Genomic DNA, 288,358 nt, shown 5'->3' with positions numbered 1-288,358 from the left:
GATGCTTACGATGGCGATAATGATCCCGACGTGTTGCCTTCTCCATCTGCTCGTCTACCTGCAGCCCAACCAGGTGACGATGGACGAGAACATCCTCGTGTCGCGATACCTGGGGAACCCTCTGCTCATTGACGGTCAGTTCCGGGCAAGGGAGGAGACCCGTTGTGCACTTGGGCTTCCCGTTTAAGCACGGCAGATGTGGGAGTAACGCCACTGTCGTTCGTACATTTCAGAGCTTTGGCCGTATAACAGAGGAGTCTCGGGTGGGGGAGGGGGGAGGGCAAGGCCCATTTACCGTTAGGCATAATATTGGCACCAAGCTAATGACCAAGCAGAAGATCTAAAGCCAGATGGCGATGGCGGTGATGAGATCTCAGAGCAGAGCTTTTGAGGTCAAAATCCGGCAGAAGGAAGGAAGCAGTGGTGAGTTGTGGTGGCATCAGTGGCATTGGCCACGATGACCTCGTGATCCCTCGCCAGCCAGTCAGCCAGCCCCTGAAATGATCGGAATTTATGCTTTCCGAGTGGTTTCACGTGAAGGGTGCTTTGTGGTCTGTGTTCGGAAGGGCAGTTTCTCTCACCAGGGAGCAGTCGTGCTCTGCAAACACACCCCTGCCTCCCTCCCTTCACACCAGATGCCTCGCGGCCATGGCTTCTGTGTTTCATTGCAGACATGTCACAGTGGCCACCGCCAGACACGGTGGTTTGGAAGCGTCCGTGTTTGTCAGCGACGTAGTCTAGCGGAAGTTTTTTTCAACTATTGAAAGTACCAACATTGAGGAGGGCAGCCGTAGACACGGTGTCTGGTGTTTAGAAGGGTTCTTTATTCCCAGCAAGTGCCCCTTGTACTGAATACATTGATTCCATTCCAAGATGAAAGTTACTGCGATTGAACAAAAAAACCCTTTGGCTCTCTTAGACAGAATACGAGTTTCCTAGGCTCGTGAAGTGACCTTTAGGTTGAATGGGGAATCTAGAAATGGGGGCGTTGACATGGGTAAGGGGTGAAGGGTTCGCCGCTTGTGCCAGAAGTTCACGGTTCAATCCAGTGGTTTGACCCGCCCTGGTTATTACTGTGGCTCCTCTTGAAAAAGAGTCACGAGAGTCGTTGAGGCTTTCCTGGGTAAACAAGCGTAGTAATAATAATTTGATACCTTTATCATCATCATCATCATCCAGGCGGCGGACATAGCCGGGCAGTGGTGGCTATGCTGCACTGGAGGTGAGTGTCTGTGGATCGCACACATTTTGTGAAGCTCCCTTCTCGTAGGCGTCGAGGAAGTGCCATGCGCTGGCTCCCCAGAAGGCAGTACAGCAAGTCAACTAATCTCCATCTGTTTCCATCTGTATGGGGATAGTGTTGCCCCCTCGCGCACGTGGGTTTGCTCCAGGTGCTCATTATTAATCGGTGGGAAACATGTTAAACTTATAACCCAATGCAGAACCATTCTAAAAGAGAGTACTCTGACTCATTAGCCATGATCAATCAACAAATCCAATGGAAGAAATGGCAGACCCTTGGTTCTTAAAATGGGTCATGTGGAACGTCCTGCCCTTTTGTCTGAGACACTAATTCCTGGAATATATAATTGGTTTGGCTATAGAATCCATTCTCTATTATTCGACAATTGTACTGTTATTGGCTGTTGCCACGGTATAATGGGTTAGTGCACTTTACTTGCGATCCAGAGGTCGATGGTTCGATTCAATCTCCCGCCGTGGCAATTAAAACATCAGGACAAGTTTCTTAATTCTTCAGCCTCTGACTATCCAGCACTATGCATGGGATTACCGCAGTTGGTCAGTCGGCATTACGTGTGTGGTGGGGTAAAGTGTGGGTACTGCCACCTCTTCCAAGGCATCTGGCTAACGCGGAAGAGTAGACCAAACACCCTCTAGAGGGGCTCTCTAGAGATTATTCTGGCGAAGGTCCTTCCTCCATCAGTGACGTGAGCCAGCAGTTACAGGGCTGCACCTCTTATGCGTTTCATACTAATACAATCTCTTCTCCTATAACGTGGTAGTTGCATTTCTGAAAAACACCATGTTATGTAAAATTGCGTTATAATAAATAATATATACTATAGGGTGAAGCACAGTCCGCGATAACAGTTAAGATGCGTATGTAGGTCGAACAAAGACTGAGGCACGTGGGTAGCATGGAAGAAGCATCCAGCAGCATCCCAATACCTTGTGTGGTGATGCTACGCTGAGGCGGCCATACAACCGCTTATGTTTACTCGCGCGACGTAGTTTTGTTCGCTCAATCACGTTATGTCAAATTCACATCCGCGTTATGAAAAAATGCGTTCCCTAATACCCTCATCGCGTTATATCCAATGTGCGTTGTGAAAACACGCGTTACAGGAGAACAGACTGCATATGCGAATGAGGGATTGATATCTGGCTGCCGAGATGGAGCTTGCAGGGGAGGCTGAGCCGAGGCCTCGTAGCTGTAAATCTCTTCCGAGAAATGCGGCGTTGACAGAGCGGGTTGTTTACATGGCTGGATGCGTGTGGACTGGGAACCCGTAGAGTTTCTAAATTGGGACGGTCTGCTGGTGGAACATCAACATTTTCAAACCGGATGTAAACAAGCAAAATAAGGAGTGCAAGACTTTCTTTATTAATGTTATCTACAAAATTACAGGATTATAACTTTTTTTCAAATTCGATGGCTATCTAAGCTGCGCAAAGCCGGAATTCCTCATGAAATAATGAAGACAGGGCAATAATCTCAATTTACCCTCCTTACTTATGTCACCTGGAATTGACATCAAAACTGGCAGACCCATCTCAACTTCTCCAATGTGCATACGGGAGGGTTAGACAAAATTGCCGAGACGAGGCGAGATAAAGAGAAAGAAATACAACTGAGATGCGAAACGTGTATACGGTGACAGCCCTTTGTCAAATTCTGATTTAAAGCTTTCGTGACTGCAGGGATTCATATTCTTGGTTCTTTCGGTAAAGTCACGTAGAAGGGAAATAATAAAATAATAAAAATGAAACAATACAATTCTCACGACGTTTCGATTGCAACACACCTGATGATGATTGATTGTGTTGCAATCGAAACGTCGTGAGAATTAATTTTTATTTTTTTATTTTATTATTTCCCTTCTACGTTACTTTACCGAAAGAACCAAGAATATGAAGCCCTTTGTCAGTCTACTACTGGAAGAGGGGCTCCCCAGGATGTGTGGGTCGTGGCGACTCTGTGGCCACGCTTCACTACGCCGGTCAGTGCAGGTTGGGGAACGCGGGGAGCGTAGACGATCAGTAAGACAGTGGACTCTGCTGCAGCGCCCTCTGCTTCCCACAGCCGTAGCTCCGATGGTAAATACGAGACGAGGTCGTGGAATCAATCGCAGCCCCGAATTGTGTGACAGCTCATCAAATCGCTGGGGGGGGATAGATTGTTACAAGCCTACTGAATAGAAGACCGGTGCGGTGTCACTGGTAGTGAGTAAGGATGTATCTGGCTTGGATGAGCCTGCGCACGTGTGTGTGTGTGATTGATTAATAAAGCCAGTAACTGAGCACAGCATGGAGTGAGACAAACTGGGTCACGTGCAAGTGTGCTTTATTGCTGTCGGCACTTGGCAAGCGTTTTCACAAGCTCCAGTTGACCACTTCAGTGAGCGCTGCTCTCTAAAGTAAGTCTTTTGTCTCCCTTGATGTGGGGAATCCCGGCGTTTGCGGCAAGGGCTCTGTCACTCGGGGCTGGGATGGCGCGTCGATGCTTCTGTAAATAGCGATTCTTGATCCAAACCATACAGGCATCGAACCACCTGCCCAAGAGCCGATGGGCAAATAGAGAACAACTTTCAACTTAATAGTGTAGTTTTTGTATAAGATAGACCCTTAAAGGATATCAGCTAAAAGCTTATAATATTTCTTGAAGTGTTCATGCTTATTGTTTAGGTCTTTCCGTAAACTCACATAGAAAAAAAAAGTGGTCTTATCTCTCTCTGTGTCTCTATTTCACGTGGATATGAATTGAGTGGCAACTTTAACGTGGATGTCTTGAGTTGTGAATCCAGCTGCTGGCTTCGGAGGATAAGGAGTACATCCCACCGGTGCCCTTGGGAGAGAGCGCTCACAGTGGACGCGAGCTCACGATACGATTGCGCCGTTCTTTGCCGTGCACCGCAGTTGCACTTTTGCCGTATATTTTATTTCCCATTGGTGGGGAATGGTGATTGCGCCTGCCCCTGGTCATTTCACATACAATTGATATTGTTCGTCAAGGTCAATAGGTCGTCGCGGCCATTGCCATGGATGTCACCACACCTACTGCATCCCTCAACTGTTACATAGTCGACATTTGACCTTCAAGGTCCACTTATAGTATTCCCACCATGCAGCCTTTAGATCTTACCCCAGCAAACCACGAAAGTGGACAGGGTGGCACATGCAAAGAGAGAAACAGATGGGGAGAACGTCTTGGAAGTAAATACGCTCGACAGGTAGACTGCAACGCGGAGAGGTGAACAAATATAACAGACAGACAGATAGACCAACACACTGTAAAAGAGACGGACAGAAGCAAATGGACATGAAAGAACACAGATGGATGTATGGGAAAAGAGACTGATGGACAGCTCTTTTTGGTTCTTTCGGTAAAGTCACGTGGAAGGGAAATAATAAAATAATAAAAATAAAACATAATAAAATAAAATTCTCACGACGTTTCGGCCACAACGCAAGCAGCCGTCCTCAGGTGAAGAACAGGGCTGTCGGAAAGACAGCGTCCGATTGACGCGGTCCGAATGACGCTGTCTTTCCGACAGCCCTGTTCTTCACCTGAGGACGGCTGCTTGCGTTGTGGCCGAAACGTCGTGAGAATTATTTTATTATGTTTTATTTTTATTATTTTATTATTTCCCTTCTACGTGACTTTACCGAAAGAACCAAGAAGATTAATCCCTGGAGTCACGAAAGCTTTAAATTTATGGACAGCTGTTCAGAGAGACAGATAATGAAACAGACACACAGTAAATAATACAAGACACACATGCGGCACACAGATATAAATACTGGCAAACAGACAAACTTAATAATAGACGGGCAGAGAGATGGACACAAGAAAAGCAAACGGAAATGGCAGCGACACACAGATATGCTGACAGGCAAAGATACACACAGAGACACACAGACAGGCAGACCCAGACAGAGACGCACACAGATCGAGACGCACAGAGAGACAGAAGAGAGACGCCCAGACAGGGAGATGATCGGTTTCACACAGCGAGACATCAAGCCGCGTGGCTTCGCACCCCTGTAGGGCAAACGCCCCCGCCCACCCCAACGCGTACAAATCACCGCGCAGGTGGCGACCGGAACATTGAAAACAACTGAGAGCACGAGGCTTTGGGGAGAGAGGAATTCCCTGCGCCCGTGCGGGCGTGAAGCCACATGAGAGAAGGGGCGTGGGAGTCGCGGTGGAACCCATTCAGACCGGGCTCGGCTTCAAAGGCGTCCACTTAAGCCGTAATAACATTTTTTGAATGTTTGGAGTAATTGTGGAAAAAAACAGCCAGCGCCTGTGTTCTACATGGTTACGGCTTCCAAGGTGTGTCGGAGCCGGCGCAGCAGATTTATTGAGCCAGGCACGTCTGTGAGTGGGGGTTGGATCCCTGTTTCAGGTTTTTTTTTTTTAAGTAAAAAATAATAGAGTGTAACCAGTCTTTCAAGGTCTCCCATCATGCCTCTGCACCCTTCTCCACATATCACAGCAAACTGCGATGTTTCTCCGAAGCGCGTCTCATAACGTGCTCATTGTACCCAAAACCATGACTGGACTGGCTGGACAACACTAGGTGTCTGGAACTCTCTCTTACTACAAATTTTCATCATCCAAGCACCATTCATCTTCTGTCCATGCTCTCACCCCTCCACGCTCTCACACAAACCAGTCTCTCTCACCCCTTCAGGGTCTCACGTGTTTAGTTTCTCACCGTTCAGTCTCTCACCTGTTCAGTCTCTCACCTGTTCAGGCTCTCACCTGTCCAGGCTCTCACCTGTTCAGGCTCTCATCCGCTCTCACCTCTTTGTTCTGCCCTCGTCATGTCAGTCACAGGTTTTTTTTCTTCTAATGTTACTTCACCATGGTGGCCAGTGCAGGGTTGGCGAAGCGGTGAGGGATCCACGACCCGTTCTTGGCCAAATTACAGGAATAAAACTTGGGTCACAGGGTTCGTAGCACGGTGTGCTGAACCACTGCACCACCGCTCCACCCCAGGTGTTTTTCATTGTGATATAATTAAACATTGCCACGGGTTGCTGGATACCGCACTACGCTATGATTGCAGTGACCCGAGCTTTATTCCTGGCCATTGTGCGCAAAACAGCAGAGTCCATTTGGCTTGAGCATCTCTGTGTTTTGCTTAGCTTAAAATGAGTACCAGCTGTGTTGGTATTGTCACGCACCGGAGAGATTAATGTTGCTGGACATGCTTGGCGCTGGCCACACCACCTCCGAGCAGCAATGTGCTTCCATAAAGAGGTGCTCGCCGAAAGCATCCGCCCCAACAGTCCCTTGACTAAGGGACCGTTTGTTTCCTGTCTGAGTAATTATATATGTATGGTACATGCAATTTTTCTTGCAATAAGTAAGGAGACTTGGAACATTTCTGTAACCTATGTCAGGGCGATTTCTGTGAACGTTTCCATAGAGAATGGAGCATGACCCTGGTTACCATCATCATCATCGATGGTCAATCCACTGTTGAATCGAGGTCTCTGCTAGCGTCTCTCACGGTCCTGCAATGTAATCCATTGAGCACCTGCACACGGCATGATTTCATCGCTCCATCTCTACTTGTGTGGACATGCCCTCAGGTATATTCCAATCTTCGGGTGCCACTCCCATCATTATTCTTGACCATCAGCCATCATCTCGCGACGTGTCTTGCCCAAGAACACGAACCTTTCTTCACAGAATGAATTCCTGTCTGTAACCTGCAAGTGCTCTCTAACCCATGTTCTCCTCTTGGTCATTCCAAGCATGCATCTCCCCATGATTCTTTGTGCACTTTGCAATTCAATTTTTTTTAGTGACCACATTACTGAACCAGCAGACCCTGGTACTCATGTGGAATATTTTTTTGACCGTTGATCAATCCGTTTTGATTACGTTCAGGGTTGTCACTTTGAACATAATGAACATAGCCCCAAAGGCCCAAAACTTAAAGCTGCCAACAACAAACAGCACTATCAAAGATGTAACGGATAAGATTCGGAACTTTTCTCGAATTGAGGAAGGTTATCCGCTTTGGGAAAAGTGACGATGGGCGGGAATTCCACTGTTGAGCAGCGCGAGGGAAGAAGCAGAAAGAGAATCGTCGTGATCTGTGGTGTGGTGGGTGGAACGCAGAACGGTGGGGTAAGAAACAGTCTGGAAGAGACCGAGTTCTCGGCATTGGGTGGAGGAGTCGGTGAGTGAAGTTCACGGAAACAGTAACCATGGCAGTAGTGTAATAGCGGTAGAGATTCAAGAGTGAAAATGTAGAAGACTAAATTATGTAACCCATTCAGTCAGTCACGCACATGTGCACTTTCTCTGTGGGTGTAAAATGCCCTTTCACCCGTGAGGCGGCAGTGATAATGATGAGAGCAGGCACACAGGTGCACGCGCAGCGCCCAGGGACATCGAGCCCGTGCCCATATTGCGGGCAGGGCATCGGTGAAAATGGCCGTGTTGCTAGCTGGCTTTGATGAGTTCGTCAGAAAAAATTGAAACCCTACACTTTGAGAATAATAGCAAAGGGAAGAATCTGAAAGGATCGGCAGCGGTGGTAATGAAGACGTGAAGCCACATGAAAGGTGAGCGGTGGGGGAGGAGGCATGAGTGACCTAGTGGGGAGCTGCGTTACGAACCCGGCTACCTGGGTTCGATTCCCGCTCACGGCCAACACCAGTGACGACTATTTAAACAGGTCATGGACCTCCCCTAGGTCGACTCGGTGTCTAATGAGTACCTGGTGTGGTGTGTAAACATCGCCACGAGGGAGACAAAGTCGGCCGGGTGTGGTGCTGGTCACCCACCCCCTCGTGTACATGTGCCAGCCTTCATAGGTGCTCGCTAACAGCACTTCTACAGTCTGTTAAGGCTATACGGGGGGGGGGGCCTTTGTACTGGTTAGTGCATTGCCCTGTGAACCCGGCTCACGGCCAACATCGGTGACGAATATCTGAACTGGTATGGGGTCTTTCGATTTAAAGCTTTCGTGACTGCAGGGATTCATCTTCTTGGTTCTTTCGGTAAAGTCGCGTAGAATGGAAATAATAAAAGAATAAAAATAATGTTTTATTTTATTATTTTATTATTTCCATTCTACGTGACTTTACTGAAAGAACCAAGAGTAAAAATAATATGTTTTATTTTTATTATTTTATTATTTCCATTCTACGTGACTTTACCGAAAGAACCAAGAAGATGGTATGGGGTCTCTTCTAGGTCGACTCAGCCTTAAATGAGTACCTCGTACAGTGTTGTAGACATCAGCACTGGGGAGAGCAAGGCGGCCAGGCGTGATGCAGGTCACCCGCTACATCGTGTGCCGTGCCAGCCTTGAGCGGTGCTGCTCGCTCCCTGAATGTTCCCCCAACAGTCTATTAAAGGCGACATGGGGAATCCTTGTCTGTGACAGTCAAAACAATTGATACAAGCCCTACTTCAAAGCCTGGCACGCAGTGAGATGCAGTAAACACACGCACGCACACGCACGCATGGAAACTAAAATGCCCCGAAGTGATAGCTGTGTCCTAAGTCTGGTGAGATTTGAACTAAGTACTGAGAGATTGAAATGATGTTCAGAAAATTACTTCCATTTAAAGACTGACAAGAAACCACTTGGTGAAATGTGTTTGTTATGATTTTAAATGTCGTACCTCGTAGCTTATGTGTATTTGGTTTAATAACTGCTTGTCACTAAGATATTAAGTGCATCTCTGTATAAGCCGATGAATTCATTGATGAGTGTGTGTATCCAGCTTTGTACATGTGTGTGTCTCCTTCTGAAAGAGTGGTGCATCTGTGTATGTCTCTGTATTAGCCTGTCTTTAATGCCTGTGTATTTGTCTGGATGCGTGTCTGTCTATGTGTCTGTCTGTTTTCCTGTCTGCATCATTGTCTTATCCAAATGCATGCGTGTGTGTGTGTGTGCGTCTGGCAGTCTATGTGTCATTCCCTGCCTTTGCTTGTCTGCCTGCCTGCCTGCCGGTCTGGCTGGCAAGTCGTGTGTTTGGCATCGTGACGAGTCTCTCTTTCCAATATGTGTCAGCCTGACACAAGCCAGAACGTCCGACAGTTTCCCCCTCTGTCTGCCCGCTTGCCTGCCCACTTCTGCGTCTTGTCTGCCCGCGTGTCCGTGAGCCTGCCGTTGGGGCACTCGGGACGTGGGACTGTGCGTGTGTATGGAGCAGATGCTTTCACCCGTTACAATTAAATCTCTTAAAGTGCTCTCAGTGATACATTGTCGAGTGACAAATGATTGCGTTGGGAATGGTGCGCAAGTACAAATAACAAAAACTCAACAAGTGTGGCAATAACACTGTGGCCTTAAAAGGAAAAATGATATGTGAAATAGATGACGTTTTAGGCATTAGCCCTTCTTCATAGCACATAGGAAGGAAGAAGGGTCGTTGTCCAAAACGCTGTCTGTTATATTCAGAGTCATTCATTTTAAGACGGTGTTATTGACGAGTTTTAATTGTTTTGTTTAGTTCATTTCTATGAAGCAGAAATGCTGTGGCTCTGCCTTTTATATTCCAGCTCATCAGAAACTTGGGGAAATGTCAAACAATAGCCAAGCCATTAATACAGTTGCTTTGTTCAGGTTAATCGGGAAGCTGTTGACTAAGACTTCTCTCGTTCAGAAAATTGCTTGCAGAGGAAGTGTTGCTGCAATTGCCATCCACACTGCGCGTGGTTGTTGTTACCAACTGATACAGAACCCTTGTGTCATCCTATATAGAATCTTTATCTCATCTGATACTGAACCCCTGTTGCACCACATATAGAACCCTTGATCATTCCACATTTTACCTGATTTTATCTTTCGATTTAAAGCTTTCGTGACTGCAGGGATTCATCTTCTTGGTTCCTTCGGTAAAGTCACGTAGAAGGGAAGTAATAAAATAATAAAATAAACAGTGATAAAATAATTCTCACGACGTTTCAGCCACAACGCAAGCAGCCGTCCTCAGGTGAAGACCAGGTCTGTCATTTTGTTTGCACGATGTTTTAATGCCCCCTTTGACTGGGAGTGATATTTACATTTCAAATGAACCTTTAAACCCACTGTTATCCTAATACAGAACTATTGTCACATCCAACACAGAACCCTTGTCACATCCGCTAAGAAACCCTCTTGTGATCCGATGCAGAAGCCTTGACAAATTTAATATGCAGCCTCTGACTTACAAGTGCAGTACCACATTTAATGCGATGTGCTAGTATCGGTGACTGGGCTGAGACTACCATCTCACGACACTTTGAAGTCCTGGATTAATCACAGGCACTTGCCTGGATTCATACCCAGGATGTCAGCAGTGCAAGGCTCTGCCCTCTGACATCTGAGCCGCCGTGCCTCCTCCTGCCGACTAATGTTAGCCGTGCGAGCCGTGCAGGCCGTGTGAGCCATGCTGCGAGCCATGTTCTGAGCCATGTTGCGAGCCGTGTGAGCTGTGGTGTGGAGAATTGGGTGACAGCGGTGGCGGGCGGCACGTGTCTCCTGGCAGACTTCAAGTTCGACGTGAGGCTCTATGTTCTCGTCACGTCCTACGAGCCGCTCGTGATCTACCTGTACGAGGAGGGGCTCACCAGGTGAGTTGCAACAGAATGGGGAGGCTCGCCAGGTGAGAGCTGGAGATGTAGGCTCTGGCCTAGGTGAGCTGTGGGATGGTGACATTTTGTTTTGGTGTTTGTACAGCACTTTGTCAGTCTGCTGCTGGATGATGGCCGTGTTGGCAGTGGGGGGGGGGGGGGGTTGTTTGATCCTACTTCACCACGTTGATCAGTGCGAGTTGATGAAGCTTAACGTACGGGAGGACTTCCAGATAAATCTCACCGCTGATGTTAGCCGTGGCCGGGATTCGAACTCGGGTCGCCAGGTTTATGGCGGAGCATAAACACCACTTGGGCCGCTACCCCCGATTTGTACAATTAGTGTGAAAGTCTACGGTGCCCAAGGAATGTGGGATTTCCCGCCCACGGGTGCAGGACAGCCAACAGAGATGAGTATAAGAACACTATCTTTGCGTTCTTGACTTCTATCACGCAATTTGACATTTCAAACGTACGATGGTTGCACCTGTCGAACTGGCTGGGTGACGCTGTGATAAGAGTACCCGGCTGACAATCATCAGCTGCAAGTTCAAATCTTGGTTGATGGTTGACCCGGTTCATCCTCCTAGGGTTGATGAGATGACCACCACTTATTTCAAATTCAGCAGTGGTCCTGCCACCGATAGACTGGATTCCGTCACGGTAATGTGTAGTTTCCACTACTGACATGAGCCTCGTCACATACTCGTGTAAGTAGGTAGACAGATTTGAATCAGGAGACTCGAATTTGAACCTTGCTGCTACAAGCACTAATGGTCAGACTGAAAGCAAACCAACACGCTCGCGTAATGGGGCTGTCGTCATTACTATTGTTACCCTTTCGTGAACGCAGGTTCGCCACGGTAAAGTATGACCGCAACTCCAAGTTCATCAAGAACCAGTTCATGCACCTGACGAACTACAGCGTCAACAAGAAAAGCCGCGACTATGTCAGGTGCGTCCGAAAGTTGGGGTGGGGTCGGGGCACCCATGCACGTGTGCGCATCTTCACAATAAAACAAGCACGCCACAGTGGTACAAATCACCACCCTCCTCCTGGTGACCCTCTCGTTCGGGCCTTGGCACAGAAGCCGAGGCCCAGACGAGTTGCGTGGTGCGACTCAAACCCGTGGCGTTCTGTGCGGTTCTGCTGCGTGGTCGGTGCGCAGCTGCGATGACCCCGAGGTGGAAGACTTCGGCAACAAGTGGAGCATGAGCGCGATGCTGCGCTGCCTCAAGCAGGACGGACACGACACCACGGGTCGGTTGACGCCCCTGTCCCCATTGGGTGGCCGGTGGCCTCCACGCGGAAAACCTCCAGTTTTGGATGCTTATTCTGAGGCACGGCTCGCAGTCAAAGTATCTCTCCGTGCTCAGGGCTTCATTTCTCACGGAATATTTCACGGGTCGCCAGTAGGCTGGCGTAGCCACGCGACTAGTAGCCACAGCCATAAAGAGAGGTATCCTGGATGTGGTGTGCAGGTGCGGATATATTTGCCAGGTCACTGACCTGAACAGGCGTGGCTGAAATCAAGCCCTGAGCATGAAGACACGTTCATTTGGCCTTTACGAGCATTGCATTAAGATGTCTAATTAATGGTGACGTATGCTCTAAATAACCCCCACAATTTACACGGCTTGAGAAGCTCCTCATCAAGCGGTGGATTAACAAAGGACTCTGCAAGTACGGCAGCCCATTGAAACCAACATTCTCAAGTTCTATGATGCTCCATTGGAACCTCATTTGCCAGTAAAAATATGATAATTGTTTTTTTACCCTTCTATCTGGCAACAAAACTGACACCTTTTACAAGGAGTCATGTTTGCATAGACCACAATACCTGCAGTCATAATGCAAACAAAAAACATAACTCTGATAATGTATGCACTGTCCTTGAAGTTGATTGGTCCACACCCGAGACAGCTTTCCTCTCGGGTGTGGACCAATCAACTTCAAGGACAGTGCACATTATCAGAGTTATGTTTTTTGTTTGCATTATGACTGCAGGTATTGTGGTCTATGCAAACATGACTCCTTGTAAAAGGTGTCAGTTTTGCTGCCAGCTAAAAGGGTAAAAAAACAATTATCTACGATGCTGATAAGCCTCGGTTATTTTGTTCTTGCTCACTTGGCTGTCTGGCTCGCCCGTTTCGTCGTAGCTGTTGCTGTTGTTTTCGAACAGCCCTGATGGCGAGGATTGAAGACCTGATTGTGAAGACGATCCTGTCGGTGGAGCAGACCATCGCCTCGTCTGTGCGCATGTTTGTGCCGCACAGAGGCAATTGCTTCGGTATGAATCTTCTGCTCTTCCACCGTCGCACACTGCTCCTTGAGTGCCCCACGTCTCCCAGGCGCTTTCCCTGACCGTGGCCAATCGGCACGTCACGATTTGTCTCTTACCTTCGCCCCAATCGCGATTTGACGAATTACTATGACTCGGATGCACGCATTGATGCAAGAGTCACAGTTCTAGTAATTTTATTAATCCTCAAGGAATGGTGGGCTGGGTGTATTATTATTATTATATAAAACTAAAACATGAGATCAAACAAAACATCACTTTTTTACCCAGGAGAGCCTCTCCGTGTCTGGAGACTTTTCAGAAGGGTCCTGCCAGGTTTTCACAGTAGGGAACAGTGTTGTGGCTGTGTGTGATCCCATTGGTGTAATTTGCAGGTATTTTTTCAGCATTTGGGATTTTGATCAATACCAGTTACGCTGTGTGAGTTTTCAGCTATGGGATGAAACCAGAGAACCCGGGGGAAAACCACGCAGAACAGGGGGAGAGCATACAAGCTCCACACAGAAAGGCGCCCGATATGGGAATCGAACGCAGGCCCCTTCTCGCTGCGAGGCACAGTGTTGCCACTTTGCCACGGTGCCGTCCTGCCAGACAACCCTAACGGCAGGGATGCGACGACTCGCTCCTTCTGCGTTCGGATAAATGTCAGGATTCAGGGTGATGATTTAGGGTTACAATTGGGTTCGTGATTTTTTTTTTGTTGGTGCGTTATATGTGTGATCGCCATCCCTGCGGTGTTTCTGTGATCCAATCACGCACGACGTATCATGAAATGGAAAGAATGTATATCTCCACGATTCGATGTATGTGTCATGAGGATAGTAATACATTTTCATTGTTTAATCAATACATCTCTACCTAACGGTAATCCCTAATCCTTTTTGGATTTTGAGGTGGGGGTCTATTTTTTTTTAAATACAAGCAGAGGGTGATTGTTCAGTTAAAAGTATAGTGTTATTATTTTTAATGATTACCAAATTACACAGCCATAGATTGTACAGGTTATTTAATCGTCTTAGTAATAACAATGATAATACATTTATATGCATTAAGACTTCCAGGGGAATTCTGAAAATCCCAACCCGAATTCTGACCCAAGTATCTGTCCGCATGTGCATTGGGGAGCGGTAATGCCGTGGTTAGCACACTGCCCTACGAACCTGGAAACCCAATTAAATTCCCGCTCACGGCCAACGCCAGTGAAGAATATCTGAACCAGTCCTGGGCCTCCCCTAGGTTGACTCGGCCTCAAATGAGTATCTGGTACAGTACGTAAACATTTCCACTCAGGAAAAAAGTCGTCCAGGCCTAGTGCTGTCCACACACCCATTTTGTCTGCTGTGCCAGCCTTCATAGGTGCTCGCTAACAGAGACTTGCCATAAAAGTCTGTTAAAGCTATAGGGGGGATTTTTGTCTTTTTTTGTGCAGAGCTGTATGGGTTTGATGTCCTCATCGATGCCAACCTCAAGCCGTGGCTCTTGGAAGTCAACCTGTCTCCTTCCCTGGCGTGGTACGATATCCGCATGCCACAGTAACACAGCATAGCGCAGCTGCTTCTCTCATGATGGGTGGTGATTTTGTGTGCGCGCCTGGCATGCAGCCGTTGCAGCAGGGGTTGTATCGAGGAGCCAGATTGACTCTGACAGTAAATCGTGTCTCGTTTCCAAAACGAGCATGCATTTCCACGTCGGCGCCTCTCACCAAATCAGCCGGAGCACGACTCGATCTCGTCAGATCGCAGACGCTAAGCGGGTTTGAGCCTGGTTACTGCTCCGATGGGTGTTCACAGTGCATGACAGGTGGTATAGGTTGCATCCGCGACAGTGGTAGGCAGCAGACGGCAATGCAGCAAAATCCACTATTGCAGTGTACTTCTATGATCCCACGTCTACACTCCCTGTCTTCACCAACCCAAACTGACCAGCATGGTGAAGTATTTATCAGGAATTTTCACGATCCACATGGTGTGGAGAGGCCCTCATCCAGCAGTGGATTGACAGCGGGCTGTTCATGTATAACGTGTTGTGTTGGTCAGTGCTCTGACACATTAAGGCATCTGGCCACATCATGATTGTAATATTTTTGTTTTATTATTGTTGATTGCGCCTTTTAGTCGTGACCAGTGTGTGGGTTGTACTTTCAGTGCGAATTGCTCACCTCATTAGTGAACTTAAAAAATGTCCCTTTGCCAATATTTTCCTCATTGTGCTTTCATTGAATTTGTAATGGGATGGAAAAGTCCATTCGGATCTCAAGCAGAGCATTGCAGCCTTTCATGTTAGAGAATGGCTCTACCTCTGCTATCACTTCAAGTGAACTTTAATCTACATAGCAGGAGGCAGAACTTTCCTCCTATATTTGGCACGTGACGGTCAACCCAACATTTTTCAATTCTCCGAGCTGCAATTTGGCCAAATTAAGTGCGGAACCCAACGTAACTTGATGGGGGTTTATTTTTGTAACGTAACTTCATGGGGGTTTTGCTGTGCGCGAGATGCCCACTTTAACCACAGGCGGGCTGCATGGATTCAAACTCAGGATCTCAGTGGTGCTGGCTCAGGGTGCTGTAACCTCCATACCTGGGCAGTGTCGTGGTGACGTCACCACCACTTAGTGGCGAATGGCGGTTGTTGTTGTTGTTGTTGTAACCTCCAAGCGTTGCATGCCCCCCACCCCCTGCTCTTTGTGCATTCTTGACATGACCTCTCGCTCACCTTGTGCAGTGATGCTCCCTTGGATCTGAAGGTCAAGGCCAGTATGGTGTCCGACATGTTCAGTCTGGTCGGTAAGTGACGGTCCTCAACGCGCATTTTTTTGACGGTGCAAATCCTGTCAAAGTCATGTAAATGGTTCGCAAAACTCGACTTACAATCCACAGGCCCACCGGTTCTATTTCTCAGCATGGCAGTTGAAACAATGGGGCAACATTTTTTAAATCCCCCTCCACCGCCTCTGTCCACCCAGCAGTGTGAATGGGCTCACCGGAGGTAGCCAATCGGCAGTTCGCGTGCGGTGGGGTAAAGTGTGGGTACTCACACCTCTTCCGAGATGTCTGGCTAGCGTTGAAGAGTCGAGCAAATATCCTCTAGAGGGGCTAGTGGAGGCCATTCCTCTATGTGTGGCGTTAACAAGAAATTGCGGCGCTACACCTTTGCCTTAAAAAAATGCATTTTATACTCGGCATGTAACAATTCATCGATGAAGTCTTTCTTGTTCTGTCTTGCACCGACTTACTCATCTGCACTGTCTCATTTTACTGTCTCTCTCGTCTGTACTGTGCCTCTCTCTGGTGGTTGTTACATCTACATGGCTTGTCCCGTTCCTTGCTGGAAGTCTCGTCTCATTTCTTGCCATCTCTTATTTACCGTCTCATTTCTGTTGTGGATTGTTTTTTTTCTGTCCCGGTTCATGCAAGCACCGGCCTAGAGACAGCACGGCACAACACGTGTGTGGATCAGAAGCAATTTAGATTGACTTGCACGGTTCAATGCAGTGACGTGTGGTGAGGTCAATGGCTGGGGAGGCACTGGCTCGTGTCAGAGTCAGATTCACATACTGAGGGGGGCGTGGCCTCACGGAGGGGGGCGTGTTAGACACGTCCACCTCAGTGAGGCAGATGTGATCGCTGCCTCCCCTGGTGCTTTTCCATTGCAGTTTCATGACGAGACCAGCGAGCATAAATATGTTTATACACCTCCAACCCAGCGTATATATAAGCTCCTAGCTTGGTAGTGTCTCATTCTTCACCTGAAGACGGCTGCTTGCATTGTAGCCGAAACGTCGTGAGAATTGTTTTATTATTTTTATTTTTATTATTTTATTACTTCCCTTCTACGTGACTTTACCGAAAGAACCAAGAAAATGTTTATACACATACGTGAAATAAGTTACCTGGAGTATGGAAGGCAAGGACATGAAATTAAGGGGTCTACAAACATTACATTGGTGACATATACTGAGACAGTAACAGGCACGCGCTTATTGCCCACGCTCCATCCAGTTACTGAGGGGTTGCGCAATCAGGGGAGGCTGAGCTCGTCGCTGCCTCACCTCTCGTCTCTCCCTGTATTTGCAGCGGAGCTCCGCAAATTTGGCAATTTCGACTATAAAAATTATTGGAATCGTACAGGGAATTACACTTGTAACATAGATCAGTGGAAAAATCGTAATATTTATTTGATTTGATTATTCTTTGTTTTTACTTTTCGTAACAGCTGTTTTCATTGGAGTATAACAGGTGAAGCTCTGCCTCCCCTGACCACATGTCCCTAGTTCAATGCATGTATCGCGGGTGGCGGAAGAATCTATTTTGACAGACGAATTGATGAATCGTTATATTCCTAGTGAAAAACTCAACGGCGCCTCTCTTACCCCAACCAACGACCCCTAACCTCTGCTGTGGCAGGGTTCGTGTGCCAGGATCCTTTGATTGCCCGAGTCAAGGGCAAACCACAGGGCACAGAGTTACCTGGCCGCCCAGCCCCCCACGCACAGGTACGAAAACAAACAGGCTGCCTTGGCTGTCTATTTCGATTGTTTTTTTTCCTCTGGCTTGTTTATCCCCAAGCTGCCTGATCCCACAACCAAGGCCTTCTGTTGAAGCCCCTAGTCAGCTTTCGCTCAGTGGGAATTCTCTCTTTCTTCTCTGCTGCCCGCGTGGTCTGGAGCACCCTGCCCCCAGACATCCATGCCGTTGAATCCCTGCCTGCCCCTGTTCACGTCCAAGCTTGACAGCATTCTTTGCTTTTCGTGTGATGCACGTGACTGTTTTGTACAGGATGTTGAGACGCGGTTGCATTGTTTTGCTCTATTAACTCACTCTCTCTATTGCATTGTATATTACAGAGGGTTTCCAGTGGCAGACCACAAACTGCAAATCAACACTTGGTAAGGATGGGAGAAATGTCTCGAGTTTAAATGAGTGCTACCCTGTTTTCGTAATTCTTCTCTGGTGCCACCCGCCTGGTATGCAGGAGGTCGTGGGTTTGCAGTGTCTCTCACCCCTTGGTTGTGCGGAATTTTTTCCGGGTCCTCCGGTTTTTCCCTCCACATTTAGAAACATGTGTTTAGAGTATTTGGCTCCTATACATTTCCACGTGATAAGCCACTTTGTTGAGCTTTCATTTGTGGCCAGGTCGCTTCTAAAAAGAGTTGTATAGCTCAGTGGACCTTACCTGGTAAAATTAAAATAGTTTAGTAAATGTAAAATATTCCCCCCATAATTATCCACTAGTTCTGGCCGGTATGTTTATCCCATAATTGTATCCTGTTGCCACCCTTTTAAAACATGTATTTTATCCCGATTATGCTCTCCATGTCAAGCCATGAGATTAAGTATCCATTCAGATCTCTCGCAGGTCAGTGCAACCCTCCTTGTTAGGATTGTGGCCATGGAAGCAGATATCACAGCTTCCTCAAATATCTCTGCAAGTGACCTCTGATCCACACAGTATAGGGGGTAGCACTTCCCCACCCGCCCTGCCACCGAGAGAAATATTCCCGTCGCATGACGGTCAAACTTTTTTATTTTTTATTTATTTCTCAGACCTGAAATATAGCCACGTGAAGCCTGGACCCCAAATTAAATGTGATGGTTATTTGTGCAGTCATTACTGACCATGCTGTAACCGGTCTGGTCGCTACACTTGAGAGGCCGGTTTAATCAAAGACAGCTGGCTGGATTCTAACCCAGGATTTCACCAGCGCCATCTCAGCGCTATAACCTCTTGAGTCGCCTGACAGCCTCGCCACCCAGTTTAATATTCCTAGAATTCCCAGCTAGTGCCACCATGTTTGGTCATGCCAGAATTATCCACTAGTGCTGCCAATTCTTCATCATTCTTTGACAGACACGCCAATGACGCTGCCCTTACCACAGTAACCTTTATTTTTTGCTGTTGTACTCATTCATATGAATAACTTGGCCTGCTGTTTTTATTGCTTAGGTTTTGAGGGCGACGTCAGCCAACGTTTCAGATGCCACGCGTTTATCTGCCAGTCACGTGAGCATGCTCGGCCTATCAGTAGAAGAGGTGAGTTGAAGGAAAACCTAAACATACATCACAGGCAAACAAACGTTAATTGATTAATAATCGATGTTTTGGTGAGATCACCGAATGATTTGGCTGTCGTAAGACTCCTCCACCAACCGACATAGCCAAGCACATTAATTTGTCACGTGTACAATCGTTTAACGTTCTGATTATTATTGTTTCCACTCACACCGGAAGGTTCAAGAACAATTCTCGCAACCAAATTTAGCAACAATTAGATACGCCGTGTTTCACTTGGAACTGCATCAAGCATCATCAGGAAAATCCCGGAACTCTGAATTAACCGTGTCACCTGACCCAGCTTCTTAAAAATGTGCCATAACCACATAGATCATTACACTTAGCCAGATCATTACGTGGCCTAATCAAAAATGTTGAATGAATCCTAATATGGGCTGCAAAAACCTCCGTGTTAAGTAAAATGTTCGGTGCGAGCACACACGTACTCACTCGGATGACGCTTAATCGTGAGTGCACTTGCCAGTGCTCCAATTTGCATGCAATTTGCATGAACTAGGACCCATATCTTGAACATCTGGCAGTTCACCAGAGAAGCCTAACCCTGCTGATGAGACACTGTATGTTGGTCAAGAATTTGCTTGCACTGAATCATTGGTGCTCCCAGAAGGCCGCGGCGCTGATGGGTTGTTTAAAGAATACATGGAGAAGCAGATGTTTCTGAACGCATTATCCGCTTATCCAAATTGCTTTCAATATTTGACGTAGGGTCGTTATTCAACCATCAGTTATTCAATCATCGCCTTCAGAATTTGAATAATTATCGATTCTGAATATCATGAAATCTATAATTAAATTTGATTAAGTTTCATTCACGATTTCACAGATTGGGACCCTCGGAATGCACCCAATATTATCAGTTCGCAGAACCCTAACCTTGACCCTGAACAGTGTTGAGCCTGGGTAGTTGCTTGCATTGGTGACCAACATGCACAACACGTTGGTATAGGCTTCAGGACAACGTGGTGTGCAGCAGAGAGCAGTGCATGTACACACTTAATGTGTTTTTGTGAATTGTGTGTATGTGCAGATGGCCCTGTGTGAGTGCGTATGGACGTGTGTATGTGAGTATTAGTGTGCACGTATATACTATGTGCGTGCCTGTGTATGTACGTGCCCCCTGGTATCAGTGTATTTGTACATAAAGCATGCGTGCCTGTGTATGCACATACCTCCGTCTGTCCCGTGTGTGCGCACATGTGTTTGTATGTAGTACTGGTGTACACAATATATTTGCATGATTGATGATTGTATGTGCATGCCTGTGTATGTACAGTGATGCTTATCTGAACCGGTTCTCAGCCTCCCTAATGTCGACTCGGCCTCAAACGAGTACCTGGTACGGTGTGGAGTAAACATCGCCACTGGGGAGACAAAGTCGGCAAGGCGTGGTGCCGGCCATCCACCCCTTTGTGTGCCGTGCTGGCCTTCGTGTGTGCTACTCGCTAACAACACTTGCCCCAACGGTCTGTTAAGGCTATACGGGGGATCTTTGTCTTGTGCATGTGCTATCAGTGTGTGTGTGTGTGTGCGTGCGCACGCGTGTTCTGTGTTGTGATCCACGGGCGAGTGATTCGGGATGAAGTGCGGTATGCGAGAAGGACGTGCCTTTCCCACCAACGCCTGGCAGCGGCGCATGCCCTGCGTGGTTCTGTCGCTCTCGTCTGTGTTTGAACAGCGACGAGCATTCCTGGCGTTCTGCATTTCACCTTATTTTTAAACACGAGAAATGCATCTCCCAGTTTTTATTTTCTCAGAGCTGAAAGTCTGTAGCGATATTACTTACGTGATGCCATTGTAAGTGTCTAAAGGGTATTATACCTTTTTGAGCGCAGCGTGTATTTACCATGGTTATATGCCGGACTTAATTTCTTTGTGGTTAACTGGGAGATTGCACGTGGCCAGAGTGAGGGGTATACTGGATGTGGTGTGCCGGGTGTGGGAATATTTTCCTGCTCACCAACCTGGACAGTTCTGACTGAAATAAGTCACAAAGTGAAGCAGTGGCTTAGTGGATAGCACGCTGCGCTATAGACCCGGTGACCTGAGTTCAATTCCCAGCCATGGTTAACCAGTGGCGAGTCCTATATGAACTGGTCCTGAGCAACCTGCTTGACCAACTCGCACACTGATCAGTGTGGCGAAGTATGGCTTAACCCCCATGACCGACATGGCATGAAGAAGCTTTCATCTAGTTGTGAATTGACAAAATGTCTGAAAAGTCTTTCAATTATGTTAGTCCAAAGGTTAGCATAGCTATGCTTAATGGAGCCTTAAGCAGTTCTTGATCGAGTGGTGTACATTCCCCATGCCTATGACAGGGACCACATTGCCTCTTGGGCAGCGACTCATAACTTCCCTCCACAGAGCGACGCGACCTCAATGGGCGATTTGCTCAGCATGCTCCGATCCTTTTTCGCCAGGAAATGGATAACATCGTAGTGGTGATATCTGAACCTTTTCTGGCCCTCTACTGGGGTCAACTCAACCTTAAATTAGTACCATGTGCAGAGTATCCCCGTTCAGCAACTGGGAAGACAAATGCGGTCAGTCGTGACTCTGGCTCGCGAACAGCGCATGCCATTTTGCTCTGCAACACTAAGCGGAGGATCTTTGTAAGTGTGCATCTGCGTATGTGTCCGGTTTAAGCCATTTCATCATCAGAATCTTTATTAAGCCAGAGGAATCCGGATAGCTACGAAGTTATTTTTTCACAGATGTTCAGTAGGCGCGGGTAAGCAAGTTACATTAACAATTAAATCTAATAAAGGCTACTCGAGTAAGATAGAGAAAAGTTCAACAAGTCGCTAAAATTTCGATTTAAAGCTTTCGTGACTGCAGGGATTCATCTTCTTGGTTCTTTCGAAAGAACCAAGAAGATGAAGTCGCTAAAATATATGTAAATAAAATGAAAGGATTGAAGTACAAATGGCACTATTACAGTACAAACATTCCCAATGCTAGATTGGGCGAGACAGTTAAACAACAAAGACCATACCAAGACAACAGTCCTTTGCACACATTGCACCTTAAAATGTAACTATCAATGCCACGAGTAAGGTTCATGGTTTCAAATCATGGCTGCAAAATGTGGCTGTATCTGGCACTAATCTTCTACTTGAGGATTTTTTTTTTGTTTAAAACCATCTATCACTCGGAAAAATGCCCTGAGTAAGTTATCCAAAAGTGCCTTCCAGGAAATGTTTCCCAGCGTAAATTTGAAAAGTAAACAAAACAATAAATTACAAACAAACTCAGCATGTGTACACCCACGCACTAACAACATTAACAACTTACACCACTAAGTGGTGGTGATATGATTGCCACTTGGGCTAGGGTGGTGCCAGGCTAGGTGCACTTTAAGGCACTTAGAACGGCGACGGCTCACCAGGAGGAGTTATGAGTTAACCAAAAATTCTAAGATTCCGTTTATCGTCTTTTATTATAGAACTCGTTCATGAAGCATGTCTTCGCCAGGTAAAAGTTTTCAATAAATATTATCATGAACCTGATATCATTTTTTACAGTCCTTATTTACGATCAGACACTAACAACTACAAACATTTTTATTTTTCCGCCAACAAAAACATTTGGACGACTTGATTCATCTTGTTATTTAAAGATGTACCCATTGGAAACAGCTCAATTAAAATATTCCGTTATTTTTTTATTATAAAGAACAAAAATGCATGGACTTAATACTATGAGGGAAACTATCTTTTACCCTTTTCAAATTCAGATTTGAACATTATAAAAGGAGTATTTTTTTCAGTTCAAACCCGCTTTAATCCGAAATATCTAAAAAAACAATAAGCGATAAAACAATGGTTCTCGCTTAAATAGTATTTGCTGTTTAATGCTCTATCAAACGAAAAAAAAACGCAATCTTATATTTTGAACGATTTCTGAACAACACGCACAAACATGTTTATGGGGCACTTAAAATCGAAAAGTTGGGGGTTGTTAAAATTAAAAATCTCGGATGTTTTGATTTTTTTTCCTGTTGTTTGTGTCCTAAAAGCTACATATGTGCCAAATTTCAGCTTTCTACCTTGTTGGGAAGTACCGTAGAGGTTTTTGAGACATACATACGGATTAAGGTCTTTATTTATAGTGATGTTGGGGAAACTGCTGCTAGAGAGCGCCTATTAAATCCGGCACAACGCCCGAGAGGGGATGGTGTGGCGAGCACCACACCCGGCCGCCATTGTCTCACCAGTGCCAATGTTTAATCAGGTCCTGGGACGGCCCAGGACCTATTTTGATGTCACTTTAAGATGTTTTTTTGTTCATGTTTTTGTTTTTAGTTTGTTGCGGTTGCACCCGATTCAAGAGCCGAATGGCTCACAGGGCTATACCTAGTACATGAACTTGAACTTGAACTCGCTCCTGATGTTAGCCATGGCCGCGAATCGGGCTCGGGTCGCCGGGTTGGTAGCACAGCGTGCTCTCCACTACGCCAGTGCTCCCCATACAGGTGGACACAACAGAGACAGAGATCCCCTTACAGCCCTACAGACTGTTGGGGCGATTATTGTTATTTAGAACCTATCAACACACACAAAGACAAACGTCCCTCATATAGCCTTTAACAGACTGTTGGAGCAAGTCCAGTTAGTAGCATCTATGAAGGACTTTAACAGACTGTTGGGGCAAGTGCAGTTAGTAGCACCTATCCATTCTGGCGAATTGCCCGATGATGCTGGATGAAATTACCAGCGAAACGTCGTACTCAAAAATTGTAAATGTTGTGGTTTCACGCTTCAACACACCGGTGTGGGGCTAAAGAAGTGAACTATTTGTCTTTTGTCAACGTGACACTTTTTTTGCTGATTGGCCGTGTCGGGTGGTGGAGGGTTACGACACATTTATAAATAACGCGATCTAACCCAAAAACTTGATTATGAGCACCTATGAAGGCCGCCACAACAGACTGTTGGGACAAGTGCAGTTATTAGCACCTATGAAGGCTGCCACAACAGACTAGGGCGTGGGTGACCAGCAACATGCCAACCGTCGTTGTCTCTCTAGTGACGACCTTTGCAAACCACACCAAGTACTCAGTTGAGGCTGAGTTGACCTAGGGGAGGCCCAGGACTGGTTCAGACAATGATTACTAGTATTGGCTGCGAGTGGAAATCAAACTCGGGGAGCCAGATTCATCGTGCAGTGCGCGAACCACTGCGACACCGCTCCGCACGATACATACGAACAGCAAAGACGTGTACGCACCCGTGCACCCTTGCACAGGAATTTAGGTTAAAGGTTAAACACCTTTGTCTTCAAGGAATTCAACACATTGCAAAAAGATTAGTGTATGCATGTAATCTCAATGTGACCGCTTTCCAAGATGCTGTCCAAAGTAGGGCTGCACATGCCCTTAAGCAAAAGGGGATATGATTGCAGGTTTGAGAGAGAGCGAGAGAGGGTGCATGGAAGTCGTGGGGACTCAAAGGCAGAGGAGGAGAGAAAGAAGGCTCTTTGCTTGGACTTGACCAGGGGGCAGAGGTCGCAAACGGGTTTTGATTCCTTACCCGGCCGCACCCGGCCACACCAGGGTCGCAAACGGGTACCCGTACCCGGCCGGGTACAGGTAGCCGGGTATCAGGTAGGGTACGGGTATCGGGTACCCGGTTGTGACCTCTGCCAGGGGGAGGAAGTTAGCTGTGCGGATGGCTGGGGGGGGGGAGCTCCAGATATCAGGAGCAGTCGAGGAGTAGGAGGAGCCACCACCCACTGAGCTGAGTTCGACTTGAGGTTTTGCATTGAAGCTTTGGTTGCTGGAGCGGAGGGGAACTTAAGAGATAAGAGAGAATGTGTGTAGAATTTCTACTACAGTGAAGGCAGTGTAGCAATTGATGCTAGATTGAATTTGTTCCCAACGGAGTGGTCTATGAACGTTGATCCTTCCCCCGACACGATGGTCCACGTCTGTGAATTGGTGGCTCACGTGGGACTGGGAAACTCCCAAACCAGCTGGGCAGGACAGCAAATGGGTTCAATGAAGTTGTATGTGCTGCCCTTTGAGTGTTATCCCCTCATCCAGCAGTCGATTTACAAACGGCTGTACATGTACACATGTAATAATAATGAACTGCGTATGTGGTTTTTCCTCTGACCTGTCATCTCTCTTCGCTTCTGTACGCTTCTCTCATTTCCCCTTGTCTGTCCTGCTTGGCCACCGCCACCACCACCACCACCGCCACCACCACCACCCTTCTCCACACATTCTCATCCAATAATTTTGTCTCCCTCTACCCCCCTCCTCAAAAAACAACCGAAACAACCCACACGCACCACCACCCTCCTGCTTTCTACCACCACCACCTTCCACTGCCCTCCACCACCTCACCACATCACCCTCCATCTCTCAACCACAAAACCTCTTCCTGCTGTGGACCCCCCCTGCCCCCCCCTGCCCCCCCCAGGTGAAGGTTCTGCGCCGTGTGCAGGAGGAGTACGAGCGCAGGGGTGGGTTTGTCCGGATCCTCCCCACTCCCCACTCCTGGGAGCTGTACAGGTTTGTGTGACCCCACTGGGAATTTGGTTCTCTAGCCGATGAATAGAATAAAATGACGGCGGGGAAAAAACGTTGACTTGTCAGTTGACCAGCGTTGGTTTAAGCCAGGGGTCGGCAACCTACGGCTCCGGAGCCGCATGCGGCTCTTTACGGGCTGCTTCTTGACGATATGTACGTGAGTACAGTATGTACTCAGATGCATTGCGGCTCTTGAAATACTGAATTTTGTACCGAATTGGAAAGAAATGGCTCTTCTTGTTATTTTGGTTGCCGACCCCTGGTTTAAGCAAAGCCTGTCGCCACTGGCGAGACACTGAATGTCGAAACCGGTCGAGAGGGCACTTGTTCGTAAAGACGAAATTATTTGTAAACTTTATTCTTGGTTCTTTCGCTAAAGTCACCTAGAAGAGAAATAATAAAATAATAAAAATAAAACAATAAAATTCTCACGATGTTTCGATTGCAGCACAAGCAATCGTCATCAGCTGTGAAAACCACTTTTTTCAAATGTTCTTGCTGTGGTTTTCGCACCTTATGATGATTGCTTGTGTTGCAATCGAAACGTCGTGAGAATTGTATTGTTTTATTTTTTATTATTCTATTATTTCCCTTCTACGTGACTTTACCGAAAGAACCAAGAATATGAATCCCTGCCGTCACGAGAGCTTTAAATCGATATTTGAAAACAATTAAAATTGACCAGGTAAGGTCCACTGAGCTGTACAACTCTTTATCAGAAGCAACCTGGCCACAAATTATACCTCAACGAAGTGGCTTATCATGTGGACATTCATAGTAGCCAAATTATCTACACGCAATGATTCAAAATGTGGAGGGAAAAACCAGAGGACCTGGATAAAAATCCACGTGACCACGGGGGGGAGCAACATGCAAACTCTAATTATACAGACGTCAGGGTCGGGATCGAACCCACGACCTTCTGCACACCAGGCAAGGTAGTTAACATCACGCCACGGTGGCGCCCGACACAACCAAATGCCTCAAGGCCTTATGGCCGATGGGTTGTATAAAAGAAACACAAGTGTCCATCCATGTAAAAAACATACATGGATGGACACTTGTAGGAAGGCAAATTTTCTGGGTATAGTCATTTATATTCTCCACAACTACGAAAATTATTCATTATTTTGTTAGTCACATGTTCAACTCTGCATTGTAATGTGTTGCACAAGCAGCTGTGTTTTAATGAGTTGCTTCAGGACCTTTACGATGATTAATTCCGCGTTTTGTTGCTGTTGGTGTATTTATATTACCCAGGTCTCTCTTTGAAAAGAGAAATCTGATCCAAACGGGCTCTTACCCTCGTCGTTTATATAGAGAATGAGTGAGTGAATGGCTGACATTAATTATGATTAATATGATTCAGTGCAACTGGTCAAGTGGGCCAGTTGTTAGAGTGCAGCCCTTCATCACTCCGGGCCGATCAACAAAGTACCACTTTGTTGGATGTCAACAGTGGTTGTCCTGCCCCGCCATAAGAATGTGGAATATCCACCACGAGCTCATGCCTGAAAACAAGAGATGAGCATAGCTATGTGCTCGTTTGATTGGGAAACCACTTCTATATACAGGAGGTCGAGGGTTTGATCTCGACTCTGACGTCTGTAAATTTGGAGTTTGCGTCTCTTTCCCCCTATGGTCGTGTGGATTTTTCTCCAGGTCCTCCGGTTTTTCCCTCCACATTTAGAAACATGCTTTTAAAGTATATGGCTGCTATAAATGTCCACATGATAAGCTACTTGAGCTATCATTTGCAACCAGATGGCTTCTCAAAAGGAGCTATATAGCTCAGCGGGCCTTTCCTGGTAAAATAAAAATGTAGTTAATAGTTTTTATAGTTTACATTAATTAACCAACTGGACTCGTGATAATGGTGTAATCAGTTGTGCCGCTAGCAGGTCACCTGTGAGTCCGGATTAGCGTTGGTGCTGACCGTGTCCTCGTGTGTTTTGTCATCTTACAGTAACTTCATGGAGAATAAGACGACACTCAACCACATGCTGGCCACACGTCTCTTTCACAGCCGGTGAGAAGAGTGATTAAGTCTGTGCTGGGGCATATGGGCAGAGAACAGCATTATTTAGAAGTTACCTTGATATCCTGAGATTATTTTCGAAGCAATAGACTGAGCCTTGCTTGAGATTCAACAGAAGTCGAGATGTTGTAGGTAATTTGAATTAACAAGTTCAATAGTTTTAAATTGTTAGACTGCTTAAATGAGTAGCGATACTCGATGTAATTCACTTGATGGTTAGGTTGGTCAAGTGAACGTTGAAAGTTGTGCGTGAACTAATAGGTCGATAAAATGAGCATTGAGATCCATTGTCGATTAGTTGATGTCGTGGGGCATTTGAATGTTCATTGAGATGTGACATCAATGAATTTGTGGATGTGCCATTTAAATGAGCACTGACGTGTAGTGTGAATGAATTGCTGAATCGCTTGAAGAGACTTTGCCATTCTTTGTATGGACCTACGTCGAATAAGCAATGAGTCCTTGTCAGTGGATTGGTAAACCACTCGAATAAGCATTGGGATAAATCAATGTGTGGCTCAATTTAAACGATCATTCAGATTCACTGTAAATCAATTGATGGGCCACTTGAATGAGAATTGAGAGTTTGCGTGAATGCATCCCTTAAATTAATTCACGGATGGGTGATTGGATTTAGAGTACAAATTCTGTTTTAACGAATTGATGGATATGTCAATCAAATCGATTTGTTATCAATTTAATTCTCATTATTTATGCACAGGGCGGGAAAACCGACTGCGACGACAAGCATTCCCTCTGTAACGGGAAAAGCCAAGTGAGTGTGCGAAGAGATCACCATCATCACCATCTTCCTCAACATTGCTATCATCTTCATTAACTTGGCTAAGCATGGCTGAAGGCTGGTTTCATTGGCACTTCTGGTATGAACAATCGGCCATGAGTATCAATGGTGATTCCACAAGGCCAGCCAGGCCTCATGGGCCCTCTCTCCTTGACTGAACGCCACACTGGGTGCCATGCAGTCCAGCCCCCGACAATTCCGCGATTCTGCCGAGCCTCCGATCCAGTTAGGAATCACATTTGATGCTAAGAATTTAATGGAGATTTCAGGCGAGGAATCATGAAAATTTCCTGGCTGAAATGTAACGTGTGTGTACGTGTGCTTTTGTGTGGGAGCGATAGTGTACGAACTCAGCTTCCCAAGTTCGATTCCCGCGCACGGCCAACACCAGCGACGATAATTAACCGAACCGGTCCTGGGCCTCCACTCGGTCGTCTCAGCCTCAAATGAGTACCTGGTGCGGTGTGTAGTAAACATCGCCACTGGGGAGACAAAGGCGGCTGGGCGTGGTGCTGGCCACCCACCCTCTCGTGCGCCTTGCCGGCCTTTATAGGTGCTCGCTAACAGCACTTGCCCCAACAGTCTGTTATTGGGTATACGGAGGATCTTTGTCTTTTGCGTGTGCGGGCAGTGGCGAAAGAGTGGCTAGCACGCTGCACTACGAACCCGGTGACCCAAGTTCGATTCCCACTCATTGCCAATACCAGTGACGAATATCTTCATCGGTCCTCGGCCTCCCCTAGGTCGACTCAGCCTTAAATGAGTACCTGGTGCGGTGTATAAACAGCAGCACTGTGGTCACAAAGGCGGCCGGGTGTGGTGCTGGCCACTCAACCCCTTGTATGCCGTTTCGGCCTTTATAGGCGCCTTCTAATAGCACTGTGTATGTCCACGTGTATAAGCACGTGTGTTTATGTTTATCTTTGTTGGCTTGCGAGGGTGGTTCAAGGTTAACCCACATTTTTTTGTTGGTTCTTGCAACAACTGGCGACACCTGTGCACAGTGACGTCATGGCTGCGCTTGAAGCAGCTGGTGAATGGCATTTCACGTGCTGTGGGATCGCACTGTTGATGAAGTTTCTGTTAAAGGAATTGTCAAACAGCTGTGAAATACAGGTTGGCTCTACGGTGTGGTGGGTGGTGCGTGTATCTCGCGGAAATTAAATCGAGTTGTGTAATAAAAGATTCTAAAATGGACACAGGTCAGTGAACTGTGACGAGGGAGTGAACGCTGATGTCCTGAAATGTCTGTGTACATCTCCCAAAGAACGCAACGGTTTTGGTGTTGACGTGTTACACCACCGGGTTCCTGCCTACGTGTAGGAGGAAATATCCTGAATAATAGAGAAGGCTTTAAACTTGAGAGAAGGCTTTATTCACCGTTCTTACAAGTTTTCTCGAACAAAAAGTACAGGTTAACCTTCTGGGTAAGGATTTGCATTTGTGTGGCGCTTCCATAAATGCCACAGCAATTCAAAGGAACTTACATCACATCCCACCTCAACCATATTAGTTCTCTGCTGCAGTCTAGCCAAGGTGGCCCTTGAGCGGCAGATGTCCCTGTGCAGCACAAAGGTGTAAGCACTACCGTGCTGACCAGTGTGGGTTGGTAAAGACGGGAAGCTTAGACGTGGGAGCATAGAGGTACGGTACAACATTGTATTTCGTTGCCCTGACCTAATGTAATTTTCACGGAACAAAGACGGCCAGGCGTAGTGCTGTCCACCCAACCCCCTCATGTGCCATGCCAGCCTTTATAGCTGCTACTCGCTGACAGCACTTGCCCCAAAACGTCTCTTAAAGCTACAAGGGGGGTCTTTGTCTTTGCGTGATGTGCGCGCGCGTCATGCAGGGCTGTGGAGCCGGCTCTGCTGGGCGAGGCCTACGCCAGGCTCCACCTCTACGAGCGCAGGCTCCTCTCACTGGAGGCGCGCAAGCGACGGCGCCGGCAGCAGCGGGAGCGCACGGCAGGCACGGCATGCACGCAACGGCCACGGCCGCTGACGGTCGCTCGCCACCGAGTGGCGGCCGTGGCGACGTCACGGCGCTAGGTGCACTGTGAGGCCGCCGTCACGTGGAGTGTGGAAGGCTCACTGATGGCAGGCGGTCACGGGACAGACCTAAGTGTTGTGGGTACTGACTGAGATGACTGATATAGCAAATACACAAAAACAAAGGTCCCCCGTATAGTCTTAACAGACTGTTGGGGCAAGTGCTGTTAGCGAGCACCTATGAAGGCCGGCACGGCACACTAAGGGGTAGATGGGCAGCACCATGCCCGGCTGCCTTTCTCTCCCTAGTCGTGATGTCTTTACACATCGCACCAGGTACTCAATTGAGGCTGAGTCGACCTCGGGGAGGCCCAGGTCCGATTCAGTTAATTGTCACTGGTGTTGGCCGGGAGCGGGAATCGAACTTGGGTCGCCGGGTTCGTAGTGCAGCGCGCTAACTGCGACACTACCGCTCCCCTACAGTAAATACACACACATACATGCACATGTGTATGCACACAAAGAGGAAGATCTCCCATATAGCCTACATCGACAGATGGGGCGAGTGCTGTTGGCGAGCACCTCTTATATTTGGAATGGTACTCACATCGAGCTGCCTCTGTCTCCTGTGTGCTGATGTTTACTCGCTGAGTGAACCAGCATTGATCCAAGCAAGCCTCATTCTGCTGGGGGACATTGTATTCTAGATTTTAAGCTTTCGTGACTGCAAGGATTCATACTCTTAGTTTTTTCGGTAAAGTCACGTAGATAAAAAATTAAATTAAAATTAATAAAAATAAAATAATAAAATTCACGACGTTTCGGAGGCAACACAAGTCTCCGTCATCAGGTGGGACCGTCACAGCCAGATTTGCTGCATCAAGTGAGGCAGGGATTGCAAGATGCAAGTTCTTAAATTCCCCTTGTATTTAAGAACTTGCATCTTGGAATCCCTGCCTCACTTGATGCAGCAAATCTGGCTGTGATGGTCCCACCTGATGACGGAGACTTGTGTTGCCTCCGAAACGTCGTGAATTTTATTATTTTATTTTTATTAATTTAAATTTCATTTTTTATCTACGTGACTTTACCGAAAAAACTAAGAGTATGGACATTGTATGTTGAAACCGATCCAGCGTTTGCTTGTACTGAATCAGTGCTGCTGAAGTTCTGCACTTCCATAAGTCTGTGTTGTCGAAAGGTGGTGTTAGAATTATTAAATTGAGAGATGGGTATATAAAGGAGATATATTGTCTGCTTAGTTATATATGGCCTCGGGGAACACTAGGGCAGGTTCAGATATCACCTGCCATGTATGTTATCGACAGCAGGGAATGTAACTCGGGATTCCGAGCAGCACTACCCCTGATGCATGTATACGCACACATCCAAATAAAGCCTTTCGCGAGTTGTTGGGGCAGGTGTTGTTAACGACCACCTCTGGAGGTCGGCACGGCCAGCACTGTTTGAACAGTGCACCAGGAACTAATTTATGGCTGAGTAAATCTAGGGTAGTGCCAGGATTGCTTCAACACGAATGAATAAGAGCCACTGATTGGTGATTGATTGGTGATTGATTGGGGACTGCGCCACTCGGCAGGTAAGCGGAGGGCGAGGAACAGGCGGCTTCCTGCTGAGAGAAAACCAACTTCCAGGAAGAGAACCTCAAGGGAATCCCCCCAAGAGGAGGCGGACGGAGAGGCGGAGGACCTTGATGCGGAAGACGAGGATGAAGAAAGCGGAGAAGATGACGAGGACGACGATGGTGACGACGACAGCGTGGGTGAGGAGCCGGTCGTGGAGAGGGTTGCCAAACAGAACGGATCGACAGCCAAGGTAGGCCTTGTGGTTGCGACTCCCCCGAGAGTTTCTCTGATGCGTCCTTGTTCTTGTGTTGTTCGGGTGCTTTAAACGATTAAACTATTTTTATTTTACAAGGTAAGGCCCACTGGACTAGATAGCTCGCTTTCAAAAGCAACCTGGCCACAAATCATAGCTCGACGAAGTGGCTTATCGTGTGTAAATTTATTCGAGCCACGTACTCAAACACATGTTTCTAAATGTGGAGGGAAAACCTTGTTCCTCTGCATACGCAGAGTAACAAGCCACTGGAATCATCTTGCCAAAGTCGGCCACCAGTGACCCCATTGATTACTCTATTTTCACGTTGTTACTGTTAAAATAGCTGCAAAGTAGTTTGATTACTTTTGATTATTACCTTTGAACATTTCCAAAGAGATTCCAGAAACCATTCCAAAGCAGAGATGGTTGTTGTTGGCGACTTTGATTAGTGTGAAGACTTAGTTATTTCTGATCTCTCGTGCATTTATCTAAGACATACTCACCAAGTCTCAAGACTTTTTCAGGAGGGCCCTGCCAAGTTTCCACAGGAAGGGGCTCTCTTGCTCTGTCTGATCCCAATCTAACAACTTGCAGGTATTTTCACAGCATTGTGATGTTTGGCCAGTGCCAATAACATTGTGTGGTCTTTTGGGACCTTAATAACCAACATATACAAATCACAATACAAACCATGAAGTCTTAGCACACTGTTAGTTTATTGCAAGGTTGAGTCACCCTCGTATTTTGGAAAGTAGAAGTTAGAATCGTGGTTGGGGCCCAACTCACCACTGGTTATATTCTCTTGGAACGTAGAAGATAGAATAGTGACGGCCGCAAGCCTGATGTTGCCCACAAAGGCTCTTGGAGTGATCCACTGAGAGATATGGCCGGATACAGATTAGCGAGGTGAAACGGCGAGCTAGAGACGAGACAGCTGTAGGCAAGAGATCGAAGTTAGTGAAAAGAAGTGAGATAATTCTAGGTTGAGATACCTGGACACAAGAGGTGCGGATTGGTGATGACATTACAAGACGTTATGATGCCACACACATTTGATGTCACGCGGCCAATTTTATTTTGTGAAGAGCTCTGTCCTGTTGATAGAAGGCACCCACTGTGGAAATGCAGCAACTGTGCAACACCGTTCGCGTTTTGTGCCAGCCTGAATGGGCTGTCGTGAACAGCACTTTCCCCAACGGTTTACGAGGCTCAATGGGAAATCTTTGTATTTGTGTGTTTGCACTTTTCTATGTATGTGTGTGTGCATTCGTGTGCGTGTTTATGTACGCATGTTATGTGCGTATAAATATATGAAACCGCAGTTTTTCTAACAAAAACAAGCCACCTCATTGAGGCTGACAGGTAGCTAAACAAGCGCACGGTAATGATTAAAGGACGTTTATTTACACAGCTCCTCGGAGAATTTCCCCCTGAAATGAATAAATAACTCTGCAAAAACAAACATCTCAAGTATTAATTTCCGTTACTAAAACGGGCGTCCATTTTTCAAAAGCGTGGCACATTTTTAAGCTAATTTTGGTAACAGCGGAGTTTTGAAAAGTCATCGTCATCAATTTATTATATGCCCTTTGCTTTGTTAATTTGGCTCAATTAACAGATCCAGACTGCGGTTGCCAAGGAGACCATTGTTGCCAGGGAGACGAGGGATGTCGCACAGAAGGCGCCGAGACGGGACGAGGCTCGGCCCAAGGACGCCGTCCTGCGAGCCCTGCTCTCTGGAGGGAACCTCAGGTAACGCTGATGTCACCATCGTTAATATCTCGCCACCATGGGGCGCCATCGTGGCCACATGTTAACTACCTCGCTTGGTATACAGGAGGTGTGGGTCCGATCCTGACCTGACGCCTGCTGCTGTGTATTTGGAGTTTGCATGTTCTCCCCGTGTCCGCGTGTATTTTTCTCCGATTCTTCCGGGTTTTCCCTCCACGTTTAGAAACACGCATTTCGAGTATTTGGCTGCTAGAAATTTTCACGTGATGATAAGTCACTTCGTTTGGCTGTCGTTTGTGACCAGGTCACTTCTGAATAAGAGCTATATAACTCAGTGGGCCTTACCTGTTAAAAATAAAATATAGTTTATCGTTTACTTTTAGTTTATCGCTTCATTCCTTCTGCCAGATCCTGCAATGGTTGCACAGGCGGTCCCTGACTTCCAATGTCTGCTGGAGCTTTCGGCCTTGTCTCGGTCCCACAGTTGACACGTTCTTCAAGGATGACTCTTACAGTCTCGTTTCCGCCACCACCACCACCACCACCACCTGGCTTGAGTTCTCCTTGGTCGCTGACCCCTAGGTGCCACTCCCAGTGCCTGTCTCGGTGACCTGCCCTCCACCCCCGCCCTAGACAAGTGTGTTCCACACTTTGACTTAACTTAACATCAAATGAGGGACATTGGCCTCTGTCAAAGGAATGTGGAATTTTTCCCCTCTGGTTCAGAACCACCCAACGGAGATGAGCACCGCTTAATTCTCATTTAATAATTGAGACACCTTGAACACCTTGAGTTGGTTTAGTTACCACCAACAATATTAAAACCATCATTGTGGTTCCAGTATCGCTCCAGCGCGCATGACCATATCGCACAGAATTCACCCAGTCTCATCAGATCTTCGAAGATAAGCAGGGTTAGACCTGGATCGCGCTTGGGGTGGGTGACCAAGAGGCACCAACAGATTTTCATTGGCTGCTGCTGTCAAGCTATGTGGTGGGAACCAGAAGGCAGTGCGGCAAAATCTGTCATTGTGCTGTACGTCCGGGGTCCCATGCTTATCATCCCGACCTTCACCAAACCGCACTGACCCAGCGTAGGTAAGTACGGTCAAATCACCCAATCCCACAACTCGCACGGGTGTGGGGAAGCCTTCATCCAGCATTGGATACATAGACAAAGATCCCCTGTATAGCCTGAACAGGCTATTGGGACAAGTGCTGTTCGCGAGCACCTATGAAGGCTGGCACGGCACACGAGGGGGTGGGTGGCCAACATCACGCCCAGCCGCCTTTGTCTCCCCAGTGGTGATGTTTACACACCACACTGGGTACTCATTTAAGGCTGAGTCGACCTCGGGGAGACCCATGATTGGTTCAGATAATCGTCACTGGTGTTGGCCATAAGCGGGAATCTAACTCAGGTCGCCGGGTTCGTAATGCAGCGCGCTAACCGCTACACTACCGCTCTCCACAGCATGTACATAGTTCCACTAAATCACATTGTAGTGTAATCCAAAATGAAATACCATGCCTCCCTACTCTTTTCATTTTTTCGCTTCTACCGGTTTCGTGGAATTGTACTCATTAAGCCCTGCAAGTTCCAACAAACCCATTAATCTCCGCACCTCCGCTACTGCCAATGACCACTCCCTTCCATGGGTGTTGCATAATAATAATAATAGGAGCAACAGTAATGGGGGTGCCGTTTCTTGGCTCAGGTTTTAATCGGAAAAATGTGAAGAGCTCTGTGGTTTTATCAGGATACTCGGTCTTTAGAGTTGCCAAGGCTGATAATTTAGCCGTCTTAGTATGCGCTGGAGCCAGTCATTCTTTGCGGCAGGAGAAATGTTTGTGTTAATTCATGTAAAGCACCTCCGCCCACCCAGTCTTAGACATTAGTAAACTTGGAAGTTTGCCCGTGTGCTGGCCTGGCCAATAACGCCTTAAAGTATTCCGTTTATCTCGATTCTTAGTCAAGAGGCTATGGCCAAATCGCCCGGAATGCGAACAAGCTCATCAGCCCTTGGTGCTATAAACCGGCACTAATTATTATTACCACGTTATTATTATTATATTGTTATCTCACAAGCTAAGTGGGGGTTGATCCCAGATAGTGCTTGGATTGTTGACCACCATACACAAACAGGTTGTCATGAGGATACACGGAGGACAGTACGGCAATAGCCATTGTATTCTACTTCTATGCTTCCACGTCTTCCTAAATCCAGCGCTGGCCAGCGTGGTGAAGTCGGGTCAAATAACCCTGACTACCCACAAAGGCATGGGGTGCCCATTGTCCAGCAGTGGATTGACAATAAGGGCTGTGCCTATTTCTGAAGGTCGATATGTCCTCCTCCTTCGAACGAGCATTCTTCATCTCCATTGGCAGCCTTCGGCCAGTTGTGGAACCTTCACATTTCTATTTGTGGGAACCATTTCATCGCAGGACATTCGTTGTTTTGCTTTCACACAGTGGAAGTAATCTTTCTTGTCGTGTCTTGGAGGGACTAGTGGCTGATTTGAGCTTCGACTGGGGTGAGAACTTGTGAATGGGAACATGAACTTAGCCTGCTGGCCTCCCCTAAGGTCGGCTTGGCCTAAAACGAGGACCTCGTGCGGTGCGTTAATATCAGCATTAGAGACACAAGGGTGTTCAAGAGTGGCGCTTCACACACAGCTCTCCCCATGTCCCATTAAGGCCTTAATGGGTGCTCGCTAACAGAGACATTTGTTTTTGTATGACACAGCAAGGTGCAGGCGCGACAGGCCTTTGCTGCATACTTGTCTCGAGTCCAGCAGCGACTTGTGCAGGAGAGCAGGGAGCCCGCTTCCTCTGAGCCTCCGCTGCCCACGGACACCGAACAAATGGTACGAGTGTGTGTGTGAGTCAAAGACAAAGATCCCCTGTACAGCCTTAACAGACTCTATGAAAGCAAGCACGGCACGCGAGGGGATGGGTAGCCAGCACCACACCTGACCGCCTTTGTCTCCGTAGTGGCAATGCTTTCACACTGCATCAAATATTAATTTGAGGCTGAGCTCACCTCAGGGAAGCCCAGGATAAGTTAAGATATTACTCGTGTTGGCCATGAGTTGGGTTCGTAGAGCAGCGGGATGACCGCTACACTACCGCTCCGTATTATGAGGGGCGGTGGTGCAGGGCTGGTTACCCACCCCCTCGTGTGCTGTGCCAGCCTTCATAGGTGCTTGCTAACAGCACTTGCTCCAACAGTCTGTTGAGGCTATATGGGGGATCTTTGTTTTTGTGCGCGAGTGAGCCATACCGCTGGCACTCTGCGCTACAAAATCCAAAGACCCGAGTTTGGTTCCCGCTCACGGCCAACACCAGTGACGATTATCTGAACCCGGTCGTGGGCCTCCCCTAGATCGACTCAGCCTTAAATGATTGCCTGATGTGGTGTGTAAAGATCTGCATTGGAGAGACAAAGACGGCCGAGTTTGGTGGCCTCCACATAACCCTCTTGTGGGCCGTACCAACACATGACGTTCCCCATGAGCAAAGAGCATCACGGAGGGCTTCCCTTGTAAACAAGGCAGAACGATGCCGCTACTGCTGTAGTAGTTATAATTGTGTTATCAGAGTGTGCTCTGTAATGGCTTGTGTATTTTCTCCACGTGCAAATATTTAATACATTTATGATGGTGATATCGTTTGAGTCGTCAAAGCCGGCCGAACGTGAGTACTCGGCACATGGAGGCCGATCGCAGTCCTGGTGAGTCGAGGGTGGTTGAGCGCACGCGGCTCCGACCACATTGCCCCCCTTGTCCTCCGTGCTGCGACGGCCCTTAAGAGGCACTCGCTAACCGCGCCATGCTTTGCCGGCCACAGGACCTGGTGGTGCGTTTCCTGCGCCGCGCGGCCGATAACCTCCAGGCTCCCGTGCGCGTCGCGCTGCCCGGGCGCCGGCTGCCCCCGGCCGACCGCAAGCGCGTCCTGTCGGGGCAGCTCGGGATCTTCCTGCTGCACTACAAACGGGTGGGCAGCGGCGCGACTGCCACTCCACCCAGTGACGGCGTCAGAACCGCCACCAACATCACTACCAATTCTACCACTACCACCGCTACTGCCAATAGCACCATCACCGCAACCACCACCATCATCACCACCACAAATAACACCACAGCTTTGACTGCCCACCCCTACCGCTGTCACCGCTGCCAATAATTATATCTTCGGCAGCAGCTCTACCACGACGACTGTGACCAACACAACTACCACCACCTCCGCCACCATCACTACCATCACCACCACCGCCACAACTACCACCACCACTTCTGTGGCTGCAGCACTCGCCCTGTGCTCTCTCGCCGCATGCGTAACCGGCAGGAGACAGAGCTGATGACCCAGCGCTCCACCAAGGATGGAAAACTCGGAGCAGACACGCTGCCTCCCGAGATGTTCCACCGCTTCATGGACAGTGCGAGGTAAGGAGACTCGGGATCATCATGAGGCCATTAGCCATTCTCCCCCCAGCAGTTATAATTGTCATCAATTAGCAGGTTTCATTTGCGATTTGATCTCATGGCATTATGACCGCAGCAACACCCAACCAGTTAAAATAATAATAATGATGATACTCACATTTTTCTTTCATACAACTCAGCTTATGTCATTGTGTATGTTCTGGTGTTACGGTACATATGGTGGCATTGTGATATGATGGTGTATGTTGTGTTTGGCGCGATGTTGTGTGTGCCATGTGGCTTAGTGAGGGGGAGCTGGAGGAAGTTCTCACTCAGTATACGCACAAGAACCGCTCTGCGAGTGTCTTCCTGGGCACACGGAATAGTGAGAGACTCGTTCACTCGCTAACGCACTCACCTGCCCACCGACCGATCCGCCCACACGCACTCGCGAACACACGCACTCGCCTATGCATTCACTCACTCTCCCACTCACTCACTATTTTGCATATTCACTTACAGTTTCATGAAAAAAATTATTCACTTCCTCATCAACCTACTTGCCTACCTACCCATTCAGTAAGACACTCCATCACTCACACGTCTGCTCATTTGCACACTTAAATGTACGCAAAGACTCTCACACTCAATTGCACACTGGAAAACTCACCGAATACCTTACGGACACACACACACGCTCATGCGCTCACACACTCCTGCAAACACAAAAGACGGCTCCCCCATATAGCCTTAACAGACTGTTGGGGCAAGTGCTGTTAGTGATCACCTATGAAGGCCGGCACCATAGACGCGGGGGTGGGTGGCCACACCATGCCCGACCGCCTTTGTCTCCCCAGCAGAGGTCACAACCGGGTACCCGATACCCGTACCCTACCCGATACCCGGCTATCCGTACCCAGCCGGGTACGGGTACGGGTACCCGTTTGCGACCCTGGTGCGACCGGGTACGGGTAAGGAATCAAAACCCGTTTGCAACCTCTGCTCCCCAGTGGCGATGTTTTTACACACCGCACCAGGTACTTATTTGGGGCTGAGTCGACCTAGAGGAGGCCCAGGAGCGGTTTAGATAATCTTCACTGGTGTTTACCGTGAGCGGGAATCGAACCCGAGTCGCCGGGTTCGTAGCGCAGCACACTAACCGCTACAATCCCGCTCCCTGTCACACACACACAAGCACTCATGCACACACGTGCTCACAGGTCGAGAATGCCTCTTGTTGGAGGAGTATTTCACATTTGCTGCCGTTTGGCACAGTTGTCCATGAGCCAAAACCACCGTTAATATTTTAGAGGCTTTAACTTAAATACCGCTAAGAATGTGTGGTGTGCAGACTAAACACTTTACAGATATACATGCTCTCGCACACGCAAGATACAAAGGACACCCTCTTAAGCCCTATGAAGTGTAGAGACGAGCCCTGTTCACGGGCACCCTTGTAAGGTCAGCAGAGTAAATGAGGCACAGTTTCCACCACACATACATCGATGACTTTGTCTCCCCATTGCTGCTATTTTCATAAATCACATCATCATCATCATCAGTCGCGATCAATCCATTGGTGGCTGAAGGCCTCCCTAAACCTGCACTTCCTTTTCGCGTGGTTGGCTACATGGTATGACGTTCAAGATACATACATACAAGCCGCAGCCAGCTCTCGTGGTTTTGTGATGTACAAATTAATTAACCCCCTGCTTGTGCTGGACATGGCAAGGAGGTTGAACACAGCTCGTTGGCATTGTAGCGCAGTGCGCTAACCACTGCACCACCGCTCACCGCCGCGCCACCTTACACAGACAGACACACGTTTTGTCAACACCAAAGGGAGGGCTCTCATCCAGCAGTGGCATGACAAAGAGGAGTCTACGTACGTGTACCTACCGCTAGTGTTAAACGCTAAATACAAACGCGGCGTTCTTACATAACAGAGGGTTTTCTTTGGTTAGATCGCGTAAATATAAATGTGTCGTTAAACCTGCCACCACCCGACACGGCCAATTAGTAAGGCGTTCTTACAGCTGACGCTTCGTGCCCCCATGCCAGGTAACGCAGAGGGAGATCCCAAAGGCCTCCCCGAGACCCCCTCAGACTTGGCCCCGGCTGGCAATGTGGAGAAGGCCAAGAGTGAGAGCAACGTCCTGGCTGGCTCCGGTGAGTCCACGCTGGCTGCCCGCGGGAGCCGTAGGACGGTCGCAGCGCCGGCCGCCCCTCTCGCTCCTCCACCTCGGCTCTTTAAGTCCGCTCTCAAAGCACGGGTCTCCCTTGCAATGCATTTTCAAAATGCGCGCGGCTTGTGAAAGCAATAGCGTTTGTGGTGAAAAGTTGCAACGCCGAATGATTAATACGCGAGTGTGGTGTGATGATTTATGGCACGGAGCAGGGGTGGGAAAGCTTTTCCTTGCTGAGGATCGAATGGGATTTTCAAATATCCTTGGCAGGCCACGTATTAACACACACAGCTTAGTCACTTTTCTCACTCTGAGAGAGAGGCCCTTGCAGTGAGACGGATGACTGGACTGAGCAGTCTAAAATTAGAGGCAGTGTTGCCAGGTGGAAAACATTCCCCCTCCCCGTACCTGCTTAATGCAGCTAAGATGCTTGCTGTGACGGATTAATATCGATGGGGTAGGCCTCGCGTGGCCCTGGGCCGCGTAAAATGAAGTCGGGGCGGGGTTGGGGGGGCGTGTGCGGCCCGCGCACCGCACGTTCCCCGCCCGTAATCTGTAGATTTATTACACGGTGCCTGGGAGCGGCTCTTTGATGAAATGGATAACATTAGCATGGGCGCTATTTACCATTTATTGCTTTTATTTTGCTGACCCCAGAGGATTGAAAGCCCGAGTCGGCCCCCTGACCGAAGATCCCTGTTTCGTAATTCTTCTCTGGTGCCACTCGGGCGCCACGGCGGCTATCAGATGTTAATTACCTCGCCTGGTATTCAGGAGGTCGTGGGTTCGATCCCGACCCTGATGTCTGTATATTTGGAGTTTGCATGTTCTCCCTGTGGTCGTGTGGATTTTTTTCTGGGTACTCTGAATTTTCCCTCCACATTTTAGAAACGTGTGTTTAGAGTATTTGGCTGCTATACATTTCCACATGATAAACCACATCGTCGTTAGAGCTATCATTTGTGATAGCCAGGTTGCTTCTGAAAAAGAGCTATAATAGCTCGGTGGGCTTCACCTAGTAAAATAAAAAATAGTTCATAGGCTCCAACCTCCCTGACACGCACATTCGGCATGTATGAACACGATGTGGGCACAGGAACGCACCATCGCGAAACAGGAGCGGCGGTGGTGGCATCAAAACCACCCCAGTACCCTCAGCCGGCGTGGCAGAGCCTCCCCACACAGGGCGCTCCGAGCGCCGGTGACCCAGGATCCTGGGAGAACCACGGCGCTCCTTCCGCCCCAGTTGTCGCCGCCACGCACGTGCCCGGCTCGGCAGGGGGCTCGAAGGACGGGTGCCGTAAAGGTACGGTGTGCGCAGGTGGCTCGGGGGAGAGGTTGAAGAAAGATGCGGCCCACAGACAGACGACCGCTGTTTTATAGCTGATGCACGCCCAGGATGCGTGGCAGGCACGGGATGTCTGAAGCTTCGTTATTGAGAAAAAAACTATTTAAAGTATTCGCCGTGTGATTTTCAGGGCCGCTGCCACAGCACCAGACTGCGTGGGCACCACGCTGCATTTCCTGTCTCTCTCGTGCCTCTTGCCCACAGACGGTGGCACAAATACTGACAGATTGACCCAGCATGCAGCAGTGCCAGCAAGTGCCTCTCCCTGCGCTTCCAACTCCTCCACTCGTGCCGCTTCAATGGAGCTCCAGCTCTTGCCAAACGGCGACAGTCGCCGTGGTAGCGGCAGCGGCATCGGCGTCTCCGGTTCGGGCCCGAGCTCGGGGTCATCCCCGGTCACCGGCTCTCGGTCGTCGCCTCCAAGCGTGCCGGAGACCTCGGCCGCTACCGCTCTGGGGCAGCCGCTGACGGTCGCGGCAGTAAAGGCGGCAGCGGCGGCGGCAGCAGCAGGTGGCGGCAGTGGCGTCCGATTCGGGGTGTGGGCGAACTCGCACACGGGGCAGCTGGCGTCGTCGGTTCGTTCTGCCGCGACCATTTACAGCCAGCGGCTGGGACGGCCGGCCTCCGCCAAAGTGGGTGAGCAATTCCTCGCTATGAATGCAACGATGTCGCGTATCCAAACATCCACTCGCTACCCCTCGTTGTCCGCATGGGCGACATCCTTCCCGGTTCAAGTTCAGGCTTCAGATGCTTTTAAGCAGCACAGCAAATGCGGCTATCCCCTACACCGATGGACCATTCTCCTTTCATATGGCTGATGTAGATGCAGAGCAACAACTCCAACTACACATTCAGGTGATCATGCCAGAAAAACCGCGTCAGCAGTGAGCGGAGTGCATCACCGTGATGTACGGTCTGTTCTGGATGACCACAGTCACATACTGAAGAGTTTTTAAGTTTCCATTTGTGTACTAGGGATCAACATCTGCCGTGGTTTGTGCAGTGGATGCGGTTTTGGAGATTATGAATGGCCCATAATGCGATTGCAGTCTCAAACCATGAAGCACAAAGGGTAATACCGCTGCCCATGTCAATCATTCGCCGCCAACATTTCAGATATTCCCCAGGTTAATCCTGAAGCCATCCACTGGCTCATTCGCTAAGAACATCAACGCTGCTGACCGACTCCCCGCCATGCAATAGAAGCAGGGGGGCGGAGGAGCCATTCGAAACATGAGGGTGATGAGCAGGTTTTGTGATTACACCAATCAGGTTTTGTGATTACACGATGAGTTCTGGCCGTTACTTGTTCAAATCCACGCACTCCTCTGTTGGGATCTGGATATTGCAGTTTTACATCCTGAAACTGTGTCTGTGTGTGACCAAATCACACAATTTTGTCAGATTCACAATCTAAGAATACTTAATGCCTACTAATGCTTGGGTGGCCGCAGGGCTATGATCTCGCGTGTTTGCGCGCGTGCATGCGTGTGCGTATTTCGGTATTAACACGTGTGCGTGTGTTTGTTTATGGGAAGCAGTGGTGCAGCGGTTAGTGCGCTGCACTACGAACCCAGTGACCCGAGTTCGGTTCGACGCTCACGGCCAACACCAGTGACGATTATCTGAACCAGTCCTGGGCATCCCCTAGGTTAACCCCGCCTCAAATGAGTAGCTGGTGAAGTGTGCAAACATTGCCACTGGGGAAACAAATGCGGTCAGGCGTGGTGCTGGAAACCCACTCCCTTCGTGTGCCGTGCCGGCCTTCATAGGTGTTCACGAACAGAACTTGCTCCTGTACGGGAGATTTGTCTTTGTTATATTTGGGTATACACACGCGTGTGTGTGTGTCGTGTGTTTATTTATGTTAAGGCCATACAGGAGATCTTTGTGTTTGTTTGCATTGTTGACAGCGCACAGCGGTACCGGCTCGTCGCCCGTTCGGCAGCGGCCGGGAACGGCCACGGCTCTGTCCCGTGAGCAAGCGTCGTGGGGCGGCGACGCCGTCGTGGTGGCGCTGAAGCGATTGGCCGAGAAGCAGGCGTCGCGGCAGTACACGGCGGCCGGGCTGCTCGGCCAGCACGTGCGTGAGCACCCACCGCAACCTCCGCATGCACGTGCATCGAGACAAAGATCCGCCGTGAAGCTTACGCAGGCCGTCGGGGGCAAGTGCTTTTAGCGAACACCTTTGAAGGGCGACTCGGCATGCGAGCGGGTGGTGTGGCCAGGACCGCATGTTTCGCACCACACAGTGTACTTATTTAAGGCGGAGTCGACGTAGGGGAGGCCTTGCACAGGTTTAAATATCACCGCTGACCTTAGCCATCGCCGGGAATCGCACCCAGCCTGCCAGATTTGTAGCGCAATGCGCTAGTACCTCGCCACCAATCCGCACGCATGCACGCATGCACAAAAAAAATATAAACATGCATGGACACACATAAACATCCAAATATGTACCTATAGAGATACCCATGAACGCACACATTCAACGCATATTGGACATATTGGACAGACAGGGCGTAACGTTAGTGTAAGACTAAAAGAACACCAGAGAAATATTAACCTATCACAAACACAACTGTCGGCAGTAGCAGAACATGCATGCCAACAGGGACACTCAATTGATTTTGACAACGTGGAAGTGTTGTGTAAAACTAGTTACTACTGGCAAAGACTAATTAGAGAATCGATTGAAATTGAGAGAAACAGAAATAACTTTAATCGCTCAGACAGCTACAGGCTTAGTGCGGCCTGGAAGCGTATTATTAAATAAGATACATTACAATTACTTATAAGGGAAACAACCACTAACTGATTACTAATGTAGCATAATCACAATAAAGCACATTCCAAATGATTACTAATCTAAAACTCGCATCGTAACAATAGCCTGATTACTAATCTAGTATATAATTACAATCACTCCCCCCCTTGAATCTTTGCACCTGATGAGTTAATGAGTTAATATGCCGTCACCCTGCTGCTGCTCTATATAAGAACGGGAGACACAGGAGAGCCTCACCATTCTGGCGAATTGCCCGATGATGCTGGTTGCAATTACCAGCGAAACGTCGTACTCAAATTGTAAATGTTGTTGCTTCAACACACCGGTGGGCTAAAGCAGTGAACTATTTGTCTTTGTCAACGTGACACATTTTTACTGATTGGCCGTGTCGGGTGGTGGAGGGTTACGACACATTTATAAATAAACGCGATCTAAACCCAAAAATCGTTGATTATGCATACCACACACATGCACAAAGGTCCCTCATGTAGCCTTACAGATTTACAGATGAAGTGGTGATTGCTATTCGCGAGCACCTGTCCATTCAGCACAACACAAGGCGAGGTAGCCACAGCAACATCGGCACACAGCCACACCGTGTGTTTTTTCTCCACAGCTCGCTAACTTGAACCCGGCGGGCCGCTCATTGGTACGGCCTGAGTCTGGGCCGGCTCCCGCCCTCCACTCTGGCGGCAACGCCGCCCCGAGTCATTCTGCAACCCAGCACCTGGCCGTTAAATCGGCACCGGACTTCGGAATCTCTCACCTGCCCAGCGGCGGTGGCGGCGGCGTGCGGCAGAGTTACATCAGGAGGACAGCAGAAGGGTCGGGTCGACCCCACACCGCCGCGCTGAGGTAGCGTGGGACGCTGATTCAACATTTCAACACACTGTACGAATTAGGGGGTTAGAGCATCCGGGACAACAACCGGGGGGGGTGAGGTAAACAAACGAGGACTGCTGGCAGAGGTTTTGGGGCAAGGCGAAGGTGAGGAGAGGCGGGAAAGAGACAGACGGACAAGGCAAATGCGGCGCACAGCTCAGGGACACCCCCAGAGGAGGTCACAGAAGCACCAGGGCCACCAGGGTCACCTATGTCTAGAACCAAGGAGAATCGGGGATCCAGGATCAGGGTCCACCACCAGTCCCAGTCCAGCACCATTGGGTTGCCCCTTGGAGCTACAGGGAAGTGCTCTTGCACAAACAAACGCTAGGGGAGCCGCAGGAACATCGGAGGACGCGCTTCGTGAGTGATTCCTTCAATCGAGTCCCAGGGTAAGCATAGTCTGCGATTAGATGATATTCGCCATGGACTCTGAGAAGCAGTCGCTACACAGAGTAGGGGAAGTGGGCCAGGAGATCGGGCAGGTAATGGATACAAATTTCGTGTGAAGTTTGACTCAGCCTTTCATTTTTTTTGGGTCTTTAAAAAGAGTACTGTACTTCTTTCTGGGAAATAAATAAAAATGTCTTTCTAAGAGACTAACCCCCCCCCCCCCCCCCACTTGTTCGGGCCACCGGTGGAGATGATCGCCATTCCATTGCATGGTGAAAGACGCTGATCTGGAAATTGTTGACACCATTCGTTAATGCGTGACCGGTGTCGGGTACTCGTGTAATGTAGTAGGTCGTTCGAAAGGCACGCGCAATTTCTAATAACGTCAGAGTAGGATGGCGGGGGAAGCGGGGAGGAAAAGCAATATTTCAAATATAGTAAAAATGCAACCACTTCAAATAACGTGAGGCACTCGTATGTGGGCAGTGAAGTCATGCCGAGCGTGGGAGGGAGTTGGGTTTTCAGCTGCGCAGAAACCCCAGAAATAGCGGGCAGCGTCCGGGCCTTTGGGCATCGCCCACGTCTGAGGGAGGGGTCGTCACCCGAGGTCCTGTTGGAACCGGCGCGGAGGGATGCGTCGCGTGCAGTTGAATAATGCGTGCACAGACGAGAGGGTCATTCAGTCTCTAGGAGAGGATTAGCAAACGAGAGAGAGAAGATTGGACACACGTTTTCATCTTGTTCTATATTCAGGAATCCTCGGATAAGCCCATGGTCAAATCAGCCAGAATGCACCTGGCCTTGTTGTATCTTAGAAGTTAAAGCAGGGCAGAGCCTGCACAGTGCTTGGGATGGGTGACCACTGCACTAGCGGGTGTGATAGGCTGCTGTTTGGCTACATTAAAGGCAATACAGATCCACTGTTGTACCGTACTATGCTCCAATGTCTATTCTGCCCGCCTTGACAAATCAGCACTGACCAACGTGGTGATGTATAGTTAAATAACCCCCACGAACCTGCTCGGAGTGGGGAAGGTCTCATCCAGTCGAGGATTGTTAAAAAGGGCAGTACATGTTCTCGGATAGACTGGTCCCTGCCATGGGAATGTTCAATTTCCACGATTGGCTTATGAATTTCAGTGGAGAGCGGGGTGACAATTTGACCGCTAATTTTTGTTATCCAGGAAATCCCCACTGAGTCCCAACACACTTGTTCAGGACATGTCTGCAGAGCATGTTTGGCCAGTTTTCTTATGGAATATATTTGAGCTTAGGTCGAAACGTGTGTGCTCATACCCATAACATAACACTTACGAATCCACGCAGGTGCATTAGCATCTTTCTTTCTGTACCGCCACCTATTGGCTTCCTCAGCCCATCCCTGGTCGCTAGGCATCCGGTACATGTCAGCATCTGCACGGTTCACCAACGCCACCTCCAAAGCACTGGATTACAGGAGTGCGTCACAGCCACTACGCCCGGCTTAGTGAGATCAAAAGAGGCGATGGGACAGGAGAAAGATGTGTGGGTAAGAACCGTGCTGCTAGAGGAGAGACGGAGTGGAAAAGAGACAGTGAATTGTAGGGATTTAATGGTTCAGTTAATCATGGTCCGTGGTCCTACTTTATTATTATTATTTTGCCCTTGGAAATTATAGTGGCTGCAAGGTTATTGGGAACCATTAAGCATTTTTTTTGTGCCAGAGTGCCACTTTCATGCAGAATCCTCCTGATAAGGCATGTTGAGAGTCGGTGAAACATTTCTGGATAAACAGCATTATTTTGTTCTAGATTTGAAGCATTATTTTGATTGTGTGTTGCTGCGTATGCGGTTTCACTTTGAACTTACCGTGTTTTTACAGCGGTTTTTACCATGGATGACTGTGGCTTAGATGCGTAGCGTTGCTGGAATTGTACCGTAGTTGCGGTTTGAACCATAAACCTGCAGCCTCAAATGCAACAGATTGGACTACTCCTGGCAGTGGTTTATTAGCACAGGCCGAACATTCCGTTGTCCTCGTAAACAATCACCGCCGCAACAACTAAACGCGTGAAGCGGTGCGGTAGCGCCTGCGATTGGAGTTTCTCAACTCCCAACCGGAATGTCAACTCCCTGCTCAGGGGTCAACTGGGTCCATCCTGCTTTGGGATGATAACAATGAGAACCACTTTGTTGAAACTCCACAGTCTTCTTTGTCGTGTCTCCCATCCCAACCAGTATGGGTCTTTCTAAGAGACGTTATATGTGTTATCCTCTAAGAAACTGAAATATCCTCTATGAAACTGAAATATGTTTCTGTAAAAAATAATAATTCTAGTGCAGCACGCATTTTATCTCTTGGCAGGCCCGAGTTACTGGTGAAAATTCCATATTCACATTTCAGAGATTATTTTTGCCAAATGATGCTAATTATAACAATGCCTGCATCGAGGGAAACCTGATTGAGTCTCGTAACTTTTCAAAAGGGTTCTACGTTGGGATATTTGGCCAATTGCATTCATGAGTCACATGTGAGAGGAAGTCAAAGAACTTGAAGACAATACACGCACACGAGGGTGAGATACTCAAATATCCACAGAGGTTGATTCAAGGACCCATTACTCTTCTGCCATCGCATAGCCAACTCACAACCAAAATCTAGAACATTTGTTTTCTCAATAAAGTCCACCAGGCTTGATTCTGCTTTCTTCCCAAGATCTGATGAGACCGGCCGCATTCTGAGTGATTTGGTGATAGGCAGTGAGATCTCGCCTAGCTTTAAACAAGGCACACGAACGAATGAATGAATGTACATCTGGCAGCGTTTGTTGTAGCACGGATCACGCTGCCTGTGTGTGCCCCATCTGTCAGCTCCTCGCCAGACCCGCTAGCCGCATGGGACCGCATGTACGGGCAGCTGACGGTCCTTGCCTCGCGTCATCCTGGCGGCCACCAGCCTTACAAGCCGGATCGGGGCAGCCCATGGCACCGCCCTGACGCCAGCGGGAGGCCAAGGCAGCTCCCAGCCAGCGTCCGCAGTGACGGGGATGCGGACTTGCGCGAGACGGTGCGGTGTGTGTGTGCGATGTATGTATCTATGTTGGACTTCTTTCGCACCGTACGTAGCCAACCGTGCTAATCGGAGGTGCAAATGCGCACGGGGCGCTGCGATGTGTGCGATGCGCTACAAACCAGGTGACCCCAGTGCGGTTTACGGCCAAGGCTAACATCGGTGGAGGATATTTAAACCGGTTCTTGAACGAGTACGCCTGGTGCGGTGTAAACATCACCACTGGGGAGACAACGGTGGCTCGGCATGGTGACGGCCACCCCGCCCCCTTCTGTGCTGTTCTGACCTTAATATGGGGATCTTTGCTGGGTGCATGGGATTCATCGAGAAGTTGTGCATTAACACCATTGGAACCTCATTTGCCAGTAAAAAATATGATAATTGGTATTTTACCATTCTATCTGGCAACAAAACTGACACCTTTTTTACAAGGAGTCATGTTTGCATAGACCACAATACCTGCAATCATAATGCAAACAAAAAAACATAAGGACAGTGGATACAGAGTTATGTTTTTTGTTTGCATTATGACTGCAGGTATTGTGGTCTATGCAAACATGACTCCTTGTAAAAAAGGTGTCAGTTTTGTTGCCAGATAGAAGGGTAAAAAACCAATTATCAAGTTGTGCATTAGTCAATTAGATTGTATTTTCAAATAATCACGATCCATGCATTGTTTCATACTTGTCAGAGTCAATTTGTTTTACGATTCAGATTATTTGCAAAGGATAGAGAAAATCTGGCATATATGATCGAGTGCTGCACGATGGCTATTTTAGTGCTGTACGATGGTGTATAATGTCTAGCGATATTGGATAGTCAATTTGTTTTCAATTTCCGGCAAGCTGTAAATGAAATTTGTTATTCAGTGTTCGTACTGGCAGCCAACTCGGCACACGCTCGCTCGCCGTGCCCTGTCGACCCGCCATGCATCTCCCTTCCCGTCCTCCGCTCCCTAGGAAGCCCAAGAAGCCGTCACGCGTGTTTTCGAGTGGAAGAGTGGGGCGGGCGGAGGGCAGTGGGGGCAACATGCGGAGGACAGCCTGGCGGGGGGTGGCACGGTGCACCGGCCGGACCCGGGCCGAGCAACGCTGCAGCTGCAGCAGCAGCAACAGCAGCAGCAGAAACAGCTGCAGCAGCAGCAACAGCAGCAGCAGCAACAGCTGCAGCAGCAGCAACAGCAGCAGTCGCGGGAGCTACTGGAGACGAGCCGGGCCCGACACCTGGTGAGTCCCTGAAATAAGGAACACGTGGGGGGCGGACGAGCTGCGAGATATGACCCAGCTATAATGTGTTCTTCGCTTGTATGCATGTTGAACTTCTTTCGCACCATACGTAGCTAACTGTGCTGATCGGAGGTGCTGGGCGGAAGGACAACAAACTAAACACAAAAAGCATCGCTCCAGTGGCTTCCTGATATTGGAAGGAAGAGCGTTCCAGATGGCCGCAGAAGCGCATCTGAAAGCGCGCGATGCGATGACCGTTTGTATTCGATGACCAGCCAAAGGCCGTTGCGAGGATGGCCATTTATTTAATTAATCCGGCGGCAGAGTCTCACCTCTGCCCCCACGTGTTCTATTGGACAGGAGTTGACAGGCGACAATTGTTGACTTGTAGGGGGTTTCCTGCTTTCGGGGGAGGCTGGATGTTGGGGCCAATATTCTTAAAGGGGCCCCAATAATCGAGCATAAAAAATTTGTTGTAAATGCCATTATTTTATCAAATAATCGATTTAACCGACTAATATTCGCAGCTCTGAAGGCCACTGAGTGCGATGTCGGGGCTAGTGATTGAGCGTGCGTGGCGATGTGAAAGTGGGCAGGGCTGACGGACAGAGAGGCTGCCAGCTTTTACCATGTGTCCCGGTTGAGCCTCACAGAACATTATTAACTTCAGCACGATGCGATATGAAACGTGCGAATACGTGAAGCTGGGGGCGCACATCTCTTCTTGTGCCTCACAGTGGGATGAAGGAACATCAATTGGCAATATTAACGCTTTGAAATCTCTTGCACAACATATGCCTGTGTATAGGGCACAGCTTTCCAGTATCATTTTCCACCCAAGAGGTTAAGGATCGGACACCCCATGCAGTGCCCCCACCTCCCCACGGCCCTGCTAATCATAGCCTGGAGTCAAGGGCACCACATGGAGAGGTGGGGGCAGCAGCAGCGGCGGTGGTGGGGAGTGATGCTGGCGTGCGGGCAGTAGTGATGGTGAGCGGACAATGTTGCTAGTTAGTGGGCATTAGTGGTGGCGAGCAGGCTAGGGTGGTGGTGAGTGGGCAGTGTGGCGGTTTCACCACGGAGCGAGAGTTTTATTCAAGGCAGGCAGCTGTGTGGGCATTCGGATGTTTCCACTGGCACTTGTGAAATCCTGCTGTGTGGGGCTGTGCATAGGCAGTGCCAAACGGGGTGGGGGGGGGGGAGGGCAAAATAAGTAATATTTTTAAAAAACTTTTTTACAAACACGCTTTAATCAAATGTACCGTACGAGTAATGGCAGCACTCCACGACTTCATGAAGTGGCCCCAAAGCTTGCCATAACGTAAGGGACCGTGATGATTTACAGCCAACGTCAGTTGAGCGTGGACAATTAGAACCAAGCCGAAACATAACATATAAAAAGATTGCTTAAAAAAATATTTTTGTAATGATAGAATATAGTATTGTCACCAGTATGACATGCGTATACCAAGTTTGCAGTCGATACGACATTGGGAAGTGGGTTAAAATTGAGTTACAAGATTTGAGGATACGACAACAGACAGAGTTGAGGATACGACAGACAGAGTGAGTTAAATAAAAGCGTGTAAAAAGGGAATCGATTCATGAATTGTGACGGACTCAGTCAAACCGCTGTGTTGAGGGTGGTGCCTCGTTATGGGCCAAGTGCTAACCACCATATTATATCTTCGCCCCCTCCGTCTACGCAAAGACAAAGATCCCCCGCATAGCCTTTAACAGACTGTTAGGGCAAGTGCTATTAGCGAGCACCTATGAATGCCGGCAACGGCACACGAGGGGGTGGGTGGCCAGCAATACGCCCGGCCACCTTTGTCTCCCTATTGTTGATGTTTACACATTGCACCAGGTACTCATTTGAGGCCGAGTCGACCTAAGAGAGGCCCTGGAACCGGTTCAGATAATCGTCACTGGTGTTGACCATGAGCGGGGAATTGAACTTGGGTCACTGGGTTCGTAGCGTGGGGTGCGAACCTCTCCACCACTGCCCGCTCCATCTACACACACGCACACACTTGTGAATACTTGTACACGTTAAGCACATAGCTCGTGGGTCGTTGTTTGCTTGCTGACCAAAGGAATGTCAGCAATGTCCTCAATCCCTCCCTCAAATATTCAGAGATCCCACGTTCTGGCCGGAGGGGTGTGTTCTGTGCGCCTGCCTTTGCTCAACCGCCGCACCCCCCCCCCCTCCCCGCGTTAGCGGCTGCATGTTGTCGATATAAAAATATATCTAATGCATCCGACCAGGTGGCGCTGTGGGCACAGCGCTCGGCTCACAATCGGGCTGTAGAGTTAAAACCCTAGCCGGGGTTCAGCTCGACCAGTCGTCCACGTCCCTACGGAATCAATAAACCGCCCTCTGCTCGGTCAACTATAGTCCACGTGTGGACGGACTCGCGCTCACCATAAGGAATGTGGAACTCTTGCTCCGAGCTCAGGAGCACCCCTAGATTATTTAGATAATTTTGCTCCTGTAAATTTCGACGTGATTAGCCACTTTGTTGAGCTATCATTTGGGGTCAGGTCTCTTCTGAAAAAGAAGCTAATTGCTCAGTTGGCTTTACCTGGTATTTTATTGTGATTTGTTTTCCTTTCCTATACTCTGTACTCCAATTGTGTTGTTTTTTACTATTTGTTGTTGTAACGTTCTGACCCCCACCCCTGACTGGATATCTGTGAAAAAACAACTTGAAAGCTCTTCGGATGCCTCCAGTATAAAGCAATATTCTGATTATGATTCTGGCATTGACTATGAAACGTACCTCTGTCCACCCAGCGGAGTCAATGGGCGCACCACCGTTCATGGATAGAGCCGGTCACGTGGTGGGGTAAAGTGTGGGCACTCCCGTCTCTCCCAAGGTGCTTGGCCAGCGTAGAGGCCCTTCTGCTGGCGGTGGCGGGAGCCAGCAGTTGAAGAGCTGCGCCTTTAACCACCTTGACCTGAGAGACGAACTCATGAGGGAAGGTCACAAATGCGGTGGCCTAACGTGCGCAACCTCTTCTTTTCTACAGTTCCCCGCTCACTCTTACCGCCGATCTCGTTTTCAATCGAGCACGTATTGAGCCCCAGTTGGAAACGGCGCAGCGCCTCGGTAGGACCACAGCCTCGCCGCAGTCATTTATTTTCTTAAATTTCACTTTCAGACGTTTTCGTTTCGACCTTTACGTACCTGCCTCATATCCCATGACAGTGTCTGCCCAGGCAGCCTGCCGCCACAGAAACGCAACGCTCCCTCCCTCTTGCATATTTGTGGTGAGCTAATTTATTATTTATTACATTATATCTGTTTAACACGTAGGCTTTCCCGACCAATATCATCCATAACCCAAAAATCTCTTATACATTATATCTGCATGTATAAACCATTTACCAACCCGCATATGTTGAACTGTATGTGTCGTTGTATGCCAGGCATTGGACTGTGTGAGGCCATAATAGTGAGAATAAATAAGCTGCAGCCCCTTGTCAATATACTTGTGGATGAAGGCCTCCTCGTGTTGTATCAGAAGCGGGGGGGTTATTTGACCATACTTCACCACATCGGTCCACGCAGGCTGGTGCAGGGCTTGCTGAGGACCAGTTCGGATATCACTCGCCACTGCTGTTGTTAGCCTTGGTCGGGAATCGAACTGGGATTGTTACGTTCGTAGCGCAGCGTGTAAACCGCTGCACCACCGCTATCCCGTGCATCGCAGACACAATTCGATTTATTTTTGTGATGTCAGCTGCTCAGATTTTCTCTCTCCACGTGCTTCTATTCTGTGCCTCTTCTCTCGTCACATCCACTGCCCTCGTATCTCATTCGACCGCATCCTCCCATCTCGTCCTCGGTCTCCGTCCTCTACTCCTCTGCACCAGTGGCATCTTCACAGACTTTCTCATTACATCTTCTTCACCCCCTTCTCAGACAAGCCCAGACCACCTAAGTCTCGCCTTCCCTGCCTTTTCACGAATATTAGTATCCCCTAGAGCTCTGTCTTCTTCGTTCTGCCTCATTTGCCGTATCAACATTTATTCCATCCGTCCTTTTATGCACTCTTTCATTAGCTTGCTGTTATTAATTATGAAATGTATTTTCCGTGCAAATTCTTATGAAATATTTCAGCCACAAGAATGTGGAATTTCCACCACCAGGGCTCAGGGCCACCAACAGAGACGAGCTCTGCCCCTGCATGCATTTGAGGCTCTGACTTTGACACGCTATTAAAGGCCGTGGCTCTCCCGCCGTTCCGCTCTTCTGTCGAGCCCGATGGCATCGCTGCTGCTGGAATGCTCGCCGCTAAATGCGAGGCTGTTGCCGGCCGCAAGTGACTAACGTGGGAGGAATGAACTCGGCCAGAATCCCTGTCGGCGCGGGGTTTCCCCCGGCCGCCACTTGCTCCTTGATATCACCGCAACCGCCCCCCCCCCGCCCCCCCCCCCCCCGCTCGTTTTGTCGTGCCGCTCATCCTGCCGCCGTCTAGCCGCGGAGAGAGAAGCGCCGACATGAAAGTTTTTCCACGTTCAAACAACCATTTGGACCGCAGCTCTTCTTTGTTGGTGGTCCCCAAACCGTTGGTGGAAATTCTACATTCCTGTGGCAGGTGCCACTCTCTCCTTTGGACAAACATTGCTGTTGACTTTCCCACAAAGTGGTTTCTTTTTTTAGCATTCCCGGAATTATGTTTTTTGTGAGCTCGATGGACCCTCGACGAGGGAGATTTTAAAAGAAGGCTGAATCGTCGTGACTTTGAGCGTTATGACCACAACGAGTTAACCAGTTGGATTTTTCGTCCGCAAAGTGTTCGTTACGCAACAGCGTCAACAGCGACAGCCCTGTGGTGCAATAGCTGTGACCAAATCGGCCCGGTTGGGATTGATTTCGTCAGATCTCAGAAGCTGAGCGTGGTTGAGTGTGATTGATATTCGCCTTGTAGAGGTGTTGTACGCTTGGGCTGCCACGTGGACAGAAGATGGCAGCACAGCAGTGGATTCTAAAATATATCTGTGCAGAATCATAATATTTATTTAGACCGGAGGAATCCGATGAGCTTTAAGAACGCTACTATAGCAAACAATGCAAAAACACGATAGGAGTGCAAAGTACAAGAAAGGTAAACTAATCACCAACAACACACAAATAAAACTAAACCATTCCCATCCTACCAGGCAAAGCCCGTTGAGGTATTAACTTATTTTTCAGAATCGACCTGGCCACAAATGATAGCTCAGCAAAGTGGCTTATCACGTCTGTGCAGAGCTTTGAGTGTTCATCTCTCGTATGTGTCTGTGGGGTTTCTCTGGTTTCCTCCCAAAAGCCAAAACAATCAATGAACAGAATTGGACAAACATCACAATGCAGGACCGTCTTGAGACTTGTCTTGGATGACTCGCGGTCTCATCATCGTTGTCGCTGCTTCTCACAACAAGCATGTGGAATCGCCGCTGCTGGCTTAGAACCGCCAACGGGGATGAGCCGCTGCTCGTTTTGAGTATTGGGAGACGTGCCGACTCTACCCATCAATAGAAGGAAAATAGCCACAATCCATGGTCTGTATAATTTAAGTATTGCATTTTATTTACATTACCTTTTTATTGTTTTTGTGATTCATGTTTCCATAATGGGTTTATAGTGTTTGTAGCAGCGTTAACATCTGCGTAAACACACCTGCACTGTGAAACACTGCTGTGGGTGTAGTGCGTGTGTGTGTTTGGGGAGCAGTGGTTTAGCGGTTCACACACTGATCTTAAATTCCGGCACTGTTACTGCTTGTGATGCATAACAGGAGTTGCAGTTGAAACGTGACGTGTGTGGAGCGGTAGCGTAGTGCTTGGCGCACGGTGCTACGAACCCAGTTCGATTCCTGCTCACGGACAACACCAGTGACGATTATTTAAACCGGTCCTGGGCGTCCCCTCGGTTGACTGGGCCTCACATGAGTATCTGGTGCGGTGTGTAAAATCATTGCCGCTGGGGAGACAAAGGCGCCACTGGGTGCTGGCCACCCACCCCCTCGTGTGCCGTGCCGGCCTTCATTGGTGCTTGCTAACAGCACTTGCCCCAACAGTCCTTTATGGCTATACGGGGAATCTTTGTCTTTGTCTGTGTTTGGGGAGCAATGGTTTAGCAGTTCGCCCACTGATCTTAAATTCCGGAACTGTTACTGCTCGTGATACATAACAGGAGTTGCAGTTGAAACATGACATTACCCTGTGCCTCCCTAGGTCAAAGCAGCCTTCATTATAATTCCCGTTGGAGGGATGTTGAGTTTGTTCAAGCAGGCGACACCCGATTATTGGGGTGATCATGATGATGGAGATGATTCGAGGAATAATAAAGGTGATGTCGTTGATGGTGATAAAGATGACAAAGTGTTGATGGTGCAAGTGCTGGTTAGAATGATGATGTCTTAAATACCTTGGTGGCAATGCTACCAGTAACAATGATTAATGATCAGCCTTCTTATTATGCTATTGCCAATGAATAATAGTGCTGATGATAATGGAAATGGTAATAATGTTGGGAGTACTGATGAAGGTGATGAAGATGGTGATAATCTGCGACTGAAACAGCAGCAGCAAATCATAATTACAATGCAAATACTGCCTGTGATAATCATAGTACGCTAATGGTTGTTGGGGACCAGAAGTGTAGTGGTGAGTGCACTGCACGACCTGGGTTCAATTCCCACTCATGGCTAACATCGGTCTTGGGCCTCACCTACATTGGCTCAACCTTAAATGTGTCCCTGGTGCAGGAGATCTTTGGTGTGCTAATCGATCATCTTCATCAAGGGATGCCCAGCTGTGTGGACTGTAATTATTTCATCTTAATTATAAGAGAGCAGTTACAGAGTGGACATTTTGAAAACCCGCTTGGAAATTTTTTGCCAAAATTCAATCCTGTATCGATGCCCATTACATAACGAGACCTCGAACACATGCGAGAAAGTTGTGCGAGAGGGTGGTTACGAACCTGATGGAGGGGCGCAAAACTCAGCCCGCTTAAAATGATTCTCGTGTATAAAACAACCTCCGGGATAAACAGGCAGGTGTCACGCAATGATCGTTTACACCCGCTCTCGAAGCTTGAAGCGCGAGTGGCGATGTAGCAAAGGAGCACGTGTTTCACCAATGCTCGTGAGTTTGAATCCCAGTCGGAGGTGTTGTCAGCCCATCCCAGCCGTAGCATTGTCACTCCCAAGTGCCAGTGCCGGTTCGTGTCAAGTCGACAACAGTTGTCCCACGGAGAGATTGAGGACATTGTGGCGATGTGGGATTTCTGCGACTTGCTACGTACTTGACTCGCGCGATAGGATTCCGTGTAGGGTGCTTAACATTCAGGGCGCTCTGTGAGCAGGGCTTCACTTCACATGGCTCTGCCCAGGTGTGCAACCCGGAAAATATTTCTGTGCCGGGCACACAAAGATGAGGTGTCTGCGACAAAAAATCTATATTTCAGGCTGCCCGACTGTGGGCTTTGTGGAAAACGTTGTCTTCGTCAGCAGCATTTATTGAACACAGACGCAGACGCGCAAACAAATAAACACACAGAAGCGGTGTTCTCACACCCAAGCGCTGACGCAGAGGTGAGGGATGGGGGAGTGTGAGAGTGTGAGTAAGCATGGCAGGCGACGTGACGAGAGGTAGCGCGCGGCGTGCTGCCCTCTCCCCACGGCATCCCGTGGCGTGACGCACACCCCCGGCTCCCGACTGCTCGCGCGCTCCCCACTCTCACTCTCCTCACTCTCACTCTTCCCAGACTCACCGCCCAAACTCACTCTCTCCAGACTCACCTCCAGGGAAATGCAACGTTGACTCAGCGCTCTGCCCCGCAACTCGAAAGCGCCCACTTCCTCTCTCATATGTCCTTTGTACATGAGCATGCACAGCCCTTTGCCAATTTACTGCTGGATTAGGGTCTCCCCTCTGATGGGGTCTCTAGACAATAGACTGACAAACCGGTCTCTGATGGGGTCTCTAGACAATAGACTGACAGACCGGTCTCTGATGGGGTCTCTAGACAATAGACTGACAAACCGGTCTCTGATGGGGTCTCTAGACAATAGACTGACAAACCGGTCTCTGATGGGGTCTCTAGACAATAGACTGACAAACCGGTCTCTGATGGGGTCTCTAGACAATAGACTGACAGACCGGTCTCTGATGGGGTCTCTAGACAATAGACTGACAAACCAGTCTCTGATGGGGTCTCTAGACAATAGACTGACAAACCGGTCTCTGATGGGGTCTCTAGACAATAGACTGACAAACCGGTCTCTGATGGGGTCTCTAGACAATAGACTGACAGACCGGTCTCTGATGGGGTCTCTAGACAATAGACTGACAAACCGGTCTCTGATGGGGTCTCTAGACAATAGACTGACAAACCGGTCTCTGATGGGGTCTCTAGACAATAGACTGACAAACCGGTCTCTGATGGGGTCTCTAGACAATAGACTGACAGACCGGTCTCTGATGGGGTCTCTAGACAATAGACTGACAAACCAGTCTCTGATGGGGTCTCTAGACAATAGACTGACAAACCAGTCTCTGATGGGGTCTCTAGACAATAGACTGACAGACCGGTCTCTGATGGGGTCTCTAGACAATAGACTGACAGACCGGTCTCTGATGGGGTCTCTAGACAATAGACTGACAAACCGGTCTCTGATGGGGTCTCTAGACAATAGACTGTCAGACCAGTCTCTGATGGGGTCTCTAGACAATAGACTGACAGACCGGTCTCTGATGGGGTCTCGAGACAATAGACTGACAAACCGGTCTCTGATGGGGTCTCTAGACAATAGACTGACAGACTGGTCTCTGATGGGGTCTCTAGACAATAGACTGACAGACCGGTCTCTAATGGGGTCTCTAGACAATAGACTGACAAACCGGTCTCTGATGGGGTCTCTAGACAATAGACTGACAAACCGGTCTCTGATGGGGTCTCTAGACAATAGACTGACAAACCGGTCTCTGATGGGGTCTTTAGACAATAGACTGACAGACCAGTCTCTGATGGGGTCTCGAGACAATAGACTGACAGACCGGTCTCTGATGGGGTCTCGAGACAATAGACTGACAGACCGGTCTCTGATGGGGTCTCTAGACAATAGACTGACAGACCAGTCTCTGATGGGGTCTCGAGACAATAGACTGACAGACCAGTCTCTGATGGGGTCTCTATACAATAGACTGACAGACCGGTCTCTGATGGGGTCTCTAGACAATAGACTGACAGACCTGTCTCTGATGGGGTCTCGAGACAATAGACTGACAGACCGGTCTCTGATGGGGTCTCTAGACAATAGACTGACAGACCGGTCTCTGATGGGGTCTCGAGACAATAGACTGACAGACTGGTCTCTGATGGGGTCTCTAGACAATAGACTGACAGACCAGTCTCTGATGGGGTCTCTAGACAATAGACTGACAGACCGGTCTCTGATGGGGTCTCTAGACAATAGACTGACAGACCAGTCTCTGATGGGGTCTCTAGACAATAGACTGACAGACCAGTCTCTGATGGGGTCTCTAGACAATAGACTGACAGACCTGTCTCTGATGGGGTCTCGAGACAATAGACTGTCAGACCAGTCTCTGATGGGGTCTCTAGACAATAGACTGACAGACTGGTCTCTGATGGGGTCTCTAGACAATAGACTGACAGACCGGTCTCTGATGGGGTCTCGAGACAATAGACTGTCAGACCGGTCTCTGATGGGGTCTCTAGACAATAGACTGACAGACTGGTCTCTGATGGGGTCTCTAGACAATAGACTGACAGACTGGTCTCTGATGGAGTCTTTAGACAATAGACTGACAGACCGGTCTCTGATGGGGTCTCTAGACAATAGACTGACAGACCGGTCTCTGGTGGGATCTCAAGACAATAGACTGACAGACCGGTCTCTGATGGAGTCTTTAGACAATAGACTGACAGACCGGTCTCTGGTGGGATCTCAAGACAATAGACTGTCAGACCGGTCTCTGATGGGGTCTCTAGACAATAGACTGACAGACCGGTCTCTGATGGGGTCTCTAGACAATAGACTGACAGACTGGTCTCTGATGGGGTCCAGACAATATTAGATTGATTAGGGGGTATCTGATGGGTCCACGTATTGTGTGAATATATATGCTTTGTGTGGCTTCATTGGAATTCACACAACTCACAAGGAAGCCTTGTTTAGCAATGTACATATATATCTTCAGCCAATGTGTTCATTGATGAATGTGGAACCCCACTGTGAGCAATTCCTCTGTGTCTGCAAGCCATGTGTTATTTATTAACCGTTGAATGTTTACATGTGCTGGCATGAATGCTTGGGAGATACCGTTACACACAGACATTTTGCGGTTATATATATGTGTGTTTCTTTCCACGTTCAGCAAGTTTCTTTCTATCGGCTGTCGAGAGAATCGGATACCGTGCGGCCAGATTCAAAAATACTCATGTGCTGGTTACATCGGTTACTTAAAAGCCAGGCGGAAACAATGATTGGATTATCTGAGCTATAACCACTACATGAATGTGTCAGTTTCTCATCATTAATAAACTCATTTGGTTCGTGTGTCTCTGGTCTTAATGAGATGAGGTGGTATATCAGCTGGTAATTCGAAATTTAAATGGTCTACTTTCGTATGGCATTTGAAAAGTAATTAACTCTACTGCCAACCATGACACTAATCCTACCGTTAACACAGTTCGAAACAGTATTAACGATAGGGTTAGTGTTAGAGTTAATATAAGGATTAGGTTCGTTTTTGCAGTCGAGTTCATGTTAACAGTAGCCTTCGTAGAAGACAGGAAAACAGACAGACACAGATAAACAGTCACGGAGACATATGGAGAGACTCGCGCAGACGGTAGAGACACAGATATGGACGCAGAGGGACACAGAGAAGCAGTGCCTCCCTCTGTTTCGCTGTACTTTATGTTGTCCGCTACAAGCCCGCGCGCGCGTAAGGCTGGACATTGGGTTTGATGAACTCCCCGATGTCAGAGGAAAGTAGGAAATGTGTGGTAGGGAAGGAACTCTTGAATAAGACATGCAGGAAAAATAGCTAGGAGGTTTCTTGTAGCGGGAAAATCGAATGACTTGTTATTGGAAATTTTCGGGAACTTATCAAATGCATTTAATGCAAGAAACGTGCAATGATTAACGAATCCTCATCGTGCTTAAGGCTACAGCCGATATTCGGCCAGACTATATGGCGGAGAAAACATTCTGTGGCGGTAATGCTTCCGTTGGTGTTCATTGATGATGTTAATTCCTTTTCAGTTCCTGCTGCCAGTGATGTTGATGTCAATGTCACGAAGCATCAGGATTTGCATTTATAAGAGCACTCGCTTGAATGCCTCCGCAACTCAAAGAGCCTTGTGACCACATCTCATCGCAACCCTCCCACATTGCACCGTTCCATTGTAAACAACGCTCCCACTAATGTTGCGCCCATAACGTGAGACAACAGATCTGAGAGTGCAGTTGTGAGCCTACGAGACTCCCCATAACGGCAGCTGGTCCCTAATGACGTTAGCAATTGTACTGCTTTTGCTGATGTACATATGTATGTTGAACTTCTTTCGTACCGTACGTAGCCAACCGTGCTAATTGGAGTTGCCCAGCAGTAGCGCATTCACCGCTTATTGTAGAGCTTCGCGGTTCACGTTGGCGAGTTGTTATCTCCCTCGCCTGCTATACAGGAGCCTGTGGGTTCGATCCTGACTCTGATGACTGTATATTTGGAGTTTGCGTGTCTCTCTCCCCGTAGTCACATGGATTTTTCTCCGGGTCCTTCGGCTTTTTCCTCCACATTTAGAATCAACGTCACGCGTTTAACGTATTTGTCTTGCTATAAATTTCCACCTAATAAGCCACATCCATTGAGCTATCATTTGTGATGGCCAGTTCACTTTTGAAAAAGAGCTACACCATTCAGTGGGCCTTACCTGGTAAAATGAACCTAGTTTTAATTTAGTGGGTGGTGGTGGTGGTGGTGATGATGATGATGGTGGTGGTGGTGGTGATGATGATGGTGGTGATGATGATGATGATGGTGGTGGAGATGATGATGATGATGTTGGTGATGATGATGACGGTGGTGGTGGTTGCACCGCTCACAGGCGATGCTGGCCGAGGGCCCTCCGTCCGTGCCGTGGACCCAGAGGGCGACTCCGCTCGTACCCAAGCCGCCGCCGTCTCCGCTGCCGATCCGGAAACAGCCGCCCTCAACGCTCCGCATCGCCAGGCAAGCGAGTGTCTCGTCGCGCCGCCGCATTTCTCTCACTCTCTCGCTCACGGAGTCATCGGGAAGCTCCTCGTGCAAGAAAAACAATCCCGTCTTCCGTGTGTTTAAACACTCGCCTTCGGCTTGTTTTATTTGACCAGGTAGGGCCCACTGAGCTGTTATATAGCTTTTTTTCAGAAGTGACCTGGCCACAATTGATTGCCCATTGAGAAGCGGCTTCTCATCATGCGTAAATTTACAGCAGCCAAATACTCTAAACGCATTTTGCTTCTAAATGTGGAGGGAAAAACTGGAGGACCCGGAGCAAAATCCACGCGACCACAGAGAGAGAGCCATGCAAACTCAAAATATAGAGGCATCAGGGTCGGGATCGAACCCACGGCCTCCTGTATATCAGGCGAGGTAGTTGAAACATTCGGTGGCTGTTTCTCAATCCCCTAACCCCTGCCTCTGTCCACCCAGCAGGGTAAACGTGTACACCACAGTTATTCGTTTGGCGGGTCGTGTGCGTGGTGGGGTAAAGTGTGAGTTACACCCGCCTCTTCCAAGATACCTGGGCATCGTGGAAGAGTAGGCCAAGAAATACCCTCGCTCGAGCTACCTTTAGTGGAGGCCCTTTCGCAAGCAGTGGCATGAGTGAGCAATTGCAGGGCTGCGCCTTTACCTTTGGCCTCATTACGTACAATCCTGAGCCCTATCTCAGCTGTTGCTGTGACGGAGGGGCAGGTGTGTACGTGGGATAAGTGATACATTCCACACGTGTTTGCCAAGAGAGCTGCTGATCTCTGCTTTGCACGATCCCTGGGCTAACGGCCCACTCGGAACACAAACAAAATCGCCCACGGGAAGGCTGATCTCTGCTTTGCACGATCCCGGGGCTAATGGCCGCGCAGAACACAAACAAAATCGCCCACGGGAAGACTCAACGCAACCGGTCGTGATGCCACAGGAATCCTGGTGGGGTTCTGCCGCCCTCCCTCCTCCAAAATGAACCATCGTGGCCTCCGTGCCTCTCGTTCACAGACAGCCCCTCGTGGTGGCTGTGTAGTTCCTGAAGTTCAAGGTCAATGCCATTACCGTCACCGCACTTCACCACTGCTTCCTTCCTTCTGCCATATTCCACAGAAGATGCATGGCCGACACCTGACCCTCTAGTATTTGCTGTCATCTTCTCATCCCATTGTGATTGTGGATCTGGGTGCTCCCCACCCCCACGACCATTTGCTGTGCTTCACAATCAACACCGTACGCATCTCCACACGACCCTAGTTGTAGAACATGTCCGTGTATGGACATTGTCTTTGTCAATTTCACTGCAGGATGAAGGCCTCTCCATGCCGTGCCTGGCACGAGTATTGTTTGACCATACTTCGCCACGATGGTCAGCGGTAGCTGGTGAAGGATAGGAGCCCAGATCAGGCTGCGGGGCTTACGTGGTGGGCATTGCAGTGAAACCCATTGTTGTACCGTACTCCAATGCCCCCACGACGTCTGTGCTCGTCATCTTCACCAAGGTGCACTGACCAGCGCGGTGAAGTTGGTCATTAAGCTTCCGTGAACCGGGGGGGGGGGGGGGGTTCCCCCCCCCAGGGTCCCCCCCCCCCATTCCCAGCAGTGTATTGACACGTGCACGTGTTAAGGGGTGGTGGGCGGCAATGGAGGAGGTGGTTGGTAGAGAGGGCTTGGATGGGTGCTCGGGGGGGTGGGGGGGTTGGGGGGGCACCTGTGGTGGGAGATGGCTATCACTGAGAGGAATGGAGCTGGCACGCCAAAGCCTGTGACACGCACGCACGCGCAGGTACACAAGCACTCGCGCATGCAAGCACACAAACACGCACGCACGCAAGCAAGCACAACGACACGCAGAGCCCAGCTTATCTTAATTAACTGTAGGGACAGGTAGTGTTAAGACTCCAGCTGCCTGTCTCCGCAGTGCTGATGATCACACACGCAGTTCCGGGTGCTCGTTTAACCTAGGGCAGTGGTTTCTAACATTTCCGGCCCCGCAACGCCACTGTCAACCCTCGGAACATTTGCGCGGACCGCTACGCACCAATGATTTTTTGGTTTTATGAAGAAATAAAATATGACTCTCCAGCGTAGTATCTGCAATGCTTCCGCAGACCACTTCCCGTGGCCTTGCCGTGGGACCGCAGGCTAGGAACCACTACCCTAGTGGATGCCCAGGATGGGTTCAGGTGCCGCGTGATGTTGTGCCCGGCATGGGGAATCGCAACACAGTGCGGCACGCTCTGCACCCCCACCCTCCGTATGCATACGTCTGCGCGTCTCGCTCGCACGTAGACAAACACCCCCCGTGTAGCCTTTAATATACTGTTGGACCAAGTGCTGTTAGCAAGCACCGGTGAAGGCGGACACGGCGAACGCGAGGGGGTGGGCGTGACCAGTGCCACGCGAGGCCACCTTTTTCTCCCCGGCGCTGATTTTGACACATGTTTAGGTCGTGAGTCAAGCGCTGTAACCGCAGAAGTACCTGGCCGCATCAGAGTGTGGTGTAGTGAAATACGCGGCTCGCACAGTTGACCCAGGACAACCGGGGGCAAGCAGGTGCACGTGTGCAACATGGGGTTGCACCGCCACCTAATTAAGGGGCTAAGTGGGTCCACACCGGGTCGACCGGTTGTGCAAGCTGACACCGGAGGTGTTGCCAGGGAGACGGGAGATGAGGGTTGATTAATGGGCTGACAGGCGCCAGCCTGGCTAGCCTTAAAGAGAGACACGAGAGCTCTCGGATGATTGGCCGTAAGATATAAGGAGGTGTGTGAACGGAGCAGAGTTAGCTGTTGCTGGGGACAAGAGTGAAGACATCTCATCAACGGACCTCAACCCTCACGAGTTATCTTAGGAGCAACACTTTATTTACACAACGGGACGTAACACAACACGATCTACACTCGGGTCTCGAATGCCCATCTAGCCACGCTACGGCAGAACTAGACACGGTTCGCTATCCCGGTCCGGACCACGAGCTGGGTCCTGGACCGCGTGGCTAGAGGCTTCTTCTCCCCGACGTGGATCTTCTTCACACGAGCGAAACACGAAGAACCCCGAGCTCCTCACGGGGCCCTCGTTAAAATGCCCCCGGGCTGGGGCTGGCTCCGCCCCTCGCCCCACCCACGTTCCAGGTCTCTCGAGCTCCTTCTCGAAGGTTCCCGAGAGCTCCTTTGGACCACGTGACCGCCCCACGGCCCCCGTCCACCGGTGGCCCCCCTCCAATATCATCCGGTCACGTGTCAGCAGGTCAACCAGCGCATCATGCCCCAACGTAACCCTGGCTGGCTGACGCTCCCTCTCGCTCCCTTACTGGGAGCCCGCACCGCACGCTGCTAGCGGTGCCTCCGCGCTAACCAGCGCTCACCCAAACCCCGCTAGGGCTGGTACTACATCCCGTAACCCAGGCTGCCCATAATGACAACACATTACCCGCCGTGGCTTCGCAAGCCCCGGCACCACACAGTGACAAGCACAGTCACTACACAAGAATAGGTAAATGAAGTGTAAGCAGGTGACTTGTTACAATGTGTCCGTCTGAGTGATTTTACAAGACACTGCAAGAGTCTTGCCAGAGATTACGTCAATGTTTGTGAAACGGGAGCCATTTACCCACGCTTATGACAGTCAACGGGCATTGAATCGTGTGCAAGTATCGCTTGTGTATAAGTGCATTAATAAAGAGAGTGCAAATGATAAGCTTGGCTAATTGGGAAAATAAAACCGTACAAAGGAGACAAAAAAACAACAACAACAACAACAATACAAACGAAACGGTGAAACGAGATGGATATAATACATCGTGGAATCGAATCGGAGTCCTGTTGCCACGACAATTAATCTGACCGCAGAGGAGGGTGACTCACGAACTGGCGGATCGTGAAACGTCGTCATCTTGAACCCTTGATTCATATCCAGCCGCCACTCCTCAGATTCCTGACTCACCTGACCGACAAGAAATCTGCGGAAGCTGAGCAGGTTTCTGTTTGGCACGAACATGCTTGCTGTTCATTCTGAGAGAATTTCGTTTCCACTCTGTTTTTCTATATATCCTGATGCCGGTACCCCTGGGTACAAAAATAATACAAAATGGCCGAGGCAATTAAATATTTTATTTCTGGAACAATCTTTTTTCCAGGGGTGAACTTAACTCCTCGACTGGGGTACCAACCAATCCAAAATCAGTGCTACTCCGCGATGTCGAAACACGGCGAGGACGATTGCGCTGAAACCCTGAACGCTCGTACGACAGAGGTCGCAATCGGGTACCCGATACCCGTACCCCACCCGGTACCCGGCTACCCGTACCCGGCCGGGTACAGGTACCCGTTTGCGACCCTGGTGCGGCCGGGTACGGGTAAGGAATCAAAATCCGTTTGTGACCTCTGTCACACGCACCGTAGTGGTGCCTCATGTCCAGCTCGTCGAGATGAGTCGATTGCCGCATCGCCGACCATCACCAGACTAAAAATTACTGCATCACGGACATAAGGTTCATATGTAGTGACTGACTTGGAGACGTAACGTCTTGAAGGCAATTATGTAATTAAACAGCGAGCACACTGTTACACACACTCTCTGCTGTTACACAACACTCTGTGTCTCGCTTAAACGCAACTCTACTCTGGTTGCTAGCCTGCAACGCAACGCTCGCCGTCTGACACTGACGGCGCTGGACTAAGACAGCCAACTACGTCTAGCAGCGTAATTATCAAGTGGATGACGACAGCGGCCAAGGCAACAGCGACGACAACGACGACGAGGGGATCCCACTCCAACGACGGCCCCGATCTCCCACCCGGGGTCACCTTTTATCCTGTTAGCGTGGCCTCACTCCGCCTCGGCCACGCCACGCTTCTGAAACCTACGAGCGGGGCTCTCGACGCGTCCCCTCCGTAACCTTTACCCTCGATCCCTCTCGGGTCTGTCACGTGGCCTGCTGTCAGTCAGGGCTGCTTCACTCTGCAGATCCCCTTCCCTGCCAGCAGCCAGCGCTATGCTGCTGAGAGACCAATTCTATGTCACTACATATATATAGATATCTATATATATTTATATATAAAAAGCAGGTTCTGATTGTGTGCATGGTATGTCCTTGACAGCTTTTCTGGGCGTGATGACAGACGCCCGTAATCCAGCTACGAGCAGCTGTTGTTGATGTATCGCACAAAGATGGAGCCGTTGTGTGTGTGTGTGTATGAGATGCCCACCCCGCAGAGTAAACAGGTGGCACTTGTCGGATGCAGTGAAGAAAGTAGGCCTTTGACAGCCTGTATGTATAAGACAGACTCAAGTTTCTTCACTGATAAAAGAGTTACTCGCTGTAGGTTGCCAAACCACGGCTCCCGGGCAGTTCAAGTGCCGCTCCTATGGAGACGCAGATCATTTTTACCTTTTCGCTACAACTTTACATGAATCGGGGAAAACAATCTGCAGAAGTATTCGTAGCCGGGCACGCTCGCCCCTCCCAGCGGAGCCAGACACGAGTACTCCCGGGGGGCGCTCACGCAGATTTCAAAATTCAAACCTCCACAACCGACCAAGTGCGAAGCTACCCGGCGGCACGACCACCATGTGTGTGTTGTCGCTAGCTTGGCCATGTGAAGGTTTGGGTGTGTGGCTTGTGGGCTCTGGAAGTTTGGCCACCGCTGTTATCGGTCATTCCCAGCAGGACTCTCCTGAAAAACGGTCTTGAGACTCGGTGAGTTTTTTCCTGCGTATATATAAAAAAAAAAGACTATTTGACCAAGTCAGGTCCACTAAGTGGTTTATCATGCGGAAATGTATAGGGGCTAAATACTCAATTATTATTAACGTGGAGGAAAAAGCCGAAGGACCCGGAGAAAAATCCACGCCACCACGGGGAGAGCATGCAAACTCCACCTATACAGGCATGAGGGTCAGGATCGAACCCACGACCACCTGTATACCAGGCGAGATAGTTAACATCTCGCCACAGTGGCGTATATAAACCAATTCATAAGCTACGGTGTCTCCGCGTGCAAATTAGCACGTGCTTATATCCGTTGGTAACCCTGAGCCAGTGGTTCAAATGTCACATGTCTGTGTCGCCTATTAAAGCCCAACACAATGTAAGGTGCTTTATATTTTTTAACAAATGCACCGCGTACATTTTTAAAATGCAGATGTACACGATTTCTTTCATTTTTAATGTTCTGTTATGTGATTATTTCCATAAGAATAACATGCACTGCTGTAGAGTTAAAAAAACGATACACGTGAGAATAGGTGTGAGGTTCGCCTATAAATATTACAATTCGATCCGGCCATGTGGAACTTCCCAGTGTTTCCGTTTGGCTCTCCCTTTCGTATCTGATGGGAGGAGGGCTGGCTGTGCAGGTGTGCGGGTGGGCGTGTGTGTGCGCACGGGAAGAAAGTTGTGTGTTGAACTCTTAAATGCCAAGCGGTTAGTAAGTGCTCGGAGACACGCACGGATATGTTCCTACTTCAGTATTTATTTTCACTTGCCTTTTTTTTTACATCGCTCAAATGTCAAAGTGTCTCTCAGCCTCAGGCGAGTGTGGGGTGGCCCCTGAGCTAATGGAGGAGGGAATTCCACACTCTCTTCTGTGGGAACCACCGCCTGCATAGAACAACCACCTCGATCCAGCTGGCCACAACTTGGTCCTCATTGTTTTCTCAACCCCAGAGAGATGATGAGTTGTGTCATCGGCCAATCGGGATTTGATTTAAAACACACGACCTTCTGAATGTTGAGTGGAGCATTATTTGACAGTCACCCGGCAAAGATGTTGTGTACATGCACAGCAGCTCCTAAATCCACTGCTGGGTGAAGGCCTTTACAAGTTCTGCGGGTCATGGGTATAATTTGACAGTACTTCACCATGCTGGTCACTGAGTTGGTGAAGACTGGGAACCAAGATGTTTGCTCACAGTCTATGACACCTGTTATGCATGATTGTCACCCATCCAAGCACTATACAGGCTCATGCCTGCTTACCTTGCAAGATATCCAGTGACCATTTGCATAAAATGCCTTAATTGAATATTTTGATTTAAAGCTTTCGTGACTGCATGGATTCATATTCTTGGTTCTTTCGGTAAAGTCACGTAGAAGGGAAATAATAAAATAATCAAAATATAAAACAATAAAAATTCTCACGACGTGGATTTCACACCTGATGATGATTGCTTGTGTTGCAGTTGAAACGTCGTGAGAATTTAAATTGATTTTTATTATTTTATTATTTCCCTTCTACGTGACTTTACCGAAAGTACCAAGAATATTGATTGAAAATCTCCATTGATTGACATCAATTTTTAAACTAATTAGGGAATTTTATACTTAAATGCTTCTATGCCACTGACCCCAGATTCAAACTTTTCTGTACAACCGAGCCAACCCAGATTAAATTCACAGCGATGCACCACCAAAACAAGAATTACTCTAGACTGAATCGGGAAGAGGCGGTTGTGACGGGCGGGACACGTGTGCAGGATGGAGGAGGGTAGATTCCCGAGTCGGACATTAGGAGTGGCACCCAGAGTTCACGACCAAGAGGACCACCTAAAGCCAGGTTGTGGTGGGTGATGGTGATGAAAATATGAGAGCGGTCCTGCACAGCCGTTGTGGGATCCATCAGAAAGAAGGCTCTTTGCTGTGGTGGCTTCAATACCACGGTGACGAGATGCTACCGATCTCAGAGAGTCGTGGGTTCGATCCCAACCCTGACGCCTGCATATTTGGAGTTTGCGTGTCTCTCTCCCCGTGGTCACGTGGATCTTTCTCCAGGTCCTCCAGGTATTCCCTCCACATTTAGAATCACCACGCGTTTAGAGCTTTCGGCTGCTAGAAATGTCCGCGTAATAAGCAACTTCATTGAGCTATCATATGTGATAGCCAGGTCGTTTCTGAAAAAGAGCTACATAGCCTTGCCTGGTAAAATAAAACTAGTTTAGTTTTGGTTGCCAAAATCAATTGGTCTTGAGCCAAGTCACCATATTCGCTGTCTCTAATCCCAATCAGGCTTTAAACTTTCTCCCATCTGACTTCTCTTGCCAAGGTTCCCCTGCTTCATGAGCAATGCCACGTGTGTCTGACCGTGACCTACACGCACGGCCACGCAGGTCTCAATTCGCCCAGTTACGGGAAGGAAGCCGGTCTTGTTGGAGGAAGCAAAGCATTCGCAGGCACCTGTTGCTGCCTGGTGTTTTTCATTTTCTTTATTGATGCCTGAGCAGCACAGAAGTGTGACCTGACACCGATCTGATCAGATCTCGGAAATCCTTGCGGGATTGAGCCCTGAACAGTGCTTGCATTGCCGACCACAATTCACAGTTGTTATAGGCTGCTGCTGCGGGGTCACGCAGAGGGCATCAGAGGGCAGTGCAGTGAACTCTTTTGCTACACTGCACTGTGGCTATGCTCCCTGCCTTCATAAACCCACACTAACCAGCATGGTCCACCACAGTCAAATGACCCCCACGACTCTCGCACAGCCTTCATGCAGCAGTGGATTGACAAACTGGCCGTACATTTGAACCTTATGGCGGGACCCCAGGGTCCCGAATAAACGGAAGTCAAAATCGTGATTAATTTATTTTTGGCGACTCCGTCCCACTGCGCACCTGGCGCGGATCATTGTGTTGTCATGTCGTCCAAGCACAGCGGCGAGGACGAATGCGCCGAAGAAACAAAACATTGACTTTGCAGGTGCCATGGGTGGACTGAGATGACCGGCAGATGCACCATCTGTGCCCCCTCGTGTGTCAACTTGCTTCGTTTTAATTTTGACTTAAAACTTTCGTGACTGCAGGAATTTATATTCTTTGGGTCTTTCGGTAAAGTCACGTAGATAGGTTCAAAGAAAATGTAAAAAAAATAACAACAAAAAACTACGACGTTTCGATCGCAACACAAGGGTTCGTCATCAGGAAGAGGGGGTTAGCTTCTAAAGGTAAACTGTTTATAAAGGTTTGAAATGAACCTATTTATGTGACTTTAACGAAAGACCCAAAGAATACGAAAACTAAACTTTGATTAGCGCATCGTGTAGAGCTCGTCGAGAGGAATAGATTGCCATATCGTTCGCCTTCAGACATAAAATGACGTCGCAACGCAGTTTATGCGAGAGCCGGGCCTTATGGGACCTGCCATAAGGTTCATATGTGTCTTGTGTACGTGGTGGTGACATGACCTTTATGTGTGTATGTTGAACTTATTTTGCACTGTACGTAGCCAACCGTGCTCATCGGAGGCCTAGCAATAGCGCGTTGGCCACTTGTTGCAGTGGTTTGAAACCAGTGGCTGCCCTGGTTAATACTGCGGGTGTACTAACCGTAATAATCCTACTGTGTGCCATCTGCTATGCAGTGGAAGTTAAAGATCCCGTTATGTCGTTCACAATTGGGATTATACACAAAGCAATAATCGCCCCCTACTGTTAGACTAATGCCCCAGGTGACTCTTGAAATTGAGACACATCCTGGTCTCATAGGGTTATAATCTATAGGGTTCTGGTCTCGGCAAGGAGCATAAATCATCATGCCAACTCCGATCATCCTCGCAGCGGCTTTTGGCAGCCATCCAACAAAGACGGTCACTGCATCGCGCGCTTTTAGATGCGATGCTACAGCCGTCTGGAACGCTCCTCCGTCCAATATTACGGAGGCCACTAGAGCTGTCCACTTTTAAATCCAGGTTGAAAACTAATTTCTCTAACTGCTTTTTTGTATTTTGTTTGTTGTTCTTCCCCCGCACCTCTGATTTGCACGGTTGGTTACGTACGGCGCGAAAGAAGTTCAACATACAATGAATCCACTTCAGGCACAAATCCTCGATTATTTTGCCTTCTCACTCTTGAGGGTGCCATCGTCCGTCACGTTTGCGTCAGTCGTACACGGCGGAGTACCCCCTGGAACCGTGCTTTGTGCCCGCTTTGTTTAAACGGGGCAATCAAAATATCGCGGCAGCGCCACTCCCACCCCATCACCCTCAGCTACCGCCACCACTACCAGCAGCAGCACCACCAGGCTCTCACCAAAGACAAAGAACCCCCGTATAGCCATAACAGACTGTTTGGGCAAGTGCTGTTAGCGAGCACCTATGAAGGCCGGAACGGCACACGAGGGGGTGGGTGGCCAGCACCACGCCTGGTCGCCTTTGTCTCCCTAGTGGCGATGTTTTTACACATGGCACTAGGTACTCAATTGAGGCTGAGTCGACCTAAGGGAGGAGGCTCAGGACCGGTTCAGATTAATCGTCACTGGTGTTTGCCATGAGCAGGAATTGACCTCGGGTCGCCGGGTTCGTAGCGTAGCGCACTAACCACTACACTACCGCCCTACCACCCCATCACCCTCAGCTCCCGCCACCACTACCAGCAGCAGCAGCACCAGGCTCTCGGCACACACACACACACGTGCGCACACGCACACACGCCCCGCACAATGCCACGGTTCACGTCCTTGCAGATTACTCTCTTTGTTGCCTCTATTTTTAATGTGCAACGATCTGTGGCTTCAACAATCACATGCATCAGGGGAATTGAATGGGAACCAGTGGCACGTTCTTTTATTGTTTAAAAGTCCTTTGTAGATTTTTTTTTCTTCCAACCTGCTCACGCATGTGTGTGTGTGATGTGGGCTTGAGGGCAGGTGGAGGTTGCGTGGTTGCCACGGTGGCGAGATGTTAACTGCCTCGCATGGTATACAGGAGGTTGTGGGTTCGATTCCGACCCTGATGCCTGTTTACTTGGAGTTTGCGTGTTCTCCCTGTGATTGCGTGGATTTTTCTCCGGGTTGAGAGTATTTGGCTGCTATCAATGTCCACGTGATAAGCCACTTCGTTGAGCTATCAATTGTGGCCAGGTCGCTTCTGAAAAAGAGCTATACAGTATACAGTAGCTCAGTGGGCCTTACCTGGTAGAATAAAAATTGTCAAAAAAATGTTGTGAGAGAGATGATAAGAGGGTAAAGAGAGGCAGAGTTGAGTGTAGAGAGGCATTGAGACAATATGAACAAAATAAATGTATGGGAATTGAAAGAGTTTGAGAATTGCACTGGATAGATAATGACTGCTGCCGATGGTGGTGGTGGTGATGACAATGAGATTTGAACGTGAGGAGAGGGTGGATGTTGATTGAGAGAAGAAGGAAGGATAAGATTTCACCGAGGTTGAAAACAAACACGAGATGTTTATGTTTAGAGAAAGTTGTGTCATTATCACGAGTCATCACCTCCAGTCATCACCTTGTCATCGTCTTCCAAACACTGGTCAGGGCGCTTGACTCAGTCGGAGGTCACGAGTTAAAAATCATAGTGAGAATTCGGCTCAGATCATCGGCATCATCATCTCTCGGGAACTGATGAAAATGAGTAGCTCTGTTTGCTAAACTAAATGTGATTGTGCGAGCTCCTTCCGTATGTAAAAAATTTAAATTAATACAAGTAAAATAAAATAAAAATCACGACGTTTACTTTAATTAATTTTTTACCTACGTGACTTTACCGAAAAAAACCCTAAGAATATGAATCCTTGCAGTCACGAAAGCTTGAAATCTCGAATATTTCCGTATGAGTGTGGAATTTTCACCATCATCTCTGCTGCAAATGTAGATCAGCGACGACACCGATCCTCTTTGGAATAGAGACTGAATTTGAGCCGTTTTTGTCCTGACAGTTTATGGGGGCACACATGTGATGTCTTAAAGTGTGTCGAATTGATCATTGGATAACCCACATGTGTTATAGTTTCATGCGGGTCCAGGCTTGAGAGATCGCTTTTAGTTTCAACCGATGTTTAATCTGGCTGAGCACTTCAGTGTGGGTGTGTGTTTCATTGGGACACGTTGAAGCTACAAGTCGCTTACCCCCGTCCTGCAATGCAGCTTGAAGCATCCTCCACATACAAATGGACAGGAGCTGCTTTGTCAGTTGCTCGTTCTACTAAATGGCAGGAGAGGGTAATAAGATACAGCAAGGAAGCGTTGTTGGTGTATTCATGAAGTACGAGATTGCGATGGATGGGGACACACGTGTGCAGGATGGATGTGGCCAGGTGTACATTACGAGGTCGCGTTTATTTGCACAAACAACCACAATCCCTCACTGAACTTGTTAAGGAGCATGGACCACCGCGCCAACTCTGGTCACCCTCGCATCGGCTTTGAGCCGACCACCCAACAACGACGGCCATGGCATCGCGTGCTTTTAGCTGCGCCTCTGCAACTGTCAGATGTTTTCTTGTTCATGTTTTTGTTTTTTGTTTGTTGCGGTTGCACCCGATTCAAGAGCCGAATGGCTCACAGGGTTCTACCTAATACATGAACTTGAACTTGACACTCTTCCTTCCTGACATTCAAAGTCCACTGGAACGTTCAAATCTAAATTCATTTGAAAGTGCAAACAGATCACTCTAACACGTACACAAGTAAAACAAAACCGTCTGCATCCTACCAGGCAAAGCCCACTGAAGTCTTAACTTATTTTTAGAAGTGACCTAATCATACTCTTTGGTTATTTCGGTAAAGTCACGTAGGTGAAAATTAAAAAAAAATTTAAAATGAAAATAAAAGATAAGAATAATAATAACGAATAAAAATAGAAATAACTAAATTAAATCACGACGTTTCGGACGCAACACAAGCGTCCGTCATCAGGTGGGGACAACATAGCGAAAACAGTTGCTGAAGTATGCTTCAAAGAGATGACTCTGACAAGGGATTATATAGCTGACTTTACCGAAAGAACCAAAGAGTATGGATCCTTGCAGTCACGAAAACTTCAAATCTAGAATTGGCCTAATCATGCTAACGATCCTGGCAGGTTGTGTGTATGTTGTTGGACTTCTGTCACACCGTACATAGGTGTGGGCAAAGAACAGCAAACTAAACACAAAACACAGTTTTAATTAAATGAGTATTATATTTAAAATTGCATCGCTCCCGTGGCTTCCTAATATCGGAAGGAAGAGCGTTCCAGACGGCCGCAGAAGCGCATCTGAAAGCGCCACGATGCGGTGACCGTCTTTGTTCGGTGGTTAGCCAAAAGCCGCTGCTGTGAGGTTGACCGGAGTTGTTTTGGAACAGAGTGTAACAGCGCGGTGGTGACCGACTTATATTTTTCGTGACCTTAAAGCGCTTCTGAAAATATGCACCGAGTTTTTATTTTCAGTACCATCTCAAAAAATAGAAAAATCTTTATCTTTGGCCAAAATTCAAAATACCAGCGTGCACGACAGAGCGATAGTTCTGCCTGTGTGCGTGCTTGTGTGTGCATGCTTGTGTGTGCGTGCTTATGTGTGCATGCGTGCGCGTGCGCGGAGAAGATCCAGGAACACCCAGTGTTGTTATGGTCACTACAAAGACAAATATCTCTCGTGTAGCCTTAACAGACTGTTGGGGCAACTGCTGTTAGCGAGCAGAACCTATGAATGCCGGCGATCTTTACCGTACCACGTACTCATTTCAGGCTGAGTCTACCTAGGGGGAGGCCCAGGACCGATCGGATGATCGTCACTGCTGTTGGCCGTGAGCCAGAGTCAAGCTTGAGTCGCCGGGTTCTTAGCGCAGCACGCTGACCGCTGCCCACACATCGTCACAGTCTAAGACAGGGTGGAGATCCTGCAGCCCACGGGTCCAATAAAGGCCTGTGACCTCGTTTAATATGGCCCACAGCTACACGAGGCCTACGACTTGGATACAGCCCACAAACGATATTTATCCATCTCCACAAGCATCTCAGCCGCACTAATCGGGTACTAGAGGATACAAAAAATTTCACCTGGCGATACTAACTGTTGATATGATGCTGAATGTCAAAATTGTCTATTAGAAGAACCATGCGGCTGATCATGTACGAACAATACTTTAATTTCTAATGTATCGTTCTCAGATATGTGAAGGAGGCATCTTGTCCGCTTCTTTATTTCACGGATAATTCTTAGCACGCTCGTTCACCTGCTGTCTCGCCTGGTATGCAGGAGGTCATGGGTTCGATCCCGACCCTGATGCCTGTATATTTATAGTTTGCATGTCTCTCTCCGCGTAGATTTTTCTCCGGATCCTCCGTTTTTTCCCTTCACATTTACAATCAACATCACGCATCTTGAGTATTTGGCTTCTATAAAATGTCGACGTGATAAGCCGCTTCGTTTATCTTTCATTTGTGGCCACGTCGCTTCTTAAAAAGAGCTATATAGCTCAGTGGGCCTTACCTGGTCAAATATAAAATACAGTAAAACCTGGGATTGCGAGCATAATTCGTTCCGGAAACGTGATTGTTATCCAAAGCACTCGTATATCAAAGCGAATTTCCCCATAAGAAATAATGGAAACTCGGATGATTCGTTCCACAACCCAAAAATATTAATATAAAGATGATTAATGCAAAGTACCTTTTTATATTTCTATTATTTAAATTTAATATAAAGTAATCAAATTAATTAAATTGTATCGTGGCTGGTGTGAGGGAGACGAGGGAGAGGAGGAGGAGGAGTGTTATTGTGTAGGACGACACTAACGGAACCACTGCTATCTGTTGGCTCACTGGAATCTTTTTGTGCGACTTTAACAAGGAATCTATCCAATGACACTTGCTTTTGCCTCCTTTTGAGGATTTCGCGGAAATGTGACATTGCATTGTCGTTAAACAGATTCATCGCTTGCACTGCTACAGCCTTATTCGGGCGGTGCTTTTCTACAAAATGTTGCACTGTTTCCCACATTTTACACATCTCCCTAATCTCATTTGAAGTGAGGGATTCCTCCGTCTTTTTCTCCTCCTCCTCAGACGAGATCTCCTCCATAACCTCTTGCTGTTGCTCGCGATGCAGATCCAGCAGCGAGAGAGAGAGAAGAACCATCGGCTCCGTTGTGATCACGTGACGCTCGGCAGACAAAGCGTATACGTACTACGCTCGTTTATCAAATTAATATTTATTAAAGAAATTTGCTCGTCTTGCAAAACACTCGCAGACCAAGTTACTCGCAATCCAAGGTTTTACTTTAGTTTAAATAGTTTTTAGATTAAAGTCTCCCAAGTGTGAGAACTGTTGGGCTTGCCCCACGATAGTCATTCTAAATTCCCGTCCCGCCCTCGGTGAGGACACGCTTGCCCATCGCTGTGCGAGACGCTGCGGTTGTCAAGCGGTCGACGTCGCGGCTTCCTCGCCACGGCGCCCCTACTGACTGTACACAACGTCTCCGTCGGCACAAGTCGACGGAGAGGGCCGGTGTGCTACGCTACACCAAAACGGCACTTGCCAGGACCATTTAACCCTAAAGCAACACAGATATTCACATGGGCTGCAGGACGAATACATTCCATAGCGGTAATTAGAATTTCCATTTGGACCACTGGTTAGCATACAAGCACTCGGTTTTCCCCTCTGCCTGCCCGCTCGCCTGCTCACTTGTGCGTCTTGTCTGCCGTGTGTCCGTGAGTCTGCCGTCGGGCTGAGGGGCACAATGGACGTTGGACTGTGCGTGTATTGACTAGATGCTTTCATCCGGAACAATTACATCTCTGAATGCACTCTCGGTTAGAAATTGCCCAAGGGCAAATTATTTGGTGATACTGCGTTGGCAGTGGTGCGCAAGCACAGAGAACAGCAACAACAATACAAACACAACACGATTGCCAATAACACTGTGGCCTTAAAAAGGCAGTGTTATTGGCGACGTTTGGGGCCCTGGCCCTTCCTCACGGCACAGAGAGGCCAGAGAGGTGGGTTAGCAAAGAGCTGTGAGCATCAGCCCAGCAGCCAGCCATGGCTGAATAGTGGATCTGGTGTTGCCAGATCTAGAGCAGAAAAAAAATGGTTGTCTCTGTAGAGAGGCTTGTCCTGGCCATAGGAACGTGGAATGTCCATATTCCGACGGTGGGATCCAGTATATCCATAGAACCACTGTTGGATAGAACAACAGTGGTTGGCACGATTAGCATGAATTCTAGATTTGAAGCTTTCGTGACTGCAATGATTCATATTCTTAGGTTTTTTCGGTAAAGTCAAACCTAAGAATACGATTAGCATGGTTGGCTACATACAGTTCAACTTACACACGTACATGTTGTCTTCCTGCTAAGTGGTAACCATTTTATCGACCCGGGAGGGTTGATAATGGATTGTCTTGATCCCTGTCCAGGATTTGGACTTGGAACGTACGTGTGTCTCTGAATGTCAAGCAGGACAAGGTGGTGACCACACACATTGCGGGGCGCGGGGGGGGGGGTAATAACGAATCTGCTTGTTCTTGTAAATGATTGAAGGGTGGCTATGAGCCTCGCTATTGAATTTGAAGTGGAATTCTCTGTTTTCTAGAGAGCCTTAATGTCCATTGTAAGAGGAAATTGCAGTGTCCTAATGATTAACCATGTTCTCACCAAGACATTCTCTCGTCCCTGTGCGTACCAACGTGTTTTATGCTGCGGTTACAAGAATAATTCTGCACTCATGATAATAAACAGCTGTAATATTCACTTATAATCCAGAAAATTGTAAGCTGGTCAAAGCGCCCAACGAACACCAGGCAGAAGTTTACTCGGCACATCATTGTTTTCGGGTCGATAAAATACGTACCACTTGGTGGGAAGTCAACGGGTCTACGTTGCCATAGAGAGATTGCCACCATCCTCCAAACCGTCGTAGGAATGTGGAATTTCCAGCACTTTTCTCATCCGCCAAAATCAAGACTGCACCACCACACAAGCTTGTGAAAACACATCGACAGTTGGACTGTTTATGAAACGAACAATGGGAGTACATTTCACGATGTTCGGGAAACGTGGGTCATATCAATGGCATGTTATCAACCGCATGGGTAAACAGCTATCGCTGCATTTTGATTCATTGCCTATTCCGGAAAGGCTCGCTGATACTTTTGTTATGGGGCTTTTCCATGAGAAATGGTGATCCTGTTCTTCCTGTGTGATTTAAAAAAAAATTTTAATTACATTTCGAAAAAAACTGCAGTGTCTTGAGAATGCACACGTACGAGAAGTTCACATTCCAGATCCACCACGCAAATCGCCATCACCGTTGGCCATTATTAATCCGCTGCTGGATGAAGGCCTCTCCAAGCTGCCGTTATCTCTGACAGTCCTCACCATCCTGCGATGTAGCAATTCATCTACCACCGGCACTGAGGGCGCCACGGTGGCAAGATGTTAACTACTTTGCCTGGTATACAGGAGGTCTTGGGTTCGATGCCAACCCATCGCCTGTATATTTGGAGTTTGCGTGTCTCTCTCCAGTGGTCGTGTGGCTTTTTCTCCGGGTCTTCCGGTTTTTCCCTCCACATTTATAAAACATGCATTTGGGGGATTTGGCTGCTCGAAATTGACACGTGATAAGCCACTTCGCGGAGCTATTATTTGCGGCCAAGTCGCTTCTGAAAAAGATATATAGGTCATTGGGCCTTACCTAGCAAAATAAATAAAAAATAGTTTAGTTTTATAAAGCTGATTTTGTCGTTCCATCTCCATGGTGAGCATCCTGAACGGATCATTCTCTTCTTTGGCTGCCACTCTGACACCAGTCTTGACCACCAGCCCAGCGACAAGTGTTGCCTAACCATTGCCCCTCTCCGTTTTAACCTGTGACCTTCCGGCTGACCGCAGGGCATCCTCGGCAGAGCGCCGGCGCGCAGTGACGGTGGTGACGGCGACATCGACGAGGGGCGGACGTGACGAGAGTACAGAGAGACGTCCAGCCACAGGTGAAGGAGCTGCTGCTGCTGCTCATGATGAGCGCTCACCTGGATACAGGGGGGGGGGGGAACAGAGGCAAAGATCCCCCAGAGAGCCTCCACAGGTCACTTGGGCAAGTGCTGTTAGCTGGCATCTATTGAAGGCCGCCATGGCACACGAGGGGGTGGGTGGGTGGCCAACACTACGCAGTCACTTTTGTCTCTCCAATAGTCATGTTTACAACCCATACCAGGTACTCGTTTAAGGCGGAGTTGACCTAGGGGAAGACCAACACCAGTGAATATATTCACCACTGTTATTAGTCACGAGTGGAATCGAGGTTCATCGTGCAGTGAGCTATCTACTACACTACCATACGGGTGGGTACAGGCACAAAGACAAAGATCCCCCCTATAGCCTTAACAGACTGTTGGGGCAAGTGCTGTTAGCGAGCACCTATGAAGACCGGCATGGCACACGAAGGGGTGGCCAACACCACGCCCGGCCGCCTTTGTCTCCCCAGTGACGATGTTTACACACCACACCAGTTACTCATTTGAGGCTGAGTCGACCTAAGGGAGGCCCAGGACCGGTTCAGATAATCGTCACCGGTGTTGGCCGTGAGCGGGAATCGAACTCGGGTCGCCAGTTTCGTAGCGCTGCGTGCCAACTGCTAAACTACCGCTCCCAGGTGAGTACAGACACACGTACACACACGTACGTACACACGTACACACACGTACACTGCCAAGCCTCTTCTGAGACGTCAGGCCAGAAGCGTGGGAGCGTAGGCCAACGTACTAACTAGATGAGTTCTCTGGAGCTCCCTCTGGTTCAGGCCTTTTTGGCAGCAGCGGCGTGAGGAAGTGGTTGCAGAGCCGCACTTTGAGCTAATATCTCGTGATCTTCCTACGCAACGACGTTCTTGTTGTTGATCTCCTACAATATCGATATTAGTCATCCGTAGCCACATCTGTACGGGTGCACCCTGGGCGTGGATTCTCACGAGAGTCATCGTTTTCCCATGAAGAGGGGAGATTTTTTTCCGAAAGCCTTTGGGGAGGCTGAGCTTGGTGCTGCTGCTGCTGCTGGTGGTGAGAGTGGTGATGATGAGGGTGCTTGTAGAGGTCAGAGTTCAGGGTTAATGTTTCTCCCGTATGGGGGCTTCCATTGTTTGGAAAGGAGCGCAGGGGAATTTGTACAAACGCTTTTCACAAATGCTGATAAGACATCCCCCAGGCAGAAGGTGCTGACACCACTTCACTGCTCAGCCCGTGCATGCGTGAGATGTGCGTGTGTGTGTGCTGGCCACCCACCCCCTCGTGTGCCGTGCCGGCCTTCATAGGTGCTCGCTAGCTAGCAGCGCTTGCCCCAACAGTCTGTTAAGGCTACACGGGGGATCTTTGTCATCTATGGTGGGGAGCGGTGGTGGAGCGGTTAGCGCGCTCCGCTACGCCACGACCCTGGCGACCGGAGTTCAATTCCCGCCCACGGTCAATAAGAGTGGCGAATATTTCAACTGATCCCGGGCCTCCACTTTTGTCAACTCAGCCACAAATGAGTGCCTGGTACAGTGTGTAACTATCAGTATTGGGGATACAAAGGTGGCCGGGCGTGGTGCTGGCCACCTTCCTCTTCGTGGTCCATGCCAACACACATAGGTGCTAGCTCACAGCACTTGCCCCAAGAGTCTGTTAGAACGTCTATTAGAACGGGGACCTTTGTCTCTGTGCTATACACACCGGTCCGGGGCCCTCCCTAGGTTGACTGGACCTTAAAGGAGTGCTTGGTGCAGTGTGCAATCATCAGCACTGGGGAGACAAAGGCAGCCGTCCACGGTTATGGAAAACATATCACGTGATTAAAGATGGCGGTACCCTTCACAACCGCACAGGAGAAGAGCAGTGGAGCCCTTGTGAATATTTTTTATTTTACCAAATTCAGTGCACAGCTTCTACAGGAACCGCACTGACATAAGACATACGCAATTACTTCATTGAAATTATTGAAACACCCTCGTAGAATGACAGCTAATTGAGGCAAGCCAAAGCCGTTCAGTTTATTGGTAGTCGGTGTTCTCCAATCCACCGCTCACGCTCGTCACTTTTGATAGCGGCTCCTCGCGGTTCCCAGATGATTCGTTGACGTTTTCCTTTGCGGGTGGCCGTGTTCGTGACTTGTTGTGTAGGGCGCCATGGTGGTGAGATGTTAACTACCTCGCCCGGTATGCAGGAGGTCGTCAGTTCGATCCCGGCCCCGACGCCTGCTGTATATTTGAAGTTCGCATGTCTCTCTCCTCATGGTCCTCCGGTTTTTCCCTCCACATTTAAAATCAATATGCGTTGAAGAGTATTTGGCTGATATCAATTTCCACGTGACAATAAGCCACGTTGTTGAGCGAGCCGTTGTGGCCAGATCGCTTCGAACAAAAAGAGCTGCATTGCTCACTGGGCCTGACCTGGTACAATTAAAAGAGTTTGTAGTTTCGTGTGTTGCAGTAGGGCACCGCTGAGATGTTTCTGCTCCCACACAGTGATTGTCTCCTCTCTGGCCAGCGTAGTTGTACGTATGTTGAACTTCTTTCGCACCATACGTAGCCTACCGTGATAATCGGAGGTGCAGGGGAAGGACAACAAACTAAACACAAAAAGCAGTTCTAAAGAAATGAGTTTTCAATCTAGATTCAAAAGTGCATAGCTGCAATGGCGTCCTAATATCGGAAGGAAGAGCGTTCCAGACGGCCGCAGAAGCGCATCTGAAAGCGTGCGGTGCCGTGACCGTCTTCGTTGTATGGCTAGCCAAAAGCCGCTGCTGCGAGGATGAGTTCGCGTGATGCTTTCTGCTGCTAGTTCACTTTCCCTGCCTGGTCATCCTGCCCAGTATAACACATGGCGTCACTGGGAGAGAGGGTGGGGGGGGTACACACTGCTCTCTCCAAGCACGATAACATGATAGCACGATAAGATAAACCGCTCTCGGAGGAGGGTGGCATGTGTGTCTAGAAATACCTCGGTATTTTGACTGCAGAATCCCCGCTCTGTGGTAAGTCAACAGTGGGGCCCGTCAGCGGAGATGTGCACCGCCATCGTTTGTGGGAAATTTTTGAGTCTTGATTGTTTGTGTTCATTATCTGCGCTAATTATCTTCGTACCAGCAGTAGCAGCCATTGAAGGATGCATCGATCGGATTTCGCATGTAAGAATCAAGTGTTTACAATTCATGTAAATGATATGCTGATGTTATATTTACCCATATTGGAGTGAACAAAACTGGAAATGAGACATTTTTTTATTTCAAAACAACGGTAAAGATGGGACGGAGAAATTATTATAACATTTATTCATAGCCTCGAATTGTAAAAGTTCATCCAATCACTGAACACATTCCTGCGGAGGGAGCTGTTAGGAACGTTGGGTTGCTCTGTCAATGGCCAGGGTCAACGGCGGCGTGGTGTATTCCGCAAATATGCCCGACTGTGAGGGCGGGCACAAGCCGGCGTGAGTAGGTTAAACGTTGAGTTTTATAAGGGCACCACGGGGTGACCAGCCCCTCCCCACCCAGCCCCACCCCTCCCACCCCCCACCCAGCCCCACCCTCCCCACCCAGCCCCTCCCCACCCAGCCCCTCCCCACCCTCCCCACCCAGCCCCTCCCTCCCCACCCAGCCCCTCCCTGTGGGCTGGTGTAACCAGGAGGTTCCTACCAGTATTATGTGGCGTGAATCTTTACACCTCGAAACACCGAGCAGCCCTCTTCTTGGTTCTTTCGGTAAAGTCACGTAGAAGGGAAATAATACAATAAAACATAATAAAATAATTCTCACGACGTTTCGGCCACAACGCAAGCAGCCGTCTCAGGTGAAGAACAGGTCTGTCGGAAAGACAGCTGAGGATGGCTGCTTGCATTGTGGCCGAAACGTCGTGAGAATTGTATTTTATTATGTTTTATTTGTATTATTTTATTATTTCCCTTCTACGTGACTTTACCGAAAGAACCAAGAAGATGAATCCCTGCAGTCACGAAAACTTTAAATCGAAATTTAACCGAGCAGCCCCTCGAATAGGTTTACCGTTGTTTGTTGTTCTCCCACGTGAGCCAGATTCCCACCTGGTGAGGCAATGAGAAACCATCGAGTGCGTTCATGACAGATCCTGTCGCACGACCGCCCCCCGTCCTTGAGTTAATTTTTGTTGTCAAACCGAGGCCAGCCTCGCGTGGAGAGTCCGGGTCCCCACCATAGGCATGTGGAATTTCAATTACCAGCTGAGAATTTTAAGTGGAAGGCAATAATTGCCAGCCAATTGCTCTCTGGAGCGAGCGGGGAAGATACGTTTACTCCGCCAATCGTGTTCGTACCCTCCCGTCACCTTTAAAGGAAATGTTTTGGCTGTCACGGTCGCTGAGCTCGAGGGTCTGACTCACTCATTAGACGGCGCCGCGCCCCTGACTCTGACTCTGTCTCCCTCCTCACACTCGCCCATTGTCACACGCCCACTGACCCCACAGTCTCACTCCTCCCTACTAACCCACTAACCAGCACACTCTCACTCCCACACCCACTAACCAGCACACTCTCACTCCCACACCCACTAACCCACTAACCAGCACACTCACACGCCCACTGACCCTACAGTCTCACTCCTCCCTACTAACTTACTAACCAGCACACTCACACGCCCACTAACCAGCACACTCACCCATACTCTCACTCCTACACTCTCACTCCCACACCCACAAACCCACTAACCAGCACACTCACACGCCCACTGACCCCACAGTCTCACTCCTCCCTACTAACTTACTAACCAGCGCACTCTCACTCGCACACCCACTAACCCACTAACCAGCACACTCACCCATACTCTCACTCACATGCCCACTTACCAGCACACTCGCCCATACTCACACGCCCACTAACCAGCACACTCACCCATACTCACACGCCCACTAACCAGCACACTCACCCATACTCACACGCCCACTTACCAGCACACTCACCCATACTCACACGCCCACTAACCAGCACACTCACCCATACTCACACGCCCACTAACCAGCACACTCACCCATACTCACACGCCCACTAACCAGCACACTCACCCATACTCACACGCCCACTAACCAGCACACTCACCCATACTCACACGCCCACTAACCAGCACACTCACCCATACTCACACGCCCACTTACCAGCACACTCACCCATACTCACACGCCCACTAACCAGCACACTCACCCATACTCACACGCCCACTAACCAGCACACTCACCCATACTCACACGCCCACTAACCAGCACACTCACCCATACTCACACGCCCACTAACCAGCACACTCACCCATACTCACACGCCCACTAACCAGCACACTCACCCATACTCACACGCCCACTAACCAGCACACTCACCCATACTCACACGCCCACTAACCAGCACACTCACCCATACTCACACGCCCACTAACCAGCACACTCACCCATACTCACACGCCCACTAACCAGCACACTCACCCATACTCACACGCCCACTAACCAGCACACTCACCCATACTCACACGCCCACTTACCAGCACACTCACCCATACTCACACGCCCACTAACCAGCACACTCACCCATACTCACACGCCCACTTACCAGCACACTCACCCATACTCACACGCCCACTAACCAGCACACTCACCCATACTCACACGCCCACTTACCAGTACACTCACCCATACTCACATGCCCACTAACCCATTTACCAGCACACTCACCCATGCTCACATGCCCACTAACCCAATTACCAGCACACTCACCCATGCTCACATGCCCACTAACCCATTTACCAGCACACTCACCCATGCTCACACGCCCACTAACCCATTTACCAGCACACTCACCCATACTCACATGCCCACTAACCCATTTACCAGCACACTCACCCATGCTCACACGCCCACTAACCAGCACATTCTCTCTCGCATGCCCACTAACCCACTTACCCACTTACCTACTTACCAACACACACAAAAGACAAAGATCCCCCATATAGCTTAACAGATTGTTGGGGCAAGTGCTGTTAGCGAGCACCTATGAAGGCCGGCACGGCACACCAGGGGGTAGCTGGCCATCATCACGCCCGGCCGCCTTTGTCTCCCTAGTGTTTGAAGTTTACACACCGCACCAGGTGCTGATTTGAAGCTGAGTCGACCTAGGGGACACACAGGACCGGATCAGATAATCGTCACTGGTGTTGGCCGTGAACAGGGATCGAACCCGGCTCGCTGGATTCATAGCGCAGCGCGCTAACCACTACACTACCGCTAACAACACACACACCAATACCCTCACTAACACACCCAATAACAAACACACTCACACATCCTCTCACTCACCCACCAGCCAACACACTCACCCATACTCACACACAAACGCAGTCATCAGCACACTCATCCATACCCTTGTATACACAAACAAAAAGACTAAAGGTCCCCCCGTATAGCCTTAATAGACTGTTGTGGCAAGTGCTGTTGGCCGAGCACACTCGTGTTCACACTCATGAACACATCCACTCGCCCGCATACTCATCATCCACACTGTCTCCCCCACAGGCTCTTAGCCGTGCCGACGGAGTGGACGGAGATGAGTCACGCTTCCGAGTGGACATCGCGCAGAGGGGCTGAGCAGTGAGGGGCGTGAGAAGCCTGGCAGAGCCATGGTGCAGGGGGGAGGGGGGTGGTGGCTCTGCGATCTGCAGATGGAATTGAGTGGGCTGGGTGGGAATGTCTGTGTGTGAAAGTGGAGCGCATGAGTGTGCTGAGCTAATTGATAACCTCAGTGATCGCGTGCGTGTGTGGGGTGTGTGGGTGGTGTGTTTGTGGTGTGGGTGGTGTGTTTGTGGTGTGGGTGGGGTGTGTGTGTTGGGTGTGGTGTGTCTGTGTGTGGGGGGGGGGGGGGTGTGTGATGTGTGGTGTGTGATGTGGGGCGTGTGTGGTGTGTGGGGTGTTTTGGGTGTGATATGTGTGTGTGGGTGTGTGTGTGGGGTGTGTGTGTGGGGTGTGTGTGTGTTGTGTGTGTGGGGTGTGTTGTGTGTGGGTGTGTGTGTGTGTGCTGTGTGTGTGTGTGGTGTGTGTGTGGTGGGCGTGTGTGTGGGGCGTGTGTGTGGGGTGTGTGTGTGGTGTGTGTGTGTGTGTGGTGTGGCATGGGTTGTGTGTGTGTGGCGTGTGTGTGTGTGTGGGTGGTGTGTGGGGTGTGTGGGGGGTGTGTGGCGTGTGTTTGTGGTGTGTGTGTGGCGTGTGTGTTGGGTGTAGTGTGTCTGTGTGTGATAGGTGTGTGGTGTGTGATGTGGGGCGTGTGTGGAGTGTGGTGTGTGGGGTGTTTTGGGTGTGGTGTGGCGTGTGTGATGTGTGTGTGTGGCTGTGTAGTGTGTGGTGTGTGTGTGTGGTGTGTGTGTGGTGTGTGTGTGGCTGTGTGTGTGTGGCGTGTGTGTGTGGCTGTGTGTGTCATCTAAGCACTCTCATGTCCTCTGCTCCAACGCAGCTGGGGAGCGGTGATACAGTGGTTCGTACACCCAATTTGCTGTACCCTTGTATCACTTACGATTTACATGGCAATGATTGCATTAAAACAATGTTCTTCCCCCTAAATTTCGACGACATTTTACGCGGCCAAATGTGTTCCTTCAATTGGCAGCCTACACCGCTTAAAGCAGTGGATCTTCTTAACCTGGGGTGCGAGACATGCCAGAAGGTAAATCATAGAAACACACTCTGAACACGGGCACGTAAGTACAACTACTTTGTTTAATCAAACCTTTATGTATTTATTAACATCTATTTTTTTTAACGATTGAGAACCAAAGGGGGGGGGGGGGTGCAAGGCCGAAGTAACAGTTAAGAACCCCTGTCTTAGAGCAATAAGTGTCTGCAAGTGTATGGTGGGCTCCAAATCGGGCGGCCGTGTGATGTCATCCATCCGGCGACGGGTGGCATCACAGACGCGTGTGTTGGGTTCTGGGCTTGGCTTGGGGCCTCTCTGTGTAGGTTGACTCGGCCGTGATTCAGCGTCTGTCGCAAGCGGTGGCATAAACACCACAGCCACCACCCTCCTCCCTCCCTCCGGTGTGTGTCAGTACCCTCCTCAATGGGTGATCGCGTCAGTCATTTCGGTTCTAAATTGTCGCACACCGTTATTTATTTGTGTTTGCGTGCGTGCGTGTGTGTACATATATCCTCGTGTTTACACCCCTTGATTTTCTGGCAATTAGATTGATTAAAAGCAGGTCGTGGTGCCCATTTCTACGACAGCAGTGCCGCCGCATTTTCTTGGTGCTGGTGCCTGAACCAAAGCTTTTCGCGTTAATTCTTGCGCAGTATGTTACGAATTACTCTCCGATACAAATCGATTTGTTTAAATTGCATTGATAACGTATGCACAAGTTTACGCTCTGGGACGCGTTCATCTGTATTAGATCTCGAGAACCCAGTAGTGGAAATTCCACATTACTATGGTGGGGACCAGTCTCCCCTTAATGTAATTCAATGAACGACTGTTTTGCTATTTTGAGAATCGGGGTCTTGTTCAAGAGCGTGTATTTTTTTATTGCCGGATCGTGTGCACACGAGTGACATTTGTAATCGTGTCCATCAGGCTGTGTCCATGGAGTCGCGAGCGGGCTGATGGGCAAAAATAAAGAAATAGCGGCCGGAATTCTACGAAGCGTCGTGTTTCTTAAAATGTTCTCATCGTCCGACGTGACACTGATTTAAAGCGTCGTGAAAGACAGCGACTGGAATTTTTAAAAAAGGTGGTAATTTTTCTATCTTCTGATGAGGCAAAATATCAAAGATGTTTTATATTGGCAGTCGTGTAACGTTTCACTCACCGGCGCAGCGGCGACAGTGACCCCCTCACAATCGTTTGAAAGTGAGCACGCCGATCCATGGACGGTTCACAATTTTGGCTTTATTTTTCGATTTAAAGCTTTCGTGACTGCAGGGATTCATCTTCTTGGTTCTTTCGGTAAAGTCACGTAGAATGGAAATAATAAAATAATAATAAAACATGATTCTGTCGTCTCGACAGACCTGTTCTTCACCTGAGGACGGCTGCTTGCGTTGTGGCCGAAACGTCGTGAGAATGATTTTATTATGTTTTATTATTTCCATTCTACGTGACTTTTACCGAAAGAACCAAGAAGATGAATTGTGGCTGTAGTTTGTACCAAGACTTATCATGAAGGTGGCGGAAACAACGATCGAACGATTGCAAATGAGACGGTCTCAAAAAATATATATGGAGACGTTTCTGATGTGTGGATGTGCGCATCGGCCTGTTGGTGTTTTGATGGGGGGGGGTTCCACCACCACCAGCACCACCAGTGTTGTCTTCGAGCAGCAGGAGTAAGAGGAGGAATGTGAAATATTCCTCCTGAGTAATCATTGGAAAGATGTGATTAACCATGCAAAGAAGATTTAACTACACTTATTTGACCAATCTTATTTATTATTTGACAGACAACTATTACAGGTGTACCATGTTTACCATGTTCACCATGTTTAGTTGTCACAAACCATAACAAAGGCTCACCCTCTTAAGCCTCACCTTACCATATGAATAAAAAGTGTGCTGCACTTGGCCCTTCCCCCCTCTCCAATCCATTATATATACGGAGTGGTAGCTCCTGCAATCTCTCATTTACTTGATACACCTGTCGTGGCTGTGACGGTTCCACCTGAAGACGGAAGCTTGTGTTGCCTCCGAAACGTCGTGATTTTTATTTTACTTTTATTAATTTTAATGTTTTTACCTACGTGACTTTACCGAAAAAACCTAAGAATATGAATCCTTGCAGTCACGAAAGCTTCAAATCTAGAAGGAAGGAATGTGAAAGCCAGGAGGCGTTGCGGTGTTTGGGTTTGAGCCACGTGCACTTGAGCCACAGGGGCACAAGTGCGAGCGTGCCGATGTGTTGGTGGTGTCCCTGTTCATGTGATGTCTGTTATTTTAATGTATTTGTTGTTGTGTGTGGCTTTGTGTTGGGTGGATATCACCACAATGTTCTCATCGTTATGTGTCTCGGGGTGTTTTATGTGTAGGTTTGTGTCTGCGTCTATGTGCTTTTGTGTGTATTTGTGGTGTGCGTTTATGTATATGTGTGCATTGTGTGTTTTTGTGAATGTTTATATACGTCTGCATTTGTGTGTCTTTGCGTTTTGTGCGTGTATGTGCCTTTATATGTGCATTTTTACGTGTGTCATTGTGTATGGATTTGTGTGTGTGTGTAAGCAGTAGTACAGCAGTTAACGGTCTACACTACGAACCCGGCGACCCGAGTTTGATTCCCACTCACGGCTAACACCACTGATAATTATCTGAACCGATCCTGGGCCTCCCCTATATCGATTCAGCCTCAAATAAGTATCTGGTGCGGTATCTCAACATCGCCACCGGGGAGACAAAGGCGGCCGGGCGTATTGCTGACCACCCACCCCCTCGTGTGCCGTGCCGGCCTTCATAGGAGCTCGCTAACGGCACTTGCCCCAAAAGTCTGTTGAGGCTACACGGGGGATCTTTGTCTTTGTGGTGCTCGGGTCCGCGTGCACGTTGCGTGCGTCAGCGCATTCGGGCCGCTCGACGGCCGCGCTCATTTTCGAATGAATGTCGAAATACCCAAATGTCGCAAAGGACCGTGGATAATTATGATAATTTCCACGGGCCGCAACACAATGCCGAGTCTGTTGAGCCGCACGCGCGCGTCCGCCCAATCTGCCACTCCCTCTATCCCGTTCCAAAGTTCACTTTCAGAAAATAAATTCCGTAATAGGAAGAGTTGCCCAACAGCTTCGCACGAGCCCATAATGAGAACGCTGGAACTTTGTGCCGTGGGAGATAGAGGTGGTGGTGGTGGTGGTGGTTGTGGGGAAGATATCTTTCTTTCTCTGGTCTCTACTGATTAAGGAAGGGAAAACCGCGTGTTTACCACTCGCGCTGAGCCCTGCTCGGGTCAAACTCGGGGGCATCTCTCCTGCTCGGGCACGTAGCGGAGCAGCGCTCGCCTGTCACGATCGATGGAGGATTCCACATTCCCATTGAGCACTGCGCTCACGACCGTGCCACTGCCTGCACCCATGTGTAATGGTACAGCTGTAATAAGAGGCCGTCCATAAATGACGTCACGCACCTAGGGGGGGTGGGGGGGGTCAGACATTTGTGACGATGTGTGACGAGGGGGGGGGGGGGTTGAGAAATGTGACGTAACATGAAAAGTCGCAACTTTAAATAAATATAGACAACACGTTCTACTTACTTATTTAGACTTTTTAATAAATGTTTTCTCCTACAACATCAGAGTGCAGCGCCACATTAAATACGCACTACACTGACAATAGTTTAAAGCGATTTGAAGCATGTTTTATTTTCTAATTGGAAATATGGTTTTGGGGGGGGGGGCAGAGCAGAGCTTTGTGACGTCATATTTGAGGGGGGGTCAGACTTTTCGTGACGCCGTGTGACGAGGGGGGGGGGGTCAAAATCGTCCAAAATCGCGTGACGTCATTTATGGACGGCCCCTAATGGTGATATCGGCAGAACTGCTGGGCTCACAATGATGGTATCAAGTGATACCTGCCGATATTGCCAGTCCAGGCATCGCTTGGTGTTGGTTACAATTGCCTGGGGCTGTCGCTCAATGCGAGTGGCAGCTTGGTTTAAATAACGGTTAGGATAAACATAAAGTCTAAATCTTACAATCGATAAAAGGAGATATGCATATGTTGTATGTATATTCTTAGGTTTTTTTCGGTAAAGTCACGTAGGTAAAAATTTTCAAATTAATAAAAGTAAAATAAAAAATAAAATAAAAATCACGACGTTTCGGAGGCAACAGGTGGAACCGTCGCAGCACGACTGCTGCATCAGCATGTGTGTATGTTGAACGACTTTCGCACCATTCGTAGCCAACCGTGCTAATTGGGGGTGCGAATGACGACCGGTGAACATTCTGAGTGATTCGGAGAGACCTGAATAGAAGCACGTGGAGGTGGAAACGTGTGGCTGCTGTGTATTTGGAGTTTCCGTGCCTCTCTCCCCGTGGTTTGTGGGGGTTTTTCCTCCGGGTCCTCCCGGTTTTCCCCTCCACATTTAGATCCATGCGTTTAGAGTATTTGAGCTGCTATACATTTGAACGTGATAAGCCACTTCGTTGAGCTATCATTGGGCTGGGTGGGGGGTGGGAGGGGTGGGGCTGGGTGGGGAGGGGCTGGGTGTGGAGAGGCTGGGTGGGGAGGGGCTGGTCACCCTGTGGTGCCCTTATAAAACTCAAAGTTTAACCTACTCACGCCGGCTTGTGCCCGCCCTCGCAGTCGGGCATATTTGCGGAATACACCACGCCGCCGTTGACCCTGGCCATTGACCGAGCAACCCAACGTTCCTACCAACTCCCTCCGCAGGAATGCGTTTTACAGTTTGGAGGAGGAATCCGATGAGATACGAAACTCACTTTCACAGATGTCCAGTCCGGGCGGGTCAGCGAGTTACAACTGCAAACAATGCAAGCGACACGATCGGAGAATACAAAAATATTTGTAAAAACTTTTTTTTAACACGCTTTTATGAAATGTACTCGTAATGGAAGAACTCCACGACTCCAGGAAGTGGCCCCGAAGCTTGCCATAACGTAAGGGATTGTGGCCAATTACAGCCAACGTTAGTTGACCGCTGACATTTATACCCAAGCCGAAACATAACATATAAAAAAGATTGTTTAAAAATATATATATTTTATGATCGAATATAGTATTGTCATCAGTATGACATATGCACACCAAGTTTTCAGTCGATACCACATTGGGAAGTGGTTTAAAATTGAGTTACAAGATTTGAGGATACAACAACGACAACAGACAGAGTGAGTTAAATGAAAGCGTGTCAATAAACAAAGGCCACGCATGGTGACTCGGTGAGACACGGACCGCCGTGGAGTTCTCGGTTCCCGGAGGAGCCGTCCCCTGTGGAGGACCTCGCCAGGGCTACACATCGAGCCCCTTCGTCGTCATCTCGAGTCGTGGTCTCTCCACTGCTGGCCACAACATCACCATGAGCCCGGATAGACACGTGGCTGTGGGGGCGCAGCACCAACGAGCCCAATGAAGACGCGTCACAATGCCGCTGTTGATGATGTCGCTCCATTGGAACCTCCTTTGCCAGTAGCAAAATATGATAATTGATGTCGCTCCGATTATTACGACTGCTGACCCAGGTGGCGATTTGGCTGTGACGTTGCCTTCCCTTAGCAGGGAATCGCTGGGTTCTATTCATCACCCTCGCCATGCATTAGTCACATCGCGCCTCGCGTGCAGTACAACTCTGGGGGTGGGGGGGGGATAGAAAAAAAGGCAGAATTGCCACCCCCCCCCCCCCCCCCCCACATTTACAATTCGAGTACGACGTTTCGCCAGTAATTACAACTAGCATCAATGCCGAATTGTAAATATTGTGGGTTTACTCTCCAACACGCCGGTGTGCTGTGCTCGTAACGAATTGACACGTTTTGTTTACGTGACGAACCTTAGTAATTGGTTGTGTTGGTTGATGGCGGGTTTAACGACGCATTTATATATTTACGCGATCTAACCCAAAGACCGCTTATGGATATTAGTCGCGAAAGCCTCCGTGTTAAATTGAGATTTGGTGTAAAAGGTTTTCCTGTCAGCTTTGAAACTGTCTCAATGGGAACATGCTCGTTCCTCGAGGATAGAGGGCCAACCAACCCCCGTGTCGTGGTCCTGTAACCTCCCACTGGCCATGAGACATGACGTTAGCCGATGTTCACTAATTTCTATGCGTCTACCCCTTTGTGCCTCATGGCTGACCCCCCCCCCCCCGCCTTAAAAAAAATAAACAATTTCCGAAAGAGGGCTGCCCCCGGAGTGAACCGCAATTTAAAGAATTTGTTCAGTGACTCACGGAGTCCCTTTTACACTGTGGGCCCTCATTGCTATGAATAGACGGGGTGAAAATAGCCCTTACAGTGCACACACACAAAGAGCATGTTCCTGCCATATAGCCTCGAACGGGCTGTTAGGGCAAGTGCCGTTAGCGAGCACCTACGAACCATTTCAGGAATCCAACTCGGGGCACCTGGTTTGTAGCAAAGTGCGCTAACCACTGCGCCACCGCTCCCCACCCACTAAGTGATGGTGACGTCACCATGGCGCCTGTGCCAGGCCAGGTACACTTTGTGGCCACGTGAATTTGTCGAAGGCTCGCTGACAGGAGGTCACGGGACAGACCCTGCAGGTGTCATGGGCGGACTGAGATGACCGGCAGATGCACCAGCTGTGCCCCCTCGTGTGTCAACTTGCTTCGTTTTAATTTTGACTTAAAACTTTCGTGGCTGCAGGAATTCATATTCTTGGTTCCTTCGGTAAAGTCACGTAGATAGAAAATAAAAATGTAATTAATAATAAATTAAAATAAAAAAACCCACGACGTTTCGATCGCAACACAAGCGGCCTTCATCTCCGCCTGATGAAGACTGCTTGTATTGCGATTGAAACGTCGTGGGTTTTTAGCTTTTATTTTTAATTTATTTTAAATTTTAATTAAATTTTTATTTTCTATCTCCGTGACTTTACCGAAAGAACCAAGAATATTTGCTTCATTTTAGCCGCCCGGCGCTCCGGTCGTTGCCACGAGCGTCGTTCCTCTGCCCTCCGTTGTTGTTGGAGGGTGACTGCCTCCATAAAACCAGTCACGTTCTTCACAAGCCTCCTCCACCACTCCCCACTACACACACCCACACATCGCTGACCATATGTGAAGTGTCAACAATTCAGAGACAGAGCTTATAGGAGGCACCTTCATTATTAACAACTTCCATGGTCTCGTCCACATGCTCTCCACAGTAGCCCAGCCTCGCCTCTACACAACGCCAGCCGTCTAACACTGACGGCGCTGACTGAGATAGCCAACTACTCTCCTTTGTAGCGCGTTATCTAGCGGAGACGTTAGAGACGACGGCGACGAGATGACGGCAACGACGACGAGACGAGACCAATCCCAGAACCTGCAGCCCCGAGCCCCCCACTCTCGGCTCCTTTTATGCTCCCAGCGCGGCCTGGCTCCGCCCTGACCGCGCCTCCCTTCTCGAACCGCTAGCAGGTTCCAAGGGCCTCCAGACGGGGTCCTCCGTGAGCCTTGCCCTAGTTCCTCCGCCCTGCCAACACACTCCGTGCACACCCTCACCGGCGTGAGCGCTGTCTGTCCACCGCAGTTGCCGCTGCCGTCCACCAGCCGGCGCTATCACACTACACATGCACCAAGTGACAGCGTGCGCTCGGCTACGAGACATAGTCATGGAGCGGTGCTCATCTCTCTGTTGTTGGCCAAGAGACCAGTGAGGAACTATGTTCTACATTACCATGGCAGGGCCCACTCTGTATCTGGGGTGACCGTACAAATCGCTAAACCATTCGATGAGTGCAAAAACACGTTTACAAATTGTTGTTTAAGTATGTACTTGGAGTGTTAGTATTACTATTCTCAATGTGATGATTATCATTATTATGAAGAGGTTGCAATGGGTGGGCACAAACTAAAAAACAAACTTTTGTTTATCGGTAAAGTATTAAATAAATTAAATCACGACGTTTCGATTGCAACACAAGCAATCATCATCAGGTGGGAAAACCACAGCAAGACATTTTTTTGCTGAAGTGGGAGAGAGATGCCGTGGTTTTCCCACCTGATGATTGCTTGTGTTGCAATCGAAACGTCGTGATTGAATTTATTTTATACCTACGTGACTTTACCGAAAGAACTAAAGAGTATGGATCGTTGCAGTCATGAAAACTTCAAATCTAGATAATTTTTTATTTTACCAGGTAAGGCCCACTAAGCTATGTATCCCCTTTTCAGAAGCGACCTGGCCTCAAATGAGAGCTCAACGAGGTGGCTTATGTGGAAATGTATTTCAGCCAAATACTCTAAACGCACGTTCGGATTCTAAATGGACCCAGATAAAACTCCACACGTCCGCGGGGAGAGAGACACGCAAACTTCAAATGTACAGGCGTCAAGGTCGGGATCGAACCCACGACCTCCTGTACACCAGGCGAGGTATGTAACACCCATCGTCCACTTGTGCAGGGTGGCCCTTCGAGTGGCGCCCACAGGATTGGTGACCAAGGGGAAGAGGTGGTGGTAGTGGTGACTGAGAGCTGTGGACGTAGGAGGATCGGAGTCCATTGTGCACTAGTCGAGAGGTCTGGCAGAAGCAAGCCGGGTATGGTGCAGTCATTGACCGATGATGATCCAGCACTGTGAATTTGACATCTCACAAGCCGTTGTTAACGTCTGAAGCTGCTGCCCGGCCCCGGCGCAAACTCACGCCGCTAAACTAGATCGCCAGCCGTGGTCAGTCCACTGCTGGATGAAGGCCTTCCCAAGCCATCGCCGTCTCCCGTGGTGCTGCGATCATATAACAATCCACCCAACACCTGCACGCGAGCCGATTTCGTCGCTCCATCTCCACGGTGCGCAGGACCTCTCACGCCGGCGTGGGTTCTGTATGGCCGTAGGGTCACTGCGCTGTGTGTAGGAGCTCGTGTGACTGCGTGTGTGGACATGTTGAGGTGCTCGCAAAGGGGCCGTCCATAAATGACGTCACGCGATTTTGGATGATTTTTTACCCCCCCCCCCCTCGTCACACGGCGTCACAAAAAGTGAGACCCCCCCCCTCAAAACCATATTTCAATTTTTTTAATAAAACATGCTTTAAATCGCTTTAAACTATTGTCATTGTAGTGCGTATTTAATGTGGCGCTGCACTCTGATGTTGTAGGAGAAAACATTTATTAAAAAGTCTAATTAAGTAGAGCGTGTTGTATATATTTATTTAAAGTTGCGTATTTTGATGTGACGTAACATTTCTCAACCCCCTCCGCCTCGTCACAAATCGTCACAAATGTCTGACCCCCCCCAGGTGCGTGACGTCATTTATGGACGGCCCCAAACAGCACTTGCCCCAAAAATATGTTAAGGCTATATGGGGAATCTTTGTCTTTGTACATACTTGTTAAATAACAATTCGTACAAACCGTTGCCCATCGCGGGTCTGGTTCACGTTCTTGAAAATAGCCGCAATCGGTACATCCGCGATGTTACCCTACAACCCGACATCAAACAAACATTAAACAGGACGTATTTTGGATCTAAAATGAGTCGCATTTTCCAGTGTTGAATATAACTTGTCCGGTAAATGTATAGAATTAAAAACAAAATCAATCTAAATCTTAATTTAAAGCTTTTGCGACTTGCAGGAATTCATACGTAAATAGAAAATAATAGATCATCACGACGTTTCGATCGCAACACAAGCAATCTTCTTCGGGTAAGCAATCTTTTCTCACCTGAAGACGATTGCTTGTACACCATTGGAATCTCATTTGCCAGTAAAAAATATGATAATTGGTTTTTTACCCTTCTCTCTGGCAACAAAACTGACACCTTTTTTTGCGCCTTTTGGCGTCATCTGGTCCAACCCGTGTGAGACTAGGCTCTAAGGAAAGCTGTCTCGGGTGTGGACCAATCAACTTCAAGGACAGTGCATATATTATCAGTTATGTTTTTTTTTGCATTATGGCTGCAGTTATTGTGGTCTATGCAAACATGACTCCTTGTAAAAAAAGGTGTCAGTTTTGTTTCCAGATAGAAGGGTAAAAAAACAATTATCACGATTGCTTGTGTTGCGATCGAAACGTCGTGATGATCTATTATTTTCTATTTACGTGACTTTACCGAAAGACCCACAGAGTAAAAAATCTATCTTATGTACAATACTGCGCACGGATACGTGTGTAGAGAAGTTCCGACGGACGTACTTGTAGACGGAGGTAAGTTAAGGGCTTCCGCCAGGGTTTATTAAAGCTTATCAATATTACACAGCAGGGTACACAACTCCCAGGGGCTAGGGGTCCTACTCTGAGTCCGGGTCCCTGCCGGCTAGCTCCGGTCTCTCTCGTGTCGGATCGTGGACTCTGTCGACTCCACCGAGCGGAGAGAGAAGCACCTCTATGGCTACCACCGGCTTCTCCCCAGACTCCCTATTCGATCCCTCTCTCTACCCCTGGTTCCCTCTTCACCCCGCTTACTCTACCCGTTCCCACAGTGACCCCGCTTACGTCACGGGGTCTCCCTTAAGTACCCTAGGAGACGTGACGTCATCGCACTGAACGGCACACCTGACGTCACGTCCCCATTTTACTCCTCTACACGTGTAAGTCCATGAGTAATAATCGTGCATGGCTGAACCCTGCTGCCTCCTCCTCCTCCTCACTGGAGGCTGGGAACAACGCCGCGTGGCCTGGGACCCGCGATGGAGGAACGACGCTTGGGAGACGAGATGATGGAGACGAGATGATGGAGACGAGAGGGCGCCATGTGTCTTCATCCTTCCGCGACTGCGGCGTCGTCATCGCGGGCAGTGCAGTTACGAGGCGTCAATGAATCTCGCGGTCAAACGCGAATGGTCGGGGCCACAGCGGCCCGATCGGCGAATTGCACCTCAATAAATTTGGTGCGAAACCACGATGGGAAAACCCCGACAGGAGGGAATGGTCTTCTTGGTTCTTTCGGTAAAATCACGTAGAATGGAAATAATAAAATAATAGGAAATTCAACAGAATTCTTTTATTTTATTGCTTTATAGTTTTATTTTTATTATTTTATTATTTCCATTCTACGTGACTTTACCGAAAGAACCAAGACGATGAATCCCTGCAGTCACGAAAGCTTTAAATCGAAAAGGAGGGAATGGGTTTCCTGCATTTGTGTTTATTGAAGCCTCGGGTTGTGAGAGCGGTGGATGACTGCATCGATTCCGACCGATCTGCTCGCCCCAAAGAGATTTGAATGCGGAGGACGACTGGGGAATATTTTGTGTTTTATTGACGGCAAATATAAGTAAAAACCCCCACCCCCCCTCACTTTACACAGTGCAACGGGTGCGATACATTCAGCTTTGGGGCTCATGTCCACGATCGCAATGCCAGGAGCGCCAGGAGCATCAGGCAGGAACGTCGAGCATGGTTGACTTTTTCCATCGCCACCATCATCATCATCCTTGATTGAGTTGTTGGGTGAGGCCACGTAATGACGCGGTCAAATTTATGCCGGAAGACCCTCCATCATCCGACATAGCCAAAGACAGGACAAGATCCAGGAAGAGAGACTAAAACCACGTCACCTAACCCGGGTTTCTTAAATAGGTGTCATGATAGCAATCAGATTTAAACTTAGATATGAACCATTATTAATTCAGTGTACTGCAATGATATTTGCTCAGGTTCCAGATCCATACCACGCCGTGGCAAGTCGACAAGAGTCGCTGTATGGAGGAGAGAGGAACTGCTCCTCGACCAGGGACATCAACGAGGATGAGCACCGAGGCATTGCTCGTTTGAGCTACGATGGCGAGTTGTTAAATACAGGAGGTCGTGGGTTCGATCCCGACCATGACGCCTGTATATTTGGAGTTTGCGAGTTTCTCTCCCCGTGGACGTATGGATTTTTCTCTGGGTCCTCCGGTTTTTCCCTCCATATTTAGCATCCAACGCGCGTTTAGAGTATTTGGCTGAAATACATTTCCACATTGATGGGTGCGTATCGCACCCTCCGCGCTCGGGCTTGCGAGGGTGTTTGTTCGCCGCGTCGTCTTTAAACGCTTTTAGATGCAATTGGAAATATCCTGTGCAGCCCCATTGTTTGTCAAACGGATTCCCAAAACGTGTTCCAAAAAGCCGTTCGTTCGCCTGCAGAAAGTGCTCCATACCGATCATCGAAGAAGACTCCAATCCGTAGCAAGAAGGTTCGTCGGCAGATGTAATGTTATTTTGACTCGGTGATGAGTACACAAATCCCTTGACGACAACACAACGCGTTTCATTTGTAGCGACATAGAGATGGGCGTACCTACACTTTACTCCACCGCATGCGACGTACCGATCGGCGAACCACGCCAGGAGATGGAATCGAACCGGTCGTTCTGGATTGCAAGTCCAGTGTGCTCGTCATTATCAAGCCACGGCAGCCGTGGGTCCCGAAAGCCCAGAGTCACGATCCATTGAAAATATTCCCCTCTGTAATGTTTGCAGTTTACAAAAACTCCAGTTTTCACCATTCACAACCGTGTACCGAGTTTCTGTGCCTACCGATAACTCGGATTCGCTCAACGTGAGACTATCGGTGGGTGTGACGTGTGCAAAAGCTCGGCTGTGATGGGGACATTGAAAGGTTGTCAGCGGTAGAAATGTTTGTTTAGTGACACACACGGTGGCATCGCTGTGCTGTGGGCACGAACTGGATGGAGCCGTCAGCCACTCACGACCAACCACCACGTGGAGTCGTTAAGCGCTAGGTTTGAAAGGAGCCATGAAAAGTAAAATTCTGCCCAAGGCCACAAATGCCTCTGTCAATCAAGAAGACTGAAGAAGAACTCAATTACTTTTACAATACTAACATCTTCTATTCATATTAGAAGTCATGTTTCTCGTCTGTAACTTACAGATAAAAAAAAAATCGATATTATTACTTAACTGTGCGTAACTTTATACAACTGTAAACTTTGGTGCAAGGATTGGCGTTTAGAGAGGGGGGGGGATCAACCCCAAGATACTTTCGGTTTAAGTCAACAAAGATGCATTGCATTTACAGTGTGAGAACCCAGCCAAAGCACCAATAACAATAAAACTATACAACAGCAAATACAAATAATAATTATTTTATAAACACAGCGACGGGACAGCTGAACGAGACCACTGTTTCAGTCGCAACTTTGAGGAGCTAGCTTTCCGTAAAATGTTTTTTTTTTAGAAAATATCTGCTAATGAATAAAATAAGCGGAGAGGTCTGTTGTGTCGTAATAATAATTCAAAACTGGTGACTCGGTCAACCAGCAACGCTGCCACCGACTTCTTCTTGCAGACAAACAGCGAATTTGAATTTTAAAACTGGCCTGTTCACCGTCTTTTTTTACCCTAACTTTAGATTCCCAAAATAACTTTATTTGCACACAGTAATATCCCCTCTCCCCCCCTATAAAATTTTACATGATACGAACGTGCAATGAGATCTTTGTGGTTTTCATTGAACTTGCAGAATAAATAATGAGTAAAATTATTAACGAGGTGTTCCTTTCACCGTCCTCTTTACTGCGTTCAGCACAACCAGGACGGCACTACGGGAGCCACTTGAACAGATCTCTGTGAAAAACTTGGCGGCTGTCAATTTAACAACCAAAGACCCTCTCGGAGCGGACGGGCGGTCCTCTTCGCAATGCCTCTGAAGCCGAGCGACGGTCGGTTACTCCACATCAAACGCCGCCGGGTTTTGCGGGCTTCGTCCCCGCTTGCGGTTTCACCGCCGTCGTTCACAAGCGCCCCCCCCCCCCGCTGGGTTTTCGTGGCCGTTTCGCGGCAACAGCGGGGCCCTCTGTGTTCTCGTGCCTCCTTTCAGACTCACCTCGAGTGCGAGGAACACGGCGAGGTCACGCAATCGACACCGCGGGCGCGCTCTCCCACTGCGCGCTGCGACTTGTGCCTCTTGAAATGCCCTCTAACGCTCGCAAACTCACGCGCTCACTCACTCGGTCATTCACTTGCCCGGCCACCCACTTCGCTCGCTCAGTCGAATACTCGCTCACTCATTCACTCGCTCCTATACCTGCCCTCTCACCCATTCGAGCCATTTTCCCGAGGCCCTCGCAGGCCTCGGCCAGGCCACAGCAGGCCACAGCACGACACCTCCGCGTGCCACACCAAGCCTTCTTGTCTTGTGCAGAGTAGGCATCGCCCTATTGCTCAGACTTCACGACTGCGCAGAGTGGTGGAATCCGTCGCGAGCAGCGATCCGTCACTGCTTGGCGACCGCCGGCAAGCACGTTCTATGGGCTCAAGCCTCGAGCACTTCGGGGGAGTCCTGTGATCGATCGCTGTGGAGGAGGAGGAGGACGTGACGCTGGCCGCTTTTGCAGGACCACGCGGCCGCATCGCACCTGTAAGGCGGTGGGTGTGTCGGACTGACGATGTCTAGCAATGGCTGGCCACCGTGTAGCTGCCGCTCAACACAATTGTTCATCGGCCATTGTCCAGCGTGTTGTCGTGGCTAACCCGGTCACTGCGTGCCTAGTTTATAATAATACAATTGAAACAATTCACAGTCCCTTATCGATCCGTTACCAGATGCTGGGCAAAGGCCTCCCCCGCACCGTGCCGGCCACTGGGGTTGTTTGACCATACCTTACCACGCCGGTCACCGCAGGTTGGTGAAGACTGGTGGGGACAGGGCGGGGGGGGGGGGGTTCAGATGTCACTTGCTACTGATGTGTTCCGGTAATCTAACTCGGGTCGCCGGGTTAACAGCACGGTGTGTCAACCAATGCGCCACCGCTCCGCCCCAAGTATCCATTCAGCGATCGCGAGCGTTTTCACGAGCCCACTGACCAACGTCAAATGACCAAACGCTCGCCACTTCCCATCGGCCGCTCTCCGGCACGTAAGCATCCAGCCACCAACAGACAGCGGCCCGTCAGCCGCTGTCCGGCAAGCCGAGTCTCTCCGCCAGACGTCAGAATTCAATATCTAAAAATAAAACAGTGCAACGGGTGACTCTCTCCCCCAGGGCAATCGTTGTTGCTCTTTCGCCAGCATCCAGCGCCGGCTGCCCGCCAGCAGTCGCACCAGCAGCCAGTTACGCGGCAAGCGACGGTGGCGGCACTAAACGGGTGCTGGCGTTGGCGGGTGGCTGGCGGCGGTCGTGTCGGTGCCTCGGGCTAGCGGCACTTGCAGGACTTGACGAGCATGTTGGATAGGTGCGTGACCGTCTGGTTGCGTCCCTTGTAGTAGAGGATCGTGAGGGACTCCAGCTCGTCGGGCACGCAGCAGGGGCTGGCCGATGCCGCCGGGTTCATGGTGTTGTACAGGCCCAGCACCTGTGTGCACAGGTGGGGGGGGGGGGGTCACATGCACACGTGGCATCAGATACCCACGTTGAGTGTGTGTGCTGCTGGATGCTGAAGGAAGCTCGCTACAACGAGCAGAAGCACCGTGCGGCTAAAACACAGCAACTGTGGCACGGTAGGGGACACGGGTGGTGGTGCATCTGCCCAGTCGTCTCAGTCCGTCAACCCATGGCACCTGGGTTTGTAACGTGATCTCCTGCCAGCAGCGAGCGTTTGACACTTCACGTGGCCTTAAAATGCACATAGCCTGGCACAAGCACCGTGGTGACCTCACCGCCACTTAGTGGCGAATGGCGGTTGTTGTTGCCAATGCTAACGGCACTTGCCCCAGCACTCTATGTGGGCTACACGGGGGACCTCTGCCTGTGTCTCAGTGCCAATGCTAACGTCACTTGCCCCAGCACTCTATGCGGGCTACACGGGGCACCTTTGCCTGTGTCTCAGTGCCAATGCTAACGGCACTTGCCCCAGCACTCTACGCGGGCTACACGGGGGACCTCTGCCTGTGTTTCAGTGCCAATGCTAACGGAACTTGCCCCAGCACTCTACGTGGGCTACACGGGGCACCTCTGCCTGTGTCTCAGTGCCAATGCTAACGGCACTTGCCCCAGCACTCTACGCGGGCTACACGGGGGACTTCTGCCTGTGTCTCAGTGCCAATGCTAACGGCACTTGCCCCAGCACTCTACGCGGGCTACACGGGGGACTTCTGCCTGTGTCTCAGTGCCAATGCTAACGGCACTTGCCCCAGCACTCTACGCGGGCTACACGGAGGACTTCTGCCTGTGTCTCAGTGCCAATGCTAACGGCACTTGCCCCAGCACTCTATGCGGGCTACACGGGGCACCTCTGCCTGTGTCTCAGTGCCAATGCTAACGGCACTTGCCCCAGCACTCTACGCGGGCTACACGGGGCACCTCTGCCTGTGTCTCAGTGCCAATGCTAATGGCACTTGCCCCAGCACTCTACGCGGGCTACACGGGGCACCTCTGCCTGTGTCTCAGTGCCAATGCTAATGGCACTTGCCCCAGCACTCTACGCGGGCTACACGGAGGACTTCTGCCTGTGTCTCAGTGCCAATGCTAACGGCACTTGCCCCAGCACTCTACGCGGGCTACACGGGGCACCTCTGCCTGTGTCTCACCGTGCTGTGCTGGGTGTCAGAGCTCCACAGGTAGGGGCAGGGCCCAGCGCAGTAGTTGGCGTAGTACCCCTTGGGCTCGTGGATCCACTTCCACTTGAGGTCGCGCCGGAAGTCCACGTAGAGCTGACGCAGGCAGCAGTTGCGCTCCTTGTTGCTGCGGGGGGCACGGGGTATAGAGCAACAGTGTTCACCTGCGTGCGTATGTAGATGTGTGCCTGTGTGTGTAGATGTAGGTGTGTGTGTGTGTAGATGTGTGTCTGTGTGTGTAGATGTGTGTGTGTGTGTAGATGTGTGTCTGTGTGTGTATGTAGATGTGTGTCTGTGTGTGTGTGTATGTAGATGTGTGTCTGTGTGTGTGTGTGTAGATGTGTGTGTGTGTGGTGTGTAGATGTGTGTGTATGTGTGTGTGTGGTGTGTAGATGTGTGTATGTGTGTGTGTGTAGATGTGTGTAGATGTGTGTCTGTGTGTGGTGTGTAGATGTGTGTGTGTGTGGTGTGTAGCTGTGTGTGTGTGGTGTGTAGCTGTGTGTGTGTGTGGTGTGTAGATGTGTGTGTGTGTGGTGTGTAGGTGTGTGTCTGTGTGTGTGTGTCTGTGTGGTGTGTAGATGTGTGTCTGTGTGTGTGTGTAGATGTGTGTGTGTGTGGTGTGTAGGTATGTGTCTGTGTGTGTGTAGATGTGTGTGTGTGTGGTGTGTAGATGTGTGTCTGTATGTGTGTGGCTGTGTGGTGTGTAGCTGTGTGTGTGTGTGTGTGTGTAGCTGTGTGTGTGTGGTGTGTAGGTGTGTGTGTGTGTGTGTGTAGCTGTGTGTGTGTGTGGTGTGTAGCTGTGTGTGTGTGTAGCTGTGTGTGTGTGTGTGTAGCTGTGTGTGTGTAGATGTTTGTGTGTGTAGGTGTGTGTCTGTATGTGTGTGGTGTGTGTGTGGTGTGTGTAGATGTGTGTCTGTATGTGTATGGTGTGTGTGTGTGGTGTGTGTAGATGTGTGTGTGTGTGGATGTGTGTGTGTGTGTAGATGTGTGTAGATGTGTGTGTGTGTGTGTCGATGTGTGTGTATGTGTGTGGTGTGTGTAGATGTGTGTCTGTATGTGTGTGGCTGTCAGCGCGCTGCGCTGCAAACCTGGCGACCCGAGTTCGATTCCCGCTCACGGCCAACATCGGTGACGATTATCTTAAGCGGTCCTGGGCCTCCCCTAGATCGACTCAGCCTCAAATGAGTAACTGGTGCGGTGTGTAAAAACATCGCCACTGGGGAGACAAAGGCGGCTGGGCGTGGTGCTGACCACCCACCCCCTCGTGCGCCTTGCCGGCCTTCACAGGTGCTCGCTAACAGCACTTGCCCCAACAGTCTGTTCAGGCGACACGGGCCATCTCCGTCTTGTGTTTCACAGTCAGTGTATCCGTGAGCGTGTCGATGCGTCACTGCGCCGTGCGGTCACCTGAAGCAGTAGTTCTCATCGAGGGCTCTCCTCCTCCTCGTGCCCCCACTGCCCTGCGCCGTGGCGTCTCCGCCCTCGTCGCTGCGCCCCGGCGGGTCGAGCCAGAGCAGCAGGTGCGGAGTGAACCTCTTCTGCGCCGCGCCCACCACGGGGCCCATGTCCCAGCGCTCGTTCTCCTCCGACTGCCCGTCTGCACCGCGGGGGGCGGAGTGGGGAATGGACACACGCGCACGGGGACCCACGGGGATACACACAGGGACGTGCACGAGGACGCACAGACACATTCACGCACCTTTATTAGCATTTGTCAGCGTGCTGCGCTACGAACCTCTGAAGCTGCGTCTGTGTCGACGTGTGTCTAGTATGTGCATGCTCTTCTCTGCATGTATTTTTGCACGCACGCATGTCTCGGCCTGCGTGTGTTCGTCTGTGTCGCGGCACCTGAGAACACGGCCTCGAGGACCTCGGTGCGGTTGAGGATGCGTCGCGAGGCGACGTCGAACGTGGTGCAGGGGCAGTGCACGCTCAGCTTCAGCGCAAACGGCGCGGCTCCTGAGAGGGGGGCACGCCGGCTCTCTCAGTGCGGCACGCGAGGGGGGGGCCCCCCAACACAACCCCCGACAACCCCCTGCCACCCGCCACCCCATCACGGTGACCGCTCATTTGCTACAAAGTGGGATGATGGGATGATGACGTTGTTGCTGATGGGATGATGGTGATATTGAAGATGGGACAGTGATAATGATGGTGGAGTGATGATGATGAGACGATGATGATGATGTGGATGGGATGTCAACTCTTGAAATCCCGATCGATTGTACGTATGCATGTTGAACTTCTTTCGCACCGCACGTAGCCAACAGTGCTAATCGAAGGTGCGGGGGTGGGGGGAAGGCACAAACACTAAACATAACAAGCAGCTGTAAAAAATGTAAATGTAGATTTAACATAATCCAGCTCACGGACGACAAAGGCAACCCAAGAGCTGGTGCCCAAGACAGCGCGGGGCGGCGGTGGTTGTCGCCGGCATTGCCAAACGCCGCGAGGGAGCTGTGCCCCTGCCTCGCGGCGTTTGGCAACGCGCCGTGGCGATGCACGTTTGTCAACGCGCCGTGGCGATGCACGGGGATGTCGCCGCCGCCGCCGCAGCGCCTCTCACCGTCGGCAGCGCCCAGCCGCTCTCGCAGCGCGGAGGTGACGTCGAAGGAGACCCACTCGGGAGGGTCGCGGGGACGCATGTTGCGGCTCGCGATGTAGCGTCCCGGCGCGCCTGGGGCCTCCGCCACGGCCTGCACACGCACACACGTCAGGGTTATACACACACACACCAGGGTCTCACACACACACAATAGGGTCACACACACACAACAGGGTCACACACGCCAGGGTTATACACACGCACACCAGGGTCTCACACACACACAACAGGGTCACACACACACACACCAGGGCCACACACACACACACCAGGGCCACACACACACACCAGGGTCACACACATCAGGGTTAAACACACGAGGATTACACTTTAGAGTTGCGTATCACGGTTATACGTCACGCAATAAAATATGTTCTAATTCAAAGTGTATCCCTGCTCAAACGAGTGTTGGGCAGTGAGAACTCGGTGAGGACTCGGTGAGGACTCGGTGAGGACTAGGTGGGGACTAGGTGAGGACTAGGCGAGGATGGGGACTAGGTGAGGACTAGGTGAGGGTGAGGACTAGGTGAGGGCGAGGACTAGGTGAGGACTAGGTGAGGACTAGGCGAGGATGGGGGCTAGGTGAGGGTGGGGACTAGGTGAGGACTAGGTGAGGGTGAGGACCAGGTGAGTCCTCACCTGGAAGAGCTCCACGCGCTGCTCCTGGCTCCTGGCCGCCAGGTTCGCCTCGCGGTGCACGCGCAGCTCGGCGCGCACGAGGCGCGCTCCGTCCGCCAGCAGCGAGCGCGTGTCGAAGCGCAGCAGCTTGAAGATGGTGCCCTGCTCGCTCTCTGACATGCAGCGACAGCGACAAGTTGAAATAAGTTATATATTTTTTTTAATAAGAAACACGCCCTAATGAAATGTACCGTACTATTAATGGAAGAACTCCACGGCTACAGTAAGTGGCCCCCTGAAGCTTGCCATAAGGTGCCGTGGTCAATTACAGCCACCGTGAGTTGAGCGTGGGCAATTAGACCCAAGCCGAAACATAACAGATAAAAAATAATGTTTACAAATTTCAAATTTTTATGGTAGAATATAGCATTGTCATCAGTATGACATAAGTATACCAAGTTTGCAGTCGATACCACATTGGGAAGTGGGCTAAAATTGAGTTCCAAGATTTGAGGATACAACCACGACAACGACAACAACAACAGACAGAGTGAGTGAAATGAAAGCGTGTAAACAAACCCAGCGCTCGTCACCTCCGTCGAGATTCACTCTCACCCCACCAGCCGTGGCATCGTTGTCACCCAACCCTCACGTCGTCATCACCTCATCAACATCCACGTTCACCTCATCATCACCTCATCCCAGAGGCAGTTCAAGTGCAGCACATTCCACTCGCCACGAGAAACAAACAAAACGAAATCTGCGGAAGCTCTCACCCAGAGCACTCGCAACGCCTCGCGGGTGACGCACTCCCGGGACGCTGCCGCGGATTTCTAGATTAGAAACTCCTCAGCTTGGGGTCCCCCCCCCCCCCCACATCCGTCCCATGCTTGACGTCTCCACGTGGCCCACACGGCCAGAGCGAGATGTTGGTTCGTGGGGTCAGGGCGAGTTCGGCCACCGCTGCTGTGGGCTGTCGGGGGTAATGCTGTTTGCGAGCACCTATTGAAGAGGCCGGCGCTGGTGCGTGCCTGGTTGGGTGGGTGGCCACACGCGGGCATCAAGAAACTCGTTAAAAGTCGAGTCAACCCATGATGGGTCATGTGTGGTGGTGTGGGGGGTGGGAAGAAGCCGCCAAATGTTGACGATTCTCGTAGCAAGGGAACAGCGGTCACTGGATTCTTTCAGCGAGCCGAAATCGCCACCACGGCGGACGATGTTGTGTATAGTGCGCACAGATTGCACGTGCTCTCTCGCTCGTACGCTCGCGAGAGAAAGGCCAGGGGAGGGGGGGGATGTTTGACCCCCGTCTCAATGGGTTTAATTCATCTGCTGGTTAAATGCGGGAGACCGAAATGAATGACGCCGACTGTCAACACGCGCGCAGTCGTAGGTGGCCGAGTTTACACTCGAGCCCGGCAAGGTTCCACCAACATTAAACTCTGCAGCCTTGGGCATTTGCCCGACTGCGCACTGAAATATATTCAAATTAAGTAATTGATAGCAAAAATAAGCGTGGCAATATCTTCTCCTTCACATATCTGCCCGTCCGCGTAAAAAAATTATACAAATTTTACATTTCCCACAAACAACGCAAGCCTCTTGGGGGAGTGCAAAATTTCATCAGCGTTGGTTCAACACGAGCACGGATCTGGACCGGTTTCGACACTCGGGGTCTCATCAGCAGGAGTGTCGGGCTTGCTCACCACCTGGCAATGCTGGTGAGCTGCCAGATGTCTATAGTCAAGGAGTCTCTCTCTTATGTGGGGTGCCGGAATAAGGGGATTGGTGGGTCATCGTGATGCTGTGTTGTGTTTGGGGTCAGGGTTTGGTGGGGTCATCATCTCGCCGTGTTGTGCCTCGGTGCTCATTGCGCCCTTACTAGCATCGACGTGGGACACGGTGCAGTCGAGGCGGCGCATCTCGCGGGCGTAGTAGTCGTCGTCGAGCGACGGCGACGAGGGGTCCCAAGCCCCGCCGTGCTGATGATGCTGCTGCTGCTGCTGCCTCTCGTGCCGTCGCTTGAGTTCCGCGGTCCACTCGAGCGTGGCGTTGTACAGCGCCATTGCCTCTGCAGCACGGCGAGACACAGCGAGCGCGACGGCTGTCACTCTACTTTGCAGGGAGATGGCCAAACTTCTAGATTTGAAGCTTTCGTGACTGCAAGGATTCATACTCTTTGATTTTTTTCGGTAAAGTCACGTAGGTAAAAATCTAATCAAATAAATGAAAACAACTAAATTAAATCACCAGCGATAGTTCTCTCGCTGTGGTTGTCCCCACCTGATGACGGACGCTTGTGTTGCGCCCGAAACGTCGTGATTTAATTTAGTTTTATTTTATTTTTTACCTACGTGACTTTACCGAAAAAACCAAAGAGTATGGCCAAACTTCTTGACCCCCTGCAAACTCAATTTATTCTTGCGACTGAGAGCCACGAGACACGGGAATACTCATGCGTGTGTGTGTGTTTATATATGTTGAACTTCTCTTGTACCGTACGTAGCCAACTGTGCTAATCGGAGGTTAACGCGGTTGGCTCCGCTGTGGTCGCTGGATACCAAACGCGAGTAGCCCCTGGGGCGCCCCCACAGAATTTTTTTTTCCTGGTTACACCAGCCCACAGGGGATTATTGTGTCCATCGTGCAGGGAGGGGCTGGGTGGGGCTAGGTGGGGAGGGTGGGGAGGGGCTGGGTGGGGAGGGTGGGGCTGGGTTGGGGGGTGGGAGGGGTGGGGCTGGGTGGGGAGGGGCTGGTCACCCCGTGGTGCCCTTATAAAACTCAACGTTTAACCTACTCACGCCGGCTTGTGCCCGCCCTCACAGTCGGGAATATTTGCGGAATACACTACGCCGCCGTTGACCCTGGCCATTGACCGAGCAACTCAACGTTCCTACCAGCTCCCTCCGCAGGAATGTGTTTGTGAAAAGATGCAATTTTTTTAATCTGCTTCTCTCTATCGAGGACCACTTGAACTGCCTGGGCGGCTGCGTGTGTATTGCGAGCAGCGGTCTGAACTTCCTCGGATTCCGGAAACTCTGGGCCCTCTCTGGCACGGGGTCAACAATTCAGATGAGCGCAGCCAAATGCTCGTTTGAGCGGGCAGAAGACTTCTAAACAATCATTGCACTAAACTTTTTTGTTAACTATTTTGAGAGCCTTGAGCAAAGGCGCTCTATAAATATAATCTAAGATAAGATTAGCGCAGAAAAAAACGCCGTGGGGAATCGAGGGGTTGCTGCTTGAAATGGCTGGTCAATTTATTTATGGCCGCTGTTAGTCACCCCGTCTCCTCAGTGTCTCCACTCGGGGTGTTCCACGTGTGTCCATTTGGCTCTTTTTCCCTGACCACTAACAGCACTTGCCCCAGAGGTCGCAACCAGGTACCCGATACCCGTACCCTACCCGATACCCGGCTACCCGTACCCGGCCGGGTACGGGTACGGGTAGCCGTTTGCGACCCTGGTGCGGCCAGGTACGGGTACGGGTAGGCCGTGAGTCACTGGTGAGTAACTGTTTGTCACTCATTTCGGGTATGGTACGGGTACGGGTAGGAAACGGCTACCCGTACCCGGCCGGGTACGGGTAGCCGTTTGCGACCCTGATGCGGCCGGGTACGGGTACGGGTAAGGAATCAAAACCCGTTTGCGACCTCTGACTTGCCCCAACAGTGCGTTCAAGGCTGTATAGGGAGGAGATCTCTGTCTTCGGTGTACTCACGAGCGCTGGGCTTGAGGTCGCCCTCGTGTGCCCGCGGCAGCTGCGGGGGCTCGCTCAGGCCCAGCTTGCTCAGGATCTGGCCCCGGACGGCCTCGAGGCGCCGCCGCGCCATCTCGGGGGCATCCAGCGCCGCGGAGCACGTGGAGAGGGCGTGCGTGCACGCGCACGCACACACGCACAGCGCCAGGCACGTGCGCAGCATCCCGTGCGTGCCGCGTGCATCCATCGCGTGCGTCCGGAGAGGTCGGCAGGATCCTGTGGATACGCAAGGGAGGGCGGGGTCACGGAAAGGCCCCATCGGACTCGGCATGCAGAGTAAAACCTGACGCGAGGTTTTTCTTAACTCGATCGACAATTTCACTCAGAGTGGCAAAGAGGAACCACATACAAGCTGGAAGGAAGCAATCCATAATTGTCCAGGGTTCTGCAGTCACCTACATGGTAAGGCGTTGTCGGGCAATTAATGAGCGGTTGCATGTGGGAGGAAACTGGAGCACCCGGATAAAATCCGCATGTGCCAGGGGCAAACACTCGATCCCAGAGACGGAACAGGCAGAGCCCACGTGTTTGCTGCGCCGCATTCCCTTTACGAGCCAGAGTATGGCACCTTGATGCTCATGGAGAAGGGAGTTTCACAACATGTGTGTGAGCCACCATCTCCTCGCTGCCTCCACAGTTGCTGGATGACAGGCCACTTGCAGTGTAGGCACCACCGCACGGCTAAAGGGCGCTTGGTCTGCCGACAGAGACGTGACTTCGATTTTGATGCTGTTGCTGAGAAGTCGGCGTGGGAGAAATGTGAATTAAGTTCGGCGATCTCACACAAAACCTCTTGTGAGTAATACTGGTCGCGAAAGCCTACCACGTGTTAAACTAAGTTCCCCTTTTGAGTTAAAGCTTTCGTGACTGCAGGGATTCATATTCTTGGTTCTTTCGGTTAAAGTCACGTAGAAGGGAAAAAATAAAATAATATAAATCTAAAACAATAAAAATTATCACGACGTTTCGACTGCAACACAAGCAATCGTCATCAGGTGTGAAAATTTGAAAATGTTCTTGCAGTCGAAACGTGAGAATTTTTATTGTTCCATATTTATATTATTTTTTATTATTCCCCTTCTACGTGACTTTACCGAAAGAACCAAGAATATAAGTTCCCCTTCTTGCCAGAAGACGGGGGGCGGGGTGATTAACTGTGTCTCTGAATTGTTTGTTTCCAAATGCATGGTGGGGGATGTAATCCCTGCCCAGACCTCCTTGGCTCTCTGGTGTCAGTGAGAGCTGAGCTGAGTGCATTGAATGTTCAGAAGCGACGACGCATCAGAGCTCATTTGCGTATGCATCAGTGGAACAAAACAGGAGAATTTGTCCAAAAATCTGGCAGTCGCCTGATAAAGCTAGTTGTAATTACTGGCGAAACGTCGTACTTAGATTGTAAATGTTGTGGATTTGCTCTCCAACACACCAGTGTGTTGTACTAGTAGCGAATTGGCATGTTCTGTTTACGTGACAAACCTTAAGTAATTGGCTGTGTCGGGTGGTGACGGGTTTAAATACACTATTCTTTACGCGATCTAACCCAGAAAAACCTAGATTATTGATTATATTGGTCGCGAAAACCTGCGTGTTAAACATGCATGAGTGGTCGCAGAATGCTGAATTATCAGGTAAACCTCAGGTGGCATCTCACGTGGTTATAACCATTCGTTTATTTTGCGTCACTAGGTTTTAGAACTCCTCGCGACCAGGACAGAGTCTCATTTGCAAGAGTAGATCGCCAGAACGGCAAAAGCAAAAGGTTTGTTCTTGAAGCCATCCAGATATACAAACATAAACATAACTGCAACCGAGAAGATGGATTCAAATTGAGCAATCACTGGAAGGATGTTATTAACCAGGTACAATCTTAATTGCTCTTATAGCTCGCTTACACACTCGCATTTACAGTTTCTGCAGCGCGCTCATTACCCAGCTCAGGTACTGGGTCGTACCAGCGCGTGTTAGTCGCACAGTCCACTGGTTGGAGATGTTGTACCCTCACTCCTCTCCCACCATCACCCCGCACCCCCCGACCGCCCCCTGCTTTTCCTCCCCTCCCTCTTGCCGTATATAATATGCTGTTACGAACGGCTCTTGTCCACTACAGTAATTTTATTTCTTGCTGTGGTTATCCCACCTGATGACGGAAGCTTGTGTTGCTTCCGAAACGTCGTGATTTAATTTATTTTTTGATTATTTACAATTTTTAATTTTTAAAAAATATATGTATAAAAAAAGTTTTTTCTTTTATTTTATATCTACGTGACTTTACCGAAAGAACCAAAGAGTATAAAAAAGCAATACTGTACAACAATGAAGCAAACAGTAATCATGACAAAAGCGACCGTCTCTGCAGACGAAATATTAACGGTGCACAGTCGTCGCAGGCAGCTTCCACTCCGTTCACACAAAACATAATACGCGCTTGTTTCTGCGAGGCACCAAGTTCGAGACGAGTTCATTTTCAACCAGCTGTGAAAGCCTCGAGGCCAGGATAAGAGTCTCATTTTGCAAGAGAGACCCGGCTCACCACATCACGAGCAGTTGCCTTGCGCAGGACACGCGCACGAGGGGTTGGGTCAAATCGCACAAACCGGGCAGCGATGCGGAGCCGTCACTAGTGGATTGGAATAGGTATATTCTTCACCTGAGGACGGCTGCTTGCGTTGTGGCCGAAACGTCGTGAAAATTATTTTATTATGTTTTATTTTTATTATTTTATTATTTCCCTTCTACGTGACTTTACCGAAAAAACCACGAAGATGAATCTCTGCAGTCACGAAAGCTTTAAATCGAAATTTAACCTAAACTATGTTTTATTTTACCAGGTAAGGCCCACTGAGCTATGCAGCTCTTTTGCAGAAGCGACCTGGCCACAAATGATAGCTCAACGTAGTGGCTTATCACGTGCAAATGTATAGCAGCCAAATGCTCTCAACGCGTGTTTCTAAATGTGGAGGAAGCAATCCACAGGACCCGGAGAAAAATCCATGTGACCACGGGGAGAGAGACATGCACACTTCAAATATACAGGCGTCAGGGTCGGGATCGAACCCACTAACTCCTGTATAACCAGCGAGGTAGTTAACATCTCCTAGCCACCGTGATAACGAGAGAGAGAGAGAGACACGCAAACTCCAAATATACAGCAGGCATCAGGGTCTGGATCGAACCCACTACCTCCTGTATAACCAGCGAGGTAGTTAACATCTCCTAGCCACCATGATAACGAGAGAGAGAGAGAGACACGCAAACTCCAAATATACAGCAGGCGTCAGGGTCGGGATCGAACCCACGACCTCCTGTCTAACCAGCGAGGGAGTTAAAATCTCGCCACCGCGGCGTCTGTACCTGGTTAGCCACAGCAAGAGCAAAGAGGTGCTGCTTACTGGATGTGCTGTGTACATTTTCGGGGTCCATGACCCAGACAGACCAGAATGAAATTAAAGCCATGGGAGGGGAAAAATTCCTCAAGCGCAAAAATTATCAAGGTGAGTTGAACCCTTCACCTGTACTCAATGGATGGCACTGCTGCTGATGAACAGACAATTGGGGGAGTGTTCGAGGTGCGGGGTTGACATCGTGAGAAAGATGATGGAATGAACCAGGAGAGATGGCAGAAGGAATGTTGACATTGAGATGGCACTGGTGAGGCACCACAGACCAGCGGTCCCAAACCTTTTTGGCACCAGGGACCGGTTTCGTGGAAGACCATTTTTTCACGGAGTGGGGGAGGGGGGGGGGGTCATCTTTGGGTCTTTCCCCCTTTTCAAAGACACTCTCCATCGACGTTTGTTTTTTACTCATTGTGGCTACTACGGGTTAGAGCTTGTGGGTTTACTAAAACTGTGACCAAGACAAATGCGCAGTGCGGGGCCACGCGCGGACTCACCGCTCTCACCTCCTGCTGCTGTGCGGCTCGGGGGTTGGGGACCCCTGCCATAGACAACATCTAAATAAGGCGACAATCTTACCTTAAACACATAGCGTGGACAAACACATCTCGACATTCTCCCATACGGCAGCGTCAGCGGAGGGCTCGATGCCACCGAAGAAGATTGGAACTGAGAATCACACTCTTGGAAGCGTCTTTTTGGGTTCGAATATTGTCGAGAACTGGGAGTCACTCCCACAGGTCTATGGGAGAGAAGTTTATCTGCATCTGGGAATCACACTGCCAGAAGTGGGTGATGGGCTAAGCCAGAGGCAGATACAGTTGGAGGGTGGCCGTGAGCAGGCTGGCAGCGTGTGGCTCCCTGCGCAAGCGTGACTCCACAGCCGACGGTTGCCAATCTAAACCGAAGACAAAGATCCCCCGTGTAGCCTTAACAGAGTGTTGGAACAAGTGCTGTTAGCGAGCACCTATGAAGCTTGGCACTGAACACAAAGGGGGTGGGTGGCCAACACCATGCCCGGCCGCCTTTGTCTCCCCAGTGACGATGTTTACACACTTCACCAGGTACTCACTTGAGGCTCAGTCAACCTAGGGGAGGCCCACAACCGGTTCAGATAATCGTCACCGGCGCTGGTCGTGATTGGGAATGGACCTCGGGTCGCCGGGTTCGTAACGCAGCGCGCTAACCGCTCCACCACCGCTCCCCCCACCACATAAACACGAGCAGCCCCAATCCAGCGGCGTGGCCGAATCTGCTGGCATTGGTCCTGGAGCGAGGAAATTGCCCTACACCCACCCCAATCAGCGTCCAGTTTTGCCCGCTCTTCGTAGCCCGGGGGCCCGCGAATCTCTTGCGCAGTTGCACCGCCTGCACACTCGCCAGCTACGCCACTGGCCCCGAGGGGACACACACACAGAGAGAGAGGCACGAGGATGCCCGTGGGACTGTATCCCCCACGCTTGTGGGGAGCCAATCAGCGCCAAGACCATTGCCTCTCAAATGAAGCTGAGCACAATTTGAGGTGATGAGTAAATGGCACTAGATGCTGTCCTATGTGTATCTTGGAGTGCTTGTGCGCGCGATTATTCCTCGCTGATGTTATCTCTTGCGTGGTGAGGACTCTAGAACCAAGTGGGGATCTGCTGGGATGAAACGTCAATTTTGCAAGGGAGTTCGAGAACGAACATCGCAGACTGGTTAGGTATCATCACATTACACTGGGTATCATCACATTACACTGGGCATCATCACATTACACTGGGTATCATCACATTCGTAGTGAAGTGCGCTAACCACTGCGCCACCGCTCAACCAGACTGCCTTGGTGGATGGACTCATTGCGAGGAGATGCAGCAATGTCCGCTCCACGCGAGGCATCGAAACGGAAGGAGAATTTCCCAAATCCAGTGTTTACAAAAATTTATCTTTCAAACGTTGCATTTAAAGTCCCGCTCATCTACGATTAACACAGTTGGCTACGTACGGTGCGAAAGAAGTTCAACATACATATATACAGGGAGCCGATAGGATTATCTTGGCATTGCACTGAGTGACAGGAGAGGAGAAGGAAGGCCTGGTTTAGAGAACTTAAGCCGGTTAGACGCATCATGTTGACTGCGAAGACAACATTTGGCTTGTTGCAGGACACAGTCGCTGGAAGGGTTGATGGCCGAGTGGCTGAGCCGGACACACAGCAGTGAATACGGCCCTCGAGGGCGCCCGCAAAGGAGACGGAGCGACGAAATCGGATCGGGGGCCCAGCAGCTGGCACGGATTGTTGTCGCACTCCAAGAGCCGTGTGAGCTGGCGACTACCTTGCGGAAGAGGCTTTCTTCATCCAGCAGTGGCTTGATCATGTCACGGCTGATGACGGTGGACTGCACGTGTCGCTGTGTCCAGGGAATGGATGCGATGTCTGTCCGTCGTTCCGAGGACACTTTGGCTGTCTTCACAGAAAACGACACCCCCAGACTAACGGCTACAAACCTACTGAGACCACGAGCCGACGCCATGGCCCAGGTCTGGTAACGTTTTTGGACAAGATTGACATTAAAATAGATTTGGGGTGTCTTTTTTTAAGTTGTCTTTGCATCTGTCTGTAGCTCTCGTAAAGATGATCATATGTGAGCCAAACTCTGCGGTAAGTGTTGGCATTAGGAACGTATCCTATTTGAAAGCCCGAAAATGTATGGAATCATTGCCCAAAACTCAAAAGACATAAAACCGGCGCTAACGCATTTTGTCTTGACAGCTACCAGTGCGCTTCCGTACATTTGATGACAAACTCAACATTTTCGAAGACAAATTCATGTTGGAAAGCATGGCATATTCCATGCGCGTGCGTAAGTTTTCTTCCTTATCATACACACACACAACCCCAAAGATTCCCCGGATAGCCTTAGCAGCCTGTTGGGCGAGCACCTATGAGGGCCGGCACAGCACACGAGGGAGTGGGTGGCCAACACCACGCCTGGCCGCCTTTGCCTCCCTAAGTGGCGATTATTTACACACCGCACCAGGTACTCATTCGAGGCCCAGGACCGGTTCAGATAATTTCGTCACTGGTCGTGGCCTCGGGTCGCCGGGTTTGTAGCGCGTCACGCTACGGCTCCCCAGCCTTGCTTGTTATACACGCACACACAATCGCTATGCCACCAGCGCGCACAGCACACGGCTGCATATTATATACAATGCCGTGCGTATACTGCACGTGTCAACCAAAGGGAGCGGGAATCAATAAAACAAAACGAGGCATTATGGTGCTGGCAACGTGGCACCAAGAGGGGCAGTGTGAAAACAAAATCACTTGGTGTACTCTCCTGTCTTCACCAACACAGTAGCACGCACACCAAGCAATACACCAATTGGCCAGCATGGTGAGGTATGGTCAAACAAATCGAATATCGGTGAAAGGGCAAGCTAAAGTGGCCCAAGGTGATGGAGGAACACACGCGCACGCGTGTCACTTGAGCCTCACGAGCATCTGCCTTGCAAAGCGCCTCCACAGTTCGGTCTCTCCGCGTGAAAGATATTGAAGTCTTTGTACAAATCCCCATCAGTTGCAAGGCCTTCTCGGAGTGTGCATACTTTCAACAGCATTGGGTTCAACACACGACCAGAAACCGCTTGGACCCGGTTTCGACATTCAGTGACTCCATCAGCAGAGTCAGGCTTGCTGCCAGAGACATTAACAGGAGAGAACTCCCACTCTCTGTTAGACCTTGGTCTGTGCGATACCTGGGTTGCTTGCCATAGGAACGTGGAATGTCCACGACTGGCATAGGGCCAACCCAAACAGAAATGGGGTGCTTTCCCATCCCGACCGGCTTGAGCCTTGGGCTTCACTGCACAGCTGTTTTCGAGGCAAACAGCTCAAACAGCACAATGCGTCGCTGTGCTTACAATGAGTAACAGCTGGCCAAAGCTCGCACGCTACGGCTGCTACACAGCGATTATAATGTAACACACATCTGGCTTCGTACAGGGGGAACACCCCCTAACACGTACAGCGCCTCTCCAATCCACTGCTGGATGAGAGTCCGCCACCCCCACACCGTGCGAGTCGTCGGAGGTTGCTAGACCATACTTCACCACGCCTGGTCAGTGAGGGTTAATGAAGGCGAGTCGTGTGATCCCCGCATGCACCAAGCTGTACCAGAGGTCGCAAACGGGTTTTGATTCCTTACCCGTACCCGTATCCGGCCGCACCAGGGTCGCAATCGGGTACCCGTACCCTACCCGATACCCGGCTACCTGTACCCGGCCGGGTACGGGTAGGGTACGGGTATCGGGTACCCGATTGCGACCTCTGGGATGAAGCCATGTTTTAGGCGCGGGTGGGTTGATTCTAGGAACTTGAATTGTGAGAAGAGCCAAGACGTTGGGAAATGAGTGACAAACGGTGACTCACCAGTGACTCACGGCCTACCCGTACCCGGCCGGGTACGGGTAGCCGGGTATTGGGTAGGGTACGGGTATCGGGTACCCGGTTGCGACCTCTGAGCTGTACTCTGGTGCCCACCACGTAACACCGCAGCCGGTGGCTCCTGCTACGGATGGTGGTCACCCATCCCAACACTATCCAAGCTCCAAAACACCCTGCGTTAGCTGTCGAGGTGTGAAGCGATCAGGCGCACGAATTGGTTTGGCTTCACCACCGTTGTCCGTCCACCGCACCTCCGAGTAGCACGGCTGGCTACGTACGGTGCGAAAGAAGTCCAACACAACGTGCTGGGTGATAGAACCGTAGCCCCAACATACCGCAGTGCTTGACAGCTGCCGGTCGCAAAGTACTTAACTGGCCCCGCGTGCTGAAATTGCTCAGAGCGGCCACAACATCTGAGCGCTACGTGGCTGACAGTCAACTCTGTTGAACGTGCGAGCCAGTACCCTACCTGCCCTCGTGTGTAACTGCAGTAGCAAGCGCAAACAGCCGTCAAATGCTAAACCGCTGTCTTCATACGCAGCAATGCGTTTCGGTGACAGCAGCAGCAGCAAACAGCGGCTCAGACGCGCTCAAGAATAATGATTCACGGAGTGTCAGCCACAGAACGGACCGTGTCCGCGAGTACATCCACGTGGTGGAGATGGAGCGATGAAATCGTCGCGTTTTTGCGGTGATGATACCTATGACCATGGGGGGAGGGGAGGGGTGGTGTTGGTGGTGAGGCATTCATCCAGCAGTGGATTTAGGAGGCGGCTGTGCGCGTGTGATGGCGCATGGACTGCGAGAGAAGAAGCCACGTGCGTCTTGAGCAGTGGCAGCAGCGCGCGTTTTGGTTTCCCCAAAAGCCGCTGCCGAGCGCGGTGGTCTTACAAAAGTTCCCGACGCGAGACAATTTACGAAGCGAAATAATCCTCGTCTATTGCGTTGCGTAGAAAATAAACAACATCTATTTCAATGACAGCAAAGATAAAGAAGAGCTCCCGTATCGCCTCGAACAGACTGTTGGGTGCAAGCGCTGTTAGCGAACACCTATTGAAGGCCGGCGCAGCACACGAGTGTGTGTGTGTGTGGCCAGCACCAAGCCCGGCCGCCTTTGTCTCCCCAGTTGTTGCGATGCCTACATGTCGGTACTCATTTGAGGCTGAGTCGACCTAGGGGAGGCCCAAGACCGGCTCAAAGAACGGGAATCGAACTCGGGTGTCCGCGTTCGCGGCGCAGCAAAATGACAGTCGCAACGCGTTGTCCTGTCGTGACGGAATTGACGGCTGTCAAACAGCTGACGACGCTGTCCACGTGTGTGCTCCACGCGGAGCCGTATCGACAGCCGGTAGGTTAGTTAATTAAATTATAAGCTATGATTTGTTTTACCAGTGAAGGCCCACTGAGCTGAACAGATCTTTTTGAGAAACGAACTTACTAACAGACGATATCTCGACGAAGTGGCTGACCACGTGGAACTTTATAGCAAATACGGCACTGTGGTCGCACGTGCTCGATTCAAAACGTGGAAGGGGAAACCGGAGGACCCGGAGAAAAATCCCCACGACCACGGGGAGAGAGAGAGACACACGCAAACTACAAATATACAGCAGCAGGCATCAAGGTCGGGATCGAATCCACGCCTTCCTGTATACCGGGCGAGGTAGTTAACATCTGCTAGCCACCGTGATGATGATGAGAGAGAGACACAAAAACGCCAAATATATAGCAAGCGTCAAGGTCGGGATCAAACCCATGACCTACTGTATACCAGGCGAGGTAGTTAACATTTCATAGCCACAGTGATTATGATGAGAGAGAGAGACACGCAAACTCCAAATATACAGCAGGCGTCAAGGTCGGGATCAAACCCACGACCTCCTGTATACCAGGCGAGGTAGTTAACATCTCCTAGCCACCGTGACGATGGTGATGAGAGAGAGACACGCAAACTCCAAATATACAGCAGCAGGCGTCAGGGTCGGGATCGAACCCACGCCCTCCTTGCTGTGAGTAAGCCCAGGACGGTCTCACCTGCACTTGCCGTCAGCCTCAAACCGAAGATTTTCACTCCGAGTGTGCGCTGCAATCTTCCACCGGCGCGACTGTCCGGATACCGACAACAGCAGCAGCGGCAGCCAGGGCCACGGAGTAGAAGACACACAGAGAGAGAGCGAGAGAAGCTGTCACACGGAGAATTCACACTGTGTGTGTGTGGCCGTGCCGTGCAAGCCCCCTGCCGAGTCTGTGCCGCTCCATACACCGCGCCACCCTCGTGCGCGTTCACATTTTATAGTCGCCAGCTGCCGCTCTCCGAGCCTCTCGTTCGCCCGCAGGCTCGTGACGCGGGGGTGGGAAGCACCGTTCAGACTCTTAGGCGGTGACGGCGCCGAGAAAACAACAAAAAAAAGCCTCGCAAACCGTGCGAGCGAGCGCCAAACGAAAGCAACGAATGAAAAAAAATTAAGCCCGTAAAAACAAAGTTTTTCACTATAAATCCTTTATATGCGTGGCGGCTAGAGTCATCTCGTCCTCTGGCTCGAGATGGCTGCCACCTATGGGTCAGATGACTGCATGGCAGCATTAAGCAATTGGTAATTAAATATAATGTTTTTTGTCCTAAAAAGTGTAAACTTTTGGAAATCCTTTTTCACGAACACTAATTGTCACGCACAACGAGTCTGTGTGGAAAATGTCAGCTCGATTGGATCACGGGAAGTGGGTTAAAATGACCGAAAGATTTGCACGGTCCTAAGCAAGCAAGCAAGTGAACTTAATAAAGGATTAAAAAAATATATAAGAGTTGGGTTTTTAGCCTTGCTGGCAATTGAAACAGGAGGTGTTCAGGCGTCCAAACACCAAATGGACAACGTTTGCAAGTAATCGTGTCTGCATTAACCGCACATGGTGCTGTTGGTGAACATGCAAACACAACACGCTCTGAGAGTTTGATACTGGAAGCAAAGGTCCGATTTTGAAAACACCGATATTTGTATTTCTACCACCCTCTCGCGTACGATGGCAGCAGGAAAAATGCTGTTCAAAGAGGTCGATGCCATTGTCGAGGGCTGCATCTGCTCGCCACGACCAGAGAGAGAGAGAGAGGGTTTCCCTTCGAGGAGAGAGAGAGAGAGCAGAGTTCGTGTGGCTTTGCTGTTCCTGCTACACGGTCATCGAAGGAGCGCAGGCCACAGTGGTTTCACGTCGGGCCCGTTGTTTGGGTTGCGTGGCCACAAAAGGGCTTCTGTGGCTTGACTTTAATGTTACGCGTATCTATGCATTCACATAGGTCTATATGCATCTCTATGAATGTCGGTGCGTCTCTGTGTGTCTCTATGGGTGCGCTACGTATTTATCGCCCTGCTGTGCCGTGTGTGTTGTGGATGTCCTGATGTCCTGATGCGGTTGATGGTTCCACCAAAAATACAAAACAATCATTCACGTCGGAGAAAGGGGACCCCCATGTCTATAAACATCTGGGCAGTTCACCAGCATTGATTCAGGCAATGCCTTAGTCTGTCAAAGCCGGTCCAGAGTTTGTGCCTGTGTTGAACCAATACAGCTGATACGATACACTTCTATAAGAACACCTTATGGCGAATGGGATGCGTTTATTTTTTTGCGTAGGGACAGATAGATATAGGAAAGATGTGAATTGTCTGCGTGTTTATTTACCAGTTTAGCATTCCAGCGCCGCTGACCGGCAGCTGCGCTACAACCCGCGTTAGAACTCCGACTAACTGCGACTTGCCATGAATCTCTCAATCCACACTCAACTGACGGTCTACGGATCTCTGAGCGAGTGTGAGGCTCTCCGTGTGAGTCTATGGGGTTCCCTCTGAGTCTCTGAGTGCCACCGAATTGCACTCTAAACACGACGTCCATGGAGTGGCATCACGGGATATACCACGAGGGAGACAAAGGCGGCCGGGCGTGGTGCTGGCCTATACTCACCCACCCCCTCGTGTGTCGTACGGGCCTTCAAATGTGTTCGCTGACAACACTTGCCCCTGAAGTCTGTTAATGTTGTAGGGGGGATCTTTGTCTTTGTTGAATCGTAAAGGAGTTAAGCCCATACGGCTGCAGTGTGGCTCAAAAAATGAGGACACATCGGGTTGTTTAATTTATTTTAACACTGGAATTAAAATGTTTCATTGAGTAGTATTTCATGTTTACAGCAATGGGACGTAATACTCGTGTCAGAAAATCCCCCCAGGGCGGTCACAAAGTCGTCACCCGGTGTTTGTTTACGAGGGTTTGTTTTATTAGAGCGCACCAAGACAAGACGTACACAGCAACAAACTCCGATTTAAAGCTTTCGTGACTGCAGGGATTCATGGTCTTGGTTCTTTCGGTAAAGTCACGTAGAATGGAAATAATAAAAGAATAAAAGAATAAAAATAAAACATAATAAAATAATATACTTTATTATTATATTACTTTATTATATTATTTTATTATGTTTTATTATTTTTATTTTATTAGTTCCATTCTACGTGACTTTACCGAAAGAACCAAGAAGAAAAAAGAACAACAAACTCGCCGAGTGATTGACCCCGCCGTGAGGCTCAATAACGCAGCGAGTCAACCATCGGGCAGCATCCTCCGTGGGATTGAGAGTTCAAATCGTGGTGAGGAGGAGTGGGGTTGATAAATTCATCATCTCCCCCCCCCACACACACCCCCGGGGTTGACAAAACAACAACTGTCCACGGTTGATTTATCTTGATTCACACCCAGCCATACAATATTGCATTGCCATAAATGTCGTTCACATATATATGTGGGTTTTATGTTAAGGCCATAGTGTTTTGACGTATACGTTAAGTTTATTTTTAACATGAGTTATGACCAAATTCTGAATGTCCACAAGCAATTGGCCTCCTAAAGGCGTGTGTCACGTCTCTCCCAGCATCAACCGTGTTGATTTCATCTATTAAACAAAAAATCCTCAGTAATTTTTTTATGCAATCAACGGTGTATAAGTTACTCTCTCACTACAAACCGTGGCTCTGTGACTACGTGGGATGATGTCCGCTCACGTAACATCGACATACGTATGTATTCTTTTTTTCTTGTGTATCTGGTACTCAAACTATGTAAAAGTCACGTGTAAAATCATTCTCTAAATTAAAAAAAACGACAAACCATGCTTCACCAATTGCTGCGTCTTGCCGTCGGACGTAACAACCGCCTTCAACAATCCAACCCAAGCAGGCTTTCTAGATGTTACTATGCCAAGTTATCCCTATTAATATTCCCCACCTTCAATAAACTATCAATTCTCTCCCCAAAGTTCCCGCATCGCAGCTCGCGATGAATATTTTATTGACATCCGAGCGCCCCCTTGTGGACGAAGCGCGGAGGCGAGAGTGGAGAACAAGGTGCTGCAGGATGACGACACGAAGGTGGGTTGGGAGTGGTGGTGGTTGTTGTTGTTGTTGGTGGTGGTGGTGGTTGGTGGTGGTGGTTGTTGGTGGTGGTGGTTGGTGGTGGTGGTTGTTGATGGTAGTGGTGGTGGTTGGTGGTGGTGGTGGTTGTTGTTGTTGTTGGTTGTTGTTGTTGTTGTTGGTGGTGGTTGTTGTTGGTGGTTGTTGGTGGTGGTTGTTGGTGGTGGTTGGTGGTGGTGGTGGTTGTTGTTGTTGGTGGTGGTGGTTGTTGGTGGTGGTGGTTGTTGTTGGTGGTGGTGGTGGTGGTTGTTGTTGTTGGTGGTTGTTGTTGTTGGTGGTTGTTGGTGGTGGTTGTTGGTGGTGGTGACTCGTAAGGGGAGCGAGCGGTGGTTGCAGCGGTTAGAGGGCTGCACTAGGAACCCGGCGTCCCGAATTCGGTTCCCACTCACGGCCACCAACACCAGTGATGAATATCTGAACCGATCCTGGGCTTCCTCTTGGTGGACTCAGCCTTAAATGAGTACCTGCTGCGGGTTGTAAACATGGGCACGGGGTAGACAAAGGCGGACCGGGCGAGGTGCTGGCTACTCACCCACCGCCTTGTGTGTCGTGCGGGCCTTCACGGGTGCTCGCTATCAGCACTTGCCCCACATGTCTGCTGAGGTTATACGGGGGGTCTTTGTTGAATCGTATAAAGGATTTAGGCCCGTAAAGGGGTTTTTTTTGCAGGGTGGCTTAAAAGTCAGGACACACTGGGTTGTTTAATTTATTTGAACACTGGCATTAAAACATTTTTATTGTTTGTTCTTGAAGTTAATACTTTATCATTATTCAAAATGTATTTTCCTTTTCGGAGGACATTTAAATATTGAAATAAAAATTGACTCAGCACAAGCGAGTTCAATTAGTTTTCATGTATCCTGATGAAGGCAGCTGTAATCTGTAAAAAAAAATACTGAATTATTTTCAAAAGATAATTCATGTGTATGTTAATGGTAGTCACTTTGAACATGTGTTAAAATAAATGAAATAACCCTATGTGAGTTATTAAAATAAATGTAAACTATGTTTATTTTAGCAGGTAAGGCCCACTGAACTGTATATCTTTTTTTCCAGAAGCGACCTGGTCACAAATGACAGCTCAACAAACATCGCTTATCGTGTGCAGATTTATAGCAGAAAGCCAAATGCTCTAAACGCGTGATGTTGATTCTAAACGTGGACGGAAAACCCGGAGGACCCGAAGAAAAATCCACGCGACCACAAGGAGAGAGACACGCAAACTCCAAATATACAGCAGGCGTCAGGGTCGGGATTGCACTCACGACCTCCTGTGTAGCGGGATGAGTTCCCGTCGATGTTCTTGTTATGAGCGCTGTAAAACCGTGAAATGCACCAAACGGTACCGGGAAAGTCCCGTACCTGGTTCACCTGAATAGTTTATGTTGACTCGCGTTGCTCATTTCAGCATAACGATGCGTCACGCGTTTGTTCAATAATTAACATCGGGGTTTTAAAAAAAATTCCCTGCTACACCCCCCACTCCACCCAGGGGGTAAATCAAATTAAATACCTGCTAACAGGCAGACCTCGCTTAGCGCGACCCCCCGTACAACGCTGATTCGTTACAGCGCTCTTTGTCCCGTAGAGCATTTATATAGCAACAACAACAAACAGTCAAATACTCTCTTGCATCTCATTTGCCACGCACAACAATCACCTTGTGCATCGCTTTACCGGTATCACCTGAGGCCCTTCTAGCAGAGCTTGAGTGTGTCTTCAGGGGCCGTCCATAAATGACGTCACGCGATTTTGAACGATTTTTGACCCCCCCCCCCCTCGTCACATGGCGTCACAAAAAGTCAGACCCCCCCCTCAAATATGACGTCACAAAGCTCTGCCCCCCCCCCCCCAAAATAAAACATGCTTCAAATAGCTTTAAACTATTGTCATTGTAATGCGTATTTTATGTGGCGGTGCACTCTGATGTTGTAGGAGAAAACATTTATTTAAAAGTATATTTAATTAAGTAGAACGTGTTGTCTATATTTATTTAAAGTTGCGCATTTTGATGTGACGTCACATTTCTCAAAGTTGAAACGTTTCGTCCCTGGGTTCTACAAACTAAACAAGTAACTTTTGTTTATCCAGGTAAGGCCCACTGAGCTATATACAGCAGCTCTCTTTCAGAACAGACCTGGCCACAAATGATAGCTCAACGAAGTGGCTTATCGCGTGGACATTTATAGCCGCCAAATGCTCCAAACGCACGTTGATTATAAATGTGGAGGGGAAAACCGGAGGACCCGGAGAAAAATACACGCGACCACGGGGAGAGAGACACGGAAACTCCAAATGTACAACAGGCAGTCAGGGTCGGGATCAAACCCACGACCTCCAGCATACCAGGCGAGGGAGTTAACATCTCCTAGCCACCCTGGCGCTGTCATACAGCGAGATCAAGTTCAAGTTCATGTACTAGGTGTAGCCCTGTGAGCCATTCGGCTCTTGAATCGGGTGCAACCGCAACAAACAAAAAACAAAAACATGAACAAGAAAACATCTTAAAGCGAGGGACGGCGTGAGGTGGCGTTGAAGGGAGATTGTCATTAATAATTTTCAGTATTTTTTTTACATCGACATTTTTCAAATTCCTCGGACAAATCATTGAGTATAACCAAGAGCAACATGTAATCAATGCCAACGATGCATTCGTGGATCGAGATGGTCACGTCATGGGTCAAGTGTCACTCTTTGATTGCCTAAGCGCCGTATTTATATCATGTCAGCTTTTGATCATATTTACAGCGCCCTGTTCTGGGTGATCGCAGTCATCGCACACCGACCGAAGAGTTTGTTTTATTTTAAATTTGCGCACAAAAAAAATCACTGTCGGTGAGGAGCCCGGGGTAAGTTGGGGGGGGGGGGGGGGAACTTGACTGGGAAGAGACGAAGGATGGCAACGATTAATAAAGATGATGATGATCGACGATTGATTAAGTGATATGATGGTGTTGAATGTCTGATGATGATGATCGATTCATGAAGATGATGGTCATATTCTTAGGTTTTTTCGGTAAAGTCACGTAGGTAAAACATCAAAATTAATAAAAATAAATAAAATAAAACAAAAATCACGACGTTTTATTTTATTTATTTTTTATTAATTTTGATGTTTTACCTACGTGACTTTACCGAAAAAACCTAAGAATATGAATCCTTGCAGTCACGAAAGCTTCAAATCTAGAATTAAGATGATGGTCGTTGATGACGATAGTGACGATAGATTATTGTTTATGATGATGATTGATAAGTGTAATGATGTTGATGATTGCCTTACGATGATCGATTCCTGACCGGGTTGAATGTAAGTGCTCTAACAGCTGAGCTCTCCATTGCTCTATCACACGACGATGCATTGAGGAGTTTGTTGGACTTGCGATTGAGTGGGGGAAACCCCCTACATCTATTCAAACTTTAATGTGTACCTCATTATACTATGGAAAGTGGAGCTATACTGGGAACTCAGTGCGGTAGTACTGGTGACGAGATTGTATTTATTCAGGGGGATTGCCCTTTCGTTGACAAGCAGAGGTCAGCAGTCAAAGTGAAGTCCAAAAGCCAGATGCGGCCATGGGACTTTAAGAGAAATCTATGAAGGACGGGTGTCACCTGTGTAGTAAGGGGAAGATCTGAAGCCAGGTGTGCCGATGAGAACATGAGATCCTATGAAAGGTACAGGTGTCAACTTTGTAACAAGCTGGAGGAGCTACATCATGGGACCTCCTTTGCCAGTAACAAAATATACTAATAGGGGGTTCCCCCTTTTTTCTGACAACAAAACTGACACCTTTTGCAAGGAATCATGTTTACATTAATCAAAAGGTGTCAGTTTTGTTGTCAGAAAAAAATGGGGAAACCCCTATTAGTATATTTTGTTACTGGCAAAGGAGGTCCCATGATGTAGCTGCTCACCCCGAGCTCTCATTACTCTGATAGTGCGTTGTCTTTGAACTGTGCGCCTTTTGGCGTCATCTGGTCGAACACCATATGAGACTAGGCTCTAAAGAAAGCTGTCTCTGGTGTGGACCAATCAGTTTCAAGGACAATGCATAAATGATCAGAGTATTGTTTTTTGTTTGCATTTGACTGCAAGTATTGTGGTTAATGTAAACATGATTCTTTGCAAAAGGTGTCAGTTTTGTTGCCAGAAAAAATGGGGAAAACCCTATTAGTATAAGCTGGAGGAGCTAAAGCCAGACACGTGGTGGCGGTGGCGGTGGTCGTGGTGGTGGTGGTGGTGGTGTTGGTGGTGGTGTTGAGAATGTCAGACTTTGATGTTCCAGCGACGACTCTGAAGCAGTTGTGGATTCTGGTTGAAGCAATAAAATGGTCGTGAGGTGTGGTGGCGTAAATGGCATTGGACGTGGTGGCCTCTTAATCTGTATCAACACATTAACATTTGGTTTAACACGTAGGCTTTCGCGACCAATATTATTCATAATCAACGTTTTTGGGTTTAGATCGCGTTATTTATAAATGTGTCGTAACCCTCCACCACCCGACACGGCCAATCAGTAAATGTTGTGGTTTCACGCTTCAACACACCGGTGGGCTAAAGCAGTGAACTATTTGTCTTTTGTCAACGTGACACTTTTTTACTGATTGGCCGTGTCGGGTGGTGGAGGGTTACGACACATTTATAAATAACACGATCTAAACCCAAAAACGTTGATTATGGACATTAACATTTCACACTTGCCTAGGCACGGGCATGTCAATGTGTTTGCCTGTGTGAAGGAAATATATTAATGGAATAAAATACCATTATTATTTTACCAGGTAAAGCCCACTGAGCTATACATCTCTTTTTCAGAAGCGACCTGGCCCCAAATGATAACGAACTTTCTCATCATCACGTGGAAATTCATAGCAGCAGTCGAAGACTCTAAACGCACCGCCCTGTGCTCTGCTCTCGGTAGGGTGACGCGCAGGGTAACGCCAATCTCTTCCATCAGTGATGCAAACGTTCCATTGGACCCCCAATGGGAATTAACCATATCGCACTCGGCTTAGGATGACGTGAACACGTGACCACCCTGACGAAGTAATTTGCTAGATTGTATGCATCGTCGTCAGATAAAATATATTTGTTTAATTGCAAAGTGCCCGGCGAGTTGCATTATCTCTTGCTCGGTCGACCTTACCGCAGCCACAAAGGGAACGTTATGGGTTCACTGTTAATGTTGGGTACTTTTTTTTTATCTCGGGTAAAGGCTGTGACTAACAAGTGGGTTAAGAGTGGTCGCAGGATCAACTCAGCCCATCATCCCTCCGGGGTCGATAAAATGACCCCGGAGGGATAACGATCGTCCCAAGGAGAGCGCGTTCTCTGCCATCGGAACGTGGAATTTCCATTGCCTTACGGCTGCCCTGTGAAGCTGAAAGCCATCCGATTGGGAGACACGTCTGCTTACAATATTATTTGCATTACTACATAAATTAGAGGCATGCAAATATACAAACATTACATGTGAACACGTGCATTGCTCAGGTATGATGCCTCGTTCCTGTGAATGGCCTCACCAGCAAGGCACTCATAAATGCTTTTTAATCTTCTCCAGAGTATTTGATAAGAGGAAAGAGCAGGGGTAGTCAGAAGTATTCTTCGCCAAATCGAGAAGGTGCCTGAGGTGAAGCCCTGGCAATGGGGTTTCTGTCTGTCGGAGCACTGATCCAGCACTGCCCCCTGGTCACTCTTGCAAATCAAACTCTTACCCTCATCTATGAGGTTCTCACCTGGCAAAACAAATAAACTCAAAACAGCTGTCTTTCCAACGTTTGGATTGGATTGAGTGTGAAGGACGCTATTGCATCACCCTTCGTGTGATACACAGTGTCTGTTGTTGAATAAATGTTTGTTTTAACCTAGTTGTGTTTGTACTTTTGCGACGTCAACGTCGCATGTTCTTGAAATGTCCTTTCGGGCATTGTACTGTTTTCGCCGAAAACCTGTTTACATCCTTTCGTGAACAAAAATAATTTACTTTCAAACCTCCCAGAACGACGCAATCATAAACCCCGCACGATAATCTACAAGGCTTTTTTCCGTGTAAACATTTAAATGATTAGGCACAGCACAAAACCCCCGTACTTTGAATTGCACCTCAACAACTCCCCAAAATCCCCTCCCCCCACCCGCCCTGGCTCGTGACTAATCACAAGCGCACGTGGTCACGGGGACTGGCCAGGGGCAGGCCTGGACTGGCCTTTAGGGCAGCAGTCCAAAGGGCAAATGTCACTGTGGGACCGGTACATTTTGAAGGGCCGCGAGGCCGGTTTGTTTGGGGAAATTGCAAATGCGATCAGAGTAAAAAAAAAATGTGTTTGTTCGTTTCTCGGTCTGTGTTTGTCCTGGTGAGGGTCGTGGCGGCAGCACGCTGAGTAGGGCGGTTCAGACCTCCCTGTCCCTGGTGACTGACTCCAGCATGACACTACGATACACTATACACTACTATACATTACTATAGACTACTATACACTACTACACTATGCATTACACTATACACTACTCTATACAGTACTATACACTACTACACTATGCATTACACTATACACTACACTACTCTATATAGTACTATACACTACTACACTATGCATTACACTATACACTACTCTATACAGTACTATACACTACTACACTATGCATTACACTATACACTACACTACTCTATATAGTACTATACACTACTACACTATGCATTACACTATACACTACACTACTCTATATACTACTATACACTACTACACTATGCATTACACTATACACTACACTACTCTATATACACGACTATACACAGACTCGAGCTCTTCCTGGGGAATTCCCAGGCGTTCCCAGGCGAGCCGAGTGACATCGTGCCGCCAGCGTGACCTGGGCCGACCCCGGGGTCTTCACCCATTGGCACGTGCTGCTGCTGCTGCTGCCCGGTAGAGTTCCACGGGGGGTCTACCGGGGGGCATCCTTGCCGGGCACACTGAATACGGTGTCGCGATATGCAGTTGGGCATTCGCGTGCATTGTGATAGCATTGCAGTCGTTGTAGGGTCAAGGGTTGACAGGCAAGCAAGCCATCATTGCCATCTCGACAGGATCATACTAGTAGGAACCTCCTGGTTACACCAGCCCACAGGGGATTATTGTGTCCGTCGTGCAGGAAGGGGCTGGGTGGGGTGGGGAGGGGCTGGGTGGGGAGGGGAGGGTGGGGAGGGGCTGGGTGGGGAGGGGCTGGGTGGGGAGGGGCTGGGTGGGGAGGGGCTGGGTGGGGAGGGTGGGGAGAGTGGGGAGGGTCGGGCTGGGTGGGGAGGGGCTGGTCACCCCGTGGTGCCCTTATAAAACTCAACGTTTAACCTACTCACGCCGGCTTGTGCCCACCCTCACAGTCGGGCATATTTTCGGAATACACCACGCCGCCGTTGACCCTGGCCATTGACCGAGCAACCCAAGGTTCCTACCAGCTCCCTCCACAGAAATGCGTTAAAATAGGTACCGATTTGTGCATAGTGGTTCTTAAAGATGGCCACTGCCATGGAAATGTAGAATTTCCACTGGTGGACATGAGCAGCGCACAATGCCAGTAGGAGCATAAAGACCATTTGTCAATCCACTGCTGGATGAGAGCCTCCCCACGCCATGCTGGTTGTGGTGGCCGTTTGACCATACTTCACCCCGGCTGGTCAGTGCGGGTTAGTAAATGCGGGCAGCATTGACGTACAGTACAACTCGATATAACACACAGTTGCCCCGCAGCTCAATGACAACCAGTTTGTGCATGGCGGGCACCCATCCAGCCACTGACCAAGCTCAGATCTGCTTGCCTTTTGAGTTCCAACCATATCGGGCGCATTTCAAGTCCGGGTTACCGTATTTGTTCATAGGCGTAGAGGGTTATAGTGATGCTGTTCTTAAGTTAACATTTCGCGGTGCGAGATGTTAACTACCTTGCATGGTATACAGGTCGTGGGTTCGATGCTGACCCTCACGTCTGTACATTTGGAGTTTGCATGTTCTCTCTATGGTCGGGTGGATTTTTGTCCGGATCCTCCGTTTTTTCCCTCCACATTTACACACAAGTGCTTTGAGTATTTGGCTACTATAAATGTACACATAAGCCACTGCATTGGGCTATCATTTGTGGCCAGGTCGCTTCCGAAATAGGTCCAGTGGGCCTTACCTGGTAAAATGAAATAGCAGTTAAATAGTTAAAATAGTTTTGACGGTAAAAAGTTACGTAAACTAGTTTTTCAATGTACACACTTTTATTTGCACACACAAGTATAAAATTAATAAAAAAAATTTACGTGCTGAATAAAAGTGGGTGGCTTGCAGGAAGACAAACGTATTGAAAGGAAACCACCCACTTTTATTCAGCACATCAAATGTGATAAATTCTGGGGTCAAAATATTTTTCGTCTACTTTTGCATGCAAATAAAAGTGTGTGCATTACAAACCTTTTTTTTTTAACCAAATCTTTGTTGGTTAATTTGTGCCTGTACGCCAACGCAGCGGCAGGGTCACCAAATAATTGTTCACGTTCAATTGTGGGCATACATCTCGTCTCTAAACCACCCATTTTGCTGCTCAGTCAGCAGCTGTGCAGTGCTGATCTCCCATCGTGACCTTGAGGAAGTTCCACGTTGCTATGGTGGGGTCCAGTGTGCACACGACAAATGCATTCGGTCGACGACTCGAGCCTTTAAAATATCTCACTGTACCCCGACTAAAACGTGCAAACACATGTAATTATAGCTTTTATTTCCACAGCTCATCCAAATATTGCCACATTCCGTTGTAGTTGGAATTTTTAATTACTAAAAAAATAAGCGACTATGCAACATTAAAATTACAGTTCATTGTAAAGTTCTATGCAATGGGAATGTAATAAATTACACGTGAGCCCCCCCTCCCACTCCCCTGACTGATCAAACTCCGATAAAATCCAGTGGCCCCTTCAGCAGCAGCAGCAGCAGCTCGTGATTGTGCTACCTTCGCTGTTGTGGAAGCTCGGACAGTCGTTCCCACGAGTCCCAGAGAAATGTGCTGCATTTCGACGGCCACTGCAACGCAGACCGCCGAGCCGAGCCGAGCCATGCCGAGCCGTGCCGTGCCGAGCCGTGCCGAGCCGAGCCGTGCCGAGCCGAGCCGTGCCGAGCCGTGCCGAGCCGTGCCGAGCCGTGCCGTGTCGAGCCGTGCCGAGCCGTGCCGAGCCGGGGACGCCAGGCCCTGCACAGCTCGTTTCTTATCCCAAGAAATTGTGGCCACTGAACTTGGTGGCTTTTGCCCCGTATAATTCGGCACCCACCTTCCCCACCTCCCTTTCTTTCCTTCATAGGTGGACTAGCCCCGAAGCGGTTGAAAATTTTACAAACAATATTTAACAAGGTTAGGTTTTCACCATTCCGATGTATTTTGTTATATATTTTTTGCCGTTGGGGTTTTTTTATTGTTATTCCCCCTACAAGTCCGCCAAGTATCGTCCCGTCCGCCTTGACGCCGTGGCCGAGTTTGCTCGAAAGCTTTGCAGATTGATGCTTTGAGCATCCCTACGTGACATCAATTACCACCTGTGGCCACGACGAAATATAGTTCACAGTGCGTGGTAAGACGTGGGTGGGGGGGGGGCGAGAGAGGGAGGTTTGAGGTGTTTCGAGCACGGAACACTTAAAAGTACATACAGGTTGATATGTATCGGCTTAGTTATTAACACGCAAATCCCTGATGTCAATGTGCTTATTCGACTACAGTCTATGATAGGTGCCATCGTTTTGGACACTTCACTTAAAGCTGGCGAATGCCCACTGAGATGCATTCAAAAAGGAGAACTGGGACCATTACTATGCGAGTAAAACATGCGAGTATACATTTAAAACAAGTCGAAAAGTCCATTGTGGCTCAGGGACTCGTAATTATTTCATTGCTACACTCATTTATTCCAGGAGAGCCTCACCGAGTCTCACGACTCGTCTTCAGGAGGCTCCTGCCACATTGTCGTCGTGGGGGAGGCGACGTTTGCCGCTGGGTATTACTCCCCATCGGGTGAGAGAGCACGGACGATGGCTGTGTAAAGCGAAGCTCGGACTGTTGACCGGGGCCCTACCCCGGGCCAAGGTGGGGCCGGGCCGGCCGCCCCCCAGACCCCATGGGGGCGAGGCGCGAAGCAAGATCGAGGCTGTGAGGCAGAGGTCGCAATCGGGTACCCGATACCCGTACCCTACCCGATACCCGGCTACCCGTACCTCACGGCCTACGGGTACGGGTAGGCCGTGAGTCACTGGTGAGTAACCGTTTGTCACTCATTTCGGGTAGGGTAGGGAACGGGTACCCGTACCTGGCCGGGTACGGGTACCCATTTGCGAGCCTAGTGCGGCCGGGTACGGGTAAGGAATCAAAACCCGTTTGTGACCTCTGCTGTGAGGCCTTGTGGAGGTCTCCCCCCTCCCATATCGCTTCTCTCGAGCCAAACGAGCGAGATGAAGAAGTCGAGCGTGGACCCGAGAGCAGCAGCAGCGCCACCACCGATTACTCCCAAGCGCCACCCCCCTTCCTTTGGATTACGCCAGGGAGGCCGAGAGGGGAGCCATGTTGCCTGGGCAACACAGGGCCTCCATACACCTTGCCCAGGCTTTCTGTGCCCTGGAGAGGAAACTCCAGCCTCACTGTGCAGCGAAAGTGAAGACACCAGCATTATGTCTGGGATGCTGGAACGTCGGGTCTATGCCAAATGTACTAACCGACAACCTACTAGAAACAAGCGATGCCTGCAAGACTGCAGTCATAAATAACGAACACCAGAAATAACAAATTGACATTTGCACCCTACAGGAAACCCAACTCCACTCATCAGGCTCCCGGAGGGAAAAGGACTACACATTTTTTTCTGGCAGGGTAAGCCCCCCAAGGAAACCAGGGAATATGGAGTGGGTTTTGTGGTCAGGAACACCCTGCTGGAAGCAATGCTACCACCCACAGGTGGCTCAGATAGAATATTAGCCCTCTGCTGAACACCACCATGGGACCTGTCCACCTGGTGAGCGTGTTTGCTCCAACACAAACATGAGCAGCTTTACCTGCTTGGTGACTTCAATGCTAGAGTTGGTGCAGACCATGACTCCTGGCCATATTTTTTGGGACACCATGGCATTGGTAAGTTGGATGAGAATGGCCAGCGACTCCAAGTTCTGCACATGCCACAACTTATGCATCACCAACTCAGACTTCCAGACCAAACCTGGAGACATCCACGGTCAGATCACTGGCACCAGCTGGACCTGATCCTAACACAACGAGCCGATCTTCCAGGCATTCTCCAAACCCGCAGTTCCCACAGTGTAGACTGTGACACTCACCACTCCCTCGTGTGCTGGAAAGTCAAGCTACAGAAAAAAAGATACACAGAGCCAAACAAGAAAGAGCCCCCCACATCGACAGCAGCAAAACAGCTGACCCAACAAAAGCTGCAGCCTCCCTATGCCCTAGAGGAATCACTTCCCCACACACCCCAATCCCACTATGCCCAGCAGAAATGGAACAGCACGGCCTTGACAGCTTTTTGGCAAAAAGCTGAGAAAGTCAAACGACTGCTTTGAAGCCAATTCAGTGGAACTGACTCCCATCCAGGAATAAAAGCTCATTGCCCTCACCAATTATAAATGTACCCGAAATGGCAAGACCCTAAATGCTCTCAGAGCGGCGAGAAAGAAACTCCAGCAAGTCTCAAGAGGCTGTGCTAACGATTACTAGCTGCAGCTCTGCAAAGACATCCACACATCAGCTGACACAGGCAACATTACAGAGGCATGTGCGTCGGCATCAAAAAGGCACTCGGACCATCACCTCGCACATCTTCACTAAAATCAGCCACGGGAGAAACAGTCTCTGACCGCTCAAAACAACTGGCCCGCTGGGTAGAGCACTAGTCTGAGCTCTATGCCAGCAAAAATACTGTGTCTGACGCAGCACTTGGCCATGTGGAGCATCAACCCACCATGGAGGAGCTCGACAAAGAACGAACTAAGGAACTCAGCAAGGCAATCGTCAGCTTGGCCAGTGGAAAAGAACCAGGCAGTGATGGGATCACAGCTGAAGCCCTCAAATTTGGGAAACCTGCTCTTCACCAACTCCACGAGCTCCTCTGTCTGTGACGGAGGGATGGTACTGTCCCACAGAACGTGAGAGATGCCAGTATTGTCACTGGTTAAGCTCTTTGCTAGTAGTTGCACGAAATAGACTTTAGGTCCTCGCAGAGAAGCTTTACCCAGTGTCACAGCCAGGTTTCAGAGCAGGAAGGTCCACCATGGACATGACCTTCTCTCTGAGACAACTCCAGGAGAAATGCAGAGAGCAGAGGAAACCACTCGACACGGTCTTCATTGACTTCAAAAAAATTAACCCGTAAAAACAAAGTTTTTCACTATAAATCCTTTATATGCGTGGCGGCTAGAGTCCTCTCGTCCTCTGGCTTGAGATGGCTGCCACCTATGGGTCAGATGATTGCCTGCCACCATTAAGCAATTGGTAATTAAATATAATTTATTTTTTCCTAAAAAGTGTAAAATTTTGGAAAAAATATTTCACGAAAGTAAATTGTCACGCACAACGAGTCTGTGTGCAAAATGTCAGCTCGATTGGATCACGGGAAGTGGGTTAAAAAACGGCCGAAATATTTGCACGGTCGTAAACGCGCAAGCAAGCAAGCAAATGAACTTAATATAAAGGATTTAAAAAAGCTTTCGACCTTGTGAGCAGGAGCAGCTTCTTTAAGATGGTCGAACGGATAAGTTGCCCCCCCAAGACTCCTCGGCGTTTCTTCAGTCCTTTCACAACAAGATGCAAGGCACCATCTAGTTTGATGGGTCTACTTCAGACCCTTTCAAAATCTGTGGCGGAGTTGAGCAAGGACATGTGCTGGCACCCACACCCTGTTTGGGATATTATTTTCCCTCCTCATTCGGCAAGCCTTTCGGACATCCACTAAGGGAATCTACCTAAACACAAGAACAGACGGGAAACTATTCAGCCTGCTCGGTTAAAAGCGAAAACAAAGATGCAACCACTCCTCATTCGGGACACGCTGTTTGCAGATGACGCAGCAGTATCAGCACACCCCCAGGAGCACCTACAACCCCCAATGGACCGTTTCACCCAAGCATGCCAGGACTTCAACCTGACCATCAGCCTGAAGAAACCAAAACAGTGGTGCAAGACCCTTCCATCAACAACGACACACTGGCAGCTGTCAGCACTTTCACTTACCTTGGGTCCACTATCACCAAGAACCTGTCACGCGATGCCGAACTCAGCAGCTTCATCGGAAAAGCAGCCTCCACCTTTGGAAAACTGAAATCTAGGGTATGGAATTACCAAAAACTCACAGTCCACACAAAGGTACAAGTGTACAGAGCCTGCGTCACCAGCAGTGAAACATGGACAACATACTCGCATCAAGAGCGGAGGCTAAACAACTTCCATCTGCGCTGTCCGAGCGAATATTAGGCATCACCTGGAAGGATAGGATCACGCATCCAGCAGTCCTGGAGAGAGCACAGCTACCCAGTATGTACTCTCTCCTGAGGCAGCGTAGTCTCTGCTGGCTGGGGCCACGTCCGTCAGATGGATGATGGACGAATCCCGAAGGACATTCTCGATGCAGAATTGTCCTCCGGAAAGAGGCCAATTGGCCGCCCACAGCTGCGCTACAACGATGTCTGCAAGTAAGACCTCAAGCCCTTCACCATCAACACCAACACTTGGGGAGAAGCTGCTCAGGACCGTCGTCGCTGGCAACAGGCACTTTGCAGCAGGCTGCTGATAAACCAAACAACTCTGGCTTACCAACGAGAAGCAAAGAGCGAAGAGGAAGGAACAGCAGAACACCACCACAACATCCGAGCTGGCCTACAACTTTCACAACTGCGACCGAGCCTGCCTCTCACGGATTGGACTTCACAGCCACAGCAGATGTTGCGCTAAGACCTCGCCTCCAAGGCACAAGAAAGTATGGTCTCCCAAGACTGCGATGCCGATGACAACGATATTCCCCATCAAGTAATTTGCAGATAATTTTCAAATGTGGAAAATTCGTGAACCACGACACCGGCCACACAATGCGCTGCTACTCTTGCAAACGACGTACCGGGATGTTTTAACGTCCGCTGTGAGTGAAGCAGACGGCGCGTAGTATTGTTACGGTTAGTACACAAGCCGCAGTATTAACCAGGGGCAGCTAACCGAGTCGAACCGCAAACCTCTGCAACAAGCGGTCAAACACGCTACCACTGGGCAGCGTCACCGCCCCCCACAACGGCGGCCTCACACAGCTGAGTTGGAATCCGGGTTCCAGGCACATTAAACCAGATTCTCAAGTCAGCTTGGTCACCAATGACAGTATTGTGAGCAATCAAATAAAACACATTTTGCCGAGCCTAACAATGAGAAATTGAAATGGTCACGTAGAAAACGCTGAAATTGCTAAATTGCAGCAATGTCTGGTGTCTCATTAAGAGACCAGTTGTTTGATTTCATCATCCTCATCTTAGCTCACCAACAAATAAAAACGCCACTAAACTGCCAATACAGTGGTCCACAAGACATGCTTATGCCATGTGACCTGACTCGGATGACAGCGCGACCGAGATATAATTGGTGATCAAATTTTGCGCAAATTCCCTCGGAGCATCTTGATCAAAACGTGTTGTCCTCCCCACGTACACATCGAACCCGCATGCACGGCATGCAACGGCTGCATGCGGAGCGCCCCCCCACGAATCACGTGATCGCACGTGCCGAGTAAAAGACAGGCAGTATGGGAGAGAGACGCCGTTCGCTCGTCCATCCGTTCATTGTAAGCAAACTTGAGTTCATTCCGCGAGAGTCGTCGAATTTGGTGGAGGAGCATTAAAGAAAACATCGCAGAAGTAATGATAAAAAAATTGACGGCGACCGCTTATACCGACGGGGAGACGAGCGCTACACCCAAATGTCTTCGGTCGTTTCTAAGAGTGTGCCTCAAACGATGGCCATTTTGCTTGCCAATTGCCACACGTCTGACAAGACGCACGCACCACGCTTGCATATATGTTGCGAAATTCCTCATCGCGATTGAACACAATCCCAGTTGGCCGGCGGCGGCATGGAGGAAGGGAGGCGAGGTGGGGCTGAGTGCTTCGTGCGCCACACAAGCCCCAAGCCGCGGATGTCGGAGAGCAGCTGTGGAAGACAAAGCACGACGCCACGGAGTCCGTGGGTGGCAGCCGTGCCCTCCTGGCGAGTGGCGACGCCACTGCGCACGTTGGCCAATCTTTTCGGCAAACGAACGGCCGTGCGGAGCAAACTTGCAGAGTAATGCTGCCATTCGTTATGACAGGCCGCAGGGCTGCGTCGGTTGAAGGTTGAGGCAGAGATGCGATTGGGCAGTGCTCAATGAGGTGAGTAGGGGAGGCGAGCACAGGGCAGGGCAGAGTAGGGGGCCGTCAGAGCAGCCCGAAACCCTCGCTGCCCTCCGTAATGGCGTAGCGCAGCATCTTGTGCAGCTCTTCACAAGAGTCGTAGGTGGGCAGGCAGAGCTGATTAAAGCTGCGAGAGAGGCACGCACACGGGAACGAGGAGAGAGAGATATGGAAAGATACACGTGAGGGATAGGAGATGCACAGAGGCACAGAGAGGAGATATAGAGGCGGACACAGAGCCACACAGGGGAACAGAGACATATAAATATAAACACAAACACACGGGAGATAAATGAAACAATAATGGTTCAGGGGTCATGATGGCGATTGCTTTTGATGCCATCTCTCACCAACACTTTGTATTTCTAGATACCATAGCTTTTATATAATTAACACCAGACTTACATGGTTTGTTGGTACACGGGTACGGTACCGAAACTATGATAGGATCAGTTACACAGGATTTTGTTCTCAACAGCTGATTGAATGATGTGAAAATGATGGCGCCACATCTGACAGGGGAGAGTGTTAAACAATTGAATGTTAATTGAGATTGCCTAGACAAGTAGACATTAACATGAGAATAGGTTTTCCACTTTTTCTGGCAACAAAACAGGTGTTAAGATGTTAAAACACCAAACTGAAACCTTTTACAAGGAATCATGTCTGCATTCAACCACAATGCTTGTGGTCAGAATGCAAACAAAACAGTACTCTGATAATATATGCATTGTCCTTGAAACTGATTGGTCCACACCAGAGACAGCTTTCTTTTGAGCCTCGGTCTCAAAACGGTGTTAGACCAATCAGTTTCAAAGACAATGCATATATGATCAGAGTACGTTTTTTGTTTGCATTCTGACCACAAGTATTGTGGTTAATGCAGACATGATTCCTTGTAAAAAGTTTCAGTTTGGTGTTTTAACATCTTAACACCTGTTTTATTGCCAGAAAAAAGGGGAAACCCTATTCTCATATTTTGGTACTGGCAAAGGAGGTCCCATGAAGTAGACATGAAGTAAAATATAGTTTTATCTAGAAAGTCTTATTATCTTCGTGGGATATCTATACATGAATCACTGAGTATAAGAATGCTCCCACATCTTGGCTCCGACCTTCACCAATCGACATTGACCAACGTGGTGAAGTATGGTCAAACAATCCCCTACTACCCACACCCCTTGGAGAGGTCCTCAACCAGCAGCGGATCAACACAGTGCTGGAAATGTACAAATAAAGATAAAGTTCTACGGGAAAGCCTTTAACAGACTGTTGGGACAAGTGTTGTTAGCGAGCTCCGATTAAGGCTGATAGGGCGCACATGAGAGGGTGGGTGGCCAGCACCACGCTTGGCCACCTCTGTCTCTACAGTGCTGCTATTGTGACAGGTTGTCGACCTAGGGGTGACCCAGGACCAGTTAAGGCATTCGTCACCGATCTTGGCCATGTCACCGAGGTTCATTGCGCAGTGCGCTGACCACTGCGCCACCGCTCCCCACTATGTACGCTCACAAACGTATACAGAATCAGGATATGTATTCATACTGGAGGAATCCGATGAGCTATGAAGCTCTTTTTCACATGTCCAGTCGGGGCGGGTGAGAAGGTTACAACAGACAGGACAAAAACACGATAGGAGTGCAAAGGATGGGAAAGGTCAGCAAACAAATACAAAAGAAAACAAAATTTTTATTTTACCGGGTAAAGCCCACGGAGCTATTAGCTTATTTTTCAGAATCGACCTGGCCACAAATGATAGGCTCAACGAGGTGACCTTATCACGTGCAAATTTACAAGAACCAAATAATCTAAATGCAAACACGTATACCCTCACTCGCGCATGCACGCACGCAGCGGCTGCTCACCAGGTATGGGCGGTGGGCAGCGTCCCGTGCTTGGGCGAGCTCACGATCTGAAAGGGCGGCGAGAGGGCAGCGAACCCCCCCGTGGGCAGCAAGGATGAGCCCGTGGAGAACTGCAGCAGGCGGGCCAGCTCCTCCTGCGTGAAGCTCGACACCACGGCCCAGAACCACAAAATCACCTGTACCGGCGGCGGCGGCACCGGAGAAACAACAAAGGTCACCCGTTGTTGCCTCAACAGACCGATACATCTTCTTGGTTCTTTCGGTAAAGTCACGCAGAAGGAAAATAATAAAATAATAAAAATAAAACATGATAAAATAATTCTAACGACGTTTCAGCCGCTTGCGTTGTGTCTACTTGACAGACCTGTTCTCCACCTGAGGACGGCTGCTTGCGTTGTGGCCGAAACGTCGTGAGAATTATTTTATTATGTTTTATATGTGTTATTTTATTATTTTCCTTCTGCGTGACTTTACCGAAAGAACCGAGAAGATGAACCCCTGCAGTCACAAAAGCTTTAAATCGAAACAGACAGATACAGTTGGAAATTGTCCAAGAGCAGGCTGGCAGCGTGTAGCTCCCTGTGCAAGCGTGACTCTACAGCCAACGGTTGCCAATCCAAACCAAAGATCCCCCCGGAAGAGCCTTAACAGACTGTTGGGGCAAGTGCTGTTGACGAGGACTTTTGAATCCCGGCGAGGGGGTGGGACGTGAGGGGGTGGGGCGGCCAGCACCACGTCCGCTGTGAGCGAAGCGGACGATGCGTAGTATTGTGACGGTTGGTACACACGCCGCAGTATTAACCGGGGCGGCCAAAGGAGTCAAACCACGAAACCTCTGCAACAAGCGAACGCGCTCCCGCTGGTCCGCGTCACCGCCCCCACATAATGGCGACCAGAGCACCGATCTGACACGACTGAGTTGGAATCCGGGTTTCAGCCACGTTAAACCGGATTCTCAAGTCCAGTGGGACAACAGTCTGGAGTTAGCTTGGTCCCGAATGACTGCATCATGAGCATGAGCAAACAAAACCCATCTTCACAGGCAGAACGTGATCTCCCCAGTGGTGATGTCTACACACCGCACCAGGTACTCATGTGAGGCCGGGTCGACATCCACATATACACAAACACATCGACACGCGCACATGTAAGTGAATACTGTTCAATACTGTTGCTCCATGTATTTTGCACACCACACCAGGTACGGATTTCAGGTTGAGTCGATCTAAGGGAGGCCTAGTACCGGTTCAGATATTCATCGCTGATGTTGGCCGTGAGTGGGAATCGAACTCGGGTGGCCGGGTTTGTGGTGCAGCGTGCTCGCCGCTACATTACCGTTGCACACACGCACGCACAAGCACACGAGAATGAAACTCGAGCAGCCAAATAAACAGCAGTTGGACAAAAAATGACGAAGGCAGATGGATAAAAAGACCGACACAGGACGGTTTGGCTTCATGTGCAAGGGGGCATCACTGAGCTCATGTGATCACATCTCATCGTTGTCTTTTATCCCGATGGAAATTACTCGCAAACACATGTTGCGACGGGCAGAGAGAGCCTTAGGCAAGAGACGCAGATGTGAGGTCTATCCACCAAACTATGTCATCGGATTCAGATGTCCCTGAGAATTGTTACGAGTGAAACGAGTAGAGAGATCACGTGATATTTATTCATTGCTATCCAGCGATTGTGTGAGGCTCCCCGCGGCTCTACGAGGCTTATTTGAGCGTTTTGCAGATGTTGGCACAAATAAAATGTATGGGATAAGTTTCAAATGAAGGCCTCTAACAGATCCATACATATCGAGAGTAGATTTAGAGTATTTAAAAAATAAATATAGTCACTGTGGAGAGTATTTTTAGGGCCATGGAAGTTATACGGAAACTTGGGAGGTGGTGTTAGTGCATCATGACGAGATGCAGCCATTGCCAGCATAAGACTCCCAGCCTACTGGGCTAGGAGGTGGCCAGTAGATGGCTGTACAGCAAGTAGGATTCATGACTGTGATGCATCTTTTCACGTACGTGAGTTGTCTCTGGACAGACAACCTGTCGGCTACGTTCACACGCAGACAACTTTTGTCTTTCTTTGCACTGTCGCGTAGACAAAACGAAGCTGAAGATCAAACCCATACAGCCGAGTGGGGCAGGCCACTCTCGCTCATGGGCTTTGCTAGACAAATGGAAATGCCAGACACCCAGCTGCGTTCCAACTTGGCTCATCATCTCCACAGGGATTCAATAAATAAAAAAGTTAATAAAAAACGAGCTGCCCAATATTTATCCGCAAAATCCTCGCCGAGTTTCAGGACTGGATGAGACGCAGGCAAAACGCGACCTCCCACTCCTGTGAAGGATTGTCAATCGATTCATGTTATTACATCACTGGCAAAGACAAAACAAACAGCATCCCATGTTTGGTCTTGGCAGTGAGGCCGGCACAGCACACATTGCGCCCAGCACGGCACGCAGCATGTATGTACAGTATGTTGAAATTCTTTCACACCGTACGTAGCCAACCGTGCTAATCAGAGGTCCACGGGAAGGACAACTAAACACAAAAAGGTTTTGCACACGATGCACCTGGCACGGCACGCGGAGCGCGTCTGTATGTGCCTCAGTTGAATCGTCTCAGTGGCATCCGCGCTTTTCAAATTTTTGCTGAATATGGCGGCGCATTACAAATCTTGGTTTGACTGATTGTTAGGAAGGTTGTGCTGCCAGCGCCGTGATTGTCCAACTGTGTATTTATGTTGACACCCTCACACCTGGAATTGATGTAAGGCTGAGCTGACCTAGATGTGGCCCAGGCCAGGTTCACATATCAATTTCCAAGGTCGCTGGGATCAATGTGTGAGCAAGCTAACCTCTACTCCACCACCGCTTGCAACACATGCATGCACAAGCCCATACACAATCCAAAAATCCCCTGCATAGCCTGAACAGACTTTTGGAGCAAGAGCTGTTAGTGAAGACCTATGAAGGCTGGCACGGAACACAAGGGGGTGTTGTGGCCTGCACCAGACCCAGCCACCTTTGTTTCCCCAGTGGCGATGTTTACGTATCACACCAGGTACTCATTTGAGGCTGAGTCAACCTGGGGGGGCCATGGGCCGGTTCAGATAATCATCACTGGCGTTGACCATGAGTGGGAATTGAACTCGGTTGGCCGGGTTCGTAGCGCAGTGCGTTAACCGTTACACGAAGCAGATTCAGATGAAGCAGCCACTCCATATCCGAGATAATTTCCTGATGAAGCTCAAAGAGAAAGCACACCGCTTAAGTGTGTCTCAGCGGTGTGCGCTTTCGCTAAGCTGTTCCCCACCTGAAGAAGGATGCTTGTGATTGCGCCCGAAACGTCGTGATTTAATTTATTTTAATTTTTAACCTACGTGACTTTACCGAAAAAAACAAAGAGCATGAATCCTTGCAGTCACGAATACTTCAAATCTAGTTTGAGCTTCATGGGCTGATATTAAATTCACTCAGTGAAACATTTTCAGCTGTATACAGCTTCTAAGTAATAATACGGTGTGTATTTATGTTGTAGGTATGTATGTTGAACTTCTTTCGCAAGCACACATAGCCAACCGTGCTAATCGGAGGTGCTGGTGGAAGGACACCAAACTAAACATAAAAACAATCTTCATTGAGGATCTGTATTGGCTCAGAATTTGATCAATACATCAACACGGTATAAACAATAATATCTTTGTAAACGTGACAATTGTGTCACGGTGGTTGAGGATTAATTACAAAGAAATCTGACGTAAAACTAACTACCACGTGACCAACCCCAAAGAAGAAACACAAATCATTTCACTGCTACGGGAACCTACGTTTGTTTTAAGCACACGTGCTTGTAGGCGTGTACGTGCCTTCATGAACGTCGGCCCACGTGAGCGCTTGCGTTCGCGTGTCTCTGCGTCGCACATCGGTGAAAGCAGCCCCGATACAAACCAAGTGACCTCGGCCTTGGCCAACATCGCCGGGTAAGCGGTAACTATACACAACAGTCTTGGGGTCTTCCTTTGGTCCACTCGGTACATCGCCCAAAAGCAATTATTAGTTTGCTGCTATCAATTACTACGTGATAAGTCACTTTGATAATTGGTTTTTTACCCTTTTATCTGGCAACAAAACTGACACCTTTTTTTACAAGGAGTCATGTTTGCATAGACCACAATACCTGCAGTCATAATGCAAACAAAAAACATAACTCTGATAATGTATGCACTTTCCTTGAAGTTGATTGGTCCACACCCGAGACAGCTTTCCTTAGAGCCTAGTCTCACATGGTGTTGGACCAGATGACGCCAAAAGGCGCACTTTGTTGGGCTATCATTTGTGGCCAGGTGACTTCTGAGAAACAAGTTAATACCTCAGTGGGCTTTGTCTGGTAGGGTGGGGATGGTTTAGTTTTATTTGTACGTTTTTAACCGATTTGTGTGCCTTTCCTGTACTTTGCACTCCTATCGTGTTGTTGTACTGTTTGTTGTTCTGACCCCGTGCCCCAACTGAACATCCGGGAAAAAGAGCTTTATAGCTCATCGGATTCCTCCAGCATAAATAAATAAATATTGATACTGGAGGAATCCACAACTCCACGTAAGTACCTTCTTGCGGAAATGCCAGGAGGCTCCGACAAGCACGGCGTTGGCTTTGAAGTCGTCAACGCTGATGTCCTCCGTGCCGCACATGAGCATCTGGGGAGAGGCCCAGGGGTGGGGGGGGGGAATGGGGGATGGGGGGGAGAGAGGCGGTTGAATCGTTGGTTGTTGTCATGACTGGACATCTGTGAACAAGATCTCTGTAGCGCATCGGATTCCTTCAGCATAAATACAGATTCTGAAGTTGTAGAAAGGGATCGCAATACAGAACAAGATAGCTTTACAGCGCGTCCTGAGAATAATGCGGGCGGACGCACAGTGTCCTGCACATGACAGAGTTTTTGTTCGTGCAAAACAAAGCATTCTAGTAAAGTTCAAAATTCGAACAGCGGGCAAAGCGAGGGCGACTCTCGTGTGTTTTCCTTGTTGCGCTGCGACGCTGCGGAGATGCGTGCGGGTCAACGTGACCCCCCCCCCACCAACCCCACCCCGCCCAACCGCCCCCCCCCCCACCCATCCCCACACCCACGGTCCTCTCACCTCCAATTCGTTTTCATCAAAGATGGCCAAGAGGTTTTCTGGAACCATCTCATTCAGTCCTGTGATTGACAGCGCAGGAAAAAACGGGAGATGGGGAGGAGATGGTTCCAGGGCAGGGTGCGAAACACAGTCACACACCTTAAGGCTACACCAGTCAGCAATGGATTTTGTTTGTAATTGTAAATTATAGTAAGATTGCGCTGTGATCCCCATCATAGGTAGACATGGAGACATCTCCACGCGGAACGCTCATCGCGAGTAGCAATGTCGCAGGATGCCAGAGAATGGTGTTTGGAAAACGATGTTAAAGGTCGATGTTAAAAAACTACTACTTTAAAGCAATTTCAGCACCCTCGAAGACACACACACACACAAATACATTCGTGACGTCACAACTATACATCGTGCTATATGTACACGTACAGCGCTGTGTGCCACCCATCCACTGCCACTGGGCCAATTGCTTGACGCGTCCGGGGGGAACATCAACCGAGGAGATGGAGTGATGCAATCGGCTCGTGTGCAGGTGATTACAGATGTCGACGGCTGGGGGAGGCCTTCATCCAGCAGCGGATTGATTACACACGATGAGACATTGATGAGGATGTGTACATGGTGGGGCAGACGTAGCGGCTTGAGAGCGGATGAGAGTGAAATCTCCTCAAGACAAAAATGCATTGGGATGTGGATTTACATAATGTGACCGTGTCTCACGATGATGACAACGCCGAAAGACAGAACGAGCCAAGGGAAGGGGGAGCCCACCTTTGAGAAAGTGATCCACCTCTGTGCGGACCTGCGTGGCGAGCCGGTACTGCGCCAGCACGTTGAGATACGCCAGCTTGTTGGCGTTGGTGACGCTGATCCCTGACCCTCCCGGCACCAGGTCCACCACCTGTGCCGGGCAAAACCGTCGGCCGAGAACCACGCGGAAAACTCAAGAGGCGCGCGTGCGGGTCCCCCCCTCCGCTATGGTCCCTTGAGTCAAAACTTTGAAGTACAGTCTACACTATAACGCGTGTTGTTTTAAGAACGCAAATTGTATATAACGCAATGAATGTATTAGGGAACACTTTTTTTTAAGCGGATGAGAATTGGATATAACGCGATCGAGTGAACAGAACGATGTCACGCGAGTAGGAATAAGCGGTTGTGTTGTGTGGTAGAAAGGACGCTGAAGCTGGTCGTGTAGGGGCTGACGCCAAACTGTTTATTTAGGGCTTACGCCTAACTCGGGGGAAGAGGGTTAACACAGAGTTAGTAACTAATCTCCGCAGGGGAAGGGGTTAACACAGAGTTAGTAACTAATCTCCCCAGGGGAAGGGGTTAACAAAGAGTTAGTAACTAATCTCCCCAGGGGAAGGGGTTAACACAGAGTTAGTAACTAATCTCCCCAGGGGAAGGGGTTAACACAGAGTTAGTAACTAATCTCCCCAGGTGAAGGGGTTAACACAGAGTTAGTAACTAATCTCCCCAGGGGAAGGGGTTAACACAGAGTTAGTAACTAATCTCCCCAGGGGAAGGGGTTAACACAGAGTTGTTAACTAATCTCCCCAGGGGAAGGGTATTGGGAGCTCCCTACACCCCACCAGGCTATCGGGCTCTTCCCACAGCACTGACCGAGGGTTCAGCCAACTCGGCCAGCCGGGTAAAGCAGCCCCTTTAGCCTGGCTCTCTCCCCCTACTCCCTAACGCTCACTCCGCTGGCTCACGGCGAAGACCCCGTCTACGTCACGGGTCTCCCCTCAAATACCCCGGGGGGCATGACGTCACTTTACCTTGACGGCATTCCCCCCCGAGGCGAGTGTGACCTGACGTCAGCACTCCACTCCTCAACAGTTGTATGACTCCCTCGGCGCAGCGTCGCACAAGGCGGGATGCTGCTGGATGCTTCTAGATGCTACCCACATGCCTCAGTATTTGTTCAGCCTGCCTCAGCATCTCTCGTGTTATCGCGGACTATGCTTTACCCTACATGATTTATTATAACGCAATTTTTCCATTCCGTGATGTTCTTCAGGAACGCAACTACCGCGTTGAAGGAGAACAGACTGTACGGTGGCGTTTCAATCATTAACAGAGGAGAGTAACGTTTCAGAGAATAGAGCCGCGCGACATTGGGCAAGCTCGTTCTGTCAGCGATGTCGGCATCACCCCGCGCGATCTCAACAATCAATTGACCCCGACCATAACCACCCACTCAGGACTGCTCGGCCTACCATCAAGGCAGAGTCTGTGTCACACCTAGTTTGCCTACTAGATTGACTGCCCACATTAGGCAAACTGGTAAGGATATATGGTGTCATTGATTGTAAATTGGCGACAGACCAGCCTCGTTCGGCTATAGACTTGTTTTTTTTTCCTCTGGATACGACTGCCTCAATCAATGTAATCTGCTCACCGTTTCTGTGCATCGTCCTGAGACGCAGTGCAAATGCATTGTTACGAGGAATCCCACTCTCATCTGCTCTCAAGCCTATAAGTCTGCCCCACGTACACATCCTCATCTGAACACTTCAATGTCCCTGTGCATGTGTGACAAGAGTGGCGCATTCGTCATGGACCGGACTCATAAGGGTGCGTGATAACAAACGTTAGTTGCTGCAGCTCCATACTATTAACATTCCTTCCCTTTATGAATGCTAACCCTACTCCCTCCCTTTGATGCTGCTAATCCTGCATAATGCACGGGCATAATATGACTTTGAAACCCCCCGCCCACCTCCTACGCATTCCACAAGTAGTGACTAATCCCATATCTGCATTTCCCATAAATATGCTAAATTTCTCGTGATATGCAAATTCCTTTGTCAAGGCGCTCTTCCCCCTCTAACCCAGCTTAAATATACGCTGCCAAGCTTGGTGGTGCTCATTCAGACGCTGTCTTCCCGACAGACCTGTTCTTCACCTGAGGACGGCTGCTTGCGTTGTGGCCGAAACGTCGTGAGAATAATTTTATTATGTTTTATTTTTATTATTTTATTATTTCCCTTCTACGTGACTTTACCGAAAGTACCAAGAAGACGTTAATACTTATTTACCGTGTACATGCGCGTATGTGTGCGTGCTATGCGGCCACAGCCGCTTGCTAACAGCACTCCCCCCGACACGCCCTGTATGCTGTTGGGGGGAGTGAGTGTGTGCGAGCCCACACGCCCATGTGCCCGTGCCCGCGTGCTCACACCTGCACACACTTGCCCTGCTCGTCATACACCTCCTCCGAGAGGGTGAGATCCATCTCCGACACGTCGTTGTTGAGCACGAAGCTCACCTTCGTCTTGTAGAATTCGGGGTCGTCCGTTTCGAAATACTGCACTCACGCATGCACAAACAACCAAGACAAAGATCCCCCGTTGTAGCCGTTAACAGACTTTTTGGGGCAAGTTCTGTTAGCTAAATAGCACCTTATGAATTCTAGATTTTAAGCTGTCGTGACTGCAAGGATTCATACTCTTAGGTTTTTTCGGTAAAGTCACGTGGTAAAAAATAAATAATGAAAGAAAAATAATAGAAATAAAATTAGAAATCACGTAATTTTATTTCTATTATTTTTTCTATTATTAAAGCTTTATTATTTATTTATTTCCTACGTGACTTTACCGAAGAAACCTAAGAGTAAGCACCTTATGAAGGCCGGCACGGCATACGAGGGGGTGGGTGGCCAGGACTATCCCCGGCCACCTTTGTGTCTCCGATGGTGAAGTTTACACACAGCAACCGGTGTTCAGTTCAGGCTGAAGGAGACCTCAGGTAATCGTCTCTGATATTGGCCATGAGCGGGAATTGAACTTGGGTCGCTGGGTTCCTAGCGCAGTATGCTAACCAATATGCCACCGCTACATAAGCACAAAGACAATGCGCCTTCGTACAGCCTGTAACAAACTGTTGGGGCAAGTGCTGTTAGCGAACACCTATGAAGGCCAACACGGCACACGAGGGGGTGGGTGGCCAACACCACGCCCGGCCGCCTTTGTCTCCCCAGTGGTGATGTTTACACACCGCACCAGGTACACACACAAGCGCACAATAAGAATGAAACTTCGACTGACAAATAAAGAAAACGAACATCTAGATGGAAAGTCACATGTGTAAGGAGGCATCACTCAGCTCATGCGATCACATCTAATCCTTGTCTGTTATCTACAGCCGATTAAAATGACTCACAAACACCACGTGTTGCGATGGGTAGAGAGGGCCTCAGCCAAGAGAAGACAAAGATCCCCCATATAGACTGTTGGGGCAAGTGCTGTTAGCGAGCACTTATGAAGGCCGGCACGGCACACAAGGGGTGGATGGCCAACACCACGCCGGGCCGCCTTCGTCTTCCGAGTGCCAATGTTTTACCACCGCACAAGGTACTCATTTGAGGGCGAGTGAACCCGGGGGAGGTCCAGGACTGGTTCAGGTAATCGTCACCAGTGTTGGCCGTGAACAAGAATCGACCTCGAGTTCGCCAGGTTCGTAGCACAGCATACTAATCACTACACTGCCGCTCCCCACACACATGCGCATACACCCACACACACGTGCACACACCCACACACACGCGCGCACACATGCACACGCACGTACCCGGTAGTGCATGCGCAGGCCGATGAGCTGCGCGAGGAAGGAGCGGGTAAACCGCGCTCGCACCAGCTGCCTGTAAGTGTCACCCAGCGACGTCTCGAAGAGACACTTCCCGACGAGGCGGCCTGCCAGCTCGTACAGTCGCAGGCGCATGTGGTGCGGCCTGTGCGGGTTCGGATGCACCTGCCGGGGAAACCCAAAATTAATGCCAAAAAGTTTCACCGACAACGATGTTCTGCTCGCTGGACCAGACTGCGCAAGTTTGGATGTATGTTGAACTTCTTCAGCACCGTACGTAGCCAACCGTGTTCATCGGAGGTGCAGGGGAAGGACAACAAATGAAATACAAAAAGCAGTTCTCAAGAAATGAATTTGTCAATCTCAAGTGCATAGCTCCCAGTGGCTTCCTAATATTGGAAGAGCGTTCCAGACGGCCGCAGAAGCGAGGTGGGGGGTCAAACCGGCTCAGTGTCGCTCACACCGAGCCGGTTTGAATCTGGGCATCAGCCGCTCGTGGATAAATGGGGTTCTCATGTGCAGCGAGCTGCTGTCATCATCGCCACCAGCATAAGAAACCATTAAATTAAACCTGCCTTGTCACGAGTGTCAGAACATTTGAGCTCTAAGGATTAAAAATTCCGGCTAACGGCCGTGCGACGAGCACCCCTTCACAGGGCATCGTTGTGATGGTGAAGCCCAAAACCGCATTGCCCAGCATGCGCCCTATCTCATCGGAGCTTGTAAGCTAAGCAGGTGTGCGCTTGGACAGTGTTCGGGTGTGTGGCCACCAAGCACAGAGGGTTCATTATAGGCTGCTGCTGCGCAACAGCGTGGTGGGTAACAGAGGGCAGTTCAGCAAACTCCAATGTTGTAATGTACTTCTACGATCCCACATCTTCGGCTTCCCGTCTTCACCAACCCAGACCACGTATGTCTTGCGTGGTGGAGGCGGCACAGCCGGTGAGCATTTGCCTCAAACAATTTGCCGCCTCTTTGCGTTTTCCAGACTTGACATTCGCCGCTTTGCCCACTCGGTGAAGCCGGCCCCGGCTTTCCGCTGCCACCCGAGACCCCCAGCAGGCCTCACCAGCGCCTGGTTGTCGTCGACGAAGTGCGTGAACAGCTTGTTCGCAGGCTCGAAGAGGGCCTTGCACATGAGCTCGAACCACTCGCGGCGTGGCCCGCCACGGTCCAGGGCTGCGCAAGAGACAACCAAAATAAAAAGCAGCGCGTGGAGCGAAACGTCGGACATCATCGCGGCCGAAGAAAATGTGGCGCTCCCTGAAAATGCACCCGAGAGCCACGAAGGTCGAGACGGATTGTCGAGGCAAGTGGTGTTGGCGAGCGCCCTGTTCAGGCTGACAGAGTGCCCGAGGGAGGGGGTGGTATGGTGCTGGATTCATGTACGACATCAGATGTTAACATTTGAAAATCCACACTCTTCTTGTTGGTTCTCCCAGGCCACGCCCGCCACGATCGCCCACGCACATGTCGACAAGATCACACTCGAACAATTGCCCAGACACATGTACACCAGGTCAAGCCCACCACACGATCGCCCACGCATGTGTACACCAGATGACACCCCACACGATCGCCCACACACGTGTAAACCAGGTAACACTCACCCTCCTCGTTCTCAAAGGTGACCTCGAAACTTCTGAACCAGTCGTTCGAGGAGAAGTTGCGTACTGCTTTTACAGACTATGGGAGGAGCAGGGTTAGACACTGGGGATGGCAAGAAAGGAGATCAGATGAGCAGCATGTGTGGGTAAGAGTGTGTGTATCTATTGCTGCACGTAACGTGTTTTCTGCATCGCTGTGTGTACTCGTAATGATGACCTCCCTCTTTCTCCGTTATCAAGCCCATTCTACGTGGGTAAGAAATAAGATTTACATCGCCTACTTTACATATACATACCTGTCAACTCATACGGTTCACCGTATTCTTGTACAGGGAAATTAAGTCTTCAGGTCCATACGGCGTACAGCCGTTTCAATATCGGCAAAATATATATATATAGTCTATTTGTGTTTCTCCCTTATGATGGGACTATGTAGGATGAACGTTGAGATTTATAAGAGAGTCTGTAATAATGTAGGCACTGATAAGGGGTTGACAGGTATACATATATTTATCATTATCAGTGTTTTTGTTTGATAACAATTCCACCTTGTAACCTACCACACAATATTCGATCACTATGGAAGGGAGAAGACAACCTAGAGGCACGAGAGAGGCAGCAGCAGCAGCCAGGCGGTGAGCCGGCACCAAGCTCTGCGGTCCTCTATGTATGAAGGTGTTACGGCCAATTAATGACTGCTTACGTGTGGGAGGAAAGATGAGCACCTAGACGAAACTCGCACGTGCGAGGCAGCAACGCTCTATCCCATACAGATAGAAAGTATGGAGTCCACATTGACTTCCCTGGCAAGCCAGAGTATGGCACCTTGACACCCAACAATCTGTGCGTTCCACCAACCCTCGCTGCCTCCACAGTGCTGGACTACAGGCCACGTGGCCTCCGTCGCGCTAGACAACTGAGAGGTGACTGCGTGCGATGTCGTGAAGGATCCAACGCAGAGGCGTCGTCTCGCCAGTGCACGGCATGGGTGACGCACGCTGTCCAGCAGGCATTGCCGCGAGACTCGCAGCGAGATTTTGTTGCGAGGCTTCTTCGCGTGGAGTTTCCGCAGCTCCCGCTGGAAGAAGACCATTTTGTCCTGGCAGGTCTCCGAGCCGCCTGAACCCGACACACACAGGCCGGTGCGTGGTTACAGACGCGGTTACTCGCACGGCCACAGTGTGAGTGTGCGTGATGAGAGTGTGGTGCGTGAGTGTGCGTGTCCGAGTTGCGCTCACTGTGCTTTGACCCCAGCGACCCGAGTTCAATCCCCCTCTATGGGACATCAGTGATGAATAGCTGAACCAGTTGTGGGCCTCCCCTAGGTCGACTCAGCTTCAAATGAGTACCTGGTGTGTTGTGCAAAAACATCGCCACTGGGGAGACAAAGGTGGCCGGGCGTGGTGCTGGTCACCCACTCCCTCGTGTGTCGTACCGGCCATCATAGGTGCTCGCTAACAGCTCTTGCCCCAAACGTATTTTAAGGCTATACGGAGGATCTTTGTCTTTGTGTCCGAGTGGGAAATGTGAGCCTGCGGAGCGGTGGTGCAGTGGAGACCTTTCATTACTGGGGAGACAAATGTGGCTGGGCATTGGGGCACACCACAATACACCACCCCACTATCTGCGGTGCTGACCTTCATGGGCGCCTGCTAAGAGCACTTGCCCCAAGATATTGTGAAGGCTATACAGTGGCGTTTTGTCTTTGTCAGTCTCAGTGATTTTATGAGTGTTGTGTTTACAGGAGTGACTGCATATGAGTGTGTGTATAAGCACAGGTGGCGCATCTGCAAGTTATCCCGAATGATCTCAGTCAGTCAACCCACAATACCTGGGTCTGTCCCGTAACCTCCTGTCAGGGGGCTTTTGACACTTCACGTGGCCCCAAGGTGCACCTAGCCTGGTGCTTGTGCCGTGGCGACGTCACTGCAACCTCGTGGTCAATGGTGGCCATTGTGGTCGTGTACGAATTTCCGCGCGCGTACATATAGGTGCCACGGTGGTGAGATGTTAGCGACCTCATCTGGTATACAGGAGGTCGTGAGTTGGATCCCAACCCTTACTCTTGTATATTTGTAGTTTGCAGTGTGTCCCTCCCCGTGGTCACGTGGACTTTTCTCCGGCTCCTCCAGTTTTTCCCCCCCCACATTTAGAATCAACATCAGGCTTTAGAGTATTTGGCTGCTATAAATTTCTAAATGACGAGCTACTTCGCTGAGCAATAATTTGTGGCCAGGTCGCTTCTGAAGAAGAGGCTAATAGCTCATTGGGCCTTACCTGGTAAAATAAAAATAGTTAATAGTTAATTTTTTAAGTTTATAGGTGCGCAAGTATATGAAGCGTGGGCGTGCGTGGGCGTGCGTGGGCGTGCGTGGGCGTGCGTGGGCGTGCGTGGGCGTGCGTGGGCGTGCGTGCACGTGTGGGCGCGCGTGGGCGCGCGTGGGCGTGCGTGGGCGTGCGTGGGCGTGCGTGGGCGTGCGTGGGCGTGCGTGCACGTGTGGGCGCGTGTGGGCGCGCGTGGGCGTGCGTGGGCGTGCGTGGGCGTGCGTGGGCGTGCGTGCACGTGTGGGCGCGCGTGGGCGTGCGTGGGCGTGCGTGGGCGTGCGTGGGCGCGCGTGGGCGTGCGTGCACGTGTGGGCGCGCGTGGGCGTGCGTGGGCGTGCGTGGGCTTGCGTGGGCGTGCGTGGGCGTGCGTGGGTGTGCGTGGGGGCGTGCGTGGGCTTGCGTGGGCGTGCGTGGGTGTGCGTGGGCGTGCGTGCGTGCACGCGTCCTCACCGATGCTGCGCAGCAGGAAGCGCGTGAAGGTGGCGGCGAGGACGTTACGGTCGCGCAGCACCAGCTCGGCGGGCGGCTGGGTGCCGTCGTCGATCACCAGCGTCGGCAGACCCGTGGCGGCGTCACGGCCATAGTAGTGGAACTGGGGGGGGGGGCCGTGGAGCAAAAGAGAACATTTGGACGTATTTTGCGGTACACCGGTGCAGCGCAACACACCAGAGTCCCCATAAAAAAGGTCTAAAATCACGATTTTTACGGATAATTGTCTTCCAACTGCTGTTACATCACGAGAACTGATTTTGACACACCCCGCCATATTTTTGTGACCGGGTTCCAGTTGCGAATCGCAGGAAAGTAAATAATAATTAATAATTATGGCGTAAAATTTGCTTTTTTTATACGCCGCACCGGTGTTCCACCAATATATTAATTTGCTGAATTAACGGGTGGCCACGATGTTAATAACTGGATGTGTAATGATTTAATCCCCCACTTCCCCCTTCGTTGCACTGTCACCTCCGACTAGCACGATTGGCTACGTACAGTGCGAAAGAAGTTCGACACACGGATTATGCACATGTCACGACTTGAAGTGACGATCCGATTCAGGGACTGATTATTTCGTGTTTTCTTCATATGGTCTCATTTGCATCGCATCTCTTGTTCTGTCTATGACGTTTTGTCCCGTTGGCTTTGTCTTGTTTGGACTGACCGTTTTCGTTAGGGTACGCTGTCTCAGCTGTCGTGCCTTTCTGACTTACTCCGTCTTCCGTTGAGGTTTTAAGCGTACTTCTAGATTTGAAGCTTTCGTGACTGCAAGGATTCATACTCACGTAGGTAAAAAATAATAGAAATATTCCTGTGTACCGTCTGAGGGTTTGCAAACATTAATGACCATCTCTGAAGATTTCAACTAAAATATTCATTACTGTCATCGGTCATTATGCAAGAGTATCCTGCGATTGCTTGATATTTATTCATTCACGTACTCAAACTCTCTTCGCTGAATTTCCACTGAATGGTAATGAAAGTAGAGCAGAGGGTTTTGCCTGGCAGCCGTGGGGCCACATTTGGTCTGGGCGCTACACAGGTACACGAGAGGCACTCACTCACCTTGGTGCCCGGGCACACCCGGAAGGTGAGCAACCTCCAGGGAATGATCCGCAGGTAGTACTCTTTGATGGTGAGTTGCTGAAGACATAAAGACGTGGGTTTCAGAAAACTTCCAAAAGTAAAATGATGCAACGATAATCGCAGTACAGAACTTGTGGCCAATACGGTGGATCCGATATTGTATATGTAAACTAAACTATGTTTTATTTTAGCAGGTAAGGCCCACTGAGCTATATAGCTCTTTTTCAGAAGCGACCTGGCCACAAATGATAGCTCAACGAAGTGGCTCATCACGTGGAAAATAACAGCAGCCAAATACTCCAAACGCGTGATGTTGATTCTAAATGTGGAGGGAAAAACTGGAGGACTCGGAGAAAAACCCACGCGACCATTGACTGCAAGTATCACCGTATCACGGCAGCCCTGACTCCAAGCCTCTCCCTTTCCCACCCTGCGCGCACCTTGGGCGAGATGTAGCAGTAGACCTTCTTGGCTTTCCTCATCTTGTCGGCTAGCACAGTGGGGGAGGTGGGCAACGCGGGAAGCCACGTGGCCGCTGCCGCCGCGGAAGCCGAGGGTCCCGGCGTGGCGGGGGGCGACTCGGGGGGCCCCGTGGGGGGCCCGCAGTCTGGGAGGGCCCAGTGGATGTGCGCGTAGCTCGGCACCTGCTGCAGGAAGGCCTCGTGGTACACAGACAGGCCCGTGCGCTGCACGTTCTTGTCCACTTGCGCCACCTCCTCATCTGTGGTCACGTGAGCAGGACAACGGAAGATAAAGTGTAAACGAGCATGGTTATGGCGACAGACCAGGGTCAGGGTTAGGCTTTAGTGTCAGGGTTATGAATAGGAATTGGGCTTATGGGTCAGGGCTAGGAGTTGGTTTATGGGTCAGGGTTAGTGCTATGGTGAGCTTTACGTGTTGCTCCTCATCAAAAACCGCTGGAAGTCCGGGGTCAGGCTGGTGGTCGGGTTCGGGATGAGGCTCATAGTCGGCTCGTGGTGGGGCTTGGGGTTGGGCTGAGGGTCAGGCCCAGGCCCGGGGTCGGGCGTCACCGGTGAGGACGATGATGTCGAAGTCCCCGTTGGCAAGCGGCTGGCCCCCGCGGTGGGTGATGCGGGCGCGGAAGCAGCCCACGTGCTGCACCTCAACACGCAGCGACAGCTGGCAGAGTGCAGGTGCCGCATGCAACTCATACGAGTAGCACACACCCCCCGGGTACACCTCGTTCTCCACCGCGCCCAGCTGTGCCACACACAAAAAGACCCCCCCGTGTAGCCTTTTACAGACTGTTGGGGCAAGTGCTGTTAGCGAGCACCTATGAAGGCCGCACACATAAGCACACACAACACGGGCACACATACACACAGACAACACGCAGGCGGAGACGCGTGTGTTACGCGCAACAACAGGAAACAAGCGTGGGCAAAATACACGCAATGTACTGGCAGATGCTCGCGACGTACACACACACGCGTGTTTTCATGTGCGTGTGTGTTCATCGGGAGCGGCAGTGCAGCGGTTAACGCGCTGCGCTATGAACCCAGCGACCTGAGTTCGATTCTCGCTCATGGCCAACACCAGTGTCGATTATTTGAACCGCTACTGGGCCTCCCCTAGGTCGACTCAGCCTCAAATGAGTACCTGGTGCGGTGCGTAAAAAGATCGCTAATGGAGAGAAAAAGGCGGTCGTGTGTGGTCCTGGCCAATCCACCCCCTCATGTACCGTTCCGGTCTTCATAGGTGCTCGCTAACAGCACTTTTCCCAAGCCTGCTCAGGTTATACGGGGGATCTTTGTTTTGTCTTTGTTGTGTACACATGTAGGTACATGTGTGTGTACATGTGTGTGTACATGTACACACACATGTACCTACATGTGTGTGTACATGTACACACACATGTAGGTACATGTGTGTGTACATGTACGTGGGGAGCGGTAGTGTAGCGGTTAGCGCGCTGCGCTATGAACCTGGCGACCCGGGTTCGATTCTCGCTCACGGCCAACAACAGTGAGAATTATCTGAACCGGTCCCGGGCCTCCCCTAGGTCGACTCAGCCTCAAATGAGTACCTGGTGCGGTGTGTATACATCGCCGCTGGGGAGACAAAGGCGGTCGGGCGTGGTGCTGGTCACCCACCCCATCGTGTACCGTTCCGGCCTTCATAGGTGCTCGCTAACAACACTTGCCCCTACAGTCTGTTAAGGCTATACGGGGGATCTTTGTCTTTGTCTTTGTACGTGTACCCAGACCTGTACATGTGTGTCTAGGTATGTCTGTGTGTATGTAGAAGCGGTAGTGTAGCGGTAAGTGCACCGTGCTATGAGCCCGACGAACCGAGTGCATCTCCCGCTCAAGGCAAACACCAACGATAATTGTTTAAACAAGTCCTGGGCCTCCCCTAGGTCAACTCAGGTTAAAATGAGTAGTTGGTTTGGTGTGTATAAACATCAGCAGCACCGGGGAGGCAAAGGGTGATACTGGCCACCCACCCCGCCTCATGTGCCGAGAGTAGCACCTTCCTAGGCACTACTATCTCACAGCACTTGCCCCACACGTCTGTTCAAGGCTATCCGGGGGGGGGTCTTTGTCTTTGTGTGTGCATGCGTGCGTACGTGCGTGCGTGCTTACGTGCGTGCATGCGTGTATGTGCGTACGTGTGCATGTGTGTGTGCGTGCGTGCGCATGTGTCTGCGTGTGTGCGCATGTGTGTGTGTGCGTGCGTGTGTGCGTGCATGTGTGCATGTGTCTGCGTGTGTGTGCATGTGTGTGTGTGTGCATCTTTGTCTTTGTGTGCGAGCATGTGTGTGCGCGTGTGTGTGTGTGCGTGTGTGTGCGAGCGTGTGTGTGTGCGTGTGTGCGTGTGTGTGTGTGCGTGTGTGTGTGTGTGTGCGTGCGTGTGTGCGTGTGCGTGTGTGTGTGCGTGTGTGTGTGCGTGTGTGTGTGTGCGTGCGTGCGTCTGTGTGCGTGTGTGTGTGCGTGCGTGTGTGTGTGCGTGTGTGTGCGTGTGTGTGTGCGTGTGTGTGCGTGTGTGTGTGTGTGCGCGTGTGTGTGTGCGTGTGTGTGTGCGTGTGCGTGCATGTGTGTGTGTGTGTGCGAGCGTGTGTGCGTGTGTGCGTGTGTGTGTGCGTGTGTGTGTGTGCGTACGTGTGCATGTGTGTGCGTGTGTGCGTGTGTGTGCGCGCCCCACCGCTGTGAGGGAGAGGCTGTAGGCGTCCTCCTCTTGGAGCCCCACCGCCGTGCGGTTCCCGAACTCGTCGTGCGGCGTCACCGTGAGCGTGTGCAGCTCGCCCTGGCGCAGCACCAGCGTGGACAGGTGGTGCAGCACACGCGTCTTGGAGGGCACCACGGGGCCTGCGGGATGGGGGGGGAGGGGACACACAGCCGCGAGACGCAAGCCGTGACCGCACTGCGTGGGTTATCGTGCGGAGCTCCTAACTGCCCCAGGTCTCGACAGCTTCTTCCTGGAATTGAGTTCACTTCACGAGCTGGCAGATTTTTCGGCAATTTGAATCGAATTCCGGAAGAAGCTCCCAGCGCACGGAGCGAAACGTCGGGTGTCAGAATCTGAATATTTATTGACACTGGAGGAATCCGATGAGCTGTAAAGCTCTTTTATCAGATGTCCAGAAGGGGCCGGGTCAGAACGTGACAACGATGTCGTGCCGCGCGGAACAACCCGGCAACACGTCGGAGAGCTGTACCGCCGATAACAGGGACGGCGTTTAGATTATTGCTACTATATATTTCAACATATGGCGAAAAGCCACTTCGATGAGCTCTTATCATGTGTTGCCAGGTCGCCTCTGCAAAACAACTCGGTTGGCTTTACCTGATAACTAGTTTAGTTTATCCAGCAGTCAAGTGCCAAAAGGCCTGTTAACATGTACACGTGAATCAGTGGTCACGTAACAAAAAACCCATCGGCAAGTAAATTGACTACTCTAAACAGAAGACGACGTAGATGAACAATGAACACATTGTTCAAACATAATTTATACGTTTACATTACCCATTTTGTGGTTTTATCGGGATCACTCCACCAACCAGCACCGCCCCACCATTACCGAAGCTGATCAAAAACTGACTTGCAGTGTTCATCCGATGGATAATTACTATTTAACAAAAATATATTTTACCAGCTAAGGCCCACTGAGCTCTACAGCTCTTTTTCAAGTGACCTGGCCACAAATGATAACTCAACAAAGTGACATCACGTGGAAATGTATCGCAGTCAAATACTCTAACTGCATGTTTCTAAACATGGAGAAAAAATCCAGAGGACCCGGTGAAAAATCCACATGCCCACGGGGAGAACATGTAAACTCTAAAAATACAGGAGTCAGGGTTGGGATCGAACCCACGACCTCCTGTATACCAGGCGAGGTAGTGAACATCTCGTCACCATGGTGCCCCATCTCTGGTCTGTCACGCCACCATGACAGACCAGAGATCAACCCCTGCCATGGTAATGGTAAATCTCTACTAAACTAAAAGACCATCAGAGAGGCTCTGGATTCGGGAGATCCGCAATGCAGCCACCACCCGTTTCCCAGCAGCGTGGCTTTGCTGCGCTCCACCCGCGAGCCGCGCGGAGCGACGCGCGTGTGACAGAAGCGTGACGTACCCGGCGAGAATGAGCGCAACGCGGGGCTCCCGTCGACGTGCCGCCCTGCGACTGTCACCGAGATCTGGTAGCGCCCAGCCCTCCGCACCGTGAACGCCGCCCTCAACGTGTTGCCCGACGTCACTTCCTGCGCTTCGCACTCCGCCGCCGCCACCGGCGCCGCCGCTGCAGTCTCCTCCCCCTCCTCCTCCTCCCCCTCCCGCTCCACCTCCTCGGATGCCGTGTCGGCTTCGTGAGCGGCCGAGAAGAAAGAGGCGGCCGACACGTCCTGCGCCAGCGGCACGTTCATGCCCAGGTCGCAGTGGCGCACCGACATGATGGGCATCGCCACCTGGTGCAGTGGGCACGGCTGCCCGTTCTTGTAGAACAGCTGTGGGAAGTGACAGAGAAGGGGGGGGTAACGCCGGAGTTACCCTCAAATCAAATCAACGGCACATGAGGCTCTGTGTTTTGGGATGCGCTTAGCGTCCAGGTTAGAGGCATTAAGGATAGGGTCATGGTTGTGTTTTATGGTTTTATCTGAGGAAGAGGGTTGTGGTTAGACTGAGGGTTGAGTGAGGGTTACGGATTAGTATTGAATCTTATGGTAATGACTAGGGTTAGGGCTAGGATTAAGGTTGGGGATCAGGTTAGGGTTAGGTTTAAAGTTACAGTTCGGGTTAAGGTATTGTCTTAGGGTTAAGGGTTTAGGGTCACGTTCAGCATTATGGCTAAGGTTAAGGTGAGGTTTATAATTATGGTTCGGGTTGAAGCTTTGTCTCTGCACTCGAGTGTTAGGAGTTGAGGTGACGGTGAAGGTTAGGCTGCTGCTCAACTGGTCACTTCTGAACAAACCGCCATATAGCTCAGTGGGCCTCACCTGGTCAAATAAAAAAATAGTTTAATTTTAGTTTAGGGTTGAGAGTCAGGATTAAGTTTCTGGATTGAGGCTACGGTTACGCTCGTGGTTCGGGCGAGGTAGTCGTGCCACCCAACCTGCAGGCTGAAAGTCATGGTGTGGCCCACGGGGTGGGGGTCGTCCCAATCACAGAGCAGGCGGCAGCTGCGCGGCTCCACGTAGTTGCCCCGCACGTAGTCGTAGAGGCTGCGCGCCTGCGGCGCCGGGTCCACCTCATCGCGCCGCCGCAGGAACGAGGAGAGGCGCAGGAAGAGCTCCCACGCCACGATCGCTGTCACCACCGTTGCCAGCACCACCGACACCCCCATGCCTGCACCGACCCGCAGCGGGAGAGGGGGGTGGCGAGAGGGCGAGGGGGTGGGGTGCGAGAGCGGGGGTACAGAAGGGTTGTCGTTAAAGTTAATAAGAATTAAAGTTGGGGTGAACATGAGTTGGGGGAGGCCTAAATCGTTACATGTGTAATGACAGGGTGACACCTGCTGGCCTGAAAGGGTCATTACGGTTAAAGCTGCATTACCTAACGCCTTATTATGAAGGGGCGTATCTGGAATAAAGGTGAAGGGCGGAGTCAGTCGAGAAGCTCCAGGAACCATCCCGAAGGGTCTAGAAGGTTCTAGAAAGGGGGCGTGGCCAGAGGGGGAGCTTGGCCACTCCAGGAGCACCGGACCAGAGCTTTGGGGCTGTTAGCGTGGGGTCTGGGTCCTGGTTACGTCACTGCCGTCGTCATCTCTTCGTCTTCGACCACGTGGCTGTTCTTCTGCGGGACCAGCTCCGTCGCCGCCGCTACGCTCGTCGAGCAGCCAGCGTAGCGCGGGACGGAGAGGGGCTGCGTGTTAGAACAGCCTGGGTGGAGCCGCGTCACGAAGTGTATCGCCCTGTGTGCTCTTAATAAATAAGAAGCCTTCCTACTAGACGTGTGTCGGAAGTTGCTCACTACACGTGTCTAATGATTGAGGTTAAAGCGTTAAGGCTAGTGTTAGGGGTTAGGGTTAGTCCTAGTGCTTGGGTTATGGGTAAGCATTTAGCTAGGATTAAGAATTAGCCTAGGATTCATGCTGATATAAGAAGTATGGGTACAGTTAGGCTAGTATTATAAACCTGGTCTAGTATTAGAGTTGAGTAAGGGGATATTAGGGTGACAATAAGTGCAAGTCTGAGTGCTCGTGCTATGAGTATGGGTGTTATGAGTGTTGGTGCCATGCGTATGGGCTTGGTCAGAGCTATAGTCATGACGAGGACTATGGCATAGTGGCAGCCTGTACACCCACCGGTCTCCCACGTCTCCCCCATGGCTCTGCGCACCCACTCCAGCGCCCGCTGCCACCTGCTCGCAGTTCGGCCGTTATCGCGACGACGGGCGGGCGTCCCGGGCGGACGCTCACGCCGGCGCCGCTCACCGCTTTCCCGCAGAGGCACCAAGGGTAGCGACAGCAGTGCGCTCAGCAGCGGCGGTGGCGCCAGCAGCCCTCGCAACCTGGGCACACAAACACACGTGGCGCGGGTGCGCGTTCACATCTATAGAAACACACATGCGGGCACAACAAAAAAAAACCGCCGCGAATCGCCACTAAAGCGGTGGCGACATCACCACGGCCCTTGTGCCACGCTAGGTGCACCTTGAGGCCATGTGAAGGTTGAAGTCTCACTGGCTGGCCACGAAACAGACACAGGAGCGAGAGGTTGACTGAGATGACTGGAAGTACCACCTTTGCTCCCCCGCTGTGCCGACTTTCTGCGTTTTAGCCGCCCGGCGACTTTAGAGTATTACTTTCTCCTGAACGAAGCTTCAAACCCACGTCGGAGATCCAGCACGCCCAGCCTGGTTTAATGGGCCGGCTTGACACGTTGTCTTCGTGGTGGCATTTTTACTCTTTGCCTTGCTCACAGCTCATCTGTGCATCGACGCACGCACGCACGCACGCACTCACAGCCATCGCGACACGCGCGGCTCGGCCAGCTCGCTCATGCGCGGCTGTCCTCACATCCGTGCGTGTTGCCAGCGTGGTCTGCTCGACTGCGGCTTCCAGATATGGCAGTTTTGCTTCCTCTCAGTCAAACTAACCACAAACTGATTTTTGCGTTTTGTTTGTTGTCCTTCCTCCCCGTACTTCCGATTAGCACAGTTGGCTACGTATGGCGTGAAAGAAGTTCAACAAATATTACTTATGTAGTGAGTTCAACCGAGTTGCAGACGTACTCTTGGAGGCAACGCATTTATTTAACACCAACACACGGTGTAACTGCCCCTTAACAGAATAACATCCTATAGTGGTGACCACCAGGCTAACTACACTAATTACAACGTCACTAGCTACTACGGACCGGAAACCACAGCTCGGGTCCAGGTCCACGTGTTGGAGACTCGGTAGAATGTGGAACGTAGACGAAGGTTGATTCAGGATGAATAACAACGCCGGTCCCTCTAGGGGACCCGGCTTATATCCTCTGCGGCGTGGCTGGCTCCACCCTTGGCCACGCCCATCTTCCAGAATCCTCGAGCAGGATCTGGACCCCGACCACATGACCACCCCGAGTCCCCACTTAGGGCCCCTTTGTAGACTTAACTGGTCACGTGTCCTCTCGGGTCAACCGGAGTGCCATGGCCTCTAATAACCTCATTCCTACCGCCGGCACAGCCGCATCCTATCCTGTAGGGCTGGCACTGCACGCCAAGCTGGTGCCATCGAGCGCTATCCATCAGCGCTCACCGAGCCCCTCTATGGCCGGTACTCCACCCACACCGCTGTGGTGTCCGCGGTGTCGTTACACCGCACGCCGTGCCTCCCGAGGGCCGGCACTACACAGTGGTATCCCGCGGTGTCACTACACTTACATTGACGTCTGCCTAGATGGATGCGCCACAACTCATTCGAGCGGTCCGTGTATTTTTCACACGACCTTTGTGTTATCCACCAAGACCTACCTCAAATGCTGGAGGTTAGGGGGTCCGTGTTACTCTCAGAACTAGCGCTAAGGTTTGAATTAGGTTGAGGATAAGCATTGCAGTTGATGATAGGGTAATAACAACACTACACTTGATGCAGCAAACCTGGCTGTGATGGTCCCACCTGATGACGGAGACTTGTGTTGCCTCCGAAACGTCGTGATTTTATTGTTTCATTTTTATTAATTTTAATTTCATTTTTTACCTACGTGACTTTACCGAAAGAACTAAGAGTATGAATCCTTGCAGTCACGAAAGCTTCAAATCTAGAATGCTATAAATTTCCACGTGATAAGCCACTTCGTTGCGCTATCATTTGTGGCCAGGTCGCTTCTGAAAAATAAGCTATTAGATCAGTGGGCTTTACTTGGTAAAACAAAAAAAATAGTTACATTTGATTTATATATATTTACGTTTTGGGAATTTACTTCACTTTCCTATACTTTGCACTATCACGTGTCTGTATTGTTTGTTGTTGTAACGTTCTGACCCGCCACGACTGGACATCTGTGAAAAAGAGCTTATAGCTCATCGGATTCTTCTGATATAAATAAATATTCTAATTCTGTAATGACAGCAAACCATCCTGTGGCCATGAGCTGTGATTTTAAAGGTGAATTGGCAGGCTTTAATTTACACAAGTAAATATTAACCGATGTACTGCCGTTGTCTGTTGCAAAAATGCAATAAAACCCACATCAAGTTGTTTCATAATTAACATCCAAGATTCACCAACAAAGCGGAAGATGTAAAGCCAAACAGTGCTAGTGATGAAACTGCGACAGAAGCCTCTGGTGGCGAGACGTCAACTTTGCAACAACTACGGGATCTGTCAAAAGCAGGAAACCTATGGCAGCAAAGAAGGAGATTGTGAGCAATAACAGCATTGGCCGTGATGACCGCACCATGACCTTAAACAACCGTGAGTTTTTATATATGTACAGTCATACCTCGGTATACGACTGTTTTGGAATACGTCGAATTTGGTACACGTCGTGTTTTGACGAGAAAAATATGTCTTGGGATACGACGTCTTGCTTGGGATACGACGCGCTTGCTAAAACTTGTATGGGTCGGGATGAGTCACCGCGTAAAGTATCCGCGTACACAATACTGTGACGGCTCTAACAAGCCGTAACAGTATTGTGTGGAATGACCAGACAATGTCACAGTTCAGGAACATTCTTAGAAGAAGGCAAAAACAAACTTCAACGGACAGGTTTTTAGTAAAACTCAAACCTGGTGAGCCTCAACCAGGTCCAAGTCAAGAAAAAGACAGAAAAGAGAAAGAGGAAAAAACCCTGAATTTCAGCTTCCTGAAGTTTTAATGGAAGGGGAGTCTCCTTCCAAAAAATAACTATCAACTCCTCTCAGCAAGGTAAAGTGACGTTACATTTTATTTTTATTTCCATTTATGTTAAATTATTTGTGCATTTATTTTCATTTATGTATACATTTGAGTAATAAGTAGTGTCTAAATTATTTTATACAACCCCATTAATGTATAATATGCTATATAAAATATAATTTCTTATACTCTGGGTATCTACGTCATTTTCGGTATAAGTCCGACCTTCTGGAACGAATTAACGACGTATACGAAGGTACCACTGTATGTTCAACTTCTTTCGCACCACATATAGATAACCGTGCTAATCGGGCGTGCGGGGGAAGGACAACCAACTAAACAATAAAATCAGCTCTAAATAAATTAGTTTTCAATCTTGATTTAAAAGTGCAAAGCTCGAGTGATAAGGTAATATCGGAAGGAAAGGCGATACAGTGATCGTCTTTGTTCAATGGCCAACCAATAAAGGATTGCATTTCACAAGAGTCACGTGGGTCTTATGCCCACCAACGCCACTGCATGCGAGTATGGACAACGTCGTGGTGCATGTTGCACAATACGTTACTAAATAGGTCAAGGGTATTCGCTCGCTCACTTTTGAAGCGCATTTATACGTTGTGTTTCATACGGATATAATCATTACTCTGTTTTGCTTTCTATGTTTTAGGTAATACAAGTCACTCTTGCAAAGAAGACCATCCGGATCTGTTGAGATCTCACCTGGTTAAACAAATAAACTTGACTTGACCTCTACATTTTTTTTGTGAATTTCTGTTTCCTCGAAGTAACACGAAACCCATTTGGTTTATTGTAGCCCTTTGGTCAAATTACGCCCGGAGCTTAAAGTGGCAGCACCGAGCCATTTGGGGATTCACCCCAATTGACTTGGGGTGGATGACTCTGATCTCGGTAAACCGCGATAAGATCGCACCTCGAACACCACTGCCCGCCTCTGGGAATGCCCCGCCAGCCTGGGACAGAGACCACCTGTCCGGTTGGAGATGGTAACGGGCGCTTGGCTACCAGGCGCAGAGAAATTCGAGCTCCAATGACACCTCGCATCGCAAAAACATGAAGAGCAGTCACGAGGCGGTGTCGCTGTCGACAGCCTCGCTGTTCTACAGAACTCGTCATTGCACATGAAGGCAGTGCTTCTCAACCTCTCTCATTCCACCGCACCGCTCACACTGTCAAGCTTGCCTGATCTTTGCGGCACGCCGAACCAAAACATCACCGTGGGCCCAGGTGTGCGAGTGGGAATGCATTGTAGCCGAGAGAGAATTCACGATACCTTGCTTAGACTAATCTCGCCGAGAAACAATGAAATCAAGTGGCACTGGCAAATTCCGGGTCAAGAATTTGCCCAACTGTGTGAGTGTGCATCTCCGTATATCTGTATATGCCTCCTGTGTCTCGGTGTGTGTCAGCGTTGTCGTGTCTCCGCGTGTGTCTCCATGTCGTGTCCGTTTGCCCACCTGCGCATGCACGACCGAGGGAGTCGTGAGGGCTGGGGGTGTGGGCTGATGGCCCCGTCTGCTGCCGTACTGCACCGCGACCAATGGAGAGGGGAGGTCAGGAGGTCAGGGGAGCTTGAGGTTCTTTCCTTCCCTATAATTCTGATAATAGCGCAGCACGCCTGGGACTTGCCACGGCACACCACACAGGTCGCGATGCACTGCGCTGAGGTATAAAGTGTCAAGCACTGTAAGAACAAAGGCCTCCGACACAGTGCCGGCCGAATGCTCGTGTGAGCGAGCAGGCAGACGTTGACATTAATGCCAGGCTACTCATCACTATATTAAAGCCGACTTTTCCAATAATCGTAACGATGCTGACATTCGTGATGAGGGCGCGGGTTACGAGCAAGCCCACCCCGCAGGCACGGTGACATCAGGTCAGCGATGAAAGGGCACGGGGTGTTCAAGACCAGCCCGTCGTTGCGATTGACTGAGGTCGCTGAGAAAATGTAGCTACACCTTTCTTCGCAAACACGGAGACTCGTAACGATAGCCATCACGTAGATACCAAAAAATAATGTATTCATTTACACGTAAGTTAATCTATTGATTTATTCATTTACGGAATTTGTGTGAAGTGGATACGCCTCATAATGGCTGTGTCAAAGCACTGAGTCTGCACAACTAAGATTCTGCGTTTTCCAACACAGGTCTGGGTCGCCTGTGCTTAAACCGGGTTTGCAAGTAAATCGCGTTGATGATGTCAGCTGGGTACAAGAATGCGGTGCGTCAGGGTTCAACACTTAACGCAGTTATGAGTGTGAATGGTTGTAAGCGCATACAACTGACATTCCGTAGAACTTCTAGATTTGAAGCTTTCGTGACTGCAAGGATTCATACTCTTAGTTCTTTCGGTAAAGTCACGTAGGTAAAAAATGAAATTAAAATGAATAAAAATACGTGACTTTACCGAAAGAACTAAGAGTATATTCCGTGGAACATCTTTTTAAAAAATAGAGGTGCCAAATATAGTGGTGTGTGAGAGAGGCGGCTAAGCCTGTTGTAAGACATAAAATAAAACAAGAGCCTATGGGTATTCGAAAGCAATATTTTGCAAAGAACCATTTGTTTTCTAAAAGACAACACACACGTCAGTGGCCCTAAATCTGTGGAGACAATTCCACGTTTCTATGGCAGAAGCCAGTCTTTCCTTGGAAAGACTTTCCAGAGAGAGTGAAACCCATTTGATCAACGCAATATCGATGACGATGATGAATGAGTCAACATGCAGCCTGGATTCTTGGACTCACAATTCGGGAATGTTTTGCTTGCAACTTCCTGCTTTAGAAATGATGTGCCTCCAGTTACTCTCCATTGGACATACGAAAGAAAACACCATCATCACCGCAGCCCCACTCACGTGAAACATCAACAACACATCCGCGAATGCTGCCGACCACAGCTTTAACACCAAGTAATTCTTTCCGGGGCAGTTTAAACCCAAAGCGAGCTCGCCGCAGTTACATCTGTCCAAGGAAAAACACATGGCTAGAGAAGCACTGCATCCCGTGAATTATTAATTAGGGGTAAACCCCTACAATTTACTCTGCACTCTGGCACTCAGGGGGCATGATCCAGCAAACAATGTCATACAATCCCTAAGATTCACACACGTCAAGTAGCAGCCAGTCAACCGAAAGACAAAGTTAGGGCACCTGCATCTGAAAATGAAGGGTTCGAATACTGGTCTGTTGGGGCTTGACCATCAGTATCATCCCCGCAGGGTGACGTGAGATGAGTCCCACTTTGTGGGAAGTCAACTGCGGTCATCCCACGGGTGACATTGTTTGCTTGCCCGTAAACATTTCCTGGAAACAATGTTTTGTGAGTGTGACATATTTCTCCATTGACTCCAGGTCACAGAAATGTAGGAGTACAATACTCTGACATTACAGCATGTTTAGTTTATAAGGAGGACTTTATGAGCTGGTTTCAACTTCATCGAGTTGCATCGGCTACGTGTGGCCCACTGAGTACAAGTATATGTGAGGGATTCTCCTGGCACCATACAGGTTCTGAGAGCTACTTGACAATATTTCACCACAAAGCCAGCCCGGGTTGTTTACCGCGGGGAGCATAGACGTTGCAGCAAAGATGGATATGGCCCAATCCCATGAACGTATTCACAGTTTGGATTGTCGATAAATGGGGTACACGTTCTCTCATCCACGTCTTCCTCTTTCTGTCTCCCAGTGTAATCCCAAGCATGTCACTGCAGACAACACTCCCTCATTAACATAGCAGTCCTTCCACATACAATAGTGTTTTTACACATCCCATCAGCAACACTGCCTGCTGGGACTGTAAGGCCGTGTGACCGATGAGATGTGTGTAAAAACGATGTTTTATTCATACCTTGAGACAGTGATATGAACGAGACGTATTGTCCGCTTATTCACAATGTTACTGATATTCTTCACACCAATGAATTATTCTGGACTTTTCGGCAGCAGAGGCAAGTCACCCGTGGACATTCGAAGCAGCGCATAGCAACAACAGCTTTAAACATTACGTTTCCTCCGCCGATCCAACAAATTACTGCCGCAATTCACTAAGAGGATTTGCCAATTCGCTTTACACAGCTCAAAGGAAAATCCACAGCCAAGTTTGGAATCAATACAATGAACAACCACCGAACAAAACACCGGCATGTACACGTACGTCGCATTTGATTTACACCGCGCGTACGCAACCCTGCTAATCGGATGTGTGGGTCGGTGGGGGGGCAAATGCACGCTGGCTGCAAAATACATTTAAGCAACCATGTAACTTACACATTGTATGCGGTTTCAGACAAAGTGGTGGGCATCGGCCTCAGCTGTGAAAGCCACTGCAGGGATGAGCAGGACCCCCCCAACCTCCTCCCCACGCCGTGTCGCGGTAACCGGTGTCACTTGACCATACTTCACCACGCTGGTGAGTGCCGGGACAGGTGAGAGGCAGCGAAGGCTAGACGGCGGTGGGGGGGGGGGCAGAGGGGGTGGCATAGAAGTGCAATACAACAACGTGCTGTACATGAACGCAGCGGTCAAACATGATGCGAATCGAGCGAGTTATTGTTTGTGAATCGTGAGGATGTTGCTGCTTTTCGGGCAGACTCTCGCCATCATACAGCAGAGGGTGACATTCACCGGGGAGAGACGGAGCGGCGGTGATGAGTGAACTCACAGAGAGAGTGGACCAGAGGTGGTGGACCAGAGGTGGCGGACCAGATGCGGACGGGAAGATTGGCAGGGTGGCCAGCACGGGCAGGAGGAGGAAAGGTGCTGGCGAGGGAGGAGGAGGCACGCACCGCAAAACTCCCGGAGCAGAAGTGAAAGCGGAAAGGGCAAGACGCAAGGAGGGCCGGGGGAGGGGGGTAGGAGTGAGTGTGTGTGTGTTAGTGTGAGACTGTGTGTGTGTCAGTGTGAGACTAGGGGTGTGTGTGTGTCAGTGAGACTAGGAGTGTGTGAGCATGGAGTGTGTGTGTTAGTGAAAGACTAGGTGTGTGTGTGTGTGAGTGAAACACTAGGGGTGTGTATGTGTCAATGTGAGACTAGGAGTGTGTGTCAGTGTGAGACTGGGAGTGTGTGTGTGTATGTGTCAGTGTGAGACTGTGTGTGTGTCAGTGTGAGACTGGGAGTGTGTGTGTCAATGAAAGACTAGGGGTGTGTGTGTGTCAGTGAGACTAGGAGTGTGTGTCAGTGTGAGACTGAGAGTGTGTGTGTGTATGTGTCAGTGTGAGACTGTGTGTGTGTCAGTGTGAGACTGGGAGTGTGTGTGTCAGTGAAAGACTAGGGGTGTGTGTGTGTCAATGAAAGACTAGGAGTGTGTGTCAGTGTGAGACTGGGAGTGTGTGTGTGTATGTGTCAGTGTGAGACTGTGTGTGTGTCAGTGTGAGACTGGGAGTGTGTGTGTCAATGAAAGACTAGGGGTGTGTGTGTGTCAGTGAGACTAGGAGTGTGTGTCAGTGTGAGACTGAGAGTGTGTGTGTCAGTGAAACACTAGGGTTGCGTGAGCATGGAGTGTGTGTCAGTGAAACACTAGGGGTGTATGTGTGTGTCAGTGAGAGACTATGAGTGTATGGGAAGGAGTGAGACTAACAAAGTGTGTGAGGCTAGGAGCGCAAGAGTGAGACTTATGAATGTGTGAGGTTTGGAGTGTGAGTGTAGGAGTGAGACGAGGGGATTGCGTGAGACGAGGGGGTGTGGGGGTTAAGACAAGAAGTGTGTGAGGCTTCTCATGTTTACCTGCCTTGTTCAGCTCCCTCTATTCGCCTGGATGAACCTTCACTGGTGTTCGTGTGGACACATCGACTCGCGCCGACGTGACTCGATGCGTGCTATAATGTACTAGCGCCAAGTACCCGGCGTTACCCGGGCGAAAGAGACAGACACACACACACCGACTTACACACAGACATCGACACACACACATAGAAACACATGGACTTACACGCACACACACATATGGACTCACACACAGACATCGACTTTAGACACACACACACACACATGTAGTCACACACACAAATCGACTCACACACACACCGACTTACACACAGACATCGACACACACAAATAGAAACACATCGACTTACACGCACACACACACATATAGACTCACACACACAGAAATTGACTTTAGACACACACACACACATGTAGTCACACACACAAATCGACTGGCACACACACATAGACTTACACACAGACATCGACCCACACACATAGAAACACATCGACTTAGACGCACACAGACATGTAGTCACACACAAAAATCGACTCACTCACACACACACATAGAATTACACATATCGACTCACACAAACAATGACCTACACACACATTGACCTACACACACATTGACCTACACACACACATATGGAGCTTAACGTCCCCTAGCGGGGACGATGCACTCACTTGAACCTTGAACTCCGTGGGACCAGCAGCAGCACCCAAGTGGGTGACTACCTGCCCACTTTGGGGGGTGACGAGGTAAGTGGCCTGTGGCCTCAGTGGGTGACTATCTGGTTGACGAGCTGGTTGTATTTCTGGTTCACCGAGTGACTGCCGGATTGACAACCAAGCACTTGCCCGACTTGCCTATCCAGCTGAACTATTTTTCAGTTTTCAGTTTCATTTATTAGGTATGGCTCTGTGAGCCATTCGGCTCTTGAATCGGGTGCAACCGCAACAACCAAAAAACAAAAACGAGAACAAGAAAACATCTTAAAGTGACTATGCGCAAACAGAAAAAATCTGCAAAATCTTTCAGAAAAAAGCACCGTACACCAACGCACTCTACAAAAATCCCAGTGGGATGCAAGTCAAACAACAACAACCACAAGACAACTTAGATTAAAGCCATCAGTCTATTTAGCCAGCCTACCAATTGACGTGGCTATCTGCCTGTTTGAATGTCGGCACGACCACGTCCCTGACCACATTGACCGACTCCTCTCTGAATGTCATCGCTTCACTGACCCCATGACCAAATTTGCCCGGCGACTTGCGAGAAAGACTTCAGTCTCAGATACAACATGCACATGCAACATACATACAACATACACATACATACACATACAACATACAGATACAACATGCACATGCAACATACACATACAACATACACATACAACATTTATACAACATACACATACAACATACACATACAACATACACACACATTCTAGATTTGAAGCTTTCGTGACTGCAAGGATTCATATTCTTAGGTTTTTTTCGGTAAAGTCACGTAGGTAAAAAATTTAGATTAATAAAAGGAAAAGATTGAATCAGACGCCATGCAGACATCCACCCTGCGTCCTTCCCTGTGGAAGAGGTATGTGGATGACACTTTCGTCATCTGGCCACATGGCCTCCCAGCATTGAACCACTTCTTGGACTACATCAATTCCAGACACCCATCCATCAGATTCACCATGGAAGTGGAGAAAGACGGTAAACTACCATTCTTGGATATTCTGTTTGAGAGGAAACCTGACGGATCCTTGGGACATTCTGTCTACAGGAAAGCCACCCACACAGATTCCTACTTGAAACCGGATTCCCACCACCACCCATCTCAAGAGAATTCTCTCATCAAAACGCTACACCACAGAGCCCATGGCATTTCTGACCAACACCACCTGGCCGGTGAATTAAGACATGTACATCGGGCCCTCAGGATGAACGGATACTCTGACCGCACTATCCGCCAAGCTGTTTCTCCCACCACACAGAAACAGCCACATGAAACTCCGACCAAAACCATCACGTTACCATACATAGCAGGCGTGACCAAAAAGATCTCCAAAATTCTAAACAAACATAAGATCCAAGTCCGATTCAGTACAGTGCATAAAATCCGTGATCTGATTCCATCTGTGAAGGATGTCGTTCCTGACTTACAGTATCCTGGAGTCTACAAATTGAGTTGCATTTGTGGTGATTGCTACATTGGAGAAACGAAACGTTCTGTTGCTGATCGTGTCCGCGAGCACAAGTCAGATCTGAAACACGGCAGAACTGAATCTTCGGCTGTTGCCGATCATTGCTACAACTCGGTGGGCTCTCATGAAATTGTCTTTTCCGAGACCAAGGTGCTCTGCAAACCTCCTGGCTACCATCAAAGGTTTGTACACGAAGCCATACAAATATACAAACACAGACATAATTTCAACCGTGATGAGGGTTACAAACTGAGTAATCATTGGAAAGATGTGATTAACTATGCAAAAAAGATGTAACTACACTTATTTGGACCATCTTATTTGACAGACAACTATTACAGGTTATTGATAGACAGCCAGTTTGTTGTTTTACCAGTTTTAGTTTTTACTTGCTTTCTTTTTTCACACTTTTGTTATGTATGCTAGGTGTTAGTTACAAACCGCACCTCTCCATTACAAAGGCTCAGTCCTTTGTTATGCAGTCTATTCTTAGTCTTAAGCCTCACCTTACCATATTAATAAAAAGTGTGCCGTTCCTGGCCCTTCCCCCCTCAACCATTATATATACGGGGTAGTATTTCTTGTGATGTCTCATTTACTTGATACAGCTGTCGTGGCTGTGACGGTTCCTCCTGAAGACGGAGGCTTGTGTTGCCTCCGAAACGTCGTGATTTTTTATTTTGTTTTATTTTACTTTTATTAATTTAAAAATTTTACCTACGTGACTTTACCGAAAAAACCTAAGAATATACATACACATACAACATACACACAGAGACGTAAGTCATATTCAAGTAAACACACACAAAACACTTTGTGTGTATAGTTTGTTATCCTTACACCTCTACACCTCCGATTGGCACGGTTGGCTACTTACGATGCGAACAAAGTTCAACGAACAAACATTCGACAACGTTAGCAAGTGACATTCGCCACTAAGCGACGTCCCTAGAGTGCCCGTGCCAGGCTAGGTGCCCTTAGTTCTGGCTTGAAGACGCGCGACTTTTGACAACTTTGACGTTCTGAATGATCCTCGTTACTTTGAGGCCACGAGAGACGTCAAGGGCTCGCTGTCAGGCCAGATCAGATGTCTGTGTGTGTGTGTGTCATGGGTGAACCGAGACGAATGTACTCTCACAAAGACATGGAGTGACCCACTCTCTGATACGGAATAGCCGGCGCACAGACGCAGGGCACTATTCATCCCTGGACCGGTCATTGAAAGCAGTGGCGGTCGTGAATGACAGCAGAGAGAAGCCCCTCCACACCACCACCACCACCCCCCCACGTCAAACAACAACAACAGCATCGTCAGCCTTTCACTGGTCATCTCCCATTGCTGCCGAGAGCAGCCACCGCATTGCAGGTGCGTGTGTGCACGTGTGTGCGCGTGCGCACGTGGGTGCGTGTGGGTGCGTGGGTGCACGTGGGTGCGTGTGTGCACGTGGGTGCGTGGGTGCGTGTGCGCACGTGGGTTCGTGTGCACGTGGGTGCGTGGGTGCGTGTGCACGTGGGTGCGTGTGCACGTGGGTGCGTGTGTGCACGTGGGTGCGTGGGTGCGTGTGCGCACGTGTGTGCACGTGGGTGCGTGTGTGCACGTGGGTGCGTGTGTGCACGTGGGTGCGTGGGTGCGTGTGCGCACGTGGGTGCGTGTGCGCACGTGGGTGCGTGTGCACGTGGGTGCGTGGGTGCGTGTGCACGTGGGTGCGTGTGTGCACGTGGGTGCGTGTGTGCACGTGGGTGCGTGGGTGCGTGTGCGCACGTGTGTGCACGTGGGTGCGTGTGCACGTGGGTGCGTGTGTGCACGTATGTGCACGTGGGTGCGTGTGTGCACGTGGGTGCGTGTGCGCGTGTGTGCACGTGTGTGCGTGTGTGCACGTGGGTGCGTGTGCACGTAAACGTGGATCTGGGCTCACCTCCAATGCACTCGCATGCCCCTACAGCCTCGCCACGAGCCACGAGCTGCTGGACATCCCACGGGGTACCGCTGCTGCTGCTACTGCTGCTATCACTGCTGCTGCTACCACTGCTGCTGTTACTGCTGCTATCACCGCTGCTACTAGCACAGGGCACGCGTTGACAGGGCCACAGCAGCCGGGGCGAGGGCTGCGCGGCGTGATACTCGAGCAGACCGCGGGACCCCGGGCGCTGCGGCCACTCCTCCCGTGGTGGGGGGTGGGTGGTGGGGGGGGGGTGGTGGGGGGGGGGTGGGGGGAGGTGGTGGTGGGGGTGGTGGGGGTGGGGTGGTGGGGGGTGGTGGGGGGTGGGGGAGGTGGTGGTGGGGTGGGTGGGGGGAGGTGGTGGTGGGGGTGGGTGGGGGGAGGTGGTGGTGGGGGTGGGTGGGGGGAGGTGGTGGTGGGGGTGGGTGGGGGGAGGTGGTGGTGGGGGTGGGGGGGGAGGTGGTGGTGGGGGTGGGTGGGGGGGTGATGGGGGGGTGGTGGTGGTGGGGTGGTGGGGGGATGGATGGGGGTGGTGGGGGGGTGATGGGGGAGTGGTGGTGGGGGGTGGAGGTGGGGGTGGAGCTGGGGGGGTGGTGGAGGTGGGGGGTGGTGGAGGGGGTGGTGGGGGGGTCGTGGTGGGTGGGGGGGTAGAGGTGGAGGGAGGGGGTCGTGGTGGGTGGAGGTGGTGGTGGGGGGGGAGTGGTGGGGGGGAGTAGTGGGGGGGGGCGCACATGGGGTGCCTCTGATTGGTCAGTAGCGTCGCGCGTCGGCAACGGGCTCTCGCGTGGTTGGTCATTGAGGGACACGCCCACGCGGGTCGAAGGTCAATCGGTTATTGACATCACGTGACAAACTCCACAGCAATTCCTCTTCCGGAAGATAACTTCTGAGTTAGGAATGTGAAGAACTGAACGAGAATTAATCTGCCGGAAGTAATCTTCTGAATTAGGAATACAACCAACTGAACTATATTTCGTCTTCCGGAAGTTATCTTCTGAGTTAGGAATGCGACCAACTGAACAAGAATTAGTCTTCCGGAAGATATCTTCTGAGTTAGGAATGAGACCAAACGAACGAGAATTCCTCTTCCGGAAGACGCCTTCCAGAATCGGTGGCGGTAAACTCCCGCGCCCCACGTGACCTGTGCCCCACCCCCTTCCCGCTGTAGCCGGAAGTGCAGTAGCCGGAAGTGGAGGGTTAAAGGTCGCGGCAGAGGCTCTCTGGGAAGGTGGAGGAGACCGCACGTGGACATCGTCGCCAGCGGGGAGAATGGTGACCCACTCCGCGCGCACCGCTTTCTTTACTCGCTGCTCAATGAACGCCGCGTCACCGTTTTGTTCGGACATACTTCACCACGCCGGTCATCGGCAGGGCAGGGCGGGGGACCGCTTCAGATCTCGTTCGCCGCTGGTCGTGGCCGCGGCCTGGTTCACTGCGCGGCGCATTGAACCGCTGCGGTGGTGAATGATTTGAGAGCACCGATTATTGTGTGTCATTTAGCCTTGCTCAATCCACTGATGGATGAAGGGCCTCGCCAAGCTGTCATCTCGAAATATCTCGCGATTTTAATTGAGCAATTGTGGGAAGCAATAAGCGGCTTCCATCGTAATGTGGCCACGGACTCGCCCCCACCCCTTGGCTCGTTTCGAGAGTGTGGGGGGGGGGTGGAGGTAAAGGTCGCAACCGGGTACCTGATACCCGTATCCTACCCGATACCCGGCTACCCTACCCGATACCCGGCTACCCTACCCGATACCCGGCTACCCTACCCGATACCCGGCTACCCGTACCCATTTGCGACCCTGGTGTGGCCGGGTACGGGTAAGGAATCAAAACCCGTTTGCGACCTCTGGTGTGTGGAGGGGGGGGGGGGGTAGACGCCGACGCGGTGTGAGAGAGCGAGTTCAGGGTGACGCTTGTCATTCCCCGCGTTTGGCGTAGCGTTGGTCACCCGCTGCTGTTGTCTGTCACCGTTCCCAGGGCAAGGCTAAGAAGACCAAGAAGTTCGCGACGATGAAGCGCATGATCAACCTGCGGGACGAGCGCCTGTACGTGGTTCAAGCAAACACCGCGACGTCGAGCTTCGCGCAGTAGCCATGCTGCATCGTTCGCCTTGCTGAACCTCTTCTCGATGAAAACTCTGTTAGACGTGGCGAGATGTTATCTCCCTCGCCTTGTATGCAAGGAGGTCGTGGGTTCGATCCCGACCCTCTCCTGTATATTTGGAGTTTGCGTGTATCTCTGTCCGTGGTCGCGTGTATTTTTTCTCCAGGTCCTCCGGGTTTTCCCTCCACATTTCAAATCAACGTGCATTTCGAGTATTTGGCTGCAATACATTTCCACGTGATAACCCACTATGGTGGCCAGACCGCTTCTGAAAGAGCTACATAGCTCAGTGGGCCTTACCTGGTATAATACAAAATCTTTTAAGATATCGGCAAAATACAGTAGATGCTAATAACCTATTACCAAAGTCACGTCATTTAGAGTAAAATTACCAATTAACTACACCGTGTAGTTTACATATTACTCATTAAATTACATTTAAATCGCATGTAAAGCTTAAACTCGGGCCAACAGTCCACGTAGGCGACACGGGAGACCGTGGTCTTTATGTGCACGCTGGTCAAGAATAGTTTTTACCCTTTCCGGCAATAATAAAACAGGAGGTGTTAAGATGTTAAAACACCAAATTGAAACCTTTTGCAAGGAGTCATGGCTGCATTAACCACATATACTTGTGGTAAACATGCAAACAAAAATACATGCTCTGATAGTGTATGCATTGTCCACACCAGAGACAGCTTTCTTTAGAGCCTAGTCTCAAAGTGTTAGCCTAGAGGACGCCAAAAGGCAAACAGCACAAAGACCATGCACTGGTCTAACACCGTTTGAGACGAAGAAAGCAGTCTCTGGTGTGGCCCAATCAGTTTCAAAGACAATGCATCATCATATACTACCAGAGCATGTTTTGTTTGCATATCCACCACAACTACCATGCGTGGTTAATGGAATAACATGATTTCTTGCCAAATGTATCTATTTTGTGTTTTAACGCCTTGTTTTATTGCCAGAAAGGGTAAACCCTTTTCTTATATTGTGATACTGGCAAGAGAGGTCCCATGACGTTGTTTTTGTCACTTTTCTGCAGGAAAGCCAAGGACCGGGTGAAGCCGAAGGAGATGAAAAAGAAGAAGGACCTGAATGCCATTAAGGAGGTGGACGCGTGAGTCGACCTTTGTCCCCCGTTCACCCTGCGAGCCGCTGGACGCGAGGAGATTATGAAGTTGTATTTACTGTCCTTGGGGCCGACCGTGATATTGGAAATTGTCTCGCGCCGTGTCCCCCCTGGGTCTGGACTGCAGGCCCCAGTACCCGTCGTGTCTGTTCTTCCAGTACAACACCCAGCTGGGTCCCCCCTACTATGTACTCGTCGACACCAACTTCATCAACTTCTCCATCAAAGCCAAGCTCGACGTCATGCAGTCAATGATGGACTGCCTCTACGCCAAGTGTACGACACCTTGTGTTTGCGTGTGGGTGTCTTGTGTGCGAGTTTGTGCGCACGCGGTTTGTGTGTTTAGTGGTTGTGGTGGTGTAATGGTTTTGGCACTGCGCTACAATTTCCGACGACCTGCGTTTTGATTTCTGGTCACGGTTTATATCAGTGGAAAGTGACATCTGAACCAGTCCTGGACCTCCACAGGTTGAGTGTGTGTGTAAATCCGCACAAGTGTCATGTTTAGCATGCTGTGCTATGAACCCAGCAACCTGAGTTGGATTCCCGCTCAAGACCAACACCAGTAATGATTATCTAAACCGGTCCTGGGCCTCCCATAGGTTGACTTGGCTTCAAATTGGTACCTGGTGCAGTGTATAAACATCACCACTTGGGAGACAAAGGCGGCCGGTGGCGTGGTGCTGGCCACCCACTCCCGAGTATGCCATGCCAACCTTCATAGGTGCTTGCGAACAGCACTTGCCCTAACAGTATGTTCAGGCCATATGGGGGGGATCTTTGTCTCGCTTGGAGAGTTTTATTGGGCTAATTGGGAGCTGTGTGTTCAGTGCTGGTGCATGTGGTTTGACACGTGTGCATTTTGCTTGGACTTGGCAGGTGTTCCTTGCATCACCGACTGCGTCATGGCCGAGCTGGAGATGCTGGGACTCAAATACAGAGTGGCGCTCAGGTGGGCCAAGCTCCCGACTCGCACACCTCAAAACGTTACCGTATTTTCCTGCAAATAGCCCGTAGACGCATATAACCCACAGACGCATATCCCCCACAAAAATTGCGTAAAACTAATTTCAGATAGCCTGCACCTCCACATACCCCGCATGCATAAATATCTTTAACGTCGTTACTGCAGCTTAATTCCATCATATTAATACGAAGTTTACATTTGTAATACATTTCACTATCAATTGTTAACATTAAAATCATAACGTGCACAAAGAAAACAAACTAACCGGAAACGAGTGAACTTAAAACAGTAAATAAGTAAAGGTAAATATCCATTAAGTAACACATAACTGGTAGATAAGTAAGTCAGTTTTAGCACTTGTAGATTGCGCACTGCGCATACAATAGCGGCACTACGGTAACACCGTTGCCTCCCCCCCCAACCCCCCACCTCTCGCCGGTAAACAAAGTGCGCCCACTTCAAACATTGTCGTTTCATTGTACAATCAATTCGAATAATTTAAAACGTGATAACATGTGCAATTTTAGTGTGAGTGGTTTATTCAGCAGTGCCTTAGTCAAAGGTAAGTGTTGCAGAGTAGATAGTCCTACCTTAGAAAAACATAAACGAGTTATGACATGTCACACGTGCAAAATATTTTTGGGATAGCCCGCACCTCCATATACCCCGCAGGGTCTTGTTTTGTTTGGAAAAAGTGGTCTACCCCGCGGGTTATATGCGGGAAAATACGGTGGGGCCGCATAGCGTTGAGGAACGAACCCAGCGACGTGAGTTTGATTCCTGTGTGCGTGCACGTGCGTGGCATAGCTGTACATGTGCACGGTGCCTCTGCATGAGTGCACATGCATCAGTGTGTGGTTACTCAGAATCAGAATATTTATACTCGAGGAATCCGATGAGCTGTAAAGCTCTTTTTCATAGATGTCCAGTAGAGGCGGTTAAGGAACGTTACAACAGACAATACAAATACGTGATAGCAGTGCAAAGTATAGGAAAGGTAAACCAATCACTTCAAAATATAAAAAAACATCAATTTTCATCTTGCAAGATAAAGCCCAGAGGTATTAGCTTATTTTTCAAAAGCGACCTGGCCACAAATGATGGTTCAACAAAGTGGCTTATCACCTGGGTCTGTTCCGTGACCTCCTCCCGGCGGGCCTTCAACACCTAATGTGGCCTCAAAGTGCACCTAGTATGACACCAGCGCCATGGTGACATCACCGCTACTTAGTGGTGAACGGTGGTTGTTGGTTCATACGTGTCCGCGGTGCGTGCTCATGTGCATGTGCTTATGTGCGTGCATCATTGTGTGTGTGCTCATGTGCGTGTGCTCATGTGCGTGTGCTTATGTGCGTGCATCATGTGCGTGTGCTCATGTGCGTGTGCTCATGCGCGTGCATCATTGTGTATGTGCTCATGTGCGTGTGCTCATGTGCGTGCATCATTGTGTATGTGCTCGTGCGTGTGCTCATGTGCGTGTGCTTATGTGCGTGCATCAGTGTATGTGCTCATGTGCGTGTGCTCATGTGCGTGTGCTCATGTGCGTGTGCTCATGTGCGTGTGCTCATGTGCGTGCATCATTGTGTATGTGCTCGTGTGCGTGCATCATTGTGTATGTGCTCGTGTGCGTGCATCATTGTGTATGTGCTCATGTGCGTGCATCATTGTGTATGTGCTCGTGCGTGTGCTCATGTGCGTGTGCTCATGTGCGTGCATCATTGTGTATGTGCGTGTGTGCAGGATCGCTAAGGATCCTCGCTTCGAGCGGCTGCCCTGCTCACACAAGGGCACCTACGCAGACGACTGCCTCGTGCAGAGAGTCACACAGGTACACACGGGCGTGCGTGCTTGTGGACATGCAAGGGGATACACAGAGTACACAGGGCATACATAGGGGTCACCTAGGTTTTTTTACAGGAGGATATAGGGGTCAAAGGTGTATATATTTTCACAGGGATACGCAGGCGACATGGGTACATTGGGGATGCAGGTTAATTGGGAACACGGTTAAGTAGGGTTATAGGTACCCAGAGATTGAACACATTCCTGCGGAGGGAGCTGGTAGGAACGTTGGGTTGCTCGGTCAATGGCCAGGGTCAACGGCGGCGTGGTGCATTCCGCAAATATGCCCGACTGTGAGGGCGGGCACAAGCCGGCGTGAGTAGGTTAAACGTTGAGTTTTATAAGGGCACCATGGGGTGACCAGCCCCTCCCCACCCAGCCCCACCCTTCCCACCCCCCACCCAGCCCCACCCAGCCCCACCCTCCCCACCCAGCCCCTCCCCACCCTCCCCACCCAGCCCCTCCCCACCCAGCCCCTCCCCACCCTCCCCACCTGGCCCCTCCCCACCCGGCCCCTCCCCACCCTCCCCTCTCCACCCCTCACATTTTTGGATGCACGATGGACGGATGGACACAATAATCCCCTGTGGGCTGGTGTAACCAGGAGGTTCCTACCAGTAAAAGGGTTCATAGGGGACATGAGAGTGCAAAGAGCATCATCAGAGGTATTTAGGGGTGCATAAGGATCAGGAGTACATCTGTGCTGTCGACTGCCACCTGCCCCAGTCCAGGCAAGATAACTTTCTCTGCTCTTCCAAATGAGTATCTCATCATCACGGTCCATGGGCAGCTTGCCCGTAGGTGTCCACTGCACATTTCGTTATTTGTAAACACTTTCATCTGTCTTGTGTGAATGTGCTCACGCAGTGCCACATCTTTCTGGCACCAATCTCTGATGTCGTTAAGCTATTCATTTTCTGTTCGGACTTAACTCTTTTGTCTGGTTCCTTCGATTTTTTTTTTACGTGACAACCCATACGAGTTGGCCGTTTCGGGTGGTGGCGGGTTTTAACAACACATTTATATATTTACACGATCTAACCCAAATAAATAAGTAATATTTAAAAATACTTTTTTTAAACACGCTTTAATGAAATGTACCGTATGAGTAATGGCAGACTTGCCACAACGCAAGGGGCCGTGGTGATTTACAGCCAATGTGGACAATTAGACCCAAGCCGAAACATAACATAAAAAAGATTGTTTAAAAAAAATATATTTTTTATTTTTAATGATAGAATATAGTATTGTCACCAGTATGACATACGTATACCAAGTTTGCAGTCGATACGACATTGGGAAGTGGGTTAAAATTGAGGTACAAGATTTGAGGATATAACAGACAGAGTTGAGGATACGACAACAGACAGAGTGAGTTTATCAAAAGCGTGTAAAACAATGTTTTAAAATGTTTTTATGATAGAATATAGTCTTGTCATCAGTATGACATACGTATACCAAGTTTGCAGTCGATAGCACATTGGGAAGTGGGTAAAAATTGAGTTACAAGATTTTTTGAGGATACAACAACAGAGTATAAGTTAAATAAAAAAGCGTGTAAAAAAAACCTCTATCCTCCTTTCCCCAAAATCAACATTCCATTTGCTGTACTGCCACCTATTGGCCAGCTTGCAGCCCAGCAGGCTTGGGAGTTTCACAGATCTGCACGATCCAGCGTGCCTGATTGTAGATGCTGGAGTTGTGATAGCGATGCGATGGTTATGCAGATTCTTTGCTCCACTGCGTGGTGGTGGCGGTGCTGCTGGATACGAATGTGAGGGGTTTGTGTCTGCACGTGTCTCTGTCTCTCTGCAGCACAAGTGCTACATCGTGGCAACAGTCGACCGTGAACTGAAGAGGCGAATCCGCAAAGTCCCTGGAGTCCCCATCATGTACATCTCCAACCACCGGTGAGTGACGGCGCACACAGTGTGCACCACAACAACAACAACCGCCATTCGCCACTAAGTGGCGGTGACATCACCACGACGCTTGTGCCAGGCCATGTGCACCTTGAGGCCACGTGAAGTGTCGAACGCCCCCTGGAAGGAGATCACGGGGCAGACCCAGCAGGTGCTACGGGTCGACTGAGATGACTGGCTGATGCACCACCTGTGCCCCCTACTGTGCCACCACTACACGCACACACACAACCCCCCATGATACATGTGTACACACACACTATTCTACACCAATCACCATACACCCCCACTATTCAACACACCACCGTGCACCCACCACACTTTGCACCATGCCATGTCACACTACAGACACCATATGCATGCTTTAATCTACTACATTGTCCACAAACTGCCCGCCAACACTTATACACACACACACATTTAGAAACATGCGTTTAGAGAATTTGGCCGCTGTACATTTCTACATCAGGCACTGTTTTAGCTATAATTTGTGGCCAGGTAATTTCTGAAAGAGCTGTATAGCTCAGAGCCTGACTTGGTAAAATAACAAAAAGGTTTTGTTTATTTGACACACGCGTGCACACACCACTACACATGGACACTCACCGAAACGTGGTGCCGTTCTGACCTCTGGGCAGTGGCGACGCTGCCACACTGGTCACCACCCAGCTTGATGGGCCCTGTGCACACTCTGCAGGTCACGCGTAACCCCCCCTTTTAGGGTCACCTTTTAGCGTCACCGCACCTGCACATGGCTCCGGGTGAGCGGAAGTGACATTCGAGAAGCTGGGACAGCGAGCAAGTTGCTGTGTTGCCGTTGACTTTGCACACAGGAAGCTGCTGAATGGTTTGCCCGTGCAAGCCTTGATGCTCATTATCCACTCCCTCACCCTCCCCGTCCCTCCCCCACCTCTGCCCAGGTACAACATCGAGCGCATGCCAGATGATTTCGGAGCACCCAGGTTCTGAGATGCTGTGCCCTTTCCGCTCTCTTCCTCTCGCGTCGCGGATTCAAACCAATCTTACCCTGTCCCGGTGTACCCTGAGTATAACTGGATCTATAAAGTCCGTGCATGACCTGGCATAGGAGTTGTGCTAAGAATGACGAAGGGTGATTGTTCAGTTGAAAGTATTTTATTGTATAGGGTCGAGCAAATTTCTTTTCCTAGTGGTGAATCAACTGTTGTTTTTCCAGAAAATACTGAAACATGGATGCACATCTTGAAAAATCCAGAGACATTTGGAGAGAGTAAAAACAGAGAAATCTAAACAGCCATACAACACTCACCAGACCTGGCTCCCCCTAGTGTCCTTGCATTCTGCTCACCGTTCCATATTTGGCAAACACCCGAATCGTATAACCTGCATCATCAAGAGGTTGATTTTCATGTCTGAGGATATTAGGTTTCATCATTGTATAACTGTATATATAAATGCCTGTGGAATAAAACAAACTTCAGCCCACAATTTCCTTCCATGCTCTGACTTTATTGAACTTTAAAAAAATAAAAATGAACGAACTTAAATTAACACTTAAAATTGTACACAGCGTTAACTTAAAAAGTAACAGACGGCCGGTTGACGAAATACGTCACCAACCTGCGAAGACAACCATCTGCGGTGCGGTTGGGGATGCACAAGGCAGAGAGTTTGAGACGTGAACAGTCGTGGTCTGTGATGAGATCTCGATGCTTGAAACACAAACCTCGAGTCTTCCTGTGCCACTGACGGATGGGGGGGGGGGGGGGAGGCACATGCATTGACATGGGGGGGGGGTCCAAAAGCCCCACAAGTATTTACACAAGTGCTTGGCTCATCACTCTCAACAGATGCCTGTTGCAGCGATGGTAATTCTCCTTCACAGAGATCTATTTGCAGTGACCAGCATTCACCAAGAGAGATCTGTTAAAGCAGTGTTCTTCACATTTTCAGAGGGGGGGTGGTACATTTGCCAATAAGGCATCATCAGTGTGAGGGCTGCCACACATTTGAAACCATTGGGGATTTCACGGCACGAAAGACCACCGGGGGCTTTGCAATGAAGAACGCTGAACTAGAACGCCATTCGCTCGCATGGAGCTCGCAAGCAGTTCCTGCCGGGTTGAGGCGCGGCCAAGGTGGCTTCGATGGGGGCGCGAGGTGGCGAGATTGCTACACGGATCTCCTCGAAAGGGAATGTTGGTTGCTCCAGCAGCAGAACGCAATGGGAATGGTTCCCGACCGATGCCCTTTTTGCAATGCTTCAAGTGTTTACAATAAGCGCCGGAATAAAATAAATTAAGTTACAGGTCCCACGAACGCGCGCACAGTGTACAAAAATAAAAAACTAAATCGAGGAACTCTGCGCGTTGACACATGGCAAAGAGACTTCATTGATGGAAGCAGCGGGGGAGAGATAAAGGTCCACTCTTTTACAATTAAAATAATTCACTCCCAACTGTTATAAGACTCATGTTAACAACTACGGTACGTTGCCTAGGAGGTGTGTTCGCAGCTTTTTAGTTTTTGTTTATAATCTTAAATGCGTCTATACACGGGTACTCTTTGGTTCTTTCGGTATTGTCACGTAGGTAGAAATTAAATCACGACGTTTCGGGTGCAACACAAGCGTCCGTAATCAGGTGGGACAACCACAGCAATTGTTTCTTGATTTATTTTCTACCGACGTGACTTTACCGAAAGAACCAACGAGTATGGATCCCTGTAGTCACGAAAACTTCAAACATAGATTATACACGGGTACCAAGCGGAAGAGAGAGAGAGATACAAGTCGGGGCACAGGTCAGTCTTTCGGCAAGCAGGTTTGCCAAACGTTGAATCCTTGCCGGCAAAACGAAACCCAACTCGTACAAACGTCTCAAAAAGGTCGTAAAGGTCGCAGTCGTAAAGCACTTCAAAGCGACATACATTACAAGCGAGGCAAGCCAGCCCAACACGACGACTTGTGTATATACAGTACAGGCATAATTTAAAGCAGTTGTTGGTGTATTGGAGTGTTTCATAGGCAAGGCAGTCCCTTTAGCGGCAACTGTGCGTACACGGGTTTCTAATGTATTGCATTTACAGCTGAACCTTAGAACAGTCCGTAGGTACCATTACAAGTTCGGCAAGCCATGTGGACTTCTCTGCAAGTGGCCCATATTTTAAAGAAGGCCGCAGCAACAGCGTTAATATAAAGGTGTGCGGGTCGGCCAGGTAAAGTGTCATAGGCTTGGAGTTTAAATCCGTTTCACAGCATCGCAAGCCAGCCACGCCAGCCTACTTCATGGAGCCTGTTGAAGTCGAACCATGTGTGTTGAGAGATTAGGGGGGTTTCCATAGGCCAGCTAGCTAGGGCGTTGTTAAGACGTGTACTTTAATGCAGTTATATACAGGAGTGGCGTTACGAGCTAGGCAAAGCCAGTCCATTTAAGTTATACATTTTTGTTGGCCTGTGCGTTTTCAAACATTGATTTCTCCAGTACAAAATAAAGTAATCAGACGAGTAATCAAGCAATCAGATTTTGTTCCAATTAAACCACCACGTATGGAATTACACGATACAAGTGAGAAATGCATTGTGTGTGTGTGTCTTGTGTGTGTGTCTTGTGTGTGTGTGTGTCTTGTGTGTCTTGTGTGTGTGTGTGTCTTGTGTGTGTGTCTTGTGTGTGTGTGTGTCTTGTGTGTGTGTGTGTGTCTTGTGTGTCTTGTGTCTTGTGTGTGTGTCGTGTGTGTGTGTCTTGTGTGTGTGTGTCTTGTGTGTGTGTCTTGTGTGTGTGTGTCTTGTGTGTGTGTGTCTTGTGTGTGTGTGTCTTGTGTGTGTGTGTCTTGTGTGTGTGTCTTGTGTGTGTGTGTCTTGTGTGTGTGTGTGTCTTGTGTCTGTGTGTGTGTCTTGTGTGTGTGTGTCTTGTGTGTGTGTCTTGTGTGTGTGTGTGTCTTGTGTGTGTGTGTCTTGTGTGTGTGTGTGTGTCTTGTGTGTGTGTGTGTGTCTTGTGTGTGTGTGTGTCTTGTGTGTGTGTGTCTTGTGTGTGTGTGTCTTGTGTGTTCGTGACGCGCTTCTGCTAATGGTCAGCGACGATTATCTGAACCGGTCCTGGGCCTCTCCTAGGTCGACTCAGCCTTAAACAAGTACCTGCTGCGGTGTGTAAACATCGCCACTGGGAAGACAAAGGCGGCCGGGCGTGGTGCTGCCCATCTTCCCCAGCCTTCGTAGGTGCTCACTAACAGCACTTTCCCCAGCAGTCTGTTAAAGTCTATCCGGGGGGATGTTTGTCTTTCGTGTACGCAGGCATGTGTCTGAGTGCACGTGCGCATGTGGCTGCCTGTGTGTGTGTGGCCACGTTGGAAGGCAAGGCAACAGACATTAGAATGGCTCAGAGCAGCGGCTGAATCGGGGCACAGTCGCGAATTGCAGCAGCACACAGCCAGGCACTCGCGCGGTCCTGTGCACAAACACCCCTCGCCGCACGCTCAACAAAGCAGGGGGGGGCAACGCTGTATCTCTCTCTCTCTCTCGAGCGACGAAGGGTCAGTCATCCCGCACGTCGCATCGCGGAGCGCGCAGTGCGACTGCACGCAACGAGACGTCGACCAAACCCGGTTGGCTACGCTCACGACACTCGCGCGCGCACGGATTATCCGCACGTTGAGAGTCGATTATTCGTGATATGTGCAAATTATATGGAAGTCATGCGCGCTTGCTCTGAGGCTCTCGGAGCAAACGACACAGTCCGGACAGAACAAACAACACAAACAAAACAATAGATTCTTGAATTGGATCACCACCCACCTTCTGCACGGTACAGTTTTGCCTCAACGTCCAGAGTTCAATTGTAATTTCCCCCCCTCTATTTCGTCAAACAACGACCTTGCCGTCGGTGCTCTCGCGATGTCATTCGCGAGAGCAGCAACAGTCGCCCCCCTCCCGCAGCTCGTGCAGTCGCGGCTGGGTCATCGCGTCGCCTCATCAGGGGAAAGGACCCGGAGGGCAAAACCCCCACGGAACCGGGGCACCCTTCTCTCACTGAGTCACTTCCCGCAAGGCCAACCTCCACCCAGCACCAGAGGGCAATCGTTCACGCGCTCGGCTCTACAAAAAGAAAGAGAAGCTCGCCACCTTGCCGACGCTCCGACAAAAAAAGAAACGTGTCATGAGACTCTGGTTGAAATGCCACCTCGGGTGGTGGAGGGTCTTGACAACACAAATCTGGCTAGATCATTATTCGCACCGAACATAGCCAACCGTGCTAATTGGATATGCGGGGAGGGGGGGGGGGTCAACAATTATTACTCGGCATAACCCAAAAATCACTCGTGAATAATTACATTTTTCTTAGGTTTTGTCGGTAAAGTCACGTAGGTAAAAATTTAAATTAATAAAAGTAAAATAAAAAATCACGACGTGATTTTATTTTATTTTAAAAATTAAAATTATTTTTATTTCACTTTTATTAATTTAAATTTTTTACCTACGTGACTTTACCGAAACAACCTAAGAATATCAATCCTTGCAGTCACGAAAGCTTCAAATCTAGAAATAATTACATTGGCTGCGAAAACCTCCGTGGTCGAGTTTAAACTTGTCCTTCCACGTCTGCTGGTCTGTGGTCACGTTAAACCAAGTGGCTGGCTGACCCCGTGGTCCGTGTGCTCACCCAGCCAGCTGGCACGGGGTCAACAGCTCCAACTGCCGCCACAGCCGTGCACGAGCATGCGGCGTTACGAGTGACCACAGCACACGGACACTCAGGTCGCGACGACTCGGGTCGCGAGTTAAACATCTCAATTGGGGAATGACTCGGCCCATCATCCCACCGGGGTTGATAAAGTCACACCACTTTGCAGAGGACAACGACTTGTTAACTTCCCACAGAGGACTGTCCCTGCCATGGGAATGCAGAATTTCCTCCACCGATTCTGGGTTGCCTAATGTTCGGTTAAATAAGGGTCCAAATGTAATGATGGGTCTCGATGGGCGTGTTCCTGTTCTATAGATTCAGAGGCTCTCTGCTGAAGTAAGAGCTTGTCTCCTTTGGCAACCCTAAGCAGTGCTGAAAATTCCACATTCCCATGATGAGGACCAGTTTATCCATAGCAAGCCCAATGCTGACTTCACTCAAAGCAGTACTCAATTTCTGACACCCAAGAGCAGGGCTTGGCAACCCGTGGCTCTGGAGCTGCAGGCGGCTCTCAAAGTGCGACTTCATGACGTGATTTATTAAGCGCCACCGCCTCGAATTCACGTGGCACTACGGCTCTTCAAATATATATATTGTTACCGAATCTGAAAAAAATGGCTATCCTTGTTATTTTGGTTGCTGACCTTCTGCCCGTGTCGACTCCAGAACGGGATTTGAACTTGCGACCCTCCGGAATGCGAACCGAGCGCCTCTTAGCACAGGCACCAGCCGAGTTAGCGGGCGCTGGTTCACGACAGCGAAGCGTGGGGCGAGCGGAGTGGCGGAACGGCGTTGCCCTCTTCTGCCCGGGAGGTTGACGGACGCGTGCTTAGCGAGCAGAGCACTGGTCACTTACCGACGTGCAATATATATATACACATAAAAATCAACGTAATAAATTAACGTATACACATTATGTACACGAGGGAAGGTAAATAAATGCTGTAAATAAAGTATACACAATTGCAGGCTTCCCTGGACGGAAAGCAAATGAACATTCAACACCAACGAGTTTAAACTTCGACAACAGAAACTCTTAACTCCGCGCCACCGACAGCCCTTGACTCGCGAGAGGACATCAAGCAGCACACGGCCCCACCAATCTCACAAAACAAACCCCCGGCGGCTTCACTCAACCCCTCCCGCCATTGCACTGTCGAACTGGAGCGATGAAAAGCACTTCTCCACCGTCGCACGCTCTAACCCGACCGCCCCACCACGAATTGCATCGTCCCAAAAAATGTTGTTGTGAACGATTTCGCTAAAGCCGTTCTGCATCGTCTCGTGTGCGCAGGGGCCCATGACCTTGCTCGTGCGAGAGGTTTTTATTTGTTACACAAATTAGCAGCTACCTTTAACTCACAGCAGTGAGTTTATCAGCTAAGGTTTCCACAACTGCAGCATTCACTCATCCAAGCAGCTGTACTTGGGTGTTTAAAACTATTAAGCATCACCGCTTGTATGGCCATCGTGACCAGGTTGAACTTGTAAAAGGAACCCGTGCAGGCCCAAGTTCTAACCTGGTAAGACCAGATGTTAGTAATTGGGTTAAATCTGGCTTTCATCTGGGTGGTCACCACCAAGCTCCACAATTTTATCCGAACCGGAGCGTGTCAGTGACCACCATATGAAAAAAATTAACTCCGTGACTCTGACCTCTTAAATATTCACAACTTCTTCAAACCGGTTGCATTTGCACTAAACGTTTAATAATAAAAAAAAAAACGAAAAAGGGTGGCAAAAAAAATGTAAACGTTGCCTTAATAAAACCTAAACCCCACTTGGCTGCAAATCTCCTCCTCGGGCACCTGGCTGAGCTGGCTCAAGAGAAGACGACAGCGACCGAGGGGCGACGCTTTGGGGCCTTCTACGGCATCCACGCAGACTACGTGACGTCGGAGACGACCACAAGTGGTCACGGTAGAGTGGGTTCTACCGCTGCGCAGGTTTTCGTGGTGTCGTTCTCCGATGCATTTTCTTGTACAATTCACTTCCTGAAGAAGCTGTCGGCGTGCAGAGAGGAAACGTCGGACGTCGTGCCGAGCAACGAACGTCTTTCTCAACCCCAAGGCGCATCGCAGCGCTCTACGTGGTTACATTAGTTCGGCGATTACGATGCCTCCATGGCGACAATTCATCTCTGGCGATTTTTTTTTACCAAAATCTGCCGCAACATGAGAACGCACGCCGCGGCACTCGGCACAACGGTTGGCAGAATCGATGGCTATCGAGTTGTAATTTACGAAACATGGTTGCTGAGAAGTCGCCCGCGATGAAAGCGGATTATCAGGTATAGCGGGGTCAATGGTCTCAGCCCGGTCAAAAATGACGGAACAAATGACGGCACAAAATTTGGTACGGCACTTGATTTGGCTAAATTATCAGCTCAGAATTGAAGTGATTTGTTTTACCGTCGTGCAGTGAACATTACTCTCATGTGTCAAGCCGGGTGCAACAAGTGCTGCTCCCTACCGTGCGGACGAGCAGAGGTCACGTGAATGAAGGTTATGGAGCAATGCCCTGGCCATTATGTCACCCTCAGATGTAATCAGAATACTGATATTTAGCATTTGTGATTTGCTTCCATTAAGAAAAAAAATTCCCAAGTGATTCCAACTCGATTAAAGTTGGGAAACGACCGTGTCGGCAACTTGGGTTCATGCGAGGAAAGCAGCGGAGAACACACAAATCACGGCTCACAGCCTGGGAGGGGTTGCAATTTGTGATGTTAAATTAACTTAGCAAATATTACATCGGCAATAAAATATTGTTTCATTTCGAGCGAAAAATGTGGGATTGTTATATTAATTATATGCGCTTGAATAATATGTAATCAGGGATTGTTTACTATTGAAAAGTCACCCTCCAAACACTCACCCTATAAACTCTTCCTCGACCTTCCCAGCCTCATGGTTCTTAGCCATGTGTCAAATGACTCGAGGGTTCACTGGAAATTTCATCTCAGCTGAAGAACTGGTACCCAGATGAACATGAAAATTAGTTTCTAGCATTGATTTAGTTCCAGAGGCAAGGCCGGATATCCAGAGACACGACTCAGCAATTCTATGCCTCATCCCCAAAATAACTTGACTCAGATATCCTTCAAATACAAGGCCTCTGCCACATGGAATGACACGGCTTCTGCCCCACGTGAATCATCCGTGATCGAGTTTCATTTCACATTTGTACGCTACGGCCAATGCTACTCATTTCACCACAACCTCACCGTCGCTCCATCATCCTGCGTCTCGTGTACACGTGGCAGGACCATTCGTAGCATCTCACCTACTCCAGAATGCACCACAACGGTAAAGATGTGTTTGCTCGACTCCTTCGAAACCTTCGTCATCAAAGTGCTTACGACAAAAATCACAAAGATGACTCATTTTTTGTCCTGTCCGGATCATTTAACTCAAGCAGCTCTCTTCCTTCAATCAATAACAACAGCTGCTGCTGCTGAAACAGCTCCGATGCTGTAACTCCGGGGCTGGCCACTCGCGGGGGCAATGTCGTGTGTTTTTATCGTACGCGGTCAACGCCAGCCCGCCGTTTTTTTTAATTCGCTAGCAAATCGGGGAATGATTGTCATGTCTTGTTTTCTAAAACATTTAAAACGTTAGCCGCGTGCATGCAGGTGCACGTAATGGACGCGCGATGGAATTGTTGTGAATTAAAATCCCATGTCGAGGGTAGCGAGATTCAGCCCCACGATTGCCATATCCTCCGTGGTGGAATAAAAGAAGTGTTCGCTTTGCGAGACATCAATGGGGCAGTTGTGCTGGAGAAACCGCTTCCGCCATGGGAAAGTGGAATTTACAAACCGCTGACCCAGAGCTGCCAATGGAGAGATGAGCGACAAATTAAATGCGCTGGACAATCATAAAACACGAAACCGCAATTGTTATCACCGCCTTGAAACAGACAACGCACAGAGGAACGCCATAGCCGTGCACAATGACCACTCTTTGACGTTTTCTAAGAAAGTGTTAACGGCAAAATTTGGTGAGTTTTCGGTAGTTTGTGCTTGTACACCGATGCCAATGCAGACCCTGGTGAAATATTCGTAATGCCATTTTGTCGCTTCAATGTGCGTCGATGTCAGTCAACGTAAACGTCTTCACGGGCAACCACTCGGGCGCCCAAAAAAACCACGAGAGCGATTTTAACGTCGGAACGCAAATTCACTCAACTCAAAGCTGCCTCACCGCGTGGCCGACCTAAACAAAGCATGCGCTCGTGGCTTTTATAAGTTTGCTTAAGCTCTACAACAGGTAAGGCCCACTGAGCTATACAACTCTTTTTTTAGAAGTGACCGAGCCACACATGACAGCTCAACTAAGTGGCTTATCGCGTGCAAATTTACAGCAGCAAACAACGTATGTTTATAAATGTGGAAGGGAAGCCCAAAGAAATATCCACGCGACCATGGGGAGAGAGACATGCAACCACCAAATATACAGGCATCAGTCGGGATCGAATCCATGACCTCCTGTATACCAGGCGAGGTAGTTAACATCTCACCACCGCGGCGCCAATTTGGAACATCAGCAATGCACTCTCATTCTGCACATTACCTACAACAGGGGCTAAAGGCGCTGTGAAATTCACAGAACCGCGTCTCAGTTCATCCCAACTTTGGCTTCTCAGCCTTGCGATTACAATGTCAACGAATTGCGGAAGAGTACAAACGTGCAGATTTGCTGCAACGAAAATTACCGACACGTAAATACGGGAGGGCGTTAGGCGCACGGTCACCATACTGCCGTGATGCGTGCGGATGTGAGGCCTACCTCTGGGATGCAGACGTACGTGCGTCGCTATCTGCGCACACGCGCGGTGCATGGGGTGACGCACTCAACAATGGGCTGCGAATCGCGATCCGAGTGGCCACAGAGAGGTTACGGTGTCCTGCAAACTGCCTGCGAATTGTGTGTAGGTGCTACTTATGCGTACTGTGTACATGCACACATGCCAGCCGACTTGCAACCCTGCATGTGTCCGTGCGTGCAAATGGGCACGTGTCTTCACGCGTACACTCATGCATGTGTGTGTGCGCCATCACGTTAAGTAGTGCCGAGCGATACAGGCAACCACAATGCCGGAACATGAGGGACACTGCGATACGCACACGTACCGAAGGCCATCTTGGGTATCGCTTAGCAAGCAACATCTGAGAATTGCCAAGCACAAAAATACTGGGCCATTGTACACACACGCTTAAAAAAAATGTTTGCGCAATATCAATAAAATGACTTTTCCTCAGCAATACCATGGTAATTCAACAATAATTCCCTGCTCAAGCGAGCGGCGCTCATTTTATCAACGTTGAAGTGATAACAACGATGGTGGAACACAATATGACCGGCGACTGGGAGTTGAGCTCTTGAACCATGCGATGGCGAGTGGAGCGCTCTGCAGCGCAACTTGACCGGTCGTCGTTCGGTTTCGCGGTCACGCCAACGGTGCTCTCCCGACACCGCATCAACGACGAGCGTCGTCAGTTCCGGTGTCGTGGGCGTCGTCTCCGACAACCGCAGGTATCGCTCAGCGCTACCGCACGCCTATATACACACACGCGCGTACTGGCGATCCAACGCTCATCACATCTGCAGCGTAAATTACAGTGAACGAAGTCCGTTTCTAAACCCAAACATCGGCATCAAGCAATGCCGACCTCTCAACACTCCTCCCCTTTCCCACAATGCTGCGCAAATTGTCAAACCTTACATCAGGTTTTCACTGCGTGCAAATGCTTTCTTCTGGTTGAATTAGCCTAGGAGAGGCCCAGGGCAGATGTTGTGCATCACAACTTGGAAGTGAACTTAAGTCGCTGGGATTGAAGCGCACTGCGCAAACCGCTACGCAGTAGCTCCTCACTCGCACGCACACACAGACACAGACACGCTCACAAGACACACTCAAGACCCACGCGTACGCACACGTGACCTTGGAAGCTAGCAGTTCTCGCGAGGCAAGCGGAGCTTACGGGCGCCAGGTCGCCGGGCTATCTGCTCAGCTTGCTGCTGCGCTTGGGCCTCCCGTCCCTTACAGCGGCCGTCGCCGCCCTCTGCCCGACGATTGCTCCGCCGGCGACGAGCGGCTGACCGGCCGAGCCAAACCGCCCGGCGGTGCCGGCAGAAGTGGCGGTAGCAGCGCTTGCTTTAGAGGACACGCCGGCCCGTGCGGAGGTTCTGCGAGCGGATCCGGATACGTTGGAGGAGGAGCCAGGCCGGGCCTGGGAGGCCGTGCCGGTACCTCGCTGCGTGGCGGTGGTTGTTGTTGCGGCGGCGGCGGTGGGTCGGTGCTGCCGAGGACGTTGGGGCCCTGGCCGGGCGGGAGGAGGAGGGAGGCGACGAGGAGGAGAGGGCGCCGTGTGATGGCGAGCGGGAGGGGCGGCCGGGCGCGAGGGAGTCGGAGTGCGGCTCCGCGTGGTGACGCGAGTCCAGCCTGGAGGGCGGCAGCTTGTAGCGGCGCAGCCTGTGTTGCGCGCGCACACGACAAAGGCAAAGATATAACCGATTCTTGGGGGGGGAAGTGCTGTTGGCGAGCACCTGTTATTGTCGGCAAGGCACGCAAGGGTGCAGGTGGCCTTTAACGTGCTCATTAAAGGCCGAGTCGATCCAGGGGAGACTCCACACTGGTTAAGGTGTTCGTCACCGACGTTGGCTGAAATCGGGAATCGTGTCTTTGGGACCGTGGTGCAGTGCACTAAGGACAATTCCACACAATTCCCTATACCTCTGCTGTAGCAGACCGACAGAGATTGTAACATCCGTGCAAACCTGAAACCACATTGGGGCTCTGCAAACTTCTTCTCGGTGTGCCTGGCAAAGCAATGTTGAATAATATTCACAAGTATGACTACATAATCCGTACAGTTCCACTTCTTAAGAAAGGGTGACCAACTGGGCATCCTTACAACACTGCAGAGCCTGTCCTGTGGTCTAGGAGGTTGGGATGTACGTATTATGTTGAACTTTTTTCACACCGTGCTTAGTCAACTGTGCTAATTGGAGGTGCGGGATGATAGCGTGGAGTGCAGGCTGCACACAATCGCCTTGGGGGGGTCACCTCCACCCCAGGCGCATTACCCAGTCGCAGGCTCCAGGATCTTTCTCCGCACCTCCTCGGCAGATGGCACCACACCGACCGGCCACTTACCCCACCAATACCAATACCTGCCATTCGCCACCAAGTGACGGTAACATCACCATGGCGCGCGTGCCTGGCCAGGTGCACTTTGAGGCCACGTCAAGTGTCGAATGCTTGCTGACAGGAGGTCACGGGACAGACCCAGGCATCATGGGTTGACCGAGATGACTGGCAGACGCACCAGCTGTGCCCCCTAATGTGCCAACTTACCCCACGCACGCACACACTCGGTGGAGGTTTGCCCATCGCTCACCGTGACTCCAGGGCCGGTCGGGCCGGCGGGCGCCCGGGAGGCGGCCGCGGCACGAACGCACGCGGCGACGACGGCGCTCGCGACGACAGCGACAGCGACACAGACCCCCCTCCTCCTGCCGCCGCCGCCGCCCCATCCCCGCTTGGCGTCACGGGCCGTGGAATCCGGCTACGTTTGCCTCCGCCGGCACTGCCGAGCCGTCTGGAAGGGGAACCCGGCCTGGCGGCGGGGGGTGGCGACAATGATGACGACGGCGCCGGTGAGCGCGATGGCGCCAGCGGCGGTGGTGACGAAGGAGACGGGGGCGAGGAGGAGGTGGCGGCGGTGGCGGCGGCGGTGGCGGCAGTGGGAGCGAGGGCGATCGGCGAAGCCGCCTCGGTGTCCGGGCGCGCGTCGCCCTCGGCAAGCAGCAGCAGCGACACGTGGAGCCGCTGCTGCTGCTGCTGCCGCCGCTGCCGCTGCTGCTGCGGGAGCCGCCCCACGCCCTTCTTCATGCGCAGCAGCTGCTCCTTGGCCGAAGGTGGCGGAGGTGAGGAGAGCTCCGAGGCGGATTCGTTCCGGCTCGATTCCCACCCACGGAGGAGGAGGGGCAAGCCGTCGTGCAGCGAGCGTTGTTTGGCGTCGCCCTCCGCGTCCGAAAAGACGTCCGGCTCGGCTCCGTTGAGCGCCGCCGGGCTTTCCGAGCGAGGCTCCGCCTGAGCAGAAGGTCAAGGTCAGGAGGTCGCCGAGTGCAACGCCGGTGATTGTACCACAACATTGAGGGCATCGCTGCCTTCCTTTCTCACGACCCAGAAATGTGTTGGGACAGTTAGGTTCTTATAAGTGACAAGATCAAATTTAACCCCTCTATTTAATACCGAAGACAGGAGGATTTCTCCACAATTCTGGCTGTCGACTGACGAGGCTGGGTGTAATTCCCGGCAAAACATCACAGTACTTGAATTGTAAATCTTATGGCTTTACTCTCCAACACGCCGGTGTGCTGAACTAGTAACTAATTGGTATGTTTTGTTTACGTGACAAACCTTACTAATTGGCTGTCAGGTTGTGGCAGGTTTAACGACACATTTTTATGCGATTCTAACCCAAAAAAAAACTATTATGGATACCTTCTTATAATTCTATTACTACTAATAATAATGCCATTTATTTACGCAGTAAAGTCTCACTGAGATCTTGTGCATTTGGGATGTTTGGCCAGTTCTCTGAACGAGTGTTTGGCGTGTTGGGAGGTAGTTGGAGAACCCAGAGAAAGATCGTGCACATTTATTCGGTCTCGTTTGGTGCACACAGAAATGGCCACGAGAAACGAAATCCCAGAATTTCTTCTCAAGTCCCCTACACACGCCTCTCACCCCCCCATACCACCCCCTTCTTACTTGGCCTGTACGTAGTGTAATCCACACGTCCAGCAAACCAACGTTGTTCATTCTCAAAAGCTGGTAAAGCCGCATGAAGCGACATTTGATAACATTTTGTGCCTCCTCAGATCACTGGATCAGCACCGCTCTAAACCCCACTCTGAATTCTGCTTTCAGCCATCCGCCAACAAAACCAGATGCTCGTTGGTCTCAGCCTGGGCACCGATGGCCACGCACACACACAACAACCTCGCCGTAATCAAGTCCCTCACCCTCCACTTGTCTCCGCCCGTCTCCGACGTCGCTAAGGAATGGACGCCGGCCTCTTCTCGCATCGCTGGCCTCCTCCCTGGCGGCGCCGGCTGTGCCGCGGCCTCCGACCCGGCCACCGCCCCTCCGGCGCCACCGCCGCTGCCGGACATCCTGTCCGGAACGCTCCGAACCGTCTCGGCCTCGGACTCGGAGTCGCCGTGGTGGTCGTGGCGTCGAGCTTGGCGGTGGCGGCCTCGCCGCTCGCTCCGGTTGGGGTTCCTATCGAGGTCGCAGGCGGCGGGGTCCGGCAGGCCGTCATCGGCCGGCTCCGAGGGCGGCCCCGCTGCGTGCCGGCGGGCCGGGCGCACGCCCAGCTGCGTCGTCTCGGCGATGGCCGCGAACGTGCGCTCCACCCGGGTGAGCGGCGCCGACTCCCCTCCCGGCGTCCGGATCGGCACGGAAGCGGCGGCGGCGGCCGGACCGAGTTCCGCGGCGAGGGCAGACGACAGGGTCGCGGGTTCCGACGTGTTACACGCGCCGCCGCCGGTGCTGCTGAAGCCACCCCTCTGAGCTGCGTTTTCCACTGTGGCGCCACCAGCAGCAGCAGCAGCAGGCTTCTGTTTGTCCTCTGCGCCGTCTGAGTTTGGCGCCGCTTGCCGTGCCGACACGACGGTGAGCGAGGGGTCGTTGTCGGTAACGGGCGGGGCGGCTCTCGCTCGCCCACGCTCGCCGTCGCAAGGTCGCTCCGGCTCCATGTCACCCTTGACTGCCCCTTGCACGGCCAGCACAGGAACGCTTTCCTCGTCCTCTGCCACCTTTTCCTCCACAGCCTCCTTTTTCTCCTCGTCCGTTCCTCGTCTCCCACCGTCCTCGATAATCTGGGCCGAGTCCTGGATGGCGTCGATAAAGGAAAAATAAGTTAACACCTCATCACGATGGCGAGATGTTAACTACCTCGCTTGGTATGCTTGAGAATGTGGGTTCGAGACCAACTCTGACGTCTGCTGTATATTTGGAGTTTGCATTTTCTCCCCGTGGATTTTTCTCCGGGTCCTGCGGTTTTTCCCTCCACATTTACAATCAACGTGCGTTTAGAGTATTTGGCTGCTATAAATTTCGACATAAGTCACTTCAGTTGAGCTATCATTCGTGGCCAGGTTGCTTCTGAAGAAAAGCTATATAGCTCAGTTTTAGTAAAAAACATTTAGTTTAGTTTAATTATGAAGTTATGACCAAGGAAACTAAAGGTCTCCTTTTTAAAGCTGAGACCAGAAACTGGAACCACTTTTGAATTCAAAAGGTGCGTGTTAAGTCACAGACGATCGTAAATCATGATGGACTACTTGATGCACAAACTAAAATGGAGTGCATGGAAACTGATGCCGAACGTATAATAATGACATGTTATTCACAAATATATCTAGAGCTTATTTCATACCGTACGTAGCCAACCGTGTTAATCGGAGGTGTGGGGGAAAGACAACAAACTAAACACAAAATGCAGTTCTAAACAACTTAGTTTTTCAATCTAAATTTAGAAGTACACAGCTTCAGTGTCTTACTAATATCGGAAGGTGGTGTCATTTCGTGCAAATTGCACATCAATAAGCTGTAGACTTTGTAACGTGGACAGTTTTCGCAGGGAGGCATTGAAAACCAGACAAGCAGGAAGGCAGCCAAAACCGGCACCACCAGATGCCCAACCTCTGTGGTCCTAGATTGGTGTGTTGAGCCAACTCCATTAACACATTCCTGCGGAGGGAGCTGGTAGGAACGTTGGGTTGCTCGGTCAATGGCCAGGGTCAACGGCGGCGTGGTGTATTCCGCAAATATGCCCGACTGTGAGGGCGGGCACAAGCCGGCGTGAGCAGGTTAAAAGTTGAGTTTTATAAGGGCACCACGGGGTGACCAGCCCCTCCCCACCCAGCCCCACCCCTCCCACCCCCCACCCAGCCCCTCTACAGCCCCTCCCTCCCCACCCAGCCCCTCCCCACCCTCCCCTCTCCACCCAGCCCCACCCCTCCCATTTTTGGATGCACGACGGACGGACACAATAATCCCCTGTGGGCTGATGTAACCAGGAGGTTCCTACCAGTCTTTAATATGGCTCAACGAGCAACTGGATCGAACGATCGATCCAACCTGCTAGTCGATTACATCAACCGATGACATCTACTGGTTGGAGCCAATTGTTAATCTTAATTTCCAAAGTCGACCAGTCAGCCAAGGCCGCCGCCCGCCGCCCCCCGCCGCCGGCGACGACGCCTCTACCGACCGGTAAAGGCTGCGTCGCTGCAAGGGCCCGGCTCTGCTCCGGCTCCCTCTCCTGGACATCGCGCTGGTGTTGTGATGCAGGGGGTTGCGCGGCCGCGTGAAGGAGCGGCGGCACCTCACGCGCCGTGGGCGGCCGTAGCGGAGGCAGCGGTGGAGGCACCTCCCAGCCACTCGACAGCTGCACAAACACACGTGCGCATCGTCACGTGGTGCTCAAGGTACGATGGGAGCCGGTCTTCATTTGTAATGTTTGTTCACGTTGATAAAGTATATGTCCGCAACGGTGGGTATTCCCGAAGTTTACTTTGTTCACGCCAAGCGAGAAGTCAGAGTGACCTGGGGCATTAGTCTGCCAGTAAGGGACAATGATTGCCATGCATTATTGCACTTTGTTTAATTTGTGGCCAATTTTCGAATTTGGAAAATGTGGGCCCTTTGGTGCCGGCACACAACCGGCCTACTCTTGCGAATGACTTCGGGGGATCTCCAATGTCCACTGTGAAGTAGGCGGCCTGTGGTATTTTCACGGTTAATCCGACCTCGGTGTTAATCGGGGCGACCGCTGGATTCGAACGGTGAACCTCTGCAACAACAAGTGGCAAACGCAACCACGGGCGCATGTCACCGCACCACAAGTGGAACCGTGTGAGGTTGAATTGCAACAGTAGGGTGGGAAAGAGCTTCATGAGCTCTTCGGATTCTTCCAGGGTAAATAAATATTTCGATTCTGAATACTGGGGCTAAACGATGCCCCCGTTCCACCTCGCTCGACCTTGCCTTGCCCTGATCACCTGGCTCAGCTGCGCGTTGGAGATGCGGATGACGGAGGGCAGCAGCTTGATGCCCGAGGCGCGGGGCAGCAGGGGCAGCTGGCGGCGCCCGACGGAGCCCAAGGGGCTGCTCGAGCCGGACGCACTCCGCGGCACAGGGGACTGGGCGGGGGGCGGCACGCCGGGGTCGTGACCTCGGCTCACATCTGGTGGGGATGTCCGCTGTACGCCACATCAAAGACAAAGACCCCCCCACACCGTATAGTCTTTAACGGACCTGCGAGGGCGAGTGCCGTTAAGCGAGCACCAATGAAAGCCTGCACGGCACTCGAGGGGATGGGTACCAAGCACCACGCCAGGCCGCCTTTGTCTCCCCGGTGATAATATTTACACACTGAACCAACGGGAGGCTTAGGACCGGTTCAGATAATTGCGATCGGTAATCAAACTCAGATCACCGGATTCATAGCACAGCACGCTAACCGCTAGACTACCGCTCCGCACACACACACTCACATGTAATACAAAGATCCCCCGAACAGCCTTACCAGACTTTTGAGGCAAGTGCTATTAAGCGAGTACCAATGAAAGCTGGCACGGCACACGAGGCGGTGGGTAGCCAGTCCCATTCCAGGCCGCCTTTGTCTCCCTAGTGTTAATGTTTACACACTGGCACCAATAAACTCATTTAAGGCTCAGTCGACCCTCGGGAGGCCCAGGACCAGTTCAGATGTCCGTAACTGATATTGGTCGTGAGCGGGAATTGAACTCTGGTCACGTCATTAATAGTGCAATGTGCTCACCATTGCACTACCGGTCCTAACTTTGTAAATACACACACATTTAAAATGCGTGCACGAATGCACAAAATAATGAGAATAGACTTTACCCTTTCTGACAATAAAACAGGAGGCGTTAAGATGTTTAAACACCAAATACACCTATTGCAAGGCATCAAGTGTGCATTAACCACACAACTTGTGGCAAAACATGCAACCAAACAAACACGCTCTGATAATAGATGGGCATTGGCTTTGAAACCGATTGGCCTACACCAGCCTTGTTTATGGCCTAACACTCGCCAGTGTTAGACCCGAGAACGCCAAAAGGCAAACGGCACAAAGGCAGTGCAAATATCAAAGCATTAAATAGCTGGGGTTGAGCAGTTACATCAATGTTATTGCCAGAAGGGGTAAAGCCTATTCTTATTATTTCATCATTTTGCTACTGGCAAAAAAGGTCCCCACAGACACGAATGCACGTGCGCTCGCATCGGCACCATCACGGTCAGAGCGGCGAAGAGGCTCAAAGCATTCAAAGTGGAATCCATTCAGTGACAGCAAGTTCAATGATGTAGAAGCTTGTTCAACGGGTATTCTAAACCAAACTCACCTCAACTCTCTTCCTTTCCCTGGCCCCCTCCGAATCCAACCACAATTCTGGGTCCCCGAATCGGATGGAAGTCAAGTGACCCAACGGTCCAATGGCGCCCACTTCCTGTGCCGCCCCCTGATCTCGCTCGGGCGATGACGAGTCCATTTTATCGACGGCCACCCCCTTGGCTCGAGCGCTGCCGTGCGCCCTTTTGCCTTCTTCCTCCGCCGGTGCCGCACCATTTCCACCACCCTCGTCGCCACCTTCATCGTCGTCTTCCAGAGAGCAGAGCTCATCGGCGGCACCGTCTCCACGCGTCCTCCCAGAATGCACCGCGGCGTCAGCGGGGGGTCGACCCCCGTCCGGCGGGAAGTCCTCGTGATCCACGACGACCCACTCGTCCGTCGGAGTGGTCGCGGGTAGCGCGCTGCCACCGCCCTCGTTGTTGTCACCGCCGTGGACGCCGTCGCCAAAGTGACCATTTTCGTGGTAACCGTCGCCGTGGTAACCGTCGCCGTGGTAAACGTCGTCGTGGTGCCACACGTGAGCAGCGGGGGCTGCCACCGCCCCCTCCAGCTTTGGGTCCCACCAGGTCTCCCCGCGCGTGTCGGGCCTGCACATTGGAAATGGCGGTGTCACATTGTTAGCCAAGTTAGACATGGGCAAATACTCACCGATTTGCTCACCCAGTACCGCCAAATTCAGCCGCACTTTTGCACGATATACAGTGTTTGGTTTTGTAGATAACAGTGTCTCTACTCTACATTTTACTATTATTGGGCCTCTGACCAAATCACCCTGAATACGCCCCAATATGATCAGACATCAAAAAGCGAGGCAGGGTTGAAACGTGGTTGGTATTGGGGCCGAAGGCTCGCACCTCCTATAAGCACAGCTGGCAACGTACGGTGTGAAAGAAGTTCAACATACATACATACTGCTTGGGAATACCAGGTGTTATAGGTGAGGTTGCCAGAAGGTGACAGTAAAGCAATGGATTATCATGTCACCTCTGCACAGCTCTGAGTTATCGATCGATCAAAGTCGTCCCCTCTTTTGGGTTTGCTTTCTCCAAGTTCTCCATGTGGCTTTCTCCCCCCACATTAAACTATTCTATAAAATGTATTCCACCAGGTAACGCCCACCGAGGTATATAGCTCTTTTCAGAAGCGACCTGGCTATCACAAATGAAAGCTCAACCAAGTGGCTTATCACGTGGAAATATATAGCAGCCAATTACTCTAAACGCATGTTGATTCTAAATGTGGAGGGCAAAACCGGAGGACCTGGAGAAAAATCACGCGACCACAGGGAGAACATACAAACTCCAAATATAGAGGCATCATCATGGTCGCGATCAAACCCATTATCTCCTGTATACCAGGCAATCAAACCCATGATCTCCTGTATACCAGGCAATCAAACCCATGATCTCCTGTATACCAGGCAAGGTAGTTAACATCTAGCCACCGTGGCACCCACAAGTCGACCACGTTTGTAGAGAAACCGGGCTCCACCATGAGAATGTGGAAGTTTCACCATGGCGCTCAGGGCCACGAGCGGCGACGAGCGCTGCGCTTGTTTAAGGAAGGAGCCGGTTTGATCTAACACTGCGCCGCTCCCTTGAGTGCGGTGTGGTACGGTGTGGCGTGGTGTGGCGTGGAGTGGCGTGGTGTGGCACGGTGCAACGTGGTGTCACGTGGCATGGCGTGAAATGGCATGGTGTGACGTGGCGTGACGCTCAGTGGCGTGGTGTAGAGAGTGTAAGAGAGGAGTCATTACCTTCCTCCGACCTCCCCGTTCTCCCTCACCGTGGACATGTCTCCTTGTTCCAAATGCCGCTCATCCTGGAACGCGTACACACGGGTTAATATTCGTGTGTGTGTGCGCGCGTGCATGCGCGCGCAAGTACACGTGTGTGTCTGTTCGGTTGAAAACACGCACGCTCAAACGCACAAAGATCCCCCTATAGCCGTACAGACCGTCGGGGTAAGTGTTGTTAGCTAGCACCAATTAAGGCCGGAACGGCGCACGAGGGGGCGGTGGCGAGGCCGGCACCATGCCCGACCGACGTTGCCTCCCCAGTACCGACGTTTAAGCAACGTTCCAGATACTCATTACAGGCAGTCTTCCTAGGGAAGGCCCAGGACCTGTTCAGATAAGCGCCACTCGACTAACCACACAAGCCTTCGCAGCCGCTCGTACTCCCGCGTGCAGTTTGCTTGGCCGAGCCGTCCGTTGGGAATCTCTTCTCTCAAGCTTTCACCAAGCGCTCTTGCGCGGAATATGGAATCATCTCCCCTAGTGTACACACTCATGTCCTGTTTTAGCCACTGCTTCCTCCACACATCTCTGTGCCTGTTTGATCCCCGGTGGTCGATTAGCCATTTGCAGCGGCTGGAAATCGAACTCAGGCAGGCTGGGTAAGTCACACGGTGTACACGGCTATACGAGGGATCTACATCTTTTTGGCTCTCGCTCTCACACGGACGCGCGTATGCACGTGTTCCGCAAAGAACGTTTTACTTGCCACAAAGTAGTAACAAAGCGTTCACATCATCGCAATTATCCGGGTGGGATTACGATGCGGTCAGAGCGAGAGCATTCACAGCTCGGCCGTGGAAGCCCACGAGGTCAAATCTAGCTCAAGGGTGGACCTCAGCCAATCACCACCTCCCTCCACTCTCGTCAAAATGACCGCTGTACCACTTGAAAATAAGTCCACCGTGGCTGGCCGATAGAAGGGAATGGCTCTTGCTAAGAGAATGTGGAATTTCCACGAGTGGCTTAGGGACACCAAATTAGATAACCACTTGGTATGTTGAATTTATGTCGCACCGCACGTAGCCAACCGTGCCAATCGGAGGTGCTTGCTGGAGCAGGAAGACACTTTGAGGATGCGGTGCTTTCCGGCTGGGCAGGTTACAGACGAGCCTTCGAGTAGCGCCCAGAGGTCGGGAGCCAAGGGGATGACCAAAAGCCGGATAGCGGCGATGATGATGCTACGAGAACAGTCCTTGAAGGACGAGTCGACAGCGTGGACAGGAAACTAGGAGGCCAGTGGTTATAACGAAACTCGCGAGCAGCAGACTTCGGGGGTCGGGTGCCAACAATGCAACGTCCATGGGATTCGGCAGAAGGAAAGAAGCGACGGCAAGTCGTTTTACCCCCCAGCACGCATCCGCGCCGATCTTGTTGCGGTTCTGGTCGGTGCGGTTCTGCCGACGCAGGTCGCCCGGCGACAGCGGCGGTGGCGGCGGCGGCGGGAGAGCGCCCGGTGCCCGCAGCGTCGGCGTCACCGGGGCGGCGCTCGGTGGCGGCGGCGGCGGTGGCACGGGAGGGGGTGGCGGGGGAGGGGCGGGGGGGGGGCAACCCGGCGGGGGTCGCACCGGCTGCAGGGGCGACGGCGCGTTCTCCTGCTCGCTCAGCTGCTCGTCCTGCAGCACGTCGTAGGTGCTTTCGCGCTGCTGCACGTCGCCCAGCAGCAGCGGCGGCGTGGGGTGCGCCACGCTACACGCACACAACAGACAAAGATCCCCCGTGTAGGCTTTCACAGACTTTCTTGTGTTGGTGGAGTAGCGCCAACGAAGGCCGGCAGGGCACACAAGGCAGTGGGTGGCCAACACCGTGCCCAGTCGCCTTTGTCTCCCCAGTGCTGATCCTTACACACCGCACCAGGTACTCATTTGAGGCCGAGTCCACCTGGGGGAGGCCCGAAACCAATTAATATATTCGCAGATACTGGTGTTGGCGGTGGCCGCGAGCGAGAATCGAACTTGGATCTCTGCCGGGTTCGGGGACGTTCCCGAGGGTAAATTTTTGGTAAAAATTTGCATTAAATAAGTATCCATAATATAAGTTTTTTTGGGTTAAATCGTGTCCTTAAACCCGCCACCAGCCGACACAGCCAATTAGTGAGTTTTTCACGTAAACAAAACGGGTTAATTAGTTACTAGTTCAGCACACCGGTGTGTTGGAGAGTAAACCCACAACATTTGCAATCCGAGTACAACGTTTCGCCAGTAATTATAAACAGCCTCATCGGGCGACAGCCAGATTTGTAGAGAAATCCTCCTGTTTCGACCTTAAATAAAGGGATAAATGTGATGTCATCACTTGTGAGGCAATGAGGTGCGAAGAACAGGGGGGGGGGGTTAATGTGTTCATAAAAATTACAATGAACTAGTAACTAAATGGCATGTTTTGTTTACGTGAAAAATCTTAATAATTGGCTGTGTCGGATGGTGGCGGGTTTAACGACAGACTTAGATTTACACGACCTAACCCAAAAAACCTTTTTTTATGGATAATATTGGTTGCGAAAGCCTACTACGTGTTAAACATTAAACAAGTAGCAAAAAAGATATCAAAAGAAACCCAAAAATATGCTACGTAACAAGTTTAAACATACGAGTTGACAGGGTACTCAGCAGAGATGACTGCGGAGATTGCATTTAGAGATGGTAAGTACAGCGGCATCACGTACTCTGCCCAAACTACCGCGTAATATTTAATTTCAAATTTTCTAATAAAAAAATAACATCCCCTAATTCGTCGGCAAACGTTATAGCGAAACAACGTAAATATGAGCAACGTAAATGGAGGGGACCCCTGTTACATAGTGGACTCACGCTTCGGGCAACGTCCTTTGAGAGCCAGATAGGTCACTAAACTATACCACTCAACTATTTGTATTTTACCACTGAGCTATATAGTGGCTTATCACCTGCAAATCTATAGCAGCCAAATACTCTAAATGCAGAAGGTCCATCTTCCAAAACACATGCCTACCCGTGCATTTTCCTTGTGCAAGGCAGTATCAATGATGAAGGTGGCGAGATCACGTTTGGCCTCTGCTCAACAAGGATTCCGTGCGCCGTTCCCAAAACTCAAAGCGCCAAACCGAGGGAAAATCCCGGTGCAGTGTTCCGCTCACCCAAGCGCCGCGGCTGTGTGCCTCGTGTGCTGCTGCTGCTGCGGCGGCGTGGAGGTGGTGGTGGTGGTGGTGACGGACGCGTCGGCGCCGCTGCGCTCCCAGTCATACGGCTCGTTCTCCGTGACGCCCAGCTCGTGCATGCTGCTCTCCAGCAGCGACAGGATCAGCTGCACGCGCATAACGACGCGCACGGAGGACGCGCACGGAGGACGGAAACACAGCGGTGCTCGGGGGATGCACGGAGACCCGTGGAAAAGTGCTGGGGATGCGAAGGAGCTTGTGGGTGAGCCGGTGAATATTTGCGCAAATGAATGGGTGAGTTGAGCCGGTGAGCGGGCGAGCGGGTGAGCGTGTGATCGGGTGAGTAAAATGGATGAATGAGCGGGTGCGTGACTGGGCGAGGGAATCGGGTGAGCGGGCGAGTGGGTGAGCGTGTGATCGGGTGAGTAAAATGGATGAATGAGTGGGTGCGTGACTGGGTGAGGGAATCGGGTGAGCGGGTGAGTGAGTGAGCGCGTGATAGGGTGAGTCAAATGGATGAATGAGCGGGTGCGTGACTGGGCGAGGGAATCGGGTGAGCGGGCGAGCGGGGCCCTCACCTCGTAGTCGGGCTGGGTGAGGTATTCGAGTGTCGACACGTGGTCGAGGAAGGCCTGGAAGCCTGCCGGCATGTGCTTGAGCAGCAGCCGATGGTCGTACTTCTCCTTGATGAGCCCCACCTGCTCCTGCTCGCCGTGGTAACACGCCACGACAACCAGGACGGGGAGGAAGAGGAAGAGGACGGTGCGCGAGGGGAGAGATAAAAGGCTGCCATAGTAAAGGGAATTATGTCTCAACGAGTAGAGAGATGATACGTTTGCACGTATGAATCTGAGCGATTCCCCTTTGTTAACTGCACGCTGCATGTCACGTGTTAATTGTAAAACGATTCAGTTGGCCATGCAGCTCGAGGCTACTACTGAACCTGGGATTGAGCGATCCACGACTACACCGAGTTCTCAAGATCACAGTGCTGATGGTCTCAGACCTAGTCACCAATGCCTGTCTTCAGGTGTTTTTTTTGTAATCACTTATTTAGGCTTATTTCCAGCACTGATGACTACAACGTCTGGTTTTTAAGTGTGAAGAACACACGTTGCATGGCAGATAAAAGTGATGCCCCCCCAGTTTGGATACATAAGCCAACTTCAGAAGAAGTTGAGTGAATTAATTTTTCAGCGTTGAGCTCAGGGGTCTTTGGTGATTGCTGGCTCTGTTTCTAACTTGGCCTCACCAGTCACGATTGCCGTGTACAATCCACTGGCGTACATTTGGGGGTAATTTGTTTCAAACACGGACGCTGACACCGGCACACACAACGGCCTGCTCTTGCGAATGACGCCATGGGATCTTTTAAACGTCCGTTGCGAAGAGTGCACGGCGCGTGCGGGTAGTATTTATTTTTTGGTCAATACACACCGCAGTATTAACCAGGACGGCCTGCCGGATTCGAACCGGTGAACCTCTGCGATGAACGCGCGACCACTCGGCCGCTGTCGCCGCTCACTGCACGAGCCTCCCCCCCATCCCATCTCACCTTGTCCTTGATTTTCCTCCACGGCAGCTGTCCGATAGCGAATTCCACGAGCATGTAGAAGAGGGACCACAGGTCGTCATGGCGACCCATCTCCTGCACCGCGCGCACACGGCGACACACACGGGGGCCAGGGGGCAGTGAGCGCAGCATCTACGTGACACAACTATTGCAACTTGCCGACCCGCCCATCCTGGACGTCTACGGAAAAGAGCTTCATAGCTCATCAGATTACTTTCAGTCTAAATAAAGATTCTGATTCTGATATCCGTTCATTTCATGGGTCTCACCGCTTACATTATAAATCCCCCGTCAACGTTGTAACCCTTTCCAAGCAAGGTTGAAAGCACATATGCATTAACTCTGTCCTTCTGTAAAGCCATATCATCGTAATGGGCTGATTGTCTTCCATAGAACAGTTGGATTATCTGTGGGTCTGAAGATGGCTCAAGAGACCGATCTGGGAATGCCAGATTCTGTCACGGCGAGGGCTCATGTGTCCAGAAAGAGTGGTGGGTTGAACTGGACTAGCAAGTCGGGCTGCAGCATTGCTGTTTCTGCCGTTCCTGCCTTTCCTCTTCCTTCTAGATTTGAAGTTTTCGTGACTGCAACGGTCCATACTCTTTGGTTTTTTCGGTAAAGTCACGTATGTAAAAAATTTAATAAAAATAAATTAAATCACGACGTTTCGGAGGCAACACAAGCTTCCGTCTTCAGGTGGCACCGTCACAGCAAAATAACTGTATCAAGTGGGAGAACTCTAAGAGACATGAGACTAAATATAGGTTAAAAGGGGGGGGGGGGGGGAGGAGCCAGGATGGGCCGTGGGGGAGGGTTAAGTTAAGCCTCCTTTTGTTATGCTGCTTCCTGTTTCCGCCATTGAGTTTCAAAATATTTGGATCCTTGAAACAGACTCTCTGTGTGTCTCCATCTGAGGTGATCCTGGGCCAGCCTCCCATGAGTTAGTGTCGATGGAGCAGTTCTTCATGTGGGCCTTGAGGACATCCTTGAAGCGCTTTCTCTGCCCTCCTCTTGAACGCACATCCCAACTAAGCTGGGAGTAGAAGACTTTGCTTTGATGGAAAACGATCCGACACGGACGGCCCCCTAAGACACAAAGTCTGAAAACCGGCGAAACGGATCGGTGTTGCCCAAAAACTTGAGTGACACAGAGCAGAACCAGAAAATAGCAGGGCTATTAGCTCCTAGGCAAACGTGTTTTGCCAATACAGATGGCCATCGGCTTCCCATACCACCGATTCAATATTTAAATACTACGCAGGACAAACGCGCGTCGGGCAGCGTTACAGAATCAATCCGCATGGATGATTCTCCCCTAAAGCTTGTTCCACATCAGCATGTATCGATTACCCTACCACCCCCCCCACTATGACCGCCACAGCAAAATCAATGAAGCGTCATCATTGGGAGTCAAGCATTCCTCTTTGTCTCGCGTTCACGACCCATCTCGTCTGTATTCTCACCTCAGTTGCTTACGGTTTCATTCGCGTCATTCGCTGCAGTAGCCTAAATTACGCAAACTCCGCAGGGCAAGGAATCTTGGCTGGGGCACTGCCGCAGCTGTTGGCAGTTTCAGACACCGGGGTCTTAACGTGAACTTTGACCTGCAACGAGTTTTTGACGTCGTTGGTAAAGGTGTGGGTCTCCTGTGCACCTTCGTTACGGATGTGAGGAAGAAGTGAGAATGTGGAGGCGACAGAGGGACTTTGTGTGTTCAGGCAGTGGTGTGTAAGCGTCGTGGTGACGTCACCGCCACTTAGTGGCGAATGGCGGTTGTTGTTGTTGTGCTTAGTGCAGGGGGCTGTGAGAAGGAGATGTATCGAGGTGCGTTGTGTAAGCAGGAGATGCATTGAGCAGGAGATGCAATGAGGAGATGCATTGAGGTGCTTTGTGTACGCAGGGCACAGCTTGTATTATCCCCTTTAGTCTCAAGAGGCGGGTCAATGACCAAGAATGAATGTCCACTTTACCGTACGAGTTCGAATGCGGGCAGCTGCCCGTGATTAAACTGTGTAGTGAGTTGATGGTGTCAGTTACAAGGTGAACGCACACAAAAATACGACTTGTAACATTACATTTGTTATTTAGGCTAAATTCCAGCTCTGCACGACAAGCATTGATTGACTGAACTTTCAAAATGTACTATCTGGAGCAGGTCGGGTGACAAAATACTGTCCCTTACTGTATGGAGCAGAGGTCACCCGAGGGGATTTCAGAGGTGGCTCTGTGATATTCCCTTCCGAGGGCCGTTCTACATCACGGAGGGTGGGACCTGCCCTGGGCGAGATCTTAATGGAGTCTACGTCTCAGGGCACGATGCCAATCGCACGATCGGAACAGAATTGGGGGGGGGGGGGATGACAACGAAGGTTTTAAACTAAACAGGAAGAGAACACGGGGAAAACATTGAGGAAGTCGCCCCAATGATGAACTCATCCCAGTGAACGTCGCCCATCGCCTCCCCAGCGTGGGGCTCACGTACCCGGTTCTTGTGAGCGTTGACCGACGCGTATCGCACCGTGCCCCGGAAGCCGGCCACGGCGCGTGGCTGCAATCAACAACAAACACAACACAGTGTCTGTGTCAAGGCTGTGGAGCCAGCTAGAGTTCCAGCTTCGTATCCCAAGCTCCCACCCGCCCGCTCACCCGAGATGAAGCCGGGTTCTCAAGTGTAAGAGAGCCGATGGTCACAGCCCCGGTCAACAGTGACTGCGCTAATAAAAACGCATGGCGCATATGAGGTTGTTGACTGAAGCTGGACTTATCCTGCTTCGAGAATAAAATGCATGACTAAAATCACGTAATAAATTGTCTGAAACGTTCTCTTTATAATTCAACAGCTGCTTTGTTCATTGAAAAAAATTCGTTCGTCATGTCAATAATTCGATAAACATAAAAAAAAATTTCATCCTTGATGCTATGCTACAACAAAGTCAGTGAAAAACCAAATTTACTGTAGGTTTTTGTCTGCTTAGTCACTGGTGAACAGGCCGAGACCACGACTTTGCTACAGGTGACAACCTAGGTCTGGGGTCGGCAACCAAAACAACAAGAGCGGCAATTTTTTTTTAATTGGTAAAAAAAAAACGCAATGCATGTGAAGACGGAACGGTCCGTAATAAATAACCTCAACGAAGATTTTTTTTTACGAGCCGCATGCAGCTCTGGAGCTGCAGATTGCCAACCCCTGTCCATGGTAAACTGGACTCCCATGGTGAACTGGACTTCCATGGTCAGGGGTCAGCAACCAAAACAACAAGATAGTATTTTTTTTCGAATTTCAAAAGCCGCACACTGCAGTCCTTAAAGAGCCTCAGGTTGGCGACCGCTGACGTTGGTTAATCACAGGCGGCTGAAACCCAAACATGAACCCAGCATCTCAGTGACGCTGGCTCAGTGGTGCGACAAAATATCAGGCCCCTGAGTGTACCACCCGGCTATGTCGGAAGGTATATATAATGCCTTGGTAATCCAGCATTAGTTATTTTTAAGGGAGCTGACGTAATACCTATTGCTATGTCAAGGAAATATCATCGTGTTGTTCTCAGATGCACAGATGTAATATTTCATAATGAGTATGTCCATACATCTGTGAACACTACAAAACCTTAAACCATGCTATTCTATTCTTAAATAGTCTTAAATAGAATAGAGGGAGCAACCTCCGACGTACGACATCACCGTGCATTCATTCGTGCGTATGCGTCCGTGCAGCCATTTGCTTATTAATCTTAATCTCCAAACACAATTCGTTTCTTAACTTTGCTTACATTTCGGAATTTCCCACGGATATTTGGGACCTGGCTTAACGCCTTGGCGACGCCGTGAGGTCGGTGGGTGCTGGCAACCCACCCCATGGCCCAGCCATGGTGAGCTTCTGTGGTCCGTGTTGATTGAGTACCGGAGATGGACCGGTTTAGCAGCGGTTTTCCCAACCAAGCCATTATGTATATGTATGTATGTGGAAATTCTTTCGTACCGCATGTAGCCAACCGTGCTATTCGGAGGTGCGGGGGAAGGACAACAAACTAAACACAAAAAGCAGTTCTAAAGATATGAGTTTTCAATCTAGATTTAAAAGTGCATAGCACCAGTGGCTTCCTAATAAAGCACAATGTACCACATTCTCCTCCTTATAGCGGGCACCCTGTAAACACTGCTACCTGAGGCGGTGCAGCAAATTACATCATTGTACCATACTTCTGTGCTTCCACACCATACGCTCCCCACCTTCACCAACCCGCACTGATGGTCCATTTACCACACCGACCGGCAACGGCGTGGGAAGACTTCCGTTCAGCAGGGCGATGGACAAAAGGGCTGCACGTGCACGTTTGACAAAATGTGAGGGGCTCACTGAAACGCATCGGACCGCCAGCTTGCGCTAGCGTGCGCGTGTGCTACACCGCTGGGCGGGATTACCGGCCGGACTTCCCCAGTGGAGCTGGTGTACTGGCGCGCCAGCCCAAAGTCCAGCATGTAGCAGTTTCTGTGCGTGCCAGGCAGCCGGCCCATGGCGAAGTTGGACTGTGGGCGCACGCACACACACACAGATACCGACACACACACACACATAGACAGATATAGGAACAATATTACAAATATGGTCACACACAGATTATTGGCACACAAATGCAGGTATAATCTGTTTTCCTGTAACGTATGTTGTTTTCATAACGCGAATTGGATATAACGCGATGAGTGTATTAGAGAACACATTTCATATAACGTGGATGTGAATTGGATATCACGCGATTGAGTGAACAGAATTACGTCACGCGAATAAGAATAAGTGGTTGTACGGCTGCATTGGCGTAGCATCACAAAATGCGGGATGCTGCTGGAAGCTTCTAAATGTTACCCACGCGCCTCGGTCTTTGTTCAGCCTGCGTACGCATCTCACGTGTTATCGCAGACTTGCTTTACCCTATGTTATACATTATTTATTATAACGCGAGTTTTCCATAACACGGTGTTCTTGTGGAACGCAACTACCGCGTTAAAGGAGAACAGACTGTACATAGCTACAATAGGAGGTTTGTGAAGGTAACATATCCAGCCCCACCCTCACGCACAAGACAAAGATTCTCTGTATAGCCACCAACAGACTGTTGGGGCAAGTACTGTGGGCGTCTATTCATCCACGCACGGCACACAAGGCAATAGGTGGCTGGCACCCCGATGCAAATGTTTATACACTGCACCATGTTCTCATATGAGGCTGATTCGACCTTCAGAAAAATCGTAACTGTTATTGGTCATGGGCAGGAATCGAACTCGGGTGAAACAGGTTCATAGCAAAGTACGCTAGCCACTGCGTCACCGCTCCCCAAAGATCACCCATATAGCCTGAACAGACTGTTGGGGAAAGTGCTGTTAGCGAGCACCTATGAAGACCGGCAAAGGTACACGAGGGGGTGGGTGGCCAGCACCATACCGGGGCCGCCTTGGTCTCCCTCGTGGCGATGTTTTTACACATCGCACCAGGTACTCAATTGAGGCTGAGTCGACCGAGGGGGATGCCCAAAACTGGTTCAGAAAAGTCGTAACTGTTATTGGTCGTGAGCGGAAATCAAACTCGGGTCGCCGGGTTCGTAGCAAAGCGCGCTAACCGCTGCACCACCATTCCCCAAACACACACACACACACAAAGACAAAGATTCCCCCCGTATAGCCCTAACAGACTGTTGGGGAAAATGCTGTTAACGAGCACCGATGAAGGCCGGAACGGAACACGAGGGGGTGGGTGACCAGCACCAGCCACACACCCACACACGCACACACGCACACACCCACACACCCACACACACACCCACACACACACACACCCACACACACACCCACACACACACCCACACACACACCCACACACGCACACACGCACACACACACGCACACACCCACACACGCACCCACACACACACCCACACACGAGGGCGTGGGTCTCACAGGCTTGATGTCCCGGTGCAGGAAGCCCAGGCTGTGGATGCTCTCTATGGCCTCGAGCATCTGCTTGCCCAGGCGCAGAGTGGTGCTCAGGCTGAACGTGCCACGCGCCTGGCTCCTGCGCAAGTCCGCCAGGTTGCGGCCCTGCGCGAGTGACAGCGAAGGTGCGGAGACAAAACACGGGGTCACGGAGCACGATGCGGGCCGGAAAGACAAACGAGGGAGGTGTGGGGGGGGTGCGGTGGGGGGTTGGTGGGGTTAGAAGCCAACTCCGGCCGGAGGCATGCGCCTCCTCGATCGTGACATCGTTTAACACGTGTGTACCAGGTATTGATGCTCTCCATGAAAGGGTATTGAACCTGGGTCACTAGATATGTAGTGCAGTGTGCTTATCACTGCACTACCACTCCCAGTCCAAACGCACATTCACACATTCAAAGATCCCTCCTATAGCCTTAACAAGCTTTAGGGGCAAATGCTGTTAAGCCAGTAGCACCTATGAAGGCCAGCACAGCACACGAGGGGGTGTGTGGCTAGCATCATGCCCAGCTGCTTTTGTCTCCCCAGTGGCGATATTTACACACCGCACCAGATACTCATTGGAGGCCGATTCAACCTAGGGGGGGGCTCAGGACCGGTCCACATAATCGTGAGCGAGAATTGAACTCGGGTTACCGAGTTCGTAGGCCAAGTGCGCTAACCCCTAGACTGCAGCTCCCCACACCCACACACACCGACGTGAAATACACACACGGGTTAACATACAAGACCCAAACATAGGAATAGGAGTCAGTGATGACGTATAAACGTGCCCCACTCTACACACACACACACACACCTTGGGAGGTTTTCCCAGACGACTTGCAGTGGCGGTAAGACAAGTCAAGGTCGGTATCAACAATCTTAATCATGTGGCTGGATTATAGTGCACATCAGCACACGGCACCACTCAGATTTCACATATATATTTAAACAAGGCTTACGGATGCACGCACGCACGGGTGTATCCACACGCACGTGTTATATCCACATTACCGGGCGTACACACCAAGGCCGCAATTATAATATCTATTGGGGAGGGGGCACATCCCTCCCCCAATATTCAAATATGCTCAAAATGTCCCTCCCAATATATTGATATAAAATAGATTTCTGTTTATATGATTGTGGTTATGGTTGTACTTTATTAACCCCTAATCTCTGCCATTACATACAATGAAACAAGAAAAGGTAAAAAAAGGAAAAACAGAGCAATGTAATACAATACACTATTAGACATTATTGTAAAAAAAAAAAGTCCATCCCATGTGTTAGTGATTTTTTTTTATATTTTAGGCAGGAAATTCTTTTCAAATTTAGATTTTTTTTTCTGGGGGGGGGGACCCCCAGACCCCCTGGAAGATTTGGTCCCCCCCAATGTTGACGCCATGGCCACGGCCTTGGTACATACACACGCGCGTTGGCCGGGAGACAATCTCACAAGATGAGCTGACAGAGAGAAAGAAGGCAGACAGGAGACAGGAAAACAACGAGGAGAGCAGAGACCGTGACAACGTTCGCCAAGGTTTGAAACAGGGAGGCAGGGAGAGAGGGAGACAGCGAAACAGGTGCAGGGGGAGAAGGGGAGATGGCGAGAAAGAGAAACAGAAAAACCGGGGTAAGAAGACGGAGGGAGATAAAACAAGAACGGGGAGCGGGGGGCGACGATGGAGAGAAAGAGACGAGGAGCGTTGAGTGAGAGAGACAGGGAGACGGGGCTGAGGACGGGGGTTGTCACCTGCAGTTCCATGACGACGTAGTTGAATTTGTCATTGCGGCCGCATCCGATGAATTGACACACATGGTCCTTGCCTGCAGAGAGGTCGGCCAGTGAGCGACTGAGTGTGCCATTGAGTAAGTGTGAGCAACCGAGTGTGCCATTGAGTAAGTGTGAGCAACCGAGTGTGCCGGCGAGTAAGTGAGTGAGTGTTCACTGAGCGGCAGCGAGCGAGGTTCTGAGTGACTAGCGAGCGAGGTTCTGAGCGAGCGAGGTTCTGAGTGACAGCGAGCGAAGTTCTGAGTGAGAGTGAGTGAGCGAGGTTTTGAGCGAGCGAGGTTTTGAGCGAGCGAGGTTTTGAGCGAGCGAGGTTTTGAGCGAGCGAGATTTTGAGCGAGCGAGGTTTTGAGCGAGCGAGGTTTTGAGCGAGGTTTTGAGCGAGGTTTTGAGCGAGCGAGGTTTTGAGCGAGCGAGGTTTGAGTGAGCGAGGTTCTGAGCGAGCGAGGTTTTGAGTGAGCGAGTGAGCGAGGTTTTGAGCGAGCGAGGTTTTGAGCGAGCGAGGTTTTGAGCGAGCGAGGTTTTGAGCGAGCGAGGTTTTGAGCGAGCGAGGTTTTGAGCGAGCGAGGTTCTGAGCGAGCGAGGTTCTGAGCGAGCGAGGTTCTGAGCGAGCGAGGTTTGAGCGAGCGAGGTTTTGAGCGAGCGAGGTTTTGAGCGAGCGAGGTTTTGAGCGAGCGAGGTTTTGAGCGAGCGAGGTTTTGAGCGAGCGAGGTTTTGAGCGAGCGAGGTTTTGAGCGAGCGAGGTTTTGAGCGAGCGAGGTTTGAGCGAGCGAGGTTCTGAGCGAGCGAGGTTCTGAGCGAGCGAGGTTTTGAGCGAGCGAGGTTTTGAGCGAGCGAGGTTTTGAGCGAGCGAGGTTTTGAGCGAGCGAGGTTTTGAGCGAGCGAGGTTTGAGCGAGCGAGGTTTTGAGCGAGCGAGGTTTTGAGCGAGGTTTTGAGCGAGCGAGGTTTTGAGCGAGCGAGGTTTGAGCGAGCGAGGTTCTGAGCGAGCGAGATTTTGAGCGAGCGAGGTTTTGAGTGAGCGAGTGAGCGAGGTTTTGAGCGAGCGAGGTTTTGAGCGAGCGAGGTTTTGAGCGAGCGAGGTTTTGAGCGAGCGAGGTTCTGAGCGAGCGAGGTTCTGAGCGAGCGAGGTTTTGAGCGAGCGAGGTTTTGAGCGAGCGAGGTTTTGAGCGAGCGAGGTTTTGAGCGAGCGAGGTTTTGAGCGAGCGAGGTTTTGAGCGAGCGAGGTTTTGAGCGAGCGAGGTTTTGAGCGAGCGAGGTTTTGAGCGAGCGAGGTTTTGAGCGAGCGAGGTTCTGAGCGAGCGAGGTTCTGAGCGAGCGAGGTTTTGAGCGAGCGAGGTTATGAGCGAGCGAGGTTTTGAGCGAGCGAGGTTTTGAGCGAGCGAGGTTTTGAGCGAGCGAGATTCTGAGTGAGCGGGGTTCTGAGTGAGCGAGCGAGCCAGCGAGAGTCACCCTGCAGCTTCTTGAGCACGGCCACCTCCATGCGCAGCACCTGCTTGGGCTGCGTGGCCGACTCGACTTTGAGGGCAACGCTCTCGCGAGACTCCAAGTCCACGGCCTCGTAAATCTCACCAAAACCCCCGCCCCCAATCTTCTTCAGCTACAGCAGCACACACACACACACGTGGGGGTGAAAGGGGGGGGGAGAGACAGTGCATACAGCCTATACCTTCCATCACGCCTGCCCAAGTGCAAACACCATAACCCACTCTGGCGTTAAAGTCACCTAATACGACGGCTATCTTGAGAGGCTCCGTGAGCCAACAATTGGGAAGGGGGGTTACGGAAGGCATCTGATTCATTAGCCACAGATATTCATCTACAGTGAGGACGTAGATAACCACCATCAACATTCCTTGATTGGGAAGTGAACCCATACCTCACCGCCATGTTCCCAGGCCCCGTGCGTGTGTCTGTGTACATGTGTGTCTGTCTGTGTAACCTTGTGTGTGTGTGTGTGTCTCCAGTCCAAATGTGTGTCTGTGTGTCCATGTGTCTGTGTTTTTCTGTGGGGAGCAATGATGCAGTGGTTCGTGCACTACTCTATGAACCTGATGTGTATATGTATGTTGAACTTCTTTCGCACCATACGTAGCCAACCGTGCTAATCGGAGGTGCGGGGGAAGGACTGATTTCTATAGGATGCTTTTTGTGTTTAGTTTGTTGTCCTTTCCCCGCACCTACGTACAGTGCGAAAGAAATTCAACATACATACAACCCGAGTTCAATTCCCACTCACGGCCAAACACCAGTGACGATTATCTGAACCTGTCATGGGCCTCCCCTAGGTCAACTCAGCCTCAAATGAGTACCTGATGCGATGTGCAAACATTGCCACTAGGGAAACAAAAGGCAACCAGGCGTGAAGTTGACCACCGACAACCCTTTGTGTGCCGTGCCGGCCTTCACAGGTGCTCGCAAACATCACTTGCCCCAACAGTCTGCTAAGGTTATACGGGGGGGGGGGGGGGGGGGGGGTGCCTTTGTGCTTTTCAATGTGGATCCGTTTCTGTTTGTGGTTTGTGTGCGTGTGCATGTGTTTGTAATGTGCCCAAGCATCTTTGGATATCCGAAACTCTGAATGGATAAAATCTGGTCAAACTTTGGTATTGCTCATCTCCAATGGTGTCAGTGACACGGTGCTGGATTTCAACACAGTGACCAAAGCCCACACAACACCATCATTACCCTCCATCACCAACACATCAGTCTTACCGTTCAGACAACACCACTGCTATTATCAACACAACACAATTGCCGTTAACATCGCTGCCATGATGACCACCACCATCAATATGCATCACAGCCTCAGCAAAACCACCACAACCGCCACTGCTACCGACGCAATAAAAGCGCCATTGGCATAGGCACAAGACAATTATTCATATTCTTTGGTTCTTTCGGTAAAGTCATGAAGATGAAAATAATAATAAAGTGAATACAATTTTAAACAATAATTTTTTTCATAAAAACAAACACCACTCATGTAGACTGTAGCCTGGTTCTTAATCGCCCATTACGCCAGAGCATCTCCAACAGGGTTTGCATGCCATAAGCCACTTGCATCTCATCTCAACACATTTTAAAGGGCACCCTCAGTGGCAGCTGTCCCTGTGTGCCACAAGGTGACTTCAGCACCTGGCCTGCAAGTGGGCATCGGTCTGCCAGGAGGAGTTGACAATCGCTGCTGCCGCTCGGCTGCTGTGTATAATCCCAATGTGGAGAAAGAGAGGGAGGGCGAGAGACAGACAGAGTGCGTGTGCGAGTGCCGTTACCACTTTCCAGCGTTCCTTCACCAGGAAGCCGATGGCCAGGATGTCCGTCTGCCCGGGTCCCCCGCTCATCTCCCCTCGCGCCGGGGGGCACAGCAGCCCCCTCCCCGCCCGGGGGCTCAGCGACGCAGCCACCTGACCGCCCCCCCCTCCTCCTCCTCCTGCTGCTGCTGCCCCATCATGCAGCCGAGCCAGGCACGGCCACGCCGCCCTCTCTCCGCCACAACCGCAGCCGGAGCCGCAGCAACGCCGGTCCCTCTTCCTCCTCCTCCTCCTGCCGCCGCCGCCGCTGCTGCTGGCGCTGCCGGCGTCGCCGCTGCTGCGCTGCCGACGCCGCCGCGGGTGCCGATCGAGGCACGCGAGTGCCGGGCAAGCCTGCGCTCCGAGCGGCACGCACGCGCGCCGGGGGCACAGCATGAGCCGCCTGAGCCAGTCCATTAAGCGAGCCGCCGCGAGGAGAGGTGGGCGTACGGAGCGGAGCGCGGGGATCGGTGGTGGGCGTGAGGAGATGACCGCACAGAGCCGTATGGTTGGTGAGAGGTCCCCGCTCGCTTACTCAGCCAAGTTCCTTGCTCAACTTGGTCACCCGGTTTTGTTCAGTCGTTCGAGCTAGTCACTTGCTCGTTCACTCAGTCACTCGCGCAATGACGTCCACACTCGCCCATTCACACACTCGCCCATTCACACAGTCGTTTGTTGATTCACTCACGTGGCGACTCACCTGTTCACGTTCACGCAGACAAGTACTTGTTCACTCACTCATTTGTTTGATTCGGTCTTTCTCACACTGAAAAATCACTCAGTTACTGACTTACTCTCTACACTCAATCACCACTCTCACATAACACTCATGTGCTCACTCTCTGGCTTGCTCTCACTCACTCACCCACTCGCTTTCCTTTTGACTCTCTTCTGATGACACTCACTCATTCTGTCAGGAATCCACAGACTATCTCACTTACTCACTCACTCCCTTATTCACCCACTCACTCTCTAAATTGCTCTCTCATTTGCTCGCTTGCTCTCTCAGACAGACATTCGACCGAGGTGCTCTGGTGTGAGAATATAAAAATACTCACACCGATACCAGCCCAACATGTTCTAATTATTAAGCCCCATGGGATGTAAATTTAGGGTACGGATCCGAACACAATCTGGCCAACGCTGTGGGAAGCGCAGGTTTTGGCAGAAAGCTGTGTGCGCACGTGAGTGTGGTGTGCACGTGTGTGTGTGTGTGTACGTGTGTGTGTGTGTGTACGTGTGTGTGTGTGTACGTGTGTGTGCGCACGTGTGTGTGTGTGTGTACGTGTGTGTGTGTACGTGTGTGTGTACGTGTGTGTGTGCGCACGTGAGTGTGGTGTGTACGTGTGTGTGTGCTGTAAAATCATACACCCTTATTTTATTATCTCTCCACACAGGGTTACCAGCAAACCATGTACCTAATTCAAATACAGCCGTGTTTATAGAACTTTTTTTTAACTGGTTTGCTCCATTGGGCTCTGCTTAGCTCATTTATTTAAGGAAACAACTTCCACGTGCTTTTGTATGATTAACAGCGGGGCGGTTGATTGGAATTGAGCGGTAGATGTATTTATACAATGTGGAGCACGTGGTTCAAAATATGTTTCTAACTCTACAGAACCCGATCAGACACCAGTCTGTCAGTCTATTGGTCGAGAGACCCGATTAAAAAAGTATCTCTGACTGCGCACAAAAAACATACACGTGCGCTGAACTTCTTCCACACCGTATGTAGCCACCCGCGCTCATGGGAGGTGCGGGATCAGAACCTGGCTTTATTAGGGATGGGGCAGGCACTTGGCGTCGAACCCAGCCCCTCAAGGAGGTCAAGAGGATAAGCGTCCCTGATCTGATATGGGCCAATGAGCCCTCGTTAGCCACATGACGTGTAAAATAAGCCGCTGTGGTTTTCACTCATTCCACGAAGGGGAAGCACAAACTATAGGAACTCTCTCCTGAAGCCTTCTCGCAGCTATCAGACCTCGGGATTGGCGTTCAGCTCCTGAACATATTGCCATACGCAAGAATAAAATAGCCAACACGAACACCCCTAGACCAGCTCTCTGCTCACACACACACACACAGTGCACTTAGGCCACCGCCGTGGTAATGGGCACGCGTTAAAACACTTTTACTGCGGGTCCAAACAAGCACTTAAAGCCCAACCTAATAAATCGAAATATTAAAGCAGCGCACAGGGCCACAAGGTTGAGAGACGCAGACGCAGTGCGAGGTAGGAGAGCGAGGAGGGTTTGTACAAGAATAGTAATAACATTTACGCATGCAACAACAGCAACGTGTATGAAGGACACTGCACGTAGCATTCATTGCAATCAGCCATTCAATGCTGGATGAAGGCCTTCCAAAGTGATCAACATTGCTCACAGACTCACAATACAACAATCCATTTAGCTTCGGTATATCAGCCGATTTATCTGCTCCATCTCCGCAGAGGTCATCCTCTCTGTTGGCAGTCTTGACGAACGGGCTGTCTTCCCTTCCGAGCGGTGTACTGACCAAGCACACGTACTTTTCGTAACAAGTCAACAGGGTGCCGCTAATCTGAATTTGTTCTCGAATCCACATGTTCCTGTTTCTGTCGCTCCCTGTCATGCGCATTCCCCGTGATCTGTGTAGCAACTCCCACAGTGAAGTGCAACCGTTCCACGTTAAACAACGGCCCGCGGCAACAGATACCACAGATCCCACCTTTGAGATCCCTTCAAGTGACCTCTGGTCCAAAAACAGTAGAGGCAAGCAGTTACCCCAACCGTTCTGCATGTGATAGTGATGTTTGTCACGTCAAAGTCAATCGATAATTTATAATTACCAGAGCTAGAATTTAGCCAAATTAAATTCAGAACCAAATTTGATGCAATGATTTCTACGCACAGCCACTGGCGAACGGGTTGAGACCATCAGCTCACTACACTTGAGAAGGCGGCATAATCGCAGGCGACCACCCATGTTCTAACTCATGATCTCAGCGGTGTCGGCTCAGTGTGTGATGTGTTAGTTTAACCAATCCTGTAGTTGGGATGGCTGGGCTGAGTTGAAACCTGACCGGGATTTGAACCATAACCCCTCTAGTGCCCTAACCACAACGCCAGCTAGCCTGAAATAAAATTTACTGACCTCTTAGTGAATGCATGATTACACTGTGTAACATTTTTTTTTGTTCCTGGGTAGGAAGTGTTATTTCCTAATTGCTTATGCCTCAAAAGTACAGAAATGGCTATTATTCCCCACAAACTTTGCTTTCGTGACCAGGACAGTGATATTTTGCAATGTACCCTATTTTCCAGAAGATTCCAGATAGATTCAGTGCTGAGTAAACTTCCATTAATATAAATAGTAGTATAAATACAGGGGCCTTAAGCCCACCAGTTCAGTTTAGTTCCAGCTGCCTAAGTGGATACATGTCTGCACTTTTTTGAGATGGCATCAAGAGGCTGCAAGCATCCGGCAGACGTATTTTGCTATGTCTGGGGCCAATTTATCAAGACAAGAGTGAAAAAGTACTCTGTGGAAGCATCTGCTATAATGTGTGAGGCCTACAAGGCATATTTTGGCATGCCTGTCAGGGATCAAGGACAAACCCTGGGCACCTCATTTCACCTGCGAGCAATGAAAAAAACTCTGGCAGGTAAAATGGACAATTTTTGCTCGGAATTTAATGTTATGAAATTTGTTACAATTTTTTTTTTAATTGTTAAATTTTTTAATTTTAAAATGTTTTACTATTTTCAATATTTGAAAAAATATATCATATATAAAAAATGTTGCGAGAATCTCTTACACATTAGTCATGAGTGAAATAAATGTATTTTTTTCTAGGATGGTACAGAGGAGAAAAGAGAGCCATGAAGTTCGTTATCCCAAGAATTTGGCAGGAACCCACTGACCACTCAAGCAACTGCTACTACTGCATGGTGGACCCTTCCAAACGTCGGACTGGCAAGAATGCACCTGCTATCACGTATCCGGATCTTCATTCATCCATCGCTCCGGTGCCACAGTGCCATGAGCTCCCCGTACCCACTCCTCCGGTGAGAGAGCAGCCGTCTTTAGAAGAGAGCAGCAAGTCAGAGAGCGAGGAAGATGTTGTAGATCCAGATGGCAATTTCAGAGGTGGAGCTGAGGAGAGAAACCCATACTACCCCAACCAAAAAGACCTCAACGACTTGATCAGAGATCTTAGTCTCACCAAGTCCAATGCAGAGCTTTTGACATCTAGGCTCAAGCAGTGGAACTTGATGTATGAGAGTATGCAAGTCGCAGATCAGAGAAAGTGTCATAAACCTTTTTGCAGCTTCTTCACCCGTCAAAATGGGCTCTGCTTCTGCTACAATGTGACTTGTCTGTTCGAGGCAATCGGAATCGCCTGTAACCAGAATGAGTGGCGCCTCTTCATTGACAGCTCATCCAGGAGCCTCAAAGCCGTGCTGCTCCATAATGGTAATAAGTACCCGTCTCTTCCCCTGGCTCACTCGGTGCACCTCAAAGAGGATTACAACAGCATCAAGACCTTGCTGGACGCCTTGAAGTATGATCAGTATGGCTGGGAGGTCATCGAAGACTAAAAATGGTGGCATTCCTGATGGGTCTCCAAGGCGGTTTTACCAAGTTTCCCTGCTATCTTTGCCTTTAGGACAGCAGGGACACCAAGGCGCACTACCACAGGTGGGACTGGCCACAGCGGACCGAGTTTTCTGTGGGGAGGAACAACGTCAAGTGGGAGCCACTCGTGGACCCCCGGAAGGTGCTGATGCCACCCCTGCACATCAAATTGGGCCTTATGAAACAATTTGTCAGAGCTGTAGATAAGGAGTCGGCAGCCTTCAAGTACCTTCAAGACTTCTTCCCTAAGCTGTCTGAGGCAAAGGTCAAAGCCGGTGTCTTCATCGGACCAGAGATAAAGAAGATCCTGGAGTGCAATGAATTCCCTAAGAAGCTCACTAGAGTAAGGAGAAAGCGGCTTGGAACAGCTTTGTCGCAGTGGTTCGTGGCTTCCTGGGCAATCACAAAGTCGAAAACTATCTGGAGCTGGTTGAGACTCTGGTGAAGAACTACGGCACAAAGTCCATATCCTTGATGCTCATCTTGATAAATTCAAGAACATGGGAGCGTACTCGGAGGAGCAAGGCGAGCGCTTCCACCAGGATATACTGGACTTTGAACGCCGCTACCAAGGACAGTATAACGAGAACATGATGGGAGACTACATTTGGAGGCCGATTCGTGAAAGTGATTTACAGTATAATCGTAAATCTCGAAAAACTACTCACTTCTAAAAAATGTTTGTCATGTTTGCATTACTTTAGTTTAAATACATGTTAATTTTGATTGATATGTTTTTTTCTGACTTTATGTGAACGAAAAAAGGTAAATTTCAAAATTTCAAAATATCACTGTCCTGTTCACAAAAGCAAAGTTTGTGGGGAATAATAGCCATTTTCTATACTTTTTAGGCATACCTAATTACGAAATAACACTTACTACCCAGGAACAAAAATTGTGCTACATAGTGTTATGCTTCGAGGTAAAGTGTCTTCTTATTCAAACGTACATTTAGCAGTGCTTCACACGTGTTAGAGGACCTGACCCATTCGGAGAGTTTCCACATTTCTATAGCAAGAACCAATATATCCACTGATTTCCTGGCACCACATGTAGGGAAATAGATGACGACGGTGAAGGCGGTGATGATGATGATGATACAGCTGTCAACAAAATCCACAATCTGAACAGAGCCTCTAAAAATGGGCAGTCTTGCTACAATCATCGTAATTATACAGGAATTATACGGTCACGTTAACCGCCTGCAATCTGATGACAACACTAAAAATGGAGGAACACAGGAACACCGGAACCTGCACATGGAATGGAAACCCGAGCACCCGGAGTAAATCCACACGCACGAGTGCGGCGCAGAGAGGCTCCCCGCGCAACCCGCCTGCTGTACTCTGCCAACCCTGTAGGCCAGTGGCGTTGGGTGTCTCCAAAAGCCTGCGTGATACATCAACCCTTGCCTCCAAAGTGATGTATCACAACCTCTATTATTTAAAAAAAACCTATATTGTGGATATTGGTGGCGAAAGCCTACGTGTTAAACTGTTGTTTCCACAGCTATACGCCACTTTGCCCAGCTCAACGCTGCATAGAAGTGGAGATAATGTGAATCTACAGATAAAATGTAGGTGAGTATTCTGGGGTAAGGTTAGGGGACTTGTGACAGGTGGAGGTACACTATACAGTTGTTTTCATTTCATGCCCTTTATTTACCCAGGAAGCCATAAATAAGTTCCAATGCTCCTTATTAAAAGGGTCCTGCTGCATTGGGATGTTTGACCAATTCCATGCATGTTTGTTACGTGGGAGGTATTCAGAGTAACTGGAGAAAATCTACAACATATTACGGAGTTAAGGGCTCAAAGATCCGCGTAGATAGATGCAATAATCCACTGCTGCACTGCTATCTCCAGGTCACTTCACAGCTCAAGCCGAGAACAGCAAACATTCTAGGGCAGTAGTCTTCCTTCCGAGTAACCAGCCTGGCTTTTATGCAGCTTGGCTTCCTAGATCTAGCGAACTGGGGCGGATTCAGGGTGATGTGGTTATGACCGTTGTAAGGAGATCGTATTCATCTTCTTGGTTCTTTCGGTAAAGTCACGTAGAATGGAAATAATAAAATAATAAAAATAAAACATTTTATAATTCTCACGACGTTTCGGCCACAACGCAAGTAGCCGTCCTCAGGTGGAGAACAGGTCTAAAATAATAAAAATAAAACCTAATAAAGTAATTATTTTATTAGGTTTTATTTTTATTATTTTATTATTTCCATTCTACGTGACTTTGATGAATCCCTGCAGTCACGAAAGCTTTAAATCGAAAAGATCGTATTCAGTTTGTATGTGCAGCGAGTCCCTAACCCAAGTCAGAAGTGCAGGTTGAAGCCTCCTACATAGAGTGTCGGTCATGGGGGTATTTGTTTGACCATACTTCCCCATGCTGGTCAGTGCAGACTGATGAAGAGGAGCCAGGACGAGTTCTGATATCACTCACCAATTAAGTTAGCCGTGGCCAACAATCCAACTCAGGTGGCTGGTTTCTTAGTGCGGTGCGCTAACCACTGTGCCACTGCTCGCACGCGTAATCATTATTGCCACGGGGTTACAAAGACTCCGCGTTGCCCAGGTAAGATGACGTTCTCTCTCCGTGCCTACGAGCAAATCTGCCCCTATCGCAGCGTTCATCATTGCCAGGCCCGCGGGTCACTTGCGGCCCCTGGTGGCCTTTAGTGCGGCCCCTGACACTACACAAAGAGTGAAAACACCGCCCCATCATCATCATCGTGCTGCTGTCAACACCTCCACTGGTGTCAAATGTGTGGCGGCCCTCACACTGATGATGTCTCATCAGCAGAAGTGTCCCCCCACCCCCCCCCCACTCTGGAAATTAGTGAAGAGCACTGCCCTAATAAGTGCGCGATGGCACCTCACGGACCCGCAACCACGACATTCTAAAACGTGGGCCCGTAAAAGGACCCATTAATTGCATCTCGCCGTTCCCATCGGATCGGTCTCCTCCCCTCCACCGCACACTCGGGGAATCTGTCCACAGAAACTGAAGACGAGAACTGGCGCGGTTGTGGTGGTGGTGGAGGAGGAGGAGGGTGTCTGCAGCACAGCGAAGCGATGCATGGGATGGATCGAGCACAAATTGAAATAAAATCGCATCCGTTTTGCGCATGCACAAGGCCGGCCCTTAAACGGACGACCGGAGGAAACGACTCGGCCAATGCTGGGAAGGAGGGCCCAGCATTGGATACGTATGGGAGGCATGTGGCATGTGAGTGGGGATGGAGAGCACGGCTACAATTGGGAGTGGGACCCAGTGGGAGGGAAGACGCAGCGAGAAGCCGGGTGGCGGACCAGGGAGCGATGAGCAGGGTGGGAGTGACTGTAATTGAGCTGGGAGAGGCAGAAACGTGGAGGTACAGGGGTGACGATTAAAAGCATGGACAGGGATTTGACAGGGCATGGAGGAAACGGGCAGGCGTGTGGACAGTGATTAACAGTGGGCACGGCAGGGCGTGAGGGAAGAGACATGGGCGTTGGCAGGCAGGGAGAGGAAAAGAATACAACAGCTGGGTATGAACGGAATGGGCAGATATCAGGGATCATACATGGGCAGTGATGGGACCAGGAGGAAATGAAACCAGCAGGTCAAAGAAGGGAATGGGCAGATTAGGGCTGGGGCGAGATGGGCATGGTAGGGTAGAGATGGGCATGGTAGAGTAGAGATGAGCATGGTAGGGTAGAGATGGGCAAGGTAGGGTAGAGATTGGCATGGTAGGGTAGAGATGGGCATGGTAGGGTAGGGATGGGCATGGTAGGGTAGAGAGGGGCATGGCAGGGTAGAGAGGGGCATGGTAGGGTAGAGATGGGCATGGTAGGGTAGAGATGGGCAAGGTAGGGTAGAGATGGGCATTGTAGGGTAGAGATGGGCTAGGGTAGAGATGGGCATGGTAGGGTAGAGATGGGCATGGTAGGGTAGGGATGGGCATGGTAGGGTAGAGAGGGGCATGGCAGGGTAGAGAGGGGCATGGTAGGGTAGAGATGGGCAAGGTAGGGTAGAGATGGGCATTGTAGGGTAGAGATGGGCTAGGGTAGAGATGGGCATGGTAGGGTAGAGATGGGCATGGTAGGGTAGAGATGGGCAAAGTAGGGTAGAGATGGGCATTGTAGGGTAGAGATGGGCTAGGGTAGAGATGGGCATGGTAGGGTAGAGATGGGCATGGTAGGGTAGAGATGGGCATGGTAGGGTAGAGAGGGGCATGGTAGGGTAGAGATGGGCAAGGTAGGGTAGAGATGGGCATGGTAGGGTAGAGAGGGGCATGGTAGGGTAGAGATGGGCAAGGTAGGGTAGAGATGGGCATTGTAGGGTAGAGATGGGCTAGGGTAGAGATGGGCATGGTAGGGTAGAGATGGGCATGGTAGGGTAGAGATGGGCATTGTAGGGTAGAGATGGGCTAGGGTAGAGATGGGCATGGTAGGGTAGAGATGGGCAAGGTAGGGTAGAGATGGGCATTGTAGGGTAGAGATGGGCTAGGGTAGAGATGGGCATGGTAGGGTAGAGATGGGCATGGTAGGGTAGGGATGGGCATGGTAGGGTAGAGAGGGGCATTGTAGGGTAGAGATGGGCTAGGGTAGAGATGGGCATGGTAGGGTAGAGATGGGCATGGTAGGGTAGAGATGGGCAAAGTAGGGTAGAGATGGGCATTGTAGGGTAGAGATGGGCTAGGGTAGAGATGGGCATGGTAGGGTAGAGATGGGCATTGTAGGGTAGAGATGGGCTAGGGTAGAGATGGGCATGGTAGGGTAGAGATGGGCATGGTAGGGTAGGGATGGGCATGGTAGGGTAGAGAGGGGCATTGTAGGGTAGAGATGGGCTAGGGTAGAGATGGGCATGGTAGGGTAGAGATGGGCATGGTAGGGTAGAGATGGGCATGGTAGGGTAGAGATGGGCAAAGTAGGGTAGAGATGGGCATTGTAGGGTAGAGATGGGCTAGGGTAGAGATGGGCATGGTAGGGTAGAGATGGGCATGGTAGGGTAGAGATGGGCATGGTAGGGTAGAGAGGGGCATGGTAGGGTAGAGATGGGCAAGGTAGGGTAGAGATGAGCATGGTAGGGTAGAGAGGGGCATGGTAGGGTAGAGATGGGCAAGGTAGGGTAGAGATGGGCATTGTAGGGTAGAGATGGGCTAGGGTAGAGATGGGCATGGTAGGGTAGATGATGTAGGTAGATGGGCAAGGTAGGGTAGAGATGGGCATGGTAGGGTAGAGATGGGCATGGTAGGGTAGAGATGGGCATGGTAGGGTAGAGATGGGCAAGGTAGGGTAGAGATGGGCATGGTAGAGTAGAGATGGGCATGGTAGGGTAGAGATGGGCATGGTAGGGTAGAGATGGGCATGGTAGGGTAGAGATGGGCAAGGTAGGGTAGAGAGGGGCATGGTAGGGTAGAGATGAGCATGGTAGGGTAGAGATGGGCATGGCAGGGTAGAGATGGGCATGGTAGGGTATAGAGGGGCATGGTAGGGTAGAGATGGGCATGGTAGGGTAGAGATGGGCATGGTAGGGTATAGAGGGGCATGGTAGGGTAGAGATGGGCATGGTAGGGTAGAGAGGGGCATGGTAGGGTAGAGATGAGCATGGTAGGGTAGAGATGGGCATGGCAGGGTAGAGATGGGCATGGTAGGGTAGAGATGGGCATGGCAGGGTAGAGATGGGCATGGTAGGGTAGAGATGGGCATGGTAGGGTAGAGATGGGCATGGCAGGGTAGAGATGAGCATGGTAGGGTAGAGATGGGCATGGTAGGGTAGAGAGGGGCATGGTAGGGTAGAGATGGGCATGGTAGGGTAGAGATGGGCATGGCAGGGTAGAGATGGTCATGGCAAAGCAAATATTGGCAAGGGTGGGTATAGATTGTCATGTCTGGAATGGTGAGGGCATGGAGGTGAATATACACGGGCAAGGCGTCATAGCTGCCAGGGTGGGCAGGGCAAGGCTAGAAACACAGGGGCAAGGCAGGGAAGGGCAGGGTAAGAATGGGCAAGAAAGACCACGCAAGGAATGAGACGAGACACGCGATCCGAGTAGCGCAGGGGACGTGTCTGGGATGCGGCTCTCTCACCTTGCTCCGCGGGGAGATTGAGGGCAGCTCCTCGGCTAATGCCCCCTAGGGCCCTGCCCCTCACAACAACAACAGCAGCAGCAACAACAACAACAGCAGCAACAACAGCAGCAGCAGCGATGTCCTCTCCCGCTCAGAGACGCGCCGACATGCACAGCACGACTCCCACAAGCCCGCGCGGTCTACATTCCATAGCGCGCATTAGCATACGCGCTCAATATCGCAGTGCGGGTAAGCGTTGACGCGCAATTTCACAGTGCACATAGGCGTGCCGCGCACGTTTGATATCGTAGCGCGGATAAGCATAGGCGCGCAATATCGTAGAGCGGTACGGCCACGACCGTTTGCTTCGGTGCGCGTGAGAATAGCGTTTGATTTCATAGTGCGTATTAGCGTGGATCGTTTAATAGTATAGTCCGCTTTAGTACGGCAACGTAATTTCATAACGCACATGCGCGTATTCCGCTTAATTTCCCAGTCTGTATTGGCACCGCCGCCTAATTTCATAACGCACATTAGCGCTGCGATTTTATTGTATAGTATACATTAGCATGTACACTTAATTTCATACTACAAGTAAGGCGCGCATCACCTATTTAATATCGCACATTTATTTTATTTCATAGAGCAAATCAGTATAATAATTCAATTCACAGCATTCAGCCATTGTTTTTATTTTTTTTATTAATTTTAATTTCATTTTTTACCCACGTGACTTTACCGAAAGAACTAAGAGTATTCAGCCATTTTCTATCCACTGCTGCGATGAATTCACCAATTTCGCCCCTTCCCCAGCCGACGAAGCTGATTTCATCACTCAGCTGGGTTGATCCCTCCTTGGGCTGCCATTCCGTCACCACTCTCTATGGACCACCATCACCTCTGGTGTGACCTACCCAGCGAGCCAGCTGAACTATATTGTTAACGATCAATTTAACAGGTTAAACACGTGGCCTAACAGTGGCTAGGAGATGTTAACTACCTCGCCTGCTATACAGGAGGTCGTGGGTTCGATCCTGACCCTGACGCCTGCTGCTGTATATTTGGAGTCTGCGTGTGTTTCTCTCTCTCCCCGTGGTCGCGTGGATTTTCCTCCAGTTTTTCTCTCCACATTTAGAATAAACATCATGCGTTTATAGTAGTTTGGCTGCTATACATCTCCACGTGATAAGCCACTTCGCTGAGTTATCATTTGTGGGCAGTTCGCCTTTGAAATAGAAGCTCAGTGGGCCTTACGTGGTCAAATTATCCCTCCACCAACCAACATAGCCAATTATCACAACTTGATACAACTTTCCATTATAACAATGAATACGTCCTTTAGCCCATCAACCCATTAGCCTTCTTTCCCAACACTGAACGGAGGAAATGTTTTAAGCAGGCAAACTAGAGCCATCCAAACAAGAGCCGGTTTGATCAAGCACACCGCATGCCATATGTTTTGTGGTACATACCTTGCATGATGCAACCATGCCAAGAAGCAAATCACAACTGGTGGAATGCATGGAATGGAAGATTGTGCAAACAAGTAAAAACCAGACTGGTACAAAAATAACAACTTTTTTTGGTTGGAAACTCAATCTTGATTTGAAGCTTTCGTGACTGCAGGAATCCATCCTCTTTGATTCTTTCGGTAAAGTCACGTAGGTAGAAAAATAAAATAAAAAATAATACATCACGACGTTTCGATCGCAACACAAGCGATTGTCCTCTGGCGGAAAAAATAATCCAACAGTAGAACTGCTGAACCAGGTAGAACACAGCGAGAGAGCTGCTACAACAAGAGGTTATATATGTTGGCCAAGGGCAAGAAGGTGCTGCTGTGCTAATCTCTCTCCCTAATCTCTCTCTCCCAAATCTCCCCCGTTAACACAACTGATGTGCTTGCGTGCGGGGATGGGACTCCTTTCCAGCTCGGAAACCAGCTCGGAAACCGAGCTGGAAAAAAAAGTTTTAAAGAATTAAATGGGGGGTCACAAGACATCTGGAGCACCCTCTACATCGCCCCCGACTACGAAAACTTAGCAAGACCCTCCTGAAAAAGAGGCACGAGACTCAGAAGGAAACGAGCGTGTCAAACTATTCACAAATTGGTGCTACCTTGGCTGATAGCCTCGGCTGTCCCTGGGGCTCGTCGCAATTTGTTGTTTTCGGTGCTCCTAAGCCCCGGTAACTTCAAATTACGACAAAAATTACATCTATAAACCCTCACCTCATCTACATCAATGACCTCTACAACCACATCTCCCATGCGGTGACGGTGGTGGTGAGGCTCATTGATGGTGGTGACGGTGGGCAATTATTCCAAGAACTTAAGAATTGTTCCGTGATTTTTTTTATGGATTTGAAAAAACCCCATCAGTTTTTATACTTTCTAGAATCATTTCTTTGCTGCATGTATTCTTCTTTGGTTTATTTTTGTGATGTACCGTTGATAGCGCCTTGGATATACAGGGTAAAACCTTGGATTGCGAGCATAATTCGTTCCGGAAGCGTGTGTGTAATCCAAAGCACTCTTATATCAGTTGTGATCACGTGACGCTCGGCAGACAAAGCGTATACACGTACTACTCGTATTGCAAGACCTCGCTCGTTTATCAAATTAATATTTACTTTAAAATGTTGCTCGTCTTGCAAAACACTCGCAGACCAAGTTACTCGCAATCCAAGGTTTTCCCTGTATAGGTGGATCTATACCAGACAGGCGGCACAGAGTAATCACAAATAAAATAGACGTGACTTCATCCTGGGCGGTGCTGCTGCGTCACCTTCTTGCTCCTCTCTCTCCCATGTTTCTCTGCTCGAAACCCTGCCCTAACGTATGTACGTTGCATGTCGAACTTCTTTCGCACCGTACGTAGCCGACCGTGATATGTATCGTAGTTTATTCACCTCTGTTGTGTCTTTAAATGTGGTCGTTTCTATACGCCGTATAAACTGAAGCTGATGTTCATTAAAATTCATTGAACCACGTGTATACCTGTCAATGTCAGAGTGTTTGAAAGTGTTCATATAACCTACAAAGATCTCCAAAAAAGCCTGAATACTGTTGGGACAAGTGCTGTCAGTGAGATGCTGTTTTACGCACCGCACCGGGTACTCATTTGAGGTTGAGTCGACCTAGGAGAGGCACCGGGACCGGTTCAGATATTCGTCCGTGGTGTTGTAACCTAGCACACATCAACACAGGCTGCCAAATCCCATTACTTACTTAAGCGCACTTTAAGTTCATAAGCACAACTCAAAAACACTCGCCACACTAATCAATGGAAACACATTCACTGTGCGATCTTGATTTGAAGCTTCTGTGACTGCAGCAATCCATACTCTTTGGTTCTTTCGGTAAAGTCACGTGGGTAGAAAAATAATAAAATAAAATAAAAAATAATAAATCACCACGTTTCGATCGAAACACAAGAGGTGTATATTGACTGAAATAGGTGGATAACATTGGTTTAAAATGACCAGTTTCAAGTTTATTTAGATTAACCAACCAGGTGGGGATTCAAGTGACCGGGATGAGTCAAATTTGCAAGAGTCATCAGGATGACGACCGCGTGTGTTGCGATCGAAACGTCGTAGTTTTCTGTTATTTTCTTTGAACCTATCTACGTGACGATACCGAAAGACCCAAAGAATATGAATTCCTGTAGTCACGAAAGCTTTAAGTCAATATTTAACACAAACATTGATTTCCCCGCACGAATTAACGACTTGTACAATCCGTCACCGTAGATGTTTCCAGTTCACGTAAGAAAGCGAGCTTCCTCCGGGTTAGATGAAAGTGCCCTAGCGATGTGTCAACATGCTGCCATGACGACACAAACACTCAATTGTGTGTGTGTGTGGTCACCCACGTTTGTACACAAACACGTGTCGCCCAGGTGTATCTTGTTCCTCCTGTCGACAGTCTGCTCCCCACCCATAGTCACGTGGAATTTCCAACAAGTACGGTATATCTTCTTGGTTCTTTCGGTAAAGTCAAGTAGAAGAAAAATAATAAAATAATAAAAATAAAACATAATAAAATAATTCTCACGACGTTTCGGCCACAACGCAAGCAGCCGTCCTCAGGTGAAGACCAGGTCTGTCGGGGAGACAGCGTCTGAATGAAACACCACCACGCTTGGAGAGTATATTTAAGCTGGGTTGGAAGGGGAAGAGCGCCTTGACAAAAGAATTTGCATATCAAGAGGAATTTAGCATATTTATGGGAAATGCAGATATGTGATTGGTACTACTTGTGAAATGCGTAGGAGGTGGACGGGGGGTTTCAAAGTCATATTATGCCCGTGCATTATGCTGAATTAGCAGCACCTGCAGTCACGAAAGCTTTAAATCGAAATTTAAGTACGGTATAGTTTAAATATTTCCATTTTCCATCCGGGAAACATTTCCATCGGATGGTATTACCGTGGCATCGGCTAACCTGAGATGGTGAATGTTTTCTCCACCGATATATATACACGCCTTTGTTAATTCCATCCTCTAAACTGGAGAAACATTCTTTCCCACTATCGTTCTAAAATAGCATCACAGGAGGGCATGTGACACGCGAGTTGAAGCCATTACGTTGGCTGTTGAGAAACGCACGTGGGGTTGGGCAGGACGTGTTAACGAAATCAGTGGTTCTCATACCTGTCAACCCCTTATCAGTGCCCTACCTCATTCCAGACCAATTCAGACCTTGCTGGTCACCCCGTGCCTTTATAAATCTCAACGTTCATCCGACAAAGTCTCATCACAAGAGAGAAACACACAAAAATAGACAATCGCCACCACTGCACTCACCACTAGTACACCAACCACGACACTCACCACTAGTACACTCACCACTACACTCACCACTAGTACACCAACCACTAGCACACTCACCACTAGTACATTCACCACTACACTCACCACTAGTACACTAACCACTACACTCACCACTACTACACTCACCACTAGTACACCCACCACTACATACCTGTCAACCCCTTATCAGTGCCCTACCTTATTACAGACCAATTCAGACCTTGCTGGTCACCCCGTGCCTTTATAAATCTCAACGTTCATCCGACAAAGTCCCATCACAAGGGAGAAACACAAACAAACAGAGATTTAAAAAAATTGCCCGTATTGAAACGTCTGTACGCTGTATGGACCTGAAAACTCAATTTTCCTGTACAAGAACACGGGGTAAACCCTATGGGTTCACAGGTTATGGGTTCTCAACTGGGGTAGGGACGGTGGGTACGTGGGTACCCCTGGGGGTAACGTGGGGTGATTTATAAACGTGTGAAATGAGATCACACACGAGAGTCATTGGTGAATAATTATCACGTGTGAGTCTGCCAACAGTAAAATAACCACGATGTATTTTTTTTATCTATAAGGTAAACCTATAATGATGTAAAAGACCTTTCTAAGCTCAGAGTAAACAATGTCGGTTTCCAAGAGTTAAACAGCGAGCGTGAACAAATGATGTCGTGCATGCAGTCGTTACATTTTAAAAAAATTATCTTGCAGTTACTTAGCTAGTTAGGATATACTTCACAAAATGGACAATCGGGTTCGAATATCGATGTTCATTATTCATATTATTTATCAAGAACCATGTTGGGCCAGGCAAGGCAGGGGGTTACTCGGTTGAAACCAATTTCAATAAGGGGGTTGGGTAGGAGCCCACAAATGTTGAGAAGCACTGCGTTAAAAAGTACATTTGGGGCCGTCCATAAATGACGTCACGCACCTAGGGTGGGGGGTGGTCAGACATTTGTGACGATGTGTGACGGGTTTGAGAAATGTGACGTCACATCAAAATGCGCAACTTTAAGTAAATATAGACAACACGTTCTACTTAATTAAATAGACGTTTTAATAAATGTTTTCTCCTACAACATCAGAGTGCAGCGGCACATTAAATAACGCACTACAATGACAATAGTTTAAAGCGATTTGAAGCATGTTTCATTTGGGGGGGGGGCAGAGCTTTGTGACGTCATATTTGAGGGGGGGGGTCTGACTTTTTGTGACGCCGTGTGACGATGGGGGGGGGGGGATCAGAAATCATTCAAAATCGCGTGACGTCATTTATGGACGGCCCATTTTCCAGACACTGTAATAATCTCCAAGGCAGCGGTGGACACAACACTTTGTATTCTTGGTTCTTTCGGCAAAGTCACGTAGAAGGGAAATAATTAAATAATAAAAATAAAACTATTAAATTCTCACGACGTTTCGATTGCAACACACAGAATTTTTTGGTTTTATTTTTATTCTTTTATTATTTCCCTTCTACGTGACTTTACCGAAAGAAGCAAGAATATGAATCCCTGCAGTCACGAAAGCTTTAAATCGAAATACAACACTTTGTGTTTACAAATTACAACGGCCACAGGAAATGATACCTGCCACAATACAAGACGGTACACTCACAACAGCACGCACGCGCGTTCCTCCACGATCCATACCACAGAGCTCTCAGCCTGTACGGTGTTATACCCCGTGTTCTTGTGCTGGGAAATGTAAGTTTTCACGTCATACGGCGTACATTCGTTTCAATGCGGGCAAAAAAAATTAATATTAAGTTGTCTATTTTTGTGTGATTCTCCCTTGTGATGGGACATTGTAGGATGAACGTTGAGATGTATAAGGGGCACGGGGTGACCAATACGGTCTGGATTGGTCCCTAATAAGATAAATACTGATAAGAGTTTGACAGGTATGCACTAAAGGGGCCGTCCATAAGTGACGTCACGCGATTTTGGAAGATTCTTGACCCCCTCCCCCTTCGTCACACGGCGTCACAAAGTCAGACCCCCCCCCCTCGAATATGACGTCACAAAGCTCTGCCCCCCCCAAATAAAACATGCTTCAAATCGCTTTAAACTATTGTCATTGTAGTGCGTATTTAATGTGCCGCTGCACTCTTGATGTTGTAGGGAGAAAACATTTATTAAAAAGTCTATTTAATTAAGTAGAACGTGTTGTCTACATTTATTTAAAGTTGCGTATTTTGATGTGACGTCACATTTCTCACCCCCCCCCCCCCCTCGTCACACATCGTCACAAATGTCTGACCCTCCCCCCCCTAGGTGCGTGACGTCACTTATGGACGGCCCCTTATTTGTTAAGGACCATCACTGTCTCGTATTCACCACCACCACCACAGTGCATTGCGCCTCTTGAAATGTTGAGGGATATTTTTTTTTACCGAATTCGTGTTATTTTTGGTTTCGCACCCCTGCACCGAGCCCCAGGGGTTGAGTTTCAGCTGGTTAGCGTCCCATTAAATATTTCCTCACCCGGCATTGCACATCCATGAGTATGGATTCCTGCAGTCACGAAAGCTTCAAATCAAGAATGCCACATCCAGTAATTGTCCTGCGGAGGGAGCTGGTAGAAACGTTGGGTTGCTCGGTCAATGGCCTGCAGGGTCAACGGCGGCGTGGTGTATTCCGCAAATATGCCCGACTGCGAGGGCGGACACAAGCCGGCGTGAGTAGGTTAAACGTTGAGTTTTATAAGGGCACCACAGGGTGACCAGCCCCTCCCCTCCCCACCCCCCACCCAGCCCCTCCCTCCCACCCCCCACCCAGCCCCACACTCCCCACCCTCCTCTCCCCACCCAGCCCCACCCCTCCCACCCCCCATCCAGCCCCACCCTCCCCACCCAGCCCCTCCCCTCCCACCCCCCACCCAGCCCCACCCTCCCCACCCAGCCCCTCCCCACCCTGCCCCTCCCCACCCACCCAGCCCCTTCCTCCCCACCCAGCCCCTCCCTGCACGACGGACGGACGGACACAATAATCCCCTGTGGGCTGGTGAAACCAGGAGGTTCCTACCAGTAACAGGACCCTGCGGGGTGGGCTGGTAGGAACGAATAACCAAAGAATATAAACATAATGTATTACTATTATTACACTTGTTTAGCCAGGAAAGCCCCACTGAGTCTAAAGGTTTTTGTAGGGTCCTGCCAAGTGTTTGCAGTAGGGGGCGATGTTGCTACACCGAATCGGACGATACGAAGGGAGATATTGAGGCGTAGTTCGAGGCTTTAGGCCGAGCTGTAGGCGTTAGGGCGCTGTGAGTTTTTTTATTTAACTTCAAAGTTTAAATTAAAAGCTATCTCAGGGAATTATGAGGGAATGTTACACGTGTTTAGCCAGGAAAGCCTAATTAATTTAAATGTTTTAATTAAAAGCTATCTGAGGGAATTATAAGGGAATGTTACACTTGTTTAGCCAGGAAAGCGTCACTGAGTCTAAAGGTTTTTGTAGGGTCATGCCAAGTGTTTGCAGTAGGGGGCGATGTTGATACACGGACAAACGGACGGACGATATAATCTATTGGTGTCTGGTCCACTTCGTTCCTACCAGTATAACCCTCGCTCTGGCTACAGCACACACGCGCATTCCTTGGCACGTGCCATCCACTCCGGTCTACCCGCGAATATTCACTGAGAAAAGGAAATTAACAGCCCAGCTCCCCCTCCATCACCCAGCTCATTGTCCTCACCATAACCCCCCGAGTTCGATGCCCACATGGCCCCAGCCTGAGTCTCGGGCCTAGCTGGTAGAAGCACGTGATGGAGCCTGCCTCGGGCCTAGTTGAACGCGCACGTGGTCGAGCGCGAGACAATAGCCGCCGTTCGCCACCAAGTGGCGATGGCGTCACCACAGCACGTGTGCTTTGGGATAGGAACACGTTGAGGTCACGTGAAATGCCGAAGGCTCACTGACGGGAGGTCAAGGGATAGAGACCCAGGTGCCATGGGTTGACTGGCAGGGGCACCAGCTGTGCCCCCGACTGTGCCAACTTGCTGCGTTTTAGTTGCCTCGTGCACCACTCGTTGTTGTGAGCGCACTCCTACCGCCATCAGTTGTTGCTCGAGGGCGACTGCCTCCAACTGCCCAGTAGCGTCCTTCACAAGTCTCCTCCACAGAGGCCGATCTTGACACCACCGCTGGTGCCAGTCATCTGCAAGTCCAATCATCTCCACGTCGCATCAGTCCATCTCTTTTCTATCCCGTGCCGCGCTCGTTTCGCCCCCTGCCGCCAAAAAGAAGCTACTTGGACACGCGGTGTCTGGGCATGCGGGCTACTTGACCCCCCAGCCTTTGGCGGGCCGAGTGGGTCATGCACATGGCAGAGTCTGAGATGAGCAAAGTGATGAACGGAATGTGAAAAATTAGAGGTTTTAAAAATATCTATTTTTGCATCCGCATACTTTTTTTACCAATTTTTTTAGGAATACAAAAAGACGCTTATTACTGGAGTTTATGTTAAAGAATGCCACGGATTTTCAATGGACGTTTCTTTACGAGCTTTCAAGACTCCTATAAGATTATAGCAAGTGTATATTTTTATCCACTGTAAATGTATTTTGCACAAGATATGGAATCCAGTTACATAAAGGAGTCTCATTTAATGCTTGAGCATTTAATGTTTGGGCATTACAGGTTTAAATATGGTGTCATTGTTGGTCTTAAATTTTAGTGATGGATCACGGAACCGTTTGAAATCCACCCGGATGGATCAGTACTTGGTGGTAACCACGAGTTGGAGAGTAAACACAAGTTTGCGGCACTGCCATTTTCTGTCAACATTGCCAAGCAGCAGCCTCTAATACCCACCGGTTTCACACGGTGGTGGCCACCGCTACAAGCATTGTCCAAGCTCAAATGCTACTTAGCTTTCAAAGATCTCAGCTCTCGGTTACAGACGAAGGGGCTCTAAGAGGATTTATGCAACCAAAGTCGTGGGTTCAGACGGTGGTGATCAATGCGTGTTTGGGAATGTTTTGAGCAGAGCACGCGTCATCCACACTGCACACGTCACAATTCCCACATACAAAATATCATACAAACGCACCGTCACTGTTTTTATTCGTACTTTACTACGGCTAAAGTAACCACAATTATATATAACACTAACATAATTATCATTTATTTTAAATGTTAAGGTAAAGTCACACAACCGAAAAAACGAAAATATGTTACTCTCATTAGCACACATACACTGGTATCTCTAACCAACTATAGAGAAATGATGCTTGTTGAAATATGAACATTTGTTGAATGCTCAAGAAAAAGCAATATCGTTAAGCATAAACATCTGTATTTGCGGTTCTAAGCACATGTTAGGTCCTTCTGTTCACTGCAGTAAATTGCGAGGCTGTTGAACAGCGATGACCTGTAATGGAATATTTATCTGCTTTTTTAGCGTGGCAGTTTTTAACCTGTCAATCGTGCCCAATTGAGACCCGAAAAACGTAAGCAAAAAAATAATCACTGCCACCAATAAAAACCAACGAACCACATACTCTTTGTTTTTTTGGTAAAGTCACGTCGTTAAAAAAATTAAATAAATTAAATCACGACGTTTCGGGCGCAACACAAGCGTTCTTTTTTTTTACCTACGTGACTTTACCGAAAAAACCAAAGAATATGAATCCTTGCAGTCACGAAAACGTCAAATCTAGAACCAACGAAGCACACCTGCATACGTCACGTGTTATTGAAGAGGCCAAGATAGCTGCTGCCCCTTGTAAAAAAAGCAACTACGACCGATTGCTCGGAATTTAGTTGGAGGATAAGGTAAGCAACTTGAAAGTTTGGAATAACAGGCGGATGGAAAGCACTGCGGATGTAATAATAAAGTTGAAGGTTTGTGATGGATCGGGGGGGGGGGGGGCACGTGCAGTATGAAAAGCAGGTTATTTTCTTCATTTACCAAATAGTCTGTTTTGTATATTTTGTAAACGGTGATGCCTTCATGTGTTGTTTTCATATCAATGAAATGTATGCTAGGCTGAGATTTTCGCAGAACTCTTATCGACATGGCTAGCTTATGGCCATGGCTAAACTCGGAAAAGCGAAACGATTTGTGGATTGTGCAAAAAAAGTTAAACGAGCTCCGTAACTCAAACTAAAACTTCCCTTACGCCAGGTAACAGCGTAAAATCAGAGTATCTCCAGAAATATCGGGACACACTTTCTAAAACATGACTAAAGGTATTGTACAGCTGTAGGGCTTAAGAGCTATGTACACATTTGTATGCACACACACACACACGTAGAATCACACACAATAATCCCAAGGGGTATTTAAGTCCTTTGAAACGTTGCACATTCTACATTTCTAATCGCATACAAGCATGCAGCATTAGATTCCATAGTGCACGTAGAAGAAACATTCAACGGCGAGTGATGTGGGCCTGTTTGGAGCGGTGGCACCTCTGCGGCGGAGGAGGAAAGGTGGACACCTGTGCCAAGCAACGTCGCTCATCCCAATACCATTAACGCAACGCATACAGGGTGATCGTAAATGCCCCTCCTGCGCTTAAAGTACCGGGCGAGACTTCTCGTATGCAGTTCTGTTACCCGCACCAACTCCAATAAACACACGGATCCCAACCGATCCGAAAATAATTCTCAACACGCTTTTAGTTTAATTCTTGGGAGTTTTTGGTTGTTGTTGTTATTCGTGCTTTGCACCACTGCCAATGCAGTATCACCAACATATGTGGGGGGACCTCATACGGATGGATTTACATCATTATACCTCCTTTGCCAGTACCAAAATATAATAGGGCTTTTCCCCTTTTTTCTGGCAAAAAAACTGAAACCTTTTTTTACGAGGATTCATGTCTGCATTAACCACAATACTTGCAGTCAAAATGCAAACAAACTAAAAAATTATGACTGCAAGTATTGTAGTTAATGCAGACATGAATCCTTGTAAAAAAAGGTTTCAGTTTTGTTGCCAGAAAAAAAGGGGAAACCCTATTAATACGGATGTATTTGTTTCCTATTATTCACTTTATTAATAAATAAGTCACGCAGAGGTGCTCAAGGATTCGCTCCAACTGGAGGTAATCTGCCTATCAGTGGCCAGAAAGTGCAAAGTTCATCCTATAACCTCTTTATTTTCATGGATAAGAGCAGGTACCCAAAGTGGTGGCAAATTCATCCTGCAATCCGTGGCAATTCAGAGATAAGTTACCCAGAAGTGGTCTCCCAGAGGTGCTAAGTTCATCCTGTTGCCCACATTTTTCACATATAAGAGGAGTTAAGCAGAAGTCATCCCCCATCACAAGCAATTTCATTAACCCAAGTAACATCGAAACGCTGGCTTTCCACCCCCCCCCCCCCCAAATACATGCAACCAAACATCAGGGATGGACTTCACGATCACCCAGTATTTCACTGCATCACGATGTGGCACCTGTCCCACACAAGGGTTACCATCTAAACATCAGATATTGCTTAAGAAGAGATACCAAATATATTATTGGTTATTTCGGTAAAGTCACGTAGAAGAGAAATAATAAAATAAAATAATAAATTCTCACGACGTTTCGACTGCAACACAAGCAATCATCATCAGGTGTGAAATCCGCAGCAAGAACATTGGATTGCTTGTGTTGCAGTCGAAACGTCTCGATAATTTTATTGTTTTCTATTTTTATTATTTCCTTTCTACGTGACTTTACCGAAAGAACCAAGAATATGAATCCCTGCAGTCACGAAAGCTTTAAATCAAAATTATAAGAGATACCAAGTTGCTATTCAATGAGGGCTCAAGTCAAGGTGCGTGTCCTGACATAGAACGACTTAACCTGGCGACACCGCGTTCTTCCTCTACGTGGTCCCCTTGAAGTGCAACGCACTTGGTCCATCGCCAATCACCCAACGCTTGGATCTTTCCCTTGAAAAACTTTTCGTACAATTTGTTTTCATTTCACCAGGTAAGGCCCAGAAGCGACCTTGCCACACAAATAATAGCTCAACGAAGTGGCTCATCACGTGGAAATGTATGGCAGCCAAATGCTCCAAACGCGTGACGTTGATTCTAAATGTGGAGGGAAAAACCGGAGGACCCGGAGAAAAATATACGTGACCACGGGGAGAGCATGCGAACTCCAAATATACAGCAGGCGTCAGGGTCGGGATTGATCCCATGGACACGTGCATATCAGGTGAGGTAGTCAACATCTCGCCACCGTGGAGAGATGTTGTATGGCTTCATCGCCACGATAGAAATCGCTTTCCTAACATAGATTACACTGTGTAACAAAACATTTTTTTTGTTCCTAGGTAGTGCGCCTTGGTAAATAAATATTTTGTAGTAATTGTTGTATTAGTTTAGTATAAATACATGTTAATTTTGAATAATGTTTTTTTTTCTGACTTGATGTGAATGAAAAGACACCAATTCTCCCGTTTCCTCATTGAAAATAGGTACATTTCAAAATATCACTGTCCTGGTCACAAAAGCAAAATTTGTGGGGAATAATAGCCATTTTCTATACTTTGTAGGTATAAGCAATTAGGAAATAACACTACCCAGGAACAAACATTGTGTTACATAGTGTTATTCAGCAGTGGAAACTTGTGAGGGCCACATTTGGCAAGTGTGCGTTTCTCCACGCGGATGACGTCGAGGTTCTCTCAGATGTTTCTAGATTTCCCTGGATTCTTTTAGAGTTTTATTTATTTCAGTTTAACACATAAACGGGACTTGTAGAAAAAAATAACAAAGTTAATCGAATGCTCCGAAATGCGGAAATCGCTACAAACAATGTACACGCACTGTACTTTTAAATGAGCAGTTGCCCTTCGTTGTAGCATCAATCGGTCTATGTCAGACCAAGACAAAGCATTGCATACGTTGAGCAACAACTTGCAATCCTGCAATTGCCGAGCAAAACTAACATATTAGTATTGCTATTACAAATGCATGTGTTTATCCAGTTAAGCCTCAAGGCCTAGGACATTTGGCCAGTTTTCCGATGAGTACTTGTGAGTAAAACCAGAGTGCTTTACGGACAAGTCAGCAACCCCGCTTGTTGCGCCACCCACTGCAGGCAAAAACCACCAACCACGTGTCCAAGCCACCATTGCAGGGCATGCGCTGCCACAAAGCCCAGCAGGTGAGCTAGCTCACGGCACACGCCGTCACACCGATGAGGACACCGTCGTGGTGCGTGAAGATGTCGTCACCGCTGCTGGAGCGCAGAGTGGAATCTACAAGGTGCAGGTGTTGCCCAACGCGAGTGAATGAGGGGGGCCAGGTGTTGCGGCCGGACAAATAGCAAACCCCCCCCCGATCGGTGCGGCGACAAGAGGCCACCGCTCCCAGCAGATTTCGTTCCTCGACAAACGAAACGGTCGAAGCAGCAGGAAAGACGAAAGGAACTGCAGCAGCAATAGACCTGATGAGCGACCGCCGCAGAGGATAAGAGCTGTCTTTGGAAAAAGGATTACGTCGGACTCCTATGCTGCAAAACACTACACGGCGTGCCGAGATTAAGGGGCCGATCATACACGCGTGCGTGTTCATGTACATGCCTGTGTCTATGCTCCATGCGCTGTGTGTGGCTGCGTGCCAACGGGGTGGATTTGTAGCAGGAAAGCAGCAGGCTTGAACAAAAGCTAACGTTCAGATGTTCTCAACAACCGCTGACGGAAAGCACACGGGCACGACCACCGACCTGGGCAACTAGAACGGGGAGAAGGACAAATTTAGTCTGAAACATTCAAAATAAAACTTCTCAACTATACATATACTTTGCCAACTTATCACGAAATCCCACGTTATACTTATTTGAGCCATTTGCTCACAAGAGTTTACGGGTGTGTGTATGGTAGGTGTGTGTATGGCTAGGTGTGTGTATGGCTAGGTGTGTGTGTGTGGTTGGGTGAGTAAAAGTGTATGCGTATAACTGTAATATGTGTGTATTGGCATTAGTGTACGTGCACAAATTTGCACGTGTCTGGCTGTGCACGTGGGGAGAGCAGGAGCGCGGTGGTTATCGTACTACGCTACCCACGTTTGATTCCCCATCATGGCCAACATTGGGGCTGGGGTATCTGAACTGGTCCTGGGCCTCCCCTAGGTTGACTCAGTCCTAAAAGAGTACCTTGCGCGGAGTGCAACATCAGCACCGGGGAAACAAAGATGGCTGGGCACGGTGCTGCCCAACTACCCGGTCGCGTGCCATGTTGGGATTCAGAGGTGCTCGCGACAGCACTTTCCCCAACAGTTTACTAAAAGGCTACAGGATGTCTTTGTTTTGTACGTGGCTTTGGGGTGTATATTTATGGCGGTACACGTATATGTAATGTGTGCGCCATCATGCACGCGGGTGTGTATCACACCGCTATTTTTGTCAACGTGCGCGCACGTGCTCGCCTGCACGCGTAACAGCGCAATACGTAGGTGTGCGAGTGCACGCGTATGAACACACGCACGCGTGCGACAGCGCTCGTGCATGTGTGCATGCATGTGTATGTGGTCATGTTCACGTGTGCACGTGTGCAAGTGTACTCTTGATACCATGCTGCCGGCCTTGAGCCAATGGAAACATCTCCGAGCGCAGTCACTGGTTTCTCTCGTCATTGCTGTTGCTGCTGTTATTGAGCTGTGCATTGTGGGCCATGAGCAGGCATGTAACAATTCACCCACCAGCAATTGGAAAGAATCGCGATGCAAGTCACGAATCAATCGTTTTTTTCCGTATTGTTTCTATCGCCCCATTCATTTTGTTCCATCTCGTTCATTTCTGACTGCCTAAAAATAAATGATCGTGCATTTTGCAACGCAACAGAATTTGGATTTATATATCATCTAAATGCACCTCAAGACGCTGTACGGAAGCGGTGGGCAAGTCTCGTGTGTAGGGGTGGTCCAGTCATCGGCAGATGGGAAAAAATCGGAAGGTCTTGAGCTTGGAGCTGTGGCAGGGAGTCGAGAGCACAGTGTCCTCCCACTGATCGAAGGTTGACTGCCGACTTCAATAGAAATGCCTTGCTTGGCTTGCGAAGCATACATCGTAAATGATTGATGCTTAAGACGTGAAATTTGATGCACGCGTCGTGAGCAAAAGAACACATTTGAATCATTTGCGTGCAGAGTGAATCGTTACATGCCTCGTGCGCGACCTGATGGAGTTGTATAAATCACGGCGATGATTATGATGACGATGATGTTGACACCACCGATGCTAATGCAGCTCCCTTAAGACTCACTGTAGTCGGCGCTGTTATTCTCCGTGCTGTAGTTGTAGTGGTGGTTGTTGTTGTTGTTGTTGTGGTCGGTGTGGCTGGGAGCTAGCGCTTTTTGGGGAGTGTGCCTGCACGTTGCGGGGTCACTGGGCGGTTGGCGTTCAGGACGCCGTACTGGTACTTGGGCTTCTTCTCCGCCGGCTTCAGGATCTGAATATTGCAAACGACGACAGAAAACACAGCACAGCAATGCAGAATTACGGCACCTTCGTTTCATGCCACATGTAAGGGCCCACTGGGCTGGGAAAAAAACAACGACAGACCGAGGGGCGCAGGTTAGAGACGTCGAATTGACCGTTAAGAAAAGGAACCGGCCCTGAGGCAGGACGCGTGGCTAGAAGGGACGACAGCCAGCGGCCAAGATGAACGATGTAGTAGCAGCTCAGGGAGAGAATGCGTCCGAGAGAACGTCAACCGTGGAGATAAAGCAATGACATCAGCTCGTGCGCGCAGGTACTAAACTAAACAATTAAAATTTACCAGGTTAAGTTCTTTTTCAGAAGCGATCTGGCCACCAATGATAGCTCAACGAAGTGGCTTATCATGTGGAAATTTAAAGAAGACAAACAGTCGAAACGCGTGATTCTAAATGTGGGGGAAAAAAACGAGAGGGCCCGGATAAAAATCCACGCAACCAAGGGGAGAGAACACGCAAACTCCAAATATACAGCAGGCGTGAGGGTTGGGATCAAACCCACGACCTCCTGGAAACCAGGCGAGGTAGTTAACATCTCCTAACCACCGTGGTACTGGATTGACTGATAATATCGCAAAACCAAGGGAGATGGCAATGACAAGGGGAGGCCTTCATCCAGCAGCAGTCGGCTGATAATGGCTGATAATGTTTGAACGTCGAAATAGGATGAATTTTTCACCACGTTCGCGATGACTCCTATTAAGTGCAAATACACACAGATAATAGGCAGAATCTGTCTGCGGATTACATGCGATTCTGTGGATCGACTGGTGGTACACATTAAGACCTCAGAAAACAGGCATTTGTGGAGTTGTCTATCATCTGTAGCGTTCAATAAATGAACAGGAGACAGGGAGATGGGGGACGCAGGGTGATGGCGGTGAGTAGGGAGCTGATGGTGAGCGAGAGGGGCGGTACCTACTACAACTTTTTATTTTACCAGGTAAGGCCCACTGAGCTATACAGCTCTTTTTCAGAAGCCACCAGGCTATAACAAATGATAGTTCAACGAAGTGGCTTATCACGTGGAAATGTATGGAAGCCAAGTACTCTAAACGCACGTTGTTTATAAATGTGGAGGGAAAAACCGGAGGACCCGGAGAAAAATCCAAGCGACCACGGGGAGAGAGAGCGAGAGAGACACGTAAACTCCAAATATACAGCAGGCGCTAGGGTCGGGATCGAACCCACCACCTCCTAATTCTAGATTTGAAGCTTTCGTGACTGCAAGGATTCATACTCTTTGGCTTTTTCGGTGAAGTCACGTAGGTAAAAATAATAATAAATGAAAACAACTAAATTAAATCACGACGTTTCGGAGGCAACACAAGCGTCCGTCTTCAGGTGGAACCGTTACAGTAATTTTGGCTGTCACCGTTCCACCTGAAGACGGAAGCTTGTGTTGCCTCCCAAACGTCGTGATTTAAATTAGTTGTTTTCATTTATTTTATTTTTTACCTACGTGACTTTACCGAAAAAACCAAAGAGTATGAACCCACCACCCCCTGTATAGCCGGCGAGGTCGTCAACATCTCCTCGCCACCGTGGCACCCACCTGGAAGGAGCACATGAGCGTTTCGTCCACGCTCATCATCGCGCCGGCGTTGTCGAACTCCCCGCAGTAGTTGGGCGCGGAGAAGAGCGTGACGAGTTGGCGCTTAGCGAAGAACTCATAGCCGTCCTCCACCACCTGCGCCCGCGGGGAGGGGGCGGAGGGTGTGGCGGGGCAAGAGGCGAGAGGCACGACCACACCGGGTCACGGCCATACATGCGAAATACGGCATGCTGCAACCAACAGAGTCGTGCAGCCGTGTGCATTGATCTGTGCAGCCGTGTGCATTTCTTGGTGCAACTGTGTGCACTGATATGTGCAGCTGTTTGTATTGTTCTGCGCAGTTGTGTGCATTGATACATGCAGAGGTGTGCATTTGTCTGCGCAGCTGTGTGCATTCATACATGCAGCTGTGTGCATTTCTTGGTGAAACTGTGTGCATTGATACATGCAGCTGTGTGCATTTCTTGGTGAAACTGTGTGCATTGATACATGCAGCTGTGTGCATTTCTTGGTGAAACTGTGTGCATTGATACATGCAGCTGTGTGCATTTCTTGGTGAAACTGTGTGCATTGATACATGCAGCTGTGTGCATTTCTTGGTGAAACTGTGTGCATTCATACATGCAGTGGTGTATTTATCTGTGCAACTGTGTGCATTGATACGTGCAGCTGTCTGCATTGCTCCATGCAGCAGTGTGCATTGCTATGTGCAGCTGTCTGCATTGTTCTGCGCAGCAGTGTGCATTGCTAGGTGCAGCTGTGTGCATTGCTCCATGCAGCTGTGTGCATTGCTAGGTGAAGCTGTGCATTGTTCTGTGCAGCAGTGTGCATTGCTATGTGCAGCTGTGTGCATTGCTCCATGCAGCTGTGTGTACTGCTGTGCATACAGCTGTGTGTACTGCTCTGCATACAGCTGTGTGTATTGCTGCGTATCGAGCTGTGTGTCTATGTATGCCATTTGCTCTGCTGTTGCTTTATATAGATCTATTGCTTAGTTATTAACATCCCACTGCAGGGCAAAGGCCTCCTCCGAATGTCTTAACAATCTCTTGCCACCTACATCCAGTGCTACCGATTGGTATTCTAATCTCACGAGCACCGCCCACGCATTTGTGCGGGTTCCACGGCCGGGGTGGAGGGGTAGATTGGGGGGGGGGGAGGCATGACACGAGCGCGCCCCACGAACCCCGGTCCAAGGTGCGGGTGGCGTCATTACCATGCAGAGGCGCGTGGCGATGTCACCACTGCGCACTTACCTGCCCGCACGCCAGGCAGCCAGCCAGCAAAACTTTTTTCTACGACAGTATCATCCATTCTAGATTTGAAGTTTTCGTGACTGCAAGGATCCATACTCTTTGGTTCATTCGGTAAAGTCACATAGGTGAAAATAAAAATAAAAGATAAAAAAATAAAAAATAACTAAATCATCCAGTCTAATTTTTTGTCCACATCTCTTTCTCTCCATCGGCATGATTCGGTTTGTTAATTTTGCTCATCCGTCATGTGACCGAGCTTGGTGTTTTGGCCAACTGGATTAAAGTTTTTGTTGACCACGTTCTAAAATTACATCCGTGACCGTGGTTTAAATTCTGTATTCTTCATTTTTCTAATTTTGGCCATTCTCGTTAAGTTCAAAATCCTCCTCTCCATGGCTCCTTGAAAAACTCGTAACTTTCTCGTTCTTGAGTTAAGGAGCAGGATTGGGCCCCCGGAGGTCATCACTGGTAAAATACAAGAGTCCACGGGTCTCTGATACAGACACACACTGCTCATTTTCCCTTCATGAACCTCTTCAATCACCACAAACTTTTCTCAGCACTTGTGATTGTTTTTTGTCGAATGAAACTACTTGTCCTGAATACGTATAAGAACAATTAAAATATTTTTTGCATTGACTCTTAAGATTTTTTTCCTTTAAAAAAAATCGATCATTATTTTAGTTTTGTTCTTATAAATGTTTTAAACTCCTGAAATATAATTACTGTGTTCATCTCAATCTTATATCTCATTTAACGTCATATTTTGATTCATAAAATAAAATAATCTGATATCTGAACTTGGTGAAATTTATTTAGGTGCATTGGGATCTACAAATGAAATATGTCTTAAAAATGTAACTTATTATGATCACTGTTGATCCCATATGACTCCCCGATTTATATTGTCAAACACAGACTCTAAATCAGACATGAATAGCATAGATGGAGAAATAAGATTTTCCCAATTGACTCCTCTACAGAATTAAAAACTATTACCTTGTATTTAGAATCTAAAACGAGCAATGCCATTGTTGTCAATTAATTTTAGAATTCATGCGTACTTTGTAATCAACTCTTCGGTGTTTTAGGAGATATTAAATACGGTTCTTTAAAAGACATGCGTGCGTGTGTGTCACTGTGGGTGGAGCTGGTGCATCTGCCAATCATCTCAGTCAGCCAACCCGTGGCACCTGGCTCTCGTGACCTGTCAGCAAGCATTCGACACTTCACGTGGCCTCAAAGTGCACCTGGTATGGCACAGGCGCCTTGGTGACATCACCGTCACTTAGTGGCGATTGGTGGGTATTGGTTGGGTGGAATGGTGGTGTAGCGGTTGGTGCGCTGCGCTCCGAGCCTGACGACCCAAATTCAATTCCCGCTCGTGTCCAACACCAGTGACGATTATACTAACCAGTGCTGGGCCTTCCCTACGGTCGACTCAGTCTTAGAAGAGTACCTGGTGCGATGTGCAACATCAGCACTGGGGAAACAACGATGGCTGGGCATAGTGCTGGCCACGTACCCCGCACGTGTGCCATTCCGGCCTTCGTGGGTACTCGCTAACAGCACTTGTCCCAACAGTCTGTTAAGGCTATACGGGGGAGCTTTGCCCTTGTATGTCGCAGTGTGATTATGTGACCCCGATGGTCGAATAGTAAGCGAGTACCTGGTGCGATGTGCAACATCAGCACTGGGGAAACAACGATGGCTGGGCGTGGTGCTGGCCACCGACCACCCTTCGTGTGCCGTGCGGCCTTCGTAAGTGCTCGCTAACAGCACTTTCCGCAGAATATTTTTAAAGGCTATATGGTGGGGATCTTTGTATTTGTCACTGTGTGTGTATATATTACTGTGTTTACAGATGTACAGTTAATAAGTATACAAAACAATTACGACAGCGGATATTCTGATGTTGGCTGGGTCTCTTTAAGGCAGCCGGTTTAAATGTATTCATTCAGTCAGCGGTCAAGGCACACAACCTCATTGACGCTTTTAGATCCCAGGTCCTGATTAGGATCAGAAGATGTCAACTTAAGATCGATGTTGGTCGAGGCTTTCAATATTTGGCCATTCAGTCTGGGTTCTGCCAGAAGATGTGCCTCCAACAAGGCGATGAAAACAATAGGATCAATTGTCAGGGTCAACCGACGGTTGAAGGTGCAATTCTGTCACTGGCGCCAGAATTTTTTTGAAGGTACAGACCATAAACAACAAGTGGAGTCATGCTTGGACCTTTCCCAGTCATTAACTGACGTGCTTGGATCTGTTTCAGAAACACTGAGGCTAGGCTATCTGAAAGGTCATGCCTCAGTCAGAAGATACATCTTGCAGAGGGCATCTGCAGATTCAGAGTCATTGGGAGTGGAGTTTATCAAATCAGACATCTCCATAGCATCCAGCAGAGAAAGTTACCCTATAGGGAATAGGCTCAAACATGTGAGTATACTACCCAGCCAGAGGGCTAGGAATGACAGCGCAAATTCCACGCAGCCAGAGTGATGGCTGGGGTAAGAGTACACCACTGGTGAGCCAGCTCAGTGGAATTTGGTAATTTACAAAAGGGGAAGAGATGCTGAGAGCCACAGTGAAGTCACCATTCATGAGCGCATTGAAACTAAACTGAAAACTAAAATACATTTTATTATTATCAGGTAAGGCCCACTGAGCTATGTATCTATTTTTCAGAAGCGACTTGGCCACAAATGATAGCTCAACGAAGCGGTTTATCGCGTGGAAATTTATAGCAGCCAAATACTCGAAATTCGTGATTCTAATTGTGGTGGGAAATTCCGGAGGACCCGGAGAAAAATCCACGCGACCACGGGGAGAATAATTCAAATTCCAAATATACAGGTGTCAGGGTTGGGATCGAACACCACGACCTCCTGTATACCAGGCGAGGTATTAAACATCTCGCCACTGTGATGTTTATGCCAATGAGTATGGTAGCCGGAGCCAAAGTAAGGCAGTGCGTGGTAACCCTACTGATTGCACAGGACCGTGTTGGTAGTTGCATCACTGTTGGTTGTTGTCCTCCCTCCACACCCTCGATCAGCACAGTTGGCTATGTATGGTGCGAAAGAAGTTCAACATACATACATAGGCTGTGTTTGTGTGTAGAGCCATTTCTTTGTTTTTACACGCTTTCTATTAACTCACTCTGTTTGTTGTGGTTGTCGTCGTTGTATCCTCAAATCTTGTAACTCAATTTTAACCCACTTCCCAATGTGGTATCGACTGCAAACTTGGTATATGTATGTCATACTGATGACAATACTATATTATATCATAAAAAATATATATATATATTTTTCATCAATGTTTCGGCTTGGGTCTAATTGTCCACGCTCAACTGATGTTGGCTGTAAATCACCACGGTCCCTTATGGCAAGCTTCGGGGCCACTTCCTGGAGTCGTGGAGTTCTTCCATTACTAGTAGGGTACATTTCATTAAAGAGTGTTTAAAAAAAAAGTTTAAAAAAATCTTATTATTAAGTAATTAAAATAAAGCAATAATTGTATTAATTATTTAATAACTAGTACATATTTATATAGTTGTAATAAATACCTTGGGTTCCTCCAATTACGTGCATTGCTGTGTATATCGCTATGTGCGTTGTATGTATGTGTGTAAAGCTGTGTGTATAGTGATGTATCATGCCGTGTATATCGCTTTCGTGCATTTCTGTGTGTAAAGCTATGTGTAGAGCTATGTGTAGAGCTATGTGCATTGCTGTGAGTATCGCTGCGTGTCATGTTGCTCTGAAAGTCACTGCACCCATCACCACTCCAAATTCTCCAACCCTACCCATGTCAATCGTCGTCTGCCGATTTCTAAACCATTCCACAGCATCCTGATTTTCACAGATTATAATCACAGTGCTTGCACAATTCTATAAAAAGTCACGGTTTTCGATGCAATGTTTGCTTCGAAACTTGGAATGCAGTAAAAGGAAACATCTGGCAGCCTAGGCCAAACATGGGCAGAGTGAATGAATGTCCTACAGACAAAGATCCCCCTGTAGCTTTAACAGACTGTTGAGGCAAGTGCTGTCAGCGAGTAACACCTGTGAAGGCCGTCACAGCACACGAGGGGTTGGTGGCCGCCTTTGTGCCGCCACACGTGTCACAGCGCACGTCACAGCGCATGTCATCGCGCACGTCACCGCGTGCGTCTCACCTGGTGAGCGCGGCAGATGAGGTCCAGGTCGTGGCGGTTGAGGAATTTGCTGACGACGTCGGCGCCGAAGGTGAAGGAGACGCCACGGTCGTTCTCGCCCCAGCCCTGCACGTCCTTGTCTGGGTCCGACCACAGCAGATCGCACAGCAGCCCTGGCAAAGGGGGCAAGCACAGAGAGCGCCACCACTGTGTAAGACCTCACTGCGCCGCTGCCGGGCCCAGCGGTTCGCACGCCGTGCGTGCACGCACGAAAGCCGTGCTCGGGGAGGGCTCGCGGCCTGCGGGAGGTATGAACACCGTGCGGGATAAATTTAGAACGCGCACGCGAATTTTGGCGCCATGTTACGGCGGCGCTAATACGCAACGTGAAACAAATGCCTTGCAACACATTGACGAAAAGGCGTCGGCGTGGGGTCTCTCTGTGTGTTCTGGCCTGAGAGAGACTGGGCACCTACCAGAGGAATATGGAGTTTCAACCGCTGGCTTAGGGCTACCAATGGAGATTAGTGCCACTCCTATACTAGTTTAACCGCAGAGGCACCTTTGAGTTTTCATCGTTGCAACAACAAACACGATAGATTGATGGTCCAGTGGTTCAAGCGTTGCATTGTGAAGCTGGCCGGCCGAGTTTCATTTCCAGGCAAATAGCTAACGATAGCCAACTGGTCCTGCCTTCACTGATCTCCACTGAAAAAAGTCGTGTGAAGTATAGTCTTACAAACCCCGTGACTAACGTGACTTGGGCAGGCCTTTACCCAGCTGTGGATTGACAAGGCCTGTGAATAAATACTGACTAATCAACAAGGGTCACCATGTGCATTGGGTTAAAGTTGATTGCCTTTTTTTATTACTCCTTTGCTGGCCGACTGCCTTGACATGGACATCAGCACATTCGGAGACATCCAGTCCCAGGGCGTAAAAAACCAGGGCCTTGGGAGACATTGGCGTGGTGCTCTGCCAGAACCGTTAATTAGACACTCAGCCCCGTGATTCGAACCCAGGCCCAACGCAGGTGTTGGGACAGTCGTTTGAGACACAAACAGATTCCCCGAGACACGATCGCTGAAAGATGTGCAACAGATGCAGGGCTGCTACTTTCCGGTTTGTGGGATTAGTGAACCACTCATGTTCCCGGTAAGAAGACCCCCGCTGACGCACGTCCCAGAGATAAATGCGAACTAAAAAAAATCTCCGTCGACTTTTGTGTCCGTCTGCGTTTCAGTGTCCGCGGCAGGGATTTGACATACGCCAAATTCCACGTCGGTAAACACATGGCCCACACGGTTCCCAGGCCACGGCACCCCCCCCTGCCGGCTACACCCCTGAGCTCTCTGTGCCACTAAGCGGTAGCAGTTTTATACAAACGAATCAAGTTGTTTTTCCATTTAAAATATTGGGGGGAGAGGGAAAAGTAGAAACAAAGACGCCCTGTTTACCCCCATTACAGAGCAGAGGGGGCGTGCGCTGGCAGTGGGCATCTATTCAGGTTGGCACAGCACACGTGGGAGTAGCGTAGCTAGCACAACACCCCTTTGCTGATGGTAACAAGATAAAGACCCACGTCCGCAAACACAACAAACTAAACGTCACACCTTGCAATGAGACGGGTTGCGATCTATTTCTTGACGACGCGTCAAGAAATATAAGGGGACGGGCTTCCGCAGAGTTCCACAGCGTCTGTTTACAGCGGCCGACCAGCCTTGTACGAGCGGCTTTATTTGGAGGGACTGCGTTGTGGATGGGAACCCTGGGGCACGAGAGCTGGATTCGGAGACGTGACGGCGCAGGCGGACACTCGAGACAAAAACGGCGAGTCACCGGGAGAGCCGAGAAACCGGTGACCGAGACAGATAAAAATATCTTATTTTTATTTGAATTTTTTAAGCGATTCGTTTACCTTTTCCTATACTTTGCACTCCTATCGTGTTTTTGTATTGTTTGTTTGTTCTTGCAACATCGGATTGCTCCGGTTATAAATATTCTGATTCCAGACAGCACTGCGGTCACCCCTGCCGTAGGAATGTGAAATTTCCACCACTGGTTCGTGGTTTTAAACGGGAAGGTGAGCACCGTCTCAATGCTCATTTGAGCAGGAAGTAAAATCTTGACTTATTAAGCGATGACACCGCAGCGGTAGCAACCCGTTGTGTTAACACGTCGCCTTCTGCGAAGAGATACGCTGGGGTAAATCGAGACGACATTCCTCTCCAGGAACTATTTATACGTTAAAATAAATATATAAAATATCAATTTAGTAGCATGAACCAAAAAAAAAAGGAAATAAATTAAATACAAAAATTTAAAATGACGCAAGTCGTAAAAAAAGCCTTCAGTGTGTGTAATTGCCCCATAATTACGTGGCCAGATTGGCGCGTTGTGCGGTTCGAGTTGCTGCGGTTTACGTAAACGTCCCGGCCGGCTCTCACAGTCTCAACACACAGACCCCTTCTAGCACAACTCCCAGTGTCACCTCCCAGTGACAACTCCCAGCGTCACCTCCCAGCGTCACTTCCCAGTGTCACATCTTCTCGTGCCACGCATCTGATTTTCACCTCCTCGTGTCACCTTCTAATGGCACACGTCTCAGCGTCACACACTTCGGTGTTATCTCCGAGTGTCACACATGCTCGTCTCACCTCCTAGTGGCACCACGTTGTGTGCCACAATTCCCAAGTGGCACCGACTGGTAACACCAACTATTGGCACACCCGAGTGTGATACATCTGAGTAGGTGTGACACTAGGAGGTGTTCTGATACAAAAAATAATCTGGCCAAGCACGTGCGGAGTTGCATAGAAACCTTTCCTCCACCACTTGTCGTTGTGGTCTCACTCCGCATCCCCAATACCTGTCTTGTACCTTTAATCCTTCCACGTCATCCTTGTACACAACAACATCAATAATCCCTCTTTAACGCCGGCATTCACACATCTGCAACGGCAGATGTTCAGCTTTCAAAGTAGTGGACTAATCAGAGATCCATACGCAAAAAATCAATGGTCGCACACTGTCGGATGACTACGACGACAAAGATGATGATGATGATGATAAATAGCGTGGACCAGGAACTTAACCTGGGTTCTCAACAACAGTGCTGGGTCATGCGGTGGCGGTGAGTGGTGGTGAGTGGCGGTTACCTGTGTCGGGGACATCCGTGGGTCTCATAATACGGCGGATCTGCTCCATTGACTGCAGGTCCGGTGAGAGGCCTGCATGCAGCGGAATCAGAATCAGAATATTTATTTATACTCGAGGAAACCGATGAGCTATAATGCTCTTTTTCACAGGTGTTCAGTAGGTGCATGGGATAAGAACGCTCCAACAACAAACAACACAACAGTCGTGCAAAGTACAGAAAAGGCAATCAAAAAATCACCTAAAAACAAAACCATCCCCATCCTACCAGGCAAAGCACACTGAGGTATTAACTTGTTTTTCAGAAGCGACATGGCCAGAAATGATAGCTCAACAAAGGGGATCATCACGTGTACATTCATAGCAGTCAAATAATGTAAATAATCTCAGCAAAACCCGGGCCGCAGCACCCACACGCAAACACGGACTTGAGCTCATGGTCAAAGAAAGTAGCAATCAGTTAACATACTAACTCTTGGGCCACTTAAGACAATTATGGATGGATTACGGTGACAAAATCACCCAGTATGCACCCGATCCTGTCACATCTCAGAAGCTAAGCAGACTTTGAGCCTGGTTAGTGCTTGGATGGGTGACCGTCACGCACAGTTCGTCATCGGGCTGTGGGGCTGCATTGTGGGCAGCCAAGCGCAGTACAGCAAAATCCATTGTTGCACTGTACTTATATGCTCTCCACCTTCACCAAACCTGCACTGACCAGCACAGTGAAAGATGGTTAAATAACACCCATGACCTGCATGGTGTGGTGAGCTCCTCATCCAGCAGTGGATTGTACATGTCAGGGCTGGCTGTAGCAAGTGGAGGCCTTAAACATTATTCTTAGTGGTGCCACTAAGAGTAAATGTTTACAGGAGGCCAGGTGGGTTCGGTCCTAACCCTGTCACCTGTATATTTGGAATTTGCATGCTCTCCCCGTGGTTGCGTGGATTTTTCTCGGGGCACTCCAGTTTTTCCCTCCACATTTAGTAACACGCGTTTAGAGCATTCGGCTGCTGTAAATTTCAGCATGATAAGCCACTTTGCTGAGCAACCATTTGCACCAAGGTCACTTCTGAAAAAAAGATGCATAGCTCAGTGGGCCTTAACTGTCACGAAAGCTTCAAATCAAGATTAAAATACTTTAGTTTAGTTTATACAAGGCGGTTTCTTCATGCGATGTGTGTTACTGGTTCATCACGCACACAGCTGTAAACATGCTTCTGGAGGTCGAGCATTGACACCTGTGCTGTGAATTCAACTTCATAAAGGATGACACTGAGATGGTATACGAGCAGTCTGTGAAGGATGTGATTATCAGCATAATCCACTCCATCAAGTCACAACTCAAAACACATCTCTTTACACTTGCATACAATAAATAACTCACATCCACAACATGCCTTCATTGTTATATTATAAACAGCTGTAAATAGTATATTGGCTTTCTCTCTCGCTGTACAGAAATGCCTATGCTTATGTTTATTGATGTGATGGCACTTTGAGTGGAAGATTTGTGACAGGCACCATGTGTTTAAGAAAAAAAAATGTTTTACATGACTTGACTAAGTTAATGAGAAGACCTTACACCAGCTCTGCATACAGAAACTTTAAGAGGGGGCCGTTGAAGGACCTATTGAATGTATAACCATCACCACCAGTCTACTAAAATCTATTAAAGAATCTTTACAAATGATAGCTCAAAGAAGTGGCTTACCGTGTGGAAATTTATAGCAGCCAAATACTCTCTAAACACGTGTTGCTCATACTTTGAACACGTGTTGTTCATTCTAAATGTGGAGAGAAGAAACCGGAGGACCCGGAGAAATATCTACGCGACCACGGGGGTAGAGATAGACACATGCAAACTCCAAATATACAGCAGCAGGCGTCAGGGTCGTGATCGAACCCACGACCTCCTGCATACCAGGCGAGGTAGTTAACATCTCCTAGCCACCGCGGCGCTCCTCACCGCAGTGAGTGGTGAGGAGGCTGGAAAGCGGATACTGGAGGTCCGATGTCCACTCACAACAGTTGCGTGTGATCTAGCAGAGTGATGTGGACCACAGCGACCTCTTTGACCCCCGACACACCTCGTGCAACCGCCATGGCGCAGTGCAGGGACTCACCGCCATGGCAGCAGAAAATCTTTTCGTCAATGATGGCAGCGATAGGCAGGCAGTTGAAGCAGTCCGTGAACGTCTTCCAGAGCTTGATGTTAAAACGGCGCTTGCCTGTTGGTGGTGGTGGTGGTGGTGGCGAGGGAGGGGGGGAGGCGGTGGAGGGAAGGGAGGGGTAGAGGGGTAGGTGGTTTCAACAAAAAAGCAGAGGGATTACAAGGCCAGAACCTGCAGAAGAGATGCGCGTGAGCTCACGCCCACCGCGCTCGCGTATTACGTCAATGTACACAGCTCGCCACTATACACACACACACACAAAGATCCCCCATTTAGACTTACAGAATGCAGGGGGATTTGCTGTTAGCAAACACCTATTCATGCGGGTATGGTACATGAGAATGAGGTGTTGCCAGGACCACACCTGGCTGCCTTTCTCTCTGCAGGGTTGATATTGACACCACTATATACTCATTTAAGGCTTAGTAAACCTAGGGGAAGGTCCATGACCGGTTTAGATATTTCCCACTGATGTTGGCCGTGAGCGGGAATAAAACTCCGCTGGATTCTTTGCGCTAACCACTACACTACCGCTTCCCAAAGACAAGATCCCCTGTATAGCCTGAAGAGACTTTTGGGACAAATGCTGATTTGCGAGCACCGATGAAGACTGGCACAGCAAGCGAGGGATGGGTGCCCAGCACCACACCCAGCCGCCTTTGTTTCTCGAGTGACGATTTTTACACACATCACCGGTTACTCATTTGAGGCTGTGTCAGCCTAAGGGAGGGCCAGGACCGCTCCCCATGCACATACACACAAACGAATACAGACACATTGACACACAAAAACATACAGACAAACTCAACAGCAAAGACACATACAAGCCAACACACACACAAGCAAACACAGACACAAGCACACATCCAAAGGTCCCCCGTATAGTCTGAACAGACTTTTGGGAAAAGTGCTGTTAGCGAGCACCTGTGAAGGCTGGAACGGCACACGAGGGGGTGGGTGGTCAACACCATGCCAGGCCACCTTTGTCTCCCCAGTGGCGATGTTTTTGCACCAGGTACTCATTTTAGGCTGAGTCGACCTTGGGGAGGCCCAGGACAGGTTTAGATAATCGTCACTAGTGTTGGCAGTGAACAGGAATCAAACTTGGGTCTCTGGGTTCCTAGTGCAGCGCGTTAACCACTACACTACCGCTCCCCGCGCATCAATACACACAAGCACACACACAAATTACAAGCAAGTGCAATAACCACAGCTAAATATATCTTGATGTTTATGTAACTTAATTTTATCATGAATCTTTTTTTCCATTAATCTGCAAGAGACAATTCTTGCTACCAAAATGTTATTTTATTAAACAGAGTCGATCATCCATTATCCGGCTTCCAACATTATCCGGCGGTCCCAGGCCAATTTGGCGGTCCCAGGCCGATCCGGTGAAAACGGCAAAACCGCTCCAAATGCTGTGACCAGTCCGGCGATCGGTACTGTGCGCATGACAAAAAAAGTAGGTAAGCTTGATTTATTTTATTTTATTTCTACCTACGTGACTTTACCGAAAGAATTAAAAAGTATGTATTCCTGCAGTCACGAAAGCTTCAAATCAAGCTTGATTTCAATGTGAAATAGTATATACTGTGCATTAAACACTACATACGACTTAATCAATGAAAATAATGCACTTAAAGACATCACCCCATGCGGAATCTTCCAGATTGGAGTGGTAAGTACAGTACAATAAATACAGTGACTTTTTGAAAGTATGATATTTCTTTTTGTCTATTTCTATGTTTATTTATGCCAATTTCAGATCGTAAACAAATTTGAAACGCGAAAAAGAACACATACACAACACCTTCAACGTAACGTTATGCAACAATGTGCAAACAATCTATTTTAAATGATGATGAAGTGATTGTCCGGCATTTTTGAAAATCCAGCCCCCCCTTCCCCGAAAGCAGCCGGATAATCGATGCTCTTCTATATTGATCAAGTATGTCCACCGTTTAGTTTTGTTGCAAACTGTTGATTTTGCTCCGAATTCTATTTGCTTCATTTACTGCCCGTTTTAATGTAATTTTTACGTCATTGTTTTTATCCTATTGTCATTTTGGTGATCCAGCTCACTTGCAAATGAGACTCTGCTGTGTCCTCACTCGGTTAAACAAAATAAGCTTGATACTTCGCGACAGACCTACACATGCACAACAACAACCGCGACTGCCTCCGACTGCCCAGTAGCGTCCTTCGTGAGCCTCCTCCACAGAGGCCGATCTTGACACCGCTGGTACCAGTCATCGGCAAGTCCACTCAGCTCCACGTCCTCCTGTACCACATCACTCCATCTCTTCTCTAGCCCGTGCCGCGCCCGTTTAGCCCTCTCGATCCGGCCGAACAAAAGCTGTTTAGGCATGCGGTGGCTGGGCATGCGGGCTACATGGCCCAGCCAACGCAGCCTTGCCTGCCGGAGGAGCCCACACACACACACGTGGACACATGCACGCACGCACGTTCGCACGCACGCACGCGACCGCTCACACTCGTCGTAGAAGCCGTAGATGCGGTTGATGCTGGCGCACTCGTGGTTCCCGCGCAGCAGGAAGAAGTTCTCAGGGTACTTGATCTTGTAGGCGAGTAGCAGGCAAATGGTCTCCAGCGACTGCTTGCCACGGTCCACGTAGTCGCCCAGGAAGAGGTAGTTGCTCTCGGGAGGGAATCCGCCGTACTCGAACAGGCGCAGGAGGTCGTAGTACTGTCCGTGGATGTCGCCTGCACAAGCGAGCGCAACACGTACGTACGGGCGTGTGTTCAAAAGTCGAAGCGTGCTACAAGGCTGTGTGTGTGTGGGGAGTGGTAGTGGAGTGGTTAGTGCGCTGCGCTGCGAACCCGGCGATCCGAGTTCGATTCCCGCTCACGGCCGCCAGTGACGGATAAATATCTGAACCGGTTCTGGGCCTCCTCGAGGTTGACAGCTTCATATGACTACCTGGTGAGGTGTGTAAACATCGCCAGTGGGGAGACAAAGGCGGTCGGGTGTGGTGCTGGCAACCCACCCCCTCGTGTGCCATGCCGGCCTTCATAGGTGCTCGCTAACAGCACTCGCCCCAAGCGTCTGAAAAAAGGCTATACGGTGGATCTTTGTCTATGTGGGCGTGCGCTTCTTATTTGTAAAACACAGCAGCTCCCGTACATCAGGCGAGGTAGTTAACGTCTCACCACCGTGGCACCCACCAACACGGGTCACCATCAGCTGGCAGCTGCAGCAGGGCCTGGCTTGCTACCCGTCTGCCGGTGAAAACAAAGTTGTCACGGCTGTTGGTGGCCCTGGCCCGGGCCGTGGAACTCACCGCATATCTTGAGCGGCGCTTCGAGCTCGAGCAGAATGGGCTGCGATAGGAAGATCTCACGAGACTTGATGCACAGAGCCCGCACCTCCGCCTCCGACATGTGCACCGTCTTGCCCGGTCGACTGCCCCTCACTGCGTACATTGAGGGGTGGGGGGGGAGGGGCGGGGGGGAGGCACGAAGAGGGGTCGATCAAGTGGTGAGATGTGTTAACTACCTCGCATGGTATGCAGGAGGTCGGGGGTTTCATCCCGACCCTGACGCCTGCATATTTGGAGTTTCCATGACTCTCTCCACGTGGTCGCGTGGATTTTTCTCCGGGTCCTCCGGTTTTTCCCTCCACATTTAGAAACAACATCACGCGTTTAGAGTATTTGGCCGCTGCTATAAATTTCCACGTGATAAACCACTTCGTTGAGCTATCATTTATGAGATCCAGGTCGCTTCTGAAAAAAGTTACATAGCTCAGTGGGCCTTAACCTGGTAAAAAAAAAAACACATTGTTTTTAAGTCGATTTTGTTAAACCACGTGAGCATTCAAGAGACCAGTACAAGCCTCATTTGCATGAGTAACCTGGGTCACCAACGTAACAATAGCAAAACAAATAACGCACAGCAATGAGTAATCCCAGTTGAGTAATTTGCAGGTTTTGTTTGTTAGTGCTGCTACCAGTTACAAGGTGTGTTGTAGCTGGTAATTGGCCATCATCATCATCTCATCATCATCAGTGAGATGAGGCACATCATGAAGCTGGCCGGTGGCTAGATCTGCAATGAACTGAGAGATTGTCATCATCATCATCATCATTGCTGTTATGATAATCAGTCAGTCAATCCACTGCTGGATGACATTGTCCCCAAGCCGTCGTCACCACCACCACCTTGCACGATATCACAATGCAACAATGCACCATCATCATCGTCATCGTTATTTATACCGCCCCTCCCATGCAGTATGTCTCCACTGTGAACGGTTCCTTAGAAACATCTTAAGTCAGTTGCGACCAACTCCAATTCGCGATGTCCGCAACAATGCTGCGGGTTCTATGGAGAACAGCTTAAAAGAGTGAAACTAATAATTCAAATATGGGTTCAATTTACTAATTGGGAGCTCGGTTGTAACGAAAACCGGGAAGCAATGTGACTCTTCAAGATTGGGATTGTGCGACCCCTGCCTTGACTGATTTGTATTCCCATTTTCTTGCGCTGATGATCCACTGTTGATGATGGTGAACCGTCAGCAATGTCCCTCGTAAGTGGAAAACGAAAGACAAGCCACAGGCGTGGAATTGTGGCCAAGCAACCCGAAACTTCGGAACGTTCAGTAAACCGCTGTCAGTTTAACACGTAGGCTTTACCGACCAATATTATTCATAATCAACGTTTTTGGGTTTAGATCGCGTTATTTATAAATGTGTCGTAACCCTCCACCACCCGACACGGCCAATCAGTAAAAAAGTGTCACGTTGACAAAAGACAAATAGTTCACTGCTTTAGCCCACCGGTGTGTTGAAGCGCGGAACCACAACATTTACAATTTGAGTACGACGTTTCGCTGGTAATTGCATCCGGCATCATCGGGCAATTCGCCAGAAACCGCTGTCGCCTGCGGCTCCTTCAACGGAGGAATGGGAAAACTATAACAGATGTTCAAACTAGATTCGAAGCTTTCGTGACCGCAGGAATTACTCTTTGGTTCTTTCGGTAAAGTCACGTGACTTTACCGAAAGAACCAAGGAGTAATGTTAACTACCTTGCCTGGTATACAGGAGGTCGTGGGTTCGATCCTGACGCTGAACCTGACACCTGTATATTTGGAGTTTGCATGTTCTCTCCGTGTGGTCGTGTGGATTCTTATTCGGGTCCTCCGGCTTTTCCCTCCACATTTAGAAGCATGCATATAGAGTATTTGGCTGCTATAATTGTCCACATGATAAGCCACTTTGTTTGAAATATAATTTGTGGCCAGGTCGCTTCTGAACTGAAAAGGAGCTATATAGCTAAGTGGGCCTTACCTTGAATTGTATTTATTTACTTTAATATGTATTTAATTTTATTTAGTTCAATAGTTTCCTGAAGCATTCTCGTGGCTAACAGATCTCGACACTGGCATTTATCTCCTGAACATATTGCCATCATACGCAATAATTGAATAGTTAATTAAAAAATATAAACAGTATTCAGACATTATGCACATGCCATAAATATTGCCTGTTTGTCATCATTATGATGATCATCATCATCATCACCATCAGCCATGATCGATCCACTGCGAGGTAAATGCCGGTGGTGTAACAGAATTACGGCAACATGGACTCATTTAGAGGGCAACCCAAAGCGCACGAGCCAGCTGGGTTTATGAACGTTTTCTACGGTCGACTTGGCACAAGCGATAAATCAGCTTCCGCTCTCTTCCTAGTATGGTAGAAAGGGCCTTAACAACCCGTCGGCGAGTTTACAAGATTAAGGTAAAACATTATTTCTGGCTGTGTAGAATTGTTTGGAGAGCGGACGATGCCACGTGCGTTGCCGAACCGAGGGCCAAGTGTTTACACTGAAGCCAGACCCAGTCACTGGTGTTCAAAAGCAGAACCGACGGACTTTAAAAAAAGGAGCCGGCCACCTGGTTCAGCGGTAGTGTGAGCGGCTCCCAATCGCAAGGCTGCGAGTTCCAATGTTGAGCGGGGGGGGGGGGGGTTGTGACTCGTCCAATCATCTCTTCGAGATCAATAGTAAAAAAAAATGAATACCACTTTGTGGAGACGTATATAGTGGTTTTGTGTGTGCCGTGGATAGACTCGTCCCTGTTGTAGCAATGTAGGAATTCCACCACTGGTACAGAGCTGTAAACGGGAAATGAGCACCGCCAACATAGCGCTGATGTGAAAGGGAAATCGCTTTGACTTTAAACGTTAGAGCAATCTGGCAAACGCGCACCAGCTTCAGATTTAATGGGAATGATCAGTGCAGAACAGCCCCATGAGGCCGCACGGCAACTAGCAAGAGTGTCACAGTGCTGGACATTTGGGCAAATCGTCAATAAACATTTGCGTCACAGTAACCGAATAACATGTGTGCAATCAGCACTTGCCCAAGATGTCAATGTTCCAGTGAAGTTCTCCTCGTGCAGGGAACACCATTAGCAAATCATGTAGGGGCGCCACGGTGGCTAGGAGATGTTATCCACCTCGTCTGGTATGCAGGAGGTCGTGGGTTCGATCCCGACTGCTGAAGCCTGCTGCTGTATATGTGGAGTGTGCATGTCACTCTCCCCATCATCGAGTCAATTTTTCTCCGGGTCCTCCAGTTTTTCCCTCCACATTTCGGTAACCCAGTTTATTGAGCTATCTTTTGTGGCCAGGTAGCTCAGTGGGCCTTACCTGGTAAAATATTTTTTTTTCTTTCTAGTTTTCTAGTTTCTCCATGCCTATCCATGAAAATGCATTCTCGAACCGAATGCAGTTACCCCACGGATAATGCAGACGCTTATATGGATAAACGCGACTAACAGGATTAGCTTCAGCGCATCCCGGTGACTCCTCATACCCATATAAAGCAGAGGTCTCATAATCCGCAATGATAGGGGAGGATAATCTCGCGGCGCACCGCAGAGGTTTCATCAAAACAATCCACAGGAACGACGTTCGTGCCGATTGCGGTGCCGCCGATTGTGGGAGGAAAGAGACGAGAGATTAGTCCGCAAAAAGGAGGATATCCGAGACCCAAGTCTGCCATATGAGGGCTCTAGCTTTGTTCGACGATTATTTTTGCTTGCATGTACGTACAGTTGGACTTCTTTCGCGCCGTGCGTAGGCAACCGTTCTAATCGTTCATATCCAAGCCCTAAAAAAAAAAACGCAAAATTATTTCTACTAAACAATTTAAAGCAGCGACAGCTAGTCTGTGCTGATGACAAGACTAAAACAAGAAAAAAATGCTAAATTAAATAAAAACATTACCTGCACGTTTCCCTGCAGCTCCGCTCTGCAGCTCTGGGTTGAGCCCACACACTTTGACAGGTCGTGAGTTGTTGTTTTGCGGTCCACGAAGTGTTCTAAATCCGACGGCAGCGTGCCGGCGGATCGCGGGAGACAGTCGTGAAGCACCGATAGTGCGCAGATTACAGAGATTCGACGATTGCAGCACATATTTTTTTGGGGGGGAATTCTGATTAACTTTAATAGGGAACAAAAAATCGATTAGTGCGAAATGGGAGGTTTTCCGCGACCTGACTGCGGGGTGCGGGTAAGAGTCTGCCCGCCGTTTTTTTTAAATCTTTGTGGTGAACTGTGTGTGGTTGCTTTGTATCGTATCTGTAATCAGGTGAGAATCCACTGATACTGATAACTGCTCTGGCAAAGTGTGACTTTGAGAGTAGAAAGGGGAGGTTACATTTTATGAAGTGTTCCATTGTCAAAAAATGACCAGTGATGGAAATCTTAGTTTTTAAGATACAACCTTGGAACACAAGAGGCTAGAATGAGCTCATTCTTAGTGATCTATGATATCACTCATTCTTTAATGTCCACCACCCAGCAGAGAGCCCATTTTCTATGGAGACACAGGGAAACCTCGGTTAGCCAGATTCTGCATACTGTATAGCTGACAGCACACACACACACGCTTGTCTATACAGAACACACAAAGATCCCCTGTATAGCTTTAACAGACTGTAGGAGCAAGTGCTGTTAGCGAGCACCTATGAAGGCCAGCATAGCACACGAGGGGGTGGGTGGCCAGCACCACACCCGGCCGCTTTTGTCTCCCCAGTGGCGATGTTTACTACACACCGCACCAGGTACTCGTTTGAGGCCGAGTCCACCTAGAGGAGGGCCCAGGACCAGTTCAGATAACCTTCAGTAATGTTGGCCGTGAGCGAGAATCGAACTCGGGTCGCCGGCTTCGTAGTGTGGTGCGCTAACCGCTACGCTACCGCATCCCCACAGCACACACACACACTCAGTATTTGCTATGGCTTGGCATGTACAGAACACACACGTACACTACACACATTCATATATCCATGCTCGCTGCTGTTGAAATGGCGGCTGGCTGGACCTTTCAGCTGGCCAGAGCAGGGCTCTTCCACTCACATTATTCCAGTTACCTGAGGCTCCGCTGTTATTTCACTTTGCCTTCGCTTGACTTCTCATCAGAGATGCATTAGAGCCGCTAAGCCACACTGGCAAGCCCAGAGCCACACACAGAATTTCCACATTCTCTTTATCGCTCTCACCTGCTTATCGAGGTCATCCAGATATTGACAGCACAGCCACCGCTGAATCTCCACGAAGCGGCACTTGTTTCGATGATGGGCTGGGTTTCCCCCGATCGGATTTAAACCTTGCGTGATTCTGAGTGAGAGCCGAGTGCCCTGCCTCAGTGCCGGATTAGCGAAAGAGCCCCCACAGAAACTACCGTGTGGCTTCTAGATTTGAAGCTTTCGTGACTGCAAGGATTCATATTCTTAGGGTTTTTTTCGGTAAAGTCACGTAGGTAAAAAATTAAAATTAATAAAAGTAAAATAAAAATAAAATAAAAATCACGACGTTTCGGAGGCAACACAAGCTTCCGTCTTCAGGTGAAACCGTCACAGCACGATAGCTGTTATTATTAATTAAATTTTTTTACCTACGTGACTGCACCATAGCTGTGACGGTTCCACCTGAAGACGGAGGCTTGTGTTGCCTCCGAAACGTCGTGATTTTTATTTTATTTTTATTTTACTTTTATTAATTTTAATTTTAATTTTTTACCTACGTGACTTTACCGAAAAAAAAACCTAAGAATAATACCGTGCGGCTCTTAACTGGAATCGAACCTTCACCCTGTAAGCTGGGATGAGTCGATTTGGGTCGATTTTGTTGTGGTTGATCACTCGGGCTGCTTTAAACTAAACTATTAAACTATGTTTTATTTTACCAGGTAGGGCCCACTGAGCTGTATAGCTCTTTTTCAGAGACGAGCTGGCCACAAATTATATCCCAATGAATTTATAGCAGCCAAATACCCTAAATGCATCTTTCCAAATGTGGAGGGGAAAACCAGAGGGCCCGGAGAAAGGTCCACACGACCGTGGGGAAAACACGCAAACTCAAAATATACAGCAGCAGGCGTCAGGGTCGCGATAAAAACCCACGACCTCCTGCATACCAGGCGAGATAGTTAACATCTCATAGCCACTGCGGATCAAGGTGGCGGCTGCCACCACTGCCGCCTCCTGAAGGCAGGAAGACCTCACGAGCCACGGCCAGCATGACAGCATCGAGGGGCCAGACCCTGGCTTGCCAGCATAAGGCAGTACAGAAAGTTGCGGACTAATATCATCTGTCCCTTCTTATGGGATAGTGTTTTTACCCGCATTGGTTTTCTCCAGGTGCTCCGGATTTCCCCCACATTTATCTCTGAAGATTTCCGATTCTGTATAAACACTAATTGGCTGAAAACATCCTTATATACCGAGAACTGAAGAGCAACTTTCCATCTTGCCTGTGGATCCTCAGCGATTGTGAGATGCATTTTCCACAAACGACGCTATTTCAAACGGATCTATATTTTTATTCGTATTATTAAATGATGCTGACGACATCACCACACCCTACCCGTCACCTCCCGTCCAGCGGCACATGTGAGAAAACAGGGAATGTGGATTTCCCCGTCCCCCCAATTATCGATTACTGAAATAATCAGACGGCTCCGGCTGTAGTTCGCACAACGTGCGTCACTGAAGGGGATAGAAACCTCAACAGGGCCATGCCTCATGGCCAGGCAGCATCATTCCCAAGCAACGTCATTTAAAACACGCGCACACACATACACCGGGTGGCTAAATTTAACGTTCACCAAAAAAAATTGTATTAAAGACCTTCTCACATTTCAAATGCACACGCACACGCTGTGTGGGTGTGCCTGTGTGCATCTCCCGCCCGTGAACGGGGGGGGGGGGCGACGTTACGGGCTTTGACATGTAATCGTTGGAGAATGTTAATTCCACATTAATCATAGGGAGCGTTTGTAACCCTAAAAAAAAACCTAATATTAATCCCTGGTTATCCAGTAAAAGCTCAGCAGGTTTGCCACGAGTGTCCGGCGCTACAATGTGACCAATTATTTGCCGTGTAGTGAAGGGGGTCAACAAAGTGCAAAATGAAATGACATCTTTGGCCTTGTGGTCCAATGTTTCCCCGTCAAAATGTGACTTGCTGATCCCATGAAGGTGGATCAACAAGTGACATTTCTTTGGTGGGCAGATTTACATCGCACGCGCGTTAAGAGACACCCGGCCACTGACGCGGGTGTTCAAGCGTTTCGCGGCTGCGTCCCATATCGAGTTGAAGCTCATTTCATTTCTGAGTGTGCAAGTTATGGATCGTCCAAGGGAAGGCAGTACTGTACGTGGAAATGTGTGAAGCAACAAACACATTTTAAATCGGTTCAACTTTCTGAGTCTCATCAACAACAGAACATTAACTGCTGCTGGGTTGCCCAACGATGTCAGCAAGAGCCCTCGGCAACAATCTGTAAAGCAAACCAAGAGTATTCAGAAGGAACCCCATGCCACCGTCATAGATCATTGTCTATTTACTGCTGGATGAGGGCCCTCTCCAAGCTTTGATTTTTCTATTTGCGCATAGTCACTTTAAGATGTTTTCTTGTTCATGTTTTTTAGTTTTTTGCGGTTGCACCCGATTCAATAGCTGAATGGCTCACAGGGCTGTACCTAATAAATGAAACTAAACTGAACCTTCACTCCTGCACATGAACTGATCTCATGACTCCATCTCTACGGCGGTGGGCCTAGTGCTCGCTCTCTTCCAAGCGTAGTGAATTTGCTTAATTGTCTTTACGATGCTTCCTTGATCCGTGTGTGTTCCTTTGTCAATCTTCGTAGTGCGACTCGGCATACTGCAGCATACTGTATACGAGTGGATTGAAACAAAAAAATCCCCAAGGTCAACCAACCAATTTTACGGTCCTGTAAGCCCCGGAAAGGTCATTGTAGGTCCAATGAGACATTTGTCAAGGTAGTATTAGGTCACTAACTGTGTAGCAGTGGGAGTAGGAGGTGCTGTGGGCGTGGAGGTCTGCATACAAACACAGATATTACAAACACATCCACTTTATAATGTGATGCAAATAGCCATGTAAGAAATGCAAAATCATGCGAATAGCATCTGTAAAAACATATACACTGTCTATGGGAGCTTTTTGCCAGTATCAATATGATGAAGAAATAAGAATATGTTTTACCCTTTCTGGCAGTAAAACAGGTGTTAAGATGATCAAACACCAAAGAGAAACCCTTTGCAAGGTATCAAGTCTGCATTAACCACACGTACTTGCGGAAAAAAGATGCATATTTGTTGTCGGTTTAACACGTAGGCTTTCGCGACCAATATTATTAATAAAAATTTTCATCAACATGTGACCACCAACTAGGCCAGGGGTCGGCAACCTACGGCTCCAGAGCCGCATGTGGCTCTTTACGGGCTGCTTCTTGACGATGAGTACGTATGTACTCAGATGCATTGCGGCTCTTGAAATACTGAATTTTGTACCGAATTGGAAAGAAATGGCTCTTCTTGTTATTTTGGTTGCCGACCCCTGAACTAGGCCCTCATCCAGCAGTGGTTCTGACAAAAGTAAGTAGATGTATACGTACATAAACTTTAAATACACTGTAAGTTGTTAAGCTTCTGCTGCTACTCCAATGGACTTATAACAGATTTCTGAAAAATAATACGTTCTATTTATAGTCACTTCAGAGTAAAGCAAGGATACGGGTCAAACATCTCAATAAACCTTTCCTCTCAATGACATAAACACCAGCGTACACACACACACGAACATACACGTACAGCCAGAGTGAAATGGTGACACGGTGGTTAGCGCCCTTTGCTATGAACCCAGCGACCCGAATTCAATTGCAGGCCATGACGAGTATCACTGCTGAGTAGGGCTGCAAACGTGAGCACCGCATCCCCACCTACACCAACCCGTGCTGACCGGCGTGGTGAAGTACGGCCAATCAGCCTCTGCAACCCGCATGGCATGGGGAGGCCCTCATCCAGCAGTGGATTGGCAAAAGGCTGAACCCATATATATAGTATTTCCAAGTGGCACTCTGGATACAGCGTTCATCTCACAGTTGAGTTGCGATTACATTTTCGGGTCAGCCTGGCCCATCATTATCCGTAAGACTCAACGCAGAAGACTCTGGGTTTGATCTTCCATGAAGCTCATGGTCCACCCTAAACAGCAGCCGCTGCACAAACCATGGCAGCAGCAGATGCGGATACCTGATGCCCAACTGGAAAATGTATAGCAGTGTGCAAAGTATATAATGACGCAATGACCTGATCCACAAATAGGAAGAACACATCGCAGCGATAAACTCCACTGTTCCCGATGAGGTTATCTGGCCTGACCAGCTGAATCTGCATATCGTCGTCATCAGCCACACGTAAGATCGTTATCCCTCCAGGGTAGATAGAATACGTGTCACCACTCCGTGGTCTATGGCTTTTGCTCCATGCAATAGTAATGTATGTGGGCTGCTCCCTGCCATGGGAATATGGAATTTCCAGGGCTGCCAACATTGGAAGTGAGCACCACCACCACCCCAGTTCTGCTTGTCTGAGCATCAAATGCATCGATTATTTCTTTGATGTTATTATGCATCCGGCGGGGGCAAAGATTACAGTTCCACACGGCCGCTCGTGTCTTTTACCCAACACACATTGTGTGGGGGCTGACAGGCAGAGCATAAATTATGAACGCTTGCGATGAGGATGACACATTCTCATGAGAGTGGGAGGTAGGGGGGTTGGCGTAGGGGGGGGGCATCACACTTACAAACGCCACCGCAAAATCTTCCTCGTTTTCTGAGCTCGAGTAGCAAGCTGTACTAACTCTAGACAGAATTAGACGCTTTTGATTTTTATTTTGACGCGTAACAACAAATATATATGGACGAGCTGTATCGTCACCGTATTTATGCTGCTACTTACATTCTACACAGCGTGTTGCGTAGTGTTATATCATATTTTTGTCCAACTAGGTCCCATATGAAAAAAAAACTGAGGTTTCTTGCCCATAAACATCTGGCAGTTCACCAGCATTGCTTGAAGCAAGCTTGACTCTGCTAATGAGACACTGTGTCGAAAACTGGCCCAGAGTTTGTCAAGCAAAGCTGCTGAGGTTATGCATTCCCAGAAGACTGTATGGCTGATGGAATGTGGAGAAAATTATAGTTTTTTTTGTAAATGGAGGGGCAGATACGTAGGGGAAGTGTATTGCTTGCCTATGTGTTATTCTCCACAGTGATGTGAATGAGCATTGCGTTATATACAATATAAATGCCAACGCCATCGCTTCCTTCCTTCTGCCAAATTCTAAGCGGAGGTACAGAAGTACGACTCTTACAGTCTCGTCACCATCATATATCTCGATAAACAATTAACACGTCCTCTCAAGGAACCTCTCTTACAGTCTCAAGGACGCCACAAGTGAACCCTGTTCGCTGTGAAAGCGATGGGCCCACGCCGTTCGTGTTGGCGAGGTTGGTGTTTGAGGTGTTCGTGGAAGTGGTGATGTTGATGGTGTCAGCGGAGATGATGATGACAATGGTGGTCTTGTTGGAGATGGTGTTGAAACAATTTTTTTTTACATAGATGTTTACTGTCTTTCCCACGCACCTCCGATTAGCACGGTTGGCTTCGTACGGTGCAAAAGAGGTTCAACATACGTACAAACATCTAAATGTGACCACATCTGAAGTGGTACGAGTGTTGTTTTTGGTGCTGTTGCAATTACGAATGTTGATATTGGTGGTGTGGATGGTATTGGTGTTTACGGTGTAGGCATTATTGATGGAATTTTTTTTTGCATTATTGGTAATGTTTATATGAATGGTGTTCGTGACAATGGCGTCATAATAACAATAATAATGCTATTTACCGAGGAAAGCCTCACTAAGTCTCAACACTATTCTCAGGAAGGTCCTGTATTGAAAAGTTTGGCTGCTATTAATGTGCTCTGAAGAAAGGCCGTTACCCAAAACATCGCTAATTACGTTTTATTTTTATTTTAAGGCATTGACCTTGTTGAGTTCTTTTTTTAAATCATCCCCTTCAGAGGACCCAGAAGGGGAAACACGTGCTGAGGGAGGTATTTATGATCTCGATGGAGATGTTGCACTTTGTAGGAAGCTCAGAGAGATGGGAAGAAGTCGGACTGCTGCCTCTCCCCCAGACACCTGAGACCCCAGACAGGCCAGGGAGCACTTCAGGTCCCCTTCCAGACACTGGGCATCTTCTTCCAACACTCTGCAAACTGCAACCACGTGGTCCAATGGAATTTGAAAAACAAGCTCAAATTAAACTCCCAGTTTAAGATACAAATAGCTGCATCGTATTCCCAAAATGCACTGCGTGTTTGTGTTAATGTACATGTGTCTCGAGGGTTGCCTTGTCTTGTTACGTATTTCACGTCAAAAGCCAAAGTGTCTTCATGCTCAAATGAGCAAAAAAACCAACGGGACTCATCTCATCCCATCTCCCCGGATGGGCCGAAAGCAGTGCTGGAAATTCCACATGTTCATGGCAGTGACCAGTCTATCCATAGCACTACACTGGTAACTGCAACATTGTAGTGGAAAGTCAACGGTCGGCATCCGATACTACTTGAACAAAAAAACAATTGAGATTTGGGGCACTACAGTAGCGAGACGTTAACTTCCTCGCCTGGTATGCGGGAGATCGTGGGTTCCATCCCGACTCTGACGCCTGTACATCTGGAGTTTGCGTGACTCTCTCCCCATGGTGGCATTGATTTTTCTCCGGGTCCTCCGGTTTTTCCCACCACATTTAGAATGAGTGCTTGGCTGCTATAAATTTCCACATGATGATAAGCCACTTCGTTGAGCTGTCATTTGTGGCGAGGTCGCTTCTAAAAAAAGGACTATTTAGTTCAGTGGGCCTTACCTGGTAGAATACAAAATGTGTTTAGTTTAAAGTACTGTCCCGTATATTTTTGCACATAGCCGGTACACAATACCGCAAAGATGAGCAAGCAGCACGTCCTATGGCAGCCGTGACATGGCGCTTCACCTGAACCTCACCTGACACAAATCAGCTTGACACTCACCACTGTAACCTGATATTGACACGAAACACTCCCCACTAGGTATCTGGTGTCAGGCGAGGTTCAGGGAGGGGATCGTTGTGACACATATAGGCTTTGCCCATAGCACGGGCTGCTCTCTACAATACATATAGAGACGGTGGTGACAGCAATCATAATACAATAAGCAAGCTTCGTCAAGGCCATGGCGCTACCCACTCGTTGCGATTAGCCTTTATAGAGAGGGATCGTGTGAATTGCAGGACCGTGATGAATGATGACGGCGTGCGGTGATTTTCATCCAGCAGTGGACACAAAAACGATGGCTCATGATGACGAGTTTGCACAGCAATGCCGCATGCACGTGGGAGTTAACACGAATGCAGTACACGTGCGTCGTTGCGTTTGTAAATGGCACTGTGAACGCACCATGAGAAATATCACACTGTTTGGACTGTGTATATGGCACAATCAATAACACGACAGAGGCGCCGCAGTATGAGTGTGTGTTTATAAAGGAGTACAATGATACTATACAGTCGTGACCAGCATTTACAAATGAAAGGTTCACCGAGTCAATGGGGGTTCCTCCATTGGAATGTTTTAACTTGTCGATTCCATTAATGTTTAGCATCTGGGTGGAAATCAGAGTGCATGGAAATCTGAATATTTATTGAAACTGGAGGAATCTGATGAGCTATAAATTTCTGTTTTCACAGATGTCCAGCATTTTCACAGATGTCCAGGAAGAAAAACTGATATGCATTGACAGGACAATATTCGAAGCTCCATACAAATAGATTAAGGAATCTATTGCTGTTCTGCCATATCCTGGCTTTCGGAAAGCACAATGCACACGTGATCCACTGCTGGTTGAGGACATTCACCAGGCCATGCGGGACATGAGGGTACATTTGACCATACTTCACCACGCTAGTCAGTAGAGGTTAGTGGTGGCGGGCAGTATACGCTCAGGAGTACGGCGTAGTGGTGCAGTACAACTATGAATTTAGATGCACTGCCTACCATGTGGCCCTGCGACGTGTCACACGTCGGTATGCACATCAGGTGACCAATGCAAGCACGATCCAGGCCTAAAAACCCTGCTTAGCTTTCGTGATCTGAATGGGATCAGGCACATTCCGGGTGAATGTCCCAGGTGCATACATATAGTCAGAGTGCAGTTTAAAACATTTGTTGCGTTCAGCTTGATGTCCTTCACCCGCATCTCGAATTAGCACGGTTGGTAGGCTTTCGCGACCAATATTATTCATAATCAGCGTTTTTGGGTTAGATCGCGTTATTTATACTCAAAAATTGTAAATTTTCTGGTTTCACGCTTCAACACACCGGTGGGCTAAAGCAGTGAACTATTTGTCTTTTATCAACGTGACACTTTTTTGCTGATTGGCCGTGTCGGGTGGTGGAGGGTTACGACACATTTATAAATAACGCGATCTAACCCAAAAACGTTGATTACGTAAGATGTGCGAAATAAATTCACCGTACATACATTACAGCACGGTGTACCAATGTGCAATGCACACACACACAGGCAATATAATTATCAGCGTGCACACAATACTGCACTGTTTGAAAATAACACACACACACACATGCTGCATTGGCTGCACAGAAACAACCAGAAACACACACACACACATGTGCTCTGCAAGCCTGCACACACACACACAGGCGCGGAGCAATCACACTTCACATGCAGTTCACGTACAATGACAAACGCAATGATTCACGCACATGCTACCCTGCCACAATGTGTGTGTGTGTGTGCCCAACAAGGAACACTGTGGATAAGTCATTCATGTGTGCACTGCATTACAATTATGTGCAGCGCTTACAGTGTCACGCATTAGCATCGCATGTGTCCTGCAAATTGTGCACAACACACATTAGCATCATACAGCAACGGCTGCATAACACACTCACACATTTGTCTAGGAGATCATAACACACTCACACATTTGTCGAGGAGATCATAACAACAGTGACTGCTGTCCACAAATATATATTGTTAGAATACAATAGTAGATCACGTCTTCGTCCCTTGTATGTGGAAACTTCTTTCGCACCGTACGTAGCCAATCTTGCTAATCGAAGGTGCTGGGGGAGGGCAACTGCCTCAACACAAAAATTAGTTCTTAAAGAAATGAGTTTAATCAGAGGCTCCGTGTGTTTTTGGTTTAACGAAAGACTGTATTTGGATCCGAGTTAGGATACAGAATCGGTAATTATGATTTAGAGGTTAGGCTTAAGGGTTTAAGATTAGGGTAGGTTTTAGGGTTATGAGTGAGAGTTGAGGGCATGTGGTTATCGGTTATGTTTTGGTATTTGGGGTTAGGTTTTATGGGTAGAGTTATGGGCTAGGGTTATAGGGTTGGGATTTGGGGTTAGGGTTTAGGGGCCAGGTTCAGGGGTTAGAGGTTTTAGTTTGGGTTTCGTTGTAAGCTTTTCGAGGTTATGGCTTTACGGGTTGAGAGTAAAGAGTGCTTTACATAGATTTTCTTACCCTGTAACTGCAGGCACAGGTAGCCTCAGTCTGATGAAATGTGTTATATATACGCTGTATGCAACACACCCTGCATACATGCTCATATGAGGTCACAACAGGCTAACACAGCGCAGCAATCATACAGCATAATAGGGCGCTGCGGTGGCTAGGAGATGTTGACTACCTCGCCTGGTATACAGGAGGTCGTGGGTTCGATCCCGACACTGACGCCTGTTGCTGTATATGGAGTTTGCGTGTCTCTCTCTTTCATCATCATCACGGTGGCTAGGAGATGTTAACTACCTCGCCTGGTGTGAAGGAGGTTGCGGGTTCGATCCCGACCCTGACGCCTGCTGTATAGTTTGAGTTTGTGTGTCTCTCTCCCCGGTTTTCCCTTCACATTTAGAATCAGCATCACGCGTTTAGAGCATTTGGCTGCTGTAAATGTCCACGTGATAAGCCACTTCGTTGAGCTATCATTTGTGGCCAGGTCGCTTCTGAAAGAGAGCGACACAGCTCAGCAGGCCTTACCTGGTAAAATACAAATACCACATAGCCCCAGTTCACCTTCGCTTAATGGGAGGTCTCCGATTCTCCTATGCTGCTCGCAATGTCTGGAACTCTCCCTGCCCCCAATGAAAGTCCAGGCTCAAGAACATCCTCATCTTATTTTGCCTCCACGACCGAGTTGCCCCCTGTCACACAAACATACCCAACTGGTTCTCCAGTGTCGTGCCATGTTCTCGCATCGACACACGAAACGCAATCACATGATGCTGTATCGTATAGTGCTGTAATAATGTGGTGCAGAATCAGAATACGTATGCATAGTGGAGGAATCCGATGAGCTACAAAGCTCTTTTTTGCTCACATACGTCCAGTACAGTCACAGATGTCCAACAGTAATACAGTTGAGTACTTTCATACATTACACTTTGCATAGACGTGTTACAATGTACCGCAATACAGCCTTGTAAAGCGTGTAAATCTCAGTGACATGGCACAGCGATGTTTAACAATTCACACTTTATTCTGCACATGCCTGAACACTGTAATCCAGTACAGAAACGCGAACGCTCGTGCAAAGACTTTTTAAATCCTTTATATTAAGTTCACTTGCTTGCTTGCGCGCTTACGACCGTGCAAATCTTTCGGTCGTTTTTTAACCCACTTCCCGTGATCCAATCGAGCTGACATTTTGCACACAGACTCGTTGTGCGTGACAATTTATTTTCGTGAAAATTTTTTCCAAAATTTTACACTTTTTAGGAAAAAATAAATTATATTTAATTACCAATTGCTTAATGCTGCCAGGAAATCATCTGACCCATAGGTGGCAGCCATCTCAAGCCAGAGGACGAGAGGACTCTAGCCGCCACGCATATAAAAGATTTAGAGTGAAAAACTTTTTTTTACGGGTTAATTTTTTTCTAAATCCAGTGCTGGATGAGCACCTTGCCACGACGAGCTAGTCGGCGTACATCATGGGGGTTAATTGACCATACTTCACCACGATGACCAGTGCTGGTTTGTGAAATAGGGGGGGGTGGACGCGGAAGAATAGAACTACAGCACAGTAAAATGGATTTTCCTGTTGACCGTGTATTGCAGATTTGGTTTCTTAGTGGCCTGTAGAATAGTTGTATTTCAATGCAAATCAATGTGCAATTGAGCGAAGGTAAATGTAATAACATATACAAAGCTGTCAACCCGTACGGTTTACCCCGTGTTCTTGTACAGCGAAATTGGGTTTTCAGGTCCATACGGCGTACAACCGTTTCATTACGGGCAATTGTCTATTTGTGGTTTTCCCTTGTGATGGGACATTGTGGGATGAACGTTGAGATTTAAAATGGTACGGGGTGACCAATAAGGTCTAAATTGGTCTGTAATAAGTTAGGCACTGATAAGGGCTTGACAGGTATGGAGTTGTGAGTGTACTAGTGGGGAGTGCAGTGGTGGTGATTGTCTATTTGTTTGTGTTTCTCCCTTGTGATGGGACTTTATCGGATGAACGTTGAGATTTATAAGGGACACGGGGTGACCAGTGAGGTCTGAATTGGTCTGTGATAAGGTAGGACACTGATAAGGGCTTGACAGGTATGCATCTCGTACTGGGCTTATGCTTGAACTGATGTAATTGTGCTTTAACAATGTTTATTATTACTATATAGTGTAGTACATTACGACAGTAATAACACATGCTGTGTATCTTCTTGGTTCTTTCGGTAAAGTCACGTAGAATGGAAATAATAAAATAATAAAAATAAACCTATTAAATTAATCGTAATTCTCGAAAAACTACTCACTTCTAAATCTTTTGTAGTCATCTTTGTTTTACTTTAGTATAAATGCATGTTAATTTTGATTCATATGTTTTTTTTCTGATTTTATGTGAACGAAAAGACACAAATTCGCCCGTCTTCACATTGAAAATAGGTACATTTCAAAATATCACTGTCCTGGTCACAAAAAGCAAAGTTCGTGGGGAATAATAGCCATTTGCTATACTTTTTAGGCATAAGCGATTACGAAATAGCACTTACTACCCAGGAACAAAAAACTGTTACACAGCGTAATGCAATGTAACACATTATGACAGTATAACACCATGACGTAGAGTTTAGTGCATAATTATGTACAGCAGCACGTGACGGACTACATCTCTGACGACAGCACACAACACACACAACACAGCACACACAACACAACACAGCACACACACAACACAGCACACACAACACACACAACACAGCACACACAACACAACACACACAACACAACACACACAACACAGCACACACAACACACACAACACACACAACACAGCACACACAACACAACACCACACAGCACACACAACACACACAACACAGCACGCACAACACCACACAGCACACACAACACAGCACAACACACACAACACAACACACACCCACAACACACCACAACACAAACAACACAACACACACAACACAACACACACAACACATCACACACAACACAACACAGCACACACAACACAGCACACACAACACAACACACACAGCACACACAACACAACACACACAACACAGCACACACAACACAGCACACACAACACAACACACACCACAACACACCACAACACAACAACACAACACACAACACAACACATCACACACAACACAACACACACAACACAACACATCACACACAACACAACACAGCACACACAACACAGCACACACAACACAACACACACAGTACACACAACACACACACACAACACAGCACACACAACACACACAACACAGCACACAATACCACACAACACAGCACACACAACACAGCACACACAACACAGCACACCACACAACACGCACAACACAACACACACAACACAGCACACCACACAACACAGCACACACAACACCACACAACACAGCACACACAACACAGCACACACAAGCACACACAACACAGCACACACAACACAACACAGCACACACACAGCACACACAACACAACACACACAACACAGCACACCACACAACACAGCACACACAACACAACACACACAACACAACACAGCACACACCACAACACAGCACACACAACACAACACACACAACACAGCACACCACACAACACAACACAGCACACACAACACAGCACACCACACAACACAACACACACAACACAGCACACACAACACAGCACACACAGCACACACAACACAGCACACCACACAACACAACACAGCACACACAACACAACACAACAGAGAACACAACACAACACAGCACACACAACACAGCACACACAACACAACACACACCACACAACACAGTACACACAACACAACACAGCACAACACAACACACACAACACAACACACACAACACACACCAAACAACACAGCACACACAACACAACACACACCACAACACACCACAACACAAACAACACAAACAACACAACACACACAACACATCACACAACACAACACAGCACACACAACACAGCACACACAACACAACACACACAGCACACACAACACAACACACACAACACAGCACACACAACACACACAACACAGCACACACAATACCACACAACACAGCACACACAACACAGCACACACAACACAGCACACCACACAACACGCACAACACAACACACACAACACAGCACACAACACAGCACACACAACACCACACAACACAGCACACACAACACAGCACACACAACACAACACACACAACACAGCACACACAACACAGCACACACAACACACACAACACAGCACACACAACACAGCACACACAACACAACACACACAACACAGCACACCACACAACACAGCACACACAACACAACACACACAACACAACACAGCACACACAACACAACACACACAACACAGCACACCACACAACACAACACAGCACACACAACACAGCACACCACACAACACAACACACACACACAGCACACCACACAACACAACACACACAACACAGCACACACAACACAGCACACACAACACAACACACACAACACAGCACACCACACAACACAACACAGCACACACAACACAGCACACACAACACAACACACACAACACACACCACACAACACAACACAGCACACACAACACAGCACAACACACACACAACACACACAACACACACACAACACAACACAGCACACACAACACATCACACACAACACAACACAGCACACACAACACAGCACACACAACACAACACACACAACACAGCACAACACAGCACACACAACACACACCACACAACACAACACACACCACACACAACACACACAACACACACAACACAGCACACCACACAACACAACACAGCACACACAACACAACACAGCACACACAACACACACACAACACAGCACACACAAACACACACAACACAGCACACACAACACAGCACACACAACACACACACACAACACAGCACAGCACACACAAACACACACAACACAGCACACACAACACAGCACACACAACACACAAACACATACAGCACACACAACACAGCACACACAACACACACAACACAGCACACACAAACACACACAACACCCCACACACAATACACCACACACACAACACACACCACACAACACAGCACACACAACACAACACACAGCACACACAACACACACAGCACAACACAGCACGCAGCACACACAACACAGCACACACCACACAACACAGCACACACAACACAACACACAGCACACACAACACACACAGCACAACACAACACAGCACACACAACACACACACCACAGCACACACAATACACCAGACAACACAGCACACACAACACACACCTCAACATTACACGCAGTGCACATTGCACCACGCTCACACACACCGACTATATAACTATAACGCACTTTATCACAGGACAGCACATTCATGTACAACAACAAGAACAACACACTCTGCAGCAGGATAAACAACAACACCAGCAACAGCACTAACACTGTAACACATCCACACTAACAATACCACAGTGGTGGTGGTGGTAACACCAGCAGCACTAACACTGTAACACATTCACACTAACAATACCACAGTGGTGGTGGTGGTAACACCAGCAGCACTAACACTGTAACACATTCACACTAACAATACCACAGTGGTGGTGGTGGTGGTAACACCAGCAGCAGCACTAACACTGTAACACATTCACACTAACAATACCACAGTGGTGGTGGTGGTAACACCAGCAGCACTAACACTGTAACACATTCACACTAACAATACCACAGTGGTGGTGGTGGTAACACCAGCAGCACTAACACTGTAACACATTCACACTAACAATACCACAGTGGTGGTGGTGGTGGTAACACCAGCAGCAGCACTAACACTGTAACACATTCACACTAACAATACCACAGTGGTGGTGGTGGTAACACCAGCAGCACTAACACTGTAACACATTCACACTAACAATACCACAGTGGTGGTGGTGGTAACACCAGCAGCAGCACTAACACTGTAACACATTCACACTAACAATACCACAGTGGTGGTGGTGGTAACACCAGCAGCACTAACACTGTAACACATTCACACTAACAATACCACAGTGGTGGTGGTAACAACAACCACCACAGTAATCACACACAGCGCATCTGACAGCCCCGGCCATCCATGCACACAGCCGCCCTGTCTCTGTCTCTCTGTCTGTGTCTCTGTGTCTGTCTCTCTGTTGTGTCTGTGTGTGTGTGTATCTGTGTGTCTGTGTGTGTGTCTCTGTGTGTGTCTCTGTGTGTGTATCTCTGTGTGTGTGTGTCTCTGTGTGTTACTGTGTATCTGTGTGTGTGTCACTGTGTGTGTCTCTGTGTGTGTGTCTCTATGTGTGTCTCTGTGTGTGTCTCTGTGTGTGTGTCTCTGTGTGTGTGTGTCTGTGTGTGTGTGTATCTGTGTGTCTGTGTGTGTGTCTCTGTGTGTGTCTCTGTGTGTGTATCTCTGTGTATGTGTGTCTCTGTGTGTTACTGTGTATCTGTGTGTCTCTGTGTGTGTGTCTCTGTGTGTGTCTCTGTGTGTGTGTCTCTGTGTGTGTGTCTCTGTGTGTGTGTCTCTGTGTGTGTGTGTCTGTGTGTGTGTGTATCTGTGTGTCTGTGTGTGTGTCTCTGTGTGTGTATCTCTGTGTATGTGTGTCTCTGTGTGTTACTGTGTATCTGTGTGTCTCTGTGTGTGTGTCTCTGTGTGTGTCTCTGTGTGTGTGTCTCTGTGTGTGTGTCTCTGTGTGTGTATCTCTGTGTGTGTGTCTCTGTGTGTGTTCTGTGTGTGTCTGTGTGTGTCTCTGTGTGTGTGTGTCTGTGTGTGTCTCTGTGTGTGTGTGTCTGTGTGTGTGTGTCTGTGTGTGTCTCTGTGTGTGTGTCTGTGTGTGTCTCTGTGTGTGTGTGTCTGTGTGTGTGTCTGTGTGTGTCTGTGTGTCTGTGTGTGTGTCTGTGTGTGTGTCTGTGTGTGTGTCTCTGTGTGTGTGTGTCTGTGTGTGTGTCTGTGTGTGTCTGTGTGTGTGTCACTGTGTCTCTGTGTGTCTGTCTGTGTGTGTGTCTGTCTGTGTGTGTGTCTGTGTGTCTGTGTGTGTCTGTGTGTGTGTGTGTGTCTGTGTGTCTGTGTGTGACGGCCCCTCGTACCCTCCAGCAGGCGGGAGATGAGGCTGTCCACATGCACCTCCACGTCGGCCATCGTCTCTCTCGTGTCTCCCTTGTCTTGTCTCCTCGTGTCTCCCTTGTCTTGTCCCTGTCTTCTTGTCTCCCTTCTCGTGTCTCCCTTGTCTTGTCCCTGTCTTCTTGTCTCTCCCACGGGGATGCCCCGAGACGAGGGGGACTGCTGCTGCTGTTGTCCCTCTTGGCTAATGCCCCCCGTGTCTCCCTGTCTCCCTGTGTCTCTCTCGTGTCTCTCTCGTGTCTCCTCGTGTCTCTCTCGTGTCTCCTTCACTGTCCGCGGCGTCTCTGTGACCCCTCACCGCTGTCTGACGTGTCTGTGAGCCTCGTCTGTCTGTCTCATGTACACACACACACCGTGTGTCACTCTGTCTGTCTCATGTACACACACACACCGTGTGTCACTCTGTCTGTCTCATGTACACACACACACCGTGTGTCACTCTGTCTGTCTCATGTACACACACACACACACCGTGTGTCACTCTGTCTGTCTGTCTCTGTGTCTGTCTCATGTACACACACACACACACCGTGTGTCACTCTGTCTGTCTCATGTACACACACACACACCGTGTGTCACTCTGTCTGTCTGTCTCATGTACACACACACACCGTGTGTCACTCTGTCTGTCTCTGTCTTATGTACACACACACACCATGTGTCACTCTGTCTGTCTCTCTGTCTCCCTGTCTGACTCATGTACACACACACACCGTGTGTCACTCTGTCTCTGTCTGTCTCTGTCTCATGTACACACACACACACACCGTGTGTCACTCTGTCTGTCTGTCTCATGTACACACACACCGTGTGTCACTCTGTCTGTCTATGTCTCATGTACACACACACACACACCGTGTGTCACTCTGTCTCTCTGTCTCCCTGTCTGTCTCTGTCTGTCTCATGTACACACACACACACCGTGTGTCACTCTGTCTGTCTCTCTCTCTGTCTCCGTGTCTCTCTGTGAGTGAATGTCTCTGTGTGTGTGTCTCAGAGTGTCTGTCTCTGTGTGTGTGTCTCAGAGTGAATGTCTCTGTGTGTGTGTCTCAGAGTGAATGTCTCTGTGTGTGTCTCTCTCTGTCTGTCTCTGTGTGTGTGTCTCAGAGTGTCTGTCTCTGTGTGTGTGTCTCACCCTGTCTGTCTCCGTGTCTCTCTCTCCCTGTGTGTGTGTCTCAGAGTGAATGTCTCTGTGTGTGTGTCTCAGAGTGTCTGTCTCTGTGTGTGTGTCTCACCCTGTCTGTCTCCGTGTCTCTCTCTCCCTGTGTGTGTGTCTCACCCTGTCTGTCTCCGTGTCTCTCTCTCCCTGTGTGTGTGTCTCACCCTGTCTGTCTCCGTGTCTCTCTCTCCCTGTGTGTGTGTCTCACCCTGTCTGTCTCCGTGTCTCTCTCTCCCTGTGTGTGTGTCTCAGAGTGAATGTCTGTCCCCGTGTCTCTGTGTGTGTGTCTCAGAGTGAATGTCTGTGTGTGTGTCTCAGAGTGTCTGTCTGTGTGTGTGTGTCTCAGAGTGTCTGTCTCTGTGTGTGTGTCTCAGAGTGAATGTCTCTGTGTGTGTGTGTCTCTCTCTCTCTCCCTGTGTGTGTGTCTCTCTCTGTCTGTCTCTGTGTGTGTCTCTCTCTGTCTGTCTCTGTGTGTGTGTCTCAGAGTGAATGTCTCTCCGCGTGTCTCTGTGTGTGTGTCTCTCTCTGTCTGTCCCTGTGTGTGTGTCTCAGAGTGAATGTCTCTCCGCGTGTCTCCCTCCCACGTCTCCCCGCGGGTGGCGTGAGTCACGGAGAGGAGGCGGCTATTTACAGCAGCCGCCCTCTCCCTCTCTGACACACACACATGTGTACACACACTCATACACACACTCTCTCTCATACACACACACATGTACACACACTCTCTCTCACACACTCTCATACACACACGTGTACACACACTCATACACACACTCATACACACACTCATACACACACACACATGTACACACACTCACTCTCACACACTCTCATACACACACACGTGTACACACACTCTCTCTCTCATACACACACACATGTACACACACACTCTCTCTCTCATACACACACACACATGTACACACACTCTCTCTCTCTCATACACACACACATGTACACACACACTCTCTCACACACTCTCATACACACACGTGTACACACACTCATACACACACTCTCTCTCATACACACACACATGTACACACACTCTCTCTCACACACTCTCATACACACACGTGTACACACACTCATACACACACTCTCTC

At 49.4% G+C, this 288,358-nt stretch overlaps 6 protein-coding genes across 16 annotated transcripts in view; 2 read left to right on the top strand and 4 right to left on the bottom strand.

Annotated features, from left to right (window-relative positions):
* Positions 1 to 87,307, top strand: part of TTLL5 (tubulin tyrosine ligase like 5) — a 102,678-nt gene extending 15,371 nt beyond the window's left edge. For both annotated transcript variants that reach the window (XM_061568449.1, XM_061568448.1), the window contains exons 8-37: positions 65 to 134; positions 10,750 to 10,834; positions 11,688 to 11,789; positions 12,004 to 12,095; positions 13,018 to 13,125; positions 14,567 to 14,648; positions 15,862 to 15,923; positions 17,544 to 17,632; positions 17,984 to 18,025; positions 19,084 to 19,170; positions 25,638 to 25,729; positions 27,714 to 27,776; positions 28,507 to 28,560; positions 30,440 to 30,558; positions 32,179 to 32,414; positions 34,039 to 34,172; positions 36,899 to 37,019; positions 38,002 to 38,148; positions 38,500 to 38,597; positions 38,882 to 38,961; positions 40,638 to 40,745; positions 41,859 to 42,068; positions 42,315 to 42,746; positions 44,024 to 44,193; positions 45,515 to 45,753; positions 49,024 to 49,219; positions 50,182 to 50,448; positions 62,583 to 62,707; positions 80,321 to 80,418; positions 86,980 to 87,307. In XM_061568449.1, the coding sequence (XP_061424433.1) occupies positions 65 to 134; positions 10,750 to 10,834; positions 11,688 to 11,789; positions 12,004 to 12,095; positions 13,018 to 13,125; positions 14,567 to 14,648; positions 15,862 to 15,923; positions 17,544 to 17,632; positions 17,984 to 18,025; positions 19,084 to 19,170; positions 25,638 to 25,729; positions 27,714 to 27,776; positions 28,507 to 28,560; positions 30,440 to 30,558; positions 32,179 to 32,414; positions 34,039 to 34,172; positions 36,899 to 37,019; positions 38,002 to 38,148; positions 38,500 to 38,597; positions 38,882 to 38,961; positions 40,638 to 40,745; positions 41,859 to 42,068; positions 42,315 to 42,746; positions 44,024 to 44,193; positions 45,515 to 45,753; positions 49,024 to 49,219; positions 50,182 to 50,448; positions 62,583 to 62,707; positions 80,321 to 80,418; positions 86,980 to 86,987 (3,816 nt within the window). In that variant the 3' untranslated portion in view covers positions 86,988 to 87,307. The remainder of the gene's footprint in view (positions 1 to 64; positions 135 to 10,749; positions 10,835 to 11,687; positions 11,790 to 12,003; positions 12,096 to 13,017; positions 13,126 to 14,566; positions 14,649 to 15,861; positions 15,924 to 17,543; positions 17,633 to 17,983; positions 18,026 to 19,083; positions 19,171 to 25,637; positions 25,730 to 27,713; positions 27,777 to 28,506; positions 28,561 to 30,439; positions 30,559 to 32,178; positions 32,415 to 34,038; positions 34,173 to 36,898; positions 37,020 to 38,001; positions 38,149 to 38,499; positions 38,598 to 38,881; positions 38,962 to 40,637; positions 40,746 to 41,858; positions 42,069 to 42,314; positions 42,747 to 44,023; positions 44,194 to 45,514; positions 45,754 to 49,023; positions 49,220 to 50,181; positions 50,449 to 62,582; positions 62,708 to 80,320; positions 80,419 to 86,979) is intronic.
* Positions 87,308 to 100,236: 12,929 nt separating this feature from the next.
* On the bottom strand, positions 100,237 to 121,612 carry LOC133352680 (transforming growth factor beta-3 proprotein-like). 2 transcript variants are annotated; one of them, XM_061568482.1, is made up of 9 exons: positions 121,394 to 121,612; positions 111,500 to 111,754; positions 109,662 to 109,850; positions 107,801 to 107,952; positions 107,123 to 107,252; positions 106,405 to 106,515; positions 105,964 to 106,153; positions 104,530 to 104,683; positions 100,237 to 103,355 (listed from the first exon to the last, which is right to left on the bottom strand). In XM_061568482.1, exons 2-9 carry the CDS (start codon positions 111,723 to 111,725, stop codon positions 103,197 to 103,199), a joined length of 1,311 nt encoding a protein of 436 aa, XP_061424466.1. In that variant the 5' UTR covers positions 111,726 to 111,754; positions 121,394 to 121,612; the 3' UTR covers positions 100,237 to 103,196. The 2 variants fall into 2 exon arrangements, with proteins under 2 accessions (XP_061424466.1, XP_061424467.1); XM_061568483.1 differs by lacking the exon at positions 106,405 to 106,515.
* An 11,596-nt stretch (positions 121,613 to 133,208) lies between these two features.
* On the bottom strand, positions 133,209 to 177,269 carry AREL1 (apoptosis resistant E3 ubiquitin protein ligase 1). Of its 4 annotated transcripts, XM_061568461.1 has the most exons (22): positions 177,026 to 177,269; positions 171,454 to 171,628; positions 169,930 to 169,986; positions 168,638 to 168,706; positions 164,139 to 164,344; positions 162,948 to 163,180; positions 161,973 to 162,342; positions 160,536 to 160,699; positions 158,402 to 158,591; positions 157,811 to 158,091; positions 157,350 to 157,427; positions 156,237 to 156,378; positions 154,459 to 154,580; positions 153,465 to 153,540; positions 152,924 to 153,033; positions 151,840 to 152,019; positions 150,452 to 150,577; positions 148,033 to 148,162; positions 147,268 to 147,326; positions 146,734 to 146,823; positions 142,116 to 142,291; positions 133,209 to 140,377 (listed from the first exon to the last, which is right to left on the bottom strand). In XM_061568461.1, exons 2-22 carry the CDS (start codon positions 171,486 to 171,488, stop codon positions 140,275 to 140,277), a joined length of 2,997 nt encoding a protein of 998 aa, XP_061424445.1. In that variant the 5' UTR covers positions 171,489 to 171,628; positions 177,026 to 177,269; the 3' UTR covers positions 133,209 to 140,274. The 4 variants fall into 4 exon arrangements, with proteins under 4 accessions (XP_061424445.1, XP_061424446.1, XP_061424448.1 ...); XM_061568462.1 differs by lacking the exons at positions 168,638 to 168,706; positions 169,930 to 169,986; XM_061568464.1 differs by lacking the exons at positions 168,638 to 168,706; positions 169,930 to 169,986; positions 171,454 to 171,628.
* Positions 177,270 to 178,217: 948 nt separating this feature from the next.
* Positions 178,218 to 186,485, top strand: FCF1 (FCF1 rRNA-processing protein). Its single transcript, XM_061568508.1, has 8 exons — positions 178,218 to 178,321; positions 179,030 to 179,097; positions 180,201 to 180,275; positions 180,415 to 180,563; positions 181,167 to 181,239; positions 182,995 to 183,082; positions 184,912 to 185,006; positions 185,939 to 186,485. Exons 1-8 carry the CDS (start codon positions 178,319 to 178,321, stop codon positions 185,985 to 185,987), a joined length of 600 nt encoding a protein of 199 aa, XP_061424492.1. The 5' UTR covers positions 178,218 to 178,318; the 3' UTR covers positions 185,988 to 186,485.
* A 110-nt stretch (positions 186,486 to 186,595) lies between these two features.
* On the bottom strand, positions 186,596 to 232,902 carry LOC133352669 (tau-tubulin kinase 1-like). Of its 4 annotated transcripts, none has more exons than XM_061568450.1 (19): positions 232,392 to 232,902; positions 221,674 to 222,045; positions 219,851 to 219,998; positions 218,365 to 218,438; positions 216,591 to 216,731; positions 215,064 to 215,168; positions 213,124 to 213,189; positions 210,624 to 210,716; positions 209,647 to 209,772; positions 209,048 to 209,214; positions 207,279 to 207,621; positions 205,894 to 205,958; positions 204,130 to 204,724; positions 202,759 to 202,959; positions 201,969 to 202,145; positions 199,714 to 200,583; positions 198,081 to 198,775; positions 196,931 to 197,152; positions 186,596 to 186,742 (listed from the first exon to the last, which is right to left on the bottom strand). In XM_061568450.1, the coding sequence occupies exons 2-19, from the start codon at positions 221,740 to 221,742 to the stop codon at positions 186,610 to 186,612; spliced, it is 4,290 nt and encodes a 1,429-aa protein (XP_061424434.1). In that variant the 5' UTR covers positions 221,743 to 222,045; positions 232,392 to 232,902; the 3' UTR covers positions 186,596 to 186,609. The 4 variants fall into 4 exon arrangements, 3 of the variants coding, with proteins under 3 accessions (XP_061424434.1, XP_061424436.1, XP_061424435.1); XM_061568452.1 differs by having other exon boundaries at positions 207,501 to 207,621; XR_009756285.1 differs by having other exon boundaries at positions 186,636 to 186,742; positions 196,662 to 197,152.
* Positions 232,903 to 242,246: 9,344 nt separating this feature from the next.
* Positions 242,247 to 287,972, bottom strand: LOC133352687 (serine/threonine-protein phosphatase PP1-beta catalytic subunit-like). 3 transcript variants are annotated; one of them, XM_061568497.1, is made up of 9 exons: positions 286,186 to 287,972; positions 286,060 to 286,129; positions 264,251 to 264,382; positions 263,442 to 263,672; positions 260,898 to 261,002; positions 258,774 to 258,845; positions 255,637 to 255,788; positions 250,198 to 250,332; positions 242,247 to 248,596 (listed from the first exon to the last, which is right to left on the bottom strand). In XM_061568497.1, exons 2-9 carry the CDS (start codon positions 286,109 to 286,111, stop codon positions 248,492 to 248,494), a joined length of 984 nt encoding a protein of 327 aa, XP_061424481.1. In that variant the 5' UTR covers positions 286,112 to 286,129; positions 286,186 to 287,972; the 3' UTR covers positions 242,247 to 248,491. The 3 variants fall into 3 exon arrangements, with proteins under 3 accessions (XP_061424481.1, XP_061424480.1, XP_061424479.1); XM_061568496.1 differs by having other exon boundaries at positions 286,060 to 286,153; positions 286,186 to 287,970; XM_061568495.1 differs by having other exon boundaries at positions 286,060 to 287,970.
* Positions 287,973 to 288,358: the final 386 nt, after the last annotated feature.

Source organism: Lethenteron reissneri, chromosome 41, assembly GCF_015708825.2.
Source record: "Lethenteron reissneri isolate LAM-NWPU_2019-01 chromosome 41, ASM1570882v1, whole genome shotgun sequence".
Lineage (NCBI taxonomy): Eukaryota > Metazoa > Chordata > Hyperoartia > Petromyzontiformes > Petromyzontidae > Lethenteron > Lethenteron reissneri.
This window is presented reverse-complemented; position numbering and strand designations above follow the sequence as displayed.

What these genes read in the sequence shown, in the direction of transcription:
- LOC133352680 (XM_061568482.1), bottom strand. Translation starts at nt 111,725, where the DNA reads ATGGATGCACGCGGCACGCACGGGATGCTGCGCACGTGCCTGGCGCTG. An exon ending in CGTGTCCCACGTCGATGCTA is followed by an intron (nt 107,953 to 109,661) that starts GTAAGGGCGCAA and finishes GCTGCATGTCAG; the next exon opens with AGAGCGAGCAGGGCACCATC. An exon ending in CCTCGAGGCCGTGTTCTCAG is followed by an intron (nt 106,154 to 106,404) that starts GTGCCGCGACAC and finishes CCCGCGGTGCAG; the next exon opens with ACGGGCAGTCGGAGGAGAAC.
- AREL1 (XM_061568461.1), bottom strand. Translation starts at nt 171,488, where the DNA reads ATGCCCACCACTTTGTCTGAAACCGCATACAATGT. An exon ending in ACTGCTACATCTCGCCCAAG is followed by an intron (nt 157,428 to 157,810) that starts GTGCGCGCAGGG and finishes TTATGTCTTCAG; the next exon opens with CAACTCACCATCAAAGAGTA. An exon ending in GGGTGTGCCCGGGCACCAAG is followed by an intron (nt 156,379 to 157,349) that starts GTGAGTGAGTGC and finishes CCCCCCCCCCAG; the next exon opens with TTCCACTACTATGGCCGTGA.
- FCF1 (XM_061568508.1), top strand. An exon ending in GGACTGCCTCTACGCCAAGT is followed by an intron (nt 180,564 to 181,166) that starts GTACGACACCTT and finishes TGGACTTGGCAG; the next exon opens with GTGTTCCTTGCATCACCGAC. An exon ending in TCGTGCAGAGAGTCACACAG is followed by an intron (nt 183,083 to 184,911) that starts GTACACACGGGC and finishes GTCTCTCTGCAG; the next exon opens with CACAAGTGCTACATCGTGGC.
- LOC133352669 (XM_061568450.1), bottom strand. Translation starts at nt 221,742, where the DNA reads ATGAGCGGGGGACCCGGGCAGACGGACATCCTGGCCATCGGCTTCCTG. An exon ending in AACGGGGAGGTCGGAGGAAG is followed by an intron (nt 204,725 to 205,893) that starts GTAATGACTCCT and finishes TCCAATGTGCAG; the next exon opens with GCCCGACACGCGCGGGGAGA. An exon ending in CAGCGACGCAGCCTTTACCG is followed by an intron (nt 200,584 to 201,968) that starts GTCGGTAGAGGC and finishes GACGCCATCCAG; the next exon opens with GACTCGGCCCAGATTATCGA.
- LOC133352687 (XM_061568497.1), bottom strand. Translation starts at nt 286,111, where the DNA reads ATGGCCGACGTGGAGGTGCATGTGGACAGCCTCATCTCCCGCCTGCTG. An exon ending in AGCGCCGCTCAAGATATGCG is followed by an intron (nt 263,673 to 264,250) that starts GTGAGTTCCACG and finishes TCGCTTGTGCAG; the next exon opens with GCGACATCCACGGACAGTAC. An exon ending in TCATCTGCCGCGCTCACCAG is followed by an intron (nt 250,333 to 255,636) that starts GTGAGACGCACG and finishes CCGCGGGCGCAG; the next exon opens with GTGGTGGAGGACGGCTATGA.